This window comes from Ovis canadensis, chromosome 13 (assembly GCF_042477335.2).
Source record: "Ovis canadensis isolate MfBH-ARS-UI-01 breed Bighorn chromosome 13, ARS-UI_OviCan_v2, whole genome shotgun sequence".
NCBI classification, from domain to species: Eukaryota; Metazoa; Chordata; class Mammalia; order Artiodactyla; family Bovidae; genus Ovis; species Ovis canadensis.
In genome coordinates this window covers 74,393,970-74,680,091 of record NC_091257.1, presented here as the reverse complement: position 1 = coordinate 74,680,091, position 286,122 = coordinate 74,393,970, and the positions used below count along the sequence as shown (strand labels likewise).

The following is a 286,122-nucleotide window of genomic DNA, read 5'->3' as shown; positions in this document are numbered from 1 at the left end:
TTAATGTGGACCACGTACTGCATGCCAGGTGCAGGGGAGGTCATGTCCTCAGGAAGGCTAGCAGGCAGGTGAAGAGAATGCCCTGGACGAGCCAGGGCTGGATCACCTCTCAAAGTGAAAGGCATCGCAGGGAAAGGAACAGACAGCCCTGGGCAGGCTGATCTCTTCACTGTGTCTCCCTGACCCAAGCATCTAGCCATCCTGAGTCTTGGTTTTCTCATCTGTGTCACAGGAGTGGCTCTTGTTCTTATCAGCTCTGCCGAGTGGGTAAGAAAGTCTTCATCAAGTAGAGTTGAAATTGCTCTGGTTTCCCTCCCAAACTGAGATCACCTCCCAGCAGAGGAAGAGAGAAAGAAGCGATGATTCAGGGAAAAGACAAACAACCTGCTCCCTGCCTAAGGCTCAGCCAGAAACACTTGAACAGGTAAGAAATCTGCTCCAGCTCACTTAGGAACAAGAGGCAGCTTGTCACTCTCGTGTTTTTAAATTAAATTCTGATGACCTCGATGTATTCCAAGCAAGAGAAGAGTCAAGACTCTTTGAATTGCAGACAACAAAACCCCATCTCCAACTGGCTTATTTTAAAAAAAGAGAGAGAGGGAGGAATTTATTAACATTCGGACCCTTCCAGGGACTGAAGAAGTACCATCAAAAATCTCTGTCTCAGGAGATTAACTTCCTCTTCTTTGGCTTCTTCCTTGGACAATCATTTCTTCCCCCCACAGTGTGGACCCAGTCGCACTGGACTTCTATCAGACCACTGACTCCAGTAGAAAACCAGCTTCTCTGTCGCAATCCTCTCTCTACCCATGCCCCACCACCCAGAAGTGAAAAACTTCTGACCAGCTAAATTAAATCATATGCCCATCTCTAAGCCCATTACTATGGTGAGTGCACGTGCTCAGGCTTGGATAAAACTCCCACCTGGGAGCTGGGACGAGGCCATTAGCTGTGTGGATGGTGGGAGGTGAGGAAGAGGTCCTACACCAGATACTTGGGAGCTGTTTCCAAAATCAGGCACTGTCCACTCCCCATCCACCCTCCAGCCCTGTCCCCAGTACTTTTGTAGTCTTCATCTGCAGAATCCACTCATTCTTGCTGGCTTCCTGGATTCTTGTCCTTCTGTTAAGATATACTTGATAGGGACTTTCCTGGTGGTCCAGTGGTTGGGGCTCCAAGCTCCCCAAGCAGGGAGCCTGGGTTCCATCCCTGGCTCTTCTTCAGGATCCCACATGCCAAAAGTTCTCAGGCTGCAACTAAGGATCCTGCATGCCACAACTAAGACCTGGGGAGCCAAATAAATAAATATTATATATATATAATATATATATATATTATATATTATCTGATAATTTCCCGGTAACTCAACACATTTCTGGACTTATCCACCTACAATGCAAGAGACATAGGTTTCACCCCTAGGTCAAGAAGATCCCCTGGAGAAAGAAATGGCAACCCACTCCAGAATTCTTGCCTGGGAAATCCCATGGACAGAGGAGCCTGGTGGGCTACAGTTCATGGGATCACAAAAGAATCAGATATGACTTAGTGACTGAACAACAGTAACACATTTTCAGGTAACTCAGCACATTCATTCTAAGCTTCTGAAACATCCTTAAAAGACCTTATGTGAAAACACAAGTATACATGCTAGAAAAGAGACTTCATTTTAGGCCATGCTACAGTGCGCTTTCCTATTCCTTTGCTTCTAACTTTCGGGGCTTACATAAGCTAGTTTGCTAAACTGCTTGTCTCTCATCCCTAGTCTTGTCCTTGGTTTCACAATACCGTGCGGGGCCAGCTTCTAATTTTCTGGGCCATGGTCCTCAGAACTAACCAAGTAGATGTGTGTTATGAATCACACAGAAATAAACGCAGACAGCACCTTAACTCTTAAAACAGTAGCCTGAAGTAAATATCAGAGAATCATGGTCTACATATCACTTCCATTTTGAAACTTTCCTCCTCCATAATCAGATTATTATTATTAAAATAAATTATTCATGCAAATGTTCCAGCAGCATTATTCAGTATAGCCCCCAAGTGGAAAAATGCAAATGTCCATCAACTGATAAAGGAATAAGCAAAAATGTGACCCATCCATACAATGAAATATTAGCCATAAAAAGGGATGAGCTACATTTCTAACATGGACAACCTCAAAAATATTGCGGTGAAAAGAAGTGAAAGAAGCCAGACAAAACAGAGATTTTGCATTATTCCATTAATACAAAATATCTAGAAAAGGTAAATCCATAGAGACAGAAAGACCCATGGCTGCCTGGAATTGGGACTAGGAATGAGGATTAACCATAAAAGACACAAGAGATCTCACTGGGGGTGACAGATACGCCCTAACACTGGACTGTGGGGTTACTGGATGGGATATAAGAAATCAATATTTGGTCTTTGTCCCTGGTTCCTGGCACATGACCCCTAAAACCCTTGGAGTTCCTGGGGTGAAGAGTGGTCTTTGCATGTTAACAAATGGCTCATGGTGGGGGCCCTAGATGGTTTCAGGAAGGGGACTGGTGGCCAAAGAGATCTTGGAGTGATTAGAGAGTTGGTCTGACCTCCAGGGAGGAGAGAGGAGGTGAAGAGTGAGTTAATCACCAATGGCCAATGATTTACTCAATCACAACCATGTAATGGATCCTCCACAAAATCCTAAATGTCAGGGCTCAGGGAGCTTCCAGATTGGTGAACACACCAAGGTGCTGGGACAGTGATGTGCCCAGAGAGAGGGTGGGAGCTCAGCACCCCTCTCCCATACCTTGTCCCCCATGCCCACGGTGCTCCTGAGTTGATCCCTTTACCATAAACCAGTCACAGTATTTTCCTGATTTCTCTTAATCCTTCTGTTGAATCATCACACCTGGGGTGGGGGTGGTTTGCAGGAAGCCCCAGTGTATAGCTCCTCAGTCAGAAGTACAGGTGATAACCTGAGATTTGAGACTGGAATCCTACTTGAGGACCATCTGTGGGACTGAGCCCTGGCATCTGTGGATCTGTACAAATTCCTACAAACTAAATTGATTTGTTGGACTTCCTACTGGTGTCCAGTGAGTTTGAGAACTGGTTGGTGTGGAGAGAAAATTCACATATCTGGTGTCACAAGTGTTAAGAGTAAAAGCAGCTCATTGCACATCTCAGCAAAATAACTAAAAATCAGTGACCCGCTTAAAATGGGTGAATTTTATGGTATGTGAATTATATCTAGATAAAGTTGTTGAAGCTGGCTTCCCTGATGGCCCAAAGATAAAGAATCTGCTTGTCAATGCAGGAGACATGGGTTCAATCCCTGGGTGGGGAAGATCCCCTGGAGAAGGAAATGGCAACCCACTCCAGTGTTCCTGCTTGGGAAATCACATGAACAGAGGAGCCTACAGTCCATGGGGTCACAAAGAGTCAGATATGACTTGCTGACTAAACAATAACAACGAAGTTGTTGAAAAAGAGAAACTTGGAAAAGAATAGACGAGTAAATGAGATGTGATGCAGACTGTCTCAGGTGCACTGCTTGCTGACCCAGCTACCTGGATGAGCTGGAGTCCAGACCACCTCCTGAAGATACCTGAGCACCTGCGCTTCTATTGGTGTCAGGGAGGGAGGACCAGTCCCACTTACACCCACCTCCAAGGACGCTTTCAGTCGACAAGTTTTGCTTCAGGCAGCTTTTCAGGCACCTGACAAGAGGTAGAAACTGCAGATCCGAAGTGATAAAAGTACCATGTTTTTCAGATTTAGCATCTTTGCTCATAAAGGACTCACCCGCTCTGTTGGTTTGTACCCTCCTGGGGTCTGTTCCCTGCACAGCGTGTGCAGGACGTGACAGAGGAAGGTGCTGGGTGCTCAGAACAGCTATTGAATGGATCAAAACACAGAAGGCAGAACTTCCCTGGCTTAATGGCTAATGGCCCGTGTGACAGCTTCACAGGGTAGGACAGCCTGACCTTTTGTTTGGGTGGAGAAAGTATATAATTACCTTTCTTTCCCCAGACAGCAACAATCATGTCTTGTCCCATTTAATTTCATTAATTAATTTTTTTGGTGTACTGAACATTTGATCAGTATCCAGTCATAGAAATGTATAGTCAGTCTTTGGTCTTTTTCTTTTCAGAAATTTCGATTTATCTATTAAAGAGGTATGTCCATCTTATCAAAATCCACTCTTGAACATTTTTTATTTTGAGGAGCGGTAATTTTCTATTTTAAACAAATGCTAGTTTTCCCTTTTAAAATGGCTTAAACTTCCAAATCCTTAAAAGCTGATTTTTTGTTTATTACATGATTGAGATACCACAAGCAAGTGATTGAATAAATTGTGACATAACAATACTATGAAATACCCCATCACCATTAATAAGAAATGGGAGCGAACACAGAAAGAACTGCAATATAAATGAAAATAAATAAGTTGCAGAATAATCCACCTTCTCTGCTTTTTCCCAAGAAAAAGATTTTGAAAGGATCAAGTAGAAGGGAAGAGGATCATTCACAAAAGGGGCTATGAATTTTACTTGGGGCAGCAGGAAGCACACAGGCAACTGACCCCAGGGACACGATGGTGGGGAGTTACAGATCCTACTCTCCAGAGGGTATTATTACGAGAGCAAACCAAGGACTTCCCTGGTGATCCAGTGGTTAGGACTCTGAGCTTTCACTGCAGAGGGCATAGGATCGAGCCCTAATCGGGATCTAAGATCGCACAAGTCAAAGCCAAAACAAACAGACAGCAAACCAGCTGAGATCTGTAAGTTGAAACAAGGAGGGAAGCCATGGACCAAGGAAGGGAGAAACGCCAGGTAGGTGCTAACCGGTAGGTTGCCTCCCAGAGCTTGAGACGAAAAAGACCTCTATTAGAGCTTTCTGTAATATAAAGAGTAGCCTGCACCTAAGGAGCCGACCTCATGGCAAAACGTTTGTTAAGATGTGTCTATTCCTTCCTAACATGAAAAGACTCACAAAGAACAGCTTATGACATTTTTTTTGAAAGATAATGAACTGACAATAGGAAACCAGGTGAGCTTTCCCTACCAGAGATGACCTGTTACGGGAAAACCTAGACCAAGGTGAGAATGTTGGAAAACAAGTTGTTTTAACCTCCATACTTACTTCTCCAAAAGATAAAACCCCATCGATGTGACGAACTTAGAGTGAATTTGAGCCATAAATTAAATGTGGCAGATCAGAGGGAAATTATACCTGGATGAAGCCATCTGAGTGTGACAAGGATGAGAGATGGTTCTGCCCTGGCTCATCCATGTTGGATTAAAACCCTGAATATAATCACTGGGTGAGAGCTTCCAGCCAAAATTCAAACTTCTTCCTACTCTTTGGACTTCCCAGTGGCGACATCTGCTCTGAAAGTAATGAATCCGGGGGTGGGGGGAATCAATGACAGCTCATCTCTTACCCCAAACAGGGATCCATTCTAGAGTGAGAAGAAGCCCTGTGAACACCACAAAAGTAAGAAGCCTAGAGTAAGAAGCCACATGTCATGAATGTCACAGCATTCATACAGAAGCCTTATGAATGTAATCACCACAGGAAACCTTTTTCAAACAAAAAATGACATATCTCATGGAGTATCAGAGATTTTATACCGGAAAAAATCCTTTTGGATGTGATCAACATGGAGAAACCTTTAGCTATAAGTCGACCTTCAATAGACATCACCATGGATTTCATACAGAACAGAAACCCAACGGATGTTTGACTGTGGGCAATTATTTTTTAATGCACATCAGAGCCAGTGTGGATGATTATTATTTTTAACTGAGTCAGACCCCAGCAGAAAACAGAGGGACCTTTTCAAATCAAGATGACTCAACTATCAATAAGAGGTACTTGAAAAGGTTTTATTCAAAAGCATGGATGTAAAGAAAGCACAAGGAATAGTGCAGTAACTCAAGGCCCTAAACCCCAAAAGGCAATGAGGCTCAAATGGTTAAAAGTGGAGAAGTTAGAGAAAGACAATTTTAGAAAGAGCTGTGGCTTTCTGGGGGTGGGGGGTAGTGAAGGCAGCCCAGAAGAGTCCAAATCCCCAACTTCACACATCTCTCTGCCTCTGAGCTCTCCCCAGGGGGCCAGAGGCTGAGTCCAGCCAGACGCCAGAAAGCAAGGGAACCTGTGATGTGGTCAGCCTTCCAGGACAGGCGGAGAGGGATGAAGATAGATCTGGAGAGGAAACAGAAAATACACAGCCTAGCGACCTGGAGCCCTAGCTGACACACCTCTGAGAATCAACCTGGGTACCCTGTTCCCCTGTTCCTATAACCCAGAGCCCAGTAAAGAGCCTGGCCCAGAACAGGCACTTGGCAGAAATTGTTTAAATGAATAAAGGAGCAGCAGAACAAGGGCAGACTCTTATTCAGCAGGAGAAAACTCAGAACTCCTCTGCCTGACCATCTTTCAGGGCACTGGGAGAGCATAGGGACAAGATGCTTTTATAACACATATTTCCTGTCACCAGACAATAACAGAGAAAAAGGCTAGGATTGCAGCAAGAGCTGATGACCTTAAAGAGAAGAGGAAAAGTAAAAGGGAGTCTGGGGGCACTGGACTATAAGCTTTAAGTGTAATATCTATAACAGGGAAGAACGTTTGTATTCTATTACAAGTTAATTATTAAGTTACTCACTAAAGGGATGTGGTCTATAAGCTTAAATGGTACATAATGGCCCATCTCTGGAAACCCTGCCTCTGAAGAAATGAGAATTAAGCTAAAACACCTTTGTTTAACTCACAGGAAACATCTTGACCAGGCCCACCTGTGAGTAACTGCAGGAAGGAAGAAATGAACACATGCCCTCTGGAGGCTGATTGGAACCAGGAAATGTTCAACTTTACTCCCTCCTCTTTGAGCATAAAAGAAGCCTGAATTCTAACTCGGGCAAGACAGTTCTTGGGACAGGAGTCCATCCTCTTCTCAGTTGGCCAGCTCTCTTAATAATGCTACCACTCCTTGCCCAGACAACTCATCTCACAATTTATTGGCCTGTCATGCAACAAGAGGAGGATGAAATTGGATGAGATGGTTGGACAACGTCACTGACTTAATGGACATGAACTTGAGCAAACTACAGGAGATAGTGGAGGACAGGGAAGCCTAGTGTGCTTCAGTCCATGGGGTTGTAAAGAGTTGGACATGACTTAGCGACTGAACAGCATGGAGCAAGCAGTATAAACTTGGACTCAGTAACATATTTGGACTCAGTAACATATTTGAGAAGATATGGAAGTTACTTCCCACCTTCAGTATGCAAGAAAACTGAGGCTCAGAGAGCAAAGGTAAGTTTCCCAGGGCCACACAGTAACTTGGAGACAGGATTTGAATCCAGATCTACCTCTAACCTAAGCCTGTGGTTTTTCCACTCAGCAGGGCACAAAATAAACTCCATCTTGGGTGACATCATAGAACAAATACAACTGAGAATAACTCCATGGTTTTACGGCAAAAATGCCTCCACTCTGCTGATGTACTGCAAACAGCTATTAACATGTTTTCTTTTATAACCACTGATCGAAAGATCTATTAGGTGCCATATTCGTGGCTACAGACCCTGCAAGAAAGCAAGTTCAATGACTCATTTAGCAACCCCTGGGGTGTTGCTTAACATTTAAAATGAAATGGACAAAATGCTTTTATGTACTGTAAAGCAAAATGACAGCACAGTAGGTACATAAAAAGGCCATATTTTAAAAAGCATTTCTATTTATAATTATTGGCATTTGTGCTTTAATGGAAGATGAAAATTCTACAGCTTAACACATCGAATTCCTCTCAAGAGATGCAGTAAAAAATCAAATCTCCCTTGAAAACCAGTCTGAGTTTTCAAACAGTCTCAGTTTCCCAATACAACTCAAGTTTCCTCGAGAGCTTGGGGTGATTTGTACTGTGAACAGCTCCCTTCTCCTCCTTAATTAAGAGTAACTTTTTGGTTGAAAGGTCTCCTCCTACAGGAAGCCTGCAGACTCTACCAGGCACCAGTGGTCAATACCATACCAGTGTATGCTATTAGCTTTTATTACATGTGACTCTTCATTCCTTCAACATACAAACAGCTTTTTGAACATCTGCCCATCCCAGTTACTGTGCTAGGTGCAGGGAGAAGATAGAGAAGGGCCTGTTCCCATGGACCCCTTCCTGGCCTCCCCATACCCCTTTATCATTATTATTCCATGTGTGATAAGAATGCTTAATATAAAAGCTACTGTCTAGCACACAGACATAGAGAACAAACATATGGACACCAAAGAGGGAATGAGGGGGTATGAGTTGGGAGATTGGGGTTGACATATACACACCACTATGACATATACAGAATATTATGCATAAAATAGATAACCAATGAGAACCTACTACAGAGCACAGGCAACTTTACTCAATGTTCTATGGTGACCTAAATGGGAAGGAAATGCAAAAAGAGGGGCTATATATAAACATATAGCTGATTCACTTTGCTGTGCAGCTGAAAATTATACAATATTGTAAAGCAACTATACACTAATAAAAATAATCTTTAAAAATATCTATGCTTTGGCAAAGTTTACGTGTCCAATACATATTGTTAGCTAGAGGCACCATGCTGTGCATTAGCTCTCCAGAACTCATTCTCTGGAACTGAAACTTTGTACCTTTTGACCATCATCTCTCCACTTCCTCCTCCCCTCAGCCCCCGGCCAGCACCGTTAACCCTCCCCTTGTATGAGCTTGGCTATTTTAGATGTTGTTATTATTTCGTCACTCAGTTGCGTCTGACTCTTCTGATATCCCCATGGACTGTAGCCTGCCAGGCTCTCTGTCCATGGGATTCTCCAGGCAAAAATATTAGAGGGGGTTGCCATTTCCTCCTCTAGGGGATCTTCCCAACTCAGGGATCGAACCTACATCTCCACGTTTCCTGCCTTGCAGGCAAATCCATTACCATTGAGTCACTGAGGAAGCCCACTATTTTAGATTCCATGTACAAATAAGATCATATAATATCTGTCTTTCTGTCTGGCTCATTTCACTCAACATCCTCTAGAACCATCCATGTTGTTGCAAATGATAGGATTTACTTCTTTTTAAAGGCTGAATAATATTCCATTTTCAAATATTCTGTATAACATATATATTATGTGCAATATATATTAGTAGTATCTTATATAATATGTAAATATGTTTTATTTCAATAATATGATTATATATTATTTTATATGTGTGCATATATGTGTATATATACACATACATACATGCACACACACACACATATATATATGTACTCCCCTGGTGGTTCAATCGGTAATCTGCCTGTAACGTGGGAGATCCCTGGGTTGGGAAGATCCCCTGGAGAAGGGAATGGCTACCCACTCCAGTATTCTTGCTTGGAAAATTCCAGGGACAGAGGAGCCTGGGGGGTTACATTCCATGGCCAAAGAATTGGACACGACAGAGTGACAATCACATACACATTTGCCAACAAAGCTCTGTATAATTGAAGCTGTGGGTTTTTCAGTAGTTATGTACAGATGTGAGAATTGGACCATGAAGAAGTCTGACAGCTGAAGAACTGATGCTTTTGCACTGTGGTTCGGGAGAAGACGTCTGAGAGTCCCCGGGACTGCAAGATCAAACCAGTAAATCCTAAAGGAAATCAACCCTGAATATTCACTGGGTGGACTGATGCTGAAGCTGAAGCTTCAATACTTTGACTGCTCACTGAAAAAGATGCAAAGAGCTGACTCATTGGAAAAGACCCTGATGATGGAAAAGATCGAAGGCCTAAGAAGAAGGGGGTGGCAGAGGATGAGATGGTTAGGTAGCATCACTGACTCAATGGACATGAATCTGAGCAAACTTGAGAAGAGAGAGGAGGACAGACAGGCTATAGTTCATGAGGTCGCAAAGAGTTGGACACAACTTAGTAACTGAACAACAACAACAATAAATAATCATAAATGTAGTATATCACATTCTCTTCATTTCCTTTATCCAGTCATCTGTCAGTGGACATTTAGGTTGTTTCTATATCCTGGTTATTACGAATAAGGCTGCAATGAACACAGGAGTGCAAATCTCATTTTGAGATTTTGATTTCAATTCCTTCAGATAAATATCTATAAGTGGGATTGCTGAATCATATGGTAGATCTATTTATAATTTTTTTAGGAACCTCTAGAGTATTTTCTGTAATGGCTGTACCAATTTATATTCCCACCAATAGCACATGAGGGTTCCCTTTTCTTCACGTCCTTGCCAGCGCTTTTTATTTGTTGTCTTTTTGTTGATAATCATTCTGACAGGTGTGAAGTGGCATCTCACTGTGGTTGTGATTGGCATTTTTTATAGCAGACAATTCTCTGCAGTCTTTAAAGATGGGGTGAATCTGATTGTTGACATGCAGAGGGCAAGTTTGTCAGGGACATGCACTTTAAAAGCAGACAAACTTGGGTTTAGATCCCAGCCAGGTTACTTGTTAGGCTGTGTGCCTTTGGTAAATTAAACCCAAAGGTCTTCATCTTAAAAATGGTAATAAAAGTATTTCACATCCACATACAGGGCCATTTTATGATATCACTTTTTAAAGTGTAAATATTTAGGGGAAAATGTTGAGAATCTGTTTTTAAAAATGCTTCTGTGTATTTTCCATATTGATTATGTATTACTTTAGGAAACACATAACTGTAAAGGTAAAAAAAACTTGTACTTTCTGCTTTATACATTTAGGTAATATTTGAGTATTTTGAGAAAAAAGTACATATTATTGCTTTTCTTTCCCTTTGTATTGGAATATAGTTGACTTACAATGTTGTGTTAGTTTCTGCTGTACAGCAAGGTGATCAGTTATATGTGCACTAAGTCACTTCAGTCGTGTCCAACTCTTTGCGACCCTGTGGACTGTATCCCACCAGGCTCCTCTGTCCATGTGATTCTCCAGAAAATAATACTGGAGTGGGCTGCCATGCCCTCCTCCAGGGATCAAACTTGCATGTCCTCTGTCTCTTTCACTTGCAAGTGGATTCTTTACCACTATCGCCACCTGGGTCAGTTACACACTCATATACAGTCACCTTTTAAGATTTTTTTTCCCATATAGCCATTACAGAGCATTGAATAGAATTCCCTGTGCTATACAATATTTCTTGCTTTTTAATTCCAAAAAATGAAAAGGAAATATAAAAAAACATAATTAGCATATCTGTCACTGGGGCTTCAGTGACTAAGAGCATTTGCAGCAAATAAATGATGACCTTGGCTGTCTTGCCTCCACTAACTGAATTCTCTGAAAGGCTTCAGCATCACTCAGGCACTTTTCTCCCTGAAATGCTCAGCTTTAACAAAATTCTGAGTAGAAGCCTGACCATGAGTCACAATTACAGGAAGGTTTTTATAAATATTATGTAAAAATTACCTAAGGCAACTTGGCTAAAACTTGCACAAGTGCAAATGATTCATCCAAAACAATTATTGGGCTAGGGGAAAAAGAGAAGAAACCCCCATGGGGTTTAATATCTGCCCACATTGCCTATATGCAGAATGTTTGGATCAATCTTCACTTTCTGATTAATAAGCTTAAATATATCACCACAGTCGTGTTCAGTCACCAGCTTGGTGCAAGGACCCTTCCTGATTCTGACACACTGAGGCCACCATTTTGAAGACTATTTTCCCCTGCATCTAAGTGCATATAACAAAAAACCACATCAAGCACAATTTTGTAGGGATAACAGAAAAGCCCAGTGGATGACCGTTTGGAAGCATTTGCTAAGCGAGTCATATTTCTATCTCTGCCCATCCATCTAAGCCTTCCCCTCTGTATTTCAATAAAATCGCATTACATAAGACTTCGCCTGGAGCTTCTTTTTCTTCCTTAAACCATTAACCAGACTCAGCCACTTTTCTTCCATCATGATTTACACCAACTACCTCTGAAAAAGCTCATCCAGTTTCAGCACCGTATCAGAAACAAAATGAAGATCATCCACATTCCCCCTAGAGCCAAGACTTCCTTGGTATTCTGTACATTCTGCTACCATACATGAAACCTGCCTTTCCCAAATTTCAGTCATTTTTGTATCATCTTCATGGTGATTTCCAGACTGGTTTAAAACTTGTCCAAAAATGTACTCAACATTTTTAAGAGGATATCTTTCTAAATTCAAACATTCTTAATAGAAAATAGTATCCATTCCTAAAAAATGCAAGAATAGTTAACACTTGCTGTGCTCATCAGGGTATGCTGTGTTTTGTGGCTCTGCCACAAACAAGCCATCCCAAATTCTCAGTGTTGTCACATATCAGAAATTCATTTCATGATTGATCAAAGTCCGTCACAGTCCAGACAATCATCTCCAGGGCAGGAGTCCACAAGTCTGTTTGATGTAGTCCCAGAACTATAGTCTGCTGAACTTTGAGGAAACAGAGAGTACAACCCTCCTGTGTGTCCAGAAACAGAGGAGAACCAGCCATTGGTGAGTATTGGAAATGCCCACCCGTGTACATCATGAGGCTCCTTGCATTTGATTGGCTCTGTCTGGGTCACTTGTCACCCTGGACCAATCACTAAGGTCAGGAGATTATAATGTGATTGACCTCCCTCTTGGTGGTGGACCACTGTTGAGTTATGAGCTACCCAAGCACATGACGGGAGAACGGAGGGAAGACCGCCAAAAGAAAAATGAAAAATGGAGACACAGATGTTGAGAAGGCAGAGGATGTTCACCATCAGACACTTCCAAAGCTCTCACTCAGGTGCTTCAGAGGAGCTTAACAATTCCGAAACTAGTACAGAAAGACAACTCTCAATTACTGATAGTTTTTAGCATGATAATTCAGATAGGGTCAGTTACATAATTTGCAGGGCCCAGTTGCAAAATGAAAATATGAGTTGCCCTTTTCAAAGAGTGCAGGGTGGGGGTTGGGTGGGGAAATGCTGTTGAAGGTACTAAACTGCAAAATTTTTCCCTTTTTTCTATGGTTCTCTCTACGTGTCATGGATTCTTTTATTTGCTACGTAATGTCCTAAGAAAAAGATGACAAGTTTAAATTACAAGCATGAATTTTACTTTTTATATTATGCAGTGCTGGTTTAAATGCAAATCTAAGGGCACTTAACTTCTGTGCAGAATTACCAAAATTACACACTTTGTACTTCATAGCTCTTATGTGCATATGCAGTTCATTCTTACCAAAACAGCAGAAACACTGCACAAGACTAGCTTGGCTGTTCCTATTTCACTTTTTGATACGTGCACATTCCACCAACACTGTCCACCTTCACTACTGATGGTTAGAAAGACAGAAAAAATAAAGGATCTCTGGGGTTCTTCATCCTTCTCTTCCCTCCTGTAGCATCATTTTCATCATAAACGACTGGCTCATACAGGGAAGTGAAAAAGGATAAGACTGCGTTCCTTGGTCATTTGTGTTTCTTAGAACAATGCCTTCCTTCTGCCTTCAAAGCAGGTTCTGATTTGAATAGAAAAATTGGCCTCTCGTAGCTGTCAGTGTCCCTGCTTATTTAATGTACGATGCTTGTCTTGTCCTCTGAGTCGTTCTGAATCCCCATGGTTGGTGAGTCTACTGGGATTCACAGGGCATTGTGGAAGCGTGGAAGCTTGTGCAAATGAGGCAGATGGGAACTGGCAGTCCAGGGGTTAAGACTTCCCCTTCCAAATGCAAGGCATGCAGGTTTGATCCCTGTTCTGGGAGCTAAGATCCCACATGCCTCAGGGGGCCAAAACATAAAACAGAGGGAATATCATAACACAATTCAATAAAGACTTAAAAAGAGAGAAACTGCAGCTGTTACACACATTACATGTGCTTCCTCTACGCACAGATCTGTGGCTGTACCGTCAGACTTCACTCGCAAGACAAGAGCTCAGAGACAGCATTATTACAGAGGTCAAGAGAGTGGCAGTAGGCCATTAACCTGAGCTCAGAGGCCCTCTGCACATGGGACCCGGGCAGCTGCCCCACAAAGCTGGCCCTGACCTCGGGGGCCATGACATCCCTCACACTGACACAGACACTCTACATATTACTCCTGATATTCCAACCCCATCCTCACCACCCAAAACAACAGACTCCCCAAGAGTAGAAGTTTAAAACAGATTGGCAAACAGACAGGAAAATCAAAGTTCTGTAAAAGCTGATGCTAAATCCAACAGCGCTGTCTATCTGGCTAATTATATGTTGTTCTACTCCCTAACGCACCTTTTTTATCCATCATCATCTTGTTGGTACAGACTGAGCTGTGCTGCCTGTTTGTTTTCTCATGCATAAATGTCCAGAAATAAATCAAGCCACCCTGTGTACCTCTGCTAAAGAACTTTGCTAAAGGAACCTGGATCCATGAATCAAGGCCCCCGCAGAGTCTATCACTGACCGACTGCCCACAAAGAAATGACTCACGCTGACAGCATTTGGAACAAATTGTCTCTTATTTATAAAGCACCTCTGCAGCCCTTTATCAATGCCAGCAGCTCTTTTAAACATTTTATAAGTTCTCATATTAATTTTCAGGATAACTCTAAAAGGTAAGAAATCATTATCGTGCCCATTGTATAGATGGGAAAATTGAGGCTCAGAGAGATTCATTAACAACTGGCAACTCAGCTATTAATAGTAGTCAGTTGACCAAAAGGCTATTGCAACGGTCAAAAAAGTCCAAGTTCTAAGAGGATCATTTAGTTCTGTCTTTCTCACCAGGCATAACACAATCCAGCCAAAGAAACTAAAACTTTACCTAGCCTGTCTGAAGTTAATGGAGGGTCCCTCTAGCTCAGGGGTCCCCATCCTCTGGGACCTAGTGCCTGATGATCTGAGGTGGAGCTGATGTAATAATAATAGAAATTAAGGGCATAATAAATGTAATGCGCTTGAATCACCCCCAAACCATCCCCACTGCTCTGGTCTGTGGAAAAATCGTCTCCCACGAAATCAATCCCTGATGCCAAAAGGCTGAAGACTGTTGCTCCAGCCCAGTTTCCCAGCCCTGACTATATATTGAAATAACCTAGGCAGCTCTTAAATATCTGAATACCCTGGCTTCACCACAGACAACATCTGCGGGTTGGACCCGCCTGGACATCGGTATTCTATAATGCTGTCCTTGTGGTTCCAGGGTGCTGCCAAGGCTGAGACCCAGAGAGGTCTGGCCCACTCTCCCTGGTCAGTGGTGACTGATCGGATACCAGCAATCGAGACAAAGAGCCATCATTTATTTAGGAATGACGGAGAAGGAAATGGCAACCCACTCCAGTATTCTTGCCTGGAGAATCCCATGGACGGAGGAGCCTGGTAGGCTACAGTCCACGGGTCGCAAAGAGTCGGACACGACTGAGCGACTTCACTTTCACTTTCACTATATTTTAATAGGGCTTCCCAGGTGGTGCTAGTGGTAAAGAACCCACCTGCCAAGTAGGAGACATAAGAGGTGCATTCGATCCCCAAGTTGGGAAGACACCCTGAGGAAGAGGCTGCAACCCATTCTGGTATTCTTCCCTGGAGAATCCTGTAACCTGCCTACCTCCTCCTCTTCTTTTCTTTTAAGGAATTATTTACTGCACCAGTGATAGTTCTGACCCTAACAATGGCAGGACCTGAGGCGAGAGTCCCAGTTGAGGTCTGCATGCCATAAGTCTCAGTGTTTAAGTTATAAATTAGTTCCCTGAACAGGGATTGAACCTGGGCCCTCTGCATTGGGAGCTGAGAGTCTTAACCACTGGACCACCAGGGAAGTCCCTAGAGGAGAGTGTTAAAGGAATTCATTTCTAAGTTCTCAGGTCTCAAGTGTGGTCTTTCTAAACCTGATCTGAGCACAGTCCTGGTTGTCATCTGTAAGTGCTCTGGCCAATCCACTCACCCTCGTCTCCTCCCTCCCCTGTCTTAACCACTCCCTCCTACTCCACCTCTCCCCACCCTGAATTTCACCCAGGTACAGTGTCCCTAGGCCTGAACCGTCAAGGGCACCACATAACAGGGTCATTCCAAATACTGGAGTGAACGATGAGAAAACAAATAACCCCAAAAGTCCAGGGATCAAACCTTCCCCAAGTCCAGTTGCTTCCAATCCTCTGCTTTCAACAATATCACAGCAGGACTTAGCTGAGTCGTCAGCTCGTACATCACTAAAAATAAATTTTCTGACAAACCACCATGTGATTTTTGGCACATAATTCAGAAAGAGTTTAAATAATTGAGTGACACTGCTGTAGCCAAACTCTCATTTCCATCCATTCTGTGTGAACAAGGTTTCTGAGAATTTACATCTATAAAAAACAAAAACTAAGAACAGAATTAATAGTAAACTCTGTATCATTACAATAATAAGTAATTTCCTCCCTCAGAACAGTCTTTCTAAAAAGCCCTATTCATCTTATTAAGAGATGCAGTCCAATAAAAAGTTACTTTTTATGTCCAATAATTATTTCTCATATTTTAAAAGGAGTTTGTTATGTGGATCAATTATATTAATACTAATTAAACTGCAAATTCAATCTAGGATTTTATTTAAGCCCTAAAAGCCTTTGCTTCCTTGTATATTTAAGTCTGCTTGCAGAGAACCATGATAAAATAATCAATAAACGTTCTTAAAGCATAAAAAATATTTCACTAGAATAAAACTCTGTAGAAATGAAAAGAGAGATTGTAAATTCAAGGAGAAGAAAAGGACAATGTAAAATGTTAAAAATTGGTTCATTCATTTTTAAATGAATCACGATGGATATCAAATTGTTATGATGATTAGGGAAGGGATAGTTAGGGAGTTTTGGGATGGCCATGTACACATTGCTATATTTAAAATGGATAGCTAACAATGACCTACTTACTGTATAGCACAGGGGACTCTGCTCAGGGTTAATATGGCAGCCTGGATGGGAAGGGAGTTTGTAACATGATATCATCTTAACAGATTTTAACTTAATTATTAATATGTCTATTTTCATCTGAAATTTTTCACAATTAGAAATTTAAAATGTTTATAGTCAACGATTTAAACTAACTATGCTCTTTGAAATATATGAACATAAAGGTCATACTACAAAAAATTTGTTATGGTGTTTAGGTTCCATTAGGTACAATTTTTTAAAACATGTAACATTTCTATGTTAGAACATCAATATTCATAATACACCAGGAGGAATATTCTTTGCAACCATTTATACTTATAAAGAAAAATTATGAATTATGTGTGAAGGGAATTCACAGTTTTCCAAAACAGTTTTGGGTGGTGTGCAAGCAAAAACTACTGAAACCGCCAGCCTGTTTCATTCACTATGTTGCCAGGCCCTCACCTTGGCACGTGGCTCGGTCTGAATAGCTATTTTATGCTGTGTTGTTTGAATTTCCTCAGGCAGCCTTGTTTCTCCAGCTTAACTTGAAGCAGGGTATCACGCTGTTTCACATCCCCAGTGTTGACAAAGTGATAGAATGTAGGTGAACCCTGATGCCAGTGTCTCTTGATCCATTTGTGAGTTTCTTTTAACTCACAAATGAAGACGTGAGTTGAAATCTCAAGCCTGCGGTCAATATATTGCATGCGCTCTGTCGTCACTTTTCTTTTTTATTTAGGTTCTTTTGATGGTGGCCATTTTGTTGTCTTTGTTGAATTTGTTACAATATTGATTCAGTTGTTTGTGTTCTGGTTTTTGGGCCCCTAGGCATCTGGGATCTTAACTTCCCAACCAGGGATCGAACCTGCATCCCCTGCATTGAAAGGTGAGGTCTCAGCCACTGGACTGCTGGGGAAGTTCCCACCATGGTCACTTCATAAGCCCCTCTGGGTCTTAACTTTCTCATCTGTAAAATAAGGTCAAGGCCACACACCTACTGTATCGATGTTACAGGAATTTTTACAGGGTTCAAATGTGATCATCTTTCCTTCTAGTTTGAAATCCAGTTTTTCAAGTATTATCTTGCAGCCTATCTGCTTGTTCTGAGCTCACAACTCCCCCAAATAGTATGGCCAAAAGCCCCCCTCAAAAAAATCAATGTCCCTAAACACAACCACCCCAAATAAGGAAACATTCCATCTTTCTTGCCCACAAGCTCTAAATATGGTCTAAAATTCCTTTATAGAATACCCAGATCTCTAAGCCACCATCGATTGATCTATGAGGCCTATTTCCCTCCCTTGTATTTAACTATTGAGAAGGCAATGGCAACCCACTCCAGTACTCTTGCCTGGAAAATCCCATGGACAGAGGAACCTGGTAGGCTGCTGTCCATGAGGTCGCTAAGAGTCGGACACGACTGAGCGACTTCACTTTCACTTTTCACTTTCATGCATTGGAGAAGGAAATGGCAACCCACTCCAGTGTTCTTGCCTGGAGAATCCCAGGGACGGGGGAGCCTGGTGGGCTGCCGTCTATGGGGTCGCACAGAGTCAGACATGACTGAAGCGACTTAGCAGCATTGAGTGTCAGGTATATTGCTATTGAGTTTTTGATGACACCTCCTTCCCAGGAATTCAGAGGTTTCCTCTTGGGTCCTTGGTTCTAGAGACCAACCTACACTTCCTCCATCTCTGGCCTGGAGAGTAAGGGAGGCCTGAAGCATTTAACTCTCTCTCATATAAGTTGGTCCTATCACCCTGAAACATTATACAAGGTGACACCTCACACACCCATATTTTTGGATGACATGATTCTTAGAAGGGAAACTGATTAGTACCTGGCCACATTGATCCCACTAAACTCTATTTTCTACAGAGTTGACTTCCTATATGCTTGTTTTCTCTGCCTGTCAACTCTGCCAAAATCCCAATCCCAAGAAATAATTTAAGAGAAAATGTGTAAAGATTATATCAGCAAGAGTTGTTTTATTTGAGGGGAAACAGGAGGGGACAACTGATCTATCCAGAGTAGGAAAAGGTAATAGAATAGATTCTCATATATTCCTGGATAGAATATTATCCTCCCCCTAAAAAAAAATGGTTCTAAAGTGTGTGTGATGTTGGACATGCTTGTGATCTGATGTAAGTGGAAAATGGCACTGAATAGCTACTATGTTATGATTCTGATGGTGTGAAAATCATCTATATATGGAAGAGAATATAACAAAGTGGTGGCTCAGTGGTGAAGAATCTGACTGCCAATCCAAGATGTGCATTCAATCCCTGCGTCAGGAAGATTCCTGGAGAAGGAAATGACCACCCACTCCAGTATTCTTGCCTGCAAAATACCATGGATAGAGGAGCCTGGCAGGCTGCAGCCCATGGGAATCACAAAAGAGTCGGATATGACTTACTGATTGAACAAACAAGCAATTTCAGGACGACTACAACAGATACTGATATGTATATCAGTATCACAGCCAAGGTACGTGTGTGGGGCAGGGGAGGGGTGTCACTGATGATTCGCTTTGTCCTCTGAACTGTCCAATGTCTAATCAAGCAACGTGGAAGCTGTCAGCTCTTGACAGCATGCTGTGAAAATGCAAGTGTGGTGGTACCCCTTTTAACACTGCTCTGAGCAATACTCCATCATCCGTGGCATAGCTGCCAGAGAAGTAGCAAGAGACACTGGTCTCCAGGCTTCTCCGAAGGTCATTTCTTTGTGTGTTCTCCTTCCTGTGTGAAAGGAGCACAGGAAGGCTACCAGCACGGGAGACCCTCTCTCCCAGCAAGGGACCCTACACCCTAGCCCCATTTTCACACCCATCTCCAATCCCCCCTCACTCAAAAAATCTTTCCCCTCCCCTCTCCCTATCTCACAGTGAGATAAAATCTCACTGTGAAAAAGTATTGAGCTGGCCAAAAAGGTTCATCTGTTGTTTTTTTCCATAAGATCTATGGGAAACTAAACGAAGTTTATGGCCAACCCAATATGTGCCCAGGTACCTGGCCCTAATTCTGGCAGATGACAAATAATACTTCCCTTCTCTTCCCCTCTTTTTTAAATCAACAAACACTTGATTCAACATATAGAAAATAATGTCTTTTCAAATGCCAGCCTGCGAACCTTTCTTTGACTGATATTTCTTGGCCAATTCTTCCCTAATTTCCCCCTGAAACATCCGCAGTTCGTGCTCCCTATTCCACCCGCCCCCACATCCCTCAGTTTCTACGATTTGGTCATAATTCAGAGATCAGCACAAGGCTGAATTTATTCAGCACTCATTAAGAAAAATGCAAAAGTTAAACCTGAGCCCTGCTGGGTAACATAGCTGGTTCTACAGCTGAATGGAGAGCAGCTTTTATTACATTATGCAGCCCATGTTCATTTCCTCAGTAAGAAGGTGGTTCATAAATTGTTATGTGGATTTGTTTAATCGGTTAATTTCTACAGTCTATAGCCTTGAGGCCATTTCCCTGCATTAGAGTGGACTGAGCAATTTAGCTTTTGAAAGGATGGAGATTTGGTTTTTGAGCCCTGGACATTCCATGGATGGGGGACCATTTATACCTGCTCAGAGCCTTGGAGGTTTTCTCTCACTCTTGCTGGGTTACTCCCTTGAGATGAGGATTCACAATGCCCCGCTTCGAAAATCTCTGGTTGTGTCTCCTATTCACAAAAATATCATGTGTTCAAGAGAAAAGAATAATAATTCAAATAGCTTCCAGATAGACTCACCAGTATAGTAGGAAATGGGCTTGAGGAGGGAGTGCTGATGCCAGGGGCTTTTGGCAGCAGACACTTTTCTAGAAAGGTTTTAGTTTGATCATGTACTTTAGTTTGATCAGCTACTTACGTGTAAGTAGCTGGGCCCGGCAATCGGACCCATGAAATAAACTTAAGAATGAAAGGTCAGCATCTGTGAGTCTTAGTTTAGTTTCCTTATTTTTCATTGCAGCATGTGGGATCTTTAATGGGAGCATGTGAACCCTTAGTTTTGGCATGTGGGATCCAGTTCCCTGACCAGGGATAGAACCCAGGACCTTTGCATTAGGAGCACGGGATTCTTAGCCAGTGGACCACCAGGGAGGTCCCTCAACTCTTTCAATTAATAAAACATTACAGCTATAGCTAATGCCTCACTCCACACCCATTCCTCAATGGACAAGGATTTGGGTGGACTCCGGGAGTTGGTGATGGACAGGGAGGCCTGGCATGCTGCGGTTCATGGGGTTGCAAAGAGTCAGACATGGCTGCGTGACTGAACTGAACTGAACACCCATTCCATCCCCACCTCCCTCAGAGATGACCACCAACCTATGTGTTTGTGTGTGTCCTTTGAGGAAAGTTTATTCTGCTCACGTTATAAACATAGCAATCTTGATACCTCAGCTTTCTGCATCAGGGAGAGAAAAATGAGAAAACATTACGCTCTTACACTTTTCTTCTACAAAAAGAGAATTTGTGATATTAACTACCCTTCCCCTTTATCCATTTTTTTTCCCTTCTTTCTCTTGGTTTGCAAAACTATTTTAAGGTAAGAAATATGTGATCACTTTATTTTTAAACACTGGCCTCTTAAATCAAGGATATTTTGCTAGTTTCAATTTTTTGAGGAGAAAAAATATAACCTGTTTTTGTTTTAGTTTTAGATTTTAGTGAAACCTCTATTTATCTCTTGAATCAACTGCTTCTGTTCTAATCCTCACATGGCCTTCTAAGAGATGGATAACCTTAACCAATGTTCCTAAACTTTCTGACCTTCAGCTCTCCTGCATATCACTCAAGGTCCAGGATGAATAAAATGGCACACTCAGGAGAGAACATTGAAGAGAATTTAATAAATGATCAACCTACAGGGGCATAGGCATAACTAAAAGAAATCAATAAGAAGGAGCTGGTAACTGCAGAAAGCCGTCATCAGCCCGGATCAGAGGGGCAAGGGGAGTGGGTGGGGGCCAGAATCCGGGGAGACCCCCAGCTGGAGGAGAGGACCACTTGCCAGGAACTGTGGCTTAGGTGAGGAACTCAGCCTCTGCCCTCCTTTGGCATTATGACTTAACCTTCAGTTCCCGATGGCTCCACTGGCCAAACCCAACTGGAATCTGGAGGACAAAGGAGCATGGTGGATATAGCTTCACAGACCATCCTGCCAGGGCACCAAGTGTGGTAAAGACCTGAAGGGCACACAGAAAATCTAGCACAGCCCATCTGTACAACCAGGATAATAATTGCACCTTTGTTGCAGAACTATTTTGATGATTTTATATATATATATATATATAAAACATACATGGACTTCCCTGGTGGTACAGTGGATAGGAATTTGCCTGCTAATACAGGGCACATGGATTCAGTCCTTGGTCCAGGAGGATTCCACAACCTTAGAGCAATGAGCCTGTGAGCCACAACTAATGAGCCTACATGCTGCAACTACTGAAATCCATGTGCCTAGAGCCTGTGCTCCACAACGAGAGAAGCCCGAGCACTGCAGCTAGAGGGTGCTGCTTGCTCTCTGCATCTAGAGAAAGTCCGTGTGCAGCAACAAAGACCCAGTGCAGCCAAAAATAAATAACAAATAAAATTTAAAAAAACATACAAAGGACAGTTTCTGGCACACATAAAGGCTCCATAAATGTTACCTTATAGCAGGATTATGAATTACTCCATATAATCAAACTGCCCCTGAAGTACTGAATATGCCTACTGATGTAAAATAACTATAGGAGTGAATTCTTTCTGAAAACCCATCTTATCAGAGTCTGGCAGGTTTGCATTCATTTATTTATATGTTTACTTGTCTACTTATGTAGTTGCAGCAAGAAATTTGCCAGAGAAGTCATTTCCAAGCTGAATGTTTTCACCACACACTCAAAAAGAAAATCTTTATTTATATTCACAAGGTCTGCGCCCCTCAGAAAAAAAAAAAAAAAGCTCTTACAAAATGGAAATGATTTTTCTTCAAAGAAACAGCCACTCCAGATTAGTTGAAAGTGACTCAATATTCGATTCAATATTTATCCCCACACCTGTGTCAAAATCTGGTCAAAGGAGTTCAGATTTAACTATGGCCTGAGGAATGTGCTGCTGAGAAGCAATTCAGGATAAAGGATTCCTGCAGAAGTTTCACTTGGTCTTCTCCTCTTGAAAGCCAAGGATGAGTTTTCAAAAACCAAAATACTGATCAAAATCCAAACTCTAAAATGCAAAATGGAAGATTGCTATCAATATCAATATACTATGCTATATTATCTATAATATATAAAATCTGTAATCCAGTATTTATTATACTTGTTGTTGTCTTAGTCGCTAAGTCGTATCTGACTCTTTGTGACCCCGTGGACTGTGGCCCATCAGGCTTCTCCATCCATGGAATTTTTTTCCATGCAAGAATACTGGAGTGGGTTGCCATTTCCTCCTCCAGGGAATCTTCCTGACCCAAAGATCGAAGCCACATCTCCTGCACCGGGGCAGGCAGATTCTTTACCAACTGAGCCACTGGGGAAGCCCATATATAATACAAAATCCAATATTAAATAGTGGAGGTTTTTCATTTCTTGTGGTCAGCACCTTTGTACTAGGGATAACCAGTGATTTGCGTAGTTCAGTTCAGTTCAGTCACTCAGTCGTGTCCGACTCTTTGCGACCCCATGAATCGCAGTACACCAGGCCTCTCTGTCCATCACCAACTCCTGGAGTTCACTCAGACTTGTATCCATCAAGTCAGTGATGCCATCCAGCCATCTCATCCTCTGTCGTCCCCTTCTCCTCCTGCCCCCAATCCCTCCCAGCTTCAAAGTCTTTTCCAATGAGTTAACTCTTCGCATGAGGTGGCCAAAGTACTGGAGTAGTGATTTGCATGAGACTTTGGCAGTTCTAGTTATACAGCAGGAGCTTGAGAGCAGTTCTTAGCACTCAAACTCTAGTTGTATAACTTTCCTAAGTCTGTAGTTGTCCTTGGGCAGACCGCCTCGACTCTCTCCAGATCAGGGGGCCCACTTCAAACTGTAGCTCTACCACTTATTAACTAAGTGACCTAGAAAATTATTTAGATTTGAAATGTGCATGAAAGAAGAATTGGCAGGATTCTGCGGGCTTTGTCTTGAATAAGTAAAAGGATGGTGCTGCCCTTTCCTGGGTCAATGAGTCAGAGGCCTATCCTTTTTTATTAGCTTACAGTGAAAAATTTCAAGCCTTGATCTGGACTCTCATCTAATGCCAAAGCCAGTGAACTTTGGTTCTTTACAGTCCAGTGGGGGCTTCAGTAGATGTGGTGCACAGGGTTAGCTGCCCTGCAGCTTGTGGAATCTTCCTGGACAAGGGATCAAACCCATGTCTCCTGCCTTGGCAGGTGGATTTTTAATCGCTGGATCAGCAGGGAAGTCCAAAGGAATTTTTAATCTTTTTCCACAATGAAAACACTGCCCTGGCTAACCTTGAGCATCCCTGTTTGTGCTCACGGCAGCGTATACCTGTAGTGAAAGCTATTGGAAGTGGGATTGAGAGCCCAAGGGCATGTGCGTTATTACTTTATTAGATTTTCCAAGTTGCCCTCCAAAGGGATTTCACCAATTCAGTCTTACCCATCAAATCACCAAGTATTTTAATAACACTGCCACATTTTCCCCAGGACCGGAAGTATTAATTTTTCAATTTAAAAAGGAAATCCAGGAAATGAGATGCTTCCTGGCTTCTCTTGAAGAGTGCAACTTATTCCACAAATTATTGTCAAGAACAAAACAGGCGCTCGGCGGCGTTTGAATGGCCGTTCCTGGATCTCGGCCGGGGAGCCGAGGGATAGTCTGGGCTGCCGGGCGCAGTCGGTCAGCGCCTGGGCTGGGCGGAGGCGCCGGGGTACCATGAGGCGCCGGTATTTAAGAGATTATGGCATCTGAAACCCACAATGTTAAAAAACGCAACTTTTGTAATAATACTGAGGATCATTCCATTGATCTTCCTAGAAAAAGGATCTCTAATTTCACTAATAAGAACATGAAGGAGGTTAAGAAATCTCCAAAACAGTTGGCTGCTTACATAACTAGAACAGTTGGACAAGCTGTGAAAAGCCCAGATAAACTACGTAAGGTGATCTATAGAAGAAAGAAAGTTCATCATCCTATTCAAAATCCTTGTTACAGAAAAAAGCAGTCCCCTAAAAGTGGGGGCTGTGTCATGGCAAATAAAGAAAATGAACTGGCTTGTGCAGGCCACCTCCCTGAAAAATTATGGCATGAGAGTCGAACATATTTGATTAACTCCAGTGATTCTGGTTCTTCACAGACAGAAAGCCCATCATCAAAATACAGTGGCTTTTTTTCTGAAGTTTCTCAGGACCATGAAACAATGGCACAGGTTTTGTTCAGCAGGAATTTGAGACTGAATGTAGCTTTAACTTTCTGGAGAAAGAGAAGTATTAGTGAACTTGTAGCATATTTAGTAAGGATAGAGGACCTTGGAGTTGTGGTAGATTGCCTTCCCGTGCTCACCAATAGTTTACAGGAGGAAAAACAGTATATCTCACTTGGCTGCTGTGTAGATTTGTTGCCTCTAGTAAAGTCACTACTTAAAAGCAGATTTGAAGAATATATAATAGTTGGTTTAAACTGGCTTCAAGCAGTCATAAAAAGGTGGTGGTCAGAACTATCATCCAAAACAGAAGTTGTGAACGATGGAAATATTCAGATTTTAAAACAGCAATTAAGTGGATTGTGGGAACAGGAAAACCATCTTACTTTGGTTCCAGGATATACTGGTAATATAGCCAAGGATGTAGATGCTTATTTATTACAGTTGCATTGAAAGACTTCATCTATAGCATTTGGCTATTCAAAACATCCTTGGACTATATGATTTCCCCAAAAATATCTCATCTGAGAACTGTGAACTATGGAAGAAATCAAAACCATTTTTTCCTCTAAAGAAACGTATGATGAAACCACTAATGAAATGCTACCGATCTGCTTCACATTGAAGTGGAAGAAGATCCAAAAGGAGCAGCTTCAGCTTCAATGAGGTGAAAGTGCACTACGGAGATTGTTCACCTCTGCTGCGTTTGGGATTTATATGGTTATTTGGTAACATTGTTTAAGAACTACTGGGTCTTAATGCAATCCTGCATAAGAATATAATTTATACTATGTGAAAAATAAGACAGGACTTATTACTAGGAATCACAGAGACCAATCATCATTACTTTTTTTTAAGATTGTGTTTTATAAGAAAACACTTATATGTGTGCAGCTACTATTTTCTTATGTTGAAAAGACTTTGAAAGTTTAAACCATTATAGCAAATAATCAGTACTAAAAGTTTTTTGTTCACACTGAGATACTGTGTATGCAAAATGCCTTAATTATTAATAAGCCAATGTGTATGATAACAATATCTGTTTAAGAAAATTAAAAGCAACCATGCTTCTGGCATGATAAAATCATGGAATTAAATCAGGGGTTTCCATTCATGTAGAATGTTGTTAAAACTTATTCTACACCGTTCTTAAAACTTGAGAATATTTTTAGTATCTCTGATTTTTTTTTTTTTTTGCCAGAATCATGTCATGTAGGTATGTATGTGTTACTCCTATATATAAGAAAAAGGCGAATCTGTATTTGTATGAATGCTTAACTGGAAATGTCTATGGAATTGACTAATTTATATTCACTTTTTATTGTATATAGATTTCTGATATTTTCAGTTCTGTATCAAAAAAAAAAAAAGAACAAAACAAATAATCTAACCCATATGTTCACATTTAGTTTAGGCCAAAAAGCAAAGGCAAGCCACAGATAAGCCTTCAGAGCCCTTACCTATTAATGTGGGACTCTTTTTTGATAACAACCCTTCCATCCCATAACTAGCAGATAGACAGAGCCGATGTCTTATCAGAATCAGTCTGTTTCAGCTCCAAAGGAAGCTCATATGAACAACTCAGAACAGAGAGAAAAGTTGAAAAGATCAAAATCCCCAGGGAAATTAAACAAAAAAAGTTCAAGGCCAGACTCCATTCTCATTTCAATTTAGTTTCGGCAAAGAACGACTGAATCAGAGTTCCCAGCGCTGAGAAGGAATTGCTCATTAAGGCAAACTGAGAGGAGGCTTAACCTTGCCTATTTCCCCTTCATTCCGAGCAGACTGTCCCCTGCTTTCAGAACTGGACACACGGTACCAACTACATTTAAAAATGAACAAGAAATTCTTTTAAAGTACAAGATGGGGGAAAAAATGAACTGGAAACTGAATATATGGGCCAAGATTCTGTCCATGAGGTGGAAGGGACTGAAGCTTATACTGGAGAAAAATTTTAAAAACTCAGAAAGAGAATGCAACCTTCAACCCTTCATTAAGGCCCTCTGACACTGCATTGTTCCCCAGTGGGGTTTATGACCTCCTGTCTTGTCACAAGTTTCCTTTCCTGGGATCCCTTCCCCTGGGTGCCAGCCTGGTAGGACACACGCTCAGCTACCTTCTGCAGCCTCTTCTTGACCCACTGTCAATCTGCATTGAGTTCCTCCATGCTTAGCCAATACAGGCATCTTCCTCAGCTGCCCTTTCTCCCCAACTCCCTGCCACTTGGAGTTGCTCTAGGCAGCCCCTGCCTTCAGGCTCCTCCAGACCAGCGAGGCACACCAGTCCACACATCCAAAAGCCCACATGACAAGCTCTCCCAAACTCTCAGTCATGTTCTGCTCCAGCAGCATTCTGGAAGTTGGGGGGAATGAGGGTGATATACAGGTTTGATTTTCTTAGGCTCCAAAATCGCTATGAACAGTGAGTGCAGTCCTGAAATTAAAAGATGCTTGCTCTCTGGAAGGAAATCTATGACAAAGCTAGGCAGTATATTAAAAAGTAGATAAATCACTTTGCCGACAAAGGTCTGTATAGTCAAAGCTATGGTTTTTTCCAGTAGTCATGTATGGATATGAAAGTTGGACCGTAAAGAAGGCTGAGCACTGAAGGATGGATGCTTTTGAACTGTGGTGTTGGAGAAGACTCTTGAGAGTCCCTTGGACAGCAAGGAGATGAAACCAGTCAATCCTAAAGGAAATCAACCCTGAACATTCACTGGAAGAACTGATACTGAAGCTGAAGCCTCCATACTCTGGCCACCTGAAGTGAAGAGCCAGCTCATTGGAAAAGACCCTGATGGTGGCAAAGATTTAGGGCAGGAAGAGAAGAGCGTGACAGAGGATGAGATGGTTTGATGGCATTACTGACTCAATGGACACGAGTTTGAGCAAACTCTAGGACATAGTGAAGGACAAGGGAGCCTGGCATGCTGCAGTGCGTGGGGTCGCAGAGTCGGACACGACTTAGTAACTCAACGAAACAATAGGTTTGAAAGCTCAGCAAGCATCCAATGAAGATGAGATGCCTCCGGCTTCCCCCAGGATGCACCATTTGGCAGCTGCTGTCAGTGTCTTGCATACTGCCACCCACCCCAGCCTTCCCAGCTCTATGCTCTCTGGCATGACTTCCAGTGACACACATGCAACTCTTTTCTGCGGCTATCAGAGCTTGCTCAGCCTGCACGTGGCACGCTGGAAACTTATTGAAGAATTAACATCTCCAGCCTGGATCCAGGAAGGGAATTTGGCTTGGCACTGGGGCGGGGGTTGGGGTGAGGAGGCAGTGGTGGGGCTAGACAGCATGAATGGAGACCTGTATATGTATGGCTGAGTCCCTTTGCTGTCCATCTAAAACTATCACAACATTGTTAATTGGCTATACCCCAATATAAAATAAAAAGTTAAAAAAAAAAAAAAGAATTAACATTCCCAGGAAGCAGACTCCAAACAATGACCGATAGGGGTTGGTGGATAAATACCCCAGCCCCCTCAACCCTTGGGTGCTTAATTGTGAGCTGCATAGTCTGGACTATCTTCCCACACTGGCCCGGGGGGTGACCTGATTGATGATACACCCTGTGTTGACTGTCTTTTCTTCCTTGCTCTACCTCCCACCCCCCTACCAGTGTTTTCTGAAATCACTTCTCAAACAAACTACTTGCACTTGAATTTGTGCCTGGGGGTCTTCCTCTAGTAGAGCTGAAGCCAGGAAATTAAAACTTTCCCAGAAGACGTCATAGGTAGAATTCTGCTGATAGTATCTGAGTGCTTACAGTAGCCAGTCCCTGCCCAGCCTGGGTGGAAGAGAAGAGGGTCAGAGAAATCTGGCTGGAAGAAATCTGAGGAGGTTCCAACAGGCAGAGGAGTTCCCACCAAAGAAAAGTGCTTCCTGGAGACCGTGGGCTCCACACAGACACCAGCTTGGTCTTGTTCATGGCTGAGCCTTCAGACCTAAGAATAGCGCCTGATATGTGGTGAAAGTGTTAGTCACTCAGTCGTGTCTGACTCTTTGCGACGTCATGGACGTTAGCCTGCCAGGCTCCTCAGTTCATGTTATTCTCCAGGCAAGAATGATGGAGCCGGTGGCCATTCCCTTCTTCAGGGCATCTTCCCGACTCAGGGATCAAACCCAGGTCTCCTGCACTGCAGGTGGATTCTTTACCGTCTGAGCCACCAGAGTATGTGGTGGACATTAAATAAACACAGTTGAAAGAATTTTAAATGCTGATTTCAAAATGTCATAGGAGTTCACAGATAGACACATAGCAAGGGTCTCAACTTGAGTCGAGCAGGCTTGACAAACATCTCAGCTGTGTCGGGGTTTCTCAGCCTGGACACTGTGGGCATATGGATCGTCTGAAGTGGAGGCTGCCCTGTGCACTATAGGAAGCTGGCAGCATCCCTGGCCTCTATGTTAGAGGCCAGCATCCCTCCCCCATCTAGCTGTAACAACCACAATGTCTCCAGACGTTCCGAAACATCCCTTCAGTGGGCATAACCACCTTCCTAACTCATGAGAACCACTGAGTCATATGCAGCTGAGCCTAAGCCTTATTGAAATGTGGGCTCAGAATCTCAGAGGTTTTTGCCAGAACAAGAAAATAAGCTACCAGGGTGCTCAGCTTGCCTTTCTTTCTTGTGTAAAACTGACAAACTCTTTTATAGGAGAAATAAGGGGATGGAATTCAGAAGACCCTGCAGGTCACCATGAAGCAGTTCTGACTCCAGACACTGCTGGGACTGGTAGGGGGGCTTGGAGCTGCAATCACGTTGATTCCTGGAGAAGCTGCCAAGTTTAATTTTCCAAGTGTATGGCTAGGTAACATCTGGACTTGATGTGAAATGAGGTTTAACTGGCCTCACTCACCTTGGGATTTTCAGCCCAAATTGGAGCATCTAACACTTCAAATGAGAGATTCTGGAACAGGAATGTCACACCACAACCACAAAAAGATACTGGGGTGGTAGTGGATTTTCCAGGCGGTCCAGTGGTTAAGACTCTATGCTTCAATTCAGGGGGCACGGGTTTGATCCCTGGTCAGGGAACTAAGGTCCCACATGCCGCACAGTATGGCCAAAAAATTAAAAAATAAAATATGATGTAATTTTTAAAAGATACTGGGAGGGAGATACTTCCTCCATTGGAAATGCGGCTGAATTAAACAAAACTACAGATCATAGCCTCTCTTACTTTGGGTGTGCAATCTTTCTAGGAATAAGCAGTGCAGAAAACACACATAAGTTAGAGAATTTTCCAAGTGTCACAATAAAAGGCCTATACACTAAGCATCTCATTCCCCCAAGAGTTTCTAATCTGAAATTTTAAATACACTAATCAGTCTAGCAGAACTGACACCACCTTCTTAGTGAGCCTTGAGTTACAGCACAGAATTTGAATCCCAGACAGACTTTCCCATCTGCCCTTCCTCTACTCTTTCAACACAAAGAGGAATGAAGATGTTTTCATCTTAAATGTCAGGCCTGCTCCATGGGGGCATCTCCTCGCAGGACATCTGGGGAAAGGCCAATCACAGGAGGGTTTTCTATTCCCTGCTGTGAAAGAAAAGTTCAGTTTGGAGTTCAGGGCTCATTTTGCTTAAATGTGACCTATTACTTACAGATAAGGGAGCAAGTGGAGGTTAGAAGGCTCTAGAGTGATTTTTAAAATAGGCTTCTAATACCTGGAACATTTTCTTCTGGTAAAATCTTAAGGAGGTTCTTGATAAAAAGCAGATACAAGAGGAGACTTTGGGACTTCCTGGTGGTCCAGTGGTTAGGACTCCATGCTTCCAATACAGGGACCATGGGTCTGATCCCTGTTTGGGGAGGAAATGAGCCTTTTTCAGATAAATGAAAGGTTTAGAAATCCACCCAAGCAACACTCTGCCCTTGAAACTGCCCCAGAACCTCACCATGACCTGTCTAGACAACCTGGAGCTCTCTGCTCTAGGGGACTGGGCTTTCCCTTTGCTCCAAAAACTTCCACTGAACTCTCCTTGCAGCTTCTCTGTCCCCATGCTTGGTCGCCTGGGAGGTGATTCCAGGGACTGGCTTCCCAAAGCCCCTTTGCTGTGGCCAATGGGAGCACCTATAGGAAGTCCAAGGGCAGGAGGAGCGAGCAGTCAGAACATTTCTTCACCATGGGCTCCCAGGATCGGTCAGCTAGGGCTGGGATCTAATTTTCTGAGTCTGTTTCCATTTCACACAGCCTGGTTCGGACTCGGGGCTGAGAAATGTGGTGCCTGATATGTGTGTGTGTGCCATGGACTGAAGCCTGCCAGGCTCCTCTGTCCATGGCATTTTCCAGCAAGAATACTGGAATGGGCTGCCATTTCCTCCTCCAGGAGATCTTCGTGACTCAGGGATTGCAATTGCATCTCTTGTGTCTCCTGTATTGGAAGGTGGATTCTTTACTACTGCCCCACTCAGCATGCCCCTGATATAAAGGTCCCTGATACAAATGTGCCTTAAGTTCATTCCTTCCCTAAAGAACAGCCACATTTTTTTTTAAACCAGGAAGTGGAGTCTAGTTTGTTGGTTGCCTGAGAGACAAAATGCACTGCTTTGTACCATTTAAATGTTAAGAGGGCTCAGATATTTTTCCGCAAAAAAGCCTGTTTAGCCTGCACTGAGTTCTCCGGTTCTCACGGTTTCACAGGTTAGGGAGTTCTCTTTCATTAGAAAGTTCTTTAGAAAATGTTAGGGTTGGATTTCATTTTTATCAATTTCTTGCTATATTTTCTACTAAATTCCAAATTAATGCCAGCCCTGGGTTTAATAGATCAGATCCCCGAGGTCACTGTGACTTTATAGCCTACATTAAGCCTGATTGCTATTAACTGAGCACTAGTTTTGTGTTAGGCATGTTCTATTCATCATCTCTAATCCTCTTAAAGCCCCCAAGGTAAGCAGCATTCTTCTCAAGGGAAAAACCGAGGCTTCGGAATAAGTGAAGTCACTTAGAAGAGCTAGAATTTGAACATTTATGGTCCCAGAGCCCAAACCTTCGTGCATCTGGAGAATGTCTGTAAGAGTATGAGGGTTCTTTAGAGGGTGATGAAAATATTCTGAAATCAGATCATGATAATGACTGTACAACTTTCTACACAGATGAAAACCACTGAATTATATACTTTAAAAGACTAAAGTTTATGGCAAATGAATTATATCTGAAAAAATATTTTAAACAGCACTTAGAATAATGCTTGGCTAAGTGCTAAAGAGTGGTCATTAAACAAATTAAAATAAACTGAAAAATAGTAAATTATTATGTCATATTTTTTCATCTTTATCTATCAAATCCTTTGGCCATCCCACCACATGAGCTTTTTCACAACCCTCTTCAATCCTGCAGAGCCTTCATCGTCTTCCCCAATTTTCCATATTTTCTCCTATCCCTCCCCTCCCAGTTGCCTTCTTTCCAATCCAAATTTCCCTCATTCTATTACATAAATAAATTCTCCTTTATGTAAGTTGGTGCAGCCACTGTGGAAAATAGTATGGAGGTTCCTCAGTACTCTGATAGCAACAATACATGTCTTTTTCTTTTTTTCCTAAGAATTCAACTAGCCAATCTGATCACATGGACCACAGCCTTGTCTAACTCAGTGAAACTAAGCCATGCCATGTGGGACCACCCAAGACAGGTGGGTCATGGTGGAGAGGTCTGACAGAATGTGGTTCACTGGAGAAGGGAATGGCAAACCACTTCAGTATTCTTGCCTTGAGAACCTCATGAACAGTATGAAAAATCAAAAAGATAGGACACTGAAAAATGAACTCCCCAGGTCGATAGGTGCCCAGTATGCTACTGGAGATCAGTGGAGAAATAACTCCAAAAAGAAGGGAGGGATGGAGCCAAAGCAAAAACAACTCCCAGTTATGGATGAGACTGGTGATAGAAGCAAGGTTTGATGCTGTAAAGAGCAATATTGCATAAGAACCTGGAATGTTAGGTCCATGAATCAAGGTAAATTGGAAGTGGTCAAACAGGAGATGGCAAGAGTGAACGTGGACATTGTAGGAATCAGCGAACTAAAATGGACTGGAATGGGTGAATTTAACTCAGATGACCATTATATCTACTACTGTGGGCAGGAATCCCTTAGAAGAAATAGAGTATCCATCATAGTCAACAAAAGAGTCTGAAATGTAGTACTTGGATACAATCTCAAAAATGACAGAATAATCTCTATTTGTTTCCAAGGCAAACCATTCATATCACAGTAATCCAAGTCTATGCCCCAACCAGTAACACTGAACAAGCTGAAGTTGAACAGTTCTATGAAGACCTACAAGACCTTCTAGAACTAATGCCCCCAAAAGAAGCCCTTTTCATTATAAGAGATTAGAATGCAAAAGTAGGAAGTCAAGAAACACCTGGAGTAACAGGCAAATTCGGCCTTGGAGTACAGAATGAAGCAGGACAAAGGCTAATAGAGTTCTGCCAAGAGAATGAATTGGTCATAGCAAACACCCTCTTCCAACAGCACAAGAGAAGACTCTACACATGGACATCACCAGATGGTTGACACCAAAATCAGATTGATTATATTCTTTGCACCAAAGATGGAGAAGCTCTATACAGTCGGCAAAAACAAAGACTGGGAACTGACTGTGGCTCAGATCATGAACTCCTTATTGCCAAATTCAGACTGAAATTGAAGAAAGTGGAGAAAACTGCTAGACCATTTAGGTATGATCTAAATCAAATCCTTTGTGACTATACAGTGGAAGTGAGAAATAAATTTAAGGGACTAGATCTGATAGACAGAGTGCCTGATAAACTATGGATGGAGGTTCGTGACACTGTATAGGAGACAGGAATCAAGACCATCCCCAAGAAAAAGAAATGCAAAAAAGCAAAATGGCTGTCTGAGGACGCCTTACAAATAGCTGTGAAAAGAAGAGAAGTGAAAAGCAAAGGAGAAAAGGAAAGATATACTCATTTGAATGCGGAGTTCCAAAGACTAGCAAGGAGAGACAAGAAAGCCTTCCTCAGTGATCAATGCAAAGAAATAGAGGAAAACAATAGAATGGGAAAGACTAGAGATTTCTTCAAGAAAATTAGAGATACCAAGGGAAAATTTCATGCAAAGATGGGCTCGATAAAGGACAGAAATGGTAGGGAACTAACAGAAGCAGAAGATATTAAGAAGAGGTGGCAAGAATACACAGAAGAATTCTACAAAAAAGATCTTCACGACCAAGATAACCATGATGGTGTGATCACTCACCAAAGCCAGACATCCTGGAATGTGAAGTCAAGTGGGCCTTAGAAAGCATCACTACAAACAAAGCTAGTAGAGGTGATGGAATTTTAGTTGAGCTATTTCAAATCCTGAAAAGATGATGCTGTGAAAGTGCTGCACTCAATATGCCAGCAATTTTGGAAAACTCAGCAGTGGCCACAGGACTGGAAAAGGTCAGTTTTCACTCCAATCCCAAAGAAAGGCAATGCCAAAGAATCCTCACACTCCCGCACAATTGCACTCATCTCACATGCTAGTAAAGTGATGCTTAAAATTCTCCAAGCCAGACTTCAGCAATACGTGAACCATGAACTTCCTGATGTTCAAGCTGGTTTTAGAGAAGGCAGAGGAACCAGAGATCAAATTGCCAACATCCGCTGGATCATGGAAAAAACAACAGAGTTCCAGAAAAACATCTATTTCTGATTTATTGACTATGCCAAAGCCTTTGACTGTGTGGATCATAATAAACTGTGGAAAATTCTGAAGGAGATGGGAATACCAGACCACCTGACCTGCCTCTTGAGAAATCTGTATGCAGGTCAGGAAGCAACAGTTAGAACTGGACATGGAACAACAGACTGCTTCCAAATAGGAAAAGGAGTACGTCAAGGCTGTATATTGTCACCCTGCTTATGTAACTTCTATGCAGAGTACATCATGAGAAACGCTGAGCTGGAGGAAGCACAAGCTGGAATCAAGATTGCCGGGAGAAATATCAATAACCTCAGGTATGCAGATGACACCACCCTTACGGCAGAAAGTGAAGAACTAAAGAACTTCTTGATGAAAGTGAAAGAGGAGAGTGAAAAAGTTGGCTTAAAGCTCAACATTCAGAAAACTAAGATCATGTCATCCAGTCCCATCACTTCATGACAAATAGATGGGGAAACAGTGGACAGTGGCTGACTTTATTTTTCTGGGCTCCAAAATCACTGCAGATGGTGATTGCAGCCATGAAATTAAAAGACGCTTACTCCTTGGAAAGAAAGTTATGACCAACCTAGACAGCATATTAAAAAGCAGAGACATTACTTTGCCAACAAAGGTTCATCTAGTCAAGGCTATGGTTTTTCCAGTATTCATGTATGGATGTGAGAGTTGGACAATAAACAAGGCTGAGCACCGAAGAATTATGCTTTTGAACTGTGGTGTTGGAGAAGACTCTTGAGAGTCCCTTGGACTGCAAGGAGATCCAACCAGTCCATCATAAAGGAGATCAGTCCTGGGTGTTCGTTGGAGGGACTGATGTTGAAGCTGAAACTCCAATACTTAGGCCACCTGATGTGAAGAGTTGACTCATTGGAAAAGACCCTGATGCTGGAAAAGATTGAGGGCAGGAGGAGAAGGGGACGACAAAGGATGAGATGTTTGGATGGCATCACCAACTCAATGGACATGGGTTTGGGTGGACTCTGGGAGCTGGTGATTGTGGACAGGGAGGCCTGGCGTGCTACAGTTCATGGGGTCGCCAAGAGTTGGACATGACTGAGCAACTGAACTGAACTGAACCAAACTGAAGAATTCAGAGGATAGGGTGGTCAAGTTAAAAATTGGTCAGTAAGCCAACCCTATCTTTCCTCTCCATCAATGACAAATTTCAGAGACACTTTGGCCTCAGGCCTTCGAATATACTCTACCCAGATCTGCATTACAGGTGAATTCTTTACCATCTGAGACACCAGGGAAGTCCCTGGTGTATATACTGTTCCCTTTAAATAGAATGGACTTCCCAGGTGGCATAGTGGTAAAGAATTCACCTGCCAGTGCAGGAGACGCAGGAGACCCAGGTTAGATCCTTGGGCCAAGATCCCCTGGAGAAAGAAGTGGCAACCCATTCCAGTATTCTTGCCTGGAAAATCCCATGGACAGAGGAGCCTGGCAGGCTACAGTCCCTGGGACTGCAAAGAGTCAGACACGAGCACAGTCAGACACGGGAGTCAAGGCTCCCGTGCACAGAGCCTGTGCACAGAGCACATCCAATGTTCTACATAGAATGCTTTTCCAGAAGGAAGCCGCCTGCTTCATTACCATACTTCACTCAGATCTCTGATCAAATCTCCCCACTTTGTGACATTCCCAGGGTTCCCTGACTCCCAAGCGTTACATCACATCTCATCCCTGACTCCCATACTCCCTCTTACCTGCCTTCTTTCCTCTCCGTATCTTGTATTATCATTTGCCCTCCTGCCGGGTCCAGCCCCGGTGGATCCAGGGTGATTCGAAGGTGGGGGGACGGAGTCGGCGTCTTTGGAAAAATACATATTTAATCACAGATAGAGAGAGATTAGAAACGGATAGTGTAGTAGGAAGATTAGTGGAGAAAAGGAGGCTGAATAACTTGGATTACGTGGAATAGCATCCATGCTCCAGATGGGAATTCAGCCAGAAAAACGGGAGCAAGAAAGAAGTGACATGGGGGAATCAGTCTTTCCGGAAACTGATCCGATGTCTTTATTTTTGGGTTTGCTTATATACCTTTTGTTACACATAGGGATGAAAACAGAGTCACGCGGGGTCAGCAGTCCTGACCTTTATCAAAATCAGGTGCTTTACATAAATGTATAAAAAAGTCTTAGGGACATTACATCATCTTCTGGCCATGAGTGAGACCTGCTGACATTTTATGATCCTTTCTTTCTGATAACCAAAAAACTTATTTCTTCCAAGGGTGTTTTTTCTTAAACCAGGCACCACCCTCCAAATAAAGTTACATTCCTATAGGGTGAGGGTGTAGTGAGCTACAATCAAGAAAGGAATTTATTTAACTCAAGGTTAACAGGATTAGTCTTAAAGGTTAATACTTATTTCTCCTATATGCTTAAAGGTTAATACTTATTTCTCCTATATGTTAGTTATATTCATTATAAGGGTAGGGAACATGGAGATTTAGCAGCAAACATCAGCCCAACAAATGAAAACGCTTTCACCAATGCTTCTCTTAAGATCTATTTAGTCTTAAGATATGATAAAGTTACATTCTTACATAGCAAGGACACAGTGATTTATAACAAAGTACAGTGATCTATTACAAAAGAGAAAATCCATTAACTCAAAAAGTCTAGTATGGCTAACCTTAAACACTACTATATTTCCTTTGCTATATTCCAAATACATTGATTAATATATTCCCAGGTGCCTAAGGATATAGAGGCCTGGCGGCAATCATTGACTCAACAAGAAGAAAAAGTCCTATGCTAATTAAGACTCTCAAAATACTCCAAAACTCTCTGTGCTGTTTATGGTTGAGAGATAGTAAACAATCATGTGGCAGGAGTATGGATAATGCTGTCACACAAGCTAGTCTGTCAGCAGAGAGGTTTGACCTGAGACATCCTTGTCCCACCCAGAGCAGGGAATTAGTAGCAATTATTGACACAACAAATGAAGAACCCTTCACCAAATAATTCCTAACCAACCCATTATACTAATAATTTCTAACTCCCCAAAAGAATTCGCCTTTAATAAGTCTAAAACATCTCATGCCTCTCAGATTTGGAGGCTGTAAACAATCACATGTGGCCGGACAAACCTATACAGGTGGGCTAGATACCTTCAGAGAAGTCCGTAAGCTGAAACACTCTTGTCACGCCCAAGAATTTTTATTGCCTTGGAGCTGCACGTTTACTCCTTCTCCGAGAGAAACGGTTATGGGGGAGAGCCCCCCGTAAAGTCAGAGGTGTAGGTGAGAGCATAAAACAGACTCTGGTTTTGGGGTTAGATGCTCGGGAACAGGGGGTTTCCTGAGGCTTGATCACGCCTTTGCATATGCCAAGCCTCCTTCCTCATGACCTTTGCCATGGGCGGAATTCCTCACGCTGGCCCCCGGCACCCTCCCATATATTTCAGTATTTACTTGTCTAGGGTCTTCTCCCCACTAAAAATCAGCTCCGTCAAGGCAGTCTTTTGTCTTTCATATTCACAGCAGCATCCCCAGCACCTAGAACCCTGTCTGGTACACAGCAAGATGCCCAGTAAATATTTGTTGGGTGAATGAATGAAGGAACAAATAACTGAACAACACAAGAAACTAATCTTCGGCAGGTGCTCTAGACAAAGGGTCATATTTTGCATAGATGGCAGGTATTGCTCTATTCTGGGTGGCTTCCCAATTCATCTCTATTATTTCCTTGGGTACCATGGAGACTTCTAAGAAGCCATTGTCCTGAAATAAAATCACAGGAGAAAATTAGTCATTTAATTCAAAAGCATTCATGCTTCTGCATAATAATAGTTCGTTGTGAAAAGAAAGATGTGGAAAGATATTAGTCCCATTGTCAGCAGCCTTTTTTTCTTTTAGGTTTATAGAAATCAAGCCTCCTCTGTACTTGTCTTGTCACTTCATCCATCTGGTTGAGAATTTCCCAAGGAAAAGACCTAGGGGGCAGGGGGCTTCAGGACAATCCTGAATGTCTGGGGAGGGGGTGGATGTCAGGGTTCCCTGAGTTCTAGGAATTGTTCCAGCAAGTTGTCAAACCCTAGGTGGAGGTCACGGGAGCCTTGAATTACAGCTACTTGGTCAGAAGCACAAGTGACAACCTGGGTCTTGCGATTTGGCATCTGAAGTAGGGTCACTCTTTTTTTTAAAAACTTTTTATTTTATATTGGAGTATAGGGGATTAACAATGTGATAGTGTCAGGTGGACAGCAAAGGGACTCAGCCATATGTATACATGTATCCATTCTTCCCCAAGTCCCCTCCTGATCAGGCTGCCACACAACATTGAACAGAGTTCCTGTGCTATACAGTAGGTTCTTGCTGGTTATCCATTTTAAGTGTGGCAGTGTGTACATGTCAGTCCCAAACTCTGAAGTGGAGTCAGTCTTGTGAGATTGAACCCTGAACGTGTGTGATCTGCTTAACTATCTCAGAACTGAGTTGAATTCCAGGACACCCAGTTGGTATCGGAGAATTGGCTGATGTGGGGGAAAAAATACCTACACTTCTGGACACAGACGGGCTTCCTTGGTGACTCAGTGGTAAAGAATCCACATGCCAAGCAGGAGACTCGGGTTTGATCCCTGGGTGGGGAAGATCCCCTGGAAGAGGAAATGGCAGCCCACTCCAGTATCCTTGCCTGGGAAATTTCATGGACAGAGGAGCCTGGTGGGCTACAGTCCATGGGGTTGCAGAAGAGTTGGACACGACTTAGAAACTAAATAACAACAACTGGACACAGAAGTGAGTCATAGAAGAGAAACGAGATCATTCTTTTTTTTTCTCTCTCTCAGACCATCCAGGCCTACTGAAGCTTCCAGAAACTAGGCACAGGGCCCAGCAGTCTTGTTCTCACAAGCCCAACAGGTGACTCTGATACAAATTCAGATTTGAGACCATTGCCTGCTTCCTCCAGGAAGTCCCTGAAATGTCTAACCCTCCTCTAGTTGGCCTAGCATCCACGACTCCCTCAGGGCAGAATTACTGTGTCTGGGCCTACAGTACCAACCTCAAACAACCCCAGGGCTCACCTCCAGAGCTCTAAGTAATATGTGTGTACCATTATTCCTGACTGAGACAGCACATATTAGCTCCCCACCAACAGATCTTGGGCCCTAACTTCCCCTCTCCATCTCAATTTTCGATATTTATAGCTCTATTTTTTCGTCCCTCTGGGGGACTCTTTGGACTTTCCTGGTGGCTCAGATGGTAAAGAATCTGCCTGCAATATGGGAGACCTGGGTTCCATCCCTGGGTTGGGAAGGTCACCTAGAGGAGGGCATGGCAACCCACTCCAGTATTCTTGCCTGGAGAATCCCCATAGACAGAGGAGCCTGGTGGGCTACCATCCATGGGGCCACAAATAGTTGGACATAACTGAGCAACTAAGTACGCACTGGAACTCTTTAGAATCCTAGACGGTGTGCTCAGCCCTCTGTGTCTTGTTCTATCCACTTCCTGCAGGAACCTGGACCCCCTGCTTTGTAAGGTGCTCCTTAGCGCCCATCCTTTCCTCTCCCCGTCTCCTTTCCTCTCCCCGTCTCCTCCCTCCAATCTACTCCACAGCTTCTGCCCAAGACTCCTTTACATGTTGTGTTTCTAGACAAATCTTATTTACAGTTCCTTCTGAACTCATAAGCTAAGTCTAAATATTGAAAACTGGACTTCCCTGGTGGTCCAGTTGTTGAGAATCCATCTGCCAATGCAGGGGACACCAGTTCAATTCGTGGTCAGGGAAGATCTCACATGCCACGGGGCAACTAAGCCCATGCAGCACGGTTACTGAGCCTGCACGCTCTAGAGCCCATGCTTCACAACAAGAGAAGCCACTGAAATGAAAAGTCTAAGCACAACTTGGGAACGGTCCCCGCTTGCCACAACTAGAGAACACCCAAGCGCAGCAACAAAGACCCAGAGCAGCCAAAAATAAGTAAACAAAAATTTAAATACTGAAAACCAATAAATAGACTTTATATATTACTATGAGATTATATATCTAAAGAGCATGGTACAGTGTTTAGCACAGAGTAAGCCTTCCAGCCATAGTAGTTATTATTTTCATGGCAAATATGATTCATGTCGGTAGCCAGCCTCCAAAGGGGTCCCCAATGAGTCTCACCTCCTGCTTTAATCGCCTCCTGCACTCAATAGGGCTGACCTGTTTGACAAATGGGATGTTGCAGAAGTGATAGCGTGGAGGACTTCCCTGGCGGTCCAATGGTTAAGAGTCCGCCTTGCAGTGCAGGTAATGTGGGTTTGGTCCCTGGTTGTGGAACTAAGATCTTACACGCTGTGGAGCAGCTAAACCTGTGTGCTGCAACTGGAGAGGCTGTGTGCCACTACTAGGACCCAATGAAGTCAAATGAATGAATATTTTTTTAAAAGAGAAGAGACTGGGTGTGATTTCCAAAGCCAGGCTGCAAAGAGTATCGTAACGCCTGCCTTGTTCTCCTGGGATTTCTTGGGCTGGGGAAAGCCAGCCATCATGTTGGGAGGACCCTCAAGCAGCTCTGTGGAGAAGCCCTGTGGAGAGGAACTGCCGGCTACATACAGCTGGCCTGCTGTGTGAGTGAGTTACTTCGGAAGTGGATCACCCAGTCCCAGTCAAATCTTCACATCCCAATAGCCCTGGCCCATATGTTGACAGTGACCTCATGCAAAATTTTAAGCCAGAACCACCCATTTATGAATTTCTAATCCACAGAAACTGTAAATGATATTAAGAGTTTATTATTGTTTTAAGCCACTAGGTGTCGGGGTCATTTGTTTTGCAGTAACAGATAATTACTAAACTCTACAATGGTAGTCAGCCATTGTACTGAAGGACCACATTTCACAGTACATGACTAGTCCCAAAGGGCACTATCCTAACTCAGATAAAAAGACGGGTCTCTCTCAACCAGAGGTCATTCTTGTAGCCTGTGCTAAGACATGGTTTTAATTATCTACAAAATTCTTCCTTGATTCTAGTGGCAAAAATCAAAGCCAGTTTTCTGTTCTAAGCTACAGGTCAGCATCTCACTGAGGGCCTTCAGTTTTGACATTTTAACAAAGAGGAAGGTTGTGTAGAGCTCAGCCTTGCACCATACTCTAATGCTCCCTCCCATCTCCAATGCACTGCAGAAAATCACCTAAGCAGCTTGCTAAACTATAGATCCCTGGATCTCACCCCCAGGGATTCTGAATTAGTGGTTTTATTCTGGAGCCAGGAATCTGCTTTATAAGGAAGCCATTCCCAGGTAATCCCAATGCAGGTAGTCCCACATCTACACTCGGAAAAGAGATGCTTTAAAGTCTGATGCCTCCTCTCCCGACCCCTACTGCCCCAATCCATTAGCTGAGTGATCAGTTTATGCAATGGGAATAACACTGAAAGTACTTGCCAGCATCATCGAGTCAGACCTTTTCCAAGTCTGAAGTTGGGGGACGGCAAGCTGAGCTTCATTGTGTAAAACATATACAATCACAATCCTTTCTCTGTCTCACAAAAAAAAATCTGCCAGTAAACAACTCAGAGAAAAATCCCTGTGAAAGAATCAGTGGCCATTCCTACCTCCCGCAGGATTTTTATTTTCCTTCCCCGTTTTGCAAATCTGAAAGAACTACATCTGTTTCACTCTATCAGGTGTCCAGGACCAAGACTGCTTTTCAAGCGCTCCTTAGAGTCTCATGGATTTCCACGTAGGCAAAACGACTCAGAAACCTTGAGAATCTGACCTGTGAAAGAAGAGTGTTTCTTTCCTGCTGCCTCACTTACCTTTCTCAGGGATGTTGATTCAAAATAGTCGTTTCCTAGCCCTGGTCAATAGCCATTGATTATTCAGCGCTGCAGTTATTAGAGAAGCTTGATGTGCAGAAGCTAGAGCTCAGCTGGTGACCAGGTCCACCACACAGGGTAATGAGATGAGAACTTTGTGCGCACCGAAGCATAAAGATTCTATTTTTAAACAAGGCCAGAGATGATCTTGAACAAAGAAACCCATAGATACAACAGCTGAAAGTTCATACTCCAAGAGGCAAGCCCACAGAGATGCAGGTCCTTTGAGAGTTGTTGAAATAAATCATTATCTACATTCACCTTCAATCAGTATCTATAAATTCACTAAGATTTACATGTGCCAAGACTGCTTCAAACAGCAAAACAAGATTTGTTTCTATTCCATGGTCTTTATCGCATTGTGTGCAAACTAGTGACTCCTAGGGCCCCATCTGGAGCTCAGAAATAATTGCCCACAACTACAGAGGTTCTTTGTTGGTTTATTTGAATATACTGTCAACATTTTCAGCTCAGTCACTCAGTTGTGTCTGACTCTTTGTGACCCCATGGACTGCAAAACGCCAGGCTTCCCTGTCCATCTGCTGCTGCTGCTGTTAAGTCACTTCAGTCATGTCCGCCTCTGTGCGACCCTATAGACAGCAACCCATCAGGCTTCCCCATCCCTGGGATTCTCCAGGCAAGAACACAGGAGTGGGTTGCCACTTTCTTCTCCATTGCATGGAAGTGAAAAGTGAAAGTGAAGTCGCTCAGTCGTGTCTGACCCTCAGTGACCCCATGGACTGCAGTCTTCCAGGCTCCTCTGTCCGTGGGATTTTCCAGGCAAGAGTACTCGAGTGGGGTGCCATAGCCTTCTCCGTCCCTGTCCATCACCAACTCCCAAAGCTTGCTAAAACTCATGTCCACCAAGTCGGTGATGACATCCTACCATCTCATCTTCTGTCATCCCCTTCTCCTCCTGCCTTCAATTTTCCCCAACATCAGGGTCTTTTCCAGTGAGCCAGTTCTTCGCATCAGGTGGGCAAAGTAACGGAGTTTCAGCTTCAGCATCAGTCCTTCCAAAGAACATTCAGGACTTATTTCCTTTAGGATTGACTGGTTGGATCTCCTTGCAATCCAAGGGACTCTTAAGAACGTTCTCCAATACCGCAATTCAAAAGTATCAGTTCTTCGGTGCTCAGCCTTCTTTATAGTCCAACTCTCACCTCCATACATGACCACTGGAAAAACCATAGCTTTGACTAGATGGACCTTTGTTGGTACAGTAATGTGTCTGCTTTTTAACAAGCTGTCTAGGTTGGTCATAGCTTTTCTTCCAAGGAGTAAGCGTCTTTTCATTTTATGGCTGCACTCACCATCTGCAGTGATTTTGGAGCCCCAAAGAATAAAGTCTGTCACTGTTTCTAATGTCTCCCCATCTATATGCCATGAAGTGATAGGACCAGATGCCATAATCTTAGCTTTCTGAATGTTGTTTTAAACCAACTTTTTCACTCTCCTCTTTCACTTTCAACAAGAGGCTCTTTAGTTCTTCGCTTTCTGCTATAAGGCTGGTGTCATCTGCGTATCTGAAGTTACTGATATTTCTCCCAGCAATCTTGATTCCAGCTTGTGCTTCATCCAGCCCAACATTTCACATGATGTACTCTGCATATAAGTTAAATAAGCAAGGTGACAATATATAGCCTTGACATACTCCTTTCCCAATTTGAAACCAGTCCACTGTTCCATGTCCAGTTCTGTTGCTTCCTGACCTGCATACAGATTTCTCAGGAAGCAGGTAAGGTAGTCTGGTATTCCCATCTCTTAAAGAATTCTCTACAGTTTGTTTTGATCCACACAGTCAAAGGCTTTGGCATAGTCAATAAAGCAGAAATAGATGTTTCTCTGGAACTCTCTTGCATTTTCAATGATCCAGCAGATGCTCGCAATTTGATCTCTGGTTCCTCTGCCTTTTCTAAATCCAGCTTGAACATCTGGAAGTTCACAGTTCATGTACTGTTGAAGCCTGACTTGGAGAATTTTGAGCATTACTTTGCTAGTGTGTGAGATGAGAGCAATTGTGCGGTAGTTTGAACATTCTTTGGCACTGGAATGAAAACTGACCTTTTCCAGTCCTATGGCCACTGCTGAGTTTTCCACATTTTCTGGCATATCAAGAGCAGCACTTTAACAGTATCATCTTTTAGGATTTGAAAAAGTCAATACTTTAAGTCAGGAGATTTCACACTCTTTCAATGCAGATGGCAAGCCTTGGTCAGTTAGGATTTTCTGCGTAATACCATTGATGGTCCTATGATTCTAGGGTTCAGAAACTTGGGCTGAGCTCAGCCAGGTGGCTCTCCTGGTCTGGGATGTCTTGGCTGATCTCTGTCCAGGCTTGTTCATGTGTTTGTGGTCAGCTGTCGGATCAGAGAGGGGCTGGCTGGTGGAGTGTAGCCTCAACTGGGACAATAGACTCTGTTCCATCAGGTCTCCTCCCCTAGGAGGCTAGCCTGGGCTTGTTCACACGGGCTCTAAGAGCAAGAACAGAGTGTGCAAGACTTCTTGAAGCCTGGGCTCTAACTTACACACGCCATTACTTCTGCTTCATTCTAGTGGCCAAAGCAACTTCACAGACCAGCCTAGATTCAAGGGATAGAAAAAGATTTCATCTCTGGATAGGAGAGAAAGAATTTGTGGCCAATTTTGCAAATTTACAAACAGCTTATCTTAAAAAAAAGTCAGTAGGACTTCCCTGGTAGTCTAGTGGTTAAGAATCCACCTGCCAATGCAGGGGACGTGGGTTTTATCCCCAGACAGGGAATGAAGACCTCACATGCCATGGAGCAACTGAGTCCAAGCACCACAACTACTGAGCCTGTGCTCTAGAGCCCAAGAGCCACAGCTGCTGAGCCGATGTGCCTCAACTACTGAAAGCTTGGGGGCAACTAAGCCCTTGTGCCCTCGAGCCCGAGCTCTGCAACAAGAGAAGCCATTGCTGTGATAAGCCCAAATACCGCAATGGAGAGCAGCCCCCTCTTGCTGCAACTAGAGAAAGTCCGCACACAGCAATGAAGACCCAGCGAGCCATAAACAAATAAGTAAAACTTAATTAATTAATTTTAAAAAGACATCAACATGGAATTTAGGAAGATGGCAATGACGACCCTGTATGCAAGACAGGGAAAGGGACACAGATGTGTATAACGGATTTTTGGACTCAGAGGGAGAGGGAGAGGGTGGGATGATTTGGGAGAATGACATTCTAACATGTATACTATCATGTAAGAATTGAATCGCCAGTCTATGTCTGACGCAGGATGCAGCATGCTTGGGGCTGGTGCATGGGGATGACCCAGAGAGATGTTATGGGGAGGGAGGTGGGAGGGGGGTTCATGTTTGGGAACGCATGTAAGAATTAAAGATATTAAAATTTAAAAAAATAAAAAAATAAAACAAAAACATCATTTCTTCAAAAAATAAAAAAATAAAAAAAAATAAAAAGACATCAACAGATGTGAACACAGCATTCTAGAGCCTAGAGGAAGCTTCTCCCTATGAGGGCGATGTTAGCACCCCTCTGCACAAGCTGTGCCCTTGGAATTCATTTACACAATCATCTGGCCCTGAGGACCGGGCAGGGTTTGCCATTCCTGATCCTGGAATAAGTTCTGAGCCGGTGTATCACAAAGCCCCATCCCAGCCATGACTGCTATTTCTGTCAGGAATCACTGGAATTATATACCAAACCCTGGGGTCACATTTCACTTCTCAGGAACATCTCCTTTCAGTCCATCCTATCTCCCTCCCCCCAATAAATATCCCACTTCCTACTATGAGAATCAGTGAGGGAAGGAGCTGTGTAAGGAGGAAGGAGATGACTCTTCAGCAGATGGAAGACCCAGGAAAGAGCAGCTTTGGAGCCAGTGGACTTGGGTTCTCCTCAAAGCTCAAGGATCCCCATTCATATAGTCTCTCTAAGCCTGTTTCTCTTCTGTAAAACCGTACCTGCTATGTTTGCATACTTCTCCTTGAAAAGTAATTATGTTAAATGATCCAAACATTTTGCATAAATATGAACCCGTTTTTAGTGTAACAGAAAGTTAGCCCCCACCAAAAAAAGAAACAGAAGTAATAACAACCCAGAAAAGCACTCAGAGAAATGAGTGGTTAAGGTCATTTTCCTGCTCAGCTGTGAGTTTACATCATGCTCCCTACAACAACAACAATTCAAGACTCCGGTGCAGAAGTGATTTGCTGAAAGATCCGGAGACCCAAGGGCCCAGGGGGCTGTTTTAGGACCTTGAATTTAAAAACTGCAACTTGCCCCAAACCTCAGAAACACCCGCAGTGCTTGCCGCGCCTCAGTTGGCCTTGGGAGAGCCTGCAGTGCCACCTGCTGGCCAAGAACGCCAGGGACAGGGTTATCCGCCTTGTGCAGAGCAGGGTTACTGAGCTAAGTCCGGGACAAGATCTGCACCCTAAGGGACCTGCAAGCATCACTCAGAGGTAAGCCAGCAAAGCCGGGGTCCCCTAACACTCACTTCAGAGACCCAGCTCTGCAGCCTCTGCCCCTTCAGAGCCCCCTAACACCTTCTCCTTAACCTCTCTAACCCTCAGTTCCCTCACTTGCAAAATGGAAATGATGTCGATCCCTGGAGGTGGCTGTTAGGGGCCAGCCTAACAGACCCAGAAGAAACCCTCAAAGCCTAGCAGCAGAGTGTGCAACAAGAAGCAGCTATTGATGTTAGGCCTGAATTTCCACTGAATCAAATAATGGAACAGGAATAACCAATAGTGCCCCCCGCCCCCATCCACCAGGAGTGAGATACCCAGGAATTACCATCGGTCAGGCTCCAAGACACTTAGATGTACTGAACATTTTTAAACCTCATTCCCATAAAGGCACTTTAAAGGTGGTGCTAGCAGTAAAGAACCTTCCCGCCAATGCAAGAGACATGAGACGTGGGCTTGATACCTGGGTCAGAAGATACCCTGGAGGAGAGTATGGCAACCCACTCTAGTATTCTTGCCTAGAGAATCCCATGAACAGAGGAGGCTGGCAGGCTATAAGTCCACAGGGTCCATAGGCAAAGAGTCAGACATGATGGAAGCAAATTAGCATGCATGTATGCATTTCCATAAAGTCAGTAACATTTCACAGATAAGGAAAGCTCAGGGAGGTTAAGTAACTTGGTCGAGGACAGCTAGAAGCAAGTAGCAGGACAAAAAATTCAAAAGCCAGCAGCTTGTATCTAGAAGTAAGGCAAATTTTCTTCCTGGATGGATATTGGCAGGTCAGATCTCCCTCATCCCCCATCTTTTTTCCTGGATAATCTATTTAAAAAGGGAAACTAAGAGAATCAAAGAGTTGGATACGACTTAGCCACTGAACAACCACAACAGAGCAAATCAAATAGTTTTGTTTTCCCCCAAAGATCCTTCTCCACACTTTTACTGCCCAACAAGCTCCTCAGCTGCAGGGCCTGCGCTCGGCTCTGGGGCTTAAAAGCGTAGAGTTCCGGGGTGCGGTCCGAAACTGACCCATGTGAACTGGGCCAGGTGAGGCCTCAGAAAGAGGCATACCCTCCAGATGAGTGAGTGGAGCTTCCAAATGCAGGAAAATTATGCATGAGGCTTGTAAGATGTAACAAGCTGTTCTCCGCCCCGCGCCCAAGAATCTTAAAGGTTTATGCAGAGGCTTTAGAGGGGTTCAGTCATCCAGACAGCCTGGGACAACACATTGTTCTCAAGGGTACCTCCTTGAAATTGTTCCCACTGCCATACGGTGGGCAGGAGGTACTTTTCCAGGACAGAGGAGGAGCCTCCAACTCTCAGAGCTTAGTTCCAGATTCCAACGGAGGTCAGAGCCTCTCCTCCTGGCCCCACCTCCAGGCTTCCCACTTCCCACATCTCCCAAGTCCGCCCATTCAGCCACCCCAGGCGCCCCCTCCTTCCCATTTGCCTCCTCCACCTGCACCTTCCTGCTCCACAGTTTAACATGGTTATCAGATTGTGTCGCTCCCTTCACTGAAGATGAAGACCCTTCAATGCTTACCCACCCCAGCTAGAATAAAATCGGCTCATCTGCGCAGCACCCCACCCCACCCCCATCCCCTGCAACTTTTTCCAGGCCCCTTCAAGCCCCTCACTCCTTGCAGTCCCAACCACTCAGGCCTCCTGAGTTTCCCGTCCCCAGTCCACCATTCACATTGCTCTCTTCCTCCTTGGGACCTGCACCCAGCCCTCCCTTGACTTGATGCCTTCTCCCCAGAAGCTCTGTGTCTGCTCCTTGGCACCTTTCAGATGTCCAATACCTCCTTCTTCCAGAAGCCACACCCCTTGCCCACCACAGATTCATGATGCTGGCTTCCACTGGAGACCTGTTCTCTGTCCATCAGCCCCACCCAACTCTAAGCCCCCTAAATGTAGGGACCATTTCCAAGCCATTTACCTGCATAATCTGGCAAAGGAGCGGGCAGAAAAATATTTGAGGAAGGGAGGGAAGGAATGAGATGACAGAAACAGCCTTCGTGGGTGATCAATCAGTGATTATTAATGTAATTTGTAATGGTAACAGCTGACACCAGGATGGGCCTGCTCTGAGCTCTGCACTGTTCAAACTTCACATGTCAATGCATTTAATCCTCACATTGCGTCCTCAGTATATTATTCCCATCTTACACATGCAGGAACTGAGGCTCAGGTTAGGTTGCCCAGTGTCTTCAGGAAGCAAGCAGTGTGCCTTGACCATGAACCTGGGCTTCCCTCCAGAATTAATGCTCTCAGCCCCCACAAAGGGGGCCCCAGATGTCCATCTCATGAGGAAAAGGACACCCCCCTTTGCAGGGAATACAAGGCAGATACTTAAAGATGGATTTTTGTGTTTACTGACATGGACATATCCTTGATGGGACAGTGGGTGAAAAAAGCAAATGAAGAGCGTGAGAAATGGTATATTTCCTGCCAAACTGGTGAATAAGAGATGTTACAATCGTCAGCAATTACAACCACCACCAATGGTGAGCTAGTGAGCCCTGAGGGAGCTCAGAAATGAAAAAATACCTGCCATCTAGCACCATCAGATTGCAGCCACTCCCCACATTGAGCCCTGAGGAAATGCAGGATGTGAAAACACAGGATGCTGGCCCCAGAAAGTGGAGGTGCATATCAAAGGAATGAGTTCAGTGAGCCCGGTCTCTTCCATCTTCCCATACAAAGAAAAGTGCCCAACTCTTTGAGATAATCTGGTTTTCTTTAACAATAATCTTTTCACATTCAGACTATCTGCCCTTTGATGCAAAACTTCAGTATAACCTGGCTCTTCCCCTTGCCTCCTTGAAGCAATTCTCTCAAGATTACTTGAGATGCTGCCTTCCAAGCTTGAAGTCCAAAAAATTCCTGACAAATGAAACATAGCTCTCAACTTTTAGGTTGTGAATATTTTTTAAGTCAACAAACACATGTTATAATCCCATTTTTTTAAAAAAACATCAAACAAAACAACCACCAGATGTGATTGTTCATACATAGTAAGGTGGTTGAAAGGACACTCAAACCTGGCCACTGCAGGGAGGGCATCCCCATTGTCTTGCTCCAGGCTCTGGGCACATGGAATTCTTTGAGACCTAGCAAGGCTGTCTTATCCAATCACAGCGCCCGACTCCCCAGCCCCTTACTTGACTGACACCGTAGGGCTCACTTATTTGTTTAATGCCTGTCTCGGTAAAGACATTAAACAATTAAGAATAAATTGAAAAAAGTTGATTTTCCCTGGTGCAAAAGAAAAAAAGATGAGAGCCTTCTCATCACCACTCTCCTTTTCTTAGAGCAATTAACTCTTCCTCTGCCCCTTGGAGTTGTATGCAAATGTCTTAAAGGCAAACTAAGCCTCTTGCCAGTTTTTATGACCCAGGAAAATAAATGTTAGTTAAGAGTCTGAGAGCTGTCTCCTCGAAATGTAAAGGAAGACAGCAGCCTATCTCCTAGTCTAGGTGGGGGTTTAACTTCAGTGGCCAGCTCTCTGTTATCATTACAGGTTTGTCATAGAGATGGGAGAAGTATCCATTCCTTTGGATAGACAATTAGCAAGGACAAACGACCTCCCAGTTACCAGTGGATCTGGGGTGAGCTATGTGTGACAAATGGTGCCGTCAAGTCCTCTTACCTGAGAACTAGTTATTTTTTGTCTTCAGATGAAGCATAGATTCAGCTGCATAAAAGGAGGAACTTCCCATCTTGCAGTCTCTAGTGAATTGCCTGCGATCTGCAGCACATTTTTATTATACTCTATCTATTCTAGAATAACTTGATGTTTATTCAATAATAAAACTCTTTTGTTTTTCTTATCCTTTTGTGGAAAGATTTTCTGGGTCGGCAGATTTTGTCTTGAATTCCTCCCACCACTCTTCCCTGCCTGGCATCTCTTCTCTGGTGGAACATAAGCTCCATTGGGGCCTTGTCTTCCTACTTCACTGCTGTGTGCCCAGCACTTAGGAGGTGCTCAAAATGTGTTTATTGAATGAATAAATGATGTTGCTGGCTGTGTCCTTTGAGCTTTATCTTTTACAAAGAGCGAATGTTACCCATTACAATAACTAATGTATTCTTAATTATTAATTAATAATAAAGTATTCTTGCCTGGAAAATCCCATGGACAGAGGAGCCTGGTAGGCTACAGTCCATGGGGTCGCAAAGAGTCAGACATGACTGAGCGACTTCATTTTCACTTTCTTTTCTTTACAATAATTAAAGCAAAAACAAACAATGGAGCCTTTAAAGACTCCATAGTTGCCCGTAGAACAGACAGCAGCTGGTTTGCTTTACGGATACTGATTTTATTTCCTGTTAATCCCCATGCTTCTCAGACATGAGTCAGTAATTTTTAAATCGTTCTTTCTAAGTACTTCAGATGTTCTTATTAGCAACCCTCCAGACATGGAACAAACAAAAAGGGATCTTCATGCATCTTGGTTCCAACTAATTCAGACCGTTCCCGAGTACTGAGAAGTGATCATTTCTATCTTAAAGGCAGTAGAGGGGAGATTCCTAGAAAACCAGCAAGTTCATCCTCTACAAGCTATCGCTTTTCTCAGTGGTGGTTTTATAAGTCACATCTGTCTCCCTAGGTGGCCTCATTGGACTGGACAGCTCAGGTCCCACACCCTGTGCCCCCCACACACACTCAAAGCCTTTAGTCGTGTCCAGCCCGCACCATTCATCCTCTTCTCAGAATGAATGAATGAAGAGAAACAATAATAATAATAATGATGGCCACTGTGCTTACCACGATCAGCTTTCAGGAAGGCACTGTGCCAAGCACGCAACTACATGAAATTTCTCTTCTTCACAGCAGCTGTGTGATGTGGTTGCTATTATTATCCCCATCTTACAGATAAGAAAACTGAGGTTCTGAGATGCTGAGTGATTTAACCAGTTACATGGTCAGTGCACCATAAAGCGGGGGACACCCCTGCCAGGCAGTCTGACCCCAAGGCCCCAGCTCTTGGCCCCAAACCATAAAATGCTATTTGTTTCAAAACAGATTTCTGGAGGCTGGAGGTCTGAGATCAGGATGGCAGTATGGTCAAGTTCTGCTGAGAATTCTCTTCCTGGCTTGTGGACTGCCTTCTTATTCTGCCCTCTTGCTGCAGAAAGACTGGGCCAGTGGTGGCCCTTCCACTTCCTATAAGGGCACGAATACCATTACATGGACTGAACCCTTACGACCTAACCTAACTGTATTTACCTTCCAAAGGCCCCATCTTCAAACAACATTGTATTGAGGGTTAGTGATTTAACATATGAATTTGGGGAAAGACCCCTTCAGTCTATAACATTTCTCACCAAGACACTGGATTAAATAAGTCATGGAGTATCTATAGACAGAATGTTCTACAGCTTTTAAATAATATTCCACAATCATGGTTCCAACAGGAAAGACATTAGTGAGAGACTAAGTGAAAAAGTCATATTATGATGTATATATTCAGCATGACCCAATTTTGACTAGTACAAGGGGCAAGGATCTCAAATCCATCCCCTGACCATTAAGATTTATGCAAACTACAGTAGAGAGGGACAGCCATCTTTATTAGAAGGAGAGAGCTGGGTAGATAAAAAAAGAAAGACATGCCAGCCACATTTCCTTGTCCTGAGTCTTTACTGTGCCAGACTCAGTTCTGCAAGTACTGAAATATATTATCTCCTTTAACCTTCGCAGTAACCCTTTGAGATAGGTGTTATTACTCCCACTTCTTACAAGTGAGGAAACCACCAGCTTAGACAGTTGGAATCACCTAACAGAGATTCTAAACCAGGCCTACACCGCATCCAAGTTATGATGCTAACCACCAGCTCATGAAACAACAAAGTCTTATTTTCACTCTATTGCCGCTGCTGGCACATGGCAGGTGTTCAGAATAATGAATGCTGATTGGAAATGAACAGAGAGGAGGCATGAAGCCATACATGGGAATGGGGAGTTTGGTTTGCTTTGGAAAATGGGACTGAAGCAGGAGGTGGAGAATGGTGGAGGGAAACAAGTAGGTGGGCTGCAGCCATCAGTTAAGACCCAGGCTTCCCCTGAGAGGTAGGAGGCAAGGGTGTGTGCCAAGAGGGAAGACATCAGGGCAGGAGGGAGGACCCCAGGTGGGCACAAAATGTTTAGAATAGGCACTGCAGAATCTGACAGAGAAAGAGAACCGGAATAAATACACAGGTACAATCAGAATATGTAATTGGAGAAAACGAGGCAATTTGTCCCAAATACTGTCCACTTTTTATTTTAACACAGTCTGTCTGCCAGATCTACCTTCCCGCATTCCTACAGAAATGAGCCACAGTGAGTAACTCTGAGGCCCTGTACCCCCAGGCAGATTCCCCTGGAAACTGGGGCAGAGTAATTCCTCCATCAGAAGGGAAAAATCCTTTCTTCTTCCTCCAGCATCCCAGCCCCCTTTCTGTTTCAACCCCCTCACATACACACTGACTTGTTCCCCTTACCCCTGGTACACGTGCACTTCCCATGTGACACTCACCACCACACACGGGCACACAGCCCCATACACTTTCTGGAATTACCATTCACCCATACTATCCCCCTAGCCATCCTCCTCTACCTCCCTGCCAATAGAACCCCAACTGTGTTCAGGAGGACAGTGTGCCTGCTCTGATCTAAGCCAAGTCTGTTTCTTTGCAGGATCCTCATATTCCAGCCTCCCCTGCAGCTAACAGTATCATGTGACTCAGTTCTACCCAATGAGACAAGGTGGGGGCAGGTTAGGGGGCAGTCTGGAGGTACTGAATTTGGGCGCATGAATTCCCATACCTTTGTTGTGCACCTTCTGGTCAGCATGGCTATAATTTCTCTTTGCAGCTAGGTTTCTGGGTACTTATTTCTTTCTGCCAACTGGATGCACTCATAAAATATTTTGAAGGCAGAGGCATCCTCCTGTGGCTTGGGTTGTTTGCTGCTGGTTAACAAGTTGGCAGAGATGTGGGGTTTTCTGCAGCAGAATCCAGGTGTCCAGTTGCCAGCCCACAAGTGTGGACAGTTAATGAGGACAGAAGCTGCAGCCTCACCCTGCCTTCTGGTATCCAGTGGCCTGTTTTGTGGAAGGCAGCTGCAATGGCAGCTTTCTGATCCTGGGGTCACTGTCTCTGGCAGTGTGCTCCAAAATTCATTCTTTTCGCTAGCTTGCCCCTGACACTCACCTTCCTGCTTTTGACTGAGGGGCCACTCCCCTTGCCCACCGGTGTTGCTCTAACCAGTCTTTCCTGGGAGCCCGGCCTAACGTCTTTTCCTCCAGCTTTTCCAGTGGTTTTCCAAGCAACAATTCTCCATGCTATTTCCCGCCGCCCCCCACACCCCCGAACCCTACTTAAAAATAGCAAAGATCTAGAAACACTTTGGATCCTTAGTTTCAACCAAAAGTGCTACCAGGGGTCAGGCATGAGAAGAGGATGAGGATAAGAGGCCTCGGGGAAGGCTTCGTTTCTGTAAGCCTCAGTTTCTTCTGCAGAATAGAAACCAAAGATTAGTATCTTTATTGCAGTTAATAGTCTAATACTATTGTAGATTGCAGTTCCTAAAGATGGTCACGACAATATTTCCCACTCCACAAGCCCTGCCACCCGTGACCTTGCCACTTCCCATCAAGTCGGAGGAATCTAACCCCTTCACTCTTGAATCTGGGCTGGGCTGGGCTGGCCTCCGACTCGCTCGAAACCAACATGATGAGTCAGGGTCCTTGGGGTGGAATTAACCCGGTGTCACACAAAGCTCGCGTCTCCAGCCCTCGCATTGGGCGCTGGGTTCCAGCTCCGGCCCCGCCCACTCCGCACGCTGCTCCAGCTCCGCCCTCGCCGCTCTGGCTGCGGCGGGGGGCGGGGCCTAGGACGGGGCACGACTCTGGCCCCGCCCCGCCCCGCCGCTCCGGGCTCGGGCTCCCGCGGGCCCCGCCCACCGCGCTGCTCCTCCTGCGGTCTGCTGCTAGCGCGGCAGCGCCCGGCTCTGCCTACCATGGCCGGGCTGCTGGCGTTGCTGAGCCCCGTGGGTCGGGTGGGCGCCCGGGTTCGGTGCCGCGCCACCTGGCTCCTGGGCGCCGCCGCCCCCTGTGTCCCGCCGCCGGTGTTCCTGCCGCTGCTCGGGCCCGGGCCGGACGCCCAGCTGCTGCGCGCCGCCCGCGGGAACTACCAGGGCCGCCAGGTAAGCCTCCCCACCCCCACACGGATCCCCGGGCGCCCGGATCGCTGGTCCACCTGCGCAGGAGGAGAGCTTTACACGCGCAGCTGCTGAGACCGAGCACCTTCAGGTCCCAGATCCTAAGTCTCTTAAAGCCAAGGAAGCGATCTCCCAGTTGACAACCGGGGAAACTGAGGCTCGGGGGGGGGGGCGTGGCGAATGGCCAAGGTCACAGCCTCCAGGGGATCCTAGGTGCCCAAAGCTGGGCCTGCACTGTGGTGGCGGCAGAGAGTATTGGAGGTGGGGCTGGACTTGGTATCGACGTTGTCATTCGGCGCTTAGAGTTGTTCCCTTTGAAGTCACGCTGGGGCCCCTCGCTGGGCTGAGGAGGAAGTCTCCGTGGGTGCTGCTGTCTCTTAACACCACCACCACCACCTGCCCCCGCACCTCCCCCACCCCCACCCCCAGTACTTGCTGCCACTCCCTTTTAATCTAACTGCGAGAGCAGGCCTCCCAGTCAGACTGCGGGCGAGACTGGCTCCTGAAACGCAGGGTTACTTCTTTGTGTATATCTTCACTTGCCTTCTGTGCATGGTAAGTGAAAACTGGTTTTCATTCAGAATGCAAATACAGACTGCTCCTTTCTGTAAATATGTTTCAGTTTGATTTTGAAGTGGGTCTCCTTAAAGAAAACAGGTGGTGAGCAATGCCTTCTGGAGATGCAGAACTCAGTTGGAAGGAGCAGTGCCTGGAGCTTTGCCGCTCTGGTCCAAACTGCCTATGTCCACTTACCAGGGTTGCTGTCTCACCCTGTCCTCAAGGTCTCTGAGGCCTGGTTGCTGACCTTTCAGGGGGCTAAAAATAACACCTTCCCAACAATAGTTTGGGGACCATTCCATGAACTGATGCAGGCCTGAGCATGGTGTCACTGGGAGCCAGTGCTTCTTGAATGTTCCATAGGCCTTTGACCCATGACCTTACCATGCCTCCACCACAGATGGAGAAACTTCCTTCTCTGCCTTGTGCTGTGCCATCTGACAGGCAGTAGATCTTGTCTTTGCCTCCTGAGCCCAGCTTGGGAATCCTCACATGTCTAGCACCCTCCGCATACACCCAGCTGTCTCCTGGTGATTCTCCATACATCAGCCTAGCTGTCCCTTCCTCCTGGAAGCCTTCCCTGACCACCAGTGATGCCTTGGATGCCTCCACTGGCCTCTCCTCAGCCTCATGGGAGTACATCTTCTATGCTCTCCTCATATGGAATGTCCTTCTGATTTGCTTGTCTGTCTTGTTAGCCTGGCACTGGCAGGTGTGTGTGGGTGTGGGTGTGTGTGTCTGCGTCTGTGTGTGTGTCTGTGTCTGTGTTTGTGTGTGTTTGCTGCACTCCCTCCACCAACCCCAGCCACCACTGCTGTATTTATTAAAGTAAGGAGGCTGTATGAGAAGAGTCAAGAAGTTTTGAGGAATGAGCCAAAAATCTTGCTTAAAAGGTCAGATTGTTAAGGGTGACACCTGTTTTCATTCATGCAGTAAATAATATTAATGATAAACACTATATTGTATTTCCTTTGTAACAGGCACTGTTCTGAGTACTTTGAAAATATCAATTCATGTAATTCTCACAACAACCCTGAGACATAAGCAATACTATTATCTTCACGTAAGCCCAAAGAGGTTGAGTAACTCTCTGAGAAACACAGAGATTACCTGTCAGAACTGGGATCCAAACCAGTCTGGTTCCAAAGCTTTTGCTCTTAACAACTGTTCTTATTTGTGAGTGTCTGCTCTGGCTTGGCACTGCTTTGACTCACTGAAAGGCAGCATGTGAGGGAGAATTGGGAGATGAGGAGAACGCTGGGGCTCAGAGAGCCAAGCCATCCGCAAGTATATGAAAGCACTTTTATCTAAAAACAGACACCAGGGGAGGTACGAAGTTATCTGCAACCAGGGCATCTGCAACCAGGGCAGCAACTAAGAATATATCACAGGTTTTTAAGGTGATATCTCACCAAGAAATGAATGTTTGAAAGATTCCTATTCCTTGCAGGTCAACTCTTCATAAATTCCTTTTATTTTAACCTGTTTCATCTCCTTCAGGCTTAGGAAGAAAAATAGATGACTCACAATGATTAAAGAGATTTTCAAAATAAAAGGAAGAAAATTGTCCATGTTAAAAAAAAAAACAACAAACAACTAACTCTAGAAAGTTAAAAACTAACCTTGGCACCGGCTAACAGGAAATTGTCCATGTGTCTGAATATTTCGTCCCTCCCGTTGTCTGGCAATAGATACTTGTTATTCTGTAGCTGGATGTCTGGCTGCCTTTTTATTTTTCTTTTTTAGCCAAAAGGCCATTTGCCAAAATTGAGGTTGCACAGAAGAGGGAGGAGGGGAGAGAGAGTGGCAGCTCCGCCCCGTCCTGTTAGTGGACAGATGGGGCGGAATGAGGTTCTGTCAGGCCAAGTGTCGGGGTGGGAGTGAAAAGGGCTTCCACCCATCGTCATCTGCCGCAGGACATGGTTTGGCTCTGGGAGCCATCCTATCAGCGCCCAGCAGCCCTCCCATCTGGGGCACTTCCTCCGCAGCCAAAAGGCGGGTGGGGACCTGTTTATCAGAAAGAGCCTGAGCTCCCAGCGGCCATTCTGGCTGGTGGGCGTCAGAGAACTGGGAGCGTGGATGCTTGCCCAACAAGGGAGGCTGAGGACAGTTTTCCTTCTCCCCTCCAGAGTCCTGAAGTTCTGAAACAGGCTCTTCCTCTAGGAATGTTCAACTCTTGGGGGACAAGACGGGGAGTCTGTAGTGCAGAACCCAGTCTGGGCACTGCCAGCCAGCTCACAGCTTCACCCCAAAGCCCTGGTCTCCTATCTGTCAAAGTGGAAATGACAGAGGTACCCGTATCATGAGGTCATGAGTGTTTTTATAAAACCTTTAAAGTGCTAAGCTTGGTGGCTGGCTCAACAGAAGTGCCCTCTCCTCAGGATACTCATGGTTTTCCTGCTGCTTGCTAAGTCACTTCAAAACCTTTCAAAACATGATAGACTTTCCTGTCTATCAGAATCAGTCTCTGGGACCCCATAAACGGATACTGGCTCAGCGATAAAGAATCTGCCTGCAATGGAGGAGACATAGGAAACATGGATTTGATACCTAGGTCAAGATCTCCTGGAGAAGGAAATGACAACCCGCTCCAGTATTCTTGCCTGGAGAAACCCATGGACAGAGAAGCCTGGCGGGCTACAGTCCAGGGAGTCACAAAAGTCAGACATAACTGAGCAACTAAACCACCCACCACCACCGCTTTTTTTAAGTGTTTGTTTTCATAAGTCTGAAAATACCCCGGAGAAGTCAAAGCTAAAGGCTGTGAGAAAATACACTTCATCCTCACCTTTAAAGCCTTAACACTTAATTCCCAGGGACAGAACAGCCTTTAATGGTACTGAAATTTAATTCCAGGATGAAAGCTTCCAGGTGTTTGGAGGGGGCACGGGTGTGTGTGTTTTTTCAGTCCTAACTGCAGTTTGGGAACAAAAGAGATGCTCTTTCAATTGGGAGGTAATGAAAAGACTCTTAACTCATGAATCTGAGTTTTGTACCAGCTTTTGGGAGAAGAGGGGCAAATGAGTAGCTGTTGCGTATAATTATAAATCAAGGATGACTCTGGGCAAATTTTGTTTTCTTTTGGCTGCATAACATGAAGGATCTTAGTTCCCTGACGAGGGATTAAGCCCTCCCCCTCAGCAGTGAAAGCAAGGTGTCCTAACCCCTGGGCCACTACAGAAGTCCCAATTCTGAGCAGGTTTCAATCCAAGACTGAATTCCATCCCCTCATTGCCATGCCCTGGTCTCCCATGTTCTCCCAGTGAAGAACATGGCTGTTCACTGAGCCTTCCTCTGGGGACAATACGATGGTCTGCTTTTGTACCTTACCTTCCACAAACGTGCAGCACGTATACTTTATCATTCCAGCAGCTGACCCAGAGCCAGGCCCTCCTGTCCTTCATGAAGCCATGAAGAGCCTGCCCCAGAGGTTACCAGGCACAACAGTGCTCCCAGACACAGCAGACATTCTTTCTAGGGCAAAACTGTGCTATGGCTCCTAGCTTAGCCCGCAGGGTAAATTTTAGAATCCATACTTTGTATTTCAGTTGAATCAAATTCTACTTCATAAAAAGGAATGAAGTTGGATACCTGCTACAATGTGGATGACCTTTGAAAACATGATGATAAGTGGAAAAAGCTGCGGTAGTCTGTTAAGGCTGCTATAACAAAAATACCATAGACTGGACTGCTTAAGGGCTTCCCAGGTGGTGCTAGTGGTAAAGAACCCGCCTGCCAGTGGAGGAGACATAAGAAATACAGGTTTGATCCCTGGGTTGGGAAGATCCCCTGAAGGAGGACATGGCAACCCACTCCAATATTCTTGCCTGGCGAATCCCATTGACAATGGAACCTGGCAGGTTACAGACCACAGGGTCGCAAAGAATCAGACACGACTGAAATGACTGATCATGCAAGCACAGGTGGCTTAAACAGCAAACATTCATTTCTTACAGCCCAGGAGGCTGTAAGTCCAAGGTCAAGACACTGACAGATTCAGTGTCTGAGGGTCCGCTTCCTGGTTCATTGTCAGATGTCTTCTGTCCTCTTGGCGTGTCCTCACATGTTAGAAAGGACAAGGTAGCCCTCTGGTGTCTCTTTTATAAGAGCCCTGATTGCATTCATGAGGGCTTCACTCTCATGACCTAGTCACCTTCCGCCTCCAAATACCATCAGGGTGAGTGTAGTGAGTGAAAGTCGCTCAGTCGTGTCCGATTCTCTGCGACCCTGTAGACTATACAGTCCGTGGAATTCTCCAGGCCAGAATACTGGAGTGGGTAGCCTTTCCCTTCTCCAGGGGATCTTCCCAGCCCAGGGATCGAACCCAGGTCTCCCACATTGCAGGCGGATTCAGGGTGGGGATTCGGTTTCATTGTATGAATTTCGGGGAGGGGAGATGAGTTCCACAAACATTCAGTCTGTAGCGGAAGCCAGTCACAAAAGGCCCCCTGTTGCATGACCCTATTTGTAATAAAAACATTCAGAATGGGCAAATCCATAGACAGAAAGGAGCTTGGTGTCTCCGTGCCCTCCTGGCAAGATGGGGGAGAGGGGAATGGGAAGTAACTGCAGATCGAGTGGCGAAAGTCTTCCCGAATTAGACCCTGGTGATGACTGCACAATGGCAGACACACGTGAACCATGCAACCGTATACTTTAAACGTTAAGGTAGACTTAACGGTTTGTAATTTCTATGTGGGCAAAACCATTTCCAAAGTGGATGGGCCCCTCCCTGGGGAGGAAGAGGAAATGCACATGGGATGTTAGATGATGAAGTCAGGATGGAAGGAAACGCACAGGAACCACAGGGTGAGGGGCTTTTCGTTTTAAAGAGAGCAGTCCAGGAGGGCCTCCCTGTAGTGGTGCTGGATAAACATCTGGAGGCAGCACTATGAGGCCCTCTGGGGAAAAACTTCCTGGCAGATGGACCAGCAGATGCCAGGGCCTGTTGGGCCTGGCCTATCCTTAAAGCAGCAAGGAAGCTGGGCGGCTGGAATGGGAAGCAGGAAGGAAAAGGGTGGGGAGGGGGGTTGGAGGTGGTGTCTGGAGGGCCAGGGGGGCTAGTGCACAGACTACTTTAGCTTCCAGGAGGCCTCTGAGTAGGGGCGGTGCTGTAATCCCACCTTGGATTTCACAGGCTTGTCTCTGGCCACTCTGTTGAGGAGTCAAAGGTGGGATTGGGGGACAGCTAGGAGGAAGCCATCACAGTCACCCAGGAAAGAGGTGAGGAGCTTGGGCCAGGGTGATAGGAGTGTTGGGTGGGGAGGGGAGGGGCGTTGAGTTTGGACCTGGTGGGGTTGGCTGATGGCTGGTTGTGGGAGTCAGTGACTCGTGTTTCAGACAGAGCATCTGGGAGGATGAGGTTTGCCGAAACAGGGACAGCTGTGACCTGGAGAGGAGCGTGTGGGTGGGAGTGGGTCAGGAGCTCATCCAGACGTGCTGTGGATGTGTGACTATGGACGTCACAGCCAAGGCAGATGCGCCAGCTCAGAGTTCAGGGAGACGCGCATCTGGGTCACCACCCGCGGTGGGGTGTCAGCAGGGCCCAGCTAATGTCATGTGGGGGTTTGGACCAGTGCCCTCCCTTGGTGGACACACGGGGTGACTAGAGAGGAAATCCAGTGGCCACCTATGCCTCCAGAGCAGGGCGGGGCTGGGAGGACCGCTGCCTCTTTCGGTTTGGAGACTGCTGCTCTGGATATCTGGGTATCATTTAATTTCATTCCTGGGGTCTCCATGATGCATGTCATTGTCCCTACCCCCCAACCCCTGCCTTGCCAGCTTTTGAGGTATGCCTGTGCCCCCGCATGTTCTAAAAATATAAGGAAATAGCCTCCGCTTCAAAGTCTATAACCGGAGCTGGCTGACCCAGATCCTGTCCTTGAGATCTCTGTGAGGTCTGTCATGAGAGCTGAAGCAATCCTTTGATGAAAAATCACTCTCCACATGGAGGAGTTTTGTTTTTTTAATCCAATATTGTTGTTTTTCTTTCTCTCAAACATTCCAGGCCTTGTAGATGCTCAATAAATGTTAATGGAGCACCCTACACAGTAGATAATTTCTCTGCAAACCCCCAATGCTGCATTTATGGCCTGGGAACTAGCTCTCCCCCTGTATCTGTTCAGATCTCAGGGATAAATCTTGATTCCAAAAGTAAATATATTACAGCTTCTGCTCCCATTTATTTCACACCCACTCTTGTAGAGTCTAGCCTGGTTGTCATGTGCATAAGACAACACCCATTTGTTTTCTTACAGTCAAGGAGGTCAGAAGCCCATGAGGTCTCATGGGGCTAACCTCAGTGCATTAGCAGGGCTGGGTCCTTCCAACTGCTCTGGTGGTGGTGGTTTAGTTGTGTCTGACTCTTGTGACTCCCATGGACTCTATGTAGCCCACCAGGCTCCTCTCTGTCTATGAGATTTTCCGGGCAAGAATATTGGAGTGGGTTGCCATTTCCTTCTCCAGAGTATCTTCCTAGTAGCTCAGACGGTAAAGCGTCTGCCTACAATGAGGGAGACCCAGGTTTGATCCCTGGGTCGGAAAGATCCCCTGGAGAAGGAAATGGCAACCCAATCCAGTATTCTTGCCTGGAAAATCCCATGGACCGAGGAGCCTGGTAAGCTAGAGTCGATGGGGTCGCAAAAAGTCGGACACGACTAAGCGACTTTACTTTCTGCATTGCAGGCAGATTCTTTACTATGAGTCACCAGGAAAGCCATTTCCTGTCTTTTCCAGCTTCTAGAGGTGCCTGAATCCCTTGGCTTGCCCCTTTCCTCCATCTTCAGAGGGAGTAGCACCAGCCTCTGCAAATCTGACTCTGCTTCTGTCCTCATGTCAGCTTCTCTGACCCTGCTGTCTCCCTCCCTTCACTTGCAAGGACCCTTGTGATCACACTGGTCTCACTCAGAAGATCCAGGATGATTTGCCCATCTTAGGATCCTTAACTGAATCCTACCTGCAAAACCCTTTTGTCACATAGGGTAACATATTCACAGGTTCCAGGGCCTAGGAACTAGACATCTTTGGGGCCATCGTTTTGCCCATCACATGTGGTAGCCAGCCCTTCAGTGCACTCAGTGGCATAGCAGGCATTAGCCTCATCTCTCATTGGATGAGAGAGAGCAGAACATCACGTGATTGTGGAGGTGGTAATGTGGTGATGACCACTCACATCCTTGCTCCTGCCCTCAAGTGTCTCCCTTTCTTTGGTTTGTGTGCAGGACCCCAGCAAAATCACTGTGACCACAGGCAGCAATATCAGGGGCACAGAGGAGAAAAAGCTAAGCAAGTCGCAGCAGCTGAAAAAGATTTTTCAAGAATATGGTGCCGTGGCAGTGTCACTGCACATTGGAATCTCATTAATCTCCTTGGGAATGTTTTACATGGTTATTTCAAGGTAAGATGGGGACAGTAATAGGTATTTGTTTTTTGCTATCATGTAAGAGTCTTTGGGAGTAAGAACTTTCTGCCTAAGACTTAGTATTCATCTAGCTACTTTTATTTACATTTTTTAAAAAATACTGTAAATCTCATAGCCAAATTGAGTGCTTAACTTAGTCCCTTGCTGTAGTAAATATCTTTTGTGTTTCTATGTTTGTCTGTCTGTCTCTCTCCCCTCCAGTGGTGTGGACATGTCAGCTGTCCTGCTTAAACTCGGCTTTAAAGAGTCACTGGTCCAGTCGAAAATGGCGGCCGGCACAAGCACCTTTGTGGTGGCCTACGCCATCCACAAGCTGTTTGCACCTGTGAGGATCAGTATTACCTTAGTTTCTGTGCCCTTGATTGTCAGATACTTTCGGAAAGTGGGAATTTTTAAACCTCCAGCAGCAAAGCCTTGATGAACTCTTCAACTGTGGGCCTGAAAACCTATTTCTTTTAAATGACACATGCTAGATTGGTTTTAGGATGTAGGTTTTGTGGTGGGTGGGTAGCAGGGGCTAATTGTTGCATTCTCATGAATAGGATTTACTTTTGCCAGCAAAAATTCAGGGTTTCACATCATTGTAGTTTTTCCGCTTTAAAGTTTGGGTAATGCTATTCATCACAGGGCTTGTCTGCCTCCTCTAAAAATGTCAGCAGAACACCGCCAATGAGTTGTCATCTCAGACAAAACTGTCAGCCAGGAAATGTTCCTTCAGAAGACCATTGGTGAGGGTCTGCCTGCAACAGCCTCAGGGGTTCATCTTTGCTCAAATTCTTAAAGGGTAGTGATTCATTAAGCTGATTTTTAAAATTCCCCTTCCTCCCATACTTGTCAGGCTGCCTGCTGGTTAATATGCAATATTGTGCAAAACAGAGTCCAGTGCTACAATTAATGAAGCAGAATTGAGGACTTCCCAATGTGTAATCAGGATCTATATTAGCATCAATACTCTGACATTCATTACACTTGTTTGGGCAAAAAGAACAAACAAGTATTTCTGGTATGTCTCATTGATTCCCAAACATCTTCAAATCTGGACGTGCAGAACCTGCCTCAGCTGGTTTTTCACAAATTTCATTAAAGTAGGTCAGAATCATTTGTCTCCTTAGGTAAAAAATGGAAACTTTGTCCAATAGTAATGGCATCAGTTGGCTCCACTGCATGTATATGGAAAGCTGAGACAATCTTGGCCTAACTCACTCTGTCTCAGACTTCAGACATTCCAGAATCGCTGTCGCAATGTTTACACTGAGTTGCTACTTCTATTTTTTAATTGAGTTAAAATTATGTGTGTAAAAAAAGATTTTCTATCACTCTCTAAAAAAGGAAAGTTACTAGCAGTTGCTGTAAATAAGAGGCAACTACAAAATATATAATACAGTAATAATACAAGCCAGGGAGGGATGGAGCCAGTTTATCAGATAAAGAGGGTATGACCTGAGACCCCACATTCCCTGTTAGGGACATTTAAGAATAGAAATCGAAGCACACACACTCAAATTGAGACTTCCTCTGCGGAATAGTCAGAAGCAGGCAACAGAGAAGGAATGTCTCCTGGTAGGCTTCAGCGTCATTGACAGCCGCCCTGCCCCGGGCCAGGTTCCTGCAGGGCACCCGCTCCACACCCGGGAACCCCACTGTGACCCGTCTGCCTTTCTGCCATGGACGAAGGGTTGTATTTCTCTTTCTGGCTCCCAGGTTTACTTTTTATTTTAGTTTTTTGGTTTGATTAACTCCACTTGTGACAATCAGAAAACTAAAGCAACTGTAAACTGATCGTCCTGGTTTTACTGAGCTCTGTTGACATTTTCCTAGTCAGACCTTAGTAATCCATGTCAATCAGTTATTTCAGTTAGCTTTTAAAAGTATCTTCGTGGGACAGATTCTCCACTTGCAAGATCTTTAAAGTGCATTGGCTATTTTCTCCCCTTTTAAAGCAGTTAGCCCGTTGCCAAAAAGTTTTAGCCGTTTAAAGTTGGAACTGTCTTTCTGGGGTCTAATTCCAAGGACCATGGACACAGCAGAACAAGATGAAGACACCAGGGCTAGATAATTCCTTGTGAGGGCAGGACCAGCACTTCTGTGTTGCTGTCCCTATGGGAACAGTTAGCTTTGGGCTCCTAACCACCTTCCACACCGGCCTCCCAACCCATTCACATCCTGAGTAATGCCTATGCAAAAAAGCCCACAGGGATTCCTCCAAGTTTAAGGGCTTAAATCTCAAACTTTGATTCTGTGTTTGGAGAAATGAGAGTGGACTGAAAGGGCAAGCAATAAATTATCATACCAAATAGCCATAGCGTTCGCTTCTAAGCCCCAACGCCACTCCACTCCTGTGCCAGCGGTCAAAACAGAACAGAGTGACTAGAGAGGAGAGAAAGTCAAAGGATCAGGGAACTAGAGCATTATGTGAACTCACCAGCAAGACGTACAGATCGCTTGTATTTATCTTGTTTTTATGGAACTAGGGGAATAGAACTGATGATCTATTTTAGAAATGTAAGCCATTGTTCACATCTAATTTTTTAATCTGACAAAATGAGCAGCTTAAGTTCCATGAAACAAATAAACATCTTTGTAAAGCTTGTGAAGAACCTGTTATTCCTCTTGTGGTAAGCCATCACTGCTGCCAGTGACAAACCAGCCCTGCGTGTGACTAGTTTGCTAATGTGGCCCCGTTGCAGTGAGCTCTTTTCTGGGCCTGTGTTGGAGTGTCTGGGGGAAATGTGGCTTAGCTAATGGCCCTGGTGGGGTTAGTCATGTCCTGGTGACCACAGCTGGCATAGATGGATGAACTACTACTTTGGGATATAAAGCTCAAGACTGTGGGAACTGGAAGTTCCTTTGTCCTAAGGCAATTGGACACTGCGGTTTTACCCACTTGTTTTGGTGTTTCCATGACGACGTCGCCAACTCTTGCCATGGAAGTGTATAGCACTTCTTTCTGTGTGGACATTTCTGATCTCTGGTACCTCTTGCGTTGAAAGTTGGCCGTGAAAACTTATTTCCTCTCCTCATTCTCAGTAAGTTCAACACTTCCACCTTTGTCTTCATCATGGTCAAGTTCACCATCTTGGTTGATACACACGTGTTGGCAGCTAGAAATATGTAATTTTACATGATAGGAGCACATGGAACCTGAGACCAAAAATGGGAGAGACCAGCTCCTCATGGCACCTCATTTCTAAGCCAAGACTCAACAGCTGGTGAAAAGAATTAGCTGTGGACTGCAAGCAGACTCATCTGTGGATTTGGCTTTCAAGTTGACACAGATGCCACAGCTCTAGGGTGTCCCATGGGGACCAGGTGACCAGGGTAAGGGAAGCCCCGGCCAGCTGTACCGAGGGGGCAGCAGTGTCCACTTGTATGAACCACTTTGAACACTGGCAGCACGCAGACTCTGGTTCAGCTGGGGAGGGAGTCTGGCTGGGTGAACACTTTGACCACATAATCAAGACCGAGGGCCAAACTGGGAAAATCAGGTTCCCAGGAGCTGGCTCACCCGACACGTGGAGCTCCTCACCATGCTGTAAAGAACGTGGTCAGAGCCCAGAAGTGGGTGGGTGTGGACATGGATGGTTGACCCCGCCCCTCTGTCCAGCCAGACCACCTGCAGCTCTAGTGAACACCCAGCAGCCCCCAGCTTTTGCTGACTGGGCAGGTGACTCCTCAGGATGAGGACTCCAGCAGGCTGTGGTCATGCACAACGGTGAACGTCCACTGCCCAGGACAAGGACCAAGCCTCGGGGGCATGGGGGACAGTGGAGGGTGCTGGCTGCCCTCACACCCACTCCTGGTGTTCCCCGGCAGAGCACCCCACTTCCAGTTCCCCCCACCAGTGGGCCACATTTCCTGCAGGCCCCTCCTCAGGCTGCAAGGACCTCTTGCCACACCTGCCTCTAAACTTTAAATCCTGTCTTTCAAGTCTGACCAAGAGGCTCCTTCCCCAGGGCCCTGCTCCAGCTTTCTGTTCCCTAACCCATCACAAGGTGCCTGCTGGTTGACCCTCCCTCCCCCACCCCCAGGAGTGTAGGACGAGGGATAAGGGAAGGAAGGGAATGAAGGAAGGCCCATATGTCCATGGGCCTGCCGACCTCCCCCTCCCCACCACCTAGTGACAGATAAAACCCAGCGTTTCTCAAAGTGTCTGTCAAATGTGAACTCCTGGGAGATGCACTTTAATGTCAAGGTTACACGTGTGAGAACTTTATAAAAACATCAACACCATGGGAGAAAATAAGGCTTTACCATTTAGAAAGGGCTGAGACACCCCTGTGCCCCAAGACTGAGGCGAGCCCATGCTCCTGCCTCAGTCTCACCAGGTGAGTGACTGAGGACCCACAAGCAGGCCAAGCGAGAGTGCTGGACAGACACCGAAGAGTCCTGAAGGGATGCTGTGGAGGTAAGGATACAAGTCTATACAAAAGTCTTTATTTTAACATTTAAAAGGAAGAATCACATGTTCATTCTGACAGCGTTACCAGACTGGGCCACCCGATAAGTTACACACACACAGGACTGGGAAGGTTATTGCACAGTGTTTCAAGGGTCAAGGCAGGACTAGGCATGACTCCCTTCCCCACAGCCAGGCTCTGAGTCCGTCTTCCACGAGGACGCCTTACTCCAAACAGGCTGCGGGGTGGCTGCCCTCAAACCTTGCCTCCAGATTGATACTATAACCAGTGAAGTAACACGATTCTCACAGCTGCTCCCACTGCTGCAGAGTATCGTGTCTGCGGAAGTGGGACTCCGAGCACTGCCTGCTCGTCAGCAGCATGTCCTGTAGAGTCTCGATGGCGGGCAGGCCACGGGGAGACATGCCAGCACCCTGCTCCAGGACAAGGCAGCCCTGGCCTAAGGATCTCTGCCCCCAAAGATTAAGACTGCTTGCTAGTTGATTCTTTTTTCTGACAACTTGATGGTTTTGAGTTGGCTGTGATCCAGGGGTGTTCAAGTACTTCTTTGAGGGTGGGCCTCTGGCTGGGGTTGTGCTTCAATAGTCTTGAAATGAGGTCCCTGGCTCCCTCGGGCACGCAGTCAGGGAATGTGAATTCCACCTGGACGAGTACACAATAAGTGACAAGAGTCACAACGTGGCTCAGAGAGAACACGAGAAACACTCAGATCACAGCCTCCTGTCAAGGCTGATAAGGAATTCTAACGACGACGGGTCCCTCTGTAGTGAGGCCTTACCCGTGATATTCTTCTGTAGGTCTCCTGGTATGTGTCTGCCTCAAAAGGAGGCTTCCCGACGAGGAACTCATAGCAAAGCACCCCAAGGCTCCAGAGGTCCACTTTCTCGTCGTGCATCCGGCCCTCAATCATCTCAGGGGGCAGGTAGTCCAGCGTGCCGCAGAGGGTGGTCCTCCTGAAAATACAGGCAGGCTCGGGTTGACGTGCTACTGTTTCTATTATCACGACAGCTGCTCAAAGGCACCAACCATTCCACTAACCCTGAGCGCTTTTCCTAGGCTAGCTCCTGTGCTACAAAGCAGGTGCTATTATAAACCCATTTTTAGATGGGGTGCTGTACCAGACCTCACAGTTAGCAATCATGTGGCACCCCAAATATGTCTAATTCCAGAACTTCCTTAAATGATATATAAGATTTAAAGTATCACCACTATAAAACTGTGTGAACAACTAGGGAAATTTGAACATGGACTAAATAGTAGATATTAACAAGACTAGGTTTCTTAGGTGTGATAATGGCTGTGATTATACAGGACAATGTCCTTAGCCTACTACTGAAGCACTCAAAGGATGAAGCATGCTGTCTGTCACTTATTTTTTGAAGGTTAACCAAAACGTAGACACACTCAATGTGGTAAAATGTTAACAACTATTGGGAGTATAGGCACTGGATAGGCAGGTGATCAATTCAGCGTGTCTGTTTTTATAACAGAGGTTGGAAACAGACATCAAAACAGGAGCAAAGGCTAGGCAGATTTTGCTGCCTTGTACCAGTTACTCTTTGGTGCCACTGGTGCCTGGCAAGCGCACAAATGTTCACTCACCTAAAGGAGCTGCCACCGCAGACTCCTAGCCTCTCACCACTGGATTCGGGAGAAGGCCCAGATCAAGAGCCTTGGAAGACAGCACAGTAACCTGAGAGCTCTTACAGCGAACCAGCTATGGGAAGCCGGGCCAAGTGACCAACATTTTATATGATATCCTCTTTAGAAAAGGATCAGCTAGCTTTCCTGTCGTGAGGACACCACTGGGCGGGCCAAGGTCCAGCTTAGCCCTGTGATCATACAGCCATTGCTGTTTGCCTCACCAGAGGCCAACAGCTCCCACTTGTGACAACCAGATTTTTTTCTCCCCTAAACAAAAAGAGACTGCAACAGCAGATTCAGTGCCTTGCTGGAAACAATTAGGAGTGATCTATATCAAAAACAAATCTCACACTCAACAGCATCCATTTGGGACTATACAGTTTTTTAAACTGGCTTTAAAGTAATCTGGTTACAATTTTTTAAAGACCTACCCCAAAGCTGACAAACTCTTAGCAGTAGATGTATGCTTTTAATTGCCCTACTTCACACATGGTTTCAAAAGCTCATTGAAACCCAACCTAAAAACAGGAGAAAATGTTTTAGCTCTGTTTGCAAAGTTCACTTAAATTGTTTCATAGGTTGGTCTCTCTGCTTTAAGAGGAGATAGGAAAGGACTGCTCTGTTGACAGAAGCAGACCAAAGAATCTTTACCCACCAGTCTGAAAGCTCCATCCAAACTAGTTTGGTTCCTTTAAGCTCCCAGTTCTAGAGCTCTGCAGGTGCTGCCCTCAGAACTCATAGAGCTCGTGTCTCCTGGCCCTGGAGGCAGTGGAGTTTGCCTCCCCATCAGTCAGGTGTTGTTCCCCCTCTACACACCGCATTTCATTCTGTGATACACTTGTCATATCTTTTACCTATTTGTCCCCTTCACTGGCCTCTAAGGATAGTATGCATCTTTAACCCCAGGTTGCTGCTGCTGTTAAGTTGCTTCAGTCGTGTCCGACTCTGTGCAACCCTATAGATGGCAGCCCACCAGCATTCTCCATCCCTGGGATTCTCCAGGCAAGAATACTGGAGTGGCTTGCCATTTCCTTCTCCAATGCATGAAAGTGAAAAGTCAAAGCGAAGTCGCTCAGTCAGGTCTGACTCTTAGCGACCTCATGGACTGCAGCCTACCAGGCTCCTCTGTCCATGGGATTTTCCAGGCAAGAGTACTGGAGTGGGGTGCCATTGCCTTCTCCGTAACCCCAGGATAAACATCCACAAATGGCTGCATAGTAAAAATGTTCTTGAAGACACTAGTTTCCTGCCAGGCCTAAATTACTCCAAAGCATGTATGTCAGTTACCTGACCCAACCGCCCACAACATCTATGCTTACATTTACTTACAGTAAATATTTTACTATTTAGCTCATTAGCCCCTAGGCTTTTACTAAACCAAACAAACAAGTTCCATCTCTGAAGTTATATACCTGGAGGATGGGGCATGTACCGACCACCCAAAATCGGCGATCTTAAGCTCTCCAGCTGATCCAAGGAGCAGGTTCTCTGGCTTAATGTCTCTGTGAATAACTCTCTTTGAATGACAGTAAGACAAGGCATTTGCCAATTCTGTGATATACTATTAAAACAAAAAGTATTGGAAATCCGTTTTAGATTTATATAACACAATTTTAGACATCTCTTCAGAAAGGAAACTCAACATAGATTTTAACATGTTCTGTAGATTTGAAAGCAAAAACTAGAGACAGTGGATGACTCTAGAAGAAAACAAACCAATTTAGTGTTCAGTGTGAAGTACAAGTGACTCTGTGCTAGGTTATCTGCTCACACAGCAGGTGCGACGCCGAAAGACAGGAGAACACCAAGGTACCACTACATCCCCACCTGGCAATTTATGGCCCAGAAGCCATGAATTATGACAATATTGAAAAACTGGTACAAATGAGGGAGTCGGGCCTGTAAACAATTTTTAAAATTCTTAAAAAAGAAAAACTTTATAGTCCATCCCCATTTTTAAAACTAAGGCAAAATTACAACAAAAGGGTTTGTTTGAAGCTATAAACTTAAGCAAGCCCAGGATTGGCTTTAACATGTAAATGAGAATTGTTTTCTAATATATTGAATATATTTAGTTCTGACTGACGTTTGAGAAGCGTTGGTTTCTCAAAAAGTAATTCTAAATAGGACTGAACATTATGTTATGCCAAAAAGGTTTACCAAATGAAGGGGTACAAACCAGATGTTATTGTCAGAAAGGACATTTTTCATTGCTTTCAGCCAAAAGGCAGAGACCAAAATTTAGACCATAAACTTAAATAAACCATAAATAAACTGAAAGCAAAGGCAAAGAAAGCTCGTCTCCTGCACCAAAGTGGGTGATGCTCGAAGAGGATACGGTAGGATTCCAGACGACAATGGGCTGCCCCTGCTCAAACCCGGCAGGAACCAGCGCTCTCTGCATCCACCCCCTCCACACGCCCACATTAAGATTATGGATTATGTGTAAAGGTCCCTAACACTTCTCCAGAACTAGTTTTAATTAATCAGGAAAGAAAAACAGGTGTGTGTGTGTGTGTGTGTGTGTGTGCACGCACACGCACACGTATAAACTACTAGGGAATCTAGAAGGAACCAATCTTTTACTTCCTTTCAAACAGCTATCCGTTTACACCAAAGTAAACTTCACTAGATTGAAGAAAACTGAGTACAAACATTACTTGCCAATTAAAGAAGAAACTACCTTGCCTAGTTAATATTTAAAAAGCAAATAAAATAGATTTCTACTTAACCAAAGGGCAAATATTTAAGTTGAAATAGTATGTCTTCACTGCACAGACAGAACCAGAGGGGTCATTCACCAACAGTGCTGTGATTTCAGTAGAAGATAAAAGTAAAACCACTTGAATTTAATGCCATTTAGATCAATGCCAAAAAGATAAGTGTACATACTACCCAGAGACCTCCACCAAGAAACAGAACAAAGTAACCACCATTCTATAGGCCCTTCATCTGCTAATTCAACAAAAAACAGTCCAAATTAAGACAACGTCTTCAAACAGTTTTCACATTAATAAAGAAGAGTACAATCCATGAAAAAAAGAAAAAGGCAAAACGAAAACCTGATATGTTGGATTTTAAGATTAAAAATGTCTGCCCATGAAAGACACAGTTAAGCGAAGGAAAGCACAAGGCACAGAAGGGGAGAAAATGTTTGTAAAACACATGATAAAGGACTCATCACAAATACATGCGGATTCTTAAAACTCAGTAAGACAACAAAAAAATTTTTAATGGGCCAAAGGTTTGAACCTGGGTTCGGTCCCCAAGTTGGGAAGATCCCTTGGAGAAGGGAAGGCTACCCACTCCAGTATCCTGGCCTGGTGAATTCCATGGACTGTACAGTACTGTATAGTCCATGGAGTCACTAAGAGCTGGACATGACTGAGCAACTTTCACTTTCAAAGGTCTGAACAGACCTCAAAGATGCTACAGAGATGGAAAATAAACACCTGAAAAGATGCTCAACCTTGTATGTTATTAAAGAACTGCGAATTAAAGCAATGAGACACTGCTGTACACTTACTGGGAAGACTGAAACTCAAAAAGCACGCCAGCACCACTTGCTGGTGGGGAGCCACAGGCACGCATGCGTGGGCAGGAATGCACAGATGGTAGGCATATCCACTGCAGAAACTGCTGACAGTTTCCACAAAGCTAAACGCAGACTTAGGTACAAGCTAGCAAGCACCCCCCTAGGTATCTACCCAGCAGATATGAAAACTTGTGTCCCACAAAAAGCCACATGCAACTGTTTATAAAGACTAGAAGCAACCAAGATACCCTTCAATAAATGAAGCAATAAACCAAGGTAGAGCCCTATGAGGGAGTATTATTCACCAATGAAGAGAAATGAACCATCAAACCCTGAGAGGATACAGACGAACCTCAAATGCATACGGTTGTTTCCCACAAGGGTAACTGGTTAACAATTCTGACACCACTACACATGAACACTGGAATTGGATAAAAGGATGGCCGATGCTGGAATCCAAGTTTCTCAGTGTTGGAGTGGAGGCTATGATAAGCAAGGGAGGAGAGTAAAATGATCCATGTGATAAGGGACTCATGTTTACTATAGATACTATAGATACAGGTGGATAATTATGAATACTTTCATATACATGCAGATACTGAGATTACAATACACACATCTCAATGCTCTCTTTCAGCTGAAAGCCCAGAAGTGGTAACAGTAGCAATGAGCATATCCAGCACCCAGATCAAGGCTTCTAATAACATTTTCCAGTAAAAGGAAGCAAAGCTCCTTAGAGAAATAATGAATTCTAAGACTTAGAAAATGTGTAAGACGAAGCCGGAGCACCTTATGGCACCGACAAACAGAAAGTGCTTTTAAAAAAAACACAGGCCCAGACTCCCCACAATGATGGGGACAGGTCAGAAGGACACAGGCACTGTGTGAAAGAGCAGCCGGAGGCCAAATCTGGAACAAACAATGAGAGCCAAGTGCTATTAGATTATCCTCAAAGTATCAAGTGTCCATATTCATAAATATTTGAGGAAATCAATAAGGGAGAAAAGACAGCTCTGTAGTACAGAGTTCCAAGTAATATATGTCGATACCCTGCCCTGTAGGAGAAGAGCTGCTCCTCTGAAAAGGGAGAGAGAGTAACTCTACAGAGGAGAAGACTGACAAACACTACCCCAGCCGGGTGGTCGAGACCAACACCTGGGGATGAGTCAGGTCAGTAGCTTGTATCCTTAGAGAATGCCTTTCACCTCTGACCTTCCTCCCAAAACCCATGACCCTAACCTAAGCTTATGACCAACCTAGACAGCATATTAAAAAGCAGAGACATTACTTTGCCAACAAAGGTCCGTCTAGACAAGGCTATGGTTTGTCCATTGGTCATGTGTGGATATGACAGTTGGACTATAAAGAAAGCTGAGCGCTGAAGAATTGATGCTTTTGAACTGTGGTGTTGGAGAAGACTCTTGAGTCCCTTGGAATGCAAGGAGATCCAACCAGTCCATCCTAAAGGAGATCAGTCCTAGGTGTTCATTGGAAGGACTGATGTTGAAGCTGAAACTCCAATACTTTGGCCACCTGATGCAAGAGCTGACTCATTGGAAAAGACCCTGATGCTGGGAAAGATTGAGGGCAGGAGGAGAAGGGGACGACAGAGGATGAGATGGTTGGATGGCATCATCAACTCGATGGACATGGGTCTGGCTGGACTCCAGGAGTTGGTGATGGACAGGGAGGCCTGGCGTGCTACAGTTCATGGGGTCACAAAGAGTCGAACACGACTGAGCGACTGAACTGAATCTAATCATGAGAAACAAAGGAAATCTGAATCTAAGTCTGAATTTCAGACAATAGTTATGTACTAGTGCGATGGCATCCCACTCCAGTACTCTCGCCTGGAAAATCCCATGGACGGAGGAGACTGGTAGGCTCCAGTCCATGGAGTCGCAAAGAGTCGGACACGACTGAGCGACCTCACTTTCACTTTTATGCATTGGAGAAGGAAATGGCAACCCACTCCAGTGTTCTTGCCTGGAGAATCCCAGGGACGGAGGAGCCTGGTGGGCTGCTGTCTATGGGGATGCACAGAGTCGGACATGACTGAAGTGACTTAGCAGCAGCAGTGGTCCATTAGTTATAACAGTTGTACCACAGATATAAAACAGTAATAGAAGTCAGATGTGCAAGGAAAAAGTAAGTCTGCACTATCTTCAATTGTTCTGTAAATCTAAAACTAATCAAGAATACATTCTTCTCTTTTTTAAACAGGGTAACTATTTATATCTATTTCCACAGAAACAGCTGTGGAAATGAACCACAAGATTTCATTTGGTATTTGATTTTACCTGTATATAAGGTACCTAAGCAAAATGGCTGTCTGGGGAGGCCTTACAAATAGCTGTGAAGAGAAGTGAAAAGCAAAGGAGAAAAGGAAAGATATAAGCATCTGAATGCAGAGTTCCAAAGAATAGCAAGAAGAGATAAGAAAGGGTTCCTCAGTGATCAATGCAAAGAAATAGAGGAAAACAACAGAATGGGAAAGACTAGAGATCTCTTCTTCAAGAAAATTAGAGATAACAAGAGAACATTTCATGCAAAGATGGGCTCGATAAAGGACAGAAATGGTATGGACCTAACAGAAACAGAAGATATTAAGAAGAGGTGGCAAGGATACACAGAAGAACTGTACAGAAAAGATCTTCACGACCAAGATAATCACGATGGTGTGATCACTCACCTAGAGCCAGACATCCTGGAATGTGAAGTCAAGTGAGCCTTAAGAAAGCATCACTACAAACAAAGCTAGTGGAGGTGATGGAATTCCAGTTGAGCTATTTCAAATCCTGAAAAGATGATGCTGTGAAAGTGCTGCACTCAATATGCCAGCAAATTTGGAAAACTCAGCAGTGGCCACAGGACTGGAAAAGGTCAGTTTTCATTCCAATCCCAAAGAAAGGCAATGCCAAAGAATGCTCAAACTGCCACACAATTGCACTCATCTCACACGCTAGTAAAGTAATGCTCAAAATTCTCCAAGCAAGGCTTCAGCAATACATGAACCGTGAACTTCCTGATGTTCAAGTTGGTTTTAGAGAAGGCAGAGGAACCAGAGATCAAATTGCCAACATCCGCTGGATCATGGAAAAAGAAAGAGAGTTCGAGAAAAACATCTATTTCTGCTTTATTGACTATGCCAAAGCCTTTGACTGTGCAGATCACAATAAACTGTGGAAAATTCTGAAAGAGATGGGAATACCAGACCACCTGACCTGCTTCTTGAGAAACCTATATGCAGGTCAGAAAGCAACAGTTAGAACTGGACATGGAACAACAGACTGGTTCCAAATAGGAAAAGGAGTACGTCAAAGCTGTGTATTGTCACCCTGCTTATTTAACTTCTATGCAGAGTACATCATGAGAAACACTGGGCTGGAAGAAACACAAGCTGGAATCAAGATTGCCGGGAGAAATATCAATAACCTCAGATATGCAGATGACACCACGTTTATGGCAGAAAGTGAAGAGGAACTAAAGAGCCTCTTGATGAAAGTAAAAGAGGAGAGTGAAAAAGTTGGCTTAAAGCTCAACATTCAGAAAACTAAGATCATGGCATCCAGTCCCATCACTTCATGGCAAATAGATGGGGAAACAGTAGAAACAGTGTCAGACTTTATTTTTTTGGCTCCAAAATCACTGCAGATGGTGACTGCAGCCATGAAATTAAAAGACACTTACTCCTTGGAAGGAAAGTTATGACCAACCTAGATAGCATACTCTAAAGCAGAGACATTACTTTGCCAACAAAGGTCCAACTAGTCAAGGTTATAGTTTTTCCAGTAGTCATGTATGGATGTGAGAGTTGGACTGTGAAGAAAGCTGAGTGCTGAAGAATGGATGCTTTTGAACTGTGGTGTTGGAGAAGACTCTTGAGAGTCCCTTGGACTGAAAGGAGATCCAACCAGTCCATTCTGAAAGAGATCAGTCCTGGGTGTTCATTGGAAGGAATGATGCTAAAGCTGAAACTCCAGTAATCTGGCCACCTCATGTGAAGAGTTGACTCATTGGAAAAGACTCTGATGCTAGGAGGGATTGGGGGCAGGAGGAGAAGGGGACGACCGAGGATGAGATGGCTGGATGGCATCACCGACTCGGACGTGGGTTTGGGTGAACTCTGGGAGTTGGTGATGGACAGGGAGGCCTGGCATGCTGCGATTCATGGGGTCGCAAAGAATCGGACATGACTGAGCGACTGAACTGAACTGAGCTGAAGCCAGTGTTGGTACCAAGGACCAATTTTGTGGAAGATAATTTTTCCACAGACCTGGGGTAGGGCAGATGGTTTCGGGATGACTCAAGTGCATTACATTTATTGTGTGCTTCATTTCTATTATTATTACATCAGCCTGACCCCAGATCATCAGGCATTAGATCCCAGAGGTGAGGGACCCCTGTACTAAGCTAGCTTTCCATGAAACGAAACCCCCTCTATTATATAATGAAAGGTACAGCACTGTGTAGGACAGGTATAGAGTAAACAGAATTAGTCTGGACAGTAAATGAAAACTCACCGTGGCAGTTCTCTGCTCATCAAACTTTGACAGTTTCTGAAGTTCTCTATAGACAGCTCCGAGGGGTGCATATTCCAAAATTAAGTAGACTCTGGTAGCATCATGGAAATAACCATATAGTCTGAGGATGTTTGGATGCCTGCAATGAAAGATGGACACCTGGTATGGCGGGGCATCTGTACTGAGTATCAGATCCCTCATGTGAAACCAGTGGTGAGAACTGCTGCTGGTCACAGATCCCACCTTCCACTGCCCTTGAAAATATGAAGCTATGAACCCACTGTAAGAAAAATATGTACACTGCTATCAATTTACATGCATTCCAAGGTATTAAACCTGGACCTCAGGTTTAGTTAAGACTATCTCCTTCCTTTGAACCATCTATATTCTTAGGGGGAAAGAATTCAGCTAAATATTAAGTCTCCGCAAATTGAAAGAAAAAAAAAAAAAGACGTGCCATTCCCACAGTAGTTTGAAACTCAAATTCCATGAGATAGACAACACAGACCATGTTCAATAACGGCAGCAGATGTGCTGTGGAGGACTTTGGACAGCTGAGCACAGGCTAGCTGAGATTTTTTTAAATTCACTGAAAACAAAAAGATCCACTGGCTAAAGTCAACCTATAGGCTACCAGTGTGCAACCTGAACTCAAAATAAGAGGTATCATTCCTTTAATTATCCACCAAAACAAAACAAAACTCATCCAGTAAATTACTCCATTAACAAGACAAACCTTCAAGCAATTTTTCCAAACCACAGCAGTTAAGTCTAGATAAATCTTTGAAAAAATGATGAATTTAGTCATTCTTTGCAGTACTATGAAGCCAGCCTTCTACAAAGAAGTTCGTAAACACTGAAGTCTAAGCTCTGTACGCCACTCTCCCGGACACCATTTGAAGACTTACCTGAGATGCGACTGTATTTCTACTTCTCTTCTCAGCTGATGCTCAACGCCGGCCTTCTCCAGCTGAGCTTTGAATAATACTTTAAGAGCCAGAATAAACTTGCTTTGTTTTTCTCTTGCCAAATAAACATTACCAAACTTTCCTTTACCCAGCGGGCGACCAATTTCAAAATCTTCCAAAGCCCATTGCCTTCTGGGGAAGAATTGAACATTTTAAAGTCTCAAGAAAACACATCCTTTCTAATGAGGTATATTAATGAGTAGCAGACACCCCAGTCCTATCAATAATTCTATACTCAAAGTGGTATTCAGCACGTATCCTCGGCAAGAACCAAACCATAGCCTCCTCTGAATGAGTCTGTGACAGGGAAAAATCTGGACTTCTGGAGCTGAGGCACTTGCTGGGAAGTGTTCTGAGACAGTACTATGCTCTGAGCACAGACCTATTAGCAACAATGCTAAGACCACAGGAGGATTGGATGAGGAACTGGAGAAGCAAGAAGGTTCCAGAAACAACTGGGAACTTCTTTCAAATGGCCTCCTCTCGACGTGGAGACGCCACCACTCTCTGCAGTGGAGAACCACTCTGGGAAAGCAAACAGGATGGAGCCTACAGGACAGTGGGCTGGGAACCACTGGATGAGACTCTCAGAAAGTTTCTGGTAGGCAGATAGAGCATAAAAGGCTGTGGCTAGAGTCTAGACAGTTCAGAGACTGAGAGCAAGGGAAAATACAGCCAAGCTTTTTATGAAGAACAGATATAGTAAGTGCATCAATACTTTCAAAGTACTCTACAGTCAAGTATTTGTCCATAGGGCTGCAAGAGGACCACCTTTTGTTATTTAACTGCCACCTCTTTATTAAAAGTAGCAGAGAAGCATACAGAAACTGCATGTGGTAGTTACTTCTGAGGGTCGAGAGGAAGTTTCACTTGATTTCTGTAACAGATTCTAGGTCAAATATAAGTCCTTTCTAAATGTGAAAAGCAGTAAGAAAAACTCGAGTCTCTCATAAAATCATTAAAATCCCTTCTCTCTTTGAAGATTTAGAAACTATAGATGTTCCAAATTTCCAAGTGAAAGTACAAAGGTCTATTTTTAACAGGTCTGTTCCTATAACTAAATTTGCAATTAAATGACATTAGTATGTTCTAGCAGAATGATGGTACAGAACTTTGGACATAAGATAAAACTTACTTTTTTGATTCTTCATTTTTTTGTTTTGACGCCACTTCCTTCTCAGGATTATTTCCTAAATAGAATAAGTTAACAGTCTTTGATTAGAGATGAATCAAAGAGTAGTCACCAAAATATCAGTGGTATGCTCAGAATGACAGATCTGGACTATTTTGGGGTTTATTTTAATAAGGAAAAAAAAGACGACTACACTGTAACCTGACTCCTGCCATCTGAAGTCTGTATAAAGCTTTTGAGAGTAAAAGATAAGCAGATACATCATAGGCCCTCAGATAATCTAAAAACCCAGGGCTGTGTAGATTCTCCCTGGAGCCTCAGTTTCTAAATGAAGAGCTTCTAAACAGAGTTACCAGTCTTCCCATTCATAACAATTCATCACCTCTTACACAGGAGGTGGGTCAGCATCAGACAATGTGCAACAAAACACGAGCCAACCACCACCCTCCTCCCACTGTGTCAGCAGCCAAGGGGAAATTACACCGGACATTTCTACTTGCGTATTTCCAGCACTTCAACCTCCAAGAGTAGCACAGTTTGCCCTGGTGAGATTTTTGAATTCAGGTCTAAACTGTAGTCTTTCCCTCCACAGTTCACGATCTCAGTTTAATGGTTTAATGCCACCGGTATAACCACCGTCCCCATGTCTGGCTTACTGCCCCATTCTGTCAAGCTGGCATCCTAAGTGAGCTCTCAAATCTGTCTGAATCACTCTGCCCTGGCTGTGTTTGCATAAGTTAATGCTTCGAAGTCTTAGCTTCTTCCTCCACAAAATCGAGGTAGAAACTACGGTTGCCTCTGTAGAGTGCTTACGAGGACATAATGACACAACATGGATGAAGAAAGCCTGCTATGGAGCACTCAACAATTGGGAAATAACTATTAACACCGACCCAGCTCAGGCCCCTGCAATACTGGAGACAAAACCCAATGGCCTCCCTCCTACCTGGTACCCCTGGGTCCAGCATGGCTACTCTTCAATTCATCCCACACATCCAGATAAGCTTTCTTTAAGAGGCAAGTCAGCCCCTCCTCTGCTCAAAAACCTTTCAGCAGCTTCCCAGTACATAGGGGACAGAGCCCTGCTGAGGCCGACAGTGCCCACCCTGACCTCGCCCTGCCTGCCTCAGTCCACTCACTCCCCGAACCCCCAGCACTTCCCTCCATGCTCCAGAACCTTGGAATTTTTCAGTTCCAAGTATACTTGCTAAAAGAATGCCCTCTGCCCCAATAAGCAATCCAAAGAATACGGGGCTGCTGTTGTGTCTTCCCTGACTGCCCACCTCTTTCAGGAGGGTGGGGGTCAGGCCTGGACCACAGTAGACTTGTTACTTCACCCCGACATCAGATGCTCTCCCCATCCTCAGTAGAAATGATGTAAAAGATAGGGTTCCAAATAGTAAACACACATCTGTATATGTGGGAGTGGGGTTTTTTTTTTAGCAAATAAAAGAGTGGCTCTCCAATGAGCCTAAGAAGACTGCTTACCGGGAGCTGGTGGCTGGGGTTGTTTGCTCTTCTGGGTGTTACTTGGTGGCCTGGCGACAGGACGAGGGGCGCTGGCTGCCTGCGGTGGCTTCTGCTTCAGGGTCTGTACTGGTTTCTGGATGGAGACTAGCTTCTGTGCTTGTGAAGGAACACGCTGCGAGGAATTTGTGGGACACAGGACGCGCTGAGCCTGGCCGCTGTTCACAGACACCGGATTCTGAGAGGGAAACTGCTGAGCCACTGGAACACGTTTTGGGCCATCACTAAGTGGAACTGCAGTCTAGATTGGGGAGGAAAAAGGAATGTGATGGTCCTCATGAAGGAAAGCTGAGTATCTTGAGAGTATTCCAAAGGTCTGTCTTCTAATATTGCAATATAATGACTGTCACTGGAGAAGGAAATGGCAACCCATTCCAGTGTTCTTGCCTGGAGAATCCCAGGGATGGAGTAGCCTGGTGGGCTGCCATCTATAGGGTCACACAGAGTCAGACATGACTGAAGCGACTTAGCAGCAGCAGCAATGATAACAGATGGACAGGGAAACTGACTGGAATCAGCACTTGCAGACGATACAGTTAGTATAGGGTTGAAATACCTGAATGACACCTCCTACCCACTCCCCAACACTCTACCCCTAAAAGTCATGTCCCCATTAAAAAAAATGTTCATTAACTAAACTTTTATCTAAAAAGGGAGGCATTAAACACTTTCTAAGAATTCTCAGTGACTTGGGAATTATTCTTTAGCAAGAAGCTACAATTCAGAAACTTTATACTAAAATCCCAATTCCACTGAAACTTCTTCCAACAATATCTGTATTTTTTCAGTCTTTTCTCTAAACACATAAAATATTCAATAGTGATTATTTTTGCATGAAGTTTTATATTTGCCACATGTTCCACAAAAAGCTCATTATATAATTTTTTAAATAATGATGAACACAGTTTTAATAGTCCCCAAAGCTAATTACTATTGATTTACTAGTGTTTCAGTTTCCAAGTACTCACAAAACGGATCTGAGGCAAAAGAGGAAACAAACACAGGCTCTTCAAAAAGTTAGAGCGAAATAAAAGTTACACTGAGAGAAGCAACAGAGCCTTGTTGAATGCTGAGAAAAGCAACGAGTTCCCACCCAGGGACGTGGTGGAGGAACCACAGTCACATCTCAAAGGAAAGGTGACAACAACTCTAGGCTTAAACCCAACTTCCCTTTGGGTCTTATAAAAGGGATCTGAGATTCCTGATTATTCAATTTACCTTAGGCCCTGAGATGCAGTTTTCTTTACATCTGTCCATGATTCCTGAAAAGAAAAAAAGAACCACCTTTAATTTGTAAAAATCCATCTGCTTCAAAGCGTCACACTGGATCAGGGTTAAAAATCCTGATGAAAAAGCCTCAGCATCACACAGAATTTGACATGATTTGTTGTCCATGAAGGCTGATAAGGGAGCAGCATTTTCTCCTGTGATAGAGCACAAGTATGGGGTTTAGATCAGGTTCAGGTGTGGGGCCTTTCTTTCCCCTCACACACTGCATCCCATCCTCTCCCCTCCCTGGTACTCCAGCCCCACTCCTGAACTGCGTTACCCCACTCTCTCATCATCTCTCTAATGAATCCCTTCCATCAGTCTACAGGCCAGCTTCCTTATGCTGCCTTTAAATAAAAAGTCCTCTTTACCCTTAAATTGACTCAAACTATGACCACATCTCTGGCCTCCCCTTTCAGCAGCAGAACTGGGCAACAGTTGTCTCAATCACCTCCCTCACGGGGCTGCAGGCTCCCTCTCACAGGGTTTTCATCCCCACCAGGCTCTGGGCAGAGGGTGGGCAGAGGGCAGACCCGACTGTTGCCAGATCCAAAGGTCAAAGGTCAATTCTCAGCCTTCCCCTCAAGAGCATTCCTGGCATTCCAGGGGGTCCTGCACAGACTTGTCTACTAGCTGTCCCAAAGCAAACACCTTGGCTGATGAGCCTCACCTGTGCCACCAATCAGTGTCTAGGGTAACCGTGGAAGGGATTCCCCACTGTCTGTCTACACCTTCGTAGGGCCCCAGGGCTCTAAACATCTCTATTAGGAGAATGCAAATTGGTGCCTTCTGCCCTCTCCTCTCCTGCCAGGCTCTCTATCACCTGCTGAGCATGCCCCAGGAAAGCCTGCCAGGCATCTCAACCCAACACACCAAATGAAACCTCTTCTTCCCCAGCTTTTAATACCATCCACAGTCTGAGGACCCCCAAATTTCCATGTCGAGCCCAAAGCTCCCCTCTGAACTCCTACCACCTGGTAATCTGAGCGGCATCACAGCTCTAACCTGTCCCCACTGACGTCCTGCTTCCTCCCAATACTCGCTCCCCTTCACCTGCTCTCTCCACCCTGCCAGTTGCTCAAGTCTAAAGTCTTATAATCTTTTACATGGTTCTCCCTCAAACCCTGTATCTAAGCCATCGGCGTACCCTACAGGCTCTATTTTGAAAATCACTGCTCACAACCTTTCCTACTCCCACCTGGTCAAACCACAATTTTCTCTCCCTTCAATTATTTGCAGAAAGCTCCCAGTGGCCACTCTGCTTTCACCTTTGCCCCATTATGGTCCATCTGCAACACTGTGCCCAGTGATCCCTCTAACAAGTCAGATATATGGATCCTTGGGCCAGAGAAACCGTTATCCATTTCTCTTGCTCCCTAAATTCTAGAATCCTATCAGAAAGCACTCTTCAGACCCCCACTTGCACATCCACTTTATAAGCAAACAAATAACTCCACCTGCAAGAGGAGACCAGACTAAAGAATCTGGAGTCCTTATATCAAACAGCCATTCGGAAACAGACAAGAAAAGGAAATACATTCTCATATCATGTGAACGGTATTCTCACCCATGCTGTGGTGCCTTCTTCACTCTCCCTGACAGTTACAAGCAGCTGACTCATGAGATCACATAGCTCTACAGACACTGGTTTTATAGAAGCTACCAATATTCATTCGCTCCAGGTAATACACTTTTCCTTCTCAGGAAGAATAATGGAACAGAATGGACTAAGTCTCTGCTTCAGAATTCCGCAGAGAGCCACAGAAGACAGTTTCTCAGGTGATTCTGGACTCCAGCCAAGTTCGAGAGTCTCATGTCCAGGCGACCTGCATAAGATCCCTCCACTTCAAACTGGAGATCCTACTAGTCTACAAAGAAAAGCAGATTTAATAGCACTGTGGGTGGAGACTTCTCCTTCCTTCATCAAACCTGCAAATTACCCGCACATATGAAGGGCAGTGGAGAGGAAATGAGTATGCTGCTGAAACACGTTTAATTCAAACAACAAGGAAGGTTAAGGATGAGAAGAAAACATGAGTGAAAGTCAAGGATGGTAGCCACATGTACATCAGGAGGACAACTGTTAGAAATGGAGACTTTGGAGCCCAACTCTAGACCTAACAAATTAAGACCCTGCGTTTCAAAGACATCCCCAGATGACCAGTATACACCGGGCATACACTAGTTCTCAATAAAACATCAGAATCACCTGTAGAGCTTGATAAAAATGCAAACACCTGAGCCCTACACCCAAGCACTTCTGATCCCTTGCTTGCATGGGTGGAGTCTAACTCTGTGCAACTCTATGGACTGTAACCCACCAGACTTCTCTGTCTATGGGATTCTCCAGGCAAGAATACTGGAGTGGGTTGCCATGCCCTCCTCCAGGGAGGACCAGGGATCGAACCTGAGTCGCTTCATAGCGCCACCTGGGAAGCCCCTCTGATCCCTTAGGTGGGTTCATATTTTTAACTAGAACGCTCAAGTAATCCCGATAAAGGGAGTCCAGGGTATACGGTTTGAGAAGCACTGGCTTCCAGGTTTATCTATTCACCCACTCATCCATCCTGCCCGGACAAGGGCCTTTCCTGGCTAGTCTATTCAAACTAGCCCACTTCTAGTACTCATCCCTTTCGGAAGTTATCTTGTTAGTTTATCGTCTGTCTCCTCACCCACCACCCCTAGAACGTAAATTCCAAGACGGCAAAAAAACATTTTGCATTCTTTCTTACCCAGGTGCTCACTTAACATGAGAACCCCATCAGAAAGCAACCCTCCACCCCCACAACCCCATTCACTCCGGGTGTTCAATAAACACCAGGCGGCATGCTGTAGGGCATATCAATATCCAAGCACAGAAGGGAGGGTGCAGGAAAAGCACGGGGGGCGGGGGAGGGGGCGCAGGGAGGAACGGGAAGGGGGGGACGGAAAAGGAAGCTCTGTCGCCCCGACCACCCCTCGTTGACCCAGCGATCCCCAAGACCGCTTCCCTCCCACCAACCCGCAAAGGCCACCCTCGGTCCGCCCGCCCGCCCGCCCCAGAGAGATGCCCCAGGTCTACGCACCTGTGGACTCCCACCTCCGATCCAAAGAAACCAAGTCCTCCCGAGAGCTCAGCCGTTAAGATTCAAAGTCTTCATTTTAAATAGGAGCTAAACTCTCTATTCCGAATGCTGATTGGTCGGGGATAGAGAGGCGCTGCCTTTTCATTGGTTCAAAGCCAGCTCTACAGCTTGAGTCACAGGCCGGCGGAGAAGGCGCGCAGGCGCATTTGCTCCGTAAAGCCCCGGAAGTGGTGGAGCCAACGGCCCGACACACCCGTGGCCGTTCTAGCGCCCGCGGTATTCTCTGGATCTGACATTTGTCCGTAAAGCAACAGTTCCTTGGCGTCAGGGTTGTCGCGGAGTAGATAAAATTGAAGGAGGTGAGAGTCTTTCGGTCGTGCCCCTAAGTAAGATGGCGAGAAGGGCAGGAGCAAGTTGAGGGGTGCGGATCGATAGCGCAGCGTTCGGCGCGACGCCCTTTGCGCGTGCGCAATGAACGTGCGCACGGAGCGATTGATCGGGCAGGATTCGCGCCTCCATTTTTCCAGGAGAGAGCGGGAGACGGAGACAGCGGGACCAGCGGGTATGGGGAGCCAGGGTTGCGTGGAGAGTGCTGGTGCGGTCGGCTGGGACCCTTGGGGAGCCATCGGGAGGACCAGGGCGGGGCGGGAAGGGTCATTAGTGAGCGGGGTGGCGTGCGCCCTGAGTTGCTGGGCTCGGCCTGCACTGTCCCTCCTTTTCCTTAATGGCCTTGCTCACACTCTCCCTTCCATGCTTCGTTGGCCTCTAGGTCGGGGTCATAGCGGAGCGTTCGGTGAGAGGGCGTCTGTGTTCTCGCCCTGGTCCTTCCAGCTCCTGGTACAACTTGTCCTGCACTGGGCTCTTTCTGCCCTCGGGCTGTAGCCCCTTCATCTGCCAATTTGGGGATGGTAATTACCTGCTTACTAGCCCAGCGAGCGAACGTTCTATGGGAGTTAAGCGGAGTTCGTCCTCTCTTTTCTTTTTTAATCTCTTGGTACGCCGGTTGATGTGCCTAACATAAGAGACAGGATGACAAAGCCACATTATCCTTGCAGTGTTCACTGATTTCTTTGAGCGGCTTCATCTTCTCTGTTGTGTCCTAGTGTTTACACAAGAATGGATTTACATGTATTTGCTCAACCTCCATCAGCGCAGCACAGTAAGAGCACAGGCTTTGGGTTAGGATCCAGGCTCCGCCGTTTACAACCTCTTGAATCCTGGGTGAGTTAACCTTTCTGGGCCTCCAGTTGCCCACCTCTAAAATGAGATTCCATTCATTCCAATCCCAAAGAAAGGCAATGCCAAAGAATGCTCAAACTGCCGCACAATTGCAGTCATCTCACATGCTAGTAAAGTAATGCTCAAAATTCTCCAAGCCAGGCTTCAGCAATACATGAACCGTGAACTTCCTGATATTCAAGCTGGTTTTAGAGAAGACAGAGGAACCAGAGATCAAATTGCCAACATCCGCTGGATCATGGAAAAAGAAAGAGAGTTCGAGAAAAACATCTATTTCTGCTTTATTGACTGTGCCAAAGCCTTTGACTGTGCAGATCATAATAAACTGGAAAATTCTGAGAGAGATGGGAATACCAGAGCACCTAACCTGCCTCTTGAGAAATCTGTATGCAGGTAAGGAAGCAACAGTTAGAACTGGACATGGAACAACAGACTGGTTCCAAATAGGAAAAGGAGTATGTCAAGGCTGTGTATTGTCACCCTGCTTATTTAATGTCTATGCAGAGTACATCATGAGAAACGCTGGACTGGAAGAAACAAGCTGGAGTCAAGATTGCCGGGAGAAATATCAATAACCTCAGGTATGCAGATGACACCACCCTTATGGCAGAAAGTGAAGAGGAACTAAAAACCCTCTTGATGAAAGTAAAAGTGAAGAGTGAAAAAGTTGGCTTAAAGCTCAACATTCAGAAAACGAAGATCATGGTATCTGGTCCCATCACTTCATGGGAAATAGATGGGGAAACAGTGGAAACAGTGTCAAACTTTATTTTTGGGGGCTCCAAAATCACTGCAGATGGTGAGTGCAGCCGTGAAATTAAAAGATGCTTACTCCTTGGAAGAAAAGTTATGACCAACCTAGATAGCATATTCAAAAGCAGAGATATTACTTTGCCGACTAAGGTCCGTCTAGTCAAGGGTATGGTTTTTCCAGTAGTCATGTATGGATGTGAGAGTTGGACTGTGAAGAAAGCTGAGTGCCGAAGAATTGATGCGTTTGAACTGTGGTGTTGGAGAAGACTCTTGAGAGTCCCTTGGACTGCAAGGAGATCAGCCATGGGATTTCTTTGGAAGGAATGATGCCAAAGCTGAAACTCCCAATACTTGAGCCAGCTCATGCGAAGAATTGACTCATTGGAAAAGACCTTGATGCTGGGAGGGATTGGGGGCAGGAGGAGAAGAGGACGACAGAGGATGAGATGGCTGGATGGCATCACTGACTTGATGAATGTGAATCTGAATGAATTCCGGGAGTTGGTGATGGACAGGAAGGCCTGGTGTGCTGCAATTCATGGGGTTGCAAAAAGTCGGACACGACTGAGTGTCTGAACTGAACTGAAAATGAGATTAAATGAGGGTTGAATGAGGTATGCATATTTGTTGCTTACACCATGTGTATTATGTACTGTGGCTTGGCGTGCATGCTCAAGTCACATCTGACTCTTGTGACCCCATGGACTGTAGCCTGCCAGGCTCCTCTGTCAGTGGGATTTCCCAGGCAGGAGTACTGGAGTGGGTTGCCATTTCCTCTTATAGGGGATCTTCCCGACTCCGGGATCCAACCTGGCAGGTAGGTTCCTTACCACTGTGCCACCTTGTTATATGCTATACTGAATGTCTAATGAATTTTAGCTAGCTTTATTAATATCATTAAGGTTTTAAGGAATTGTACCAGCAGTGGTTAGTAACAACACAGTCTCTAGAGTCAAACCACCTACATTCCAATCCTGATTCTTTCCAGTTCTGAGACCTTGGGCAGGTTATATCCACTCCTCACCTGTAAACAAGATTACTGGACCTCTTTCACAGGATGTGGTCGAGGTTTGAGATGAAACCTGGTCAGCACCCAGTAAATGTTAACTGTTCTTATGATCAGTAGCCTCAGTAATTCTCCAGAGGGCATTGTGTAGTTAAAGACATTGTTCCCCACCCCTTTACTACAATCTCCCACTTTCAGAATTAACCCCTGTGTAGTGCAGCAGTACCAGGAGGTACTGGTATTAATAGACCGCTGACCACCCTTCTTATATTCTCTCTCCTGTGGTCTGTCTGTCAGTTTTCTTCTCTGCCACAGCCACCTGTCTGCCGATGACTTATTTATTGTTGTTTCCCATCTCTGGTGTCTGTACGGACCTACACATGTACAGACGTTGATTTTTGTAATCAGATTATCTAATCATGTTCACCAGTTGGAGTTCTGTTTTTTTTTCCCCCATAAACTCAAAAACCAACAATTATTTACAATTTTCTCTTTTGCTTTCTGAGATTGAGAACTTGTAAATCAAAGTGCACAGTCCTTCCAATTTTTCCATTTTTTAAAGTAGTTGTTTTCATCATATCCTGTTAGCAAATATTTTATTAAGCAATGCTTTCCAAAGCATTCAACTTGACTTAGTTTTTATTACATGATAGCTTTTTTGCCCTTATGTTTTGATTTACTGTGTAATTATGTAACATAACAAGCTCCATTGTCTTAAAAGATGTTTTAAGAATAACCATAACTGACCTTAGTAAATGTAACAGCTTAGGCTGGTGGAAACAGTAATGTCTGGGCATCCTACAATAGCAGCTCTCTTAGCTATTACAACATTACCAGTGTTTTATTAGCAGAAGAAATGGAAGATTCTGGGGATTGCAGTGAAAAATTAAAGTCGCAGGTGGCTAATTTGGCAAAGAAACAATGATGAAGAGAGATTTCGTTGTAAATGTTGTCTGACATATTTTGAGCTGTTTGTATGCCACTGTGCACAAAAGAATCTACATGCCCTATCGTGTTTAACCTTCGCTGCCTTTTGAGAGCTGAGGCCCCTGATCTCAGAGAAACATAGTTGCCAACCAAAGAGAATGCTGGTAGAGCTGGGATTTAAACCCTGAAAAGTCTGACCAGATTCCTGTGTTGCTTCTGTGGTTTACTCCTGCCTTTGCCCTTCATTGTCACCTGTTTTCTTACAGCTGGCAGAAAAATTATCTTCCCCTTCTCCAAGATGTACAGAACCAAAGTGGGCTTGAAGGACCGTCAGCAGCTCTACAAGCTGATCATTAGCCAGCTGCTCTATGATGGCTATATCAGCATTGCCAATGGCCTCATCAATGAAATCAAGCCTCAGTCTGTGTGTGCACCCTCGGAGCAGCTCCTACATCTCATCAAACTTGGTAACTTGGGAATGGAAGTTCTTCATTGAGCCCATGACAGTTTCAGATGTTTTTCAAGATGATTGCCCTTTCGTTTTAGTGCTAGTATGTATCAAGTACAGTGCTAGATACTGGAGGAGTAAACAAAGTCCAGATTGTGAAGGTTTTGAGCTGATTCTTTCTAGGCTCTGGATTTTATACGAATTATCTGGTGCTTTCTGCTGTTCTGTTTATTATTGCTTCAAATCTCAACTCAAATGTCATCTCAGAGTCTTCCTCATCTCTTCTAAAATAACTTGAACATCTTCCCCATATTTCCCCATTTGCTCTGAAACAACAGTCCTATTTCCCTCGTTACAGGATCACTGTCTGAACTTTGCTTTATTGTTTAGAACTGTCGTTTCCCTCACAATCCTACCACCCACCAGAAAACTGAAAGTTTAATAAAAACCTTGAACCTTGTCTTATTCAACAGTGTATCCTGGTGCTTGCCTGTGTCATAGGAAGCAATAAGAATTACCATACATGTTTGTACCCTTTGACTTGGCAATGTAAATTGTGAGATTAGCCTTGGGAAATAGAATGATTTCCACTGAAATGCCCAGCAGTATGGAATTGGTTATAAAGGTTCTTGGATCCATAAAATTGGGTCCAACAGTGTGATGTGGATGAACATTTATTACACTGACCAGGTGTTTGTTCTGTATGGTTAAATGACCAAGTAAGTTCCAGCGTGTTAAATGGTGTGGTTTCATTTTTGTTTTAAGAAATGAAACAACCATGTGCTTGGAGAAAGGCTTAGAAGGATTCATATCACCATGTTAGCAGTAATTATCTCTGGGTGATATGTCATACAAGATTATGTTTATTTTTTTGTTCATCTGCATTTCTGATTTTTTCTATACTAATCAACATTGTTTGTACAATGTCAAGTTATTTTTCAATTCAAAATGAATATTCTTGATTGACTTTATTCATAGCTTAACACTTTTTCAAAGGTGTTTCACTAGTGCTACTACTAACGCTATGTCTGACTTAATGAGCTTCAAAGCTGCTAATGATAGATCTCGACATTCAAAATATTAAAATTCAGAACAGGAAAAAGTGAGCGATTTAACTACAGAAGTGCTTTTTTTCAGCTTGTATAGTTGTGGTTAAAGTAGAACATTTCAGAGGCAAGTATCTGGGGAGAGGACTTCACCTAGTGGAGCCTAACTTCCCACAGCCCATATTGCCTCACAGTCTTGTCACTGTGTGTGCCCCCAGCTCAACATACGTAATTCTGTACAGTATTAAGTGTCATGTGGCTCGAAGAACTAATACATTGACATTGGCAAACAGCATTCCCAGTTTGGATCGAGAACTTTGCCTTGTCCTTTTAAAATAATGTTTTTCCATGCCCTTCATTTTTACTGCTTTCAGGAATGGAAAATGACGACACTGCAGTTCAGTATGCAATTGGTCGGTCAGACACAGTTGCCCCTGGCACAGGAATTGACCTGGAGTTTGATGCAGATGTCCAGACTATGTCCCCAGAAGCATCAGAGTATGAAACCTGCTACGTCACGTCCCACAAAGGACCCTGTCGCGTAGCTACCTATAGTAGAGATGGGCAGCTAATAGCTACTGGATCTGCTGACGCGTCCATAAAAATCCTAGACACAGAAAGAATGCTGGCCAAAAGTGCCATGCCGATCGAGGTGAAGATCCCAGTCGCATCTTACTGTTTATCTTCTGTTGTCCCTTCTTGGAAGAACGAGAGTGAGTACACTTAGAGTTTCTCTTCTCTCCTTGTCGGCCTAGGTCATGATGAACGAGACTGCACAGCAGAACATGGAAAACCACCCAGTGATTCGAACTCTTTACGACCACGTGGATGAAGTCACGTGTCTCGCCTTCCACCCAACAGAACAGATCCTCGCCTCTGGTTCAAGGGATTATACTCTTAAATTATTTGATTATTCCAAACCGTCTGCAAAAAGAGCCTTCAAATACATCCAGGTGAGGAATGTTTGGAAAGGAGCTTCTTTTTTTTTTTTTTTTTTCCTTAAATACAGTGAGTGGATGTGTGACTCTTCTCTTTCTAAAAGTTGTCTCAGTGGTTGTCCTGTAAACAAGGAGGATGCATTGCCTGCCCCAGGTGGCACGGCGCTCGTGCTGTCAGGCGCCAGCTTCCTCTGGCCACTCAGGACAGCTTGTGGTCAGAGAGATGGTTCAGAACTCACATCATTCTTTAAAGGTTGCAGATTCTTGCTTAAAGGCAAAACATAACCAACTTCTCTACAGTGTAGCTTACGGGAATTACAAAATTATTTAGTTGAGACACTCAGGTATTTGCTGAAAAAGCAACATTTGGTTGCCTTATTCTGAATACGCAGTTCAGACCTTCTGGTGTTTTAGTAGTGGCTTCCACCTCAATATTTGGAGCCCTGGGACAAAGAAGCTATTCTTTGGGGGCGGATCTTAGTTCCCTGCTGCTGCTGCTAAGTCACTTCAGTCGTGTCCAACTCTGTGCGACCCCATAGATGGCAGCCCACTAGGCTCCCCCGTCCCTGGGATTCTCCAGGCAAGAACACTGGAGTGGGTTGCCATTTCCCTCTCCAGTGCGTGAAAGTGAAGTCGCTCAGTTGTGTCCAACTCTTAGCGACCCCATGGACTGCAGCCTACCAGGCTCCTCCGTCTATGGGATTTTCCAGGCAAGAGTACTGGAGTGGGGTGCCATTGCCTTAGTTCCCTGACCAGGGATCAGATCTGTGCCCCCTGGAGTGGAAGCACAGAGTCTTAACCACTGGTCTGCTGGGGAAGTCCTAAGGAGCTATTCTTAAAGTACAGTTGTTTATTCACTAATTGTATATGAAGGTATCGTGTGTGTGTGTGTTAGTCTCTCAGTCATGTCCATTTCTTTGCAACCCCATGGATTGTAAATATAACCCGTCAGGGTCCTCTGTCCATGGAATTCTCAAGGCAAGAGTGCTGGAGTAGGTTGCCATTCCCTTCTTTGGGAGATCTTCCGACCCAGGGATTGAACATGGGTCTCCCGCGTTGCAGGCAGATTCTTTATGGTCTCAGTCACCAGGGAAGCTCCACAGATGTATCATAGAATGATAATATTCCATTTTCAGTTCACCCATTGTTTATTTGAAAATAATGAAGCTCACTTCTGTGTTCTTTGAAATAACCTCACCAGTAAATAGTTTCGGAAATCTTTGTTTAAATGATTCTCTCGTTAAGTTCGTTGTTCTTCTCGTGCCTGTGTAATATCTGGTCATTGTTTTATGGATTCTCTGCATTGGCCAGATATTCTGTGCATCTCCTCTAGGTTTAATAGTGGTTTCTCTCCCCCCCACCCCACCTCCCACCCCCACTCCTGACAGGAGGCTGAAATGTTACGCTCCATCTCCTTTCATCCTTCTGGAGACTTTATACTTGTGGGGACTCAGCATCCGACACTTCGACTTTACGACATCAACACATTTCAGTGCTTTGTCTCTTGCAACCCTCAAGATCAGCACACTGATGCCATATGTTCAGTGAATTACAATCCTAGTGCCAATATGTACGTGACTGGTAGCAAGGATGGCTGCATCAAATTATGGGATGGCGTCTCAAATCGGTGCATCACAACGTTCGAGAAAGCACATGATGGCGCGGAAGTTTGTTCTGCCATCTTTTCGAAAAATTCTAAATACATTCTGTCAAGTGGAAAAGACTCTGTAGCTAAACTTTGGGAAATATCAACAGGACGAACGCTGGTCAGATACACAGGTATGTAAGAGGTTGATATCAATTCATGTTTCTGAGCTGTTTTAGTTTCCAGAACTCGAAACAGATCCACACAATAAATCCATGTGAATCAAATAAGAGGCAGAGTTGGAAGTAGAAGCCACGGTTTCTTAACTTGGCTCATCTCAGTATGTTAACAGCTAAAATTAGATCTGATTCCATGCAAGTAACACTTGAGAGTTTGGAGGTTCATTTGTATACCCACGGCCTGCCTATTGCCCACAAAAACATGAACATAGTTCAGAGAAAACCCTCAGTGAGTGAGAGAGAAGATCTTGCCTTGTGCCTGAAGAGAGGGAGCCCCCGGAAGAAACCCCAAGTGTTCTGCTAAGTCACTTCAGTCGTGTCCGACTCTGTGCGACCCCATAGACGGCAGCCCACCAGGCTCCCCCGTCCCTGGAATTCTCCAGGAAAGAACACTGGAGTGGGTTGCCATTTCCTTCTCCAATGCATAAAAGTGAAAGTGAAGTTGCTCAGTCGTGTCTGACTCTTAGCGACCCCATGGACTGCAGCCTACCAGGCTCCTCCATCCATGGGATTTTCCATGCAAGAGTACTGGAATGGGGTGCCATTGCTTTCTCCCCCAAGTGTTCTGGACCTATATAAATACGCGATGATGTTAGTCTGATTCTCTGATTAATTCACATTGGTCTCTGGTTGTAACAGTTGTGCCAGAGCTCTTTTTACGAGATCCATTTAAATGGATCCTATCCCTAACAGTGTTCAGATTTAATTACTTGATAGTAAGTGTTAAAATATTGTGTTTCATCCTTTTGATCCTTGTAGCATCAAAAGGCTGTTTGGTAGAAAACCAGCTAGTTTCCTCTGTTGTGAGCTGTTTGTGTCACACACTGAAACTACTGTGACCAGAACTTAAAACTCATAAGAAAAGGGATTTCCTGCGGTGCTAGTAAGTGGAGAAGATGAGAGTTAGTGACCTGGGAGCCGCTAGGGTGCAGCATAACCTACCTTAGGATTATCTCATGGTGACCAGAGTCAGCTTCCTCCTCGGCTTCCACTGTAGCTGGTGTAGCACGGAGGAGTCATTTTTGTTTTAGGAATGTTTGGAACATTTTTGTGGTTATATGTGGTTGATTGGTTGGTTTTGTTGGAGAATTTGGATTTGGTTTTTAAATGAGATTATACTGAATTTATATGCAAATTCCCCTTTTTCCTCATTCACAGTTTAAGACCCCTTCATGTCAGCACTTTTGGATCTGTTTTTCCAGTTTTAATGTTTAGTTAGAATTCAAAGGGCCCTTGAAATAATGAAGGAGAAGGGAAAACTATCAAGTAAATACTAGACATTTTGATATTAGAAGTTAATTTAAAACGCTGTAAACAAAATTAAAATGCTGGACTTCGGAGAAAATATCCATAGCGTAGGTAATAAACATGTCAAATATTGGTCAGTGAACCCAAGAAAAGATGGCCAACTTCACCAAAAACCTAAGAAACAAAAATGGAAGTATCCTTTTCTTGCTCATTAGATTTTAGAAATTTAAAAGATTGGTATTATCTAGTATCAATTAACATTTTGGGAAATCACATACTGTTAGGAATATCGATTGGTAAAATATTTCTGAAGGGCAACTTGGTGTCATAGATCAAAAATTTAAATACACATATATTTTTGAGCTGCTATAACCACTGTTAGAAATTTAAGAAGAGTCTTGGGAAGCATGCACACACACTCACAGTAATGTTTGTTGAACATTAAGCCTGCCAAGTGGACTGGACATCACACCTCCTGTTAATCCCCACAGCATCCTGAGGACAGGTACTCTGATTATCCCCACAGAACAGATGAGGCCTAGGGAATGTTAAGTCATTTGTTCAGGGTCATGTCCAGAATAAGTACTGAGTCCAGATCCAACAACACAGTGTATTTTTACCCATTGAGCTGTATTCCCCTCTTTGTAGGTCTCCACCACATGTAGTAGCTCTGACTTAAACATAAATTAGAAATGAGTGTACAGTGCACAGAGATATTTAGAAAAGTTGCTCATCAAAATGTTAACCCTGGGTGTAAGGTTATCAGATTTTTGGGGGCGGGGGGTAATAGTTCATGTAATACTTTAAGCATAAAATACGGTTTTTTATTCATGGTCATTAAAAAGCATAAAACTTCTTCTGGAGAGTGGCTGCTCATACATCCCAGGGCTTCTAGTGCTGGGCATTTAATCCCAAAGAAATAACGTTTTCTCCACCAAGGATGTTTATCACAGTATCCCTATTGGATACAAACTAAACGCGTGGCAAGAAAAGGATCATTAAGTAATGGTGCTTCCAAACAGTGGGATACTTTGCAGTTAGGAAGAAAGCATGGAGAAGTAAGTGTACCCAACATGAAGTTAGATAATGTGGCACCACTTGTATATTCTTTTTCTTTTTAAGATGTTTTTAAGAGTTTCCAAAATTGAACAGTAAATGTGTATCACTTCAGCGATTAATACTGTGTTTATATCAGTCCAGCTGATAACAAAAGTAGAACTGTTGTCTGAGTTCTAGGTGTGGACTTGGAAAGCTGGCCTTGGCACCCAGGCCCCTAACCTCTCGGTCTCTGCACAGGCGCTGGCTTGAGTGGGCGGCAGGTGCACCGGACACAGGCTGTCTTCAACCACACGGAGGACTACGTGCTGCTGCCCGACGAGAGGACCATCAGCCTGTGCTGCTGGGACTCGCGCACGGCCGAGCGCCGGAACCTGCTCTCGCTGGGCCACAACAACATCGTGCGCTGCATCGTGCACTCGCCCACCAACCCCGGCTTCATGACCTGCAGCGATGACTTCCGGGCACGGTTTTGGTACCGGAGGTCAACCACGGACTAGAGCTGCCTGCGCTCCACAGGGTTCTTTTCTGGAGGACTCTGCCCTCCTCTCCACCAACCCCCCTCCTTGTCCGTCACCAGCCTCAGTAGTAAGTCATCGCTCCATCTCCGGCAGTTGTGCTGCCACCTCTACATCCTTCTGGGATTTGTATGAAAGAATCTTTTTTTACCTTGATGGAGAATCATGGTGGAAAAAGTTGGGAACACAGATCTGTGCGGTTGTTCTGCACTCACTGATTATTACAGTGTGATTTTCATCAGTTTTGTAAATACAGGACTGGCTTTCTCTAGACTCTTGATCACTTGAAGGATAGGGTATTAAAGTGCTTTCTGGATCCCACGTGGATCCGTCATGAGGAATGTGCATCTGGATATTTTTGTCAGCTTCTGTGCCTGTTCTGCATCCTCCTTGTATATTTCCAAAATACATTTCGGCAGGTATATAGGCATACAGCTCTGAGAATCAAGAGTTTTATGCCATATTAAGTTCATTTTAGAAAATCTATCAATTCTATCCTAAAATGACGTCATTCTGATAATAAAGCTCAGATCTGCAACGTTACTGTCAACACACGTTTCACTTCAGTGAAATGAGTGGCCAGCTTTTTCTGAAGGTTCGTAGGAGGTGTGTGTCGCAGCACACTTCCCTCATAGTCCTATCACAACCTAAACGCTTATCTTCAGTAAGATGACCTTGTTACCCTTTGATGGGAAACATTGACAGTGTAGTCGAGCTAATCAAAAGTAGGCGAACCGGCTACTGCTGTCAGCTGTTGCTCATCATCAGGAATGATCTCTATCAGTTGACTTTCTCCTCACGTGATTTTCAATCTCAGCTTTCAGTTCCCTGCAGCATGCACCATGACTGCTCATCTTGGATGCACCCATCAGCAGTGTTCTCAGAATTTTTTCCCTTTTTTTTTTTTTGCAATTAACCAAATATTACAGGTTTTCTTATTCTTAGAATTTTTTATATAGCGACAGTACTTCTCTGGATTCAATTCTAGCCTCGTCAGAGAGCGCTGAGCTCCTCTTACCAGATAGATGTTCTGGTTTATCATTATCCCCCAATACAGATACCTCATGATCTGAGTAGGAGTACCTAGAAATACAGTCTGGGATCATTTGATAAAGATACTAAATAGACTAATTGTTTTATGTTATAGAAATTAATTTATAGTCTTCTGAAGTTTACTGTTTAAAACTTCTGCTTTAGATGTCATCCTTAAGGATCATTTTAACTCTTTGATTTATAAAACCATTTTCATGTTAAGTCACAGGTTATAGTTCAGGTTTCCAAAGAGCTATATTTTTGGGTCCATAGTTTAAATTTATTTTGTGTCTTGATTCTCCAACATTTGAGCTTGGCCATCTGTGGGTGCCATTTTTATAAGACTGAAAGAAACCTGCTGAGTAGGATAAAGGATAACCAGTTCTACCCAAGAAATTAGCAACCAAAACTACCCACATTTTGTGACTTTCAGCCTTCAAAACGGTTAAGTCAACGTCTAACTTTTCTGCTGCTTCTCTCTGAGATGCATTGGGATAAGCACACTACACTCTTGATACTGGTTCCATTGGACCTTTTTAACGTTCATGAATTGAAATGATAATGCCTACTTTTTTTCAGCTTTTGGAATAGTCTCAGCAGTGTGTCTGTAGTTTTAGGATTTCTGTTTACAAGATCAAGATGCTTCCATGTGTGTTTCCAAAATAACTTCTTTTTAAAATTTTTCTTCTTTTAAAACTCACATTCATGTTAACTAGTGTAAAGGGACTTGGTTTCCTCACATCGTCAATTATACCACAGAGCACCCTGACATGCAGAGGGTGAGTAACATTCAGTCAAGGTCAGAACTTAAAACTTCAATGTTATTTTTTTTAAAGATATGTGATTTCTAAAATAAACTTTTTATATATAATGATCATTTAAAGCTAGTTCATTTTTTGGGGGGCATTCTCTTGCATGTTTCTGTGTTACAACATAAGGTCTTCAACAGCCATTGTGAGTTTGGATTGATATTTCTCTCGGTTTCTTTAGTGTTTTGTTCTGGAAACCAGACTTAATGACCTGTAGATGTGTATCTTTGCTCTTCTATGATTTTAAAATTTTGAGTATAATCTGTTCCTTTAGATCATTCAGAGAAATCTATCTTTTGTCTTTAAGTTTTGGTTTCCCTTGCATGCATGCCTGCATTCTCAGTTGCTTAGTCATGCCCAACTCTTTGGGACCCCATGGACTGTAGTCCGCCAGGCTCCTCTGTCCATGGGATTTTCCAGGCAAAAATACTGGAGTGGGTTGCCATTTCCTTCTCCAGGGGATCTTCCCGACCCAGGGATCAAACCCAAGTTTCCTGCATTGGCAGGCAGATTCCTTATCACTGAGCCACCCAAAAGAAGAGATTGTTGGGGGGAATCCCAAGTCTCAGCTCGCTTAAGGGAAATCATTTCTCTTCCAGGCAATAGTTTCCTTTTCTGTGATTGGCGAGCTTATCAAAATCATCCCCAACGTGCACTTCCATCAGTGAAGCTCCTTTTTAAAAAACACATCATGATATAAACAGAATTGGGGGAGGAGGAAGACACTGAATTCTGGGGGGAAACTTCTGCTTTTGAAAGAAATAGCGGGCCAGGATCCTCCAAGAACCCCTCTCACTACAAACCTGAACAGATTTCGTTTTTAATCACTATGTAGATAGCTGAGCTCGCAAGAGAGTATGGGAGTTCCTGAGGCAGACCCCACCACACAGCCCACATCCAGAGCACTGATAGTGACAGCTGCTGGTAACACCATGGACTTTGGTAGTCCCTTTTAGCCTAGACTCCTTGAGCTGTTGAGTCTTCACAAGGTAGGAACTTTGATCAAGACCCAGAAAGAAAACCCAGAACCCAAAAGGTGCTTCCCCCCACCAGCTAAAAGGTGATGTTGACAAAATTCCCACCTCAGAAAGAGGAATCTCATCTACAGCACTGGCTCAGGTTTGTGGAAGAAGGTCTGTGGTGTTGACACCGGGGAAGGCTGTTGAGAATCCCCCATCCACAAGCTGTTGGCTTCTTGAGCAAGGCTAGAGCAAGTCACACCGCTTAGTGGTTTAGAAAAACCTCTGTGGTTTCAAGCTGAGAATTTAAAGCAGCTCTAGCTGGTAGTGGAGTGTCAGGCTAGCACCTCTGTACAGCTGGGGTCCCCAAACTCAAGGATCTAATGCCTAATCTGAGGTGGAGCTGATGTAATAATAATAAAGTGTACAATAAATGTAATGCACTTGAATCATCCTGAAACCATCCCCCTCCCCCACCCCAGTTCATAGAAAAATTGTCTTCCATGAAACCCATCCCTGATGCCAAAAAGGTTGGGGACTGCTGCTCTTCATAAGAGCACATCTTAGCCCCAGGCCTCAATAACTTGTCCCAGAGAAACTCTAAGAATCATTTTCAGGGGCTTCCCTGGTGTCTCAGTGGTAAGGAATCCGCCTGCCAATGGAGGAGACTTGGGTTCGATCCCTGGTCCAGGGAGATCCCACATGCCATGGAGCAACTAAGCCCATGTGCCTAGAGCACATCGCAGCTACTGAAGCCCAAGTGCCTAGAGCCCGTGTTCCACAAGAGAAACCACTGCGATGAGAAGACCACACACCGCAGCTGGAGAGCGGCTCCCACTTGCAACCAGAGCAAGCCCATGCGCAGCAATGAAAGCCCGGTGCAACCAAAAATACAAGTAAATGAATCTTTTAAAAAAGATCATCACGTGTTCTCGAGTGTAAGAAACAGCCATGGTGGTGAGAATGGGCAGAAACGAGTCAGACAGTGGAATTAGCAGGTGCGTGATAGGTAAATGTTGTGTAGAATACGTCTGAAAGACTAAAACAATAGAATGGGGTCAAGGATCAAGAGACTTTAAAAGTAACCAAGTAGATTTGAACAACAACAAAATAACTTGAGTAAAACTTTCAGCATTTTCGTAGCTTTCATACCTCATGTCTGGAGAGGGCGATGGCAACCCACTCCAGTACTCTTGCCTGGAAAATCCCATGGACGGAGGAGCCTGGTAGGCTGCAGTCCATGGGGTCGCTAAGAGTCAGACATGACTGAGCGACTTCACTTTCACTTTTCCTTTCATGCATTGGAGAAGGAAATGGCAACCCACTCCAGTGTTCTTGCCTGGAGAATCCCAGGGATGGGGGAGCCTGGTGGGCTGCCGTCTATGGGGTTGCACAGAGTCGGACACGACTGAAGTGACTTAGCAGCAGCAGCAGCAGCACCTCTTGTCTTTGCCCTGTGCCTTTGTCTTCCTTTTCCCTTTAGTAGGTGTTGTCATCTATGAAGACTTTTTCCCAGTCACTTTCTGGCCAATTGTTTCTTCCCTTCCTGGTTGCACCCCCATAATGACTACCGGCTCGTGGTATTTTCTGCATTCAGCCTTGCCCTCCAGCTTTACACACCTTTTTCCACCTGTAGCGTTTCCTCTGTAGCGTTTTTCAAGTCTTGCTCTGATTCCTTTTTCCTCTCAACCTTGGGATCAAAATTCAGGCTAGTAAGCTGAGCTATCGCTAATTATAATAACTTCAGTATTTCCGTCTTCCCCGTATTATCCCTATACTCGGGTTTTTAGATGAATTTGTTGGCAATTTATGAAATCCTACTTTGACCAAAGGAGCTCTTTTGAGTTACCTTCTTGAGGTTACAATCTGCCCGATAATCAGGTGATTTTAAAGCAGCACAGGGGATTCCCTGGCAGTCCAGTGGTTAAGACTTTGACTCCCAATGCAGGGGGTTCGGGTTCGATCCCTGGTCAACGAGCTAGGATCCCACATGCCTCCTGACCAAAGAACCAAAACATAGAACAATATTGTAACAAAACCAATAAAGACTTCTAAAAAAATAAAGCAGCACAGTCTGAAATGTCCTGCCAGGACTTTAATGCTCTGGACATTCTGAGTCTGGTATTCGGCTGGACTTAAATGTCAGATAAAAGTCCACACGAAAACAATATAAAAGCATATGAAAAAGAGCTCAGTACACAAAACAATATGCCTTCCTGCACATTTGTTAGGAGTTATGAAAATGATCAGACTCCCTAAGTTCTGAAAAGAAACTCAACTCAAAATTCTGTTCTCGGGGACTTCACTTGTGGTGCAGTGGCTAAGACTTCACACTGTCAATGCAGGAGGCCTGGGTTTGATCCCTGGTCAGGAAACTAGATCCCACATGCCACAACTAAAGATCTGGCATGCCACAATGAAGATCAAAGGCCCTGTGTGCCTCAACTAAGACCCGGCACATCCAAATAAATAAACAACAACAACAACAAAAATACTGTTCTTAGCAGCACATTACTTGAGAGGAGGGGAGATTACCTTATTAGAAGCTCTCTCACTTGGTTCTCTTAATTCTAGCTGTTTCAACCTTTGGTCTGTGGGATATTGCGAAAACAACCCAATTTCCTAGAATAATCAACTCTCGCAATGTTAAGTTAAAATGTAAATATGAATGGACCGCAGCAAAATGTCTACAGCTTTCCATTCAGAAAAATCATAGCTGATCAAACAGGAGTCTGAGAAGTCAAGCCCCTCATTCACAAAATACCACACTGAATATCCATGCAGGGGTGAGTATTTAATTTTAGGGTCAAATCCTAATAGTTTTGTTTTTTGGTTCAGACTGTTTTTCCTTGAAAAAGACATGCAAATGACAGCATTTTAATCTGTATAGGGACCTTCAGGGTCATCCCTTCAGTACTGGGAAGAATTGCTGTCTGGAATTCGCCAGGGTGATGGGAACCATCCAAACTTGAATTGGCGTGAAATCTATCTGTTGTCTTTTCCAGGAGACTTGGGTTCAGAGTCTATATCTGTTCATCATTTGAGCAAGTTTGTCCAGCCTTTCTACTTTTTTTCAATACAATAGAAAACAGTGGTTGCCAGTGTGGAGAGGAGAAAAAGGAGTGACTGCTGATAGGTATCGTCTTTCTCATTGGGGTGATGAAGTTCTGAAATTAAATAGTGGTGATGGTTGCACAACTCTGAATATACTAAAAAAAAACACTGAATTGTACTTCTGTGGCACGTTAGAGTCAAGCAGTGAAAGTGTCAGTTGCTTCAGTCAAGTCCGACCCCTTGCAATTCCATAGACTGTAGCCCATTAGGCTCCTCCGTCCATGGAATTCTTCAGGCAAGAATACTAGAGTGGGTTGTCATTCCCTTCTCCGAGGGATCTATGTGAATTATATGCTAATTAAGCTGTTACTTTTTAAAATTCAATATCAGCAGTACTGTAATGAATCCACATGATCCATGACTCAAGACTCCCCAATTTTCAGCGCATGGCCAGTATTGTGCTAATCACCTCTATCCACTTTCCCCTTGAATTATTTTGGATTTTCAAATTTTGTCTGTAAATATTTCAGTGTATATCTCTGAGAGATAAGGGCTTTTAAAAATGCAATCATAACATCATTCCATTTCTATACATAAGAGGCATCAGAGTTTGGTTTCATAAATTCCCTCTCTGAAAACACGAACCTCAGCCTTAGCTGGACAGTGCTTGCCTCCTCCTTATAAGGTGCTCCATGACCCGAGGTCACCGACACAGAGGAATGCTGGTAAAGGCAGAAGAAAGCAGGAACAAACGGGTACACCTGAGAGAAATGTCCAGATTCATATTTAAAATCATCTGCTATTTTGTAGCGCCCTTTGCTTCACAAATATCACCTGCAGTAGTACCATTTTAACGATCTGTCTCATCTGTAAAGATAAACAGGATAAACAGGATATGTACCTGTAAAAGATAAACAGGTACCGCTGTTAGTCCAGGCTCTACACTGACCTGCCCCTGCTTCTCATACCTTGCCTTCCATGTGAAGCCTTTCCTAGATTATTCCCTCTTCTCCTGTCTCTGTCCTATCTATGGATCTCCACCTTGAGCTTGTTGCTCAGTCATTTTGTGACAGTTCTGTATGATCTTTGTTCCTTCCCTCTTATTTGCTCTCATCTATAACATGTCAACCACTTGGCCAGGGAAGTTCCAACAAAGGTAACAGTTTAGAATATAGATTGTCTCCCACTGGAAATCAGTCAGCTCTTTCCACCCATAAATCCTTCCTGATGCTCAGACAGGACAACCAGCAGACAAGACAATAAGTGCTGTAATCACGGGACGGGAAGAGAGAGAGCTCATTGGAGACGGAACCTGAGCCCGGCTGGAAGGATGGACACCGGTTTGTTTACGTGAAATAAAAACGCCAACACGCCTAGCAAGCCATTTGCGCCCCTGTAGGTCCTTTCTGGATATTTAGTCTGAATTTAAGGAAAGTGGAAAGAATCTGCCTGCAATGCAGGAGCCACAGGAAACTCAGGTTCAGTTCTTGGGTGGGAAAGATCCCCTGGAGAAGGAAATGGCAACCCTCTCCAGTATTCTTACCTGGGACATCCCATGAACTGAGGAGCCTGGTGGGCTACAACTCAGAGTTGCAAACGATTGGACATGACTGAGCAACTAAACACGCACGTACGCAAGGAAAGTGGAACAATTTAGCAAGTTGAACTGAATTGCATGATGAACTAGCATTGTGGCTTCAAGTTCAGATGGTGGGCGGGTGAGATTTGAGAGATAATATACTTGTATTGACAAGTGCTCAGCATAGCCTTGCTGCAGAGACAGCACCCAAAGACCACGGGGTGGGCAATGGGGTTTGGAGCAGGGGGAAGTGTGTGTCTGACCCAGAAAGATGTGGGAGGAGGTCTCCTGGATACTGCTCCCCTGTCCCCGGACTCATTTTCTCTGGCTGTTGCAGGGCAAGTTTTAAGGGGTAAGAAAGGAGAAACACTGACCACTATCAGAAATTTGTCCTGGCAGCCTCTAATCAGAGAAATAAGTTTGGTCTGTCCAGTAGGAGTTGTTCCGCGACGTTCAGGGAATGAGACTGCTGTGCGTTCATACACTCAACTTTTCAAAGTAGGAACTTCACCCTATAAAGGAGAAGACTATTTTTTTCCCCTTTTGCGGTTTCTCAGAGCAAATGTGTGACAGTCTCTACTCATAGACGTTAGGCATTGAGGAGTGAGGGTGACCTTGATTTCTTGTCTTCCCTCCTTCACCTGTTTTCTTCTCCTCCTTTCCAGAAAGTCTGCCTTCTGGGAGAACCATTCTGACAATTTCCTGTGCTGTCAGATAGCTCCACAGAATTCAGTTTCTGAGAACCAGCCAGAGGCATGCAGTGACATTGCGTAACCGCTTCTGAAGTGAGAGATATCAGCTGCCGGGCTCAGAGGAGCTGGTTCACAGGAGCAACATGAAAGGAGCAGGCATCCTGGACGGAGCGCCCAAGGTGAGTGGCCGGGCGGTCTGCAGGGGCAGAAGATGAAGCAGTCTGTTTGGGTTAAGGACAGCGGCTGATTTCAGTGCTGAGTTTCTGATGAAGTAAAAAATGTAACAGTGATATGCAAGCTCTAGAGGGGAAAGTTTCATGGGAGTTTAAGTGCAGAAAATATATGTGCTGTAAAGCTCCTTACCAGTCTGACTCAGAGATGGATGCAGATTATTTTCTAGCAAAACTCAGTGTACATGATTGATAACACAACCCATCTCTTTGTGCCCATTTACCTTCTAACACATTTCTGAGCGAGACACAGGTCTCTGCTCTGGCCCTGAGCCCTCAGCAGGCCTTCCTATGCTGTTTTCATGATCCCTTCTGTACTGATTATGCCTGAGCAGAGCTCAAGTCTGTGGCAGGGATCAAAAAGGTTTTGCTACTTAGAAAGTTGAAATGACTGCTTAAAAAAAAACCAAAAACTGCTCAGACACAAGGAAAGTGAAGGTCAGTGTTATTTTGCTACATCTTTTTAAAAATTCTAAGTAGAACAGGAAAAAGAAATGAAGCAATTATGAAATGGGAAGCTTGCTTATATGATTAAATATGTGATATTTATTATTACCATAATAATCATAGGTGTCATTAGTGAAAGTTACAGCTGAATAACCCATGACAGCCTCTCTTATGTATATTAGCTATCCTAGAATTTTGTACTCAACTATTTTCTTTGAAAAAAAATTTAAAGCGCTGGGAAAACAGAAGGAAAAAAAAGCAGTAAACTTGTGCATTATCCTTTACCTAGATTCACTGATTCCAGGCACTTTATCACATTTGTGATCTATTTATATATATTTATATATATATATATATATATAAATCTATATATATTTAAACTCAGGCTAAATTCACATTTTCCAGAAATCCAAAAATATCCTTTCTAGCTTTTTTGGCTATTACTATGTCTTTGTGTGTGTGTGTGTTTGTTTTTCTAACCCCAAACTCATTCTGGGATCACACATTTTGTTTGTTAGGTCTCTGTCAACCTTAATCTAGAACAATCCACTACTTTTTATTTCTTTCATAACATTGACATTTTCTATGAATATCCAGGGTTTTTTTTTTATGATTTAGACTTATTTTTATTTATGGGCCGCTAAATCTGCCCAGTTTCTACAGCACTTTGCAGCATGTGATTAACATGTATATATATATATATATATATATGCATGTAACATATATTTGATAGTCTCAGCATCCCCATAAAATTCTATTATTGATATTATACAGATAGTAACAGCTGACCCTTACTGACTGTCCACCTGCCAGGCCTGGTGCTGAGTTTTCTGCTTACTTTTTCTTATTATATCCTCTCACCATCTCCATGAGGTAGGTGTGTTACTCTTATCCTCATTTTACGGATGAGGAAAGTAGACCAGATGAAGACAGATGACCTTGAAATGACTTGACAAGGTCATTTGCTAGTAAGTAGAATGCCAGGAACCAACCAGGCAGACTGACCCAAGCCCCAGCTCTTAACCACCTCTCTATATCCTGATCCTTAGGCAAGAGGTCCACACTCTTTTCATAAAGAAGAGCCAGATAGTGTTTTATGCTCTGTATATTATGCTCTGTGTATATGCTCTGTATGCTCTGGGGGCCACCTCTGATCTCCAGTACATATTCTTGTTTTTACAACCCTTTAAAAATATGAACTCATTCTTAACTCTTGGACTGGTCATGCGGATTTGGTCTAAAGGCCCTAGTTTGCCGACCCAAGTCTTAGATGAATGACATGTGAACTTGTTCAAATACCCCTACCCAGTAAGGGCAACCCCAGGGCAAGAACCCAAGTCTTCCACTCCCATTCCTAAAGCAACCTCACCTCATAGTTTCCCCAGCATTCCTACAAAACCACCAATACACAAATAATAGACTTTTTAAAATGGCTTTACAAGAGTGGGAGCAGTAACTGAATATCTTTGGGGCTTCTTGTCTTTCACAGTGAAAATCATGTCTTAGAATGCGGTCTGTTTTAGCACTGTTGATCTACCTCAGTATTTTTAATGCCTGCATTGTTGTTTAGGTGCTTCTGATTAGATGGTAACACAGTACTTGAAGGGGTCATGCCAGGGGAGTGGTCCCCCGCGTCGGGGCATCTGACTTTAAAGCAACCCTGCTTTTCACTTGGGTCACCCCAACACCTCTCACGTCCCGATGTCTGCCTATGCACTTCGGGAGGTGAGCAGAGCCCTCTCAGGCTGTCCCCCAGTGTTGCTGCTTAACAGCCAACCTGGACTTCCTCATCACTAGAATTTCACCTGTGTGCACAGCAGACTCTGTGTAATTGTCTGACTTTTTATTAAGTTTCCCCAAACTGTCTTATTAAATGAAGAGAAAAACTGAAAAATAAATGTGGTAAAATTAGAGCTAGGAAACACTGACCTCAAACAGTGTGACTGCAACAAAAAGAGAGACCATGATGTGTTGCCAAGTTGGTAAATCCAACCTCTCAGTGGACTGTAGCTGACTGGCTCCATGTTCAACTCATTCAAGAAAAGCTAGAAAATTAGGTCTGAAAGACAAGATAAATAAGTGGTTTTATTAAATGTAATGCAAATTGTGCTTACTTCTGAGTGCACATGTCCACACACTTAGAAGTGATACTGAAAATAGCATCTTTATCTCCCTGGAGTGAATGTCCAGAAATTGAAAGAGGAATCCTGGGTCAAATAAGCATAGTGGTTATTTTCCATCACTTTCTGAGAATCTTGACTATTTGAAAACCTACTTTCTGTAGTATTTTCTCTACAGTCTAGACGTTCTCTCTTATGAGTAGAGCTATAGGCTGTTTGCTCACTTGGTTTTCTGAAGGGAATTTTCAGACAAGTGTCTTCATTGCGTTACTGAAAGGTGGGTGGTCCAGAGAACTGATTGAAATCATATTTATGTTTTAAGAACTTTTAAATGTCCTGAAATGTTCTCAGCATTTCAGATTTCAGCTTTAGTTGAAAAGCAAATGGTCCTGCTTCATTGCACCTCCGAGTGAAATGGTTCCAGATTCCGTCAAGGAGTGTCTATAGTGAAGATTCTGAATTGTTTTTTTTTTTAAAAAACCACCAACATTCCCAGGGTTGGTTTAGACCCTGATAGGCTAGGGTAGCGTCACAGTGTCCACCGGTCACTGAGACTCTCCTGCTCTGGTGCTTCTGCGCAAGAATGCTCACTGAGGCTTTGTGAGTGGGGAACAATTTCAGGCTTTCCTTGTACCTTTAGAAGCTCTGAAGTCATAGTGATCCACTCCCACCAGCTCCGCCACTGCAGCTGAATTCCTCCCTGACCTGACCGAATTCCTTCCCCTACTCCCCTGCCATTCCTGGCCTGGCATGCTTCTCTCTTCCTGTGGCTGGACCACTGGGTACTCCTCTCAAGCATCTCGCCAGCCAAAGCCTCTCTGCACCACCCTATCTAAACCGCCTCCTTTTACACACCCACTGCATCATCTCACCGTCCATCTCAGCCTCTCTTATCAAGATGGGAGATTGATTGTTTCCTGCTCTGGAAAGTCAACTCCATCAAGGATAGATCTGAGCTTTCTCATTCAGCGCTGCAACTTTATGTATTTATTTATAGCTGTGCTGGATCTTCTTTGCTGCACAAGGACTTTCTCTAGTTGCAGAGAGTGGAGGGGGTACTGTAGTTGTGGAGGGCAGGTTTCTCCTTATGGTGCCTTCTCTTCTTGCAGAGTGTGAGCTCTAGGTGCACGGGCTGCAGAGCTGTGGCTCCCAGGCTCTAGGCTCAACAGTTGTGGCGCACAGGCTACGTTGTCCAGGGCATGTTGGATCTTCCCGATCAGGGGCGGAACCTGTGTTTCTTGCATTGGCAGGTGGATTCTTTACCACTGAGCCACCAGGGAAACCCTCAGTGCTGCATCTTTAGTGCCTACACACAGTAGGTATTCAAGAAACACCTAGGTGTATGTGTGTGTGTGAATGAATGGGAGGTTAACAGGCGTGCAGAGCCCTTGCAACACAGTCTTGAGGACAGGAACGGTACTTCCTGCTTATCAGATGTCTGGGAACAGAGGTTATCCCTGACTCTCAGCTCTCCTAACCCCTCCCTGGCCCCAACCTGACCCACCTCTCAACCTAGACACTTGAGAATCACCCGCTCCTTCTCCCGTGATCAGATGTTGCCTTAGCTCTGAGCCTTTGCAACCGAAGTCATAGCCATAAGCACTGCTGGCCTCCCTCTGACTTTATCCAGCAGCTTGACCCCTTCACCTGCCTCCCAAGGCAGGACAGGCCGACACAGCACCCAGTGGAAAACACAGCTCATGGTTCACTGCATCCTTTCACCCAACACATAGTTATCGAGCTCTGGGGATCAGGGTCATCAACAAAGAGCCAACATTCCTGTGGGGTCAGAATGTCACTAAGTCAGTAAAGGGACGCAATGATTTCAGATGCTGCTAACTGCCTTAAAGAAAAAACAAGGTGACCTGACAGAGGTGATAGACAGAAAGGGCCTCTATGGAAACCGGAATGATGGGGAAAGTATTCCAGGCAGAGGGAACAGCAAAAGTAAGGGCAGGAATGAACTGAGCAGAGCAGAGTGTCGGTGAAAAGACCAGCGACGTCAGAGAAGAGTCACAAGGGGAGAAAGTGTCAGGAGCAGCATTTGAGGGGTCAGCAGTGTCCTGTGCACACTGGGTCTCGTCGACACTGTAAGAACTTGGACTGCAGTGGAAACCAGTGACCTGTTTAAAGCAGGAGGTGACACGGGCTGTCTTACGTTTTAAAAGATCACTCAGGCCTCTGGGTGCCCACGGACACTCAGTGGGAGACAGCAGAAGCAGGAGGTGAGTCAGGAGACCGAGCAGGGCTTCCTTTTCCATCTCAGATGGTACCCTGCTGTTCTCAGTGCACACAGAGAAGCATCATTCGCTCTGCCTTTTGAAAAAAATAAGACATTTGGTGTTCGAAAGTGTCAGGAGATGTGAACAGAATAAAGAGTAAATAAAGGTATAAATAGCTTTTAGTGAATTGCATGTGCTAAATAGTTTCCTTTTTTAAGGAACTGATTTTATTTTAATTTTTTAATTGGAAGATAATTGCTTTACAGTGCTGTGTTGGTTTCTGCCATAGAACAATGTGAATCAGCCTTAAATAGACATATATCCCATATATCCCCTTCCTCTTGAACCTCCCTCCCACCCCCTCTGATTTTTTTTTTTTTTTTTTGGCCACACTGAGTGGCCTGAGAGATAAGTACCCAGAATAGGGATTGAACCCTTGCCCCCCTGTAGTGAAAGCTCAGAATCTTAACCACTGGACCACCAGGAAAAGTCCCAAGAAACTGATGTTTATTTTTCACCAACTTTATTTCCATTTTCTGTTGAAAATCCTTTCCTTCATTCCACAAATATTAAGCCAGATGCTGCTCTAAATGCCACAGAGAAAAAAGGTTTAGTCCCCTTTCTCAATACTTAATAAATCATCATTAGCATTAAAAATCTATTACAGAATATTATTCTTTCCCCTGTTTGATAACCTTTAATTCCCTTAACAGGGTATTTACTAAAGAGCTCACTTTGCTGAGGGGGCCGGGCTGGGGGGGGGTGGCAGGTGGCGATTGAGCGGGGGAGGAAGCAAAACAGAACACCATCGAGCTTACCCCTAAAGTTAAAAAATGTCTGCTAGGAGACTTTTCAAAGGAAAGTGGCCTGCATGATAATGGAATGGGGAAGCGGCTGTAGAAACATGTGTGGTCATCTTGGAACCGTGATGACTCAGAGAGGAAATGACAAGAGGGGAAATAACTTCAAAGGAGGAAGGTGGGAGGCTAGTAACAACAAAAAAAAATGCCCTTACAAGTGATACTCGAAGACTTCAACATGAGTTGCAAAAAGGGGAAGTCATCTGTTAGGAATCATTTCCAAATGCAGTGCTCATGAGCCTTGTGTTTAGCAGAACGGGAGAGGGCTCTTGTGTGCTCACGGCCAGGACAGAGTTAGGACCTAGAGTGCAGCATGTGCGCCTGCGCCAGAGAGGGCAGCTCCTGCCAGGGAGGCTTTGCCAGTTCTTAAGGCACCTCAAAGAAGTGTTAATCCTGGGCAAGTCCAGGTGACCCATCTGCCCATTCAGAGTGGTTTGCCATGAGTTTATTAATTAGTGAACCAGTTGTTCTTTCTCTTTAAACCATTGCTTCTCAAGACTTCTCTGATGGTCCAGTGGTTAAGACTCTGGGCTGCCAGGGCAGGGGTCATGGGTTTGATTCCTGATCAGGGAACAAACCTTTGCTTCACAAAACCAAGAGCAGTTTTGTTTGTCACACATTTGTTACAGCAGCCTATCATTTGGGGGGGCTGGAGTTGGGGAGAACTGGGGTAAGAAAGCAGTAGGATGCTTCTCTCTTGGAGATATTTGACATCTGGTTAACAAAAGCTGAAAGGTGCTTGATGGTCCAGTGGCTAAGACTCCAAGCTCCCAAGGCAGCAGACCCTGGTTCAATCTTTGGTCAGGGAACTAGATTCTGCACACCACAACTAAGACCTGTTGTAGCTAGATAAATAAATAAATAAATATTTTTAAAAAGAATGTTCACTTGGGTGCAGAATTTAAACTCAGAGGTTGAAAGAGCATGAGAGTCAATTACTAACAGCGAAAACATCAAGTGGCTTCTATACTTTGGGAAACACCAAAATGATGGGCTCAAGAAATCAACAGGGACAGTTGCAAAGCCTGTTGTCTATAATCTTCCTTGTGGTGTCTCCTGTAAGGCTAACAATTGGTTTGTCTGTGGCTCATTACTAACAACAAAATGAATAAACCTGGTAACCTGGAAAAAAATTCCTGCTAGCAGAATGAGAGAAGAACTTAAAGAACAGGTAGCTTGTTGTTTTCCTAACAACCCTAAATATGACCCCAGGCAATGGAGAATTCCGTGAGCAAGTATGAACCTTCACTTATTTCTCTGCAATCTATTAAATAGCTTGGACCAGTTTTGAATTCTTCCTGATCAATCAAACGGAAAAACCACACCCTGCAGGGACTTTGACCTCGGTCACACAAGATTATTTTAGGTGTGGTCCATAGATGGGACATTTGTTAATGTTAGCTATGTATTCTAATGTGCACTGGGAAAAAACCAAAGCTGGCTTATCAAATTTTTAATTTCATAGGTCATATTGCTTTGGGAGAGTGTTTTTTTTTTTAATTGGCTTAATTTAATATGGTTCTTTAAGTTAGAAAGTATGCAAACAGCCCACAGGTATGATAGGAAGCATGCAGTTAATAGTCACCCTTCCTGGTGGCTCAGATGGTAAAGTGTCTGCCTGTAATGTGGGAGACCTGGGTTCGAACCCTAGGTCGGGAAGATTCCCCTGGAGAAGAAAATTTCCACTCCAGTACCCCTGCCTGGAAAATCCCATGGATAGAAGAGCCCGGTAGGCTACAGTCCATGGAGCTGCAAAGAGTCGGACACAACTGAGTGACTTCACTTTCCTTTTTTCCTTTCCTATGCAGTTAATAGAACACGAAGTTTAAGAAGCACAGTCTTAGACAAAGCTTTCCCCTAATAGGGGTGGTGTAATTGCTTCAGACTGCTCAAAGGCCACAAAACACCTTTTTTGGTCTCCATGCTATTCCTTCCCTTTACCTTTCAAAGCAAGAAAAAAGGAAGGAAGGAAAAGATGAAATAGGAAAAGATCCCACCTGTCACTTTCTTTAATTCCTCTGATGACTTTCACAAAATAGGAGATAAGAATAAGAGAAGAAACTGTGCAAAATGCAGTGGGGGGTGGGTTGGAGCTGGATGGGAACCCTACACTTTCAGATGAGGGTCCTGTCCTGAGATCCAGGAAATTCTCAGCTACTTGCCCTCCTCCCTCCACAAGTTTCTCACAGGAGAAAGCTGAATCCCAACCACTTACCTTGGCCCACCTTTGTTCTCAACAACTCTTTTCCCCAAACCAAGTATCTTAAACAAAAATTCAGGGACTTGTCTAGCAAGGAATGAACTTGGAGGTGGGGAAGGGCTTTGGGGAATGGATGAACAAATATGCTGTGTCTCTAGGGCACTACAGGCTACAAAAACAGTTTGGTATAACACCAACCTGTCTTGGGCCACATCCAAAAAGATCAGTTACTTAGAAGACCTGGGAGATCTTCATTGTTGCATCATTTCAACCCTGAGCTCAGACTAAGGAAACTTGTTCACCTTGCTCCCCCTAATACACATCAGACATACAGTTGGTGCTTAATAAGTGTCAAATCAGTGAAGCAGGGAAAGCATATTTTAGCAAAGTTCCCATGAATAGGGGAAGTATATTAAAACATCTGGGTCTGGTGAAGACCCCAATCCATTGGATAACCACAGTATTCAGGCATCAGGGAAGAAAATGCCTCATTTCCACTTAGTGGCTTTGGAATTTTTTTCTGGCCACCGTCTCTTCCTCAAACTCTTATTAGTCGACAATGCCTTCTGTGGCTATGGAAGTCCCCGTGTGAGAGACTTTTACATCTGAACCATCAGGAAGAATTCAAAGCTGAAAAGATCAGAGTTCAACTTTATGATGGAGAAATCAGTTAAGGTTTGTGGCTGTTCATATAGTCAGGATCATTTTTAGAGATGTTGAGAAAACAAGGAAACTTTCTTTTGTTTCTCTCTCTCTCTCTTTTTTTTTTCTTTTAATATTTTTGATGCATTCTTATCATGCTCTTTCTTTCTTTGTCTTTTTATTTGGTTGCACTGGGTCTTCATTGCTGCTCTCAGGCTTTCTCTAGTTGAGGTGAGTGGGGGTTATTCTCTGTTGCGGTTCATGGGTTTCTCATTGCAGTGCCTTCTCTTGTTGCAGAGCATGGGCTCTAGGGCAAGTGGGCTTCTGTAGTTGGGGCTCTCGGGCCCCAGAGCATGGGGTCAGTAGTTGTGGTTCACAGGCTTAGTTGCTCTCTGACAAGTAGGCTCTTCCTAGACCAAGGATCAAACCCATGTCCAATGCATTGGCAGGTGAAGTCTTTACCACTGAGTCACCAGGGAAGTCCTGTTTCTCTTGATCTGGAAACGAGTATTTCAATATCTCAGTTAAATAACTTCAGATGACTTCCTTTGCATTCTGGAGCCTTTCCATTCAGAACTTTTCAACTTTTTCCTCAAAGTGGAGTGGAAACCTGTTATTTTCCTAGCCCATCCAAGCAAATTAATATCAAGCACAGAAAGACAGCAGTTTTCCCTCAGCATCTCTCATGTAACTACTTTGCAAAGTTAAAAAAAAAAAAAACTCCAAGAGAAACTACTCTTCTTTATACTGTGGGGATGATGCAAGAAATTACTTAGCTCTCACTTCATTTAAAAAAAATCTAAAAATTTCTGAAAATGAAACAGATCATTGCAGCCACGATGTCTCAAGTTCTGCAGCACCCATGTTTAGGCATGACACATTCAAAGGAAATAATTTAATAGAGTTGCCAATCTCCAGGCAAGTTCTGGTTGCGAAATGTACCATCTTGCTATGTTAAGTGACGCTCGGTTCCCTGTAACTTGTGGAATTTTACTTTTCAATGTAGTTGTGGCTACAGAGAGCTGCTGAAATTCATGAAAGGAAAGAATAGTTAAGATAACTTAAAGAAGAGAAAGAAGAGGAAGCCCAATGGCCTCATAATACAACTCCACCCACAGGGAAAGTAACAAATGGTTAAACTAACACCTTCCCCAGTGTTAGACACATGCAATGCACAGCTGCAGTGTCCTGCGGCTGCTCGTCCTTCATTTCTGGTCTTGGGAACAGTCCCCTCAAAGGAGGCCTCCCATCTAGTTCAGGTGTTTGTACCCAGGATTCATGTCATTCTGCAGTTGACCACAGCAGAGGGAGCGTGATGGGGACAAAGGCAGCCTGCCTCCCCCGTTAGCCTGGAGACTCATTCCATACCTCTCTCACTTGCCTGGGCCAGCCCAGAAAAACCCTTAAAACTTCTTACAGACTAAACTTCTGTGATTTTTTTTTTTCCAAAGTTTGTTTATTTATGGCTGTGCTGGGTCTTCGTTGCTGCCCGCGGGCTTTCTCTAGTTGGGTCTAGCATAGCTACTTTCTAGCTGCGGTGTGCGGGTTTCTCATTGCAGTGGCTTCTCTTACTGCAGAGCATGGGCTCTAGGGCACGGAGGCTTCAGTAGTTGTGGCCCACAGGCTTAGTTGCCCCGTAGCATGTGGAATCTCCCTGGACCAAAGTTGGAACCTGTGTTCCCTGCATTGGCAGGTGGATTCTTCACCAGCGGACCACCAGGAAGTCCCAACTTCTGTGATTCTTAACATACCTGCAGTTAAACCCTGTTGCATTTATTTTTAATATTATTTATTGATTTTGGGGGGCTGCATCAGGTCTCAGTTGCAGCATGCAAGAGTTTTCATTGTGGCACACAGAGTCCTCTCTAGCTCTGGTACACTGGCTTAGTTGCCCAGTGACATGTGGGATTTTATTCCCCAACCAGGGATCGAAGCCATATCTCCTGCATTGGAAGACAGATTCTTAACCAGTGGACCAGCAGGGAAGTCCTTGACCCTGTTGCATCTAAATGGTAGGTCTTTGCTGCCTTCTCTGGGGATCTTCACACTGTAGCCCTCCTCTCAAGGAGCTGGGGAGAAAAAAACACTGACAAAATCACCCAGTTCTCAACAATGGTCCAAACACTTCTCAGCATCTTTCATGCTGTAAATGGTCCTCTGAATGGATGGACAATGAAGAGTGCCATCGATGGTGTGAGTTATCCTGGAAGTTCATGAAGGGTCTCCCCAGGTGTGAGATGCTTTTATGTGACAAAATGCTTTTGGCCGAGATGAAGACTGTCTTGGTCAAGGTTCCCATCTAGCAAATCTGGAAGTAGAACAGGGATCATGACAAGCAGAAGCACAAGGTCATCAACACAGAAGCCATTTTCTTCCAACAGAACAGAACCCTCTTTACACTAGATTCTTGAATTGAAAAATCAAAACATGCACATGTGATTTTAAAAACTGAAACTGTACCAGTAAACATGGACTGAAAGCATGTTTTCTTTAATCCCAGATCTCTAGGGTTTTCTGGTCTCCAGTTCCCCAAGCCAGAGGGGGAGACCCAATGACTTATGTCTTCTTCCAGAAAGATGCTGTCCTCATAGAAGCATACCATCTGCAGTTTCTCATCTTGCATTTAAAAATATTAGCATTCAGGGACTCCCTGGTGGTTAAATGGTTAGGACTCTGAACTTTTGCTGCCCAGGTCCAAGTTCAACCCTTGGTCAGGGAGCTAAGATCCCACAAGCTGCATGACAGTCAAATAATAATACTCTTGTTTTTGAGACTATCCCACTTCAGCTTATATAAACTCTACCTCATTCTTTTTAATGACTGTGTAGTATTCCATTATACAAATGTGTCATTATTTGTCAGTAATTACATTGAAGCCATTGTCTGAATTCTTAATGCAGTATCTAATTTTGATGCTCTAACCATGCAACTTATCCAACTGTGGTTAAAATGTTTTTTGTCAGCTTGCCATCCCTCTCTCCTGAGGCACCCTTGGTCATTTCTTCATCCAGAGAAATGCACATGATATTGTGCGATGGACAGTAACCACTATGACTTGTAGGCTAAAAGGAAAGACTCCAGGGTCAGATTTGCCTGTGTGCCAATCTTGGTTCTATTCCTTGCCTCTCTGAGCAGCTTTAGGCTACTCACTTACACTCTCTGTGCCTTAACTTTCGCATCTCTTAAATGGGACATTAGTAACAGTCCCTGCTTTGTGGAATTGTGACTACCAACTGAGATAATCAATACTAACTACTTATCCCAGTGCCTGGAACCGAGCTGAAAAGCTATGAGCAATCCTTATTAATGAGGTATTGGCTAAATTAGTAAACAACAGCATGAACATAACTCAATATACCTCCGGAAGATTAGAGAGAATTTTTTTTCTCTTTGATTAATTACAGGAACTCAATATTAACTGACACACAGTGTGTACAAAGTCTGTATTGTTATATGGACTTTGCAAAGTGGGGAGCCTCCAGAGAGTCTTTGCAGTGACTCCTTGAAAGCCTGCCTGCCGCTCCCTCATCTCTCCTAAGGTTACCTTGCAGAATGTTGTCACTCATCAGCATCTCCCATGAAAAGATGTCATGTGGATACTGTGCTTCTTCCTCAGGGTTGTCCTTCTTCCTCTCTCTTTCTTCCCTTTTTGGAGAATGTGGGTGGGAAAGGAAAAATGGAGGTGGTAAGGGGATTTTTATTATGCTTTTGGAAACTTTTCTTTCTCTCTCCTTTTTTTTAAAAAAAAACATTATGCTTTACAATATGATGGAAAATAAACAGTCATAAGCCAACAGATAGCACCATTCTCTCTGCTTTGATCATTCTAAGCCTATCTATGTATTTACATGATTTGAAATACTTCCAAGTACATTGAAGGAGGAGACCTTTGTCTTTAAAGATGATCAAAGAGCTTTCTTCATTCTGCATTTACTCCTGATGTTCTGAGTCTGGACTCAGCAGCCTCATAAAGATGGATGAGAGAATGCTGCATGGATCTCAAAGAAGTTCCTACATCCAGGAAAACCTTCGTGAACCTCAGGGGTTCATATTTCCCATACACCACAGGATTTGAAATATTTACAGTATATGTGGTTTTAAAAATTGTGACTTCTGTATAACTGTTCTCTCTCATGGCCCTCAGAGGGGAAGTACGAACCATTCCATCACCTTCCCCTAAAACTAACTAAGAATTCTTGGAAGTAAGTCATGGAATCTGTGAGAAGGAAGCCAACATGCTAAACAAAGACACTTTTCAAAGAAGGATTTTAGTAGAAGAAAAACATTCATCTTGTTAATGGGGTTCCATAACACTGTGCAGAGCAGGGACCCAGCAACCACTTGCTACTCAGAGTTCCTTGCACATTTATGATCTCTAGCTCTCCTTGTTTGTGGCGTTTATTTATTTACTACTTCCTGCTGTGTGCTGATACCCTCATGGTATAATTACCTTCCCAAGGAAAAGCTCCTTTTCTAGATACTTTAATGGAAATATCCAAGGATCCTTACCCTCCTATTCCCTGCCACTAACTCTGTAATTTCAGGTGTACAAGAGTCTGGGAGTAGGGGGAGACTTGTGAAGGATAAAGCGAGGAGGGAGCAGGATTGGGCTGTGATGCTGCTGATCAGATCCTTGTGGAGGGAGAGAGGGGAGCCAGCAGGGGAGGATAGAGAGAGCCTCAGACCGAGAGCAATTTGCACATAGTCATTGATAACATAATGGGATGGGTGGGAGGCTTCAGAACAGAATGTCCATTAGAGGAGTCCTGCATTGGGCATAAATGCTCCAGCGACCCCTAGTTTTAATGCCCAGTTTGCAGAGGAAACCAGGGTAAGGCCACTAAGACCCTAGCAGTGGGCTGGGGTCTCAGTGGGCTCAGCAGTAGAGTACTTCATTTGACCCCAGTTTTAATAGTTATCTTTTGAAATCTGTCTGACCATGCCAAAGTCCCCACCACTCTCAAATGTCTGACACCTGGCCTTCCTGCCTGATGTACACATACTTCTTGCCTGGTTCTTATGATCATTTGAGTTTGCCTCTCCTGCCTATGGCTTCCCAGGTGGCTCAGTGGTAAAGAATCTGCCTGCCAATGCAGGAGATGCAAGAGACCCAGGTTTGATCCCTGGGTTGGGAAGATCCCCTGGAGTAGGAAATGGAAACCCACTCCAATATTTTTACCTGGGAACTTCCATGGGCAGAGAAGCCTGGTGGGCTGCAAAGTCCATGAGGCTGCCAAGAGTTGGACATAACTGAGAGACTAAGCACACACACGCACAGAGACTTTAGCAGATTAGAATAGGAATTGACTTGGACTTTGGGAGGCTATGCAGTGACTTGGCCTTAGCAGGCTTCAGAGTCAGAGAGACTCGCATTTGGATCCCTACTTTTCTGCCTGCCGCCTTGTGACCTTAACCTCTCCTAGGCACAGGCACCATAAAGCTCTGAAATGTGGCAAAAAGAATAGATGAGACCCAGCTCGAACACTCGGAGTTTCTGCCACTTTGCTATTTCGAGTGAACTGAAGAAGAGTGGAAAGGCAAGCAGGACGGCAAGCTGGGTTCTCGGAGAGCCAGTGTGAGGCAGTCGCTGAGGAGCTGTGCCCACCCTCCTGGTTTAGAGAGGAGATGACCACCCTGGCAGTGGGAATGATGCAGAAACAAAAGTCGGTAGCTTCAGCAGGTGGCATTTCTATAGGCTCCTCTAACCGGCCTCTGCTTGGAACTATAGCTGCTTCTGCCAGCTTTTACATCACTGCAGAAGACAAAGTATGGGACCAAATCTCTCTATCTCTACATCTTACTTCCCCTGATCCACAATGCAACTCTCTTTCCTTCTCAGCAGTTATAACCCTGCCCTTCTTTCAAGACTCACCTCAGAATTGGACACAGTCCCTCAGCAGCTCCTCCCAGCTGTGCTCCTACAGCCAACCACCACCCTCCTTTGAGCCTCAGGCCTCTCCCACCTGGACTGGACCACCACTGGCTTTGATGAGCTTCTTTGGCTTCACACCAGCTCCATCTAATCCCCTTCCCATCCAGAAATTAGAGAGAAACATCAGCCAATACGGAAGGAAGCCCTAGGCTTTTGTTTACTTCTCTCCAGACAACCTGGTCAGGGCTTCCATGATAGCTTAGCAGTAAAGAATCCACCTGCCATCGCAGGAGACACAGGTTTGATCCCTGGGTTGGCAAGATCCCCTTGGAGAAGGAAATGGCAACCTGTTCCAGTATTCTTGCCTGGGAAATCCTATGGACAGAGGAGCCTGTTGGGCTACAATCCATGGGGTCGCAAAAGCATCGAACACAACTTAGCGACTCAATAGCAACAACAAGACAACATGGACATCTTTCAGTTTCCCTGACTCACCATACAATTCACACAAACTCACAAACTCACTCCCTCCCCCACCCATTTCTCTTCCCCTGCCTGGATGATTTCTCCCCCTTTCTCAATCCGACTAATTTCTACTCACTCCCAGATCGCAACTTCCATGGCCGGTTCCCAGGAAAATATTCCCTAAGCCCTAATCCACCCCCCCTTCCCAACTGCACTCAGAATTCCTCATAACTTTCTGTATTTTTCTTGGCTGCACTTAAGAGAAGTAGAAACCCTGTGTTTATTTCTGTTATGATTGGAGTGTGTCTCCTCTGCTAGGATATACACCACTATGAGATCGGGAACTGTTTTCTTCACCACTTTATCTCCCCAGAGTGCCAGGCATATAGTTGATGCTCAAACTTGATGTATGAGTAAATGAAGCTAGCTAATTATTCCCGTGGCTCATTGCCAGTTCAGTACGGATTAGCACTTTGCATCTGGCCATCGTGTGAACGTCTCCTCAGAGAGAGAAACTCTTATTCTTTGCCTCTGTTTCCCTAGTCTCCTTCCTTTCTCCCAACTGGTGTATGAAGATGGGTATTTGGGGGAAAGGTCCTTTTTGGAAATTGGCAAGGAAGGTTTCTTCTGTTGTACTTAGGATCTAACTGTCTTTGTGCCCAAAGAGAATAAAAATATAAATACATGCCTTCCTTCATCTCTTGTCTACACAAATGTTCCCAAATTAATACTACCCTGAAAGCCCCTGATCTCACCTGATCTTGGAATCTAAGCAGAGTTGGGTCTGGTCAGTACTTGCATGAGAGACCACGGGCATACTGGGTGCTGGAGGTCTTTTGGGCTTCCCCAGTGGCCCTGGGGGTAAAGAATCCTCATGCAATGCAGGAGATGCAGGAGACACAGGTACAGTCCCTGAGTTGGGAAGATCCCCTGGAGGAGGAAATGGCAACCCACTTCAGTATTTTTGCCTGGGAAATCCCAGAGACAAAGGAGCCAGGCAGGCTACAGTCCATGGGGTCTCGAAGAGCAGGACACCACTGAGCATTCACACACAAAGAATAACCTGGGGTGGCCTCAGCGATGGTCATGGTTGTAATCAGAACGCTGTTGCAGTAGCTCATCAGTCCCTTCGCTCTGTTGTCTGCAAAGCGTTCAGTGCAGTATCAGGGACATAAGAGCTCGATACCTGTTCGCTGAGGCTGCTATTTCTTTTTTTGTTTAATTAGATTAATTCATTTTTATTTTTGGCTGTGCTGGGTCTTCATTGCTTCTCTCTGGTTGAGGCAAGCAGGGGCTACTCTCTAGTCACAGTCTGTGGGCTTCTCGTTGCGGTGGGTTCTCTTGTTGCTGAGCACAGGCTCCAGGGCATGTGGGCTTCAGTAGCTGCGGCTCCCAGGCTCGAGAGCACGGGCTCAGCAGTTGCAGTGCATGGGCTCAGTTGCATGTGGGATCTTCCCGGACCAGGGGTGGAAGCCACGTCTCCTGCACTGGCAGGCGGATTCCTCACTCCTCAGCCACCAGGGAAACCCGAGGCTGCTATCTCTCATTCTCCCCACGCTGCCGGCCGGTCCGTGAAAGTCTGGCTTGGTCCCAATGGGGTTCTTTCTTAACATGCCCAGAGGGCCCTCGTCTCCAAGTCCTGTGGATGAACGTGGCGGAGGAGCCCAGCCTTCCCGTGTTGTGGTCAGGGACAGCCTCTACAGGAAGTGACTTAAGCTGAGATCTGAAGGATGAGGAGTCAGTTGTGCAAATATATGGCTGAAGACTGTTCAGGAGCAGGAGGACTCACAAGGGCAAAGGTCCTGAGGTGGAAGTAATCAGTGCCTTGGAGAAAGAAAACGAGGCAGCTGGAGGAAAATTAACAGAAGAGAAGCACTAAAATTAACAAGAGGAAGTCACTCAAGCCTGGCAATCAGGCAGAGAGTTTAGGTTTTGTTCTAAAGGTGGTTCTAAGCAATTGGACATTTTTAAACAACAGACCAACAGTCTGATTTACGTGTAAAAAATATCATTCTATACAAATCAAAACTACAATGAGGTAGTCAGATTGGCCATCATTAAAAACTCTACAAAACAATAAATGCTGGCAAGGGTGTGGAGAAAAAGGGAAGCCTCCCATACTGTTGGTGGGAATGTATTAATAAATTAGTACAGCCAAAGGAGAATACTGTGGAGGTTCCTTAAAAAACTAAAAATAGAGCTACCAAATGACCTTGCAATCCCACGGCTGGCATATATCTGGAGAAAACTGTAATTCAAAAGGACACATGCACCTCAGCATTCATTGCACCATTATTCACAATAGCCAAGACACGGACGCAACCTAAAGGTCCATTGGCAGAGGAATGGATAAAGAAGATGTGGTACCATGGAATATTACTCAGCCATTAAAGAGTGAAATACCATCATTTGCAGCAACATGGATTATCATACTAATTGAAGTAAACCAGAGAAGGAGAAATATATAAAATGTCATTCTGATTGGTGTCTAGAGAATGAATTGGAAGGAGAAGGGTGCAATAATGGATATGAAGAGAAAACGTCGAGTCCATGGGACCTCAGACAAGTCATCTGATCTCTCTGACCCTGTTTCCTCATCTGTAAATTGGGAAGAAGAAAACCTACCTCTGAGGCACCTGAGAATTAACTGATATAATGGCTTCAGTGTCCCCAACACAAAATAATTCCCCATTCAGTATAGTCTACTGTTAGCTCCCTTTTCTGGGAGAGGAATTCTCCAAGATTTCTTACATGTATTTAATTCTTTTTTAACATAAATATTGATAGTCTTTGTTATTAAAGCTTTGAGACATTAATTGACTGCAGGAGGTGTCTCTGGACCAGTTATAACAAAATACTATTCTGACGGGAATCCTTTTCTAGCAACATAGTTAGGGTTTTCCTTTGCTGTGACTGTATGCCCTTTAGGGTGTGAGCTGCCGCTCTGAAGATTGCAGACTGTCCATGGAAAGTAAACCATGTCTCCAGACCAAGACTGTCAATGTCCATTTTGGACAGTAGTGGGTGCCTGATCAGGCGGGTGATCACACAAGGCAGTTGTTCTTTAGACAAGTATCCCCTTTGGCAACAGACAAGTCCACCAGCTAAGCTGTTGCCAATCTGGGTGCTTCCAAGCAACTGCCATATTGAAGCAACTGCTCTGCCTAAACACACTATCTTATTTCTAGACAAATGCAAGCACCTTTAAGATGATGGGTTTTTTCTTCTCAGAGTGTGTTAGATGTATTTCATTGGAATTGTGATGATAGATTGGAGACTGTGTTTTGCTTTCTGTTTTCTCCCCAGTGTGAACAAAGTCTCATTTTCAAAAAGGTAAAATCATAACTCTCATGCAAATATGAAATGAACTCATGTCAAGGATTTTATTAAACTGATTAATTAATGAGGGAACCGGAAAAAGGTTAAAATCAGGTCAAGGGGCATTTGAGGAGCTAGGTATTTGTAGGCAGTACAGTACCATTGCTGTCATTATAACAGGTGGGGTTTTTTGTTGTTGTTTGGGATTTTTTGAGAACCATGTAGCTTACAGAAACAGCATGGGTCTGAGAATTAGGAGATTGTTTATATTTTGATCCCGGCTGTGTAGACTAGTCACTTACCCTCTGTGTCTTTGTTTCACTGTACGTGAATAAATGAGCATTAATGGAGCCTGTGCTCTGAGCCTGGGTCCATGCTCAATGCTGCGAGAGAACACCAAATCGAGCAAGATGTGATCCCCAAAGTTATGGAGCTTCCAAGGCCAGCCAGGAGAAAAGCAACAACCAGGCAAAGAGTAATAGAATCGTTTTGACAGTTTGCAGCCAGGCTTTACTGAGCACTTACAAAGTGCCAGGAGCTGTTCAGTGAGCTTTCTATACATATCAACCCATTTAATCAATAACTTTGTGAGGCAGAGGTGGCGCTAGTGGTAAAGAATCTGCCTGCAGTGCAGGAGATTCAGGAGATGTGGGTTCAATCCCAGAGTCGGGAAGATCCCCTGGAGGAAGAAATGGCAACCTACTCCAATATTCTTGCCTGGAGAATCCCATGGTCAGAGAAGCCTGGAAGGCTACAGTCCAAAGGGTTGGAAAGAGTTGGACATGAGTGACTGAGCACACCCACATGAGGTAGATAGTGCTATTATTCCCATTTTACAGACAAGGAGACTGAGGCCCAAAGATAGTGGCTAATTTACTTAAGGGCACAGAGCTAGGAAGTCAGAGCCAGGATTTCAACCTTGTTCTGTGCTAGGCTGCCATCTACCATATAACTCGGGTGGGTCATTTGCTCAGTCACTCAGTGGTGTCCAAGTCTTTGTGACCCACAGACTGCAGTATCATCTCCACGATCTTGCTTAAGCTCATGTCCATTGAGTCAGTGATAGGTAAGACTACCTGGAAGTTCTGACATTTCACCTGAGACTCTCCTCACCTCCCCAAGTATGGCTAGAAATAAATTGGGCAAACAGCTGGGACAAGAGTCTCTGGGGGGGTGGGGGTGTGAGGGGAGGAAATGAGATAAAGGAGCAGCTGTGACTGTGTTCTAAGCTAGTGGTGTGGCAGTCTTGGTCCTTGGCAATAACAATGACTGTGAATTCTTTCTCTCCCATCTCCAGACCCTCTTGGCCAAGGCACTTTATGACAACCACCCCGACTGCGCCGATGAGCTGGCTTTCTGCAGAGGAGACATCCTGACAATTCTGGAACAAAATGTGCCAGAAAGTGAAGGCTGGTGGAAGTGTCTGCTCCACGGGAGGCAAGGCCTGGCCCCTGCCAACCGCCTCCAAATCCTAGCGGAGGCCCCCACAGACAGGCCTCGTCCCCCTTTCCTGAAAGGCCTAGACAATGCTCCCGCCATCTCCCAGGAGACCTATGAGGTGCCTGCCCTGCTCAACCCCTCATCTCCTGTGTACGAGCAGATGAAGAGTTGGGTAGAGGGGCCCCCGCCTCCCACAGTCCAAGTTTACGAAGTCCCTGACCCACCTACCTGTGCCAGAATCGTCTGTGAAAAGACCCTAAGCTTTCCAAAACAGGTAAGTACATTTCCAGACAGAAGAAATAGATCAAAAGGTAGGAAGCACCCAGGGCCTAAATATCCTTGAATTGTGTGTGTCCATCAGGGGAGCAAACGTACAGGATGGGAACCAGTCAGTTGGGGTGACTGGGTTGTCATTAACACTCTGGGTACCCTGGTGGTCCCTGGCTTGCCAAGACACCCACACTTTGCAGGAAACTGAATGCTTAGTTGAGCTGAGTCTGAAAGAATGATAACATTCACAGTGGTCTCTTTTTACACTAGGAAGAAACATTAGTTAAATGGAGGGGTTGAATTTCCATGGGTCAAAGGCAAGAAATCATTCATCAGATTTAAAATATGTGTTCCTTTCAACCTAGAAAGGATTTCCAGAATTGTTGCAAAAATATACGAGAAGGCAGAAATATATCTGAATGAAGAAGTCATAGCCATTACAGTATTATTTGTTACAGGGAAAAATTCGAGTTGCCTAAAGGAATATTCATGGAGAATTGATTACATAAGTTTTGGCAGTACCCTGCGACGAGCCACTGTGTGTGTGTGTGTGTGTGTGTGTGTGTGTGTGTGTGTGTGTACTGCAGTTATTGGGGGGGAAAAAGGGAGGGGAAAAGAACCATTTAAATAAAAACAAACAAACCAAAAAAAACTTTAAAAAGTATGTGTGTATATGTATGCACTGAAAAGAACACACACTAGCAGTGGTCACCCTTAGGAAGTGGAACTGGTTAAGCAGAAAGTGAAAGAAGTCATTAAACAGGGATCTATACTTTATTCGCTTCTGTGTCCCCTGCATCTTGGACGTGCCTAGCCTGGGGTGGGTACTTGATAAATATTTGATGAACAAAGAGACTAAGAGGTTGATTTGTGTGTTATATAGAACATGTATTACATCTGTAATTTTTAAAAAGTAACATTTTTTTAAAGCCGAGGAAAAGAAGCACTTCATAAATGCAGAATGAAACTTTTTTTTTTTAAATAGGAGAGGAAGGGACTTCCCTGGTGGTCAAGTTGTTAAGATTTCTCCTCCCAATGCAGAGAGTGCAGGTTCAATCCCTGGTTGGGAAGCTAAGATCCTACATGCCTTGGGGCTAAAAACCCAAAACGTAAAATAGAAGCAGTATTGTATCAAATTCAGTAAAGACTTTAAAAATGGTCCACATCAAAAAAAAAAGAACAAAGAAGCAGAAATTTGAAAGAAAAAAAAATTAATGCACTGTTTCCCTCCAAGCCCTGGCCTTCATGAGGTGTTAAGAATGCAGCACAGTCTTGCACGATCTTCAGTCACTGCAAGCATTTCCTGCCATCACACACTTTGTTTTCAGCTCAGATGACACATTCCACCTGGCCTCAGCTCTGCACAGAGGTCCTGATGAGGCCCTAGGCCAGGAGAGGCTACTCCTCCCATGTATATACTGTCCCTCCTCCCAGGAATGTCCCACTTACCCTGCAGGCCTCTTCCACACCAGTTTCTTCTTAGATTCCATAAGAGACTTTTTAAAAGTCTTTATTGAATTTGTTACAATATTGCTCCTGTTTTATGTTTTGGGGGGTTTTGGGGAATGAGGGGGGCATGTGGGATCTTAGCTCCCTGACCAGGGATGGAACCTGCTCACCCGGCACTGGAAGGTGAAGTCTTAACCTCTGGACCATCAGGGAAGTCCCTAAGAGATTCTGAATACTTCAGATTGCCTGCCTCCCCGGGCTGCCAGGCAGACAACCCGTGTTACACAGAACAGCTGCCCCTCTAGGCACCAACTACAAACACCAGAAAGAGGTGGCTGATTGTCCTGCAGCCATCCTTGAGGTGGACCTGAAGTCCCTTTTCTGGAACAACTGGCCCAAATCTAGGCCTGGCACACTCAGATGTCATCTGAGCAGCTGACCCAGAGTGGCGCCTGGGTGCTGGCTCCTCTGAGAGCGAGTGGCCTGGGCTGAAGTTAATTGAGTTGCTCCCTGATGGCTCAGTTGGTAAAAAATCTGCCTGCATTGCAGGAGACCCTGGTTCGATTCCTGGGTCGGGAAGATCTGCTGGAGAAGGGCAAGGTTACCCACTCCAGTATTCTTGGGCTTCCCTTGTGGCTCAGCTGATAAAGAATCTGCCTGCAAAATGGGAGACCTGGGTTTAATCCCTGGGTTGGGAAGATCCCCTGGAGAAGGGAAAGGCTACCCACTCCAATATTCTGGCCATGGACCGTATAGTCCATGGGGTCACAAAGAGTTGGACACAACTGAGCGACTTTCACTTTCAAAGGAAAGAAAAAAACACAATCAAAGGCCAAATGGGACGAACTAAGAGAGTGGCGTTTACGTGTATACACTACCATGTGTAAAACAAATAGCTAGTGGGAAGCTGCCGCATAGTACAGGGAGCCCAGCTCAGTGATCTGTGATGACCTAGAGGGCTGGGGTGGGGATGGGGGTGAGAGAGAAGCTCAAGAGGTAGGGGATATATGTATATATATATAGCTGATTCATGTTGTTGTACAGCAGAAACTAACAACATTGTAAAGCAATTATACTCCAATAAAAAAATTTTGTTTAAATCTAAGGTCATTTTCCCTGCCCCCTAAAAGCACAGCAGGTGCAAAGTCTGCAGTTTGCTGGGGATTCTGAACCCCCAGGACCATGCCAGGCTCCTGTGAGATGCTCCATAGACATTTGTGGAATGAATGAAATGACCAGATCCAACATAACCATGGGCTCACTGTCAACTTCTAGACTGATGTTGGTATAAAAAGAGAGATGAGTTGACCATTCCAACTCAGAAAAGGGTCAGGGCATTAGCTGTAAGATTTATCCTTGACATGAAGCATGGAGACCTCACTGGTGCAGGCTGTGGCGATGGCAGAAACCACAGCCACTGAAGGGGATTTCAGAAGCCAGGGGCTCCTCACCACTCAAGCAGGTCTTGAGGTGGCCCCAGTAAAACACCTGGGGAACTTTCCTGCCTTTTATTCCTGCCTAAGTTCCCTCCATCACTGCCCTATCTATATTTTGGCCCTCTCCCCATTCCCTTTTTCATTGCCTTCTCTGTGCTTGAGGGTCTTTTAAACCAAGCAATATCATCTGCAGCTTAGAAATCAGGAATCCAGGTTCACTTGGTTTCTGCAGCAGCCACGGCCATGCTGGGTGACTGGAGACACCACAGCACCCCTCTAGACTTCTCTTTCTTGCTTTGTATCAAGAGAGGGTTCGGTTCAGTTCAGTCACGCAGTCGGGTCTGACTCTTTGCAACCCCATGGACTGCAGCATGTCAGGCTTCCCTGTCCATCACCAACTCCTGGAGCTTGCTCAAACTCATGTCCATTGAGTCGGTGATGCCATCCAACCATCTTATCATTTCTGAGTTCACCTCAAACTGTAGCCTTTGGTGATTCTGAGTAATCTGCTTCTTCCTCTACTACAGGAAGGAAGGAGCTAGAAGGATGCAAGATTATAATAACTTAAGAATCTTCCGATCCACAGAAGGCAGGCATCTCCTCCCCACTTGGGTAATCCAGTGGTGAGCTTTGAGTCTGAGACCGCTGAAAAAATAGCATTCTGAGCAGAAGCAGACGTTGGTAAAACTAAGCAAGCCCAGCCACTAGCTTTGAGCTGTTTTCCAATGGGCAGTTCACAGGCTCGGCACACGGCCCGGGGGACCCGTTTCAGAGATTCCCTTTATACTCAGGTTGAGCATCTCTAGATTTATGTTAACCAAAAATTAAAAACCAAGAAGGTGAAAATATGTCCCTTGTCTCAAGTTGTCCTCATCAGGGACTCTGCATCTTTCTAGCTGGAAGAGACCTCTGTAGATCTGAGAGAAAAAGAGACCTCTTTAGATGAGAACAACTCTTCATTTTACAAATGAGGAAATTGATTCCCTGGGAGGTGAAAGGCCCATCCAAGGTCATATCCTGATGAACACCAGAGACTAAAGTTTCCTTGTTGTGTCTGTGTCTGTCCACACCCCTGGCCTGTCAACACCCAAAACAGGGCCCTTGGCGTGTTCTTGATCTAGTTCACCTGGCTCTGTGGCTGTTACTATCTATTAATGTTTTACTTAAGTTTAACCTCTAGATCCTCAGAGTACGCAGTTCAGTCACTAGTATCCGAATCCAGAAACACAATGAAACCAACAACCCAGAAGCCCCCTCCCACCTCTCCCAGCCACTTCCCCCCAGGGTAACCACGATCTTGAGCTTTGTTTTACTTTTTATTCCAACTTCCTTATTATAATACACTGGCCTCTCTTAAAAAAAAATGACCATATAAAGTAAGTATTTGATTTTGGTTTAAATTCAGAAAGGGTAATCTTTTGTATTTCAAGTAAAAAGATCAGATTTCCTGATGAAATCTGCTTTTAGGTTTAAATTGCTTATAGACTGTCTAGTTCTTGAACTAGAGTTTCCTTCTGTCCCCTAAACCTTTCAAAACCATGTTTCTCAAAAAATGTTCCTTAGTTCCCATCTACATTTTCCAAGAAACAATGGGCATTTCTGAACTGGCTTCTTTCCACCTACAATTCCAAACCAAGGAAAGTCCCATCAAAGGCTGTAGGTTGTCTCTTGGGCAAGTGTGACCCACAAAGTCAGCTCCATAAATAGAATTCTGAGAACATCAGAATCACCTGGGGGCCCTGACGATACTGCAGATTCCCAGGCTCTCCATCAAGACTCAGAGATTCTGTGCAATGCACATGGGGCCCAGAAATCTGCATTTCCAACCCACTTCCCAGATGAGGCTGATCCACATGGTGAGGAAGACTGCCCTCCACCAGAGTCCTGCTGTCTCCAGTCTCAGAGCAAAGGGTCTCCAATGAGAGGTGCCCAGAGAATGTCCTGGCATGTTAGTGGTGCCTTTGCTGTTTCGTGGTCCATGGATGCGGTGGTAACATTTCTTTCCCTCTGTTCTTTTTTTTCTCCCCAAGGCTGTCTTCATGATTCCCAGACCTGCTCGGACCTCATTACCAGCCCTCGCTTGCCAGGTGTACGATGTGCCTGCTCAGAACCGGTGCCCACCAACCCTGAAGGTGAGCCTCATCCGTGGCCCTGCTCCGCCCCCGTTTCTCCATCTGAACTGTTGGCTCTCAGCGTCTTGCTGACCTTCCATTTCAGTTTTACCATTGAGAGATCTTTGGAGCTTCAGTTCTGACTCCAAGGGACCCATCACCGCTTAGAAACCAGCTTTGTGCCCAGGGAACCCAGACATGCTCAGAAGAATATTACTACTATTTGAATTTTGAATATTTAAAATTTTTTTACTTCACATTTGTAATACTTTATATCCATGCATATATACACACTGGAGAAAGGGTTGGCAACCCACTCCAGTTTTCTAGCCTGGAGAATCCCATGGACAGAGAAGCCTGGTCGGCTACAGTCCATAGGGTCACAAAGAGTCGGACACGATTGAGTGACTAACACAACAATATATACACACACCTATATACACATATCTGCACTTTTAAAAAGTAATAGTAACACAAAGGATATACATCATAGTCTTAACATTATTGTTGGTTATCTTAACACTGATTATCTCTGGGGGAGGAAATTTCAGGGTTTTTTTTTTTTTTTTTTTACCTTATTTGAATGTAACTGGTACATCAGTTTTGTAAGACATACTTCCTATAATCAGAAAACAATTTCACTTACTTCTTAGCCCATCAGAACTGCCCCATGACCATGCTCTCCCCTGCCCACCAAGCACAGGGGAATGGCCTGGGTGCTTCAGCCACACCTGCTTCCTGGAACCATGCCCAGAGACTCAGGTTTGAGATCTAGGGTGGGCCCTGAGCAGTAGGAATGTTAAAGCTCCCAGTTGGTTCTCAGGCTCAGCCAGGGCTGAGAGCCACAGCTTCAGTCAAAATAAAAATTCAGGCTGGTTCGGTGACTTCCTGGTTGCTCCCAGGTAGTAAGAAGTCTCGGTGGAGGGATTTAATGCTCTGAGCAGGCAGTACCAAACTTCCCCCTGCCTATAAAGTGAAAGGAGGAGACTCGGAGGAGACTCATGGCCTGAGTCTCTCCAGTGATTAGGACTCTCACTGCTGAGGGCCCAGGTTCAATCCCTGGTTGGGGAAATAAGATCCCACAAGTCATGATGTGTGGCCAAAAAAAAAAAAAAAAGCCCAAAACAAAAATCTCCAAATTTCAGCTTCGTTTCTCTTTCTTTGCAAAACCTGTTCTGGTGCTCTTTCACTTTACCTTGGAATATGGAACCTATTTTTCACATCCTAATATATGTATTTCCTAATTGTTGTACCTCCCCCACAAATGTCTATTATCTCTTGAGGTGCCATGTCTTTTGCTCATTACTGGGTGTCCATATGTCACTTAGTTCAGTGGCTAGTCATTAGTAGGCACTTAGTAAATATTTGCAGGATTAATACATGAGTTATAAACACAGGAAATTTTCTTCTGGGAAAAACAAGAAAGAAAAAAGATATAGTAAATTCCAATCTTACATTTAGTCTTCTTTAATTCAATCTTAAGGTGAACTCACAGAAGGAAATGAACTGCTGTTTTTAACTCAGACAACTGCAGCTAATTTTCTCTATAGTTTGTCCCCATTTTGATTGAGAAGGTGCTTTTTTTAAAAAACACAGAGCCCATTGTTGAAAATGTATTCAGAACAGCACACACTTGAGCCATAAAACCATCATGACTGAAAGCTCCAAAGGCTTCAGTGATTTGTGTTTTCACGTTGAGATGGTTTGTGATGTGCAGTCACCAGGAAGGAAAATTCCAAGTTGACCTGCTTCGTGGTCTTTTCCTAGGAGCCAGGCACGCAGCAGCTATATGATATCCCCCCCAGCCCCCAAAAGGCAGCACTGGGTCCCCCGGCCAGCCAAACAAATGTAAGTATGATCAGCACTGAGATCTGAGACTGTGCAAACCTGAACCGCCTCGGGGAAATGTTGTTTGCTTGGTCAAAATTAGGAACTCAAATCCCTCATAGCAGAATTTACTTTACTGGAGGCAAAACTTGTAACTGCAACGGTGTTCAGGAACCAGACAAGTCATGTGGTCTAGATAAATCCTTTGACTTCCGTACGCCTCCATTTCTTTTTACAAACTTACTGTGAGAATTGACATAATCCCTGCGAAGGACCTAGTACAGGGCTTGGCACAGAGCAAGAGCGCAGGAAACTTGAGATAAATGCTTCTTGCAATCTACCTTGGAGACATGTTGCATTGAGGTAGGTTTTTATTTGTATGGAGGGGAGGTGACTTAACTTGAGATCTGTAATCTATGCTTATCAATGGATTCTGTCACTTGCATACAATAAATACACCTATGCCCAAGGTGGGCTCTCCAGGTGGCGCTAGTGATAAAGAACTCACCTGCCGATGAGGGAGACATTCTCTCCCTGGGTCAGGAAGGTCCCCTGGAGGAGGGCATGGCAACCCACTCCAGTATTCTTGCCTGGAGAGTCCCATGGACAGAGGAGCCTGGTGGTCTATAGTCCATGGGGTCGCCGAGAGTGGGACATGACTGAAGTGACTCAGCAAGTACGCACTCATGCCTGAGGTGGCGTCTCAGCAGTGTCATGTGGGATGCACAGGAGTTTGTTAGATGGAAAGCAAGGGGTTGAGTGGACACTGAGAACAGAACAGAGGAACCAGCTTGGACAGAATTAAACATAGCTGTGCAGGAGAGCATTTTGGGTTCAGAGAAAGGTAAGCAGCCTGAGTCGCTGGTCCTTGAAGGAGGGGAGTGCCAGGTGTGGTGGCAGAGGCAGAGAGTGAGGAGACTCAAAAGGAGGCTGGAGCCAGACTGTGAAGGGCTTGAGTGGTGGCGGAAGTGGGAAGCCACTGCAGAAACTTGAGCAGAGGAGTGACCATCAGGCTTTCAAGATGCACAGTGCCCAGCGCTTGGTGGCTCCTCAGTGTTATACACATGAATCCCCCGAGTCGCTCACACTGTCTTTTCCTTAAACTAAATAATGGGTGACTTTGTGTGGTTCTTCACAGAGGCAGAATATTCCCCCGACATCAAGCATCGCCTTAAGGAGGGGTGGCTGCAACACATTGCCAAGCCCTCAGAAATCAGAATGGGTTTATGACACGCCAGTGTCTCTGGAAAAGGCTGATGTAAGAAATGCATCTCCAAGTAGCTCTGTGGAAAAATCGGGGCACCATGCCCTCCCCAGGTGTATGTCCAGCTTCCACAGCCCTCCGAGCAGCAGAGCAGGGACTCCCAGTCCACACCCACAGAAAAACATGCCCATGCAGAAAAAATTCAGCCTTCCAGAAATTCCTTCTTATAGCTTTCCACTAGCCAAGGGTGCATTCCCTTTGGATGAAGGTGTCAGCTACAAGGTTCCTTCAAGTTTTCTGATCCCCCGAGTGGAGCAGCAGAACACCAAGCCGAATATTTACGACATCCCTAAAGCAAGGCCGAGGGACCCTCAGTCTGGGAAAGAGCTGGGAAAAGCCAACATGCCTTCAGAGAATTCCTTGGACCATAACTCCTCATGGTTTTCCAGCCAGGCAGCATCGCTGTCCCCTGAACCAGACAGCTCTTCTGTGTCCAGCTCTGACAGTAGAGCCAGCATTCTTTCCTCCTGCTCCTCCACATCCACTGACTCTTCGTCCAGCTCCTTCTCAGAGGAGTCAGCCAGAGAGCTCCCCTTGGACCTGGACCTGGCCAGAGAGACGGTCACAGTTCTGCAGCACAAGGTGGCCAACTCCGTCGGGGGCCTGATGCTCTTTGTCAGTAGGAAGTGGAGGTTCAGGGACTCTCTGGAGGCCAACATCGATGCAATCCGCAGGGCCGCTGACCGCACAGAGGAATCCTTGAGAGAATTCCTGGATTTTGCCCAAGGAGTCTGTGGAACCACCTGCAACCTCACCAACAGTAACCTTCAGGCCAGAATTAGGGATCAGCTACAGACGATCTCCAACTCCTACCAAATCCTGCTTGAAACAAAGGAAAGGCTGGAGAGCTGCGATTGGTCCCTGGAAGTCCTTGTGACCGACAAAATCCAGAACAGCCCGGATGACCTGGAGAGATTTGTTCAGGTGGCACGGATGGTTCCAGAAGACGTCAAGAGGTTCGCCTCCATCATCATTGCCAATGGGAGGCTCCTTTTCAAGCCGAACTGTGAAAAGGAAGATCCCGTGCAATTGACCCCAAGTGCAGAGTTTAAGCTTGCCAAATCCATCCAGCTTCCCAAAAGGGAGATTGAATCCTATCAAAGGAACACTCCTTTTCATAAGCAAAAAGAAAGCAAACACTCTCCTGAACTACTAGAGAAGAACAGGACAAATGTTTGTGAACAGGTGAGTTCAGAGTTCCACGTGGTATTAATACAATATAAGGGGGCTTTCCATTTTTATCTGGAGTGGTCACCCATAAGTTAGATGCTGAGAATCTACTATTTCATCTTTGGGGAGGCATGAGTTCCATTTTCCAGAAAATAAAAATCATGAAGGTAGAATTCTGCATGAGATCTTAGTAAGAAGAAAGATGATGTTTTAATATCAAGACAAACAGGATGTCTATTTGGACATTTTAGGCTTTAGGGCTTCCCTCTGATGCCAGGATAAGAATGGATTCTGAACACCTTCTGAAACCTGTTCTTTGAGCAAAATTTTTAGTCTCACCATCAAGTTTCCTTGCACTTTGGAAAGTTATAAACTGAGTCATTGTCAGTGTGCTTCTTAGGAACATAAGAGGAAGTATAAACACTCTTCCAAATTGTCCATGGTCCTAGCAGCCTCCAGACCTCTAGTTACTCTTAGAAATACTTTTCCTCCATGAGATGAGACACTATAGTTAGACACCTTTAGTTCAAGAATTGCAAGTTGCAGGAGATGCAGCAGGTAACAGGGGCTGTGTCACAGGATAACTTGGTGCTTTTGGCCCCAGTCTTGGGGTTTTCTGCTGACATGCCTGGTGGTGCAAGAGCTTTAAGACATTCCGGAGAAACTGGACATTTAGATATTTTTCATTTCCGGTTAAACTCTGTGTCCTTCTGTTAGGCTGTGTTGACAGGCAAAATTCAACTCTTAACCTGCTAAAATCTTCTTTGTTGGCAAAAGGTATCATAGGCAGAACCTCAACAAAAGCATAAAGAGGAATGCTCAAGTTTTAAAGTGGATTAAACAGCTATGCAGTAGGTAAAGACCATTTTGGTTGGTAATTTGAAGGGATTTTATATTTCAGAAGTTGCCTTGCCTGGAAGAGAGAGAAAAGCCCATCTTGGAACAAAGGTCGGATGAAAACAGCGACTTAGAAACACAGGTAAGTGATGATGCTGACTAACTCTCCAACCCTTCTAATTGACTGAAACGCTTTATCCCCGGAGACATCTCCTGCTTGAATAATTCAACATCACAGCCCTGACCCATATGGGAGGAGACTTGGTTTTGTGATAGTTCTTCCTTATTTACAGTAGAAGGAACCCTGGAGATGAACTAGCCCAGTGAGCCCCCAAGTGTGGAACACGGTCCTTTGACCATTAGTGAAATAATTCTAGGTCCTCTGCAAGTTTATCAATGACCTGGCATTAAGTCATATGGCCTAACATTCTTTTCATTCCCCCCCGCCTCCCCCCGCCCCTGCCCTTTGGCTTAAACAATAGAAATTTATTTTCTCACAATTCTGGAGGCTAGAAATCCAAAATCAAGGTTCGTTTCTTCTGAGGCACCTCTTTCCCTGGCTTGTACATGATCGTCTTCTCATTGTGTCTTCACTTAATTTACCTTCTATCCGTTTATCGGTCTGACATTCTCTTTTAATGTTTCTGATTACAACAGAAAAACCATTTTGGTTTGAGGCTTGTGTACCTTCAGTACCTCTTTGACGTATGATGTTCTTTTTAATTTATTTAATTAATTTATTTTTTTTATGTTCTTTGTTAAATCAAAGATATTATCATTGTGCTTAATTTTAATTGGCCACCTCCTATTGCTGGCAAATGATACTAGTTTTCCATTTACCAATTTAAACAGTTTTAAGTAAAAACGATCGTTTAAAGATAAAGACGAAGCCAACTGAAGTCAAGAGGAAGGTAGAAACTTCACAGCGTGTGAAGGTTTTCTTTGCATAACTGAAGCCTGGGAACCAGTGAACCCACTCAACTTTCCAGCTGGGGGATCAGGGTAGGCAAGGAGGGTCAGAGTTATTCAGTGATATGGATAAGATTGTTGCCTTTTCAGAGGCCAGCTAGGATAATAACCCAGGCCTCCTGATGGTTCGTTCTGCGAATCCAAACCCCAAACTTAGTGGCCTGTCACATTGCTAAAAGTCATGCTATTTTATTCAACATGAAGTCTGTCTTGGACTAGCAATTCTCAAATTTGAGAGTGTGTCACAGTTTCCTATAGGGCTTGTTAAAATCCAGAGAACTGGGTCCCACCCCAGTGTTCAGGATGCAGTAAGTCTAGGGTAGGGCCTGAGAATTTTCTTTTCTAATAAGTTCTCAGGTGCTACTGGTGCAGTGGTCCAAGGACACTTGGAAATATCCTGCTTTAGACTGACTACTTCTTAGTGTGGGTAGAGGGACCACTGACCATTGGGCAGACAATTCTCCGTCATGTGGGATGAACCATTCAGCGTCCCTAGTCCCCTGACTGCTGGCATCCTGTGGTGCTCCCTCATCAGTGTGACAACCAAAAATACCTCCAGAGATTTCCAACACCCCAGGATAAAAGGCAGCACATTGTTTGTTTACCTACAGGTAATACCCTCAAGCTAAGATGCCAACATTCCAATTCCCCAGATGGTTGCTTCTCATTTCTAGCCTCTGATGCATTCTTCTCATGCTTCCTGCCCCTCCAAGAGTCTACCACAGCTAACACTCTGATCTTTTCTTCATCACTTGTCCTTGTTTGTGCTGCTACAACAAAGTACAGTAGTCTGGGTGGCTTGCAAATAAGAGAAATTTATGTCTCACTGTCCTGTAGACTAGGAGTCTAAGGTCAGGATGCCAGCATGGTCAGGTTCTGGTGAGAGATCCCTCCCAGGCTTCGGACCTGGCAAAGGACACAGGTGGGAAGCAAGCTCTCACATGACCCTTATAAGAGCACTAATCCCCCACTCTGGGGGCCATGAACCACCGGGGAAGCCCTAATTCTAGTCACCACCTCCCAAAGGCTCCATCTCCTAATACCTTTCCCTTGAGGGGTTAGAATTTCATGATACAAATTTTAGGGAGACACAGTCAGACCATAACGCAGTCTGAGTGCTTCTGAGCTGTGAGTTTTGAGATCTTAGATTGATAAAAGGGTGTAGTTTAACAAAGAATGAGAATTTTAGGCTTGCTGACTTGGCTTAGAGCTCCAGAGCTTTTTTTCAGTATTTATTTATATATTTGGCTGCACCACGTCTTAGCTGTGGCATGTGGGATCTAGCTCCCTGACCAGGGATTTAAGCCTGGGTCCCTCCATTGGGAATGTGAGTCTTAACCACTGGACTGCCGGGGAAGTCCAGCCCTCCAATCTTTATTTTGCTAATTGAGTGACCCTAGGTGACCTCTTCTCTTCCGGGATACTCAATCTCCTCACCTATCACCTAACAAAGGGGATTTTGATTGTTACCTGGGGTGGCTGACACTAAATTTGATGCTGAGAATCTTTCACTAGTGAATAGGCTTTGGCGCCACATTGCAGAAAATAAAATTAACGAAAGTAAAATTCTAAATGAAACTTTAACTAGCAAGTAAGATAAATATTTTAATCTTGAAGCAAATAGGTCAGTATATTTTGATTTCTTTTGGAAATTTGGGGGAATTCAAGTTTACCTCTTATACTGGAATTAGGAAGGATTTTTTTGTAATGCTTTAAAACCTATTCTTTGAGTAAATTTTAAAATTACTCAATTTAAAATTTTAAAATTGCTCACCATCAACTCTCCTGCATTTTTTAAAATTTATAAATTTAGGGGACTTGGCTGTGGTCCAGTGGTTAAGATGTTGCCTTCCAGTGCAAGGGGTGTGGTTTGGGAGCTAAGTTCCCACATGCCTGGAAGTAAAAAAAAAAACAAAATGTAAAGCAGAAGCAATATTGTAACAAATTCAATAAAAACATTAAAAAAGGATCAACATAAAAAGAAAAAACTTTTAAAAAAAGGTATAAATTTAGTCATTGTCAGTAAGTTTCTTAGAATGGGTTTGTAATTGTTGAGAGGATTGAATATAATTTTATGTATATCTAATATGAATGATTATATATAACACAATATATAAGATTATATTTATAAGGAAGCTTTAAAAAGGATTTCCCTGGTGGCTCAGCAGTAAAGAACCTCCTTGTCAATGAGATGGCAAGGACCCAGGATTTGATCCCTGGATCGGGAAGATTTCCTGGAGGAGGAAATGGCAACCTACTCCAGTATTCTTGCCTGGAGAATCCCATGGACAGAGGAGCCTGGCGGGCTACAGTCCTTTGGGTCACAAAAGAGTTGGACAGGATTTAGCAACTAAACAACACAACATGCTTTGAATTAACATTAATTTGTTAGGCAGAATGTTACACCTGCACATGGAGCTTCCCAAACAAAACTATACTTTTTCTTATAAAAAGTCTGCAAATTAAGCAAAAACAGGAGAAGAGAGACAGTCACAGCCTGTTGCTTGCATCTCTCTAATCTGTCATCTGCTTCCCCTTCTCTAGAATTCTAGCTCCCTGGTCCCCCGACCTTTGAGTCAGCAGAATCCTGAGAAGAAAATTCGCCTTTCTGAACATTGCCGCCTCTATTTTGGGGCGCTCTTCAAAGCCATCGGCGTGCTGAACAGCAGCCTCCAGAACAGCCAACCCCCCGAGACCTTCATCACGCAGAGCAAGCTGGTCATCACGGTCGGGCAGAAGCTGGTGGACAGGCTGTGCCGGGAGACCCAGGAGCGGGACGTTCGCAATGAGATCCTGAGAGGCAGCAGCTGCCTCTGCAGCCTGCTCAAGGACTTAGCGCTGGCCACCAAGCACGCCGTGCTCCAGCACCCCAGCCCCGCCGCCCTGCAGCACCTCCAGGCCGAAGCCAAGAAGCTGGAGCAGCATGCACAGCAATTCAGGGGGATGTTGGAATAAGCCTCCTTCTCCCTGTTAAACTCTTCACTTCAGTTGCACACCCACAACCTGTGCAAGTCTGTCCTCTGGGAAAAACCAACCTGGGGGTATACAGTGGATGGCAATTGTCATGGTGCCCAAACCCAGTGTTACCGAGGGTCTGGGCAACTCCAGGGTATTGGCTTATCCCACAGAGTCAGGGAGGAGTTAGGTGTGAAGAAAGGACCTATCGTGTAGGGCCAGTGTGTGAAATGAGGTTGTGGAATCCAGTTTTTTATATTAGCTCAATGTGTGCCTGTTTTAAGTTCATTCATTCATTCAGTACTTATTTATTGGGTATCTATTGTATGTTAAATTCTAGGTGCTGGGCATGTAGCACTGAATCAGACCAAGGCTTTGCCCTCAGGGCATTTACAATCTAGTGGGGAGACAGACAAATGATGAAGAAGTACATACACAATATATTAGGTGCTAGGGAGAAGCCTACTTTGGGGCTTCTTTGGGGGCTCAGTGGTAAAGAACCCACCTGCCAATGCAGGAGACGTGGTTCGATCCCTGGTTTGGGAAGATCCCCTGGAGAAGGAAATGGTAACCCACTCCAGTATTCTTTCCTGGGAAATCCCATGGACAGAGGAGTTGGGCAGACTACAGTCCATGGGTTGGCAAGAGAGTCAGACATGACTGAGCGACCGACTAAACAACAGGGAGAAAATAGAATATGAGAATGGGGGCAGAGATTATTTTCAAGTGATTAATTTCTGTTGCATCTGCTAGAAAATGTAGTAAAATTTTCAGTTTGGATAGAATTAATTCTGTGAGACTGGTACAAATTCTGTATCTGTGACTTATACCAAATATGTATATATATATTTGCTGTTTTATCTGAACAGAGTTAAACAGCATGTTATAAGTAGCAGTAAATTTGTAACATAATATGTTCTATTGGGTTCCCTATTTATTTTGTACATTATAGATTCTGTGTTAATAAATTCAACACATGGATTGAACGTTTAGTATGTTCAATCAGAAAAGGTTTATACCTCAATAGTCTCAAATGTGTTACCATTTATAATATTATGTCAATACAGTCATGAATTGAAACGTCCTTTGCACCAGTCTTTTCTTTGGAAAGATGTTTGATCTTTGTCACTTGGGTTCTGGTACCAAAGCAAAATGTTTATTTGTGTCACGCAAATGCTTCTCCCCAAAGTGTGCAAGGAGAGGAAGTAGAGGCCAAGTTTGCACCATGCAACGCTAGCTCGGGAAAAGTAGAGCCAGGAAGTGTGGTATAAACAGCATCCCTATCACTGGGCACAGATCTGAGATTGGCCCAGAATTCCCCCTACTCCCCCGCGCCAAGTCAAACACCTCCTCTTCCTGTCCTTGCAGCTGGGGCTTTAGTTCACATTTCTATGGTTACCTCATCACTTCAAGTGGAGGTTCATGTCTTCTATGTGCCCCTCTGCCATGAGCCATCTCTAGGCTGGAAATTACCTGAAATGGTACCAGCTGCAGTTCCTATCTGCTACTCTGCACTTTTAAATTGTTGACTACCAAAAGACTGATTGTATACATGGAGTTACTCTCAGGGTCCCTAAAGAAGGATGCTGTCCTGGTGAGGCTTGGTTCTCTGCGCTAGACTAGAGACATTTTCTGGGAGCAGCCGTGATCTGTGTCAGTTAGGACTCCTGATACCATCTCTCTTAAGCAATAAAAGGAATGTATTGACTCAAGTATCTTAACATAATCCAGGGGCAAGCTGGCTTCCAAAACAGCTGCTTTGGATACCCCCAGCAGAATCATCAAGGCCCAATTTATGAGCCCCACTTTCTCTGTGTTAGCTCTCATGGTTTCAAGGTGTCTGCCATGAGTTATGGTCTTTCTTGGTCTATGGCCAGAGGGGAAGAAAGAGTCTTCTTTTCTGCTTGGACTAGTTTAGATCAGATGTCTGCCCCTAATAACTCCATGGTAAGACAGGGGTATAATACCTGAGGTGTCCTAGACCTGAGATTCACCCCTACATACACACACACACACACACACACACACACACACACACACACACAGAGCCATGTGTTCCTAGACAGATAAGGAGATGGCTCTAGCAAGAACTGTGAAATGTCTTCCCTTACTTCAAAGTAACAAGTCAGCCTGCCATAATCTCATGGATGCTGAGAGAAGACATGAGATTCTGGGGTAAGAGACCATGTCAGGGGTACCCAAGACCACCCTGAGGCCCCCTGATTCGGTAGGAAGCTTCACAGGTTCCCACATATAGTATCCCCACTCTGATCTATCACAATGAAAGGAGACAGAGCAAAATCTGCAAAGGGAAAGGTCATGTGGGAATGAAGCGCCAGGGCAGGCTCAGGCTGCCAAGAGTTACCTAGGACCTCCTTAATTCCCCTAGCTGGGAGCCATGACAATATACAGGGAGTGTGGCCCGCCAGAGAAACTCACGACAGCCTGGCCTCCAGGGTTTCACTAGGGTTGATCATGTGTGAGCCTCTGTGTGGCGTGGACCAAAGTTCCAGACTCTTTGAAGGGAAGTAGATGTCCTGTGTGAATCACATTGTTTGTACAAACGGTTTAGGCCCTGCTCCATTCTTATCAACTCAGGGATGGTGGAAACTCTCCCTGAAACCAAGTTCCTATACAACTGCCAAAGCCAATCTTGCCAGCAGGCCTTTCTAAGGATATTAGTCAGACCTGTTATTATGTCAACTCTCCTGCACAGAGTCAAAGGGCCCCTCTTATAGCCTCACAAGTGGTTACTGATTGATTTTTAAAATGAAAAAAATTATCTATTCTTATTTTCGGTTGTACTGAGTCTTCATCGCTGCTCGTGGGCTTCCTCTAGTTGCAGAGGGCATGGGCTGCTTTTGCTGCGGTGCATGGGCTTCTCATTGCAGTGGCTTCTCTCGTTGCAGAGCACAGGCTCGAGTGCTCATGGGTTTCAGTAGTTGCTGCACAGGGGCTCATCTGTTGCGGCTCTCAGGCCCTAGAGCGTGCAGGCTCAGTAGTTGTGACTTCAGGGCTCTTGGTTGTGGTGCACAGGCTCAGTTGCTCCGTGGCACATGGGATCTTTCCAGACCGGAGACAGAACCCGTCTCCCCTGCATTGGCAAGACGATCCTTAGCCACTCTACCATCAGGGAAGTGCGCTAATGCTTCATTTTTACATCATTTCTCCATACCCCTCAAGTCCCAGGGGCAATGCAAATGTGTGTGTATGTGATGCTGTGCAGACAAAGGGTTTGCATCAAAGCCATAAAAAAACCCTGAACCTGGGAAGCTCCCAATCTTTTATAGCAGTCTCTGTGTAAACCTGACCAAGCTTTGCCTCAGAGGGAGACTTTATGACACTAGACAGCAAACAATCCTGCTCTTCTGCTCTGGAGGGAGACGTTGTCTCTGTCTTCCAAGGGGGGTTGCTACATACATCCTTGACGAGATAGTCTGGAACAAAATATCAAGCCAATGCCTCTGTTCAGAAGACATGCAGAAACACGAGAGACCCCTGGAGCGCTGTGTCCCAGCCAGAACCCCTAGCAAAGTGAGAAATGGCACCGTAAAGAGTAAGGGTTGCTCCAGGGAGACACCAGTCAGTGTTTGCTCCAGGAGGCAAAGTGATGTGTTACACACTACTGATAGCAATGGGATGTATCTATTAAGTGATTACTAATTTCAGATACTGTTCTAATGCTTTAGATGTTTTAACTCATTTAGTCCTTTATAAGTGACCTAGTCGCCAGTAGGTAATAAACAGGTCCCACATGGTTTCAGAACACTATGTATGTACCTATGTATGTAGAGAGATAGAATGATCCAGAGATAGAGCCAAAAAGAGAGACAGAGACACCACAAAGAGACAGACGTCTGGAGCTATATCTATCTATATTTCTTTTTTTGAGATCAGTTTAAACCAGGGACCTTTGGCAACAAAGTATAAAACCAAAACCACTGGGTTCAAAATATTGAAAACTGCTGCTGCTAGCTAAATGAGTTTCCTTCCTTTTTTTTGAATGAGAGCAGTTAAGGGATGAGTTTCCACTGATAGATTTAATAGGATAATTACTTCTGAAAAAGTTGTAAAGTAGGATAAAATCACATATTTTAGGTTTCAGCAGCTTTTTGCTAAGTCTGTTTCTTCAGTGTCCAGAATTCTGTGCTGTTTCCTCTCAAGGTAGGAAGAGGAAAGGGTGGGTGTATGGTGGTGGTGGTGGTGGTGGTGGTAGCAACCTGACCTCAATTAAGTTAAATTTCCTCAGGAAGATGGAAGTGGTGAGAAGCCTCGTTTAGAGATCTTTCAATGTGATAGGCACTGGGGGAGCCAAGAACTGAGGTGGGTGGCAACTATTTTTCTTAACAAAGCATCTTTTTAAAATGTTCTGTTCTCCCCAAGTACGCTCCCCAGGTCTCCTGAAGCTTTCCCTTTGCAAGTTGCCCATATTTGTAGGTTATTTGCTAATGTCCTTTTCCTTTCCTTCATTCATTTAACAATCATTTATTGAACATCTCCTATCTGCCCAGGCCTCTTCTGATCACTAGATGTGCTGCAGTAGACAAAACAAAGGGTCTCATCATGCAGCTTTCGTCTCAGCTGAGGGAGATGGAATACCAGGGCCAGAGTGAGGGTGAAGGCCAGTGAGGCACTCTCTTTGGATGCAAAATGCAGACGGGCACACCCAGCACTTGGTAATAAATATAAATTATATTTTGATACAACATTAAAAATCTAAATTAATGCAAAAACTCCATGGTGAACAGGACATCAAATGTTACATTTATAACAGGTTATCAGTGATGGTAAATGCGAGGAAGAAATTAAATCAGGGTAGTGGGTAGGGTGATGGGGGAGATGTGCATTTTTAAAAAAGATTTATTTATTTTATTTTTTAGCTGGAGTGGGTATTCACTGCTGCACTCAGGCTTCCTCTAGTTGCTGCAAGCAGGGGCCGGCTTCTCTTGTAGCGGAGCACCGGCTCTAGGGCAGGTGGGCTCAGTAGTTGTGGTACGTGGGCTTAACTGCTCTGTGCTATGTGGGATCTTCCTGAACCAGGGCTCGAGCTGGTGTCCCTTGCATTGCAAGGCAGATTCTTAACTACTGGACCATCAGGGAAGCCTGAGTTCTTTGTTTTTGTTTTTAATCGCACCCTGCAGCATGGGAGATCTTACTTCCCCGACCAACAAGCAAACTCATGCCCCCTGCATTGGGAACACAGAACCTCAACTACTGGCCCGCCAGAGAACTACCAAAATGTGCCTTTTCAAATGGAGAGGTCTGGAAAGATTGCTCTGAAGAGGGGACCAGGAGCCAAGTGATGATGCCTCACTGAAGAGAGTCAGCTTGGCAAATGCAGGGGAAGAGTGTTCTGCAAAGGGAACAGCAAGGGGAGTGTGCAGAGTAGTTGTACACCTGGAGAGCAAACATACACCTTGAGAATAAATGTCGGCCTGGAGAGTAAACGTATACCTGGAGAGTTCTACCAAGTGGAGGAGATGCCAGGTGGGATAGAAAAATGAATGACATGAGCTGGGAGGTGTAGTTAGGAGCCCAGTTCATGTAAGGCCCTGTAGAGTCCTGGAATAGTTTTAATATTTCACTAAAACTGCAACGAAAAGTAACTTTTGTCGTTAATTACCGCTGCAATCACTTCCATTTTCTACTTTATTCTAACTGTCTTTGGGACACACTCCCAAGTGTAACCTTAAATGAGGCTGTGAAATTCTTTTTATTTTTTGGCCATGCCAAGAGGCATGTGGGATCTTAATTCCCCACCGGGGACTGAACCCATGCCACCTGCATTGGAAGCATAGAGTCTTAATCATTGGACCACTAGGGAAGTCCCCAGGCTGTGACATTCTTAGAGAATCCTAACACGTAGTTTTGCCTTTTTGTTTTTTCATGCTTGACTATTGGAACGAGTTATTCTGCATATCAGCTTTTTCCAGACAGAATTTAAAACTGCAGCTTTGGAAGAGCATATGGGCAGAGCTAACAGGAAATAAAACCCTCGATGGTTTAGAAGTCAGAAGTATTTAGGAACTATTTTAACAGGCAGTAGAAGCACTTAAAAGTAGTGGTTCTTAGCCTGGGCTTCAGGAAACCATGAGTAAAATGCATATATGTATAAAGTACAGTTGGGCTTCCCAGGTGGCCCAGTGGTAAAGAATCCACCTGCCAATGAAGGAGACAAGGGTTCAAACCCTAGGTCAGGAAGATCCCCTGGAGAAGGAAATGGCTACCCACTTCAGCATTTTTGGCTGGGAAATCCCATTGACAGAGGAGCCTGGCGGGCTACAGTTCATGAGTCACAAAGAGTCAGAGACGACTTAGCAACTAAAATAACAAACTGTAGCATCCTGAGTGCTTATGGATAATTTTTCTGGGGAATAAGTCCAAAGTTTTTACCAAATTCTCCAACAGGCCCAATGACCCCAGAAAGATTAAGGAATACTGATTTATTTATTTATTTTTTGAATGTTGAGTTTTTAAAAAATATAAACTCATTTATTTTAATTGGAGGTTAATTACTTTAAAATATCGTATTGGTTTTGCCATACATCAACATGAATCCGCCACAGGTATACACATGTTCCCCATCCTGAACCCCCCTTCCTCCTCCCTCTCCGTACCATCCCTCTGGGTCATCCCAGTGCACTAGCCCCAAGCATCTGGTATCATACATTGAAACTGGAATACTGATTTTTTTAATTGGCTGAACAGCATGTGAGATGTTAGTTTTCTGCTCAGGAATGGAACCGTGCTCTCTGCATGGAAGAGCAGAGTCTTAACCACTGGACTACCAGAGACGTCTCTAAGGAATACTGATTTTGGTAGAAGGTAATGGTTTTCTCTATCATGATTTCATTCCTCTCCTGCCCTTCAAGTTCACAGCTTGATCCAGGGATCAAACTTGTCACCAGGGATCCTCGTAAGGGAATATCCTTTACTGGCTCACTCCACAAAGACAGTGGGAAGAAGCAGCAAATTACAGACCTACTTCCCAGTGTGGCTGGAAATGAAATACTCTAATGAAACAACGGCAGAATACAATGCCTGACAGCTCTCAACACAAACTAGTTGCTACTGATGATAAAAATAAACCTGTACATTTTGGCTGTGTATAGTCTGCAACACAGAGTAGCTTAGAAACCAATATTCTAAAAGAGGAAACCAAGGGGGAAGAGAAAAAGCATCCAGCTGCCTGAACTTTAACGCCCGCATAGTCATTATCACTGGGTGTCACCAGTAGCTTTGGGGGGAGGAGGTGAAGGATCCTGGCATCTGTGGTTAGATGGGCCTCATTTGAAAAAGCCCCTCCCTCACCTCCTTTCCCTTCTACTTCCTAATACATACCATGGACCCAAGACATCTGGCACATCTGGGCCTCAGGGTTGTCACCTGGTAACAGAAGGCACTATACCCCATACTAAGGTTGAGAGGACAGAAGGCAAGACGCTTCCAACTCTCCCAGCATAGAATTACAGTTTGATAAAGAGCAGCTATTTTTGTTTATTCCGCCCCAAATGAATTTGGTGAGGGGTAGTTGTACTTGTCCGAAAAAATTACTGGTTTGAGAGTGTGTCTAAAGATCCTTTATTTTTGCTATTCTCTGTTTTTCTGTCCATTGCTTTAAGAGAAAACTAATCTTAGAACCCATCCCCAGCTCTCACTAGCTGTTTAACCTTGGACCAGTGCTTTTGATCTTTCCAGCCTTCTGTTTCCCTACCCTAGAAATGAGATTCTAGTTGAATGAAACATTTTTTAGGGTCTGCTGGTCAACCCTTTCAGAATAAATCTGTACTTTTTGGTTTGTGGAGGACTGAAGACTCTTGCAGGCACTGAGAATGCAAGAGGGAGTAAAACAAAGTCCCTAGGGAGTTTACAGTTCTTGAAATGTTAATAAAAATAAATCAGGCACTAATCAGAGACCAACTGATTAAAGGATTTATTTTTCTTTTAATTCTCATTAATTGCAGTATCAGATAACTCAATCATCTAGCCCTTGAAGCTTTTCAATCCACATATACTGTATTTTCTGTTTCCAAGTGGGGAGTATTATTAGTCTTTTTGTTTCACTTTGATCAAGGTGGAAACACCCAGTCATAAAAGGTCTGCTTTACTAGCAGCGGATAAACTTTCCTCTAATATTTATAGTAATTAAAGGAACAAATGGAAAGACGGTCAAGAGCATGAAAGCAGACAATCATGGATTTTAACGGGTTTTGCGTTCTCATTATAGATATGATACAGCCTGTCTCTCAGAAAAGGCATGGAACATCAGTGCACATTTTATATCTGTGCCTGTTGATTATACCTGCTTTTTTCTTTGTTTTCAATTTTTTATATGTGTGCTCAGTCGCTTCAGTCATGTCCAACTTTTTGCAATTCGTTGGACTGTAGCCCGCCAGGCTCCTCTGCCCATGGAATTTTACAGGCAAGAATACTGGAGTAGGGTGTCATTTCCTTCTCCACGGGACCTTCCTGACCCAGAGATCTTCACGATCCTGGATCTTCTGTGTCTCCTGCATTGCAAAGAGATTCTTTTCTACTGAGCCACTGGGGAATCTTTCAATTTAAAAAATTTGTTTTTTAGCCTGGGCTTCAGGATGCTGTGAATGAAATATATACATGTACAAACTGTGTGAACTATTTCATGTATATACAATATGCACGGCAGTATCAGAAAGTTTAAGGCCATATAGAATCTCACTCCCGCACAATCTCGGTTAACATCACTTCTTTGTTGTGAGTGCTTCGATCACAGCCGACGCCCAGTAAAAAGATACGTTCTCTTTTAGACACATAAACGTTAACTGAAATGATGGATCCATCCCTATTCATCGCTAATTGCACTAATAAAACTCAGTTTTTTCCTCCACGCGGTCCCAGTCTAGGGATGTCTGCCCAGTCAGAAAGGCTGGGGTGGGATGGGGCCCCAAAACACTCTGCTACTCTTGAGTCGTCCCCACCCGCACCGCCCCCTGGACCCCGCCCCCGAAGGGTGGAAGAACGATTAGGCAGATGCAGCAGGAATCCCACGTCCACCGGAAAGAGGAAGGAACTGGCTGCAGCCGGAGAGTGGGAGAACTCTCTGCACACTGCTTGCACCAAGACCCTGCCTTCGCTTTGCAGGGGCCGCCGCTGCGGGACCACACCCAGCGCCTAGCGACGCTCTCCATAGCAACCAAGACTGGGCACAAGCCCCGCCCCGCCCCTCCGCGTGGAGACTGGCGTATTGCGTTATTGCGGCGCGCCGGAAGTGAGTCCAACAGTCGCCAGGGACTTCGGAAGTTGCTGCTGTAGGTGATTGCTCTGGACTCTGTTGGCTTGCGATGGGTTGCGACGGAGGAACAATCCCTAAGAGGCATGAACTGGTGAAGGGGCCGAAGAAGGTTGAGAAGGTGAGTTATGTGGGCCCAGTGGGACCTGGGGGTGGTGCGGGCTGCGAACGCTCCCAGGAAGCGAAGGGAGGTGGGAGGAGGAGTTAACGGGTTTCCGCATACAACCGGGCTTATTTATCCCTTTCAGAGAACTCAAAATTAACCACAGTGTTAATAAGGGACCTTTATTGACTGCGGGCTGTTGCCATTCATCCGACAGTACGCATAATATAGGGTGTCTCATGTAATTTTCAAAACAGCCTTACGGGTATATACTTTCAGAAGCCTCACTTTTGAGACTTGAAAATTGAGGCTCAGGAGGAGAAAGTTGCACAGCTAGTACGTGGCAGAACCAGGATCTGAAGTTTGTCTGCTGCTAGTAACAGTGATACAGATGGTCGCTGTTTATTGAGTTCTGTACACAGTAACATCGTTTTCTCAGTGAAGTCTCAAACCGTTACCTTTGAGGTCAGGGCCTCCACTTAAAAAGTAACCACCGTGTACACTGCGTTCGAGTTGATTATTGTTGGTCTCAGAGGGTGGTTAGGCTTCTCAGTTGGTAAATAATCCGCCTGCAATGCAGGAGACCGCGGAGAAGAAATAGGCTGCTTGCTGCTAAGTCGCTTCAGTCGTGTCCGACTCTGTGCGACCCCATAGACGGCAGCCCGCCAGGCTCCCCCGTCCCTGGGATTCTCCAGGCAAGAATACTGGAGTGAGGTGCCATTGCCTTCTCCTACCCACTCCGTATTCTTGGGCTTCCCTTGTGGCTCAGCTGGTAAAGAATCCGCCTGCAATACAGGAGACCTGGGTTCCGATCCCTGGGTTGGGAATATCCCCTGGAGAAGGGAAAGGCTACTGAACATTTCCCAGTGTTCTGATCTGGAGAATTCCATGGACTGTATAGTCCATGGGGTTGCAAAGAGTGGGACAGGACTGAGCGACTTTAACTTTCAGAGGGTGGTAAGCTCCTGGGGGCTGAGGCTGCACCTTTTCCCCCTCTTCAGCACTATAAATAAGGTAGATAAACACGTGATTGAATAATCCATAATTCTCACCAATGATTGAGCAAATTATGTATTATAATTTCCCTGCTTTTGTTGTTGTTCAGTCTCTAAGTCGTAGGCTACTAACAGGGAAATTGAGTCAGTAACATGACCAAGATCACACAACTGTTAGATAATGAAACCAGGATTCCCATCCAGTTATTCAGGATTTCAGAGTTAGCACCAGTAATTACTTTTTAATATAGAAGGTGTTTACCTACTATTAATATAAGTGACTGCCATACTGGGTGGTCAATATGAGTCTCCAATCAGTAGCCAGATAAGTCTTCTTTTTTTTTTTTTAAAGTAAATTCCATGTATCACTACTGTATTTAAATAACTGCTGTATTTAAACCCCTCCAGTCATTTCCCATTGTATTCAGAAAAAAAGTCCCACAAGACCCTGTGTGATCAAACAGGATGTGATCTGTTTACCTCCTCTTCTGCCTTTCTCCAGTTCTTTTATTCTGTTCCAGCTCAGAGGCCTTGTTCCTCAACCTGGAGTATAATTTCCTCAACCTGATATGTTCTTCACTGAGACAATCATATCATTTGGTGTTTTTTTTTTTTTTAACAGCAGTTAATTCTTTACTGAAATGTCATCCCAGCCCACTGTAGCCAAAATACATCTCTCTTCTGATTGCTCTATCTTCTTCTGCTGCTTTACTTTATTGTGCTTATCACTATATTTATTTATTCTTTGTCTATTTCTTATGTGGATAGGGGCCATGTATGTGTCACTTTTGAGACCCCTGTGATGTGTCTGCCACACAGTCAACTCCCAACAAATGTATATGGAATTTGAGAGTGAGTGAACACCCAAGGTGATGGCGTTTGCCCTTCTGATCACAGCTACGTGTACAGAGATTAATGCTGGGTAGCTACCACTTGTGTGAGCGAGCTTTTACCCAGATAGTATTTAGCTCGGTTTTGTTGCCTTGAGCCCAGAATTGAAGAGGAGTAGCTTATTGACAGGCTTGGCTAAGAATAGATGTCAGAAGGGGAAAGAAAGAAGAAAGGGTGATCTGAAACAACTTGAGTACCCAGGCAGGGTGGATTTTTATTATCCTTATTCACTCAACAGATACATATTAAGTGCTTATGACATACACCATTCTAGGCCCTGGGGTTATAGCAGTGAACAGAGTCCAGCCCTTGTAGAGCTTGCATTTCAGATTGGTATATAATAACATTTGTCGATCACATACAGTATGTTTGATTTGGCCCAAGACAGTCCTCAGGTTTAAGACCTTGGGTGGACCAGATTTTAAACTGGGAAGGAGTAATTCCTTCCCTGTCCCCAACTCTCCCAGGTGGTTTTTTTGAAGCAGTGAAGGACTGTGGTGTGAAGCAGGTGGGGGATCTAGAAAATAGATCCTAAACTTGCCTAATGTAGCTTTTTAAATCTACAAAAGGTATAGTATATCAGCTTCACTGGTGACAAGTCTCTCTCAGGGCTCTTCTACAGTGTGGCTGATGATAAGAGCTATTTAAGATGCCGAAATGTGGCTGTTGGATCTTGGGACCGAATAGGACAACATCTGCAGTAGTGTGGTGGGGTTTTCGTTGTTTGTGTGTTTGGTTTTGTTTTAAACTATAGAGGGGAAGGACACATTTATCTAGATTAACAGATACTAACTACTATACATAAAATCAGGATGAGATGGTTGGATGGCATCATTGACTCAATGGACATGAGTTTGAGCCAACTCTGGGAGATAGTGAAGGACAGGGAAGCTTGGCGTGCTGCAGTCCATGGGGTTCACAAAGAGTCGGATGTGACTGAGCGACTGAACAACAAATACATAAATAAGCAACAAGGATTTACTGTATAGCACAAAGAATTAAATCTAATATCTTGTAACAGCCTATAATTGAACGTAATCTGCAAAAACCTCAAATAACTATGCTATACATCCGAAACTAACACAATATTGTAAATAAACTATACTTCAATAAAAATGAATAATATAAAAGTTATACAAAATAATAGAAATGTAATAGAGAGTAGCGATTAAAAGCATGGTCTTTAGAGCCCACCTGCCTGACTTTTTATCTTCGCTCCTCTGCTTGAGTGTGTGACCTTGACATGCAATTTAACTTCTTGGTACCTCAGTTTCCTCAACTACAAAGATAAGAATCCTAACTCATAAGTTTTTATGAGGGCTAAAAGATGTTGAAGCTGAAGCTCCAATACTTTGGCCACCTGATACAAAGAACTGACTCATTGGAAAAGACCCTGATGCTGGGAAGGATTGAGGGCAGGAAGAGAAGGGGACAACAGAGGATGAGATGGTTGGATGGCATCACCGACTTGATGAATGTGAGTTTGAGCAGGCTCCGGGAGCTGATGAACAGGGAAGCCTTGCGTGCTACAACCCATGGGGTTGGTTGCAAAGACTCAGACACGACTGAGCAACTGAACTGAAAAGACTAAGTCACAGAAACTGTCTAGCACAGTACCTGGCACACAGTAAACCCTTAAATAGTTCCTGCAAAAATTAAATTTGAGGGAATTTAAATTCTTTATTTTTTTCTTCCTTTTTTTCCCACCAAGTTTGCCATCTTGTTACATTATTCAGGTTTGACATTTTAGGAACAGTAAAGAGTGAGACATGGGATATTAAATAGGTGGAAATATCATTTGAGGGCTTTGGAGGGTCTCAGATCTGAATCTTTAGAGTGTGGATAATGACTTGATATGCCTTGTAGTGAGTACTCTACAAAAAAACATTTCTGTTAAATGGATGATTTTTGTAAGGAATTATACAGTCTTTGTGCTGAACTTCTTTTTTTTTGTTTTTGTTTTTAATGCCTGTCTTCTCAATTCTTTGCCCTTAAATTCTGCTACAACTTTGGAGCTGTTCCCACTGTTAGAAATCAACCTGTACTGCTTGTTTTTTCTGTATGCGCTTCCTAGTTTACTATTAGGATATAAATATTAATATTTATATGTAATTGACATAAGCCATTTAATGACTTGATGTAAACTGTTTCTTTGTACACATCATATATAGAGAGGCCTTTATTTGACATACTATTTATTACTTGTGACTTTTTAAATCCCAGCTTCATGTGTCAGTATTTTGATTTAAAAAACAAAAATCATCACAGCGTGGTATTACTGAATAAGCCTTTATATGTAGAATTCTGTGGAGCATGTGTCTTTCAGAGGAGAAAATTAACTGAAAGGATTTTCTTTTTCTCTTCTCAGGTCGACAAGGATGCTGAATTAGTGGCCCAGTGGAACTACTGTACTCTAAGTCAGGAAATACTAAGACGACCAATAGTTGCCTGTGAACTTGGCAGGTATAGTTCCTTCACTTAATGGAGACGAGTTTTTATTACATGGTGTTAAAAAGAATTTTAACATGTAAATACAGTTCTTGATTTATTAGATGTGAGTAATCGCAAGCAAATTTGTGAAGCCTGGGTTGTCATTCCGTCTCAGAGCACTTTTCTGTTCTTTTGCACTTTTCTATTCAGTTTGGTTTGTTTAATCCATGGGTTGAAAACTCAGGGCCTGATAGGAGGGAGCTAAGTTACAAACATAAATGCATGAAGGGCCCATGTGGGATCAGTAGGGCATGGTGAGGACTGGGTGAACTGGAGAGTTCATGTTCCCTGGTGTTCCAGTGGTTAAGACTTGTTCTCACTGCTGAGGGCCCAGGTTCAGTTCCTGGTTGGGGAACTAAGATCCCACAGGCTGCATAGCAAAATAATAATAATAATAAAATAAAAGGCAGCTGCTGTTCAATTCCAGCTTGTTGTTACATTTCAAGAAGGTAGACTGATTCCAAAACATCTGATTTTTTTTTCTCCAGGAAAAGTTGAAAATGTATATTAAAAAAAATAATAATTTTATTTATTTATTTATGACTATGCTGGATCTTTGTTGCTGAGCAGGCTTTTCTCTGGTTCAGTGACAAGCTTCTCATCGTGGTGGCTTCTCTTGTTGTGGCACAAGGCTCTAGGGTGCTCAAGCTTCAGTGTTTGCAGCACAGGGCTCAGTAGTTTGGTTCCCAGGACCCAGAGCACAGGCTCAATAGATGTGGCATGCTGGCTTACTTGTCCCTCGGCAGGTGGGATCTTCCTGGATCGGGGATTGAACCTGTGTCTTCCGCACTGACGGTCAGATTCTTTACCATTGAACCACCAGGGAAGCCTGAAAACGTTTTATGTTAAATTTCCCAATTTGAAAAAATCTTGGTTTGGGTCACATTCAGTCCTCTGACTGCCAGTCTACATAGCCCTTGATTTAAACTGGTTTCTTTCTTTGTATGCTTTGGAAGTGGTTGAGACAGGATTAAATTTACTTTTTTAGGAGTGCAGGGACATTTCTGTTATCAGACGTAAATGACTTTAGATTGTACTCAGTTTAGTCTTCTTCCCTTGGATGAAGGTTGATTGTTGCCAGAATGTCTTGACTGATCTTTATTGTTGCAGACTCTACAACAAAGATGCAGTCATTGAGTTTTTATTGGACAAATCTTCCGAAAAGGCTCTTGGGAAGGCAGCCTCTCACATTAAAAGCATTAAGGTAAGACAGGTGATTCTGAAGTGCTCTGGGGGTCTCAGTGGTTAAGGTTTATTGTATAGAATTCATGTATGTTTTAGACTGAACTTGGAAATTGGAATTCCAGTCCCATCCACCCATCTAATAAAGGTGTGACTTAGGACACGTCACTTAAAGTTCAAGCCAGAAGTCCCCACACCTGTACTTACTGGATTATAAATCTTTGGTGACTTAATGTGTGTGAAAGAGCTTCAGAAACTCTCAGTGTGCTGTATAAATGTTAACAGGCATAATTTTTGAAGTTAAAACTCAGCTACTTGAGTTTTTTTATTTAGAAGACACTTTTATACAATTAGAGATTTTTATAGATAGATCACTTTTCAGTCATTGTGGTTGTTTCCTGCTGATTAGATGTTCTGGTTGACACATTTCTATCACAGAAGTGGAAAAACAAGTTTTTTAGTAAAGGAACTTTGTTGAGAAGACAGAATCTTTCAAATCTGGTCAGTGGGAGAAAAATCAATAAAGTAGTAAAGAAAGTGAGAACTGCAAAGCTTGTCAGACACTTCATCTCACTGTGTGTGACTTCATCTCACTGTGTGTGACATGGTGAGGCCTCATGGCTTGTCAGAGGGTTGCTTAAATCAGAGCCAGAGCCCCTGAGTCCCAGGCTGAGGCTTTGAGTTTTTTCCTTTTGTTCTTCCTCCTCTTTCTTTTTTAAGTTTTTAGCTTATTACTATAGTAGGCGTTTTGTTTGATTTTGGGGGGGTAATTAAAGGATATAGGGATTTGGAATAGTTCATTTCAGACAAATTAGTAATTCTGAGTTGTGGCTGATGGTCATGCTGTGGAGATATCCATGTCGATCTTTGTCATCATTTCCTTGAGAAGAAAATTCATTTCTCAAAAACCCACAGTAGCAGAATTACCATATCTCAAAAATGTGATGACCACTGAAATTAACTTATACAAGTCTACACTTAAAATATGTAATGTATGTGGTTGAACTTTTAATTTTAATGCAAAATTTTTTTTCTAAGAACTCATAACTATAAAGATAGAAGGATTCAAATAAAACAATGCAAAAGTTATTATTATTGTAATTAATAGTCCACAAATACTCTGAGCAAAGAACCTAATGTGCGCACACCAGCTTTCAAACAAGAAGTTGTTTGTGTGGCGGCTTTGCTTTGGACGTGCTCAGCTGCTCCCTGGAGTGTTGAAATCAAATTGGTGCAGTTAATTACGAAGAAATGCTTCAGATGCTAAAGTGAGGCTGTTAAGTCACTCCTTGTAAAATTGAATGTTGAAAACCCAAATAACTGGATCTTGGAGTATGACAATAATTCCCAGCTGATAGCCTGCCTTGAACTCATTAGACCGTGGCCTCACAGATTTTACTGTCTCTTCAGCTATTAAATTAACATGGCAGGTCAGTAATATGAACAGCTTGACTGAGGCTTCATTAGCCAAGAAGGAAGGTGTTCCTTTCCAGAGGATACTAATACAAAGCTTTCTTCTCTTAGTGGGATAAATTTTTATGTCCAAAGTTCCTTTGCCTTCTTTAGCAAAATGCTTGTAAAATAGAAATTAATAATTTGCTAGACAGTGCATTTAAAAAATCTTGTTTTCTATCACAACTTATGGTTTAACTTCATTTCTGTGTTAATTGATGCAAAAGAAAAGTAGAAAAAGAGGTTTGGATGGGAAGGGACTAGAACAATAATTAAGGCTAAGGATGATCCATTTGTCAAAGGAACTGTTGCTGTTTTTTTCACAGAATGTGACAGAACTGAGGCTCTCTGACAACCCTGCCTGGGAAGGTGATAAAGGAAACACGAAAGGCGACAAGCATGATGACCTCCAGCGGGCGCGTTTCATCTGCCCTGTCGTGGGCTTGGAGATGAACGGCCGACACAGGTAGGTGGTTGATGTGGACAGGTGATGTGGACTCTGGGTAAGTGATCCCAGGGCTGTTATGAACTGTGCTGTAGCTTCATAATCACACTGGTTTCTCCAAGGTGTCTTTTGGTTAGGGAAGTGCTCCAGCTAATCTGGAGTGTTCTGGCACATCTGTACATGGCCATCTAAGAGACATATGTACGTTGTATGTGGAAAACCACACCAGAGGAACCAACTACCCACCTCTGAAATGAAATAACCTAAGGCTTAATGGGTTTGTGGAGAAGGAAAACTTAAGTCCCAATGATCTTCTACTTTTAAAGATTATATTCTTCAGACAGTCTGAATGGAAATCGTTTACGCCTCTCTTAAAAGTGTATGTTTAGTGGTGACCCTGTGAGTACATCAAGGCTGTATATTGTCACCCTGCTTATTTAACTTATATGCAGAGTACATCATGAGAAATGCTGGGCTGGAGGAAGCACAAGCTGGAATCAAGATTGCCGGGAGAAATATCAATAACCTCAGATAAGCAGATGACACCACCTTTATGGCAGAAAGTGAAGAAGAACTAAAGAGCTTCTTGATGAAAGTGAAAGAGGAGAGTGAAAAAGTTGGCTTAAAGCTCAACATTCAGAAAACGAAGATCATGGCATCTGGTCCCATCACTTCATGGCAAATAGATGGGGAAACAGTGGCTGACTTTATTTTTCTGGGCTCCAAAATCACTGAAGATGGTGATTGCAGCAATGAAATTAAACGATGCTTACTCCTTGCAAGGAAAGTTATGACCAACCTAGACAGCATATTAAAAAGCGGAGACATTACTTTGCCAACAGAGGTCCATCTAGTCAAGGCTATGGTTTTTCCAGTACTCATGTATGCATGTGAGAGTTGGACTGTGAAGAAAGCTGAACAGTGAAGAACTGATGCTTTTGAACTGTGGTGTTGGAGAAGACTCTTGAGAGTCCCTTGGACTGCAAGCAGATCCAACCAGTCCATCCTAAAGGAGATCAGTCCTGGGTGTTCTTTGGAAGGACTGACGCTAAAGCTGAAACTCCAATACTTTGGCCACCTGATGCAAAGAGCTGATTCATTGGAAAAGACCCTGATGCTGGGAGGGATTGGGGGCAGGAGGAGAAGGGGACGACAGAGGATGAGATGGTTGGATGGCATCACTGACTCGATGAACATGGATTTGGGTGGACTCAGGGAGTTGGTGATGGACAGGGAGGCCTGGCGTGCTGCGATTCATGGGGTTGCAAAGTGTCGGACACGACTGAGCGACTGAACTGAACTGAACTGAGGGGATGGGTATGTTAACAAGCTTGATTGCGAGGATTTTCTTAACAGTTTATACATATAGCAGATCATCAAGTTGTACACAATATATACAATTCCTGTTTGTTAGTTATACTTAAATAAAGCTGAAAAAAAATGAATAAAATGAAAGGCTAAACTTCACGAGAGAGATTCTGAGAAATGAGACTTGTCACTAACCTTGTTCTGTGTGTGTTGTGTACATACACAGTATTTTGCGATGAAGTTCATAACGTCAAATTGATCATTTTAAGGTGTATGTTTCAGTGGTATTTAGTATTGATCCAGTCAGAGTGTTGTGCAGATCTCACCTCCATCTAGTTCAAAAACCCCCTACCCATTAAGCAGTCCCTCCCCATTCCTCCCTCCGCCCCCATAGAATTATACACTATGTGACCTTTTGTATCTGACTTCCCACTTCTTTTTAAGGAAACCATGGTTCACCCCAAAAGAGGAACTTAGCAGAAACAGTCTCAGCTCCAAGGTCTTGAGCAGGGGTTACCTGCAGTACATAGCTCCGATTGTGGTTTCCCCTAGATTTTCTTTTCATTTGTTAGTTAATCTCTTCTCCTTTTTCTCTTCTCAGTTCATTGAGCTTTGCCTGTTTTGGCTTTGCCCTGGTGCTATTTGTAGGACCTCCACACTAGAAAATTGATTTGGGGGTTAGTTTGTATATTTAATATACAAAACGAAGCAGGTCAAAGACTAATAAGAGTTTTGCTAAGAGAACGCACTGGTCATAGCAAAGACCCTCTTCCAACAACACAAGAGAAGACTACACATGGGCATCACCAAATGGTCAGTACCGAAATCAGATTGATTATATCCTTTGCAGCCAAAGATAGAGAAGCTCTAAACTGTCAGCAAAAACAAGACCAGGAGCTGACTGTGGCTCAGATCATGAACTCTTTACTGCCAAATTCAGACGTAAATTGAAGAAAGTAGGGAAAACCACTAGACCAAGCAGGTATGACCTAAATCAAATCCCTTACCATTTTACAGTGGAAGTGAGAAATAGATTCAAGGGATTAGATCTGATAGACAAAGTGCCTGAAGACCTGTGGACGGATGTTCGTGTCATTGTACAGGAGGCATTGATCGAGATCACCCCCAAGAAAAAGAAATGCAAAAAGGCAAAATGGTTGTCTAAGGAGGCCTTAAAATAGCTGTGAAAAGAAGAGAAGTGAAAGGCAAAGGAGAAAAGGAAAGATATACCCATTTGAATGCAGAGTTCCAAAGACAAGCAAGGAGAGACAAGAAAGCCTTCCTCAGCAATCCGTGCAGAGAAATAGAGGAAAACAATAGAATGGGAAAGACTAGAGATCTCTTCAAGAACATTAGAGATAGCAAGGGAACATTTCATGCAAAGATGGGCACAATAAAGGACGGAAATGGTATGGACTTAACAGAAGCAGCAGATATTAAGAAGAGGTGGCAAGAATATACAGAAGAGCTATATAAAAAAGATCTTCATGACCCAGATAACCACGATGGTGTGATCACTCACCTAGAGCCAGACATCCTGGAACGTGAAGTCAAGCGGGCCTTAGGAAGCATCACTACAAACAAAGCTAGTGGAGGTGATGGAATTCCAGTTGAGCTGTTTCAAATCCTGAAAGATGATGCTGTGAAAGTGCTGCACTCAATATGCCAACAAATTTGGAAAACTCCACAGTGGCCACAGGACTGGAAAAGCTCAGTTTTCATTCCAATCCCAAAGAAAGGCAATGCCAAGGAATGCTCAAACTACCACACAATTGCACTCATCTCACACACTAGCAAATAATGCTCAAAATTCTCCAAGCTACGCTTCAACGGTATGTGAACCATGAATTTCCAGATGTTCAAGCTGGATTTAGAAAAGGCAGAGGAACCAGAGATCAAATTGCCAACATCCGCTGGATCATGGAAAAAGCAAGAGAGTTCCAGAAAAACATCTACTTCCGTTTATTGACTATGCCAAAGCCTTTGACTGTGTGGATCACAACAAACTGTGGAAAATTCTAAAAGAGATGGGAATATTAGACCACCTGACCTGCCTCTTGAGAAATCTGTATGCAGGTCAGGAAGCAACAGTTAGAACTGGACATGGAGCAACAGACTGGTTCCAAATAGGAAAAGGAGTACGTCAAGGCTGTATATTGTCACTCTACTTGTTTAACTTCTATGCAGAGTACATCATGAGAAACGTTGGACTGGATGAACCACAAACTGGAATCAGGATTGCTGGGAGAAATATCAATAATCTCAGATATGCAGATGACACCACCCTTATGGCAGAAAGTGAAGAACTAAAGAGCCTCTTGAAAGCTTTCTCCTCTTTCAAGGAAAGTGAAAAAGTTGGCTTAAAGCTCAACATTCAGAAAACGAAGATCATGGCATCTGGTCCCATCACTTCATGCAAATAGATGGAGAAACAGTGGAAACGGTGACAGACTTTATTTTTGGGGGCTCCAAAATCACTGCAGATGGTGGTTGCAGCCTTGAAATTAAAAGATGCTTACTCCTTGGAAGGAAAGTTATGACCAACCTAGATAGCATATTGAAAAGCAGAGACATTACTTTGCCAACAAAAGTCCATCTAATCAAAGCTATGGTTTTTCCAGTAGTCATGTATGGATGTGAGAGTTGGACTGTAAAGAAATCCTAGTGCTGAAGAATTGATGCTTTTGAACTGTGGTGTTGGAGAAGACTCTTGAGAGTCCCTTGGACTGCAAGAAGATCCAACGAGTCCATCCTCAAGGAATCAGTCCTGAATATTCATTGGAAGGACTGCTGCTGAAGCTGAAACTCCAATACTGATGCGAAAAACTGACTCATTTGGAAAGACCCTGATGCTGGGAAAGATGGAAGGTGGGAGGAGAAGGGGATGATAGAGGATGAGATGGGTAGATGGCATCACTGACTCAATGGACATGAGTTTGAGCAAGCTCTGGGAGTTGGTGATGGACAGGGAAGCCTGATGTGCTGCAGTCTATGGGGTCACAGAGAGTCAGACACAACTGAGTGACTGAACTGAACATTTGTTTCCATAGGGAATATTTCTGTAGGAAAAATTCAAAAGAGTGATGCTTTACCCAGTGCTGCCAGTTGTCGTCCTGAAATGCTGTAGTGTGTCACACCCACCTACCCACAAATGTACCTGTTTCCCCAGAGAGTTTCCAGCTGGTCACCTTCACACTTTTTCATTACTGCCTGATCAGTAAAACAGTATGTGTCTTTGTTTGAAATGCATTTGTGTAATTAATAGATGAGGGTTCAGTTCAGTTCAGTCACTCAGTCGTGTCTGACACTTTGCGACCCCATGAATCACAGCACGCCAGGCCTCCCTGTCCATCACCAACTCCCAGAGTTCACTCAAACTCATGTGCATCGAGTTGGTGATGCCATCCAGCCATCTCATCCTCTGTCGTCCCCTTTTCCTCCTGCCCCCAATCCCTTCCAGCATCAGAGTCTTTTCCAATGAGTCAACTCTTCACATCAGGTGGCATAAGTATTGGAGTTTCAGCTTTAGCATCAGTCCTTCCAAAGAACACCCAGGACTGATCTCCTTTAGGATGAACTGGTTGGATTTCCTTGCAGTTCAAGGGACTCTCAAGAGTCTTCAACACCACAGTTCAAAAGCATCAGTTCTTCAGCACTCAGCTTTCTTCATAGTCCAACTCTCACATCCATACATGACTACTGGAAAAACCATAGCCTTGACTAGATGGACCTTTGTTGGCAAAGTAATGTCTCTGCTTTTTAATATGCTGTCTAGGTTGGTCATAACTTTCCTTGCAAGGAGTAAACATCGTTTAATTTCATTGCTGCAATCACCATCTTCAGTGATTTTGGAGCCCAGAAAAATAAAGTCAGCCACTGTTTCCCCATCTATTTGCCATGAAGTGATGGGACCAGATGCCATGATCTTCGTTTTCTGAATGTTGAGCTTTAAGCCAATTTTTTCACTCTCCTCTTTCACTTTCATCAAGAGGCTTTTTAGGTCCTCTTCACTTTCTGCCATAATGGTGGTGTCATCTGCATATCTCAGGTTATTGATATTTCTCCCAGCAATCTTGATTCCAGCTTGTGCTTTTTCCAGCCCAGCGTTTCTCATGATGTACTCTGCATATAAGTTAAATAAGCAGGGTGACAATATACAGCCTTGATGTACTCCTTTTCCTATTTGGAACCAGTCTGTTGTTCCATGTCCAGTTCTAAGTGTTGCTTCCTGACCTGCATATAGGTTCTCAAGACGCAGGTCAGGTGGTCTGGTATTCCCATCTCTCTCGGAATTTTCCACAGTTTATTGTGATCTACACAGTCAAAGGCTTTGGCATAGTCAGTAAATCAGAAATAGATGTTTTTCTGGAGCTCTTGCTTATCGATGATCCAGCGGATGTTGGCAATTTGATCTCTGGTTCCTCTGCCTATTCTAAAACCAGTTTGAACAGCTGGAAGTTCACGGTTCACGTAGTGCTAAAATCTGGCTTGGAGAATTTTGAGCATTATTTGCTAGTGTGTGAGATGAGTGCAATTGTGTGGTAGTTTGAGCATTCCTTGGCATTGCCTTTCTTTGGGATTGGAATGAAAACTGAGCTTTTCCAGTCCTGTGGCCACTGTGGAGTTTTCCAAATTTGTTGGCATATTGAGTGCAGCACTTTCACAGCATCATCTTTCAGGATTTGAAACAGCTCAACTGGAATTCCATCACCTCCACTAGCTTTGTTTGTAGTGATGCTTCCGAAGGCCCACTTGACTTCACATTCCAGGATGTCTGGCTCTAGGTTAGTAATCACAGCATCGTGATTATCTTGGTCGTGAAGATCTTTTTTGTACAGTTCTGTATATTCTTACCACCTCTTGTTAATATCTTCTGCTTCTTTTAGGTCCATACCATTTCTGTCCTTTATTGTGCCCATCTTTGCATGAGATGTTCCCTTGCTATCTCTAATGTTCTTGAAGAGATCTCTAGTCTTTCCCATTCTGTTCTTTTTCTCTATTTCTTTGCATTGATTGCTGAGGAAGACTTTCTTATCTCTTCTTGCTATTCTTTGGAACTCTGCATTCAGATGCTTATATCTTTCTTTTTCTCCTTTGCTTTTCGCTTCTCTTCTTTTCACAGATGGGGGTTAAGCATTGTTTATGTGTTCTGACCAGTTATGTTTCTCTTCTCAACCACGTGTCAAGGCCCTTTGCCCATTTTTCGGTATTGTTTATTTTTGCTTTTAAAGACCATTTTGAATATTCATAAACTCTGAATCTTGGGACTTCCCTGATGGTCCAGTGGTTATGACTGTGTGCTTCCAATACAGGGAACGTGGGTTCAATTTCTGGCTGGGGAACTGAGATCCCACATGCTGCATGTAGTGGCCAAAAAAACCCTGAGTCTCATATATATTTAAAATATTTTCTCCCTGAGTTCCTATTCTGTCTTTTGACTTTTGTGGAGTTTTTTAAAAATGCGTTTATTTATTTTTATCGTTAGTTTTTTTTTCCAAAGGATTATTGCACGAAGGTGGGAGTGGAACTGTGGCCTTTGTTTGTGGTTTTAATTTCAATATATGGGTTTCTCCTCTATCTGAAAAATAGAGCTTTCCCTAAATTTGTACAATATTTTATAAGACTTTTTCTTATAAAATGAGGAAGCAGTTACCTTAGGACACACCTTACTTACACATGCACAAAATAAATAGGAATGAAGGCCTGGTGCTCACAGCCACAGTTCAGAGCTGTTGACAGCTCGATGCTGAGATGGTGAATATGGCTAGCTGGAAGGAGTTCGGAGTGCGAGCTACCTGCGTAATAGCTCTCTGCAAAACAAACACTGATCGCTGATCTCTACTTTTTTGCCTTGTTTCATAAAAGCAAAAATGCACTTTTAATTTCCTCCCATTAGTAAAAATAGGTGCTCATGTAGGTTTTCAAAAAATGCAAGTGTAGGTCTTTCATAAAGAATGAAGTAGCCTAAAGCAAACTTTCAAAAAGTGGGGGATACCTCATGTGTGGGTCTGACTTACTTATTTAGGACACACTGATTTTTTTTTTTTTTCTTAAGGGAATCAGATATAACCATTTTTCTCTTTGTGGTTCTTGGCCTTTGTGTAGACAGAATAACTATTAATCGATAACGTGAGTACTAATCTTTAAGTTGTTATTGAAGTCATTGTCCACGTTGGATTGTCTCTCCAGGTTTTGCTTCCTCCGGTGCTGTGGTTGCGTGTTTTCTGAGCGAGCCCTAAAAGAGATCAAAGCAGAAGTTTGTCACACGGTGAGTCGTTGACATCATTTGTTCCTTCTCAGTGTCTGAAGTCATCAGATGGTTTGGGCTCGCTCCCTCTGTGTGTTATTTCAGCATCTCTCAATTCTTTCTGAGACATGGATCTCATGAGTTGCTTCTCTGCATAAAACCCTTGTATCCCCATCCTTGCTTTGAATCCATCTTCTGTCCCATCCTTGGAGGTAGAGACTCAGACCACCTCTTGTGCCGTGTCCCTGCCCACCTGTCCTCTCTGGTGCCTTTATTCCCTCTAGCGGGCAGAGACCTGCTCCCAGAACCTTAGTTCAGAGCCGTTGCTTCCTGTGTGAGCCCAGCCTCCTTCCCCATTCCCTGGGCGCCTGGTTATCCCATGGATCTCATTAGAATGTACTTGCTGGTTGTGTGGCACTTTTCCCACTGAACTATGGGAGTTTCTTCTTTCTCATTTTCTTTTTTCTTTTTATAAATAGGACTTTACTTTTAGAGCAATTTGACGTGCATAGCAGAATTAAGAGGAAAGTAAAGGGTTTCTCACAGGCCCTCTGCCCCCATGTGTGCACGGCCTTCCCCTGTATCCACATCCACGCCAGTGGTATATTCGTTCCAGTTAATGAACCTATCCTGATTCCTCACCGTCAACTGAGGCCCCTTCATGTTAGGGTCCATGCTCGGCTGTGAGCATTCCTGAGCTGGGACAAGGATGTAACAGTGCGCGTCTGTCACTGCAGGCTCACAGTTTGTCTCCACTGCCCTTGCCATCCCCGCTGGGGACGTGTTTGAAAGCGGGAGCAGGGCTTGTCTGTCTCTTCACCCTTGCCTTGTTCTGTCCAGGCGTGTTGCATGTCCTCAGTAGACGCTCACACCCATGAGCACGCACGTGAGGTAAGAGTGCCCGCTCAGCTCACATGAGAGGGTACAGAGGACTTTGCTCTCCGGGGTTGCTGCACAGCCTGGGACCTCTGTGTCTTGGTGTTCCACCTGTCCGTGGAGAACCTGGCATTTATTTTAATGTCATGGATGCCAAAATGTCATTGACTGCATTTTGTCCCACATTAGCTCTGCTTGGGTTTCCTTAGGCTTCCCAGGATGGTGTTTCTCCCTGTTGTGAGTTATTCTTTGATTCAGCAGCTTTCATAAAACAGCTGTCGTGGGCCAGCCCCATCCTGGCAACTGTGGAATGGGGTACATGGTAGGTAAGATTGATCCAGTCCCTGCCTTCATGGAGCCCACTTTCCAGTTGGAGAGACACTCAGGTAACTGAGCAAGGTAATGCTGATTGTGCCAGCAGCCAGGAAGGAAGCGCAGAGGCTGAGGTCCCAGAGGGAACAAGGCCTCCCGGTGGCCAGTGGAGGCACCTCTGCAGATTTAAGACCTGAGGGCAGGAAGGAGCCTGCTGAGGAAGGTTTGAGCCTAAGCTGAGAAGTGGCAGAGGATTTTGCTAGTTGAAGGAACAGAAAGTGTGGTGGCGGGTGGGGACAGGAGAGGAGAAGTGGGTGAGGTGGAGGGCTAGGCAGGGGTCACCTTCCGTAGGCCCGGGTGGCCACACGGGGGCTTGTGGATTTTATCCTCAGAACAGTGGGAAGCTGGGGGCAGCTTCCAGCTAGGCTGGATGACTTTAGTTTCAGAATGACTTCTCTGCAAAGAAGCCAGACGCAGAGGAGGACTCACTGAAATGTGATTTCATTAATTTGAGGCTCAAAGGCAGACAGAAGGTGATGGGTGGTGAAGAAGTCGGGGAGCATCTAATTGTTTCTACTTTGGGGTGATTATGGATCGAGCCCATCACGAAATTTGGAATCTGTCTCATTAAGCTTTTACCAAAAAAAGAGAAATTTAAAGAATGCATTTATAAATCAACCCGTGCCATTTATCGTCCAGTATTGATTATGTCTCTGGTATTAAAGATGATGTTACAGGGGTTCCCAGGGAAAGTGGGATGTGGATGACTCGGTCCCTGTGCTTAAGGAGACTGCAGGCCTGCAGGAATCAAGTTATATGAAAAATCGTATTCTACTTTATTTCTTGAGTTGTTGTTTAGTCAGTAAGTTGTGTCCAACTCTTTGCAGCCCTGTGGACTCCCTGCCAAGCTCCTCTGTCCATGGGGATTCTCCAGGCAAGAACACTGGAGTGGGTTGCCATTCCCTTCTTTGTTTCTTGAGGCCAGTCACCAAGTGGTTGTAAGGATGTTATTGGAGTTGAGGGGCCAGAGAACTTTCTGGCCGTGCTGATGAGAAATGGCTTTATGAAGGAGGCATTTGTTCTAGGCCTTGGAGGCAGAGCGTGTTCTCATCAGTCAGGCTTTCCCAGAGATTGGGACATCACTGTCAGTGTAGGAGTGCTGGTACAGGGACCACAGGAAGGACCCCCAAACATCCTCACGAGACATTGCCTGGCAGGACGGCAGCTCCCGTTTCCCGTGCCTTCTGTCACGTGCCTGCCCTGCAGGGAAAGTCTCCATTTGGTCCTGGGATGGTTTAAATGCATCTCCAACACTCACTGAGCTCCCAGGAGAATGGGCCTTACGCTCAGAGCTTGGGCAGGCAGGCCTCCAGAGATTTGTTCTCTGCATTTCTATGCTTCCTAAATCCCATGGTCAGAGGAACCCAGCAGGCTGCGGTCCATGGGGTTGCAAAGAGACAGACATGACTTAGCATGTACACACACACACTATTTTTATACTTAGCAAGATCAAGCGAATGTTTCAAGTAAATTTAAGTAAAAACAATGGGTAGATTTACAGAAAAATATTAAGATGCTGACAGTACATTAGGCAGGGGAAGGCCTGCAGTTTGAGAGATGGTGTTAGTGATGGTGGGTGCGCTGTGGGGGTGGCAATAGGTGGGAGAGGACAAGCTGCGGCCGTATTCAGGAGAGGAGGTGCCCAGGTAGCCTGAGAAGGTGGGGGCTCGAGGTGCCATCACTGCCTGGGCCGCTCAGGAGCAGGGAGAAGCCAGGGGTGTGAGTCAGACTGCCTGGTGGAAACTAGGAGCACCAGGCTGAGGAGCAGCTCCCTGGGATGGGGGCGGGAGGGCAGTGCTATCATCGGAGGCTGTTGATGCCTTTGCAGCAGCAGAGAGCCCTGGGGGCGACAATGTGTAGGTCTGTGCAAGATGGACAGAGAGAAAAGATTAAACAAGAGCAAGTAAGGAAAAGGAGCCTATGAGAGAAGCGTCATGAAAGAGAGGGAACTCAGCTGGCCTGGGATTCCCATGAGCAGAAAAGGAACCTCTCTGTGTTCAGGTGTGTGTGTGTTTTAACAAGTAGTGTGTGAGGCATTGTCTGTGTCAAATACATCCACAGGTGCACTCTGGAAGCTTGCTTGAAAGAATGTAAATATGAGAAGGTGGGAAATTAAGCTGAAATCTTAAAGCAGTCAGACGATGCCCTAAACCAGTGGTTCCCAGCCCAGGCCGCGCTATAGAGTCACCGCAGTGGTTTTTTAAGTCCCCACTCCCCACCTCAGGCCCTACGTCAGGATTTCAGGATTAGTGTGGAGCCCCCACGTATTTCTTTTCTTTCTTTCTTTGTTTTTGATTTCTGTTGGGAGGCTCAGTGATCTAAAGGAATCAGACTTTTCTCCCTGACCCACAGCAGGTGACCATCTCTTAGATCGGTGTGCAGTTGTCTTCTTCTCTGGCTGACCTTGGATGTCCTTGGTGGTAGCCATTGTGACAGACCTGCAGCAGAACAGGAGTGTGCTCTGCAGAACAGCTCTACACAAACATTGATGTTATTTCATGGAAAGGCAGTGCCACTCGGGAACTGTAAACTCATTCTGTTGTCTCGGAACAAAGTGCTAGTCAACTTCTGAAAGTCATCGTCCAGCGCTTCAAGGGAAAGGAAGGAAGCAGGGGGAAGGGGGAAGTGACCTCATCAGGACTGCACAAGCAGCAGCCAAGACCAGGTGAGAACTGGAGTGCCGGCTCCTCCCACCACCTAACGGGCTGCAGGGCAGCCAAGACTGCCCACAGTCAAGACGGCACCCTGGCTGTATAACCCAGGAACCAACCTTAGGGACCAGCTTCCCTTAAAAATCAGTCTGTCGTCAGAAGAGCAATATTTTACTTTTTTCACTTAGGTCATCTCCTTAAAAATCGCCTTTGCACGCAGAGGTAGGTTGAGTATCTGCCTCAACCTATTAGTATTAGTTTGCTAGGGCTCCCGTAACCAGGCGCTGCAGACTGGGTGACCTAACAGACATTTAGTTTCTTACCCTTCTGGAGGCTTGAAGTCTGCAGTCACAGTGTTGGCTGGGCTGGTTCTTCCCGAGGGCAGTGAGGGGAGGATCTGTTCCAGACCTCTCTCCCTGGCTTGTCCATGGCTGCCTCTCCCTGTATCTGTCCGCACAGTCTTCCCTCTGTGGAGCGTGTCTTTGTGTCTCAATTCCCCCCTTTTTGTAATAATACCAGCCCACGCAGTGACTGCATCTTAACTGACTGCATCTATAGGAGGTGACATTCTAACATCCCAGGGGTTAGGACCTCAACGTTTGTTAGGAGGGAGGGGGGAGCATAATTCAACTGATAACACTGTGGTTTAGAAAATTAGAGCCTGGGACAGTCAGTGGTGCCCTTGGTGGGAGTCATTCATTCAGTCACTCATGCAGCCAACATTGAGAGCCTTGTATTTTATGGGCCAGACCTGGGTGTAGTACTTACTGCTTCTGCTAACATGCCATTGGCCAGAACTTAGTCATGTGACCACACCTACCTCCAGGAGCCTAGGGATTGCAGTCTAGCTGGACACCCCAGAAGCAGAGGTGAACACCAACCACTTCTGCCCAAGTACCCAAAGGAGGAATGATGGTGCAGTTTCAGGAGCTGTGGTGTGTCGTGAAAATGTGAATGAAGGGAGATAAGGCCACAGTGTAGAAATCTAAAGCAAGTATTGTTCATGTTTTAGATAATGTCTGAAATTTAGAGGAACCAATGTCGTAAGAACGATGTCAGGGACTTCTCTGGCAGTCCAGGGGTTAGAACTGTGTTTCCTCTGTACAAGAACACTTTCTTGGAAACAGGAAGGAATAAACACGTAAACAAACATGATAGAATGTTACGTTTAAAAAGAAGAACAGTATCAGGAGTGATGCTGAGGGTGTGCACTTTCTCCACTTTTCCCTCTGTAATTCCGTGGACACTGGGCTTTTTGGTTCACCAGAAGAGACTCCAGGGTTTGAAGTTGCCCTGGCTTTGTGTTCTAAAATACACGCCATGCGCTTGACTTTAGGAAATGGAGACCAAAGAGATGTAGTTGCTAGGCTTTTCTGTTTTCATGGTAAACAAAACACTAGCCACAAAACTAATAGAATTCCCCACTGTGTTCGTCCCTGCTTGTAATAAGAAGAAACACATTGGAGTAACCACGGGTTGCAAAATAAATGGTGTGCTTGTTACTCAAAACATGAGCCATGGTCCTGCGAATACTGGCGTCACCTGGGAGGGTTTTGCTTTTGTTTTTTTAAGAAATACAGACTCCCAGGCCCCTCCTCAGACCTGTGGAATCAAAAACTTCATTTTAACAAGAGCCTCCCGGGGGATTGGTATGCACAGGTAAGCTTGAGAAGCTGACCTGGATGTTAAAGGTGGTAGTGATGGTGTTCCTTCGCTCAGTCGTGTCTGCCTCTTTGCCACCTAATGGAGTGCAGTACACCAGGCTTCCCTGTCCTTCACTATCTCCTAGAGTTTGCTCAAACTCATATCCATTGAGTCGATGATGCCATCCAACCATCTCATCCTCTGTCACCCTCTTCTCCTGTCCTCAGTCTTTCCCAACATCAAGGTATTGTCCAGTGAGTCAGCTCTTTGCATCAGGTGGCCAAAGTATTGGATCTTCAGCTTCAGTCCTTCCCATGAGTACTCCTGGTTGATTTCCTTTACGATTGACTGGTTTGATCTCCTTGCCGTCCAAAGGACCCTAAAGAGTCTTCTTCAGCATCACAGTTGGAAAGCATCAATCAGTCGAGGTGTGGGCGGTAGCATCTGCATCTGGCTTGCTGACCTGGCTTTATTTAGTGGGCTTTGTGACAACTGAGCGCAGGGTGTGGATGTTTTAAAGTCAGAAATGAAACAAAAATTTACACTCATACACTGGTTTTTTGTTTTGTTTTAGTTTTTATCATGGAGTGAGCAGAGTGGAAAGGGGAGAAAATAAAGAAGGAGGCACTTCAAAAGCAGGTGGTGAATTCTGCTTCTCGGGCCCAGCCTCCTTCAGTTGTTTCCTTTCTGCCATCTTCATGGTCTCGATGAAGAGTAAGCCTTAGGAAATCACGTAGCATACAGCACAGGCAGCTTTAAATTTTTACATGTAAGGAAAACACAATAGGAAAATGGAACAGTAGACTCTACATGTTCACAAGCAGGTTCTGTTCCCAGAATCTTAAGAGAAATTATTTGAAACTATTTGTCTCAGGATCACCTTTAAGATATAATCTTTAGAAATATTGCTCAGATTGTTTTACATGTGATTTAATTTTGTTCTTTAGTATGACGAATAAACACAGTCAGTCAGAGGCTGGCTCAGGCTAGAGAGCGCAGAAGCTTCCCGCTGGTTCTGATGTCCATGGAGGCTGTGGCTTTGTCTTGGCCTCCTGGGAGGTGCCCTGATGCCCCACTAACACCCAGCTTGTGCTTCCCCAAATCTCACGCTGCTTCATTCCACTGTGGTGGTGGTTTAGTCGCTTAGTCCTGTCTGACCCTTGCAACCTCATGGACTGTAGCCTGCCAGGATCTTCTGTCCATGGGATTTCCCAGGCAAGAATACTGGAGTGGGTTGCTGTTTCCTTCCCTAGGGTATCTTCCCGACTCAGGAATGGAACTCAGGTCTCCTGCACTGCAGGGGGATTCTTTACCAACTGAGCCACCAGGGAAGCCCCCTTCATTCCTCTGTACTTTAAGCTGTTTTTTATTTATTTATGTGGCTGCACCAGGTCTTGGTGCAGCATGCAGGATCCAGCTCCCTCACCGGGGATAGAACCCAGGCATTGGAAGGGCGGAGTCTTAGCCGCTGGACCACCAGGGAAGTCTTTGTTTTTAAGTTATCTTATTATTATTTTTTTTATTCTTATTTTTTATCTCACTGTTACAGAAATGATTTATTGCAGCATTTGAGCCTTTTGAGGGCAGTTGTGTGAATTTGTGTTCTATGAATTGACATTGAAATGAAGGAAAGCTTATCTTTTATGTAACTTGAAACAATGTAAGCTTCTTTTATTTTTTATTTAATTTAATTTAAAAGTGTACTGGGGTTTGCACTTACTTGCAAAGAGTTGTTATAAAATGTAGGGGGCATGATTGTGGTGAACCTGAGCTTTCTGAACCACCACTCAGAGCATGACCATCAACTCCGTGTCTGCCTGTAAGCAGGCTGTCTGGGGCGCTCACATTCTCTGATGGTCTTAACCTTCTGTTGTGCGCTTTCCCTGGAATCACGTATCTTTGGGGAAGAAATATTTGTTTCAACGGAAATTTTAATGTGCTGTGGTTAGCTCAGGTTTGATTTGCAGACTCTACTTTCAGAACCTCTTCTCCTTCTGTGTAGTTCCATGCTTTTCAAGGGCTGTTTTCGTTGACTTAAGTGCAATCTCATTTAGTTTCTGCGTTTGAGAAGTGTCAATTCACTGAAGGGTATGCTTTGTCCTTGAATTATACATTTATTTCTTTAGTGTCCTGTCCTGTGGTTCCTACTTTTTCCTTATTTTAGTTGTTTTAAGTTGTGCTGTTTAATAGTTGTATGTTTCTAGCCCTGTATGATTCTGTGGGCTCTTTTAGAAAGAGTGTATAAAAAGTCCTTGACAAAACAACAAAGATTAGTGGATTTGGGGAAGACCTGAATCTTTGAGTAGAGAGAAGTAAGACTGTCCACGCCTTTGACCTGTGCTGTTCTGTATGGTAACCACCAGCTACATGTGACTATTTACATTTAATTAAAGTTTTTTAAGTTAAGGTTCACTTATCAGTCACTCCAGCCATATTTCAGATGCCCAGCGCTCCCTGTGGTTGTGACTGGTATAGGCAGCTTAGATACAGACCATCCCAGCCCACAGAAACCTGGGGGCAGCCTTTGTAAGAAGTTGTGTTTCAACTCCATAATTGCCTTTTACCCAAAGGAAGTAGACTCTTCCTTGTTTTTCTAGGATTTCTAGAACAGAGTTACATTGTTCCTAGCCAAGAGGACTGCTAGAAGCATATTTTCATTTTCAGTGGGAGTTTGTTCTTTATTAGAATCTCATACACATTAGTATCTTTAAGACAAGATATATTCTTACTCTAACTTGAGCCTGGATCTAACTGTTTGGAGAATATGGATTTCCAGTAACAGTTTAGTGAGGCAGTCAGGCCTCCATGTCACTTACCTAGTCACCAGTGGAAATTTGAATTATTTTTTCTCTTGTGATTTCTTTCTCTAAACTGTGAAAGTGGCTTATCATCAATAGCAGAGTCTTTTTGTCAGTAGCAAGTTTCTAAATTCATTTTAGGACTAACTTCTGTCAAGGAATTATTTTTCCATTCTTTTTTGGTTGAATGTTCTCTGATTTCAAGTCAAGATAACAGAATGATACCAATAAGAAGGCAAACAGTCTCTATAACTTTGGACTCAGCGGTTCAATTCCGTATTAAAATGGCTCTCCCGTTGGAAATGCCAGTGTGCCTCCACAGGGCCCTCTGCCTGCCCTAGAACTCTGAGTCTGTGCCACCGCTCCAGGCAGGAGACCACAAGAGGCTCAGTCGAGTCAAATTGGTTGGCAAACAGAGAAGGTGATTGAATGATCCACGGCAAGTCTCCTGGTCCGTACACGCAGGTGTCCTGGACATAGTGGCCTGCAGAGAGAACACAGAAACTTAGCTGCCTTCGTTTTGCTGTCAGTTCACGTCTACGTGGACAAGTGGCACACTTCTTAGGTCTCTCTCAGGCCTCTCTGCTTCTTGCAAGTTCAGATTAAACATGATTTCCACAATTGCTTTGAAAGGGGCTTTTATTTTCAGCTATGAACTTGTAATGGAAGGGAAGCTTCTCTTCGTTTGGTTAGTGATTTCTGAAATCTTTAATGGCTGCTGTAGGTGAATTCTGTAGAATTTTAGCCTGTCATGAGCTGCAACACTCTGGCCCCGTGGTGTGAAGAGCTGACTCACGCAGGGACTTGCTGCAGTCTCCGCGAATTCTCTGTCCACCACGAGCTACGGGCCCACAGAGGTCATGCATGCTCTGTTTTCCCTTCCCTGTGTGCACCAGAGAATTTGCCATCTTTGTACTGGACTTGTCTGTGTCACGTTGTGAATTGTCATCCATCATTTCCTCCCTGAGACTGTCTGCCCCTCTCTGCCATCTTCACATCGCAGGTCTGGGTGGGCGAGGAGAGCCAACCCAGAAGAGTATGCTTGAATTGCTCCCCAGGAGCCAGGTTCTGGCTCTTCAACCTGGAGGTGATCTCCCCAAACTGATGAGCCTGAGAACCCCACTGCATCCTGCTAATTCTCTTCTAGACTGTTCACAAAACAGAGACACCGCTCTCTCCTCCACCCCCTATCTGGCTTCTGTGTTTTGTCCCAGTAACTAAAACCTCTGGGACACCAGTCAAAGGAACAAAAGAATTCACAGTTCCTGGGGGGAGAGCCTCCTGAGGGCAAAGCAAAGAGACTTTTCTCAGCAGGAGCTGTGTTGGAAGTGTGGGGTCTCGCTGGCTGATCCCACCAAGGAGCACAGACTTGGGTTTTTCAGTCGTTTTATTCTAATAGACCCAGGGAGGCAGGGAGCTCATTTTAAAGAAATGTTTGGGTTTGAATTCTAGGAGCAAGTGGGGAAAGCCAGATAGCTGATGTATTTTTATCTGAAAACTTTGGAAGTTGCAGTCCTGTTGTGTGTTTACTTTGTGAAAATTTATTGACTCAGATTCTTAGAATTTGTGTACTTTTCTGTCTGGAGAGTAGTTAGAAGTTTTTTAAAAAATTGACACCATGCTAATTGGATCATCTCATACATGACCATTAGCCTTTTCCTACTGTTACTGAGGCAGAAGTTGTATAATTTTTGTAAAATTTGAAGGCATCCTGTGGTGTGTGTTTTGTTTTGTTTCTGTTTTTTGTTTTCCTGAGCTGCTTGGCTTGTGGAATCTGTTTCCAGACCAGGGATGGAACCCGGGCCCCAGCAGTTAAAAGCCTGGAGTCCTAACCCATTAGGCCACCAGGGAGCTCCCTTGGGTTTTGTTTTTACCTTTACAGCCTTCGTGAACTGTTCCCTCCTTATTTCTCCATTTAACAGCTCGAATATTTCCTTCCCAGCCAGCGTTCGGGGTGGAGCCCGGAGCATCTAAGGGAGAAGACAGGCAGGCTCACAGTGAGCAGGTGGAAAGAAAGCCCCACCTCGTTCAGAATGCGTGCCCTTGTCTGCACAAAGGACAGCTCTCTGGGGTAATCTGAAAGGATTTTCAGTGGTTAAAAAGGTCCTAACCCCGTTTCTTCTGGACTCATTGTATGTACTGTCTTCCTGGACCTATTCACTTAGCTATTCAAGCTCGAAGGCACGTCCCCAATTGGAGCCAGTCAACTTTATGTAAAGACCAAACAAGCCTGTTAAAAGGAAAGCATCATATTTCCCTCTGCCTCTCAGAAAACCTACCTACCCACCCACAATGGCTAGTTTTAATATTTTCCATTCTTAAAGAGCCCCTAGCATGATATATAGTACTAGTAGGTATTCAGCGGTATGTAATAAGTAAATGAAGAAAGGAAGAACTTTGCAGTGATCTGTGCTCAGAAGTTTCAAAGGGCTCTATTTGGGGAGACGCAGAATGCTGGCATTTCCTTCTGGAGAGGGAACAAAGCAGTGAGCCTGGCAAACCCCAGACCCCTAAAAGCAGAGACACCCTGCACCCACCCCCACCCCCACCAACAGCCACCTAAGTGGGAGGTCCTACAGAATATGTAGAGCTGGTTGCCTAGTCAAAGAGCTGAAGTAGAATCTTTAAGGGTACACTTCTGCTGTTGCCGCTGGCCTGCACAGACACCCCTCTGCTGGATTGTTCTTACCTTTCAGTCTGTTCAGAGTCACCCAGTAGTGTCGCTCTGAGCCGTGGATGTCTTGGGACCACTGGAGCATGTCTTTTGCGCGGATGTCAGTCAGCACAAACTCCACAAACTTCCTCGTTAGTACATAGTAAGCGCTTCCAAAATAAATGGTTAAGTTATGGGGTGGCTCAACCTTGAATCCTGCATTTGGAGACAGGTAGATGTCTCCTTCAGGGCTGAATTCAAGATGGCTCTGACTTGTCTTAGATTTAATGCTTGGTGGCTGGATTACTCCGGGAGTGATATTTTTATCTTTCCATTTGCTTCTGATGTAGTGTATGATTTCTTTGTTGGTTTTGATTGGAAAGTCCTGTCCGCAGAGATTAATGACATAGTTCCATTGAAATTTGGAATGCACTAGATCTCTCATACAGTTAATATCTGCCTGCAGTCTTCTAAAGCCAGTGTAAGCCATTTTCTCTCTCTTTGATGAAATAAAAATGTTCTCAAAACAATTAACCAGGGATTGCACCGCAGTCTTATACTTCCTTGGGGCCTTTTCATCCACATGAATACAGTAAACATTCTGAGGCACGTAAACAGCCCTGAGTAGCTGCACAAACATAGCCAGCTCCTTATGAATAGTTACAATATATGCCAAAGAGAAGCTGCCCTCCTCTGCAGACAGGGGTCTGGTTATGAAATGCAACTCCTGAGAAATCCTGGAGCAATTTCCTGGTCTGTGTAAATGAGCAAGTATTTCAGATCCATGAGGGTTTCTACAGAACTTTGCAATCTGGGGAGCCGCCTCTTTCCCTTCAAACAAAGCCGAGCACAGTTCATCAGGATAGAAGCCGCATTCCACCACTGCTGGGTGGGTGGGTTCCTCCTCTGCTTCCTCGGGAGTCAGATTCCTTAAATAAACAAAAATGAAGATGCAAACGGCTGTGCACACGAGAACACTAGGCTTTGTGGCTCGCAGCTGGCTCATGCTTTGAGCTCCAATTGCCTTCTTATTACCATGGTTTGAAATGTTCTCCTCTCAGCTTCCTTTTAAAGGAACAATAGACAGAATTTAGGGTGTTGTGAAAGTGCTTGTGAAACCCACACCACAGTCACGTTAAGCATTTCTTTTACCCCGTAAGAGTTTTCTTGGGCCCCTTTTACTCTATCCTCCTTGCATCCTTGTCTCTGGATACTCTCTTAATGTGCCCTTGTCACCATAGATGCGTTGGCATATTCTGCAGTTTTATATAAATGGAGTTATACTTGTGTATTTTTTTGCCTGGATTTTTTTTTCGCTTAGGATAATGCTTTTAAGATTTGATCCACATCATTGCATTTATCACCATTTTCCCTTTTTACTGCTGAGCAGTATTCCATCAAATGGATGTGGCACAATGTGGTTTATCTGCTGAAGGACACTGACTTGTTTCCAGTTTTAGGATGCTATAAGGTGCTGTAAGCATTTGTGCATCAATCTTTGTGTAGACCTATGTTTTCATATCCCTGAGGTAAGTACCTAAGAGTGAACTAGCTAGCTCGCATATGGGTGTTTATGTTTAACTTCTTAAGAAATTGCCAGGTTGTTTTCCAAAGTGAGTGTGCCATTTTATATCCCCACCAGCAAAGTATGAGCATTTCTGTTTACTCCACATCCTCACCAACACAGGGTGTAGTCAATTTAAAAATTTTTTTTAAATTGGTAATGGTAATTCATTGTGGTTTTACTATGCATTTCCCCAATGATTGATGATGTTGAGTTTATTTTCATGTGTTATTGCCTTTATCTTGGCAGGAAAAAAAAAATCTCAAATATTTATTTTGAATATAGATCCTGTCCTGGTTTGCATTATCCTGAATTTCTTAGGCTGTTATTCTGTATCATAAGGATATATCTTTTCAATAAAAGGAACAACAAATCAAAAGGAATTTTGTGATCACATAATTCAACTTATTGAAATGAATTTATGTATTTTAATTTTTTTAGAGAAGGCTTAGTGATTAAAAACAAGATATCTTTAATAAGATTATTTGATAATAATTTAGTTGCCTCTCTTGAACTCTATAGAGATGCATGAATAGGTGTTTTAATTAATTATTCTTAGCATGCAGATACCATCCTTGGGAATTTAGGGAAGAAAAATGATCAGGTAAAATGTCTTTATTGTTAGTAAGTTTTTTCCTTATTTATGAGTCTTATTTCTAAGTTTCTGTAAAAAAAAAAAAAAGTCATCATTTCCTATTCCTCCTTCCTGTTTTAAAAAACCCATTTACTTTTGACCAGTGTTAATCTCAGATTTCACATTAGATCCCTTACCTTTCCACATCATTATTGCAAATACCATTTGAAAGTATGGATGAGGCAACATTTTTGAGTTATCTCTGTGCTTTTAAAACTGTGAGCCAGGAAAAACGATAAATGCTGATTGAGGGCTGTGGATTTTTAAAATGTATGCATTTTCATTGTATAGTTTTCTTTTTATGCATCATGCTTCAAAAATAAAAAGCAGCTGCTGCCCAGATATGCCAGGTTACATTTTACTCTAGTTCAGTGAATGTTTGTTGATGGTCCCAAACAGAAAACATTATGGCATAATTTTAGAGACATTTTTTATAAAGTACAGAGTCATCATTATAATTAACACATTTCATATCTAGTCTCTAAAATAGATACAGCCTTTATCATGAAAACAGAAATCCAGTTGGAAAGAAATACCTTCCTGAAATGAAAAGAAATGCTTCTCTGTTAAGAATTTTGGTTAAATGTAAACCATGTACCATAGTTTATTACATTTTCTCCTGCGTTTAGCTTTAGCATGGGAAGGAGGTTTGGAGTATTTTTCAGTTTGTTGTCTTGGTTGATGTTTTTAAGCTTATGGTCAAAGTAAAACCAGCTGGCCTCATCACAGAAATGTTAGCCCCACTTCACTGACAGACTCCACCTCATGCAGTGCCCAGAGGAATGGGTATTTTCAGTGGTTTGTGATAATTAAATAAAGACAAGTCCCATGTGTAACCTGTTGTCCTTCAGGGCAATACAAGGGCTAAGTCCCTTCCGTCCCTTATAAAGAGATGGGCAGTGGAGCGTAGTTAGGGTTAATCAGCTGCCTTTCCACCTCTAGTTCTGTGGTGCATTGTTCACAGTTGCCCAGTCTTCCTTTTAGCTCAGGTTCACTTTGGAATTTAGAAACTGGGGAGTACTAGAATGTCACATTGTGGGAAGGGTCCCCAACTTTATTTTCATTGCTTCAACACGAGCTTTTCAAGGACAGCCTTGAAATGAAGCCTTTGGAGACTCCAATGCTATTGAATGTGAATAGTTCTTGCTGTTGGTTTAACCTCCACGAGGTGGATAACGTGAAAATTCCTACAGGGATCAACCGTTTAGGGCCTGGCAATTTTTTCTCTTGAAGTCGTAAATGAACACCATTTTCAGCTTTGCAGGCATTTCCAACCTCTGTTCTTAGTGATTTGTTGTTGTTTTGTTTCTGTAATGTGAAATCAACTATTGTAGTCATCATGAAACTGTAACTGTTAAACATGTGACTTTTTATCACTAATTTCCAAGAAATATAAGCAATATTTTTCAAGTGAGGGAAGTACAGTCTTTTATTTTTGAGCCATTTTTTTTCTTCCGCAAAAAGTTTTGTTTAAACTGTGTGTTTTAAAGGCTTTAGAAAGAGCGGGAGTTATCATTGTGTTTCATGAAGCAGGAGCAGATATAGAAGTTCTTTGTTCAGACCTTTTTTTTTTTTTTAAATGAGTAGCCTCATTAAAATAAGGCTTCACAGGTGGTGTAGTGGTAAAGAATCGCCTGCCAATGCAGGAGCCACAGGAATGTTCGATCCCTGGGTTGGGAAGATCCCCTGGAGTGGGAAATGGTAACCTGCTCCAGTATTTTTCCCTGGAAAACCCCATAGACAGAGGAGCCTGGCAGGCTACAGTCCATGTGATCGCAAAGAATCAGACATGACTTAGCAACTGAGCACAGCAAAAACATCATTAATATGTATATAATGGGACTTTCCTGGTGGTCCAGTGGCTTAGACTCTGCTTCCACTGAGGGGCAGGGGGTGGGTGGGGCATGAGTTCTGTCCCGGGTAGGAGAATGGCCCAAAAATAATAGTGATAAAATATGTATAGTGTACAGTAGAATTAAATAGCTTCCAGACAATGAATAATGTTAGAAGATTTTACAGTCAGTTGACTGAAGACATATGACATCTAAGAGATTTTGTAGAATATCCTTCCATAGAAATAATTACCAAGGCTATGGTTAAGGATGGTGTTAAGATTTTTTCCTTTTTGTGGTATTAGCAATCACACATGATTTCTAATTCTAGTTCTCAGAATGGAATAATTTAACCTTTTATGTTTTTTGTCCAAGCATAAAATATTTCCAAGAAGTTATTTCACAATTCCTTACTATCCTAACTGTGAGAGCCAGTGAGTATATTTTCCTTCTTTTTTTCTTTCTTCTCTGTCCTTCTGTAGTCCTCCTCTCCAACCCCACTAACAAGCCTTAAACAGCCCAAAACAAAGCCAGTAATGTGGGTTTGGTACCAGGTATTGCCACTTGAACACTTCAGGGCAGTCGTTTTGAATTTTATTATGATGGGATTTAAGTTGTTGTATAGACTTTTCAGGGCAGGTTGGCAACATCCTGTATAAATTAATTACTTTGCTGAAACACTTATTTAAAGGTTATTCCTGTTAGTAAATAGATCATGGGCATCTTTAAAGATGAACCTGTGGTATTTTGCCATATACTCTAGTATACTTCTGTTTTAGAGCATTAATATTACCTGGTTAATGTCAACTTAACAGGGATTAAACAATGTAGTCTTTATCTTCTGGACGTCAGGTGGGGGTATATGATAGAACCTGTCTCGTAAGGTCCGGGGACCCAGGGGTATGGGAGTGGATGGGTGAGTGTTTCCTCCTGAGCCTAGCCTGGGAGGGTGCTCGATGCTTAAGTCAGATGGGGGTGCTTAGTACCCACCAGTCCCCTGGAGTAGTGAGACCTTCGGACAATGAATGTCGACTCTCTCTCCATTTACTGTGTGTTTGTCTTAAAAAGTCACTGTAGCTGCAGCGATGAAAATTTTGTGTGTCTTTTCTATCATCTCTAGGCTCAGAATGATGTCCAGAGCATCCTACAAGTTAATGGTGTTTTTCTTCAACTATTTGAGCTTTAGCATATTAGACTAATTTTGAACTCAGACCATCTAGCTATCTAGTAAACTAGATGTCTTAATCACAACATGCTAATTCCTAAAAGGAGTATTTATTTCTTCAGCCACTTTGATTTGAAGAGGGAAACTGCATTTCGGGATATCCACTCAGAACAATCACAGCAAACACGACATTCTTATTATTGGTGCAGATTGAGAACTGAGAGTTTGGACATGGCCTTGAGGCTGACTTACTTACTTCCCACATGAGGAATCAATAAATGGCAGCATTTAAAATTTAAAAATAAAATTGGTCCCATTCTTAAAAACATTCCATTTTAAATTTTCTTGGCTTAAATGAAAAAATGAGGGCTGTTTTTTGAGAGGAAAAGGTGCGCAATACTTCTGAATTTTAAAATATTACTGATATTCCAATAGTTCTATTTTAAAGGCATGGAGGAGATACAGAAAAACTTAAATTTCACTTTATTAGTAGTAACAATACCTGCTCAGCCTGTGGCATTCACGAAGCACTTACCGAGAGATGCTCCTCGCGTGGGTCGGAAGTCCTGGCGTGTCTGCACCCTGCCTGGCTTTTCTTCTCCTTCAGTTGCTTCTCTTGCTGCGGCTCCTGCTGAAGTCACGTGAACCAGAGTTGCTTGGCAGGTTTTGTTACCCTTTCATCCCTGGAGGATTTTATTCTTGTCGATTCTGACCCATGGGTTGAAAAACAGAATCTGAGTGTTTCTTCAGGGCTGGCTCCCTTTACAAAACAAACACATGGCCCAGGTGAAGGGCAGCGCAGGGCGCTTCTCGAATTCTAAAAGCTGGGTGAAATCCTGGCAGTCCTGGATCAGAGTTCTTAAATGTTTTGAAAAGTAGGAGGCCAGAATTGATTATTGAGCCTTTTCATTCAGGGAGTAAATAAAAGTCACTTAAAAATCTCACTTGCTTCCTACGTAGCATTGGAGCAGCTCAGTGCCTCAGCATGGCTCTCCAGAGGCCTGACTTCAGGGACACAGGCAGAGTCCTGGCCCTGCCCCGTCTTCCCGCAGCCACCAGCTAGCCTGTGCACGAGGCAGAGGTGGAGTCTCTGTCCACGAATAGTGGCTCCCCCTTCGTTACTCTCCTCTGATGGATACTTCTCCTCTTAACAGTCATCCCTTTTCTGGCTTAAAAGGTCCTCCACTTGCTGGTCTGCTCTTTAGGTTTACCCCATGTGTGTCTGCTGGGGATAGTGAAGCCAAGAGACGTGACTCAGAGCCCGCAGAGACTCTCACCCTCGTGGGTGTCCAGACACCTGAGCTCTTTATTAAGTCAGACGAGTCCAGCTTTCTTCACCTGCGGCCACTCAAGATACCTGTTGCTCTTTTGCAGAACAGAAGTTGCTTAAGGTTTCTTAATGGGGCATAGAGAAGCTGGTTTGTCTGATCTTAAGGGGCTGCAGCATTGCTGTGCATGTGACATGCATACTTTTTATATAAAAACAGATCTGTGCAGCTTTTCAGTGGGGAGACCCTGTGTACGTTTGTATGGAGGTGCTCAGATTCCCTGAGTCGAGAGACTAATTTTTCCAAGAAAGGAAAGGCCACCCTGCCAGCTCGCTCGTCAAGTGTTGCTGCAGTGCTGCCCCCCGGGACCCTGAGGGCTTGTCTTAAATGTCCCCTGGGTGCTGCTGAACTGGCCTGGCAGGTCCATCCCTGGGGCAAGAGGTTTGGTGCTGGATTTCACCTGGATCTCACATCCTTAACCTGGGGGTAAAAAACAGTGGAAGGAAACAGCTGAGAAAATGATGAGAGAGTTGCCTGCATGCACTTTACACTCCCACAGATCTGAGGAAAATACAGAATAAAAATCAAACATATTGGAGGAGCTGTTGTAATAAGTGGATGAAAGATAGGCTTAATGTATCAGCTTCTTACACAGATTTGATTCAGCTAAAATTTTTTTAATGAAAGTCCTAATAAAACAGCATAAACATATAAATAACGGAATTTATATGTGCTATGAATACAGTGGGATACTTTTATATTTCTTAAAGCCCAAGAGGAGCGATCTTCTTCTCCTTTTTAGGTTACCATAAGTTTTTTTTTCCCTGCCTTTACGTGATGTGATGGGCATTCTCACATGTTTTAGGGAGTGTAAGGTTTATGCAGCCTTTTAGGGGAGCTATTTGGCTTTAAAATTTCGCTCCCTTTCATCCTGGTTTGAAATATTTCTTAAGGTTATGTTCTCATCCATTTAGTCAGCAGTTATTTACTGAGCATCCACTGTGTGCAGGACCCTGGGCTTAAGACTTGGCTGCTGCTGCTGCTGCTGCTGCTGCTAAGTCGCTTCAGTCGTGTCCGACTCTGTGCGACCCCATAGATGGCAGCCCACCAGGCTCCCCCGTCCCTGGGATTCTCCAGGCAAGAACACTGGAGTGGGTTGCCATTTCCTTCTCCAGTGCATGAAAGTGAAGTCGCTCAGTCATGTCTGACACTCATCAACCCCACGGACTGCAGCCTACCAGGCTCTTCTGCCCATGGGATTTTCCAGGCAAGAACACTGGAGTGGGGTGCCATTGCCTTCTCAAGACTTGGCTACAACCAAGAAAGATAAAACCTTCTCATTTGGAGCTTATGGTGTGACAGAGGGAAGCCCTGTTTTAAAAGTCCATACACATATACAGGCATGCATTCATTTATTAATATTATAAGCCATGAACGCAGGAAACTGACAGGGTTCTATGACAGAATAACCAAGTCTCCGAATTGAAATTTCTGGGTCAGAGATGCATGTAATCAGTTCTTCATCACAGTTATTGTTTGTAAGAACAAAATTGAGAAACCACTACACCATTCGTCTCATATGTAAAAATACAGATATAGAAGCATATTACTCTTAATTCAGCACTTTCCTACTAGCCTTTTTTTCCCAATATTTAAAAAGGAATTAACATCCAGAGATCATATGAATATATAACTTCCAGCCTACTTTTCCTTTTAACATATCATAAGCATTTTCTGTTTTGTCAAAAACTCTAAAATAGCTATATATATGCTTCCTTTTTAGGAATTTATTATGATTTATTTAGCTATTCCCCCCCGCATTTTTTTGGACATCTAAGGTCCAAGTGATGAAGCAAAACTGAAAATGAATATATGATTTCAAGTGCATGGTAATGGCACACATAGAAAAATGCATTCACAGGAAAATATGGTGTTTTCTGCTTTGTGTGCATGTTAATTTTATAGGCAGAGAGAGGATCAGTCCCTTTAGGGTCTTTACAGCAGCGCCCTCCCCCCTTTCTAAAGTGATTCCTACCCTTTAGTCCACAGAGAAGAGCCCCAGTCTGGAGGCTGGCATCATGGCAGAAGCCTGATTCCTGCCCTGGTTTCACTCACCTCCAGGGCTGGTTTGCTCTACCCAGGGCCCTGGAGTCCTGCAGAAGCCTAGTGAGATCGGATGAACAGACCTGTGGCTGGTGAGAGAGCCAGGTGCCTTCTCCAGTGGATGCCAGGTCAAGTCAGGCAGTTGAGGCCTTGAGGGAGGAGTGGGTTTGATATTCAGTTCAGTTCAGTTCAGTTCAGTCCAGCCGCTCAGTCGTGTCCGACTCTTTGCGACCCCATGAATCGCAGCACGCCAGGCCTCCCTGTCCATCACCAACTCCCGGAGTTCACTCAGACTTACGTCCATCGAGTCCGTGATGCCATCCAGCCATCTCATCCTCTGTCGTCCCCTTCTCCTCCTGTCCCCAATCCCTCCCAGCATCAGAGTCTTTTCCAATGAGTCAACTCTTTGCATGAGGTAGCCAAAGTACTGGAGTTTCAGCTTTAGCATCCTTCCTTCCAAAGAAATCCCAGAGCTGATCTCCTTCAGAATGGACTGGTTGGATCTCCTTGCAGTCCAAGGGACTCTCAACAGTCTTCTCCAACACCGCAATTCAAAAGCATCAATTCTTCGGCGCTCAGCCTTCTTCACAGTCCAACTCTCACATGACTACTGGAAAAACCATAGCCTTGACTAGACGGACCTTAGTCGGCAAAGTAATGTCTCTGCTTTTGAATATACTATCTAGGTTGGTCATAACTTTTCTTCCAAGGAGTAAGTGTCCTTTAATTTCATGGCTGCAATCACCATCTGCAGTGATTTTGGAGCCCCAAAAAATAAAAGTCTGACACTTGTTTCCACTGTTTCCCCATCATTTTCCCATGAAGTGATGGGACCAGATGCCATGATCTTCATTTTCTGAATGTTGAGCTTTAAGCCAACTTTTTCACTCTCCTCTTTCACTTTCATCAAGAGGCTTTTTAGATTCTGCCATAAGGGTGGTGTCATCTGCTTATCTGAGGTTATTGATATTTCTCCCCGCAATCTTGATTCCAGCTTGTATTTCTTCCAGTCCAGCGTTACTCATGATGTACTCTGCATGTAAGTTAAATAAGCAGGGTGACAATATACAGCCTTGACGTACTCCTTTTCCTATTTGGAACCAGTCTGTTGTTCCATGTCCAGTTCTAACTGTTGCTTCCTGACCTGCATACAGATTTCTCAAGAGGCAGGTTAGGTGGTCTGGTATTCCCATCTCTTTCAGAATTTTCCACAGTTTATTGTGATCCACACAGTTAAAGGCTTTGGCATAGTCAATAAATCAGAAACAGATGTTTTTCTGGAACTCTCTTGTTTTTTCCATGATCCAGCGGATGTTGGCAATTTGATCTCTGGTTCCTCTGCCTTTTCTAAATCCAGCTTGAACATCAGGGAGTTCACGGTTCACGTATTGCTGAAGCCTGGCTTGGAGAATTTTGAGCATGACTTTACTAGCATGTGAGATGAGTGCAATTGTGTGGTAGTTTGAGCATTCTTTGGCATTGCCTTTCTTTGGAATTGGAATGAAAACTGACCTTTTCCAGTCCTGTGGCCACTGCTGAGTTTTCCAAACTTGCTGGCATACTGAGTGCAGCACTTTCACAGCATCATCTTTCAGGATTTGAAACAGCTCCACTGGAATTCCATCACCTCCACTAGCTTTGTTTGTAGTGATGCTTTCTAAGGCCCACTTGACTTCATATTCCAAGGTGTCTGGCTCTAGATGAGTGATCACACCATCATGCTTATCTGGGTCGTGAAGATCTTTTTTGTACAGTTCTTCTGTGTATTCTTGTCACCTCTTCTTAATATCTTCTGCTTTTGTTAGGTCCATACCATTTCTGTCCTTTATCGAGCCCATCTTTGCATGAAATGTTCCCTTGGTATCTCTAATTTTCTTGAAGAGATCTCTAGTCTTTCCCATTCTGTTCTTTTCCTCCATTTCTTTGCATTGATTGCTGAAGAAGGCTTTCTTATCTCTTCTTGCTATTCTTTGGAACTCTGCATTCAGATGGTTATATCTTTCCTTTTCTCCTTTGCTTTTCACTTCTCTTCTTTTCACAGCTATTTGTAAGGCCTCCTCAGACAGCCATTTTGCTTTTTTGCATTTCTTTTCCATGGGGATGGTCTTGATCCCTGTCTCCTGTACAATGTCACAAACCTCATTCCATAGTTCATCAGGCACTCTGTCTATCAGATCTAGTCCCTTAAATCTATTTCTCACTTCCACTGCATAATCATAAGGGATTTGATTGAGGTCATACCTGAATGGTCTAGCGGTTTTCCCTACTTTCTTCAATTTAAGTCTGAATTTGGCAGTAAAGAGTTCATGATCTGAGCCACAGTCAGCTCCTGGTCTTGTTTTTGTTGACTGTATAGAGCTTCTCCATCTTTGGCTGCATAGAATATATCTGTCTGATTTTGGTGTTGACCATCTGGTGATGTCCATGTGTAGAGTCTTCTCTTGTGTTTTTGGAAGAGAGTGTTTGCTATGACCAGTGCATTTTCTTTGCAAAACTCTATTAGTCTTTGCCCTGCTTCATTCCACATTCCAAGGCCAAATTTGCCTGTTACTCCAGGTGTTTCTTCCTACTTTTGCATTCCAGTCCCCTATAATGAAAAGGACATCTTTTTTGGGTGTTAGTTCTAAAAGGTCTTGTAGGTCTTCATAAAACCGTTCAGCTTCAGCTTCTTCAGCGTTACTGTTTGGGGCGTAGACTTGGATAACTGTGATATTGAATGGTTTGCCTTGGAGATGAACAGAGATCATTCTGTCGTTTTTGAGATTGCATCCAAGTACTGCATTTCGGACTCTTTTGTTGACCATGATGGCTACTCCATTTCTTCTGAGGGATTCCTGCCCGCAGTAGATATAATCGTCATTTGAGTTAAATTCACCCATTCTAGTCCATTTTAGTTCACTGATTCCTAGAATGTCGACGTTCACCCTTGCCATCTCTTGTTTGACCACTTCCAATTTGCCTTGATTCACGGACCTGACATTCCAGGTTCCTATGCAATATTGCTCTTTACGGCATCGGATCTTGCTTCTATCACCAGTCACATCCACAACTGGGTATTGTTTTTGCTTTGGCTCCATCCCTTCATTCTTTCTGGAGTTATTTCTCCACTGATCTCCAGTAGCATATTGGGCACCTACTGACCTGGGGAGTTCCTCTTTTGGTATCCTATAATTTTGCCTTTTCATACTGTTCATGGGGTTCTCAAGGCAAGCATACTGAAGTGGCTTGCCATTCCCTTCTCCAGTGGACCACGTTCTGTCAGACCTCTCCACCATGACCCGCCCATCTTGGGTTGCCCCGCAGGCATGGCTTGGTTTCACTGAGTTAGTTAGGCAAGGCTGTGGTCCTAGTGTGATTAGATTGACTAGTTTTCTGTGAGTATGGTTTCAGTGTGTCTGTCCTCTGATGCCCTCTTGCAACACCTACCATCTTACTTGGGTTTCTCTTACCTTGGGCATGGGTTATCTCTTCACAGCTGCTCCAACAAAGCACTCTCATTAGTGGTTCTTTTAAATTTTGGAGACAAAGAGCAAGATACCACGAATTTTAATGTGAGCAGTTCCTGACTTGGTGGTGTTAGCAGCTAAGTCAGCTCTAAGAGTACAACTCTGGGGGCAGCACACCACAGCAGTAGGCAGGGCAGAGCCCACTGTTATACACGGGCAACTAAGCAGTCTTGTGCAGGGGGAGGAGGCTGCAGGCTGCTGACATGATCAGACCACGGCAGTGGGGCATGGTGGAAGGTGGAAGGAGGCACAGAAAGCCCCCAGAGGAGGACAACGTGGACTATGATGGAGCAGGGAGAGCAGACGCCACACCTCTGCCTCACGGTTGTGTGCTCAGGAGGGTTACTGACACCAGAACCCGGCCCCAAGCCCCACTGGACCTTATCTGCCACCCAATTGTGTTCTGCAGATTTTCTCCCATTGTCTCTCCAAGGAAGACACCTCCAGGGGGAGGCTCTACCCAAATCTCCCACAACCCGGGGCTTCTGGGTTAGGGGGACTCTGCCCCTGCAGAGGGCTCTTCCCTTCCCCTGGCCTGCCAGCCTCACTGTTCTCCAGGGGCATCCCTGGCTGGACGCCAGACTGGACACCCCTCTCTCATTGTGCACAGAACTATCTATATGGCACCAACCCTGGGCTTGGTGGGTCAAAGGAATGTCTTTTCAGTTGAGAAAATTTACCCGAACATGAGCTTACTTTGACCTGAAGCTATGCTTTTTGGACCCAGAACCACAGTAAATAACCCAGGCTGTAGCTGAGGAGAGTTGGGAGGTGCTGGGAAAGCTTTGGCAGCTTCTAAGAACAGCACTTGCAACAGTCTTGTGCTGAGAATGTTCTCTATCAAAGAGATTCTGGGCGCAGTGGGTCTCTTACCATTCCAGGCAGAGTGGACTAGTAGGACCCACTGGACGTGCCCCTACAGCTGTCCTCATGGCCCAGCTTTGTCCACTGATCCAGCAGGGGTGTGTAGCCCTCATGGTGAGGGATGGAGACTCAGGCAGTCTAGAGGAATCCTGTGAGGCTTCCTTCTGCGTTCTTCCCCACATGCAGGCGCACACCTCCCAGCAGGGAGAACTCAGCCATGTGACTGTCAGCCCTTCTTATTGGGCTGGGGGCTAGGGGGTTGGTCCAGGACAGCACCTACCCGCCCCCCGGCCGATACCAGAATCCAAAGAGGCTGAAGTCCCTTATGTAGCATGGTGTAGTATTTGCATATGATCAACATCCATCTTCCCATATACTCCAAGTCATCTTCAGGTTACTTAATATAAAATACCTAATAGAATGTACTTAAGAATAATAATAATACCTAATGATCTTCCTGGGTTGGGAATATCCCCTGGAGAAGGAAATGGCAACCCACTCCAGTATCCTTGCCTGGAAAATCCCATGGACGGAGGAGGCTGGTGGGCTGCAGTCCATGGAGTCGCAAAGAGTCGGCACGACTGAGCAACTAACACTACTACTAACAGAAAGTAAATGCTTTGTAAATACGGTTTAAACGTTATGTTAATAGTTGCGGGCCTGTGTAAATAGTTACTGCCCTTCACAGATGTGTGGTAACTGTTTAAATAGTATTCAAGTGTTGCTTTCTGGAACTTTACGAAAAAAAATTTTTTCCCCAGTATTTTCAGTCAGAAGTTGGTTGAATCCATGGATGAGGAACTCGGGGTAGGCAGTGCTTCTGCCTAAGGAAGCTGGTTAGAGCATGGTGCAGAGGGCTGTGTCTTGGAGCTCCACCTGTGCTGATACTGGAAGCTCTGAAAATGCAGAGCTGCAACAGTAGCTGAGAATGGTTGAGGGCTCCGTGCCCAACTCGGCATTCTAGTCCCTTCAGTGTTACTCTTGCTGGGAGTTCAGTTTATTCCCATTTAACAGAGGTGGTAACTGAGGCCAGGGTCTAGGCAGAGAGACTCTGGAGGGCCCACAGGAAGAGGTCCTCCATGCCCCCTGGCCCACACCCTGTCCTCAGCAGCACGGGCTCCCCAGGGAGCGGCTGAAAATGCAGGTCCCTGTGGGGATGCCAGTGGCCACTGCAGCCCAGGACAGAGCTGAGATGCAGCTGTGTCTCTGGAATGGTCCCTCCCCCGTCCTGCTGTAATTCAGCCCATTTGCCCCAATTGCCAACCCCCTAAACTCTAGAACCGTGGTTTTCAAAGCCTGGTTCCCCCACAGGCAGCACCTGCAGGACCTGAGATCACATTAGAAATGCAAATTCCCAGGTCCCACCCCAGAACTCCTGAATGGAAACTGGAGGCGGGTCCCAGGTCACAGAGGTCTGTGACCTCTGTCTGGAATGTGAGGTCCCCTGGTCTCTTCCCTTTTAGCCTTGGCCCCGCTGTATGTGAGCCTCACAGGCTCGTATTAAGTCTATCATCATGAGATGAGGCAGCAGTAGGTGCTCACTAAGTCCTGCTGGTGAGTCCTTAACAGGCATCTCCTAAATGCCCACCCTATGCTCGGGTCTGTGCACCCAGAGGTCGGGTCCAGTGGCGGAGGTGGAGACTGTAAGCAAAAGCCCAGCACAGTTTGGAAATGGGAAGAACCCTCCAGAAATGCATGTTCCCAGACACCAGCCAAGGCCAGTCTTGTAGGCAGGCCTGCTGGACTAACCATGCCTGGAAACTTCCCCAAGCAGGGCGGGACCTCCGCAGCTGATCAAGCCAAGGTGCAGGCGGGAAAACAACAGGAGGCCCAGTGGCTGGGCTGAGAGCCAGGACCTGGGATCGCTGCTGTCCGCGTTCTCACGGGACCTCTCTCCTCTCTCCTCTCCAGTGTGGGGCTGCCTTCCAGGAGGATGACGTCATCGTGCTCAATGGCACCAAGGAAGACGTGGAAGTGCTGAAGAGTAGGATGGAGGAGAGGCGGCTGCGAGCCAAGCTGGGGAAGGTACCGCATCCTGGGCTTTTCCCTCAGCCTCTGGGTCTGGGCAAAAGTAGGTCCTGCCCAGCTATGGCCCCTGCTCTGGAGCCTGTTGCAACCCCACAACCACACTGCTGGTGGCGCCCTCAGGGTTTGCTGTGATGGAGGTGGCTTTTATGACCTAGCAGAGCCTGGGCTCTAGGAAGATTCCTCGCAGCTTGGGCTCCATGGTCTGCTCTGCACTCAGCTTCCTCCTCAGTGTGGAGGGAGGGGTGGTCAGCCCACCCGCAGGGGACGGGCATGGGCAGGAGAGTAGAGAACAGCCTTCCCACCACGGGGGCCGCTGCTTGGTCTCTCCTCCCACCCACCTGTCTTGAGTGGCGCCTTGGTGAGCATCAACTGCAGGCAGCGCTCCGGGTGGGGGTATGGGGGTGCAGGCTTTGTTTTGTGCCCCAGGCTCAAAACAATTGATCGGTTAAGAAATGTATTCAATATGCCATCGATTCTGTATCCAGCAGTAAATTTTGTTATTTCTTGAGTACTTAAGGTGATAGCTATGGTCTTTTTTCATTCTTAAAAAAAAAAGTTAGGTTTAAGTTAAATGTGAGAATAACTTCCATGTCCTCAGAACTAAGGCAAAAGAATGCCTAAAATACTAGAAAATTGAGGACATAAAATTGTGGGGAAGGAAAAATAGCCTGCCTGTTTTTATGCAGTTGGAGTACATCTAAAACCAGTGATGTAATAGTTTCAGATTTTTCAGGTTATTCTTTTTAAAAAATCATAATAGAGGAAGGTGCATAATAGAGAAAGGACTGTATCCCTCTCAAATAATATGTAATTCATGCTCATGGGACTTTAAAAGCCTGATGCTTGAGAATGTAGTGTTGGTATTATGTGTCCAGCATTCTCAGAAAGAGCTAAACCATTTGGGTTTCCTCCTCTTATTGTCTCACTTAGGTAGAAAATAAATAATGTGTGTGAATTATTCTGTAGTACAGGAAGTTGTGTCCAACTTCTGTGATCAAATGCCAATAGAAGTGTTCCCCGAAGTGGTCTTATACAGGGTAATTACAACATTCATGAGGATAAAGAGCCACTCTGTGTTTTAAAGGGGTGACTTTAGGTTTAGGAGCAATTAAATCTATAAATGAGTTCATTTTAAGTTGGTTTTTTAAATAGCTGTGATCTCATTATCAAATGAGCAAAAAAAGAAAAAGTTTGAGATGTTTTTGACAGAGGACATTTACCAAAAAGGATCTGCTTGTCCTTGATTGCTACTATCAATCAAGTTCAGTTTTTAGAAAGCACAGAAGGGGAAGATTGTGTTTTGAAGGAAGTGTTAGTAGAGATGGTGGTGTGGTCATAGCCCTCTTACCTTAGTTGTCTCCGGTGTCCCAGGCTTCTGCCAAGTTGTTGAAAGCCCAGCGGAGCTAACCTGCCCATCTCCGCAGGGTCCTCCCTGGAGCTTCTGGGAATGCCTCTTAGAGACGGCTGCCAGGAAACCAAAATATTTCCCAAATATACCCACAGCTAAGAATAGGACATAGCATTTCCTTTCTAATGCCCCATTGCCCGTGCTTTTCAAACATCATAACCTTAGCTGTGAGTGGAGGGCTTAGAAGTCAGTTTTCTGTATTATTTTTGAACCATAATATGTTACCCTCAGAGTTGAATGCATGTCTTGCCTGTTTGAAATGAACAGGACATTGTGTTTTGGACAGGTGTTATGAATCACATGGCATATCTATACATTATGAGACCAAGAGGCCACTGCCTGAGCAGGGTCTCTGATGTTTTCTAGAGATGGGATGTTTTCTAAATATGGGAGCCTCCTGAAAGGGTTAGGCTGTGTATCTTTAGCGCCACCTTTTGCATACTGAAGGAAATGGCATGATTAAAGTAAATTCCCTCAGTGAAGAGAGTCCTGTTTGTCCTATGATTGAATCAGCTGTGTGGTTTTTAATATTCCTTTTCTCTTAATGTTTATTTATGGCTGCACTGGGTCTTCATTGCTGCGTGGGCCTTCTCTAGTTGTGATGCATGGGCTTCCCATTGCGGTGGCTTCTCGTTGCAGAGCATGGCCTCTAGGGTGTGCAAGCTTCAGTAGTTGTGACACACGGGCTTAGTTGCTCCTCGGCCTGTGGGATCTTCTCAGCTCAGGGATCGAACTTGTGTCTCTTACATTGTTAGGTGGGTTCTTTACTACTGCGCCAGCAGGGAAGCCCAGCTGTGTGGTTTTTAGAAGTTTCATTTCTTAAATTTTTTGCTGACCAGCTTAACTATTATGAGCAACAGAATTCTAACAGAAGTAATCCACAGTTGAGAACTGGCTAAAATGTTCTTTAGTACAGGCCTCAAGTCCTTAGTTAAATACACAAATGTCAGAGCATTTTGACCACTTTGAAGAGGTCTTCCTGAAAAGGTTAGGATTTATTCCATAGTCATCCTGTCTGGATTTTATGTTATTATCCAGCTAACTGCTCTTATGTGTGTAGTGGTCACTATTAAAATGGACTGTTCTCACTGAAACTTGTCCTCCTCATTGAAATTGTCTGAGGATGTGGTTTTGGAATATAACTGTACAGCTGAGCAGATCTCTCCAGATGTGTATTGTGTGAGGCATAAGTGTGCAGCCAGAAACACCTAGGCAGGACCAAGGTGCAGGGCTGAGGGTCAGAGTCATCTTCAGAGGGAGCCCTGCCCTAGGTGACCTGTGTCAGCCTGAAGTTGGACTCCCAGGCCAGTGGCAGCCACACGGACGTTAAAATCAGTGAATTGGAGTACATGTCCTCTCTCCTTTTCTTTCCACAGAAAACAAAGAAACCTAAGGCAGCAGAGTCTGTCTCAAAATCAGATGTCAGTGAAGGTAAGATGCTAAAAAGAAGTCCTTATTTAGCAAAAAGAAGACAGGCCTGTTTTGCTAAAAAGTTCCTGCTTTGGTTTTGTTTTGCTTTGTTTTTTTCACAGAAACCCCAGGACCATCAAAAATGAAAACAGGGAAGCCAGAAGAAACCAGCCTTGATACTCGAGAGAAGAAGACCAACTCGGCTCCCAAAAGTGCAGGTGGGTCCAGTTGAGACGACTGTGGGCCACTCAGACGGCTGGAGACCCGTGTGGTTGTGTCACTGTTTGTTGGGGTGACTCTGAAGACTGGAGCTTATCCTGATCGTGTCTCCAGCTCTCTTGGGGGCTCCCTGAGCTCTCTTGAGGGGCGACTAGGAAGCAGTTGATTCATCTTGGAGCAGAAGACGTGTCGGGATTGGAGCGGGTGTTCACATGTGCCATTGTCCGGTTTTCCTGAGGAGCCTGCTTATAGGGCCAGGCGAACGGGGTGCAGAGACCAAAGACCTGACTCGGTCGTTCCCCATTTTAAGGCTGGGTTCTCTGTGCACCAGATGTGCGCTGAAGCCAGCCTCCCTCCTCTGGCCTCCCAACCAGGAGCTGTTTGGTGGCTAGTCCAGAATTTAGAGACCCTAGTATTTATTTCACAAAGAAGACAAGCACAGGTGGATGAGGTGAGGAGTGAGTCATCTTGTGTTCATGGGTTCCAGCTACCCCTCCACATACCAGCCACCTGGCCTCAGGGTCTCAACGTAAGTCAGTCTCTGAAGCAGGGGCCAGTGCAAGTAGTGATTAAGCTGATTTTAAATGACAGATTTACATACAGCAGTTTCGTTTGTTTTTTGGGCTTGGTGATTGAGATACTGTATTTCAACATTCCTCCCCAGAAAGGAGGGAAATTCCTGGGCTTGGTGGCCTCTCGAGAATGTGATGGTTGGAATGGTCTGCAGCCCTAGCCTCAAAGTTCAAAGCTTTTCGTTTTTCTCGTAGCACACGGGATCGCTTCTGGAAAAGCCGCAAAGAGGTCCATCGCTGACAGCGAAGAGTCAGAAGCTTACAAGTCTCTCTTCACCACTCACAGCTCCGCCAAGCGCTCCAAGGAGGAGTCCGCCCACTGGGTCACCCACACATCCTACTGCTTCTGAGGCCAGCGGTGCGGCCTCAGCTGGGCCCGGTGCACTTGCTCGTCCCCTTAAAGCTGGAGCCAGGCACAGTGGGGACTCTGTGACCCCGCTGGCCTCGCCCGTCACCCTGTCCCACTCACTTCCACCCTCTGTGCACTTGGACCTTCCCGTGGCCCTAAGAGCATGTTGGCTGCATATTTATGCTCAAAATAAGTAAAGACTCCAGGTTCCTCCTGGGTGTGTGGTCAGCTCATTTTGATTGAAATTTTCATGGTTTTGCTGCCAATGGTTAATTAATTAAATAAGCCGAGTGAGACTGAACTTGAGAAAGGACGAGTTGAGTTTCAAGTACATTCTGCCTGCGGGGCTGTGTGAGGGAGTGTTTTGCACCAGAGCAGGGGACTTAGGGGGTTTCCTTGCTCCATCGCTGTGATGAGAAAGGAGATTTAGTTGCGCACCTGATGATTTGGTACAAAAATTAAGTCTAAAGTCTGCTTTTTCTCTCATCTCTGTGTTTTCCTTCTTCCACTAATATTTGAGTAAGAAACTTGCAGCCGTTGCATTGTTAGTGACAGTAATTCTGTGACGTCATGTCAATTCCACGTTCTCTCTCAGCAGATTATGAAAAGGGAAACTGGACATAAAATTGGTGTGTCTCATGCATAAAGTGTGTTAAAGTCAGTAATTAATGAAACTCTGCTCTATAGGTAGGAGCATCAAGATTTCGAGCCCTGCCTTCTGGAAACAGGGGCATGTTACTGACATGGTTCTTTATAGGAGATCCGGGGCATGGGGTTCCATTAAAAAGCAGGCAGAGGAAACACAACACTGTAAATCAACTATACTTCAGGAAAATAAAATTTTTTTAAAAGCAGCCAAAGGAGCTGGGAGAGGAGGTTGGAAGCGGGAGGGAACAGCCTGGGGTTGGGGAGGGGAAGGGGCTGGAGAGCTGAAGCCAGGCTGCTCTGTCACCCTGTCCTCTGCCTTAGCGTTCTGGGGAGTTGGACCCCAGGATATGTGAATATAGATGCATTTTCATCTGATTATATTAACATCAGTGAATTTTTGTTGCGGATTTTTTCCAAAAGAGATGTGAAAATTACCATTTATATACATTTACATACAGATACATCTAGTTAGGATCACCGTGCCTATTTCTGATCAACCCTGGGGTCTCACACTCCTGTAAGCTCTCTACCCGGGAGCCCCCTGCCCCTGAAGCTAGGGGGAGTGTGAGCCCCGAGTCAGCCTGTGTGGTACGTCCGACTCTCCTCTGTCTCCCCTTCTGATTTCACATCCTCTCACAAAACTTCCCTGGGCTCGACACAGTCAGAGGCTGAGCGCAGACACCCTGTGGACCCTGGGTTGTAGCAGCAGAAGTCTTTCCGAGGAATAAGTGTGAATCAGATGACCCAGCGGAACAGGTGCAAGCCCTGTGTTCCGCTAGGTGGGATTTTTTTTTGTTTTGTGTCACTTTCAGAAGCTGGTGGTCTCGAACGCAGTGGCCTGGGGGCCTGGTGGTGTTCCTGGCGGTGGCCTCTATCCGCAGCTCCCCTGTCGCCTCACCGTCCCCACACCTGCCTGGATGTCAGCCTTTCCCCCACTTCATCCAGCCAACTGATCATCCCTCACACTCTGCCCGGATGTCTTCTTCAGGAAAACCTGCCTGCCTGAACTAACCTCCAGCTACCCCCTTGCACTCTTAAAGCTCTCATTTCTTACCACAATTTTTTTGTTTTTTTGGCCATGCCGTTCAGCCTGCGGCATCTTCATTCCCCAATCAGGGATCGAACCTTTGTCCCCTGCATTGGAGTCTTAACCACTGGATCACCAGGGAAGTTCCCTCATCAGTTTGTTTTTTCACTGTAATAACAGTTCAGTCCCTGCATTTGGAAGATCCCCTGGAGAAAGGAATGGCTACCCACTCCAGGATTCTTGCCTGGAGAATCCCATAGACAGAGGAGTCTGGTGGGCTACAGTTCATGGGCTCACAAAGAGTCAGACATGACTGAACAACTAACACTTTCACTTTTTTCAATAGCAGTTATATTAAATATTAAAATAAAAGTTAGTTTTCATTTACATTTGAAATTGAGATGTCCAGTCTCCATTGTTTTTCCAGAGAACTAACAGGAAAAAAAGATCACCTAAAAGGATGGACCTTTTTTTAAGGCTAGCTATTCACAAACTTCACATTGGCATTTTTCTTCAGTTTTCATCTCAGCTATTAGTACTTAGTCTAAAACTCAAACATAGTTTGCTAATGGACAACTGCACACTTCATATTGTGACCATTTGATAACTGGTCATGTAAAACATGCTCAAATGTTGATTTGTCTTCAATTTATAAATAGTAAAAATAAAGCAAAAAAGGTCTTTCCTAATTCCCTTATCACGATTTTAATGAAATAAATGATACTCTTAATTAAGCCAGGCGTACACTCAGGTGATGTCAGCGAGTGTGGATGTGAGGTGATAGGAGGTGGTGGGGGAGAAGAACGTGGCCTCCGAAGGGGCGGTTCCTACTTGGCTCCAGCAGAGAGGGGCCGTGTGTTATCAGATCTTCCATACTTTTCAAGGAAATCAGAAATCTGACCTTTGTAAATGGAGCTCCCCCACCCCCATTTAAATACCCCAGCCAAAGCAAGAGATGCAGGAGACTTGATTTGATCCCTGGGTTGGGAAGATCCCCTGGAGGAGGAAATGGCAACCCACTCCAGTATTCTTTGCTGGAGAATCCCATGGACAGAAGAGCCTGGCAGGCTACAGTCCCCGGGGTCACAAAGAGTCACAGAGGACTTAGCGACTGAGCACAATCCTTTTTCAGAACAGTATAGGCCACGCAAAACACATGAGTAGCTCCTAGTTTGCAGCCTCTGGTTTAATATCTTTCTTTCCCATTCGGCTTTCTGCTCCACGGGGGCACATGCCTCGAGTCTGCTCTGCTCACCACAGTGTCTGGATTCAACAAATGGAAAAGTAAAAATAGGAGATGGATCCGCCCTCCCAGTAGAGCACCAGGCTCAAAGCATACACTGGCAAGGAGATGGCATTTTGTCACTCCCAGCCTCTTTTTCGACTGCTCGCTGGAAATGACGCCATTTCCCTTTAAATCCTACTCCCAGGCAACTCCCTCAAGCCTCTTTATCTTCCACCCTGAAGTCATCACAATGGCCAGAGCAGGTTCTGGCTGCGGGGCGGGGTGGGGGGTGGGGGGCGGCCTCTGTGACATCACCAACGATCCAGCCCTGCCTGGTCCCCTGTCTCCAGGTACAAGGGCATACCAGCCCACTGTGAGCCACATCCTGCACCACCTCTGCTCACCATGCAGTCTCTGAAATGGTGCTTGTTCTTGCCTCTGTGTCTGTCCTGCAGCTATGCCTTTATGTTTTCTTCTCTGAGAGATAAACCCAAAGAAACCCAGGGGAAGGTGCCCTGCGGAGGGCACTTTCGAATTCGGCAGAATCTACCAGAGCATACCCAAAGCTGGCTTGGGAGCAAGTGGCTCTGGCTCGTTTTTATTGTTGTGCTGTACATGATACTGAAGTTTCGAGGAGATGGTGAGAAGAAGAAGGTAAGGGTGGCTCCGTTTGTTACTCCACAGTGATTCCATCTCAGAAAACTCAGACTCAAGAGAAAGAGATGCTCTCGTTATTACAGGCAAGACTGTTAGGTATAACAAGTTTGAATGTGGAGTATCTACTCCCAGTCCTGAGTGTGCTAGTTAACTCATTTCCCCACATATCCTTAGAGAAAACTAGACCTGAGCTCACAGAGGTTGGGACTCATATAGTTGAAGGCCACCTTTTGTTTATTAGGCAACTAAAACTTTGGCTCAATGTTTATCCTGTTAAATCAGGTTTTTTTCAAATGAGGATAGATTCAAGAACTTGGTATTTTTCAGGTCAAAATTATTTACAGAGCCAGATTCACTGCCCCCGACTTTTCATTTCCCTGGCATCTGAATTATTACCAGTTGCTGAACTGAATGGAAGTGGTATCATTATTCCAAGTAAAGGAAAAGATCTGTCATAAAGGGTCAGAGGTGTAAAGAAGCAACAGCCTGTCCATGAAGTGGCTGAAGAGCTCTGAGAAGGGGATGGGAAAAGAAATATGGTGGCTTGTTCCCTCTTCAACAAACCCAAAGCTCCAGGATACTGTGTCCAAACTGATGGGAGCAGGGGACTGGCAAACCTTTTCTGCAAAAGGCCGCATGGTCGGTATTTTCAGCTTTGTAACCCATTCAGTCTCTGTTGCAAGGACTCTTGCCCTTTGAGCATGAAAGCAGTCATAGACTATAGGCAAATGAATGAGCCTGGCTGTTCCAATAAAGCTTTATCAACAAAAACAGCTGGCAGGCCAGATTTGGCCATCATTTGCCAGTCCTTTGACTAGATCAATGCTAGAGCCAACTTCTCTCAGATGAGCCCAACTCTCTTAGAACTCCGTCAACACAAACCAGCAATGTCAATGGTATCATTCACCCTGAATATCTTTCTTGACAGGTGCAGACTCCTACCACCCTTCGGGGCTGTACATTTCGCCCTCCAGGAAGAAAAATCGCTTCACCCAACAAAAACCATGCATTCAATAGCTTAACCCGGCTCGAAATGGACCTTGTGAAATTTGTGTCCAGGGTGCGGAATCTGAAAGTCAGCATGGCAACCAGCAGTCACTTCAGGCTTCAGAACTTAGGGAATGTAGATCCACACCATAACATTACAATATATGAGATTTGGGGCAAAGACGACTTTGCCGATTGAGTGGGTTTGTGTGTCCAAGAAGGAGAGGAAAAGTTTGGTACTGACAAACTGTATCCAAACTATAAAACTGTTGTGAAGAAAAGCAATTCTCGAATTTGTGACCTTTTTCCTTTCTCATTTTTTTTTAAACCAGAAAAAAAAAAAAAACGTGAGGCCAGAAGCCATTGCCGTTACAGTTTTTTTTCTTAGCTCCTCTAGAGCTGAGGGTGGAGAGAAGCGTGAGGACAGTGACATTTGCATTGGGTGACAAGCTTGGCCACTGCGCCATGACCTTCGTAGAATAAGGCTTGGGAGATTTTGGGATAAGATGCTAATATTATTTCTGTAATAGCTTATCTTTATAGTGGCTATTTTTGGAAAGGGCAGAAAACTATTTTTTCTCTAATTTACTACATTACAAAGGACAACTTTAATTATAGGTTTAAAATTATAAAATGATTGAATTAGGAGGTGTGTGTGTCCGGAAGATGGTGGATTCACTTCACTTTCTTTTTTTTTTTTTATGTTTTTTTAATTTAGCTGCTCCTGGTCATAGTTGCGACCTGTGGGATCCAGTTCCCTGACCTGAGCTCCCTGCATTGGGAATGTGGCATCTTAGCCACTGGACCACTAGGGAAGTCCCTCACTTCATTTTCTTACCTTCAGACTGATTCATTCTATCTTGTGGGTCTAAAGTATCGACTTTTTCTATTACAAAACTGACGATTACATGTATCTAAGTGGGTTAAGAAAAATAGAGACTTAAACCACGTTTCTAACGTCATTTGGATATAGACAAGCTAATCAGGAGCTTCCAAAGCAGTCAGTGTTAACATTCTTTGTGAATGCTAAGTCGCTTCAGTTGTTTCCGACCCTTAGTGACCCGATGGACCACTCTGTTCGGGATTTCCCAGACGAGAGTACTGGAGTGGGTTGCCATGCCTCCTCCAGAGGATTTTCCCGACTCAGAGATCAAACCTACATCTCTTATGTCTCCTGAATGTTCTTTATAATACTTGTTTAAAGTATGGATATTTGGGGAACTTCTCTGGCAGCCAGCCCAGTGTTTAAGACTCCATTGCAGGGGACAAGGGTTTGATCCCTGGTTGGGGAACTAAGATCCCACATGCCTTGCAGTGTGCAAAAAAAACACAAATAATTAAAATATGGGTATTTCAGCATGTTCGTATGGCTAATGGAAACTACACTTTCCCTGGGCTATTCTATTAGCTCATGACGCCTCATATAGGCCGCCCTGATAGTTTTAGGACGAGCAGATGTAGGCCTAGGCAGAGACGTCCGCTCTGGAGGTTCCCTTATTTCCACTTCACACCTAATTAAAGTGTGCTTGAACCTCCATTGCCTTCCATCTGGCTAAAAAGAGTTAATCCTCGTGGTTCGAGCACCATCTTCAAGACCAGTCCCACACAGTGTCTGAGAGACCTCAGGTTAGACCTGCCCACCTCTTCCCCTCTCATCATTGTCACCCTATCTTTGAAAAGTGGTCCCTGAACCCTTTGCTTTTTGTCTTAATTTCTACTTTCAGAATATTAAAAAAAAGAAAGAAAAAAAAAAACTGGAAGGAGTTGAGACGTTTCCTCAGTGCCTCCTGTACTCTTGCTGGGTGTTTTCAAGCAAAAGTTATTTTCCCAGCACATTCTGAAGAAATGCAGATAAGGAAAAAAGACTTCGGTTTTAACCTGTGATGTCAACATGGGGCATATTTTAGATTAGAATGGAGATAATTGAAAGGTTGCCAAATCACGGCTCACAGGTCAGATCAGCTTCTGCCTGTTTTCAAACAGCCCTTGAACTAACAGTGGTTTTTTAATTTTAATATTTTTGGCCACGCCATGTGGCAGGCAAGGTCTTAGTTCCCTGATTGGGGATAGAACCCATTCCACCCACAGTGGAAGCGTGGAGTATTAATCACTTGGACCATCAGGGAAGTCCAATAATGGACTTTATATTTTTAAATGGTTGAAGAAAATCAACTGATGAATCATATTTCATGATATGAAAATTACATGAAACTCAAATTTCAGTGACCATGGATAAATTTTTATTGAAACAGAGCCACACTACCATTTACATGTTGCCTATGGTGACTTTTGTGCTCTGTGGCAGAGTTGAATTACTGCACAGAAACCATTATGACCCACAGAACTGAAAATATTTACTAACTAGCTCTTCACAGAAAAAGTTTGCTGATCCTAGTTTATGCTAATCTCGCTCAGTCGTGTCCAACTCTTTGCGACCCCATGGACTGTAGCCCGCCAGGCTCCTCTGTCCATGGAATTCTCCAGGCAAGAATACTGGATTGGATTGCCATTCCCTTCACCAGGCAATCTTCCTGACCCAGGGATCAAACCTGGGTCTTCTGCTTTGCAGGCAGATTCTTTACCATCCGAACCACCAGGGAAGTCCTAATTTATATGTTAACAAACAGAAAATATGTTCACTAGGATCTGATATATTCAATAACCTTCACAAACATTCCCTCTTTGTCTGATAAGCAAAAATGTAATTCCTTATCATTTTTGTGTCATTTTGTTCCAGCTAACGATAGGAATCCTATGAAAGAGCAAAACATCAAAATTTCTTATAGGAAGTTGATTTAGGATATAATTAGAACAAAATCTGCTGTACAAGTGGATTTAACAGTTCCCATAAAGGAGTGTCCCGAGTCTTTGCCTTGACTAACACAAAGCTTTGCAGACCCCGGTGTTGCCTAGAAAATAGTGTTTTCCTCGCCCCAGTCTATTTCATGCATTATTTTCATACAAAAATGTAATAGATATAGATCAAGGAGCGAGAGCCCCACGAAGCCGCTCACCTCTGCTGTTTGAGTGTCAGCTGAAACCCCAGGGTTTCTGCACTCTACAGTGACTCAGCAGCTCGAAGCCACCAGATGGCTGTAGTCGTCTACACCTGCTGTCTCTGTCAGAAGAGATTCACTCGGAGGGTTGGCAGGATCTGCAGCCAAGACCCTCTCCTGGCAGCCTGAAGAGGCCACTGCCAGAGGTGGTGGGTCATGAGGCAGAGATGTGAGAGCATCCTCCAGGATCCGAGAACAGTCCCCAGTCAACAGCTAGAAAAGAAGCCCAGAGTCTCAGTCACACAGCTGCAAGGACATGGTCTGAAAGAGCCCCCAGACCATGTGTCAGAGGGGACCTCTGTTGTGTGAGACCCTCACAGAGGAGCCCACCCACTGGAACACAGACTCTCGGTCCACAGAAACTGTAGGAGAATAAATGTGTGTTGCTTGAAGCCACCAAGTTTGTGATACTTTATGACACAGCAGTAGAAAATCAGTAACACACGCACACACACACACACACACACACACACCCCCCATCTTTCTGTTCCCAATTGCTGAACACCATTGTTGTTCCCAATGCCTTGGAGGACAAGTCCACACTCCCTCTGACCTAGTCCCTGGCCTCTGAACCAGGAGAATGGGACCAAAAGAACAATGGCAGCGGATCAAGAATAGGATTGTCCTGCTCCTTGAAGCTAGAAGTTGCAAACTATTGGCCCAGGGACCAAGCCTCCCCCTGCTCTGACATGTTTGTTTGACCATAATCACATTTTTTACCATTTTATTTGAAATAATTGTAGAGTTGCAGAAAGTTGCAAAGGTAACAGAGTATCTTCTTAGACCCTTCACCTGGATTCCCCAGTGGTTGCATCTTATGCAACTTGAGAACAATCACAGAACCAGAAGACAGATGTTGCAACAGTGTGTGCGGAGAGTTCTGTGTTGTTCTGTCCCTGGTGTGGAAGCGAGGACCCACCCTCCCCCAACTACACTATCCTGGCAGAGACACTCAACAGCCTTCCCCACCTCCCCTGACCCCTGGCAACCACCAGTTCGTTTCCGTCTCTATGACAATGTTATGCGAATGAAATCACACAGTATGTGACCCTTGAGGTTGGCCTCTTTCACTCCATACAGCCCTTCAGATACATCCAGGTGGTGTCATATGCCAACAATTCATGCTTGTCTGCTGCTGAGTCTGTTGAACCATCCACTTGTGGGGGAACATTTTAGTCTTTTGTGGTTTTCGCTTATGATAACAGGACTGCTATGAAGAATTGTGTGCAGGTTTCTATGTGAACACACACTTTCATTTCTCTGGTTTAGATGTCCAGGATTATGGCCGCTGGTTTACATGAGAAGTGTAGGTTTTGGCCTTCACTGAGAGTCAAAGATTTAGAAAAAAAGATGCACCTAGAGAACTGCCTCTCTTTTTCATCCCTGCTACCCAAATCCCATGCCCTCTTCCCCTCCACAAAGCCCTGTAGGGCTGTGATCATCCTCGTTGCTTTCTGTCTTATCTTTCCTGCATTTCTTTTGCACAAATGAACAGATACACATGTATTTTCTTACGCTCCTTCTTTCTAATGTGGAGGAGAGCAAGCGTTCTATATTCTTTGGGGCTTTGCTTTCTCCATTTAACAGAATGTCCTTGAAAATCCCTTCTTATTGGCTTTGAGAGGGTCTTTCTCATGCTTTTTTCCCCGCTGCGGAGTGCCCCATCGTGTTTGTTCAGCCTCTGTCTTACATGCAAATATTCAGGTAGTTTCCACAAGTTTGAAATGACAAATGATAATGCAGTGAATCACTTTGTGCATACCTGTTTTTGTGTTGTTGGTGATATAACTTTAGGGTAGATTTCTAGGAATGAGCTTAGTGGGGGAGAAAGGTATAAGCCCAGGCGTAGTTTTGTTAGGTATTGCCAAATTTCCCTCCAGGAGGATTGTGCCAGCTCAAATTCTCACCAGAAATGCCAATACAGATTTTTATTTTTTTTAACGGATGTGTGGACAGCTGACTGGACACTTCTGCCTGAAGTACCTGTCTTAGATGGCCTTGTGAGGCTTGCAGTTACCTAAGATTGCTGCTAGGTGGCAGACGAAGCCCGTCACGGGAAATAGCGCTCTGGTTTCCCAGACTGTTTTCAAAGACCCTTGATGAAAATAATGTGTGAGATGAAGTGATGGTAACACTTCATCTGATGAAGTGGTCGTAACACTTTTATCATAGTTAGCAACTGGCATTCTTTGTACCGGTAGTAATAACAGGGACTTCCCTAGTGGTCCAGTGGCCCTGGCTCCCAATGAAGGGGGCCTGGGTTCGATCCCTGGTAAGAGAACTAGAGTCCACATACCTCAACTAATAGCTGATGCAGCCAAATAAATAAATAAATATTTATATTAATTATATACTTAACATTATATATTTTATGTATTAATATATATTTAAAAGCAGTAATAACAACATTACTTTTTATTATCAATGAACTTTTGTCATTGATTATATTTATTCATTTATTCTAGTGTTTGTTCTGTGCACTTCTCCAGGTTCTGGGCATGAGAAGATAAAAACAAACAAACAAATTCCCGGGACAGAGTTTTCTGTCCACTGAGGGAGAAATGAGAAGCACGCCCATGAGTCCAATAGGTAGTCTCTCCAAGGCAGGAGGTGAGGGTGTGGGGGTCAGTGAGTGAGATGGTTCTTTAGATCTTAAATGGTGTGGCCACAGAAGGGCTACTGAGAAGCTGTTACTGGAGGGGGTCGGCCCTGAAGACCAGCTAGAGATGAGTGTGGACACTGGGAGGGGAGGCGCAAAAGCCCTGAGGCTGGAGGGAGCCCAGCCTGATGGGGAGCCCTGGGGTGTCCTGTGCTTGGGGTGGAGCTGGAGAGGGGATGAGGTGGGGCCCAGGGAGCAGGCGCCTGCTGGCCACCGACAGGACTTGAGTTTCCCTCCTGGTGAGATGCAGGCCATGGGGAGAGGAGACTGGAAGAGGCCAGGATGCACCCATTTCTCCAGTTATCTCCAGGTGGCCCAGCCTGGGCCACAACCAATAGATGCCGAGGGAGCGCTGGTCTCTGCTCTCAGGAGCCCTTGGTGGGGGTGGGGGGCCCTCAGGGGACAATAGACAAGGCAACATGAGGCTTCCGTGGGAAACAAGGAGTCTTCTTGGAGGCCCTGAGGGTGAGCTCTGCCTTCTGGCGCCTTGGAGCCACTTACCACTTACTCTAGAAAACAGATAATATGCCGAGCGTTCGGTTTTATGAAGATGCAGGTGGGTTGCACGTGGGGGACCCAGTCAAGCAGCTCTGCCTCTGTCTGTCTGTCTGTCATCCTCCTGTAGACTGCTGGTCCTTTGAAGCCTCGTCTGAATCTCATCTATAACGTGCAGCTGGCCCCTCCATAACTAATGAATGACATCTCTCGTTTTTTGATAATTTTTTTTTGTTTCTTTCTTTATTATTTATTTGTTTGGCTGTGTTGGGTCTTAGTTGCATCTTGGTGTGTTTTTGTTCAGTTGCTGCTAAGTCGTGCCTGACTCTTTGCGACCCCATGGACTGCGGCACGCCAGGCTTCCCTGTCCTTCACCATCTCTTGGAACCTGCTACAACTTATGTCCATCGAGTCAGTGATGCCATCCAACCATCTCATCCTCCGTTGCCCTCTTGTCCCCTGCCCTCAATCTTTCCCAGCATCAGGGTCTTTTTCAATGAGTTGGCTCTTCACATAAGGTGGTTCAAGTATTGGAGCTTCATCTTCAGCATCAGTCCTTCCAGGAAATATTCAGGGTTGATTTCCTTTAGAATTGACTGGTGTGATCTCCTTGCCCTCAGCATGTGAGATCTTTGTTCCCTGACCAGGAATAGAACTCTCATTCCCTGCACTGCAGGGCGGATCTTTAACCACCGGACCACCAGTGAAGTCCCCTGAGTAACATCTTTGACATGTGACCATCATATTGTAAAAGAGTCTAATTCCCTGACACGGAGCCCTGAGCCCTTCTCAGTGACAGTGCTGATATGAAGACAGCTCTGAAGTGCATTACTCCCAGAGATGAAGAAATTAGATTCCCTTCCATCTTGAAAACCCATAGAAAAGGAAACCTGATGGAGAGGAGGGGACAGTGGCCGTGGGAGGACCCGCTGCCGCCCAGGCTCTTCTGTCTCTCTTTCCTAGGGGAACCTGTGGAGGCCCAGCAGGGACCTGCCCCAGAGTGGTGACCTGGGAGAGGCAGAGACTGGGATGGAGCTGCCTGGGGCCACAGGGAGGCCCTGAGTTCCTGGGGGCAGAGCCCCTCCTTGTCTGGCCTCTGGTGCCCACCTGGACCCTCGCTTCCCCTGCTGGGGCTGCGGTTCTGAGCCATGAGCTTGAAGAGGCTGCTCAGCGCCTTCCCCTCCCAGTGTGTGTGGCCTCAGCCCTCAGGCAGATGCGCTGGAGCTTTGCCATCATAGCAAAGCTTCCTTGACGTCGATATTCTGGAAACACCGTCTCCCCTTCGCTCACTCACCCTTCCCTCACTCACCCTTCCCTCTGTCATGCATCTGCTCATCATTCAGCCAGGGCTCAGGAGCATCTCTGTGTGAGCACGGCAGATCCAGTGATGTGTGAACGCGGCGCACAGGGCCTCCTCACACCCCTTAGAGGCGGCTCCCAGGAAAGAGACTGGAACACGGTGCAGCCACGGCGAAGAACAGGACGGAGCTTCCCCCCAAACTCAAAAAGCAGGATTTCCATATGATCTGGCAACTCCATTTCTGGGTAAACACCCCAAAGGATTAAAAGCAGGATTGGGGAGAGCTGTTTGCTCATCCTAGTTCATAGCAATGATTTTCACAGCCACCAAGAAGCAGACCCAGTCTCAGTGTCCATGGGTGGATGGATGAATCAATAAACAAAATGTGACTTATCCATACATGGAATATTATTCAACTCCAAAAAGGCCAAATTCCTTCTGGGCACTGAGAATGCAAAGATAATAAAATCCTACAGTATTTTGGGGGATTTTGTCAGACAATGATGAAACACTGACATTGGCCACAAACACATAAATATACAACATTGTTCAGGAACAGGTGACTGCTGTGAAGAAAAATACTCTGGAGAGGGGCCCCTGAGGCCAGATGGTCAGGGAAGACCTTTCGGAGGACACTTTGAACAACACGCTTTGTGAGGTGAGGCCCTGGGGATGGGAAGCCAGTGCAAAGGCCCCAAGGTTCTCCGAGAAACCCACCTTCCTTCTGAGGGCGGGCCTCCATCCTTCATTATACCTTCATTTGTGCTGTAACTGGGTCCTTGAGGAACGTGCTGACCGGAAGTACACCCCTTTGGCACAAGGGTTGTTTTGAGCTGGAGGCGGCTGAGGCAGAAAGTGCTCTCTGCCCTCCCCTTTTCTGCCCCAAAGCAGGACAGACGTTTCATAGAGGGAGGTGCCCCTCCCCTGCCCCCGGGGAGAAGAGTGATTCTTATTCTAGAGTTCGGATGTACCATACTTAACCAGTTCCCTCCTTGTGGATGCTCGGTGCTCCGCAGTGTCATGTTCTCATGAACACATATGGTTCCTATTTCCCCAGACTGGGCAGGAGTTGATGCTTCCCACTTCAGGCAGTACAACTGCCATCTGCCAGTGTTTGGGTTTATTCCACAGTCAGCAAACACTGAAAGCACAGCCAGGCAAGGCACTGAAAACAAAAACCCTTGCAACAGCTTACACGTGACTTATTTTAGAATTTCTAAGTACAGTTAAGTGATGATTCATCCCACTTAAATCTGAGCTGTTTAATGGACCATCTGGTTCATCAGAATATGAAAGACTTTGCCCAGCAACCTGGAAAAGTACCCAAGAGGGAAACAGAAGTGGTTTTTAACCACGGAGAGGGAGTCCCAAGAAACATCAACTGAGTGTCAGCTCCTTGAAGACAGGAATGTTGGTGAATAATTAAACTGCATGATGTCTGGGCCTATTTTTCTAAAAAATATTTTTTATTAGTTTATTGGTTATGCCAAGTCTTCGTTGCTTCATGCGTGCATTCTCTAGTTGCAGCAATCGGGGGATCCTCTTTAGCTGCAGTACACAGGCTTCTCATTCCGGTGACTTCCCCTGTTGTGGAGCATGGGCTCCAGGGCATACAGGCTTCCATAGCTGCACACGTGGGCTCAGTAGTTGCAGTTTCCTCACTCTAGAGCACAGGGTCAGTAGATGTGGTGCACAGGTTTAGTTGCTCCACAGCATGTGGACCAGGGATAGAACCCATGTCTCCTGCCTTGGCAAACAGATTCTTTACCACTGAGCCACAGGGAAATGCCTAAAAAATATTTCCTTTTTTTCTGATTACAAAAGCAATGGAACTCAAAGCACAAGAAACCAAAGAATAACGAGTAAGTGAGACTTTGTAGAAATTAAAAGCTTTTGCACTCCAAAAGGAAACGATAAGAAAGTGAAAAGACACCTCAGAGAATGGGAGCAAATATTTGAATATCACATCTCTGACAAGGATCTAGTATTAAGAATATAAGAAAAACTCACAATTCAATAAAAACCAACTGAAAATGTGCAAAGGACTTAAACAGATATTTCTTCAAAGAAGATGCGCAAGTGGCCAATAAGCACATAAGAAGATGCTCATCATTACTCATCAGGGAAACGCAAATCAAAGCAACCATGAGACACCATTTTATACCCAACAGGATGGCTGTCATCAAAAAGACCGACAATAGCAAGGGTTGGTGAGGAGGCAGAGAAATCGGAACCCTCGCACACTGCTAGCAGAAATGTAAAGTCAGGCAGTTACTTTTGAAAAAGTCTAGCATTTCCTCAAAGCGTTAAACATACAGAGTCACAGTGCGACCCAGCCATTCTATTCCTAGGTGTCAACACCCGCCCCAAATGAAAACATACGTCCCGTATAGAGCTTGTACATGAGGCTTCCCTGGTGGCTCAGGGGTATAAAGACTCTGCATGCCAAGGCAGGAGACACAGACTCGATCACTGGTCTGAGAAGACACCACATGCCAGGGAGCAATGAGCCAGTGAGGCACAGCTACTGAAGCTGGTGTGCCCCAGAGTTCACGTTCTGCAGCAACAGAAGCCAGCACACCGCAGCTAGGGAGCAGCCCCCTCACAGCAACTGCACAAAGCCCGGGTGAAGCAACGAAGACCCAGGGCAGCGCTAAATAAACAAACAAAAATAACTCTTATGAAAAGCTTGCACACGAACGTTCATAGTAACGTTATTCATCATAGCCAGAAGTGGCAACAACTCAAATGTCCATCATCTGATAAATGGAGTAATACAGTGTGGACTAGTCATAGAGTAGAATATTATTCAGCTATGAAAAGGAATGAAGGGACTTTCTGGTGGTCCAGGGGCTAAGAATCTTCCCTGCAATGCATGCCGTGCAGTGCAGCCTTAAAAAAATGATATAAAAAATAAACCCCGTACCTTAAACACTCACTTTCCATCCTTACCCCTGCCCCTGGCAACCACTACTTTCTGTTTCTGTGGATTTGCCTCTTCTGGGCATTTCTCATAAACTGCGTCAGCTACGTGCAGCCTTTTGTGTATTCTGTCCTTTCTCATGGCTGAATACCATTCCATTGCAGGAATGGACCGCATTTTATTGATCTATTTGTCCATCAACGGACATTTAGGTTGTTTCTATCTTTGGGCTGCTTATCTCTCTCACTCTTTTTTTTTTTTTTAAACTAATTTTTAGATAATATAACAGTCCAATTTCATCTTGTCTGTTTTGTTTTTAATTTTTTGGCCATGCCACGTAGCCTGTGGAATCTTAGTTGCCTGATCAGCGATCAAACCCGCATCCCCTGCATTGGAAACTTGGAGTCTTAACCACTTGGACTGCCAGGGAAGTCCCATCTCCCTCACTCTTAATCATATCCCCTTACTTCCATCATAGTCATTACGCCATCATCCAACTTATCTACCCTTATCTGTTGGTTTTCCACCCCTCCTCCTGCACTGGAAGCTCCAAGCAGGCACAGAGTTCTGTGTGAGTCACTGCTGTGTGCCTGGCCCATGAGGATGAAAGAGAGATTGGAAGTGGATCTGTTCCCACTGAGTCAGGCCCTTGGGAAGTGAGGGCTCAGGAGCTGACACAGGAGAAAGGTCTTATAATTTCCAGGCATGGCCAGGAGCCATTGCTTTCCTCTTGGCCTCTTCCAGCGACCTCTGCTTTGGGAGTCGGCACCGTCGACTTTGGCTTCCCTGGTGGCTCAGTGGTAAAGAATCCACCTGCCAGTGCAGGAGCTGAGAGTTCGATCCCTGGGTTTGGAAGATCCCCTCGAGTAGGAAGTGGCAACCCCACTTCAGTATTCTTGCCTGGAGAATTCCATGGACAGAGGAGCCTGGTGGGCTGTCCATGGGGTCACAAAGAGTCAGACACGACTGAGTAACTGGGCACACAAACATATCATGGAATTTATCTTCCTCTGAACCATTCTCTTAAAGGAGAGGTGTTGGGACAAGTGGGAAGATGGGTGTGTTGGGCGGGCGGGGGTTGTGGGGGTGGGAGAAGCCGCCATCTTCTGGGATCCAATTCCTGAAACTTGCTGGTTCCACCGAGACACCAACTGTGTGTTGGTTTCAACAGTTACCCATGGAGGAGGTTCCCCTCTGTGACCCACTCTCCTAGCCTAGAAAAGGATGCCCACAGTCCCCTCTATTTAGCTTTTTATTTTATTTTTGCAGTTTGGGGAAATTTTGCCAAACACACCCTCTTTCTTGGCAAAGGAAATTTCCGTCTACCCATCTGAGTCAGGACTCTATTTGTTCTTTCAAGATTTATATAATTCCACCATGCATTAGCTTCTCAGGGTTGTCATAACAATGTTGAGAGTCCTTTGGACTGCAAGGAGATCAGAGCAGTCAGTCCTAAAGGAAATCAACCCTGAATATTCATTGGAGGGACTGATGCTGAAGCTGAAGCTCCAATACCTTGGCCACCTGATGCAAAGAGCTGACTCATTAGAAAAGACCCAGATGCTGGGAAAGATTGAGGGCAGGAGGAGAAGTGGGTGACAAAGGGTGAGATGGTTGGATGGCATCACAGACTCAATGCGCATGAGTTTGAGCAGGCTCAGAGAGATGGTGAAGGACAGGGAAGCCTGGCATGCTGTAGTCCATGGCATCCCAAAGAGTTGGACATGACTGAGGGATTGAATGAGACAAAACACGCAGGGTGGCTTTAACCCAACAGACATTTATTCTTTCACGGTTCTGGAGGCTAGAAGTCCAAAACCAAGGGCTAGGAGGGCCATGTTCTCTCCAAGGCTCTGGGAAGAGTCTGGCCCAGGTCCTTCTCAGGGCCTCTGGTGCTGGCTGGAAATCCTTGGGGGTGTTTGGCTTGTAGGTTCATCCCTCCTGTCTGGGCCTCTGTGGTCACACGATTTCTCCTCTGTCTGTGTGAGGGTCTCCATGTGACCTCTCCTCCCTCAGTCTCTCTCTCCTTTTCCTATAGGAGACCAGTTGTATAGAATTAAGAGCCCACCCTTCTCCAGCATGACCTCAGCTTAACTTTCATCATAATTACATCTGCCAGGACCCTGTTCCCAAATCAGGTCAGATTTACAAGTCCTGGTGGCTTAGATGGTTAAGAATCTGCCTGCAATAAGGGAGACCTGGGTTTGATCCCTGGGTCGGGAATATTCTTGCCTGGAGAATCCCATGGACAGAGGAGCCTGGTCTATGAGATCGCAAAGAGTCAGACACGACTAAGCCACTAACACACGCATATCATAATTTTTATCTTTTCTTACTCAAAGACATGGAATGTCCCTTCCTTTGTTCCTATTCTGTGTGTTGTCATCCAGTACGATTTTTTTTTAAATTTTCCTCATAAAGAACCATGCCTTTCTTGCTAAATTTATTTCTGAGTATTTCATTATTTCTCACTATATTGTGAATGCATTTTTTAAAAAATTATGTTTATGTGTCTATTGCCAGAGTGTAGGAAAGCTGTTGTTTTTGTGTATTTATCTTGGACCCAGACAGCTAGCAAAAGTCTCTTATTTATTCTAGGTATTTTTAAAAATAATTTTTGTTTATTTCTTGGCTGTGCTGGGTCTTCTTTGCTGTGAGGACTTTTCTCTAGTTGTGGTGTGCGGGCTTCTCACTGCACTGGCTTCTCCTGTTGCAGAGCACAGACTCTAGCGCAGCTGGGCCTCAGTAATTGCAGCTCCTGAGCCCGAGAGCTCAGGCTCAGCAGTTGTGGGGCACGGGTTAAGTTGCTCCATGGGATCTTCGCCGACCAGGGATCCAACCTGTGTCTCCTGCAATGGCAGGCAGATTCTTATCCACCAAGCCACCAGGAAAGCCCCTAGGGTTTCTGTTGTTATTTTTTCACTAACTAGCATATTGGGGGTTTTCCAGGTATACAATCCTATAAGTAAGGAAATAATAGAATGTTCCATCTTGGAATGTTGGGCAGCAGAGAGGAAGAATTAACTAGAGTTATCAGTTAGCATTAAGCTTTTCCATTAAGCTTGGGAAAGAGTTAGCATGGAAAAGAGTTAGCATGCTGCAACTACAAGACCCTGCCTGTTGCAGCGAATATCCATCCTGTGTGCCACAGCTAAGAGCCGCTGCAGCCACATACAGAAATAAAAGCATGGGGGAAGCTGTGGATTGGGAGCAGGGGCATGGAGGGCACGTGTTTCCCCCACTGAAGGACAGAGGAAAAGTGGCAAGGGACAGCAAATACCATCTCCATGGGAATGTAAAGTGAAAGCCTGGAGCAGTGGGGCTCAAGCTCAGGGGTAGGTGGGGCCAGAATGGGGAGCCAAAGGCAGGTACTTGCAGCTTAAATGCAGCTGGGGGATATGAGTCAGCATCCCTTAGAGAGCAAGTCACATCCATGGGCCGCCTGGCTCAGGTGGTGGTGGCAGCCGGCGGATTCCTCCTTTGAGTCGATTTTCTCACCTTGACAATGATGAGAGAGTAGCAATGCTGCTTCTCCTGGTTCCTTCCTTCGCTGGCTTGTAACCCATCCAGTATACTCAGAGGCCCACACACTTTTTCTGTAATTGGCCGGAAACAGTAAATATTTGGGGCTCTGAGGGCCAGCTGGTCTGTGTTCCATCTGCTGAACTCCTCTGTTGTGGTGACAGCAGCCATATTATTCACACACTGCCTGAGGCTGCTTTAAGACCATATGTACCTAAAATTCCTATCAAGCCCTTTATAGAAATCGTTTACCAGCCCTGTCACAGACTACGAATGTCTCCAAGTCAGTAAACACCCTTCCTCACCACCACTTTCAGTCACTGCATTTTGCTTCCCTTCCATTTGTTGTTACTTAGTCAGTCGTGTCTGACTCTGCAGCCCCGCAGACGGTAGCCGCCCAGGCTCCTCTGTCCATGAGATTTCCCAGGCAAGGATACTGAAGTGGATTGCCATTCCCTTCTCCAAGGGACCTTCCAGACCCAGGGATAGAACCTGAGTCTGCTAGATGGGCAGGCGGATTTACCACTGAGCCACCTGGTAAGCCCTTCCCTTCCATAGACATTTCCAAAGTTGTTCTGCTGAGAAAGTTAATTTCCCCGGCAAATACTCTCAAAACTGAGTTTGCTGGGACTTCTGGTGGTCCAGTGGTTGAGGCTTTGTGTTCCCAATGCAGGGGGGCCGGGTTCGATTCCTGATCAGGGGGCTGGGATCCCGCATACCATACAGCGTGGTCTTAAAAAGTTTGGCAGCAATGGAAGACACCTTCTGAATTTGAAAAACATAGGGACAAGGGTTCCCCAAGCCCTGCCTGACTTCTCTCCCAGCCCAGTCCTGGTCTCTAAGCTCTGAAGGGCTGAAAAATGGACATTTTCTAAGTCATGCCTGCAGACCCAAGATCTTGCAACTTTGCAAACCCCTAAATTAAGGCCACCTCTTTAGGAATCCCACTGGCCCTGTACTGATAATCCAGGACAGTCCCCGTTGGTTCCTGCAACCTGGTCCCAGCCACACCGAACTGTTTGAAAGGAGCTCTTTGAAAAGTTTCCTCCTTAATTACAGTGTAAGCTTTGCTAAAGAATCCCTTGCTTGCCTGGGGTCATGATACATTAAGCTTAGGTGGTGGGGGTGGGAGGGGGAACTTGTTGGATTGAGGAGGAGGATTCAAGAGGGAAGCTTGAACCAGTTTTTCTAGTTCCCAGGCACTCTCAAGATTCTCCTCTGGGTTTACTTAAGTAGAAACACAACCTGGATTTGCAGAGGACCTGGGGCTTTTCGTCACCCGGGACCCTTCAGGGCCAATGGGGAAAGCGAATTGGTTGGAAAGTGTTGCCTCTTAGGCATTTTTTTTTTTTTTCATGAAAGAGACATCTTTGGACCCTATAACCCTGGACTTCTGTCAAGTTTCCTCATACCATTTTCACTTGAAAAATATAAGCCTTTCTCCTCCTGAGCTAATAGAGTATTTCTTGAACGAACAGTGGTGTTTGAAAAGCCGAAGCTCTCAAGCTTGGCTCTACACCTGTATTTATCATGTCAAGCACCCCACACACACATGTCACCTTGCAACCGACTTTGAGCTGGATTGATTGGAAAAGCCAGAAAGAAATAAGAAGCAACTATTATAATCATTTTTCAGGTTATTAGCACTGCCTTTAGAAAATAAAAAATGGGGGTGTACTTTAGAGTTGGTTTAACATTTATTCTAAACTTTTTTTTTTCCCCTGGGTTTATACAATGATTCATGGTCATTATAGAATTAGGAAATCTTCATTTATTTTTTTGAATATCTTTAGGCTGTGGCCTAGGGCATGTGGGATCTCAGTTACCCAGCCAGGGATTGAACCCACGCTCCTTGCAGTGGAAGCTTAGCCACTGCACTGCCAGGGAAGAGCAGCTTCATTATTATTAACTGAACTTTTGGCAGAACTCTAACACAGACTGGTGATAAACAGGGCAGTACCTCTTGGCTTAGATGTGAAGATGGAGAAAAAGGGTAACTTTTCATCTCCTGCCACCTGCCAATCAACATTTTCCTGGTCACAGGGGTTGGGGGTGGAGGGTATGAATCCTGCCAAGAGATGAGAAAGCAAGGATGTAGAAGTTGAAGGAGAGAACTGCTGGGGTCAGGAGCTTCTGTTTTAAGTGACAGTGACCTGGCCTGTTAGTGAATCGTACTCAAGTGTCTTAGAGTTTAAAGATAATAATAATAATAATAAAATGATGCTATGTCATAATAAGAAATATGTATTTGGCCTCTCCTCTCATCCATTTCTAGGCACATAACTCTTAAACCCCTTGGAATCTCTGGAGTAAAAAATGTCTTTCTCTATGTTAATGAGATGGTTGGTGACTGGGGCTCCCCAGTAGCCTCAGGATGGGGGTTGGTTGCCATGGGAACCACCACCTGCTTAGAAGACTGGAACTTCCAGCCCTACCTCCTGACCTTTGGAGAAGCGAGAGGGGCTGGAAGTTGAGTTAATCGCAGGTTCCCAAAGACTTACTCAAGGGTGCCTGCCTAATGGAAGATCCATAAAAATACCTGGACAATGGATTCCAAGAGCTTCCGGGTTGTTGAACACCTAGAGGTGGGTGAGGGCCTGGTGACTCAGGGCCCCACCCCCAAACGTATCTGTCTCTTCTACCTGGCTGTGCCTGAATCACATCCTTTATAATAAACCGGCAATCCAGCAAATGCACAGTTTTCATGAGTTCTTTGAGCCTTCTGGCATGACATCAAACCTGAAGAGGTGTTCATGGGAACCCCCAATTTATAACCAGTTGGTCAGAAGTGCTGGAGGCCTGGGTTTGTGACTGGCATCTAAAGTGGGGTCAGTCTCTCCCTCTTTTTTAATTGGAGGATAATTGCTTTATAATATTGCGTTGGTTTCTGCCATATATTAACATGAATCAGCCATATGTCCCCTCCTTCTTGAACCTCCTTCCCACCTCCCAGCCTATCTCACCCCTCTAGTTTGTCACAGAGCATCAGGTTTGAGCCCCCTGTGTCATATAGCAAATTCCCACTGGTTATCTATATCGCATTTGTAATGTATGTGTTTCAATGCTGCTGTCTCCATTCATCCCACTCTCCTTTCTCCCCTCTGCCTGTGTCTGTAAGTCTGTTCTCTATGTCTGTGTCTCCGTTGCTGCCTTGCAAATAGGTTCATCAGTACCATCCTTCTAGATTCCATATATATAGGTCAGTCTTATGATGCTGAGGAGTTAGTATCCTAATGAATTAAATTGTGGGAAACCCTCCCCACCCATACATCTGGTGTGAGCAGTGAGTAGTAGAGAAAAAAACATGCTTCTCCCTTTAGATGCTCTTCATTTCTCCTCCATGAAGCATCTTAAATCTTTGACATAAAAAATTTCTTTCAAAGCATCTTGCCGTTTGGACCAGAAGGAGAGCTGAGCCACAGACAGCAAAGAGAATGCAATTCTACTGAACCTGACACACTTTTCTTAGCTCTGATGCTCATAGAATTCATGCGCTGGCTAAAAAAACAGTTTATGGTTGTCAGCTGAAATTTCCAGAGTGGTAACGTAGAAATGTGGATAATTTTTTTTTTCTCTTAGGGAAGTTGAAAACTTCTCCAAGGAATATCTTCAAATAGCTCTTGCTTTGACCCCAGGTGATTTTAATTAAAATCATAGTAGAGAATTCCCTGGCGGTCCAGTGCTTGGGACTCTGAGCTTTCATTTCCAAGGGCCCGGTGTTCCATCCTTGGTCAGGAAACTAATATCCCACAAGCCGAGAGGTGCAGCCAAAAAAATTTAAAACTAAAATAAATAAATAAAATAATGATAATAGTTAAAAAGAAAAAAAAGACTGATGGTTCCTGAAATGCTAGTTCCCGAGAAGGAGGGTTTAGGCATGGCAAAGTACTTTAAATGTTGGGGATTGGTCTTGAAGTGGGATCTTCTTAGAAAGCCCAGACTTTACTTGGATTGTACCCTTATTTAGGTTGTCTTGCTACGGGGGTGCTGATGGAAATGGGAGGGGAGAGATAGCCCTCTATGTGCATGCGTGCTAAGTCGCTTCAGTCATGCGACCCTATGAACTGTAGCTCGCCAGGCTCCTCTGTCCATGGGATTCTCCAGGCAAGAATACCGGAGCGGGTTGCCATGCCCTCCTGTAGGGGATCTTCCCGACCCAGGGATCGAACCCCAAGTCTCGTACGTGTTCTGAATTGGCAGGCAGGTTCTTTACCACTAGCGCCACCTGGGAAGCTCCATAGCCCCCTATAATAATAGCCAAACATCACACAGCACCTAGGATGCTTTCTATGTGCTTCCCAAGTAGAAACTCATTTAAACCTCAAAACGACCCTTTGAGGTAGGTCCTTTGCAACCTCTCTAAGACCGCACAACCAGCAAGAGTCACAGGACTTTGACACATCCTGCCTCCTGCCCTTCAGAGAGGCTTGGTTTCTGGCTCTGCAGCTGCCTAGCCAGGCAGGCTTGGATGCTTACGTTCTTGGAGCCTCGTTCCCCAGCTGCAGAACAAGGGTGATTCTGGAGTTGTTGGGCAGGCTTGAAAGCACCCGATGTGGGTGCTGCCCATAGGAAAGTTGTGCTCATTGTGCTGACCTAGACCTGGGGCAAGCCTGGTAGCAGGATTCGGGTTGTGTTGCATCTCCAGACTGAGCTGAGGGTCTGTGCAGGGAGCAGCTGCCAGCGCCCTTGACTGTGCACCACCCAACTGCATGTGGGAGAATGGGTTAGGCCACTCTGGAAGCTTCTCCCCATAAACCCCTGACATTAAGGACTCTTCCTCATTTGCTGTCTCTCCTCCCTACTTCCCTTCCTTTCTGCCCCCAACCCCTTTAAAAAATATACTTATGTATTTATTTGGCTGTTTTAGCTGTGGTATATGAGATCTAGTTCCCTGACCAGGGATTGAACCCAGGCCCCCTGCTTTGGGAGTTCAGAGTCTTAGCCGCTGGACCATAAGGGAAGTCCTCTCCCCAAGTCAGTTGATCCCTTTCTTTAAGAACCTAACAAGCAGGACAGACAGTGTAAGCGCAGGACAGACAGTGTGAGCTCAGGGCAGGTGCTAGGCAGGATAAGGGGAGGATTAAGCCCTTTGTTGATTGCTCATGCTCTCTCTGCAGAGACAAGCCCTGCAGTATTGCTGAAACATCCTCTTGGAAGCCACGTTCTCTGGGGCCCCGTCTGGATGGCCTCTGGCTGGGTGGAGCTCCCATGGGCCCAGCTTTCTCAGGGAAGCTGCCAACCTCAGAGCGGGTGAACTAGGGCATTCACTTTGGGTTGGTCTCCATTCTGGAGCTAAGTCGACTCATCTCTGGGGCCAGTTGCTTCAGACCTCAGAGACAAGCTGCGTCCTGCCAAGAGGCGTCTGTCTCCCAAATACAGGGCCCAGGGGTGTGGTCCTTCAAGCATCCCCACCTGGGTCCCCTTCCTCCTCCCATTTCTCCTGGTTTATGGAGGAAACATACAACCTCCTCTTCCAACCTCAGTCCTGTCCCTCCCCCTGCTCCAGGTCCCACCCTTTGTGACCTTCTCCAGGATTTCAAGTATTTTAATTATTCTCTGCATCTCCCAAATCTTCCATCTCTTCCTTTGCATCTTAAGCCTGCAGAACTACTTCCTTTTGCTTTTTTTTTCTTTTCCCTTTTTTCAGTTGCGCTGCAGAGTTTGGAGAATCTTAGTTCCCCAGCCCAGAATTGAACCTGTGCCCTCTGTAGTGGGAGCTCGGAGTCCTAACCACTGGATTATAGAAACTAAGTTTTTTCCTTTCAAATGGACGGTCAGTTCCTTCCAAATGATAAATTATTGAATCGGCTTCTGCCTTTCACGTATTTAATCATAACACCATCTTCTAGAATTGTAAATACATCCTCGGCTAGTTCTGTTTATTCATATTATACTTATCATTACTGTCAGTTGAAGAATGGAGAAAGAGGTTGGTTATAGCGTATCTGGACACCGCTTGGCTTCCTTATGAGTTGTGTTCCAAGTGTCTGGCACTTAGTAGGGGCTGGATCCAGTAGTCTTCCCCAGTGGCTCAGCAGGTAAAGCATCTGCCTGCAGTGCAAAAGACATGGAGACAAGGGTTTGATTCCTGGGTCAGGAAGATCACCTGGAGGAGGAAATGGCAACCCACTCCAGTATTTCTTGCCTGAAAAATCTCCTGGACAGAGGATCCTTATGAGCTACAGCCCAAAAGGTGGCAAAGAATTGGACATGACTGAGCATAAACACACACTCGCTCACACACACACACACACACACACACACACACACACACACACACAGACTGGACCAGTACTGGTGAATGAATGAAATCACTCTCAAACCAGAGTTCCAGGTGTCCAGTGGTTAATTTCAGCACACCCACAAGACCAAACATGGCTTTCACTCTCCAGATAACAGAACCATAGAACGCCAGCATGGCAGGGTTCCCCAAGGGCCCACTGCCCTTCTCCGAATGCATCAGGTGATCTGCCTGAACCATCGCATTGCACTGAGTAGGTGCGCTGCAGGCTGGGCAGGGGCAGGGCGCAGGGGCCAAACATACCTGGGCTTGTGGATTTTATTCAGTGTGGTGAGAAGCCCTTGGGGAATTAAACACGTCACCTGATCTGATCTCCTTTTTGTTTGCTTTACTTTTTTAAAGATCACTGCAAACCTTTGGAAAACCAGATCCAGGACTGGAGAGAGAAAGCGAAGAGATGTTTGCACAATTGTGACCCCAAAGGAGCCCCTCCCCACCCTTACTGGCAGTGACTGAAGTCAGCTCGCCACCTTGTGGTTACACATAGGAACTGCACCCTCTCATCCTCGTTCCCAGTGCTCCTCTCAGGGGTGGAATCAGAATTTAAACCCCACTGAATAGATGGGGAAAGAGTGGAAACAGTATCAGACTTTATTTTGGGGGGCTCCAAAATCACTGCAGATGGTGACTGCAGCCATGAAATTAAAAGACGCTTATCCTTGGAAGAAAAGTTATGACCAACCTAGATAGTATATTCAAAAGCAGAGACATTACTTTGCCGACTAAGGTCCGTCTAGTCAAGGCTATGGTTTTTCCTGTGGTCATGTATGGATGTGAGAGTTGGACTGTGAAGAAGGCTGAGCACCAAACAACTGATGCTTTTGAAATGTGGTGTTGGAGAAGACTCTTGAGAGTCCCTTGGACTGCAATGAGATCCAACCAGTCCATTCTGAAGGAGATCAGCTCTGGGATTTCTTTGGAAGGAATGATGCTAAAGCTGAAACTCCAGTACTTAGGCCACCTCATGTGAAGAGCTGACTCATTGGAAAAGACTCTGATGCTGGGAGGGATTGGGGGCAGGAGGAGAAGGGGACGACAGAGGATGAGATGGCTGGATGGCATCACTGACTCGATGGACGTGAGTCTAAGTGAACTCCGGGAGTTGGTGATGGACAGGGAGGCCTGGCGTGCTGTGATTCATGGGGTCGCAAAGAGTCGGACATGACTGAGCGACTGAACTGAACTGAACTGAACTGACGGGAGCTACCAGACTTGACTGGGATCTAGAGGCTTATGTTCAAGTCCTGGCTTGACCACCCTGGTTGTACGACCCAGGAGGATTCATGTTTCTTACCCAAATCATGGAGACTGAAATGCTTTCATCTCAAGGGCAAATGATGTTGTCGCTGTCACTGGCTTTTGCAAACTTTCCTGAGTACGGATGAGGGGATTGCCCTTCAGAGGTAACAGGAAGAGCATCTTCCTTCAGTGTTACCTTAAAACAAGGACACAAAAGGCCTGGATGGGTTGGATGTTTAGCACTGGAAGGGATTCGGGGGTCATTATGTGTGTGTGTGTGTTAGTTGCTCAGTTGTGTCTGCCTCCTTACAACCCCAAGGACTGTATGTAGCCAGCCAGGCTCCTCTGTCCATGGAATTCTCCAGGCAAGAATACTGGAGTGGGTAACCATTTCCTTCTCCAGGGGATCTTCCTGACCTGGGGATCAAACCTGGGTCTTCTGCATTGCAAGCGGATTCTTTACCATTGAATCAACAGGGAGTGACCTCCTTATTTCACAGAGAAAGAAGCTGAGGCTCTGGAGAAAAGAAAGCAGAAGCCGAGACTTTTCAAGACTGTTGGATTCGGCCTTTCTGCTTCTTGCTTTAGCAGTGAGGTGAAAGCTCTGGGTACCGGCAAGGACCCTCATGGACAGAAGTCCCAGGAGGGCATTGCAGAAGGGGGTGCAGTGAGGTCAGAAGCTGCATCTTCAGTGTGAGGATAAGGAGGTGCCCAGGGAACCTAAGAGTGGTTACTGGGTGCTCCGGGAAGCACGCCGCTGGGTGGGATTGAGGGCGTTTAATGAAGATCTTGCCCCAAACTCCATCACTTTACAGAAGAGGAAGCTGCGACACAGGGAGAAGAGAGAGGGGAGGGACGTTGCACCCCACCGGGCCGCCTTTTCAGGAGCTGCTCCATCTCAGCAAACTGTGTGGCTACAGGCGCCGTCCTTTGATTTTGATCAAATACCTGTTGTCTTAGAGGGATGATGGAACTGTGCACTTCACAGCCCTGTTATTCCATTTTACCCCATTTTATCTTCCCAGCAGCCTGGCAAGTGAGAATCTCTGGCAGGGTCCAAACTTGAACCTGTTTGCTCAGCTCAAGGAACTGGGTTCACAGCCACTAACGCGTATGGTGTCACCAGAAGCTTTGAGCTTTTGGGGAGCAGGGTGTTATATAAAGAGATGGAGAAGGTGTTTCTTAGTGGCCTACTGGTTAGGATTCTGGGCTTTCACTACTGTGGCCTGGGTTTGATCCCTGGTGGAACTGAGATCTCGCAAGCTGCATGGCATGGCCAAAAAAAAAAAAAAAAGAGGTTATTAGGAAGTATTTTCTCCTAGGAGGACCGTCCTTAAATTTTACTTACATCTTCTCTGTCACCCAGAGCAAACCAACTACCCCCACTCATCGCTTGGTGAAAAATGAAATAGAAGACACCAAGCCACTGGCATAAAGCTCCTGCCTCAGTTCCTGACATACAGTTGGGACCCAGATAGAGGCACCTTCTTCCACTGGTCCCCCCAGCCCTCAGCTGCTTCCCACCCCCACCTGCTCGAGAACCCAGATGAATGAAACCTCCAGGGATGGGAAGGCGGGAAGCATGAATGCCTCCAGAGGTTCTTCCCACCCTGTAACAGTACACCTGTAGGAATGGGGGCAGGGACATCCCTCGCTGGAAATATCCCAGCTCGCTGAGGACGATGGCAACCCCATCGTCTCTGGTGAAGAACAAATTCTGCCCCAGGATTTCGGGGTGTGGGGAGGGGCAGATGCCATCTGAGACTCCTCCAGCCTGAACCCCCAAAAGGAGCACATCAGATCCCACACCTGAGCTGCTTCGTGGGTCGACCCTCCTGGAGTGTCTGGATGCCGTATACCTGGCGTCCGCTGGCAGCCTTGGGTCCTCCTTGCCAGAGTGTCCTCAATGCCGTGGACAGGAAAGTCCCAGTCTGGCTCTGCTGTTGTTTCTGAGTTTCTTTTGGAGCATTTCTAATGAAGACTGGGGATCAGAATCAGCCGGAGCCCTTTCACAGATTGCAGACCGACAAAGGGATGGACAAACAAGGGGGTGAAAGATGATGAATTCAGGTGCCCCCTTTCCCACCCCACTCTTCGGAACTGGGGATCATCTTTTATCTCCCACAGTGCCTCGTGTCTGTATTAGACTGGTTGCACATTCCTGGGGTCCAGTTGGAGGTCTTTGTAGAGCCAATATCAAAACTGTACTTTGTGCCACCCCATAAACTAGAGATCACTTTAAAATGCATCCTCTGGGGACTTCCCTGGCAGTCCAAAGGTTAAGACTGCACTTCCACTGCGGGAGGCATGGGCTCAATCCCTGGTGGGGGAACTAAGATCCCGCAAGCAGCAAAGCCACACAAACAAAGGAAACTCACAAAAAATCCACTGAATGAAATAGGAATCCTTGAGTTCACACTGACATACATTTTAAACTGAATAAGTAAATGAGGAAAAAAGAAGCCTTTCTTAACAGTGCAATGCAAACTAATTAAATGTAAAGAGAATGATAGAATTAGAAAATTACTCTTTGGCAGTCATCGTAAGAATAATTCAGACAAGAAACACCCATGGATGCTAAAATTAGTGAGTGAAAGTAGAATAGGGATGGAAACTTAAGCATCTCACCTTGAAACACTTATTAAATACAGACAAGGAAAAGTAACATTACTGTGGAGAAACTTGAGCAAAACACCTTAATCTAGAGATCAGCGCTCACATCAGCAGTCACAGGACAAGTTGAAATCATGTGCTTATCGATAGGAGACAAGAAGAACAAAACATCCCTTCTGTGAAATTCCAGGCAGATATGTAACTGGAGTCTCATCCCAGGAAACACGTACATACGCGCTCAGCTGTGTCCCACTCTTGTGACCCCAAGGAAATGTAGCCTGCCAGCCTCCTCTGTCCTTTGAATTCTCCAGGCAAGAATACCGGAGTGGGCTGCCATTTCCTCCTCCAGGGATCTTCCTGACCCAGGGTTCAAACCCTCCGTCTCCTCCGTCTCCCGCGTCTCCTGCATTGGCAGGCGGGCTCTTCACCAGTAGCACCACGTGGGACGCCTCATTCAGCAAATACTTGTCCTGTAATCTTCAAAGACGTCAAGGTCATGAGGGCTGAGAAAAGACGGAGGAAAGTCTCTGAATGGAAAAGACAGAAAAGATGAGACAACTAGGGGCAAAGTGTGACTGAGATTGGATTCTGTTTTAAATTTTTTCTATTTTTTATTTTGATGATTTCAAACATATAGAAAAGTTGAAAAATTGATAGACTATATTAAGATTTTGCCACATAAACTTTACATGTATACGCATCAACGTATTGCTGTCTGTCAAATATATATGTCTAAATACCATTATCATATCTCAAGCAAATGATGACCATTCCCTAAAGACTGGATCCTTTTAATATAAAGGAAGTATTACTAGGATGATTGGCAAAACTCTTAACAAAAAGTATACTGAAGCTAAATCTAGCAAAAGATGTATAAAATCTTTATAAAGAAAGTGTAAAACTTGACCACAGGGCATAAACTTAGGCTTAAGTCAATGGGAAGATGTCATGATCATGTCAGCTTGGTAACCGGTGAAATTGCCTTGACTGGACTTCATTTCCCTGTGGGTTTGTGGTTAGGATGAATCTAGAGATTCTGGTTCAAGGCTTGGCAGACAGCAGCACCCTTATGGTTTTTTATGTCACACTGTTGGACCGTGGTCACCAGGCACTTCTATAGGTCATACACCTGGTCGGTTACCGACTAGTGTTCGCTTCCCCTTCCCTTCCCCTGGCCCGCCTTATTCAGTGTGGGGCCAGCTCCCACTGCCTATGTTGGGCTCAAGTATGGGTTCCTTTTCTTATAGGTGCTATTCCTGACTTCCCAGAGCCTGAGAACATCCTTGATTTTCCTCCAGGTGTTCAGCAGCAGGGCCCTTGGTCTTGGGCAGAGACCCTCACACAGTGGGCTTTTAAGACTGTCAACTGAATATTAACTGATATTAATTGAGCACCCAGTGTTGGCTGGCTCGTGATGACTGTGTCAGGCACAGTGCCCCAAGCCCTCAGATCCCCAGTTCTAGACCAGCAGTCTTCAAAGTGTGGGCCCAGCAGCAGAATCAGCACCACCAAACTCCTGCCCACCCCCTCCTTCCACCAAGACCAACTGAATCAGAATCAGAGCTGTGCTTAGTTGCTCAGTCATGTCCAACTCTTTGTGACCCTATGGACTATAGCCCACCAGGCTCTTCTGCCCATGGGGATTCTCCAGGCAGGAATACTAGAGAGGGTTGCCATGCCCTCCTCCAGAGGATCTTTCCAACCCAGGCATCAAACCCAGGTCTCCTGAATCAAAGGTGGATTCTTTACTGTCTGAGCCACCAGGAAAGCCCAGAGTGGGTAGCCTATCCCTTCTCCAGGGGATCTTCCTGACCCAGGAATCGAACTGGGATCTCCTGCATTGCAGGTGGATTCTTTAGCAGCTGAGCTATCAAGGAAGCCTGGAATCAGAGAAAAACTAGAGGGTTATGCCCAGCAATCTACCATTTAACAATCCCTTCAGGGACTCTATTGAACATTAACAACGGAGAATGACATTGAGAACACTTGAATTCTAGAGTTTTGGAAGATGGCTAATTATAAGGCAAATGGGTTAATTTCCAGCAAGAAGATGGAAGAGACTTCTCAGAGGTCCATTGTTCATTCCCACAGGGATCTGCATTTCCAGCTGCCCACCTGGGGAGCTGACCCCCCAAAGATGACATGCTTAAGGCTCAAGTTAGATTTTCCCATTTTAAATCTCTGCTTTCACTGTTTATAATAGCCAGGACATGGAAGCAACCTAGATGTCCATCAGCAGACAAATGGATAAGAAAGCTGTGGTATATATACACAATGGAATATTACACAGCCATTAAAAAGAATCCATTTGAATCAGTTCTAATGAGGTGGATGAAACCAGAGCCTATTATACAGAATGAAGTGAGCCAGAAAGAAAAACACCAATACAGTATACTAATGCATAAATATGGAATTTAGAAAGATGACAACAATAACCCTATATGCGAGACAGCAAAAGAGACACAGATATATAGAACAGTCTTTTGGACTCTGTGGGAGAAGGTGAGGGTGGGATGATTTGAGAGAATAGCAATGAAACATCTATATTATCATATGTGAAACAGATCGCCAGTCCAGGTTTGATGCCTGAGACAGGGTGCTCAGGGCTGGTACATTGGGATGGCCCAGAGGGATGGGATGGGGAGTGAGGTGGGAGGGGGGCTCAGGATGGGGAACCATATAAACCCATGGCTGATTCATGTCAATGTATGGCAAAAACCATGACTGGCGGCAGCAGTGTGGCTGAGATTCGCCTGGTTATGACAGTAACTCCTGCTCTTGGCTCTGCTCCATCCTGAGAAAACAAATGAGGAGCGAGTCCCCAGTTTCTCCATTTCTGACCTCAGTGCTGAGACACACTAACCCCAGCTCTGTGCCAGGCACTGCGCTAGGTTCATCCCACAGTAGCTTTTCTTTTATCAGCACAGTAACTTTCCCAGGCTGTTGCTTGTATCATCCTTGTTCTGGAAAGACCAAAGCTCAGAGAGTTACTTAGTAACTCAGTTCAACATAGCCCAGCCTGGAAGTGGTGGGAGGGGGGGTGGGGGGAGTTTAGCTCTAGCCTGTATTCTAGCTTCTCTGCTGTTCTCTGCTGACAATTATCACATAGCTTCTCTCTCTTGAATGTTTGGTGTATTTGTTTCTCATGACTCCTGTAACAAATCACCATAAACTCAGTAACCTAAAACAACACATTTTTATTGTCTTACAGTTCTGGAGGGCAGAAGTCTAAAATGGGTTGGCAGAGCTGTGTTTCTTCTCGAGGTTTTAAGTGAAAATCCATTCTTTTACCCTTTCTGGCTTGCAGAGACCACCTGCCTTCCTTGATCCAGGAAGGTTTTTAAGCCATCATTCCAGCCTCTGCCTCTATCATTACATGTCTACCTCTGATCTCCTGCCCTCTCTGGTAAGGATCTTTGTGATAATGCTGGGTCCACCCAGACAATCCAGGATAATTCCCCACTTCGAGATACTTCATCATGTCTGCAAAGCCTCCTTTGCCGAATAAGGTGTCCTATTCCCAGGTTCTGGTCGTATGCTTGTGGGTAGCTTTTGGAGACCACTATCATGTCTAGCACACATGGTTGTTTCCATTTTGTTGAGTTCAGTTCACTTCAGTCGCTCAGTCGTGTCCGACTCTTTGCGACCCCATGAACTGCAGCACGCCAGGCCTCCCTGTCCATCACCAACTCCTGGAGTCTACCCAAAGTGTCAGTGATGCCATCCAACCATCTCATCCTCTGTCATCCCCTTCTCCTCCTGCCCTCAATCTTTCCCAGCATCAGGGTCTTTTCAAATGAGTCAGCTCTCCGCATCAGGTGGCCAAAGTATTGGAGTTTCAGCTTCAACATCAGTCTTCCAATGAACACCCAGGACTGATCTCCTTTAGGATGGACTGGTTGGATCTCCTTGCAGTCCAAGGGACTCTCAACAGTCTTCTCCAACACCACAGTTCAAAAGCATCAATTCTTCAGTGCTCAGCTTTCTTTACAGTCCAACTCTCACATCCATACATGACTACTGGAAAAACCATAGCCTTGACTAGATGGACCTTTGTTGGCAAAGTAATGTCTCTGCTTTTTAATATGCTGTCTAGGTTGGTCATAACTTTCCTTCCAAGGAGTAAGCGTCTTTTAAATTCATGGCTGCAGTCACCATACGCAGTGATTTTGGAACCCAAAAAGATAAAGTCTGACACTGCTTCCACTGTTTCCCCATCTATTTGCCATGAAGTGATGGCACCAGATGCCATGATCTTCGTTTTCTGAATGTTGAGCTTTAAGCCAACTTTTTCACTCTCCTCTTTCACTTTCATCAAGAGGCTCTTTAGTTCTTCCTCACTTTCTGCCATAAGGGTGGTGTCATCTGCATATCTGAGGGTATTGATATTCATCCCGGCAATCTTGATTCCAGCTTGTGCTTCATCCAGCCCAGCATTTCTCATGATGTACTCCGCGTGTAAATTAAATAAGCAGGGTGACAATATACAGCCTTGATGTACTCTATTTTGTAGAATAATAACAAGAAAAGCATTTTTAATGCCTTCCTAGACCTTAACTCTGCTGGAAAAACCTGTCGATCAAGCAAAGCTGGGTGTATTAGCCCTCCTGCAATAAAGGACACCACTTCAACAGAGTTTCGAGAATTAGGAAAATTAGGGAATGGTATTTATAGGGTTTTAGGGCCCTGGTTGGGGGAGTTTACAGCAGTTTCGCAAGGCAAGGGGCTGGCTGCAATCGGGTTGTTTCTGACACAGCAGCTTTGGAATGGTGGGCCCAAGTGGTGGAGTTTTGAAAGTAGAGCTGAGGCATAATCTTATCTTCCAGAAGCAGATATGTCTTGGAGCAGACGCAAGTGATTTTTACCTGATCCCAGTATTGCTTAACACTGGGATGATTTGAGTTTTTGTTCTCAGTAATTACAAGAATAATAGTTTCCATTTATCAAAGCTCTCCTCCTATAGCCAGATAACTTGAATACATTTTGGCAATGACAACTATACATGCAAATATTTCAGCCTAATCTCAGGAGAGCATAATAATCCCCTTCTTGGGTTTGGGAATCAAAAATCCTGCATAAAAATTCTGGTTGCTGCACCTACCTCCCTGGTGATAATGGGCAGTTTCTTCGTCTGTAAAATCAGGATGATGCTTCCTACTCTGACAGTGAGGGTGTGTATGCGTAGCTCCAGCCGGTATACCCTGTGTGCTCACAGGAGCAGGGCCAAGTGTCTCTGTTTACCCACAGTTGACCCGGCTCATGCCTGCTCTCCCAGCATCATTCTTAAAAGTGTCCTTTTATTATTCTCAAAAGCATCCAGATGATAAATTATATGGGGACCATTCAATACAGTGAAGCTGCTACTGCTGCTAAGTCGCTTCAGTCGTGTCCGACTCTATGCGAACCCATAGACGGCAGCCCACTAGGCTCTGCTGTCCCTGGGATTCTCCAGTAAAGCTATGGTTGTTATTTCTACTCTGTACGTGAAAGGGGGAGGTTCAGAGAGGGTGGGTGACAGCTCCAGGCCATTCGGCCGAGTGGGCAGAACTCGTCACTTTAGAGAAGCTGAAGCTCCAATACTTTGGCCACCTGACGCGAACAGCCGACTCATTGGAAAAGGCCTCGATGCTGCGAAAGATGGAAGGCAGGAGGAGAAGGGGAGGACAGAAGATGAGATGGTTGGATGGCATCACCAGTTCAATGGACATGAACTTGGGCAAATTCCAGGAGATGGTGAAAGAAAGGGAGGTCTGGTGTGCTGCAGTCCGTAGGGTTGCAAAGAGTCGGACATGACTTGGCGACTGAATAATGACAGCACGGTGCGCGGCCAGCCAAGCGCTGCCCCTTCTGCCTGGAGTGCTGCCCCACCCCAAGTCCAGCCCGGTGCCACACTTTGTGATGGTATGTCTGTCTGCTTTTAAAATTAAATCCATCTCCCCTCGTAGATCAGGAGCCCCATGGGAGCCAAATCGAGGTCAGTGTCATGCGTGACTGTACGGCAGTGCCCAGAATGTCAGGGAGCACAGTGGGTCCTCCCATTTGTCCTTGGCATGAAAATGACCAGCCTGCTACCTCGTCAGTGTTCCAGAAAGGGCGTGACTGTGAGCAAGGCATCTTTTCTCTTCCTGAGACCCACCGGGGCAGGAAGAGGGCGCTCGGCAACAGAAGAGATCATCCTCACCCTGTTCACTGGAGGCCTCCCTATAGATCCCTGAGAACTGGTGGATAACAGAGTTTTCATTGTATTTCCACCTAAAATGGCTCTGAATTATCCATTGTCCACAGTCCAGTAAGACCCAGGAAATGGGGGGAAATGGGTCCATGCACTGGGTTTTCTCAGGTGTAGTTTATATGCTGGGCTGATCCCAAATGTCCCCAGTGAAAAGGACTTTTTCCCTGTAATTACCATACTGTGGATGGTAAATAAATTCGTATATGTGTGTTAATCATTCATTTCTTCCCTTCTATGGAAGACTAAGGTATAAAGCATTCCTTGACATCTGTTACTTTTAGGAGGAGACCCTGTCTTATCAGAAGGGCTTCCCAGCTGGCTCAGTGGTAAAGAATCCTCCTGCCAATGCAGGAGACGCAAGAGACTTGGGTTCGATCCCTGGGTTGGGAAGATCCCGTGGAGAAGGAAATGGCAATCCACTCCTGTATTCTTGCCTGGGAAATCCCATGAACAGAGGAGCTTGGTGGGCTACAGCCCATGGGTTGCAAAGAGTCAGACACAACTGTTTTATCAGAGCCTAGAAATCATATCTGATTGAATGCAGTACCTTTGTGAGGGCCAAACCCGAAGTATGGTCATTACAAGAAAAAAAGTCCTTTTCACAGGGGACATTTGGGGCCAGCCCAGCATGTATTTGTTTAGATTCAGGGAATATATGATCATGGCATTAAAATTTCAATCCCTGTAGAAGAGTTTTAACAAAACTTAAATCAGAGCTGACCCCGTGACTCAGCAGTTTCCATCCCAGCAACCTCATCTTCAGAAGTCCACGTCAGGATGTGCCTTTTATCTCTGTTAGGACAGGAAAAACTGGAATAACCTCAGGGTCCATTTAGCGGGGGAAGGGGTTCAGCAGGGTACATGCATACAATGGAATGCCTCCCAGGTGCTTCAAATAATGAGGCAGAAGCCACAGATGACCTCAGGGACTGAGGAGAGAACAAAGCCTGCCTTAAGATATATGTGCTTGTGAATTGACATTCAGAGGAGAGCCAGAGAGATGCAAATGAGTTCAGTCTGTTACCTCTTCAGAATGAAAAAAAAAAAAAAAAGATTGTATTCCGATATTACCCAGGTCATTTAAAACAAACTCATAGCATTGACACTAACAAGGAAAGAGCAAGTTGCAAGAGCAGACATTAACCCAGTAGAATTCCACGCAGGTGAGTGGATGCTGGTGTTCACTGCTCAGATGTTTCCTTGGTCAAGTTAGACAGCTGTGCCATCTAGGAGCACTAAATTAAAGCGACAGTTTCATCCAGACCCCTTCAAAAAAAGCTGAAAAGTCAACCCTAACCCCATTCTGCGTCAGATGAAAAGTCTGGCTCCATCAGGGGTCCCCGTTCTGAGCTTTGCTGACTTTGGGGGCCGTTTACCTCTCAGTGGGGGGAGAGGGGTGGCATCCTGTATTCTGTAGGATGTTTAGCCGAATCCCTGACTTCTAAGCACTAGACATCTGTAGTAAACACCATACCCCAACACACACACACACACACACACACACACATACACACAAGTTGTGACAACCGAAAATGTGTTCAGATGGTTCCCAATGTTCCCTGGGGGCAAAATCGCCCCGCCCCCGCCCCTGCCCCCACCCCGGGCTGAGAGCCGCCGCCCGCCTAAGGATCATTTGCTTTCAGGTTTCCTTGAGATGGTCCTGAAGGGTGTCTCCTGAGCTGGGGGAATTCCTAATATCAAACCCTTTCACTCTCAAAATCGCCCTGTCTGATATATGAGACGGTCACGCTGGCTCTGACTCTTCCCGCCAAAAAAGCACCTGTTTGTGCCATTACCATCCAGACGTTTAGCCCCCAGGCCCTTCGGATGATAGAGGAATTAATACTTCCTCATAACCAACAATTACTATGAGCCTCAATCACATTTATCTTCCATTAGATGGCCACCTCGCTCTTATTTCACGGTCCACTTGTAGTTTTCAGCTTTTCCTTAAGGCCAAAGGAAAACTGGGAAGCTGTGAGCAACGTGCAAAGTGCCGTTAAGGTACTTGAATGAAGTTCTTCTGAGGATTTCAGCCAATCCAAGCTTTTCCCACCTTGACGTGTATGCTAAGTTGCATCAGTCATGCCCAACTCTTTGCAACCCTGTGGACTGTAGCCTGCCAGGCTCCTCTTTCCGTGGGATTCTCCAGGCAAGAATACTGGAGTGGGTTACCACGCCCTTCTCCAGGGGACCTTCTTGATGCAGGGATCGAACCTGTGTCTCTGTGTCTCCTGCACTAGCAGGTGGGTTCTTTACCACTTGTGCCACCTGGGAAGCCCCAACCTTAACATACTTTTGTTGTTGTTGAGATCTCAGCACTGCTTGAGGATGGGTGTTCCTCTTGTGATTCTGTGAAAAAATACTCAGTGATTAGATGCGTTAGGGACAGAGGTAACCCCTATAGATACAGCAGTGGATAAAGGACAGGTGCCCCATGTCCTCAGGCTCTTATCCTAGAGTCAGGGCAGTGAGGGGTTGATTGACCAACAAGTAATAAATAAGAAAATGCCAGTTACGTGAAGCACTGCAAATTGTCATAATTAAAATACCCTTTGGGAAGTTCCCCCGCTTGTCCCACCTGCCTAATTCTCTTCTTTGGTCCTTGGTGTCGATTTAAAAAAAAAGAAGGTCACAACCTAAAAGTGGAGAGTTATGTTTTCTTTGGTGGGAATTTTTAGGACTTCAAGCCCAGGAGACAGCATCTCAAATGACCCTGAGCGAACTGCTCCAAGGAGGTGTCAGGTTATATATAGAAGTTTGTAACCAAGGGCAGGTAGTCCAAACATCAAAAGTATTTTTGTGAATACTTTTAAAGACAACCAGATATTTCAAGTTACAGAATTTAATGCTAAAACAACTCAGCTTGTAGGTTGTGACTGTTTTTTTAAGTCAGCGTTGGCATCTTCGGACGTTCTCTGTGTTTGACATTAGTTTATTTGGTCCTTTCAGTGGAACAAGCCCCCAGAGGACAGGGTTTTTAATCTGTTTTGATCCCTACTCTATCTCTATTGCCCAGAATAGTGCTGGGAGCATGGCACATGCTCCATATATATTTGCAAAATGAAAGATGGGCAAGAGATGGTTCGGGGCAGTGCTGGGAATCACAGGGCAGAGGGACATTGTGGACCCCGGGTGACAGGGGAGCGGGGGGTGCAGTTTGAGAAGGTGACATGTCTCACTCAACCCTGATCTGAGAGGGGACCTGTCAGCCTGGGCTTCTCAGGTGCTGATGCTACAGAACCATACATGCTGAACACACCACAAAACAAGTCCCTTTTTAAAAGTCAAGGCTCCCACTTTGGACACTCATTAAGGACTTTGGAGATATTACCTCTCACTCCTTCCTTCCCCAAATCCCAAGAGGTTGAGAATGTCATTTCCATTTTAGTTAGTTATTTATTATATTTATTTGGCTGTAGCATGCGGGATCTTTAGTCGCAGCATATGAACTCTTAGTTATGACACCTGGGATCTAGTTCCCTGACCAAGGATTGAAGCTGGGACCCTGCATTGGGAGCATGGAGCCTTAGCTCCTAGAATACCGAGGAAGTCCCTCATTTCCATTTTAGATGTGTGAAAACTGAGGTTCAGAGAGGTTAGGGAACTCGCTAGCGGGCCATGAAGATGGGACCCCCCAGGCCGACTTCCCCGCACCATTGAGCAGACCCGGGCATCAAGTGGGCCACAGCTGAACCAGTCTCTCTCAACTCTTGCTGACGCTGATGCTGACGCTGACTCTGACACTGACCACACTCTGGCCGGCAGAGCAGAGCCTGGGAAGGAGGAGGTGAGGCCCTGAAATTGGCAGACACAGCCAGCTGGATCATCCTCATTTCCAGTGAAAAGGTCAGGACCACCCAGAAGCTCCACAGACTTGTGGGCACCCCAGGCTGGGCACAGCTGCCTGTATGAGATGCTGGCACTCAGGTTGGTTGCCTCTTGTTCCCTAATCCTGCTGGGAACCCTACCCCAGACCTCTGGGAGGTAGGGTTAGAGAGGGATGGGAAATTGTACCCGTTATCTGTTGTTTTAATTTTATTTACCATAAACATAAATGCTTTCTTTTGTAATACTGATTATTCCTAATTTTGACCAAAAAGTCAAATAACGTAGTACTGGGAAGGCTTACCTGATGGTTCAGTGGTAAAGAACCCCCCTGCCAATGTTTGATCTGTGGGTTGGGAAGATCCCTAGAGGAGGGCATGGCAACACACTCCAGTATTCTTGCAGGGAAAATCCCATAGACAGAGGAGCCTGGCGGGCTACAGTACATGGAGTATCTTTAACTTGAGTGAGTGAAGTCGCTCAGTCATGTCCGACTCTTTGCGACCCCATGGACTGTAGCCCACCAGGCTTCTCTGTCCATGGGATTCTCCAGGTAAGAATCCTGGAGTGGGTTGCCATTTCCTTCTCCAGGGGATCTTTAACTTAGTCCTTCTCTTTTCTGTAAACTGGAAGTTGGGTTTACAGGCTTAATTAGATTCAGGTTAAACTTTTTGTCAAGCATTCTTTCTAGGCAGGGTTGACCGAGAGAGATAGTAAAAAATATAATCGGCCCTACACTTGAATTTTGGGTGAACAATGAATAATTGTTATTTTTATTTATATGTTGCCACACTGTGCAGCATGTAGGATCTTAGTTCTCTGGCCAAGGATCAAACCTGTGCCCTGGCATTGGAAGTGAAAGTTTTAGCTGCTCAGTTATGTCCAACTCTTTGCAACCCCACAGACTATAGCCCTCCAGGGTCCTCCAACCATGGAATTCTCCAGGTGAGAATACTGGAGTGGGTAGCTATTCCCTTCTCCAGGGGATCTTCCCAACCCAGGGATCAAACTTGTGTCTCCTGCATTGGCAGACAGATATTTTACCACTGAGCCACCCGGGACACCCATTTGTAGAACTATTTATACTTACACTTAAAAAAAAAAAAAGTATTATTTATCCACAATTCAAAATTAACTAGGAATCCTCTATTTTTTCCAGCAATCCTGTTAAACCTTAAGTCATACGCAATTGTACACTTTGTAGGGCCTCTCTGGATACCAGTTATTGATGGTAGATATGGTCACCAGGTAACCATGGTGACTTTCCGATCTCTTGACTATTTGGAATTGACCGTGTCAGGCACTGGCACCTTGAGGCTCCCATTTGATAGATGAAGTGACTGAGGCCATGAAGCCAATCTGGAGAATCCTTTTGCCCCGGGGAGCCAGCCTCCAGGAGTGTCTCTGGCTGTTTTCAATATTCCTCTCTCCACCCTGCACAAACCTGGAGCTCCGCTAACGCCCAGGTCTTTGTTGACTTTCCCGGGGCCACCTGGAGGGTTAGCAAAAACATGATAGGCTTTAAAGATCAGCAGATCTGCCTACTGTTCTGAAACTGACGTCACCCGGTGGGGTGGCCTCTCTGCATCTCATCTGTCCACTTCATAGATGGGGAAGCCAATACCCGACTCACTGAGTTGTTTTGAAGATGAAAACAATGCATTCGATGAATATTTTCAGGCTCCTTGATTACATCAGTGGATGTATAAGAGACATTTGATAAAATTCCATATACTTTCGAGCTTAAACAAATCAACAACCTCTTTCTATAAGAGCAATTGAATTTGATAGAGTATCCACCACAAGTCTATAGAAAACATTCTTAATGATGAAAATATTTCACCAAAGTTAGGAAGAAGACAAAAATCTCCCTATTACTACTTGTATTCAACACTATACCCAAGGTCCTGCCCAGGGGCCCGAGACCATCTTCCTGTGCTCTTGTACATTGATTTATTTGGGTCACGGGCATCTCTCTCCTTTTTAATTGAAATAGAGTTGATTTAGGGCTTTCCTGGTGGCTCAGTGGTAAAGAATCCACCTGCAGTATAGGAGATGCAGGCTCGGTCCCTGAGCTGGGAAGATCCCCTAGAGAAGGAAATGGCAACACACCCCTGTATCCTCCTCTGGGAAATTCCATGGACAGAGGAGTCTGGTGGGCTGCAGTCCTTAGGTCATAAGAGTCAGACACGGCTTAGTGACTAAACCACCACCACCACCATAGTTGATTTGTAATGTTGTGTTACTTTCTGCTGTACAGTAATGTGATTCAGTTATGCATTTATGTACATTTTAAAATATTCTTTTTCAAGCCAAACCATCCTCTGCTGAGAAAAAAAAAAAAGAAACTAGAAGGACGAGACTGTAAGGATTAAAAGGAGAGAAACAAATATGTCATTTTTCAATGATAACATGGCTGACTCTGTAAAAAAATCCAGGAAATTCAACAAACCACTACAACAAATGAAAGAGTTGAGTGAGATTACTAGAAAAATGATTATTATTTTAAAAATCAATACAGTTCATAGATAAAAGGAAAGAAGAACTAGACATATAGTTAAAATAATGATATACAACAGCAACAAAAAATGATTAGGAATAAATCTAATAAACCATACCTAAAAATTTTGGAGAAATTTATAATGCTTTGCTACAAAACTTAGAAGTTTTATACAAAGGTCAGTTTTCCTCAAAATAATCTCTAAATTCAAGGGAAGCCAATAAAAACATGCTAATGGATTAGTCCCAAAACTTGGCAAGGGTGATTTTAAAAGCACATGTTTTCTATGGATTTTAGATTTTGGAATTTTGTTACTTTGGAAATGGCCAGGAAGAATCAAGGCAATTTTTCAAAATAAAACAAGAAGGAACACATCTTAAAAGATGTTAAGCTTCCTCAGAAGCAATGTGATATGTATAACAGGTGTATCAGACTAATACGCTAGAATAGAGCTCAGAGAAGACCAGCTTTCTGTGAATGTGTTAGTTATTCAGTCGTGTCCGACTCTTTGCAGCCTGCCAGGCTCCTCTGTCCATGGGATTTCCCAGACAAAAATATTGGAGGGGATTGCCATTCCCTTCTCCAGGGGATCTTCCCGACACAGGGATTGAACACTGGGCTCCCTCACTGAGGGCAGATTCTTTACCGTCTGAGCCACTAGGAAAACCCCCTTCTGTGGGGGTGTGTATGTGACAACTTGGTAGGGAGGAAATGAATTAGTTGGCAAACGGTTCTGTGTAACTGGCTATTAAAAAAAGATAAATTAGATTCCTGTTATTAGATCATTCACAAAATAAAATTCAGATAGATTACTCAATATGAAAATGCAGCACTGAAAACTTTTAGAAGAAAACAGAAAATACCATGATATCAGGGTGAGGGAGGATTCTTCATCAAGATAAAAATAACAAAACTTTAAAAGAAAATAATGGGATTTCCCTGAGGGTCCAGTGGTTTAGACTCTGTGCTTCCAATGCAGGGTATGTGGGTTTTGGTCAGGGAATTAAGATTCTACCTGCTGCATGGTGTGGTTAAAAAAAAAAAAAAAAGAATAAAATTAAATAAAATTAAGAAAAAAGAAAATGTTGATGTAGTCAATTGCATTAAAGAGGATTTCAAGTGGCAAAAAATAAGGTACTCAATGTGAAAAGACCATAATATGTGCAGGGCTTCAGAATACAGGATATAAACCCTAGAAATCAAAAAGAAAAAAGTCAAGCAAAAGAGAAGTAACAAGTAGAAAAATAGACAAAAGATGTGAACAGGCAATTCACAGAAAACTCTGAAGAGTGGGCCATTTGTTTTACAAATGAACAAAAATGTTTCAGAATTTTAAAACAATATGTGAAAATTAGAAGGTGAATGGCTAGGGGAATAGAGAGATTAACCTTTATATTCTGCCCTTCTGTCCTATTTATTTGTTTTCTGAGACATGCATATGTTTTATTTTAATCATTAGAAAGGACTTCACTTCAAAGATAAATATCAGACACTTTGACCACGGATATACACATAATAAGTGCTCAATAAATATTTGCATTAAAAAAAGCTACTTATTTTAGTATGCCTAAGTGTAAATATATTAGCACTGGCATTTCAGACCAGAGGGAAATATAAATCTGTGGTCTCCCACTGGATACGGGGTTCCGTATGCAACCCCACATCTTCTGCCCTAGACCCCAGTTGGACTCAGTGAGCGTCAAGGTCCTTGTTCTGAACTGGGCTCCTGAATGGGTTTCTTGGCTTACAGGTTCCCCCACTGGACCCCCACCTCCAGGGGCACAGGAGCCCACACACAGACCCCAGCACAGGGTGAACATTTAGGAAATGTTTGTTAAGGACTCATTAGCAGTAGTCATGTATGGATGTGAGAGCTGGACCATAAGGAAGGCTGAATGCTGAAGAACTGATGCCTTTGAATTGTGGTGCCAGAGAAGACTCTTGAGAGTCCCTTGGACAGCAAGATCAAACCAGTCAGTTGAAAAGGAAATCAACCCTGAATATTCACTGGAAGGACGGATGCTGAAGCGCTAATACTTTGGCCACCTGATGCGGAGAGCCAACTCACTGAAAAAGACCGTGATGCTGGGGAAGATTGAGGGCAGGAGGAGAAGGGGGCGAGAGAGGATGAGATGGTTGGATGGCATCACCGACTCAGTGGACACGGGTTTGAGCAAACTCGGGGAGATAGTGAAGGACGAGGAAGCCTGGTGTGCTCCCGTCCATGGAGTTGCAATGAGCTAGACACAATTTAGCGAGCGAACAACACTAGCAGTACTTACTGAGCACCTGTGCTGGCTCATCTCATGACGACTTTTATTAAGAGTCCATGAAAAACAAAAAAGAGTCCATGAAGCTCACCCGCAGCTGAACCAAGGCTAAAAGGGAACCTGGTCTCACACTCCAGACAGAGGTCTGTGACCTTGACCTCACATCAGCACCTGCTGGGGGATCCCTGGGACCGCCTCCAGTTTCCATTCAGGAGTTCTGGGGTGGGGTCCGGGAATTTGCATTTCTAATGTGATCTCAGGTCCTGCAGGTGCTGCCTGTGGGGGAACCAGGCTTTGAGAACCACGGTTCTAGAGTTTAGGAGGCTAGGAGGTTGGCAGTTGGGGCAAATGGACTGAATTACAGCAGGACGGGGGAGGGACCATTCCAGAGACACAGCTGCATCTCAGCTCTGTCCTGGGCTGCAGTGGCCACTCCCTGGGGAGCCCGCGCTGCTGGGGACGGGGTGTGGGCCAGGGGGCGTGGGCCAGGGGGCATGGAGGACCTCTTCCTGTGGGCCCTCCAGAGTCCCTCTGCCTAGACCCTGGCCTCAGTTATCGCCTCTGTTAAATGGGAATAAACTGAAAAAAGAGTGTTACCCCAGCAAGGGTAACACTGAAGGGAACACACCCCAGAGCTGGGCATGAAACACGCAACCATTCTCAGCTACTGTTGCAATTTTGCATTTTCCTGCAGCCGAGCTTCCTGTATCAGCACAGGTGGAGGAAAAATACAGGTTGCAAAAGGATACAGAGTTTTATACATGGATTTGATCCATAGGTGCCTATATGGGAAATTCAAGAATAAAAGCGGGCAAAGAAGGAAATACTCCAACTTCTGTTTCCCTGGGGTGGTAACTACTATATTGTTTTCCTTCCTACACTGGGAAGGGAGCACACAGGAGTTTTGCTTCCATTTGTTAGTCTCTAAAATACATCACTTGAGAAATTTTTATGTGGCAAGTTTCATCAGTGTTTTTTCTTTGCGTCTTGGTATTAAAGTCACATCCATTACTAAACTTCTTCGTGCCCCTTTAACACTTTGTACATTTAATTCTTTGCTATGAGTGTACTCATTTTTGAAACAAGGAATTAAAAATTTCCCCCCAAATGCCTCTGCTTATTGTCGCTATTGGATAACAGGTTCTTTTTTCCACTGATATGAAATGACACCTTTTACTGTTTACCAAATTCCCATATGGTGGCTCAGTGGTAAAGAATCTGCCTGCCAAGCAGGAGACTCAGGTTCAATCTCTGGGTCGGGAAGATCCCCTGGAGAAGGAAATGACTACCCACTCCAGTATTCTTGCCTGGAGAATTTCATGGACAAAGGAGCCTAGTGGGCTACAGCCCATGGGGCCGCAAAGAGTCTAAACGACTAAACAACAATAACAACAAAGCCCCATATATATGTGAAAAGGATAATAAGGGCTTTATTCAATTCCATTAGCTTTTCTGGTTGCCCTTGTACCAATACTAGATCATTTAATACAAAATTAAACTGGTATTTTTGTCAGAAGAGCACATGTTCATGGTCAATGATGTTGGCACAACACAGGAAGAGGGTAATTTCCCATCACCCCTGACCCCACCTCCACCTGGGTTAGGGTTCCTGGCAGGAATAGGGACCAGAGCCCAGACAGGGTGCCTGCACTTCAAAGGCAGCCTTTTCCAGCCCCTGATCAGCAGGTGGGCATGGGGTTCCAGTCATTCACCAAGGTTCTCAGGGGTCCTTATATATGAATGGAAATGGTGCCCCTCTGGGGCTAGCAGTATGATCATCTGTGACTATTGCACTTTTGCTTACCTGGTGGCTCAGATGGCAAAGAATCCACCTGCAATGCAGGAGACCTGGGTTCAATTGCTGGGTCAGGAAGATTCCCTTGTAATTTACTGATGATGAAAATGAAGTCTTAAGCCATTAACTGTCTTTTCCAAAGTCAGGCAGCCAATTGATTCGTGAACATTTTCAGGGTAGAGCTACATAGCAGGACATGGGCTGTTTCTTTTGCCTGGAATGTCTCACCTCATCAGGCTTTCACACTTTGTGATTCTGTATGTTGGACTGAGACCACAAGCCCGTGGAGGCAGACACAAGGTCTGTTGGGTTCTCTGCTCTATGGCCAATGCCTGTAATCCTGGGAGATGCTGGTAGGTGGTCAGTGGTTATTTGTGGATCAGCAAGGTAATGCTTAGCCTATTGCCTGGAGCCTAGGAAAGGCTTAAGACATGCTAATATCTTCAAATGTCTTAAAAATGCTGGAGGGCAATTGCCTGCTAATAGGCACTATCTCCAAGTGGCACTTCTCAGTCTGCTCAGAATTCCAGCATTTCAGTAACAGACAAGCCTGTTTCACTACCCATCTGTGCGGTGCATCAGTGCTGTTTCTTCCAGTAACACAGCCCGTGAGGAGCAGAGCCTGTGTCGGCTGAACCTGGGAAGTGCAGAGAAATCATGGTCATCCACTGGGCTGTCTCAGACCACTGCAATCCTGTGCAGAGGCCATTTGGCTCTGCCTCCCGTTGGGCCGTCCAGGCCTTCCCTCCATCACCACACTACGAGGAAGGGGGTGCCTCATAGATTCACTGCCCTCTGATATGATGAGAGTTCTACATTCTTCTACATATTTTCTCAGTTACTAAATAACAACCCCTTCAAGTTCAGGTCATCCAGCAGGACTCCTCTACCCTAGGAGAGAAATATTGGTTGTTTTTATTGATTAATTTGAAATCCATTTTTTTGCAGGTATTTTAAAAAATGAAACATGTCGATAGCTAATAATGCAGAAGCATGGCCAACTGTATTGCTGGGTGGTAAATTTGTGTAAAATAGCAAAGAATAAACTCTTTATAAAAGCTGCTCGCAGAGAGATACACTTCAATATATAGAAAAAGGGATTCCCTGGATCTCAGTGGTAGAGAATCCATCTGCCAATGCAGGGGACTCAGGTTCGATCCCTGGGTCAGGAAGATCCTCAGCAGAAGGAAATGGCAACCCACCCCAGTATTCTTGCCTGGGAAATTCGATGGACAGAGGAGCCTGGCAGACTACAGTCCATGGGGTCGCAGAAGATTCGGACACAACTGAGCGACTAAACAACAACATAAAGAAAAAGGCTTCCAAGGATATATCAGTTATCTGGGGATTAAACTCAGGAGTAAGGTTGACTTCTAGGAGAAAGCCAAGGAGATTCTGTAGCTATATATTTATATATATTTCATGAATGTTTTATAACCAAAATATATTTATGCATTAGTGGGTAACTTAAAAAAAATACTTGAAAGCAAACAAAATCAACAGAGAGGTATAAAGTGGGAATACAAATCCGTGTTCCCACCCATTCACGTCCCCTCGCCCTCCCAGGCAGCCAGCATAAACAGTGGTTCCTTAGATCTGTAATCGTTCCTTTGTGAGTGAATAATTTGTGTTAAAAGAAAATGTTAATAGCAGTTTTCATGAAGTTGGATAGTTATGCATTGGGTGTGGCCCCAGGAAGAAAAAGGAATTAGACCACACCTCCCACAAAAAGAAAAAGAAGAATCCACAGATGAAACACTTCTTTCTGAATGTGACCTGTTATGCAGGTTACTGAGACACTGACTTTGTGGAACTCAGTCTTTTAAATAAGAATGATGTTAATTAGATTTATACTAGCAGCTATTGTGTGCACGACCCTGTTTCAACTTTAGCTCAACTGCCTTCTCTTGAAAATGGAGCTCACATCTTATTTGCATTTTATTTGTTATTATTGGAGAAATTTTCAAACCCATCCCAAAGTAAAGAGAATTGTACAGCGACCCACCCCTCCCTCAGACTCACCGCTGTTTCGATCACCACTACTTCCTGCCACTTGCTTTCCGTCCATCTCCTCCACTCCCCCATCATTATTTTAAGACGAACCAAGACTTTGTATCATTTCACCTAAAAATAAACAGATAAAGATTGTTTGCTTGTTTATTGTTATTCTAATCACCTAACCCAACATGGTTATTATTCCCGATAGAAATTAATAACCATTTCTTGGCATCTAATAACCAGTCCCTCTTAAAAACAAAAAAAACAAAAAATAGTCCCTCTTTCATATTGTATTTTTCAGTCAGGCCAGGGGAAGACCTAAAGCTGCCCAACACCATAAGGCATTTAAACAAACAGCGAATGATATCTGAGAATTAGGGCCAGCGCATCCCCAGGATCTTGCAAAATCCCGGATCCAGACCCACGGAAACCAAACCTCCATTGGAAGGAAAACCACAAGTGATTGTATGTATACTGTGCTAACATATCTAGCCCATCTGGATTAATCCACTCTCTCCCTGAGACCTGGATCTTGCTTAGCTACACGTCTCCTTCAAGGATTACACCCACAGTGAGAGTCTGACATGCCACAGGCATCAACCAAGGATCTTGGGGACAGACAGGACCCCACTATTCTAAAGCTCCCACTCTTGTGGAAAAGATGGGTGGCAAATTTATAATTAAACAAAATAATTGCAAGTTGTGATTATTTATATATATAAGCTGGGTGAAGTCTCTTCTGAGACTCTGTTTTATTTATTTAAAAAATTTTGTTTTGGGGTATAGCAGAACAACAAACTGTTGTGATAATTTCAGCTGAACAGCAAAGGGACTTAGCCATACATATAAATGTATCCATTCTCTCCCTTTGTTTTATGACTTTATTTTTTATTGAAGTATGTAATTGATTTACAATGTTGTATTAATTTCTGCTATACAGCAAAGTGACTCAGTTACACACACACACATTCTTTTTGATCCTCTTTTCCATTATGACACCCTGTTTAAATTGCACTGGCTCCTGAGGCCTTGTCCCCACCACTGCAGCATGCCACTTGCCTCTCTCCTCTTTCTTCATTTTGCTCAGTGGTCCTCACCTCCAGATGTTGGATGTGTTCATAGCTTTTTTCTTTGGCTAGGACACGAGGCATAAAATAAATATTTATTGAATGAAAGTCTACTCAAAGTTTTTGAACAATGAAAGAAAGCACTTACTAGTGATCAATATGAAAGTGAAAGTTGCTCAGTCGTGTCTGGCTCTTTGTGACCCCATGGACTATATAGTCCATGGAATTCTCCAGGCTGGAATTCTGGAGTGAGCAGCCTTTCCCTTCTCCAGGGGATCTTCCCAACCCAGGGATTGAACCCAGGTCTCCTGCATTACAGACAGATTCTTCACCAGCTGAGCCACAAGGGAAGCTCAAGAATACTGGAGTGGGTAGCCCATCCCTTCTCCAGTGGATCTTCCTGACCCAGGAACGGTACCGGGTTCTCCTGAATTGCAAGTGGATTCTTTACCAACTGAGCTATCAGGGAAGCCGTGAACCCAAGTGATCAATATATGAATCAGCTATTTAAAAAAAAATCTATTTCATCTCTACCCACAGGAAGAGTTCCTATGAGGATAGAGGTTGATACAAACAACAGCTACTGAAAATAACATGCACGGGACCCTGCGGAGGGTGGGTCCCCTCAGGGCTGGGAGCCCTGCCGGCACACCCTTGCCCGAGGTTGTGTCCTTTGGAAGAAATCCAGGAAGCCCGCCAGAGGCCAGAGCACAGGTGAGTCACTGAGGACTCTATGCCCTTGTGGCCAGCCTCTGGGTCACCCATCCAGATTTTTATTTTTCTCACCCGAGGGCTCTGCATCAGGAGGCTGGTGTTTTATTGCCCTTCCTAGACATAAAAGGGACCTAATCTCAGCTTCATCAGTATAAAGATCTCAGGTGTCTCAGGACCTGTCTGTGCATTTAGAGCAATACTTAAAGCAAGATTTTTGGAAGGAGGAGACAAGAGCGTAGGTTGAGGGCTGGAGCAGAGCAGATAGATTGTGAAGCTCTCAAGGAGGATAGAATGCAGTGAATTGAGACAGGTGTGGGAACGCGTCTGAGAGATTTTGCCTTCTGTCTTGAAACAGGGGTAGGAATGAATAGAGGATTTAACCAACATGCAGGACAGCGACAGCATCACGCCTATAAGGGAATCTAGAAGTGAGGCGGTAGCACTTCAAATGGGAGGAACGTAAAAACCAATGCTGATGGATATGTCTCTCCAATTGCAAACTGAAACACGAGTCTTCTCCCTCCAAACTCGAACACACACAAATGTACTCACCACAATCCCATTACCCAAACCTCAAACATAAATTCTAGGAGAATTCTTGACATAAGACAGGTTAAAAGATACTGTGATGGAAGCTCGGGCAAATAGCATGAAATACAATCAACATGGGAAAGATTAGTCATCACTAAACTGTCTCCACCCTTGGATTGTGCAGAAGCTGCAAAATGAGATGGAGCTGCAGATAACAGTGAAGAAGCATAGCCAAGAATATTGCCACGTGGAAAACTCACGTCAAGTAGCAAAGAATAAGCTCTCCTTTGTAGGTTGTGTGCAGAAAATGGGCTTACATAGAAAAAGGACTCAAAGGACCCTTCCCAAACCTGTTAATCATGGTTACTGGTGGGGAGAGGACGTTCATACTTATCCTAATGTACAAATGTGACCTTGTGAGGACATGGCCTTCTCTACACGGGGGAAGTGTGAGATGAAATTGTTTGCAGCCTTTTTTCTATTTTTTAATTTTTTGAAGGTGCCCTGTGACTTGTGAGCTCTTAGTTTCCCGACCAGGGATTGAACGTGGGCTCACGGCCGTGAAAGCACTGAGTCCTAACTACTGGATTAGTAGTCCTTCCTGCAAGTGGGAAGTCCCAGTTGTAGCATCTCAGAAACTAAACAGATATTAGTACAGAGTCTTCCAGCAAACCGCATAGATTCTATGGGCTCTTGCTCCATTACATTCTACAGCAGAGTCCCCCACATCTTCATGGCACCCAGACCTTCCACAGCCTGTGAGTGGCTTTGGTTGGAGTCATTGGCTCTTTGAAAAGGTAATTCCATCAGGTAAGTGGTTTGGCAGCTGGTGTTAGAGTCTCGTACCTGGGCTGGGAAGGACAAGTCTTGAACCTTGTGCCTGGGGTTCCTCCTGGGTGCCAGGGGGTCACCTCCACAGTTGCAGGTACCCCCCCAGCCACACACACACACTAAGACACATGCCCCTTCACTTCCTATTTCTGCCTTTCCTCCTGATGTCTGACCTGTCCTAGGTGTGGGGTTCATGGTGGTCTCCATGGTAAACTCTGAGGTTTCCCTTCCCTACCATCCCCTGGTACCCAGAGGTACTCAAGGTGCATCTGTTGTAAGATGGAAGGACCTGCTCATCCACCACCCGGGCAGCCTCAGAAAAGCATCTCATTTATTAAACAGCCTCTGGTAGGACAGTGCTCAGTGGGGTCTGGAGATAACAGGAAGAATGTGTGTGGACTGAAGCATAGAGCTTCTGACTCCATCTCAGTGGCTCCGATTCCTAAGCTCAGCGTGTACTGCCCCAGGGCTTGCCCACCCTCCCCTCCCTGCTGCTTCCTCTGAAGATCTGCTCTCTGTCCTGACCCCTCGGTTTCAGTATTGCCTCCTATGAGCGCCTGCTTGACCTCCAGGATAGGCTGGGCTGCCTTATCCCCTCAGCAGTCTGTCTCTCTGGGGCACTGACGCCTCTGTAAAGTGATGAGCTGTGTGGTTGTTTGTCAAGATGTCGTTTCCCACCAGCGACGGGAAGCCCCGAAGCCAGGGGCTGGAGCCTTTTTTGTTCCCTCTGAGCTTCCCAGCACAAGGCCTAGGACTGTGTAGGCGCTCCATAAATATCTGTGGAATGAAAGATGGAAAAGAGACAACTCTGGACAGAGATAGGGAATCGCAGGGTGGAGGGACACTGTGGAGCCGAGTGACAGGGGAGAGGCCGGTTTGAGAAGGTGACTCAGCCCCAGTCCAGGAGGGGACCAGTTAATCAAGCCTTCTTAGGTGCCAAGGCCCCAGGAACACAAGGACACTGAGCGCACCACCAAGCGACCTTTTAAGGTCAAAACTCCCACTTTGGAATCCAGATACTGCTTTTTGCTCCTCTCACCCCAAACAAACCCCAAGAGCTTGAGAATGCCTGGCCTGGCAGAGGTTTCTGCTCTGTCCACCCCCCTCCCTCCTCTGGGGTCTGGTTTAAGACTTGGTGGAATTTAGCATCCAAGCTCCTTGGTTCCGGGGCTCCACCAACTCCTAGTGCTTAGAAATGAGCACTGTATCCTGTGCTTGCCCACCCAACTCCGTCAACTGGGAAAACTTGGGGGTGTTTGGCCGGTGGAGATTTTAAAATTTCCTCGAAGGATACAGGATGTGCTGCAAGGTCCTGGATGTGCAGTCAACGCTCTGTAGTGCGGGGTGTTAGGGCTGGGATGCTGGCCACCACCATCAGGCTGGCGCTGGACGCCTGACCCCAGTTCCTCCCCTTGCCCACTCACTCTTCCTACCACTGCCAGCCTTTTTAGAGGTGCAGAGGCAGACTCGCTGACCTCGCCAGAGACTGTCCCTGAACCGTCTGTTTCCCTTCAGTCAAACAGAAGGAGAAAGGCAAATAAATCTAGAAGTGAGATGGCATGGGGAGGCGGGTGTGGAGGGAGGGCCCCACAGTAGAAGCAAACTAAGGAATAATCAAGAAGGTTCCTATTGTATTCATAACCCACCCTTCCTTCCCCAGGCCAGGCCCTTTGCTGACTTCTCTGACTCAGGGAACCTAAGCATAGCATTCTTAGGGGGACCCTTTACTGTACCCATTTGTAAAAGAGGAAACTCTAGCTGTCAAGAGGAAGGGAGCTGTCCTTGCTTGCCTCCCTGCTTCCTTCTGGGGATGTTCAAAACAGTGTATCTTGTATCCTCTAATGTATCCAAAATACATAATTCTTTTAAAAAGTGAATTTATTGATTTTTAAATTGAGGTGTAATTGACATACATTATATTAGCTTCTAGAGTATAGCATGATGATTTGTATATATTGCAAAATAGTCACTGCAAGAAGTCCAGTTAATACCCATCACCAGACATAAGTTACAGAATTATTTTTTTTCTGATGATGAGAACTTTTAAGATCTACTTTCTTCAGTTCAGTTCAGTTCAGTTGAGTTCAGTCGCTCAGTCGTGTCCAACTCTTTGCGACCCCATGAATCACAGCACGCCAGGCCTCCCTGTCCATCACCAACTCCCGGAGTTCACTCAGACTCACGTCCATCGAGTCCGTGATGCCATCCAGCCATCTCATCCTCTGTCGTCCCCTTCTCCTCCTGCCCCCAATCCCTCCCAGCATCAAAGTCTTTTCCAATGAGTCAACTCTTCACACAAGGTGGCCAAAGTACTGGAGTTTCAGCTTTAGCATCATTCCTTCCAAAGAAATTCCAGGACTGATCTCCTTTAGAATGGACTGGTTGGATCTCCTTGTAGTCCAAGGGACTCTCAAGAGTCTTCTCCAACACCACAGTTCAAAAACATCAATTGTTTGGTGCTCAGCTTTCTTCACAGTCCAACTCTCTCATCCATACATGACTACTGGAAAAACCATAGCTTTGACTAGACAGAACTTTGTTGGCAAAGTAATGTCTCTGCTTTTGAATATGCTATCTAGGTTGGTCATAACTTTCCTTCCAAGGATAAGCGTCTTTTAATTTCATGGCTGCAATCACCATCTGCAGTGATTTTGGAGCCCCCCAAAATAAAGTCTGACACTGTTTCCACTGTTTCCCCATCTATTTCCCATGAAGTGATGGGACCAGATGCCATGATCTTCGTTTTCTGAATGTTGAGCTTTAAGCCAACTTTTTCACTCTCCTCTTTCACTTTCATCAAGAGGCTTTTCAGTTCCTCTTCACTTTCTGCCATAAGGGTGGTGTCATCTGCATACCTGAGGTTATTGATATTTCTCCCGGCAATCTTGATTCCAGCTTGTTTCTTCCAGTCCAGCGTTTCTCATGATGTACTCTGCATAGAAGTTAAATAAGCAGGGTGACAATACACAGCCTTGATGTACTCCTTTTCCTATTTGGAACCAGTCTGTTGTTCCATGTCCAGTTCTAACTGTTGCTTCCTGACCTCCTGACCTGCATGCAGGTCTACTCTCTTAGCAACTTTTAAATATGCAAAGCAGTCTTATTAATTACACTTGTCATGCAGTATATTGCATCCCCATGAATTATTTATTTTATAACTGGATATTTTGACTTTCCTTACCCATTTCGCTTGCCCCACACCGCTGTCAACCATCAATCTGTTTTTGTATGTTTGAGCTTGGGGTTTTGATTTCACTTTTGTTTGAGATTCCTCACGTAAATAAGATCATATGGAATTTGTCTTTCTCTGCCTGATTTGTTTCACCTAGCATAATGCCTTCAAGGTCCATCCATGTTGTTGCATATGGAAAGACTTCAGTCTTTTTTGTAGCAGAATAGTATTCCATTGTATATATGCATGTGTACTTTGTGTGTATCGCAATAAACTGTGGAAAATTCTGAAAGAGACGGGAATATCAGACCACCTGATCTGCCTCTTGAGAAATCTGTATGCAGGTCAGGAAGCAACAGTTAGAACTGGACATGGAACAACAGACTGGTTCCAAATAGGAAAAGGAATACATCAAGGCTGTATATTGTCACCCTGCTTATTTAACTTCTATGCAGAGTACATCATGAGAAATGCTGGGCTGGAAGAAATACAAGCTGGAATCAAGATTTCTGGGAGAAATATCAATAACCTCAGATATGCAGATAACACCACCCTTATGGCAGAAAGTGAAGAGGAACTAAAAAACTTCTTGATGAAAGTGAAAGAGGAGAGTGAAAAAGTTGGCTTAAAGCTCAACATTCAGAAAATGAAGATCATGGCATCTGGTCCCATCACTTCATGGGAAATAGATGAGGAAACAGTGAAAACAGTGTCAGACTTTATTTTGGGGGGCTCCAAAATCACTGCAGATGGTGATTGCAGCCATGAAATTAAAAGACACTTACTCCTTGCAAGGAAAGTTATGACCAACCTAGATAGCATATTCAAAAGCAGAGACATTACTTTGCCAACAAAGTTCTGTCTAGTCAAAGCTATGGTTTTTCCAGTAGTCATGTATGGATGAGAGAGTTGGACTGTGAAGAAAGCTGAGCACCAAACAATTGATGTTTTTGAACTGTGGTGTTGGAGAAGACTCTTGAGAGTCCCTTGGACTACAAGGAGATCCAACCAGTCCATTCTAAAGGAGATCAGTCCTGGAATTTCTTTGGAAGGAATGATGCTAAAGCTGAAACTCCAGTACTTTGGCCACCTTGTGTGAAGAGTTGACTCATTGGAAAAAGACTCTGATGCTGGGAGGGATTGGGGGCAGGAGGAGAAGGGGACGACAGAGGATGAGATGGCTGGATGGCACGGACTCGATGGACGTGAGTCTGAGTGAACTCCGGGAGTTGGTGATGGACAGGGAGGCCTGGCGTGCTGTGATTCATGGGGTCGCAAAGAGTTGGACATGACTGAGCGACTGAAATGAACTGAACTGACACACGTGTGGAGATATATATATATATATATATATATATATATACATCCATTCATCTGTTGATGGACATTCAGGCTGTTTCCTTATCTTGGCGATTGTAAGTAATGCTGCCGTGAACGCAGGGGTACAGATATCTCAAAAACACAATTCTTCACTCATGTACTTATCAACTTATTTATCCTTCCACATATCTATTTAGTTATGCAGTAAATGAGCACTTGCTTGGTGGTGACCAACCAAGGTCACCAAAGGGTAGAGATTCTCAAAGTTTCCGTCTAAGGACCTCTTCACATTGAAAAAAACCTGAAATTGATTATGTGGGTTATCAATAATTACTGTATCAGAAATTACTGAGTCATTTAAAACATGTATTTGAAAGTAACAATAATACACCCGCCACATATCAACCTAAAAGCATATTTTATGAAAAAGGTAACCATATTTTCTAAAACTAAAGACGTAACATCGTGAGAACGGTGGTTGGGATTTGTTCGTTGGTCAGCTTGTTTATCTGTTTTGCAGCTCCCTTTAATGCCTGGCGTAATAGAAGGCAACCGGGTTCTCCTATCTGCTGTGATAGGCCATCACATAGCCTCTGGAAAATTCCAGCATGCTGACCGAGTGAAGCAAATAACATCGTACACTGTTATGAAACAGCCGTGCTCGCATGACCCTCTGAAATGGTCTTATGGACACCACGGCTATAGGACACACCCGCCAAGGGCAGTTGGACCAGACGTGTCTGGGGAACCCCAAGCGGCCTGCAGCGCCCCTGAAGCCACGGCTGCCCCCGGCTCTGTCTCCCTTGACCTCCTCTCCTTGTCTCCTTTCATCCCTCCCCATCCTCCTCTCCAAAGTTCCCCTTCCTGTTCCTCTGCCTGGCTAGATAACTCTCTGAAAGCTAAGTGTCTCTGCTCAGCTCAGGCTTTTCAGACTCTGAAGCCTGTAGCCCTGGTTTTTATTTGGTGTGTGGCCTGGGGCAAGTTATGCAGCTTTTCTGTCCCTCATCCACCCCCTCTTCAAGGTGAGGAAACTAAGACCTGATTCTTTGTAGAGTCAAAGAGATTTTATGGTTAACCAATATTAATGACGTGCCTACTCTCTGCTAGCGAGTTGTAGATGCAGGGAATGGGACAGATTCTTTGGCCCTCAAGGATTCTATGCTTTAGAGGAAAGGTGCATTTTCGTTCATAAAACAAATGTTTTGAGGGCTTCCCAGGTGGCTCAATGGTAAAGAGTCTGCCTGCCAAGCAGGGACTTGGGTTCAACTCCTCAGTCAGGAAGACCCCTTGGAGAAGGAAATGGCAACCCAATTCAGTATTCTTGCCTGGGAAATCCCACTGACAGAGGAGCCTGGTGGGTTACAGCCCATAGGATGCAGAGAGTTGGACACGATTTAGTGACTGAGCATCAACCTCCTATAGGCCTGATACTGGATAACATGTGCAAAGCACCGAAGTTCAGATTATGAAATTCTGTGCAGTGGTTTTTAAAATGAGGACTTAGAATATGGTTAGAGCTTGAGGATGTATCCTTCAGTAGAAAATGCAAGTTGCGGCAGCAGAGGGAGGGTGCATGAGGGCAGAGGGAGGGTGCATGAGGGCAGAGTGGCTTTGCTGACCTGTGGAGGGAGCCAGCCCAACTTCCTGAATGTGTGGTCTGTGCATTTACAAGGTTGCTGAGCTTGAAGGGCCTTGTGCTTCGGTTAATGCTCTGCTGTGATGCTCCTGGAATTCCTCACTTTTGAACAAGGGTCTGGCAAAATTATAATTTTGCACCGGGCCTGGCAAATTGAGAAGTGATTTCACCATTAGGAGTGCACCTAAGGGGTGGGGATGGTGCAGACACATTGCACCACCCCATGTTCTGCTTCAGCTTAACCTCCTCACCCTGCAACCAACCCCCCCGACCCCCCTCCTGGGCTCCCCCCTTCCCCCCACCCCCCCTCCTGGGCTCCCCCCTCCCCCCCCACCTGCCCCATCAGTGGCTCCCTGCTGCAGTGAGCAGCCCCAGGCCAGTGCCGCCGGGAGTCACACAAGGTGCCTTGGTGCCATTCCTCCAGACCCCGACTGGATTGGGATGAACAAAGCAAAATAATGCAGGGTTTCTTAACCTCGATGCTGTGGACACTATGGACCAGATAACTCTCTATCATGGGGGCATTCTGGGCACTGTGGGTCCACCTGGGAGATGGCAGGAGGGCCGACCCCAGGACAAGCAGAAGAATCTCCAGACTTTCCCAAATGTCCCCTCGGGGTGGGGGGAGATCACCCAGTTGAGGATCTTAGTTTGAATCCAGAGCTCGGCCCCAGGCCTAGCTTCTTCCTGTCTCTTCCAAGACCCAAAAGACATCTAATCTCAGCCTTGTTAGTACAAAGATACCAGATTTTTCTAGCTATACCATTCTGAGTAATTCCACTCAAGATGGAAGTAAGATGTATGTGCAGGGGGAGGAGGATGTGGGTGTGTGTGTCGGGGGTGGGGAAGAGCCTGACACATTGATTTCAAGATTTTTCTGGAAGATTTAAATCAGAGAGATGAGGCAGTTATAGAAACAGGGCAAAAGCTACAATCATCAAAACATAGCTTGGCACCGGCACTTTAGACAGATGGGAGGGCAGAAAAATACATGCAGACAGAGATCAACGTACATGATTAAGAGGGGCGTTTCTTTCTGCCCATTCTTACTGTGAGGGCCATTGGCTAGCATCTCTCCTCTTGGGAAAAATAAAAATTAGGTCTGGGACTTATTTGGTGCTCCAGTGGTCAAGAAGCCACCTGCCAGTTCAGGGGACAGGGGTTCGATCCCTGGTCTGGGATGCCGTGGAGCAACTTAGCCTGTATACCACAACCATGGAAGCCTGCCAGCCCTGGAGCCTGTGCTCCACAGCAAGAGAAGCCACCACAGTGAGAAGCCCGAGCATTGAGGCTAGCGAGTAGCCCCCACTCGCTGCAGCTAAGGAAGGCCCTCGCCCAGCAACGAAGACTCAGCACAGCCAGAAATAAAAATTAATTAATTAATTAAAAAAATTAGGTCTGTCTACCTTAGACCATGAATACATCTCCCTTCCCACTCCTCTCCCTGCCCCCACACCAGCTGCAATGAAGATGAACAAGGATGTATGAAAATCATTGAAAAAAAATATTGTTCTGCTTTTAGTATATGTGCTCCCTGAAGCGAGGGCTGAAAACATACTGAAGAAAAGATGCCTCGATAGAAAAAAGGGCAAGTTCTCAAATAGTCTGTGGAAGAAATCACACATGTGACCAGCAAATTATAGAAAAGATGAAAATCAAATGTACCATTTTCTGTTGAGCCAGCCATGTAGCAAAAATTGTCATTGTTGTTTAGTAGCTAAGTCATGTCTGACTTTTTGGTGACGGCATGGACTACAGCCCACCAGGCTCCTCTGCCCGTGGGAATTTTCCAGGCAAGAATTCTGGAGTGGGTTGCCATTTCGTTTTTCAGGGGATCTTTCCAACCCGGGGATTGAACCCCAGTCTCCTGTACTGGCAGGCAGATTCTTTGACACTGAGTCACCAGGGAAGCTCTGGAAAAAATTAAGAATTAGTAGAATAATGTCTTTCCACTTTGTAAGTGGGAGGAGGTAGACACATTTTCTTCACCACTGGCGGGGATGTAAAGACTAGATGATGCTGCTCCCCTATGCTCTGGTGCCCAAACTCCACTTCTAGGCATCACCCCCGGAATCTAGGCATCACATTTGCCTGTCTGCAGGCTTTCTGTTCCAGCAGCTTTGCCCTGGAAGCCCTCAGGCCTTAAAGAGCCTGTGGCCGTATTTTGTTTGTCCCCCAGGCTATTTTAAAAGACAGCTTGACTCAACTTGTTAGGCTATGAGTTTAGTCTTCAGCAGACACCTTAGCACCTAGGGTCTTATTTACCCATTTCTGTCTCCTCCCTGGTTTTGAAGGGCAAGTTACTAAAGTGCTGTTTCTGGGTTTCTACACAGGCAAAATGGAAATTGTAATAGTAGTCACCTCACGGGGCTCCTGCAGGATTAAATGGGGTACTACATGCAAAGGACCTGGAACACTGAGGCACACATGGTAAGTGTCGGTGCAGGTCAGCTGGGATGCAACTGACAAAAGCAAGAAGCGGTAAACAATTCTAATGTGGCAGCATTCATAAACTTAATTAATTAATTAATTAAACTTCATTAATTAAACTTCAAACCAGCAAAAGAGAAAAAAAAAAGGAAGGAAGACAGAAGACAAATGAGGAGGAAAGCAAAAAGGGAAGAACTGAATCTATATATGAAAGTCACTCAGTGTCCAATTCTTTTCGACCCCATGGACTGTAGCCCATCAGGCTCCTCTGTCCATGGAATTCTCCAGGCAAGAATACTGCAGTGGGTTGCCATTTCCATCTTCAGGGGATCTTTGGGACCCAGGGATGAACCCAGGTCTCCTGTATTGCAGGCAGATTCTTTACCATTTTAGCCACCAGGGAAGTCCCAAATCTACATATATTAGCATGCAAAGAAGTTCCCGTTCTACATCTAAGTGCAAAAAAGCAAACTGCAGAAGATAAAGTACTGCTATTGCTATTTAAAATTTGTTTAAAATATAGTTATAATGTAACATTTGTGATATCTTCTATGTCATGTGTAATAGAGATTATGGATAGAATGTATAGAATTATACTTCTGTGTTTTAATGATGTTTATCTCTGGGAATGAGACAATTTGGGGACTTTCTTTGTTTCCTCTAGTGCTGCATTGGAAACAAACCCATCACTGGAGTGCCTGCTCAGAGATCCCTTCCTTCACGTGACTACATCCTTGAAGCACCCAGTCTCCTCACTGTTCTGGCTCCTGCTTTTCCTCCAGTGCCATCTGATGCTATATGTCCTGTCTGTCTCCAGAGACCCTGAGCTTCTCGAGGGCAGGGACTTGGCCTCATCACTACTGTTCCCTGATATGGGAGAGGCCCTGGCAAGCTACCTGCCCAGTCAATGAAGAAAGTGGTCACCTGGTGACCTTCTCCAAGAGGGGAACAGCATTTCTTCTCTAAACATCTACTCTGGGCTGAATACCCTGAGGCCAATAGGAGCAGAGTCCAGAGGGCCTCCTTCCATTCTCCTCTGGACCAAAATCTCTTCAGCACCATCTGTCTGACCCACAGGTTGGTCAGGTCCTTCCCAGCCTGTGTAGAACCCTGGCTTCTGTTCTAACATTTCTCCTCTTGGCAATCCCTCCCTGCCTCCCTTCCCTCTTTAATTCCCTCCTTCCTTTCCTCCCTCCCTTTGCTCTGTAATCGTTCATTTAAAGCTATAGGCCCTGCCAGCATACACTTTGTATGTTTGGGGATTTTGTCAGTTCTGTGAACATTATCCGCTGAACTGCAGTAGAACTTGGCACATAGGAGGGCCTCAAAACATTGTTGGATAGATGTGTAGCTCCCACTAGACTAGAGGTCATAGAAGAATGGGTTCCTTACCTGCCAACAGCAGGGCAGAGATGCTCGTAACTACGCCGGTCTGTTGGAGGAATGAATGTCTCCAAGAGCCTCTCACTTGCTAATTAAAGAGAGGGCTACCAACTTGGCAGGTGCACCTAGGAGGTGAACTTGAGTGAATAAGGGGTACAGGGAGGTGGCTGAGAGTGGGAGGGGTGAGGGGGTGGTGGGTCAGCCAGTGGCCCTCTGAGGAGCAGGTTTGGCTGTGGACAGAGCGGCCTGTGCTCTGAGGATAAAGAGAACGCAGCCGTGATTTTAGTAACCAATATTGTACAACGCTAACATTGGCCAGGCTTAGGGATCTTAGTTCCCTCACCAGGGATTGAGCCCTGGCCCTGGGTGGTGAGAACTCAGAGTTCTAACCACTGGACCGCCAGGGAATTTCCTAGGCATTATTTTAAACCCTCTTCATACACGCTATCTCATTACATCCTCACCCCTAGGAGGTAGGCACTATTATCTCCATTGTGCAGATGGAAACACTGAGGCACTCAGAGTTGAGGCAGAGTCAGGATTTGGAGCAGACACAGTGGCACCAAAGCCTGTGGTCTCCACCAGGTCTTCCCCTCTTACTGGAGGTCAGGGTGTGGTACATTCCGGGATGTGCAGGGCACCACCAGACTTCCACCTGCCCTAATGCGATAGGAAATGAAAGGCGTTTGGACATCTTGTTTTCTTGTGTTTGGTATGGTGAGACATGAACTGCCCCTAGGAGAAAGGGGTGATTTGCTTGTTTGGATGGTATGGGGCTGGGGAAGTCTTGGTTTCAGGTAATCACGTCTTACAGGGCCTCAGCATTTTCCTGAATATAATATTTATAATCTAATCCTTTAGGTGAGGGAGGGGATATAACAGGAAGAAACAATAAAATTCTTTTTTAAAAAAATCATGTTCAACTTAAACTTCTTTGCCTCTTCTTCCCCTAAGTCCCAAATACATATAACTGATAGAATTTTTATAGCTTTGTATGCATGAATGAAAAACTGTTTCTTTAAAACAAAGAGCCTACATGAGTGGTTTTGAGCAGGGTAAATTGCTTGTTTAAAAGGTCAATATGTGTGATAAGATTAAAGCACATCCTTTCAACACAGAAAGAGTTTAGGTGACCATGCACCACAAAGACGGATGGAGGATCCCCTAAACGATGCAGTTATGGTTTTGGAACATGCGCAGTTGATTCATTATATACAGTTTCTGGGTCTCACATATGAATGGGGAAGAAATAATTTCACACTTGTTTTCCTATGAATCATTTAAGCCGGTGGGTCTCAAGGAGCTAGAGAATCAACTGAAGGCTGGGTCTAGGCAGAGGTTGCTGGCTCTGCCCACTGAACTCCAGATTCAGTGGGTCTTGGGTGGGACCCCCAGACTTCGAGTTCCCAGGTGATACTCACCTTCCTGATCCTGGACTTCACTTTGGGAATCACTGTTTTATGCTATGTCTGAGATCCTAATAGCTTCCCTGGTGGCTCAGACGGTAAATCATCTGCCTGCAATGTGGGAGTCCTGGGTTCAGTCCCTGGGTCAGGAAGATTCCCTGGAGAAGGAAATGGCAATCCACTCCAGCACTCTTGCCTGGAAAATCCCATGGATGGAGGAGCCTGATAGGTTCCATGGGGTCCATGGGGTCCATGGGGTCGCAAAGAGTCGGACAAGACTGAGTGACTTCACTTTGAGATCCTAATAAAAAATAGCTTTTCAATGGACAAGTAAATGAAAATGGACTTCGTTATTACAGGTCTGCTTATACAGCCGTGGAACATTTTTCAGCAAAATGAAAACTCATTATTGTCAAATTGGATAAGCTAGGGCAGGGTAGTGATCTGAATCTTCTTTGAGCATATCAAAGTTTCTTATGAAAAGAAAATGGCAAATATATATTCTAGACAATATATTGTCATTTTCTTGACAATATATTGTCAAGATATGGTACATGATATTTTCAGTTCTTAGTTTTTAATATTTATTTATTTATTTGGCTGTGCTGGGTCTTAGTTGCAGCATGGGGGATCTAGTTTCCTGATCAGGGATGGAACCCAGGTCCCCTGCATTGGAAGCATGGAGTCTTAGCCATTGGACCATCAGGGAAGTCCCTCCAGTTCTCCAGTTCTTAGTTTTAGAGGCTACAGATTTCGTTAGGTGAGGAAAAAAAAAAAAAAATATATATATATATATATATATATATATATATATATATATCTTTAAGATTTTTTGTTGGCATTCCTGGTATTAAAGAGGACTTCAAAACTGATATTTATTTTATATTATAGAGTGGATCTAAAGAGTAGTATCTTTTCTTCCTTTTAGGTTCTGCTTTTAATCTGCCATGGATTTTTGCTGGCTAGGTTCCCCTTCAGATCCTTGGGTTGCCATGGTGCCATTTTGGCTTTTTTAATGTTGTTGGTTTCCGGCCGACAGCCCCACTGAAATGAGTTCTTACATGTAGAACTCAAGTGCTTGGCACCAGGTTCAGGAAAGCCAACGTTTGTGGGCCACGTGAGGGAGATGCCAGGGTTAAACTGGAGATACTGCAGCCTGATTTGTAGGATTTAAATGAGAGGGCAGAGGAGAAAGGACAAAGGTGGCTGCCTGTTGGCTGAGCGCTCCTGCTGAATGGGGTCCTGCTTCAGCTTCCTTGAAGACCCCACTAGTAGAAGCTGTCTAAAGAGACCCTGGGGTGGTTGACACCCTCTCCAGGTGCCAATATTTCATAATTATGTTTTGTGACAGTACAAGATGCTTCAGCTCTTGAGGTCAAATAAATACATTCGGGCATTCACAGTGGTTGTTGCATTTTTAAAAAAACTTATAAAAGTTATGTAATCATAGCAGTAATAACAAAAGAAAACCAGAGACACAACAACAATCTTCCTTTCTGGTTTAAATTTTGAAACAAAACCAGGATGTTAACGGTGATTAGTGTGTTCATTTTTAAAAAATATTAAGGCAGGAATTCCCCAGTGGGCCAGCAGTCAAGAGTTGGCATTGTCACTGCTGAGGGCCCAGGTTCAATACCTGGTTGCGGAACTAAGACCCCACAAGTTGTGTGGTGCAGGCAAAAATAAATAAATAAAATACAAAATAATTAATACCAGACACATTAATTGCACTCCTACCCACAGGTGGGAATAAAACCCCAAGCAGAATGAAGTAAAAAAATGTCAGCTCTCTCTCCATTACCTTCCCCCAACAAGTCCCATCCTATTTCCTGGGTGTAACTATACCCCAAAATGTGGCCTATGACCTTTTCACTATTCAGGTGGGATCAAAAAGTGACCAAAAAGCACAGCATGTGTTGATTTTAGAATAGAACAGTACCGATGATCAAAGCCCTACTTGCACCTTCACCTAAGCTATTTTCCCTGTAGTCTTACATTATGCCTATTTTTTGCCCAAACTGGTGGCTGAGTGAATGTTCAAACCCGTCGGACACCAAGTTGTGGCTGTGCTCCCATGACTTTTTGTTTGGAGAAATGCAAAAATGTGCATTTCTTTACATGGATGATTCTATTATAAAAATTTCTTGGTGTCTTTTAACGACAGTGCCTCTGAAGATTGTTGAAGACAGAGAATGTCTGGGAGAGACTGCCAGTAGGTTGAAATCTGAAGTTTTCCTGTCACTTTTTTCCACTCACTTCGAAAGCACATGTAGAGAAATTTGGAGTAAGTTTTCAAACTCACCTCTCTGGAGAAGAAGCTGTTTGGTTGCCTGGGAAGATTTCTGTGAAAGCCATCAAGGACTCAGATGCTGAAAGGCAACTGCTGTGCTAAGCTAGTTTCTCCTTCTGCTGACCTGGGTTGTCACGGTGGGTCCCCTGATGTTTAAACTGATGGTACAGTCAACAAATGACATTTATTTTTATGTTTACAATCTTCCTTAAGAAGACTGCATGTTACTGGCCTATCAGGTGTGTTTGTGTTTTCTCTTTTTTAAAGTAACCTAGGTACTGTGCCTCTTACCTTAAGGCAAATAGTATGTGAAAACCAAGGTGTCAACAAATCTCGATAGCGCTAAGGAACCCCAAACCCACCCACCTCATTCTCCTCCAGGGAACTCTCTGCCCCCGATTCAATTTTACCTGGACTGGAAACCTGCGAGGCGCCTCTTGCCAATGCCAGAACTGAACCCCGGAGAATTCACGGAAATGTTAATAGATCTGGCTTTGGGGACATAATACAGTTAGAATGTCCCTTGCCTGCAAGGCGTAGAGTACACAGTAAAATGATTTTGTGATGGAGGAAGTCCTAGGTACCGCTTGTTAGAAACAAGTAAAAAATCATTCAAAGCGCCGGGAAGACCCTTTTCAATTGGCGATTTTACAGTTTCCAAGGGGAGGAGGGCGGGGGAGGAGTAACCAGGGCCTTCAGGTGTGTCTTCCAATCGCGATAGCCCGTTCTGGCTGTGAATTGTGCCCCCATCCCCCTTCTGTTAATTAAATAAACGCTCCGAGCATTTTACGGCACACGACGCGGCCCTTGGGGACCTGTTGCCGCCGTAGCTCCCATTCTTAAAAAACCTCAGCTCGCAGAGGGTCGAAGAGCTGGCAACATGAATCTCCAGTACCTAAAGGTGAAAAGAGAGGTGCTGGGTGGAGGGCAGATCCAGGGGTCGGCAGGGAGAAAGGTGCGGGCGGGCAGGCTGCCAGGGGCGGGGTGGGGGGGGGTGGGGTGTTCCCTGGGTGGGATGGGCGCCGGTGGAGGGTGCATCGTGGCCCCTGGGCTCTGCGTAGTCTAGGCTCGGGAAGCCGAATCCGCGCCGCCGGGCACCTGGACACAGTGGGTCTCCTCCTAGCCTGGCGGCGACCTGATAAATAGGCGAGGGCCGCCGGGCTTAGCTGGCCTGGAGGTGCCTGGTGTTCAGGACGCCGAGCCGAGAAAGCCTCCGGGGACACTGGGTTCGCGCCTCAGCCCTCCTGCCTGCGCCCCGGAGCGGTTAGGCTGCACCCGGATGGGCCCGGGGAAGTTAGTGGGTGGAGAGGTAACAGGCACCTTTGAGGGCGGAGGTCCCCCAGGGCAGGGGAGGTGAGCGCCAGCTTGTGTCTGATAGGTGCCCGAGAGCCGCTAGGATACGTGACTTTGAACAGCAGGCAAGTTTGTGGTTTTGAGGTAGTTCTGAGAAACGGGGGGATGGTTGACAAGTTAGGAACTCTCCCCGAGACCTCCGCTCGAGAGCCTCTCTGAAGCTGGGGTCCTCCGGGCCCTCTGTGCTCGATGCTACGCTTTTGTTGATTTGAGAGAGTGTTTGCGAGGAAAAACTAAGGGCTGGAAACTCCTTCGAGGACCTGCCTGGCATGAAACAGAAAAGTGTTGGGTTGGACCCTGGGCTAAGACGAGAAGCATCTGTTTGTGTGTAGCCGCCACTTTGAATATCACTAAAACAATTGCTATTTTTATTTGATTGGTATTTTGAAGTGACGGTGAATTGATGCATGTGGCGCCCCCAGCGTGCGCCTGAGCGGGCTTGGACAATTCGGATGCTCTTGGACGGCAAGAGTCCCTCGCATGGGTGCCATTGCCGCGAAGGGAGAGTGTGGGATGGGGCGTGAATGGGGGCCCTCCTGGGTGGCTGTAGGCCCGGGCTTTTCGACTCTGCTTCACCGGGTCCTGCCATTCACTGGGGTCCCAGCCAGAGCACACGCTGTTCCGCGGGGCGGGACACGCATTTTGTTGGGTGCGCGGCGCCCGCAAGCGCGCTTCGGGCCTCCACCTGCGGCTCGGGCGCCCCTTCCCTGGGGCGGAAAGAGGAGTCGTGGGCCTGCTCCAATCCCGCTCGACCCGCCCTGCCGCCTTCCCGGGCTTGCGCTGGGGGTGGGGGTGGGAGCGGCGGACGCCCGCCGCCTGGGGCTGGAAGCCTTGTTTCCAGACGCATCTTGGGAGGTGGCGCACTGTAGTAGCGCTACGGTCCTCGCCTACGCCTCGTCGCCTCCGGTCTCCAGCGCCATCCGAGCGGATTGGGGGCTGGGGTCCAGGCTTCAAGCCGGTATGTTGAGTGCAGGCTCTCTAGGTGGCGACAGAGGGAAGCCGCTGACCACCCTTCAGCCCCAAATTCTTATGGTATAAGGCGTGCGGGTCCCACGATCCCCAGGTTTTGTTGAGAGTTAGGCGGCTGCGAAATCGCAGAGGGTCTGGTGGGGGCATCATTCTCTGGCGGTGGCTGCCCAGGGGCGCGGCCACGCAGTCACGCGTCTTCACGCGGCGACGGGCGGGCGCTCCTTGCGGGGAGGCCGGTCTTGAGTGCCTTGCGGGGAGGCCGGTCTTGAGTGCAAGAGCCATCAGCTCACTTCTCTCGGCTCAGAGCAGAAAAGTTGAGTTCCAGGGAGGGCTGGGGTTTCCTACATCCCGACCAGGGCGCACGCTTTCCTGTACTCCGTCCTGAAGCCGAAGGTTGTGCGTTTTTGGGCAGGGTCCGCCTGGCGGGGAAGACTGCGGTTCGTTTGAGTCGCCTTCCCTGTCCCGGGCGCGGAAGTCGCGCTCTGTCATGAGCGCGTGTCCCTTGGGGAGGGGCAGCGTCCAGGCCCAGGGCGCTGGCTTGGGAATGAATGAATGGACTTTGCCGAGCCGTTCGGAAACCTCACTGCCTCCGAGGCTCCCTTCAGGGCCCATTGGCTCCGTTTGCCTCCGCCGAAGACTCCCCAGGGCTGCGAGGAATTTCCGTCCCTCCGGCTGCCTTTGGCGAGCGCTGCCGCGGAAAGGGCTGTCAGGTCTTGGGGTCGGGGTTGCCACCTTGGTGCCTGGTCCTGGCCCCCAACCTGCTCGGCGGCACAGTTGCCGGCGTGGATGAGACAAGTTGTTCAAGCTGCAACCCAGGCCGGATCTTGGAGTCAAAGCCAGGGATGGAAGGCCCAGAGTGAAGGAGACCAGGTGCGTCACTGGTCTGGGAATCTGGGGCGCCCGGAGGCGCCGCAGCCTCCTTCGAAAGTGCCTGGGACCCCAATCTTCCACGCCCAGGGCGCCAGCATGCCTGTCGCGCCTGGTCCGATTCCGCCCCCATTCTCGAATCCCAGGAGCGCTGTTTCTGAGGGTTTTTTTTTCCCCCTTTAGCCCCCAGTCCCCGGTATTTGAAAGCGAGCTGTCTGGGGTCGTTGTGTGCACTGTCTGTCTATACTTCCTAGTGCAAAGCCCGGAGACAAACCTGAAAAGCCCCCAGTGGTTTTACCTCGAGGTTTTGTTCTCCCACCTGGTCGGCAAATCACCTTGAGTCTGCCTACTAAGGCCAGGGAGAACGTTTCACTTGGAGGACGCCTATTTTTATTTTGGTTACTTTAGGCCCATTTGGAGTTTAAGAAATGTTAAACCAGGAACAAACCCAAGCAGGAGTAGGGAAGAGGTGGGTGCATTCATTCCGTGGACTGGGAGCAGCGTCAACTCCAGGCCCAGTGGGGCCCTGAACTAATAGGTATTGATAACTGCAGTATTGGATTCAGAATCAGATGGAAAGAGCCCCCTTCTCTGATTCCCTGTGAATGTTTAAATTCAGCTCCCAAATTCAGTCAGGATGTCCCAACAAAATTCCCCCTCAAGAATTAGAGATTTTATCTTTGTAGCAGAGAAAAAAAAAAAAAGGTCAGTTACAATTATTGGGCCAATGGATTCCGTTTCTTTAAAAAAAACTTTAATAGTGCTTTCTGCCTTCAAGTCTGGGTGGAAAATACATAATGGGGTGAGAGGCAGCGTTTATGCGGAAGGAAGTTTCGTTTTCTGCCTGCATCTGCGAAACGGAAGGGAACTCACCTCTCAAGCGGGGGTCCCTCTACGGCCCCTCCTTCTGCCCCCACCTCTTGCCTCTTCTCTACCTGTGACACTACGGTTGTATTCAGCCCCGCACCTCGTTTCTCTGTTGAGCTGAGGCTGCCGAGTGCCTGGCCCGTCGGAGGAAACTGCCGAGCTGGCGCTGAGCAGGGCAGGGCAGGGCAAGGCTGGGCGAGGGCCCGCGGGTGCCCCCACCTCCCTCCCGGCCGCAGCCCAGCCGTGGAGACGGAGCTTCGGGCGATGGCGGCATGAACAAGTTGTCCTAGATTTCGGGGCCGGTGGAGAGGCCCGCCCGCTCGGCGGCGCTTGGGGCGGACTCCCCAGAAGGCCTTCCCACCCCGTCCCCTCGGAGGAACCCAAGAGCACTGTGCCCACGTCGTGCGGGGGAGGGGTCTTCTCGCGGAGGGGTTGGGTCTCCCGCAGCATGACCCCACTGTAAACCTTGTCTTCCTGGAGTGGGTGGTCAGGACGTTTTAGGAGATGAGGGGAGCTCAAGTCTTGAGACGTCCCCTAAAATCGGGGTCTCTAACTGCCCGTGACGGCGTCTTTCGGAGGATGGGGAACGGCGGCCTAGGTGAAAGGGGGTGTTGGGGGGGGCTCTTGGATTTGGATCTCTGTTCCCAGCTCTGCCCGTTTCAGGTGTGTGCGTGCTGAGGGTGACTGATGGCAGGCGTGATGGGGGACCCTGGCCTCAGGCTTGCGGCCGTCAGCGAGGTACCTTCCACTAGACTCTGCTCCTAGCCCCACGCAGCGTGGGTCTCCACGCGGCGCCCGGCCAGGGTGCGGGGCGGAGCTAGGCTGGGACTGGCTGGGGGCCGCCCCGCCCGGCGCCGGGCCTTCGCGCCGGCCCCCGGGGAGGAGTTATGATAATTTCTTTCTCATTAAGGCTCCCCGATCCCCCGGCTATCGTCGGGACACACAGTGCGGGCGCGGCTTCCCGGGTCCCCTGCAGCGGTCTTCACACCCGTGGCGGCAGCATCTACAATTGCGGAGCCGCCGATGCGCGCCCAGTGACCCGGACAGCTAGGCCCGCGCGGCGGGGGCGGCGGCAGACGCCTGGCCACCGTGACCCCAATTTTGGATTTACCGCTCGGGGGGTGGGGGGAGCCTGGATTTAACTGGCGATTGTTTTGGGGGACGCCGGACGCCATGTTGTGGAAAATAACCGATAACGTCAAGTATGAAGAGGACTGCGAGGTGAGCTGGGCACAGGGGCGCAGCCCGGCCCCACCCGAGGACAGTCCGGGAGGCGGGGGCCACTGGACCGAGGTCGGGGGCGAGGGCGCAGGAGCAGCAAACAGGCACCCACCGCTCGCCCTTCGACGGGACAGAGTCCGCTTCTCCGGACACCCCCTATAGTGCGTTTCTCCGGGGTCCCCTTCCCGAATCGGGCCTTTCCCTAAATATCCAGCCTCGGGAACCGGGAACCGAGTGGCAGATCCTACCCACAAAGCTTACCGGCCGGTTTCATGCGAAGCAAAACAGCCCTTCTTCCCGTTTTCTCGGAAGAGCGCCGGGTCTACAACTCTTTAGAGGTGTCTTTTACGCACGAAACCTCCGTCCAAAGGCGTTAGAAGAGGCGGCCTGCCGGCGACACCTTTGCGGAGTCTCCTCCGAGGCGGGCTTGTCACCTGCTCCGCTACCCCCTCGGGGAGACAAGAAAACAGCAGAAGTTTGGCTTTCGAGAGAAGTGGGGGCTGGGGAGGGGGGCCGCGCTGAGGCCAGATGGGGCCGTAAGCGCTCGGGAGTGCTCCATCCTGTCGGACAGGTTGAGCTAGAGTTTCGGAGAGTGGGAGGGAGGGAGGCGGCGAGCGGGAAGAGGAAGAAGACGCAGGCGGCGCGAGGCGTGCGCCTGGGCCCCGGGAGAAAGGCGAACGGTGGCTGCGGGGACGCGCGAGAGCCATGCGCCCGGGGCACCTCGAGGGGCCGCTCCAGTTTGTAGGCCCGGACACCTCCGCTAGGGGGCGACGGCATCCTGTCTCTCCGGGTCCCCCAGCCCCCGCTCCCACTACCCTTGTGACCCGGGGACACATGGCGACACGTCCTTTCAGAATTAAGTCGGACAGCCCTGGGGCCAGGGAACATGTACAGGCAAGGCTGCCCAATTTTCGGGGTCCTTCCTCCTCCCTGTGTGCCCGATTGATGGGCAGACTGACGATGGTCGGGCAGGACGGTCTCACTTCTCCGTGGTCTCATATCGGTAGCCCGGCAGCGCACGCCTGGCTCCGGCGGGTTCCATCCTGAATCCCTGGGGCGGCGCTGGGCGGCCGGCCCGGCTAGGGAGGGTCTCTCGCCCGGAGGTCTTTGTCCTGAGGGCGTGGAAGGGAGGGTCCCTGGGGCGGGGAAAAAGCGCATTTCCTGCGCGGCGCGCATTATCCGCGCGCGCCTCTTCCCCACTTTTGCGGACAACTCTGGCATGTGCGGACTTGTGGGCGATCGCGCTCTGCGCAGCGTGCAGACCTTCTCCCAGGATTCTTGCCTCAGCTTCTCCCGCCGCAAGACCTGGGATGCGATCTGGGAGCCCCCGATTGCCTCGGGCGACAGAGCGCCCAGACCTTCGCCGCCGGGCCCCGGAGGCACCTTCCCCCAGGTCTTTTCTCCAGTTTTCCTTTTGCAGACTCGCGGTTGACAACGAAGCTCCCCCGGGGCACGTTGCTCCCCCAGAGGCCTTTTGGCTCGAGGGCAGGGCCCCGCGGGGTCGGGCTGGGCGGGAGCAGTGGGTCCCCGGGCGCAAGAGGCCCGGAGCGGCGGCCGCACTCAGCTCGCAGGAGCGGGGTTTCGTCCTAACCGGGTCTCGGTTTCTCTGCCCCAGGATCGCCACGACGCGAGCAGCAATGGGAACCCGCGCCTGCCTCACCTCTCCTCCGCAGGGCAGCATCTCTACAGCCCCGCGCCGCCCCTCTCCCATACGGGAGTCGCCGAATACCAGCCGCCCCCCTACTTTCCGCCTCCCTACCAGCAGCTGGCTTACTCTCAGTCGGCCGACCCCTACTCGCACCTTGGAGAGGCGTACGCCGCTGCCATCAATCCCTTGCACCAGCCCGCTCCCACCGGCAGCCAGCAGCAGGCCTGGCCCGGGCGCCAGAACCAGGAGGGGGCCGGCCTGCCCTCGCACCACGGGCGCCCGGCCGGCCTGTTGCCCCATCTCTCTGGACTGGACGGCGGCGCCGTGAGCGCACGCAGGGAGGCCTACCGACGCTCGGACCTGCTACTGCCCCACTCGCACGCCCTGGACGCCGCGGGCCTAGCCGAGAACCTGGGGCTCCACGACATGGCACACCAGATGGAGGAGGTGCAGGTGAGCGCCTCGGCTCTGCCCGCTCCGGCCCGGACCTGTGCGTCCCACTGCCTCTCTCCTCTTACCCTCCACCCCGACCCCGGCCCCCCGGTCCCCCGGCCAGGCTCTACCTGAACTTAAAGGAAACTTTGTCATTTCTCCCTCAGAATGTGGACGACCAGCACCTACTTCTGCATGATCAGACAGTTATTCGCAAAGGTACGCAATGAGCCACAGTCCTTGTCTTCCTCTGGCCCACACACCCTACCCTGTTCTGGTTCTTCAGTGCGCTGTGAAGTTATTGATTGTTGGCAAGGTGGAGCCTTTGAGATATGACTTGGGACATTCGTGGTGGAGGGAGTGACCGGTTTTAGGAATGAGGAGAGAGAGGGCATTTAAGATCTAAATGGGAAAAGATGCTCTCGGATACTGCCTCTCAATCTCTGGTTTTGTCGCTTGATAATTTTTTTCCCTTGGAAAGTGTCACTTCTTGGATTTGAGAGTGTTTGTACAATGCTCCAGAAAGAACTCCGGAGTGAGTTAAGCCTGTGATTTAATTTGGAAAATTAGTGGAGTGTTTGGTCCTGTGACAATTTTAGTTGTTGAATGGGTTTCTGTGATTTTATTCCTGTGTTCAAATACAAGGTAAAGGGCCTTCATTCTGATCTGTAAGAAGATGGTGGGAAGCAGTTTGGCCTACAAAACTTACAGCTTTAAAATGCATGGGGCTGGGTGATCTGTTGGTTTTAGGCTGGGATGAGGTGGGGGAGGGGGTTTTTGGAAAATGGGATTATTTGGTGAGTGAGTGGCTCATGACATTAAGTTACATCTAGCCAAGATTACCAGTTTGGTTTTGCTGGGAAAGACAGTCATCCTAAATCAAGGGTAGTTATGACCTGTAACTTGAGGTTAAACTGTTTGAAATCAACTGGGAAAAATTAAAAAAACAAAAACCCTTATAAAATAAACTGAATTTCCCAGTAAACTTAGAACAGACTTATTTGTATTTAAAACTTTGCTGTGATCAGTTGCATTGAAAGATTTTAGGAAACGATTGGAATATGTCCTGCAATTTTGGATATTCCTTGAATGATAGGGGGAAAATTATCATTTAGTTAAGAAGCAGTCTTTTGAAAACAAATGTTCTAATTAATCAGATTATAATAGTGGCTAGAAAATGCAAACCCAGATTTTGACTAATTAATTTCCCAAGGTGTTAACTTGTGAATTTCAGATTTGATTATCTTAAGGAATACGGCTTAAAAAAAAATCTGTTTGCAGTTTATAGCCCAACATGCAATGTTACTGTTGAAGGGCTCCTTCACTTTTGGTGAGTGATTTGAAAAGGTCTCTTGCTTGGGACTGCCACTTCTGATCTTCATTTACAGGTCCTATTTCCATGACCAAGAACCCCCTGAGTCTCCCTTGTCAGAAGGAGTTGGTGGGGGCTGTGATGAATCCCAGCGAGGTCTTCTGCTCAGTCCCTGGAAGACTGTCCCTCCTCAGCTCTACATCTAAATACAAAGTGACAGTTGCTGAAGTCCAGAGGCGGCTGTCCCCGCCTGAGTGCTTAAATGCCTCATTACTGGGAGGTGTTCTCAGAAGGTACATGGGGACACGTTGTGGGGCATGGTCATTGGATAGGTGGTGGGGGATGAAAAATAAAAAAGCACCAGGGAGATATTTTTAACATTTATGTAACTTTTATACCTAACACTGAATTCTAATCGGCTGGGGGGAGGGGGACGGCTTAGTACATTTCATCTCTTTTAGAAAGTGCCGAAAGTGCCAAGTGTAGAAAAAAGTGCTAAAATAATGCTAATAAATTCTCATTTGGTTGGAATTTGATTCCATATATGAAGTGGTAGCATCTGTATTTAGGGTAGAGGAGCTTCATGGGTCTGATTCTCCCCAGGGGAGTAGTTTTTGTGTGTGTGTGTGTGTGTGTGTGTGTGGGGTGCCGCTGCAGTTTCTACAAGTGAAAATTTATCTGCTGCAGTACAACTTGCAGTGTTCTGTGATTAAAGAACAAAAATGCTGGCGATGCTAAGAAAGATTTTTAATTTTAGGGAGTTAAGGACTCCCTGCATCACTTGTTTAGGAACCATATAATGTTGAAGGTCTTTGACAGATTTCTGTTTTGATGGCAGCAGGTTAGGCATTTCAGCATTTTAAAGTGGTTTCTTGAGAGAAGTTTTTTTTCTTTTTTGCTTAGAGCCAAGTCTAAAAATGGTGGCCGGTCCTTGCGGGAGAAGTTGGACAAGATTGGGTTGAATCTTCCAGCTGGGAGACGGAAAGCGGCTCACGTCACCCTCCTGACGTCTCTCGTGGAAGGTCAGTGGAGGTGTTTTTTTTTTTTTTTTGGTGGTATTTGTAGTTGGTGCTGTTGTGTCTTTTAATATTTCTCTAAAGAAAAGCTTAAAAACAACTCTTAGTCACAAGTAGAGAGAGGGATGCAAGAAGTGATTTGCCAAGTGTTCATTACAGTGACTCACAGTCATTTAATCAAATGCTAACCCCAGAAAATCACTGTTAAATTTCCTATCAGATGAACCAGTTTCTGAAGGATGAAATGGTTTGGTACATGTTTTTTCGTTGTTTTGTTTTCTTATTTTAAAGCTGGTTCCTTTGGGTAAAAATACCGTTTCTAGTTTTTGTAGCTGTGGGCTATTGGGATTATGGTAAATGAAGAGAAAAGCCCTTGTATACAGTGAAACTGGTCCAATTCACAACTCCTTTGTTAATTTCCCCATCAAAAAAAGTAATAGGGGGGAAAAAAACCTGATGGGGCCCGCAGATGGGTCCCTCTCTCCAATGCTAAGATAGTTAGGATGTGATATTTCAGTTTCTTGAATGGGCTTACACCCACTAACCTGGAAAGTAGCCAAGAATGCAATAGGGCCTTTACAAAGGGGGCGAGGGAAAAGTGAAATAATTATTTTTAAAAACAAAACAAGCTGGTTGTTACTGCGCGCAGAAGAGCACGGAGAGACTTATCGCCAGCACCTCGTCCAATCAGCGGGGCGCTGGGGGCCCGGGGAGCCAATGAGGGGTGGTCTCCTGGCAGCCAGGCAATCTTTTGAACATTTTCTTTCCCTGGTTTACATGGTGCCACCGCGGTGCTAAAAGAGACTTGGCAGGGCCTGGGTCTACCTTTTTATGAGTTGTCTTTGGAGGTCAGGGCCAGGAGAAAGGAGCTGCCTGTTAGATGCTCTTGGGTACCAGCTGTCCTGCATGGAGAATGGTGGGCTCTACGTGTGTGAAACATAAATGTGGCTCCCCAAGGTTTCCTTACCAACCAGGCACGGGTGCTTGAATGAGAAAGTGAACAATGGCTCTCACATTCTGATTTAGTGAGTCAGGGAGGGAAGTGGAGATAGTGGGGGTGCCACCATCTGGGTTTTTGTAAAGTGCTGACAGCCCCACATTTTGGAATCAGACACTTCAGTGGGTTCCTCGGGTGGGAGATGACCACCACCACCTTACCATACCGCATGGTTTTCTCACTCTCCGCCCCCAAAAACAGACAAGGGGGTAGGTAGGCCAGGTTGGCAGGTAGAGCTCCTGACGTTTCTAGTAGGATATACTCCCCCCCCCCGTTTTTTTTTTTTTTTTTTTGGTTCACACCATGAGGCATGTCTTAGTTCCCTGACCAGGGATCAAACTTGTGCCCCCATTGCGTTGGAAGCGTGGAGGCTTGACCACTGGACTGCCAATGAAGTCCCCCTTTTAAAAGAAACAGTCTAGAGACTTAGCTCAACCAGCAGTGGGGTGCCCTCATTTAAAAACAAAGATTTTGTCCCAGTTTGCTTCTTTGACAATCATGCTCACCCCCCTTAAATTTTCTGACTTCGGCACGGCGACACAGAGAAAACATGGAGACAGAGTGTCTCCGTGAGATGCTCAGGTTGGACAGAGGACTGGGTTACACTGGTCAAGAACAGTTAAAAATTTCAGTTTTTCCCTCCTGACGTATGATTTCACCCTCTATTCCTAGGGAAGAGTACCCACTGAAAGCGCCCAGGAAGTTCCCCTTACCAGCTGGATTGTTGGCCCCGTGTATGATTTCATTTTAGAATACAGAATGACCGCTAGATTGATTGTTGTTCAGTCTCTAAGTTGTATCCAACTCCTTGGCGACCCCATGGGCTGCAGCACACCAGGCTTCCCTGTCCTTCACACTATCTCCTGGAGTTTGCTCAAACACCATTCAACCATCTTATCCTCTGTTGCCCCCTTCTCATGCCCTCAATCTTTCCCGGCATCAGGGTCTTTTCCAGTAAGTTGGCTCTTTGCATCAGGTGGCCAAGGTATTGGCGCTTCAGCATTAGTTGTTCTGATGAATATTCAGGGTTGAACAGACTGATAGTGCTGGAAAAGGGGAGAAGGGCTAATTTACTGTGGTGACCATAGCCATCCTAAAGTCTGTTACCATTGCCTGTTTATTCTAGGTGAGGCAGTTCATTTGGCTCGGGACTTTGCCTATGTCTGTGAAGCAGAATTTCCTAGTAAATCTGTGGCTGAGTATTTAACCAGACCTCATCTTGGAGGGCGGAATGAGATAGCAACGAGGAAGAACATGCTGCTGGCTGCACAGTAAGTATCCATACTTGAGAATTTGATGCCCTGATGCTCTGACCTTGAAGCCTAGAGGCCAGCACAGCCCCTGGTGCTCAAGAAAGAAATGCTCCTTAAATAAGCTGGGGTGTTGAGCAAAAGGAACGTCAAGGAGTGTAAAGGTACAGTCAAATAGGGTAACTTTTGGGCAGGATTTAGAAGACTAAGAACAGTGAGAGTATGGCTCACAGTGACTGTTTCTGAGCTGCTTAAGTTATTTAGCTCAAAATAGTTAAGCTTACTCGTTTATCTTATTTGCATGTCTTACAAAAATGTGTTAGAAACAATTTATTTTGTCACATCCAGCAGCGTTGATGTGCCTTCTGCTTCCTGATAACAAGATGTTTTTCAATTTTAATTATTTTGGCTATACCACGTGGCATGCGGGATTTTTACTTCCCCAACCAGGGATGGAACCCGTGTCCCTTGCAGTGGGAGTCTTAACCACTGGACCACCCGGGAAGTCTCTTTTGTGTTTTAAAACGACCCAGTTGAATGTAATGACCCAGTTGAATGTATAGGAGTCATAGGCAAATTAAATGTCTCAAAAACAACTTAATGCAGCTGAGGGGTTTCTCATCGAAACCAACAGTAAATTGATTTTAGAATCATGGTAAATGAAGCAGAACCAGTCAAGTAGGAAATAGGGCAGAAAAGAGCCGATGAACCAGACTGTATCACAGAGTGAATTTCAGGGAAATAAATTCCCAGTTCTTGACAGAATTGTTTTGTAGGAACCAGACTGCATCAGAGAAAAAACTCTTCCTGGGCTGGAATTCTGACTCCGCCTCTTTACTAGTCCTGTTGACCTTGGCCACTGGATTATGGCATTAATCCCTTTATCTTTTCTAATTGCTGGGAAGATTAAATAAGATAGTGCTAAAGGAGTTTAGTTCATGGCTTTGAACAGAATAGGTGTGGAGTGCAGCAGCTTAGGCTATTGGTGTTAATTAAAAGCCTATTGGGCTGGTCAGCCCCAGATTCTCTTTGCCTCCAGGTGTCACCCCCACGGTAGTTTAGTCTTGGTGCTCTTCATCTGTTTCCGGCCAAGGTTGAGCTCAAGCTCAACGGTGTGCGTTGACTGTCTTCACAGGCAAGTGTGTAAAGAATTCACAGATCTTCTCAATCAAGATCGAACTCCCAACGGGAACAACCGACCCACCCCGGTCCTGGAGACCAACATTCAGAACTGCTTGTCTCATTTCAGCCTGATTACCCACGGGTTTGGCAGCCAGGCCATCTGTGCCGCAGTGTCTGCTGTGCAGAACTACATAAAAGAGGCCCTGATAGTCATAGACAAATCCTACATGAATCCCGGAGACCAGAGTCCAGCCGATTCTAGCAAAACCCTGGAGAAATTGGAGAAGCACAGGAAGTAAAACGAGGGGGTGGGGAACCAAGGGCCGAAGAGTTCGGAAGGAAAAGGACTCCCAGATCATCTCGACCAGGACAGACTGGGCACCCCGCTTACCTGCGGGGCAGGGTTGTTACCCACCTTCCCATGAAAAAAGGCCTCCGTTGATTTCCAGCTCTTCATGTGCCCTCCTGGATTTCCTAGTATTTAGGGAGTGCTGAAGCGTCTCCTTAACTCTGGACAAGATGTTGGAAGTGCTGGTTCTTTACTCATTAAGCTTATGTTTTATTTTTTTGGAACCCCATTCTTCCTTACTCTGGAAGTGGTGCTACAAGTTTTCGAACGTTTTGAATAAATCCCCGGGCTAACAAAAACTCACATTCACTCAGCTGTTGAAAGGTCAAATTGATGGGATTCAGATCAACAATAACTTTTAGTGTTGAGGTGAAAGTATTTATGTAGTTTCTTCAGCCTCGTCCTGCATACCAATAAATACGAGGCAAGGATTCTGTCCACCTAGCAACTGGTTAATAGGTGGCATTTGTAACACTTTAAAACCCCTTGTTCAAAGGGGCCCTTCGGGTTTACGAAACTTGTAGAAACAAAGCCTGCTGATGACTTATGTTTTTTCTTTAAAAAAAAAAAAACTTTGAAAGTTAACTCTTCAAGGAGGAGACTCTTTGAAATGACATATTCCTTTAAGGTATGGAAGCTTTATTTTGCATATTTATTTCACATCTTAGTGAAACTTGAAAAGGGTAGGCATGGAGCTTTTTTTTTTTTTTTTTGCTGTCTGTCATCCCCCAGTCCCAGAGGAGGCTCTGTATTTTGAGAAACTGAGTTGAGTGTACAGATTTTATTTATGCATAATTTAATGGGGTCTGTAAATACGGGTGCACTTATGACTTTTTGAGAAACGGGATTCGATTTTAATATTAACTTTTAAAGGTGACGGGGTAATCTAAGACGTATCTTTAGGTTTTATTCGTATGTACACAGGGTATTAAGAGTTAAGAGGATCTTCAGCTCTGTTCTTGACTCTGGAAGACTCTTATTTAATTGAAGCTGTCTGTCCACAAAGCAATAACTTTGTCTTGTTCCTGTTGGACTGACCCCCCGAAGAGGTACAGTGCGAGGTACAGTGCGTGTGGGTGAAAATGGAGTTTTGGAATTGAACTCCTTGCCTGTAAATGTTCCCTAAATAATTGTTGTGTATATGAAACCTGTATAATAAAAAGTATTCTCGATAGAAGCTGTGAAAGTCTGGTTGGAACCTGATGTATTTTTTCCTCTCTAAGAGGAGTGGCAGAGATGATTTCTGGTTTGACTGTAGCCGAGCAGTAAAGCTGTGTGCCAGGGGAATCCCTCGTAAGATTGCTTTGTCACCCCATGCCATGCACTCAGCAGCTCTCAGCTTCGTAGGGTACCGTCTCCCCTGACATAACCGCTGCTGGGAGATGTGTGAGGGATGGTTGATTGACAAATAAGAGGAATCTGCAGTTTGGGAATCCTCTCGTGTAAGACCACTTATTGAGAAACACGGTTCATATGGTTAAATTGCATCAAAATTTTGAGAGTGGACATGAGATGATTGTGGGTAAAGACTGGGCAGATCCTCCTTGGGAGGACTAGGCCTTCAGGCAGATGCAGGCAGTGGAGGTGTGTGGTAGCTGACCTGAGTGTTTTCTCCATGGAATTTCTTCATCTTTGGAAACGTGATCATGCACATGGACATTCTAATCATTTTGTCTAATGGGCAGATCAGAGGTTGGGTTTCTGTCCTTGGGGAGCAGAAGAGACTGGCCAGGCTTGTGTGCTTGTGGGATGTTTGCTAGGATCTTGGATGTTCACTGACAGTCCTTAGGTTTCAAGTTGAAGTGGCCTGGCACATCCTCCAGGAAATGATATGTTTATAGTTTGGCCTGAGTGGCTGGGCTTCAAAGGGAGTGTGGGAGCAAAAGGGTTTTCCATGTCTAAGGCTGTTGCTTCAACTCCAGACTCACAATCCTTGATTCATAACTCTGTACCAAATGCTTAGCAATTCCTGATTTAATATTGGCATTGGATGTTATTAAGTAACTTAAACTCTGCCAGCCTAATACTTTGCTCTTGGCAGCTTGTCCCTGGCCATTGAACATTCCCATTAAGTTGGATTTATCTGGTTGCTATCTCAGGATTACAATTGCTTTGCTTTAGAGCAGTGAAAAGAGGTCTCACATTGGCAGTTATTTCTCAATCGAGATGTGAGACCTTGGGTGTTAAGAGGAGATGAAGGGAGCAAAGGATTGAAGGAAAAAGGGCTATTTGCTTATCAGCATCTCTGCTTGCTTTTGGACTAGACTCTGGCTTTGAGAAGCTGTGCTGAATTGCAGTGCAGACAATGTTCTGGAATCACCCCAAAGTCAACCTGGGATTGAATGAGTCATAAAGCAGGGCTTATGCCTGGCTCAGCGCTCAGTTCTCCTTTTTCTGCTCCCACCAAACGCTAGCAGGACAGCCACTGGCTTCCTGGGTCCAGTGTGTGGTAACAGGTTTTACTTCCTAACACTCTGAGCTGATGCCATGGGGAGCAACTGAGCACCCTTACAAGGTCCCTACCGAAACCTTGGCTGCCTTGATTTCTCTCCTGGCCTCTGAGCACGTTCGACTCCCATGGCCTAACCTCAGGCCATCAGACATACGGACTCTTGCTTTTAAGCCCTGTGTTGGTAAGAATTACATTTCATTCTCCCTTTTCCCTTCACCCGTGCTGTTGTTGCCTTCCTGGCTCCTTGACAGGTTGATTTGCTTTTTATGAAGACACATGATACTGCTGAAGTCTTTGGCACTCCAGGAGAAGACAAAAGATGCTCCTTTTTTTCCCTCATGGTTGCACTGAAAGAAAACGCATCACTGTCCGAAGACACGCACGATCCAGAGTTCACTTAGGAGAGAGACTCAGCAGGTCTCTGCATCTACAGACGGGATATCTGTCCATCCAGGCACCTTGGAGATAGATGCCTGTCTGTCACACACACTTAGAGGTTCTCTGGAAGGTCAGGTGGGGTGTTGTCAATAGCCCTTCATGGCTGTCTTTTCTCCGTGTGCATACGATTTAAGTTGTGACTTAGGAAAGGGACGATTAGTCTGTTTCTCATTTGAAATGATTTCATAACAACCATCCTTTCCATTTTGGGGGTCTAGTGTCAGGGTGAGATCTGAGATCCTGTATTTGGATATTAAAAAACAAAACAAGATAAGGTCATGGATGGGTGAGGCAGAAACTCCTAAGGCTCAGCAGTGGTGGGAATGCTGGTGGGGAACTCACTGCCATTTTCCTGGGGTAAGTGTTGGTTACCAGCTGTTAGGAATTCCTGTATGGGTTGCTGTGATGCCTGAGGACTTCAGGGTTGATCCTCCATAGGAGGATGGGCCTATATCTCAATAAACTCATCAAAAGTTAATAAGATGTATTATTGTACATCAGCTTTTTTTTTTTTTTCTGGCTGTGCCGTGCAGCTTGAAGGATCTTATTTCCCTGACCAGGGACTGAACCTGGGCCCTGAAAATGAAAGTGCCAAGTCCTAGCTCCTAAACTTCCAGGGAGTTTCCTACATCTCATTTATTTAAAAAATTATTTAGTTCACTTGACTTATCAATTGTCTTCACTTAGCCTCACCCTAAACCTCCTCAGAACACTTAAATTAGCCTACAGTTGGGCAAAGTCATCTAACACAAAGCCTGTTTTATAGTAAAGGGTTGAGTATATCATAATTGTTTTTCTTTTCAAAAAAATTTTTGGCCACACCCCTTGGCGTGTGGGATCTTTTTTTTTATTTGCTGAATTCTTTATTTTTGGCTGTGCTAAGGCTTCGTTGCTGTGTACGGGCTTTCTCTAGTTGCAGTGATTGGGGGCTACTCCCTGCACTAAGTGCTTGGGCTTATTGTGGCGGCCTCTTCTGTTGTAGCTCCAGGTGCCTGGGCGTCAGTGGTTGTGGCGCACAGGCTTAGTTGCTTTGTGGCGTGTGGAATCTTCCTGGACCAGAGACTGAACCTATGTCCCCTGAGTTGGCAGGCAGATTCTTAACCACTGGACCACCAGGGAAGTCCAGCATGTGGGATCTTAAATCCCCAGCCTGGGATTGAACCCTCATTCCTTACATTGGAAAGTGGAGTCTTAACTGGACTGCAGGGGAAGTCCTCATGCAATTTGTTGACTACTGAAGGTGGAAACTAGAGTGGTTGTGAGTGTATCGGTCACTAACTCTTGCTGCTGCCCAGCCTCATGAGAGGATCTCACTAGCCCAGGAAAAGGGCAACATTCTAATTTTGAAGTATGGTTTCTACTGAATGTCAGTCATTTTTGTTCCAACCTTAAATTGAAGAATTATAAGTTAAATCCTTGTAAGTCAGGGAGCATCTGTATTTCTCTAGTCTTTTCCTTTTCCCAGGGGTGTGTTGGGGTGGTGAAGTGGCAGTTTAATTTGCCTTCCTTTACCGCATGTGGAAAAGACCCTGATGCTGGGAAAGATTGAGGGCAAGAGGAGAAGGGGGTGGCAGGATGAGATGGTTGGATGGCATCACCGACTCAATGAACATGAGTTTGAGCAAACTGTGGGAGATGGTAAAAGATAGGGAAGCCTGGTGTGCCGCAGTCCATGGGGTCGCAAACAGTCGGACACGACTTAGCCACTGAATAACCCAGGAGAACCCAGGAAACAGCTGTCCTGGGCTACAAAGGGAAGAAAGAATAGTCTGAGGTACATTTAAGCATGGTTTCCAGGTGAGGGAGCTTTCTCTGATCCTCGGGTGTCTGTGACCCTCAGCCAGTGCCTCTTAGCTGCCTGTGCTGAGTGAGTGGGGAGGCTTGTCTCCTTAATTGGAGATAAGAAAGGTTTGCTTTCAAAATTTTGATGCTGTAGTGCACCCATGCGCTATTCTCAGGGTGGCTGTTGCTCCCTGATGATCTGATCATTGTTGATTTACTTTCTCTGATCTCAGATACATCGGATTTCTCTTCCAGTTGACAGTTTTCATGTACTTCTGTGAAATCCGTAGGCCACCAGGCTGGGAGGCTTGGTGACACTTGGAGTCACCAAAACCTGACCCCTTCCTGGCTTTTCACCCCAGGCTGGCATTATGTTCAAGGTCATGGATGCAAGGCGTATCAAACCTCTGTCTTCTAGTAACATGGAACATAATCTGCAGAAACAAACCTGATATCATGACTTTTAAAAACTACACTGGATTCCATAGTTTCATGGAATGCTCAATTACTTTTGGTACCATCATAAACACTAGTTTTCTTGCCTCTTTTGGATAACATCTTGATGTGGGAGATGGATGAGAAAAAAGCTTGAAAACTGAGAAGAGTTGAGAGGCCTAGTTCCAGGAATGTGTTCAAGGAAGAGCTTTGGTAAGAATGTTTACAAGGTCAAGTCTCAGGCTTATGGGATTTTAGTTGCTTGACAGGGGATTGAACCTGGGCTTTCAGAGCCCTTGGCAGTGAGAACGCAGAGTCCCAACCTCTGGACCATGAGGGGATTCCCTTGTTTTCTTCTATCATGATGCACTGAGTGTTCTTTGTGGCTTCCCAACATTTTCCAAGGGGAGATCTTGGTCTTAAGGAATGGTCCCAAAAGAGTCTGAGAGGTGGTGGGTTGAAAAGGGTGTCTTGGCATCTGGCCCTTGCTGAGATTAGAAGGCCTTTGGGACTTCACAGACATTAGGAGTTGAATTGTACTCCGTAGAAGTGGGGTATGTCCAAGCCATAACCCCTGAACCTTGGTTTCAACCTTATTTGGAAATAGGCGTGTTGTGAGTAAATAAGATGAGGTCGTGCTGGAGTCCAGTGGGCCTTAATCGTCATGACTTGTGTCCTTACAAAGAGAGGAGAGGCACAGACACACTAGCAGAGATGGCCACATGAAGTCGGAGGCAGAGGCGGAGGGCGGCTGGCCACCTCCTGAAGCTGGAAGAGGTAGAAAGGCTCCTCCACGGATTTCAGAGAGCATGGTCCTGTGGACACCCTGACTGGATGTTTAGCCTCTGATGAGAGCAGAGCCGGTCACTGTGTCATCATTTTCGTCCCAGGCCTGCCGTTCCCCTCCCCCACCTCTCCTCCATCTCCCCTTGGAGGTGGGAGTGGTGAAGGCCCAGAGTGGGGGGTCCGTTTCACTTGCCCCAGCAGTTCCTTTTTGAGGAACGAGGAGGGAATCATGTTTGGGCCTGAGGACTTGAAGTGGGGGTGTGATTTTTTTCCCCAGATTTGACGATGTCTGGAGACATTTTTGGTTGTCATGAGGAGGGGGAGGGAAAATTGCTGTTGGCATCTTAGTGGGTTGATGCTAAATACCCTACAGCACACAGGACAGCTCCCCCCACAAAGAATCCCCCAGAGTGTCAGCCATCCGGAGGTAGAAATGCTGCTGTAAGTGAAACCTGGATGCGTTACTCAAAGTGATCACAAAATTTGCTTCCTCAAGGTGGATTACGGTCTCATTTTCTACTTGATGTGAGTCTAAAATTTGTAAAAAACAAATACCTTAATAAACATATCTCCAGAGAAGACATACAGATGGCAAATAGACAAGTTAAAAGATGCTCAACATCACTAATTACAGAAATGCAAGTCAAAGCTACAATAAGATACCACTTCACGTCATCAGGACAGCCATCTTTAAAAAGTCTACAGATAACAAATGCTGCAGAGGGTGTGGAGAAAAGGCAACCCTCCTACACTGTTAGTAGGAATGTAAGTTGATGTAGCCACTATGGAAAGCAGTGTGGAGATCCCTCAGAAAACCAAAAATAGAATTAGCATAAGATTGAGCAATCCCATCCTGGGCGTATACCCAGACAAAACTATAATTCAAAAGGACACGTGTACCCTTCTGTTCATAGCAGCACTGTTCACAATAGCAAAACACAGAAACAACCTAAATGTCCATCAGGAGATGAGTGGATGAAGAAAATGTGTGTATACCTAGAGATACACACAATGGAATACTACTCAACCATAAAAAAGAATGAAATAATGCCATTTGCAGCAACATGGCTATAACTAAAGATTATTATATTAAATGAAGTCAAAAAGAGACAAATATTACATAATAACACTTACATGTGGAACCTAAAATATGGCACAAGTGAAATTATCTACAAAACAGACTCACAAACATAAAGAACAGACTTGTGACTGCCAAGGGGGAAGGAGGAGGGAGAGGGAAGGACTGGGAGTTTGAAATTAGCAGATGTAAACTATTATATATAGGATGGATAAATAACAAGCTACTTCTGTATATCACAGGGAACTATATATCCTGTAATAAACCATACTGAAAAAGAAAAAACAAATAGGCTTTACTTTCATAATGTTTACATAAATGAATATTAGGTGGAAAATAAATACTTAAATGGGTAAGAAAGTCTGTGCTAAGATCTCAAGAGAGACCTGCACCCCTGTGCAACTATTTCTTCACTTTGTTTTTTGTTGTTGAAAAGTTTTTTTTTAAAAAAGGGTTTTTACCTGTTTCCTAACTTTAGAATCAGTGCAGTTTCTCACTGTAAGCAGTTTCCTGGAGAACAGGCCAGGAAGGGCAGGAAGTTGCCCACCCTCCCCGCCACCCCTCCCCTACCCTCTGCATTCCCTCTGTTTCTTTTTCTCTTTGGCCAGGAATTCTGATTTTCTTCGAGCAGAGATTTTGATGCATTGCTAATATCCATGCATATTCGTTTAACCACAAGACAGGAAAAATTCAGTTGTGGCAGGCACCAACTGTTTAAGAAGATCTTTAGAAAGACAAAATTTTCTCAACTGTTCCCTTTTAATTGTTGTTTTCTCTATCCATCGTTGCTAACTACTTTTAGCTGATGACAGAATGAATTAAAGTGTCACAAACAATTTCCTTTTTATTGTTGACAAAAATAATACACGTCACACTCTTGTACACACTTAGAATATCTTTGGGAGTACAGATGAGCACCCAGGAAGTGGTTGTCCTGTGCAGGGATCTGGGAGGCTGACACCAGGGTTGGGGGTCGAGGGTGGCTGGTAGACGATCTTCCGCCGTCCATCACGTTGTCCAGTTTTAAATGTCCACTTGAATGTCGTCAAAACAGGGCTTCCCTTATAGCTCAGTGGGTGATGAATCTGCCTGCAATGCAAGAGACCCAGATTTGATTCCTGAGTTGGGAATCAACAGAGGAGCCTGGTGGGCTACAGTTCATGGGGACGCAAGAGTAGGACACGACCACCATATATCTCGGTGGACCCGGCAAAACCACATTTTGAATGTGGTCAAAACCAGCAAAACCTGGTATCAAATCTAACAAAGAAAATAAAAACTTTAGGTTTAGTAAAACACACAGACAAAAAAATAAAATCTGGAGAAGACTCTTGAGAGTCCCTTGGACTGCAAGGAGATCCAACCAGTCCATTCTAAAGGAGATCAGCCCTGGGATTTCTTTGGAAGGACTGACGCTAAAGCTGAAACTCCAGGACTTTGGCCGCCTCATGCAAAGAGCTGACTCGTTGGAAAAGACTCTGATGCTGGGAGGGATTGGGGGCAGGAGGAGAAGGGGACGACAGAGGATGAGATGGCTGGATGGCATCACTGACTCGATGGGCGTGAGTCTGAGTGAACTCCGGGAGTTGGTGATAGACAGGGAGGCCTGGCGTGCTGTGATTCATGGGGTCACAAAGAGTCGGACATGATTGAGTGACTGAACTGAACTGAGGGAAATCCCTGGTGGCTGAGTGGTTATGACTCTACACTTTCACTACTGAGGTGCGGGTTCAATCCCTGGTCAGGAAACTAAGATCCCGAAAGCTGTGTAGCATGGTCAGAAGGAAAAAGAAAGAAAAAGAAAGAAAATGCAGAAAAACCAATTAAAAAAAAAATGTGAAGCTTACTGTAACACAAGCTACAGAAAACACATATGCACCATGTTATTTAATTCCCTAATAATCCTGCGTGCATGCATGCTAAGTTGCTCTGCTGCTGCTGCTAAGTCGCTTCAGTCGTGTCCGACTCTGTGTGACCCCATAGACAGCAGCTCACCAGGTTCCTCCGTCCCTGGGATTCTACAGGCAAGAACACTGGAGTGGGTTGCCATTTCCTTCTCTAATGCATGAAAGTGAAGAGTGAAAGTGAAGTCACTCAGTCATGTCCAATTCTTAGTGACCCCATGGACTGCAGCCTACCAGGCTCCTCCACCCAGGGGATTTTCCAGGCAAGAGTACTGGAGTGGGTCGCCATTGCCTTCTCCGGCTAAGTTGCTCAGTCATATCCAGATCTTTGCGACCCTATGGACTGTAACCCACCAGGCTCTGTCCATGGGATTCTCCAGGCAAGAATACTGGAGTAGGTTGCCATTTCCTCCTCCAGGGGATCTTCCCAACCCAGTGATTGAACTCTTTAATGTCTCCTGCATTGGCAGGCAGGTTCTGTACCCCTAGCACCACCTGGGAAACCCACCTAATAATCCTATTTTAGCCCATCTTGCAGATGAGGCGCCAGAGGCTCAGAAAAAGGTGAGCGAGATACTGAAGCTCTTGTAGCTTCCAGAGCAGGCCTGGCTGCCTCCAGAGGTGCTGCTTCTGACCCAGTGCTGTCCTGTCCCCACATGGTAAGATACTACCTTATCCAGCATATAGTATGTGCCCACTGCTGTTTTAGACCTTTTTCGTATTAAACTAGTTTACTCTTCCCAACAACCATAGGATGTAGGCATTACAGCCCCATTTTACAGATGCAGAAACTGAGGCTCCAATTGGTGAGTTGCCTGGGTAAGGTCCCTTCCTCGATGGATGTGCAGCTCCAACTCCAGCGTCTATCTTGGGAAGCCGAAGCCTGTCCTTCAGGTCTGCTGGTCAAGTTTCCTGGGAGGGACTCTCTATGCTTCGGATTCTGAGCCTTTAAGGAAGGGGCCAGACATAGAAGATAGAAATTCCTGGCAAGATTACATCAGGGCAATGGGTAGCTTTTTATATTAGTATAAAGTGGGGTCCCCAGGAGGAAATGCAATGGTACACAGAGATGAGGGTGTTTCCCTCCCATCCCCATCTCCCCAGCTGGAGACCAATCTCATTACCAATTAGGTGTGTATAAGGAGCTATTTTAGGCACATACACACAATGACATGTATTTCTTTTTTAACCCAAATGGTGGCATTTTGTACACACAGTCTGGCACCTCACTCTTCTCACTTGGTTTATCACTTTGGTGGCTCGTCACTGGTTCATATAGAGCTGCCTTGTTTTGCAGGATGTCGTTTTGTGTGTGATGCACAGGTAATTCATCCTGTTCTGATGGGGTTTAGAAAGTTTCCAGTCTTCTGTGGTTATAAAGAAGGTGGCGGGGAGCGTACCTGTTCGCCAGCCGTTTCACAGGGGTCTTTATTGGTAGGTTCTTGGATACAGAGTTTCATCCCTGCAGTCTGCAGTGTAGAGTCTACACGAACAGGCCTGATGGGGGTGATGAAGTGGGGCCAGGGGCTGCTTCATGTGGAGCATTCAGGGACTCTCACCAAGGAGGTGATATTTAGGCTGAAAGATCAGGAGGGATAGTGTAAAACTCCCAGGATTGGGCCTCAGCAAAATTTACTGAGATGGCGGAAGGTTCAATATATCGGCTTTGTGCAAAACCCAGAGAGTCAATCACAGGGAATAAAAACCCATGGACGTTACCACTGGCTTTTTTTTTTTTTTTTTTGGCTGGAACTCTATACACTAAATCCTAAAGGAAATCAACCTTGGATATTCATTGGAAGGACTGATGTTGAAGATGAAGCTCCAGTAGTTTGGCCACCTGATGTGAAAAGCTGACTTGTTGGAAAAGACCCTGATGCTGGGATAGATTGAATTCAAAAGGACAAGGGGGCGACAGATGATGAGATGGTTAGATAGCATCACTGACTCAATGGGCATGAATTTGAGAAAACTCTGGGAGATAGTGGAGGACAGGGGAGCGTGGTGTGCTGAAGACCATGGGGTTGCAAAGAGTCAGACATGACTTAGCAACTGAACACCAACAACAACTAGACACTAAAGCGGGGCCCTGGGACTTCCCTGGCAATCCAGTGGTTAAGACTCCCAACACAGGGACTTGGATTTGATCCCTAGTCAGGAAAGGTCCCCCAAGCTGCAGCCAAATAAAAAAAAAGAAGACAGGGCCCTGAGGTGGCTGGTCTTGGGGCTCAAGGTGAGTTCCAAACTAGCTCTGAAGACTGATTGCTCCAGATGCCCTGACCCACCAGGACCAGGAAGCGGAGAAATGAGCATGCTGTGTGGTGCTGGCCTTGTCTGCTGCTGCTGCTGCTGCTAAGTCGCTTCAGTAGTGTCCGACTCTGTGCAATCCCGTAGATGGCAGCCCATCAGACTCCCTGTCCCTGGGATTCTCCAGACCAAGAACACTGGAGTGGGTTGCCATTTCCTTCTCCAATGCATGAAAGTGAAAAGTGAAAGTGAAGTAGCTTAGTTATGTCCGACTCTTAGCGACCCCATGGAGTGCTGCCCACCAGGCTCCTCCATCCATGGGATTTTCCAGGCAAGAGTACTGGAATGGGTTGCCATTGCCTTCTCTGTCTTGCCTAACTCAGAATTAAAAATTTCGTTGGGCCTATGGGTGGGGCTCATCAGAACTTTATTGACTGTCAACAGTGGAAGGAAACCTAGAGGTCCCTGGCTAAGCCATTGATTTGGAAAAACAAAACTTGTTTAAATGGTAAATTCCTTATGCCCTTCAAGTGGTTATTTAAAAGAATTACAGGTAATTAAGTCAGGTATTGTTCGTTTATCATGATAATAACAGGTATTGTTTGTTTATCATGTATTTGCACTGGGATCTAGGCCAAATGTTTTACATTCACTATTTCATTTCAATTTTCCAATTTTTTTTTTTTTTTTGCTTAAGGATATTTCTTGAAGATCTTTACCAGTTGATACATACAGAAGTGCCTCACTCTTTTATGTAGATGTATAGGATTCCATTGCATGGATGAACCATTTATTCCATTGTATGGATGGACCAGAGCTAGGCATCTTTTCAAATGATTAGGTGAACGAAACTACACAGTACAGTTTGTTCTTCCATGACATTATTGTTTTTAGCATTTACTGTGTGTTTGTGAGTAATCTGAGAGGAGTAACTTCATCAGGGAGGTGATTTGAGACATCAGAGGAGGGGCTGCAGTTTCAGGCCCACCTTCTGTGAAATGGGTTTTTGTGTTATTTAAAAAGAAAATTGACACAAAGGCCCAAAAACAGTATTTTGAAGCAGGCACCCAACATGTAATGTGACCTGCTATCTTTCCTTATATATTGCCAGCTACCACGCAGAAGCCTGAGCTGTATGGGGTACTTCATAAACACCAGTACCATCTTCCATGAAAAATCGTTTCTGTGGTCCAAATCTCTCTTTTGGAGATTAACTGTCCTCTTTAAGGAACCGAAGGCTCTGGTAAATCCTGCAGTGAAGAAACTTGTTTAACCCATTGTTACCTGAACTTGAGGACATCATTTAATCCCTTCTCCATCCCTCAACTGCTGTCAACATCTCAGGGGCCCAGAGCCTGACAACCTGAGAAATGCTGGCTATGATTGACTTATCAGTGATCAGAAAAAAAGATTTGTGTCAACTTTTCAGTGAGTGATGTCTCTCTTGTCTTATTCTTTCCCACACATGATCTCTGGGGAAGCTCCCAACTGCCCACTTTCATGCCTTTTTTCCATGCTGTGAGGCACCAGGGTACAGTATGCAAATTAAATAGCACCCAGTATGCAACTTAAGTAGCACCCTACCCAAAGAGCTCCCTCCCATGAAAAATGGGGCCTAACCTGGGTCTTTCATGAGAACATTTTACCCTGGGGCTCCCAAGGTTTAACTTCTGGAGTTACAGTGTGTTATTTGCTCAGTTTCTAACTCTTTGTGACCCCATGAACTGTAGCCCGCCAGTCTCCTCTGTCCATGGAATTCTGTAAGCAAGAATACTACAGTGGGTTGCCTTGCTCTCCTTCAGGGGATCTTGCTGACCCAGGGATTGAACCTGGATCTCCTGCATTGCAGGAAGATTCTTTACTGTCTGAGCCACCTGGGAAGTTCATAGTGTAAAAGTGAGTGACTTTAAAAACCTCTTTACCATCTGAGCCACCTGGGAAGCCCAAGATTCCCCTAGAGAAGGGGCATGGCAATCCACTCCAGTATTCTTGCCTGGAGAATCCCACGAGCAGTGGAGCCTGGAGGGCTACAGTCCATGGGGCTGCAAAGAGTTGGACACAACTGAGTGACTAACATTTTCACGTAAAAATCTCAAAGCAAGTAGAAACTTCTTAGATGATAGAGATATTTTAAAACTGGATAGAGGCAATGAAGATGCAAACTCCAAAAGCTTATGAAAGTCACAGCACTGTGTACACACAGTGGGTGACTTCTGTGGTATGTAACTTACAACATTTATAAAGTTGCTTTTTAAAAAGAAGGCAAAAGAGAAAGACCCCACAGTCTCGACTCCCGAGTCTGCAGAAGGAGTCTTGTTTCCTCTGCAAATGACACGGGTTTCTGCAGGACTGAGTGTGTGCCCCGCTGTAGGTGGGCTGGAGGGGTCTATCTGGATTCTCTCCTATAAACGCATGAATTTACAGTTTAGGTGGTGGGAGCCTCTGCCCACGTAGAGCTGACCAGATCAAATGTCCAACCCCAAGGGGATCATCACCATGCAGCCAGAAGCACTTGGGCCAACTGCTTGCTTTGTGATTTGTGGTTGACTTTGCTGGGTGGTGGTTTCTGAGGAAGCACAATTACACTGATTGAGGCTTTCAGGAAATGGTCCCTGAAGAGAGGTAAGAAGACCTTAATTATGGGCCTGGCTGCCAATTAGAGTGAGATCCAGAGTTTATGAATCCAAGAATGTCTCACCAGACTTCTGCTGCTCTGTGGCTTTTAGCCCCAGAACACTCACATGGGAAGGTGGATTCTGGAACTTATGGTAGAAGCTCCCTACTGAGTCTACAGTTTCTTCTGAAATCATTTAGCTGCTTTTCCAGGGGCTTCCCTGGTGGCTCAGACGGTCTGCCTGCAATCCAGGAGACAAGGGTCCCATCCCTGGGTTGGAAAGATTCCCCTGGAGAAGGGAATGGCAACCCACTCCAGTATTCTTGCCTGGAGAATCCCATGGACAGGAGGAGCCTGGTGGGTTATAGTCTGCAGGGGTCAAAAAGAGTTGGACACGACTGAGCAACCAACACTTTCACTTTCCGCTGCTTTTCAGTAAAGATTTTCTGACTATAACATAGGAAAGAGTTTCCAGTTTATGATCTCTGTCTTTTCTTTTGGCCACACAGCATGTGGGATCCTAATTCCCTGACCAAATCGATATCCTCTGCATTGGAAGCTCAGAGTTTTCACCACTGGATGGCCAGGAAAGCCTCCAGTTTATAATCTCGAAGGGACTCAAATTCCTCTCTTTTTCTCTCATGAATGCTCTTAAGTTTCTAGAGTACCTACTATGTGCCAGCCCCAATGTGGGCAAAGGGATGCACCCTGGGAGCCAGGTAGGCTCTTTCTCATCCCTGTGGAGTGTCTAGCCCAGCAAGAGTGTGTAGTTCATCCCAGCCTCTGCCCTCCCACTGTCCTTTGCCGTGTGACCTGTGACAAGGGGTGACCCCTGCCCCACTTGTGACAAAGTGCTCACAGACTGTTTTCCTGATCCTGAAGTTTTGAAATCGCTTTTTGGTAAGTCTCTATGGACCCTGCTTTATCATTTCTTCACTTATAAGGTATTTACTGAGCACCTACTATGTGCTAATTCATTTATGGCATATGGTGATGAATCAAATAGACCTGGTCTCTGCCACAGAGATGATGATCTTCACCTGTGCCCTTTGCCCCTGTGGGACCCTCCCAGTGGCCCCTCTCAGAGATGAGCACCATCTGTGCCCACTTTCCAGATGTGATCATCGAATGGCAGGTGGGAGCTGGGGTCTAGCCTCCTGTCCCTTCCATCTGGATGATGACCTACTTATAAGACCCTGAACCTCCACAGCTGAGGCGGAGGATGAGCTATGTGGACTCCACCCTTCAACCCCCACACTCAAAAGCTGAAGGATCCTCTTGCCTTTCAAGATCATTTCCATAAGAAATGAAAATCTCTTCTCAACTGGCCCTGCCTAGTGATTTACAATTCCCCAAACAGGGCGGTTCCACCTAATCTTGGCATCCTAAATCCTGACCCTCTCAGCCCTCTACCCCAACACCGGCCCCACCTCAGTCCCTATTTATTTCTACGGACTTTCCATCCTCACAAAACAGAGGAATTTTTATTTTTTTAATAAAAAATAATAAAATTTAAAAATTCTTTTAAAAAGTTAAGGAAAATTATGATAATGTCTTAAAGTGTACGTTGAACAAATACTTTTTTTTTAGACAAACAAATACAATGTAAGGTATTTATATCATTCAGAAAATAATTGAAAGAAGTGAAAATGTTAGTTGCTCAGTCATGCTCTTTGTGACCCCACGTACTGCAGCCTGCCAGGCTCCTCTGTCCAGGGGATTTTCTAGGCAAGAATACTAGTGAAGTCGCTCAGTCGTGTCTGACTCTTTGTGACCCCGTGGACTGTAGCCTACCAGGCTCCTCTGTCCATGGGATTTTCCAGGCAATAGTCCTGGAGTGGATTGCCATTTCCTTCTCCAGGGGATTTTCCCAACCCAGGGATCGAACCCGGGTCTCCCGCATTGTAGACAGACGCTTTATTGTCTGAGCCACCAGGGAAGTAAGTGAGTTGTTATTCCCTTCTCAAGGCGATCTCCCTGACCCAGGAATCAAAC

General features: G+C 45.2%; 8 protein-coding genes and 1 pseudogene across 15 annotated transcripts; 7 read left to right on the top strand and 2 right to left on the bottom strand.

Annotated features, from left to right (window-relative positions):
- Positions 1-24,587: 24,587 nt before the first annotated feature.
- Positions 24,588-26,477, top strand: LOC138417896 (KATNB1-like protein 1 pseudogene; annotated as a pseudogene).
- A 28,498-nt stretch (positions 26,478-54,975) lies between these two features.
- Positions 54,976-65,920, top strand: FAM210B (family with sequence similarity 210 member B). The gene is made up of 3 exons (XM_069546850.1): positions 54,976-55,330; positions 63,124-63,299; positions 63,525-65,920. The coding sequence occupies exons 1-3, from the start codon at positions 55,145-55,147 to the stop codon at positions 63,739-63,741; spliced, it is 579 nt and encodes a 192-aa protein (XP_069402951.1). The 5' UTR covers positions 54,976-55,144; the 3' UTR covers positions 63,742-65,920.
- Positions 65,921-67,735: 1,815 nt separating this feature from the next.
- Positions 67,736-85,872, bottom strand: AURKA (aurora kinase A). The gene is made up of 9 exons (XM_069546848.1): positions 85,405-85,872; positions 82,289-82,332; positions 81,032-81,311; positions 79,547-79,601; positions 78,352-78,543; positions 77,444-77,582; positions 70,798-70,946; positions 68,520-68,694; positions 67,736-68,383 (listed from the first exon to the last, which is right to left on the bottom strand). Exons 2-9 carry the CDS (start codon positions 82,325-82,327, stop codon positions 68,204-68,206), a joined length of 1,209 nt encoding a protein of 402 aa, XP_069402949.1. The 5' UTR covers positions 82,328-82,332; positions 85,405-85,872; the 3' UTR covers positions 67,736-68,203.
- CSTF1 (cleavage stimulation factor subunit 1) lies at positions 85,604-98,316 on the top strand. Of its 4 annotated transcripts, XM_069546844.1 has the most exons (8): positions 86,460-86,625; positions 86,785-87,036; positions 87,148-87,224; positions 89,596-89,796; positions 91,198-91,475; positions 91,579-91,776; positions 93,150-93,540; positions 96,130-98,316. In XM_069546844.1, the coding sequence occupies exons 2-8, from the start codon at positions 86,798-86,800 to the stop codon at positions 96,387-96,389; spliced, it is 1,644 nt and encodes a 547-aa protein (XP_069402945.1). In that variant the 5' UTR covers positions 86,460-86,625; positions 86,785-86,797; the 3' UTR covers positions 96,390-98,316. The 4 variants fall into 4 exon arrangements, with proteins under 4 accessions (XP_069402947.1, XP_069402946.1, XP_069402945.1 ...); XM_069546843.1 differs by lacking the exon at positions 86,460-86,625 and having other exon boundaries at positions 86,710-87,036; XM_069546846.1 differs by lacking the exons at positions 86,460-86,625; positions 86,785-87,036; positions 87,148-87,224 and adding an exon at positions 85,604-85,763.
- A 2,911-nt stretch (positions 98,317-101,227) lies between these two features.
- On the top strand, positions 101,228-139,716 carry CASS4 (Cas scaffold protein family member 4). 2 transcript variants are annotated; one of them, XM_069546842.1, is made up of 8 exons: positions 104,386-104,711; positions 115,179-115,265; positions 124,206-124,622; positions 129,534-129,635; positions 131,382-131,462; positions 132,580-133,890; positions 134,777-134,854; positions 138,226-139,716. In XM_069546842.1, exons 2-8 carry the CDS (start codon positions 115,263-115,265, stop codon positions 138,634-138,636), a joined length of 2,403 nt encoding a protein of 800 aa, XP_069402943.1. In that variant the 5' UTR covers positions 104,386-104,711; positions 115,179-115,262; the 3' UTR covers positions 138,637-139,716. The 2 variants fall into 2 exon arrangements, with proteins under 2 accessions (XP_069402941.1, XP_069402943.1); XM_069546840.1 differs by lacking the exon at positions 115,179-115,265 and having other exon boundaries at positions 101,228-104,711.
- A 2,905-nt stretch (positions 139,717-142,621) lies between these two features.
- Positions 142,622-193,166, top strand: RTF2 (replication termination factor 2). 3 transcript variants are annotated; one of them, XM_069546837.1, is made up of 11 exons: positions 142,637-142,800; positions 142,886-142,959; positions 147,757-148,025; positions 152,262-152,356; positions 153,494-153,587; positions 155,344-155,483; positions 162,960-163,038; positions 188,859-188,972; positions 191,760-191,814; positions 191,916-192,011; positions 192,780-193,166. In XM_069546837.1, the coding sequence occupies exons 3-11, from the start codon at positions 147,957-147,959 to the stop codon at positions 192,932-192,934; spliced, it is 897 nt and encodes a 298-aa protein (XP_069402938.1). In that variant the 5' UTR covers positions 142,637-142,800; positions 142,886-142,959; positions 147,757-147,956; the 3' UTR covers positions 192,935-193,166. The 3 variants fall into 3 exon arrangements, with proteins under 3 accessions (XP_069402936.1, XP_069402938.1, XP_069402939.1); XM_069546835.1 differs by lacking the exon at positions 142,886-142,959 and having other exon boundaries at positions 142,622-142,800; XM_069546838.1 differs by lacking the exons at positions 142,637-142,800; positions 142,886-142,959 and adding an exon at positions 145,372-145,461.
- LOC138417108 (beta-1,3-galactosyl-O-glycosyl-glycoprotein beta-1,6-N-acetylglucosaminyltransferase 7) lies at positions 171,212-179,828 on the bottom strand. 2 transcript variants are annotated; one of them, XM_069546834.1, is made up of 4 exons: positions 179,742-179,828; positions 174,048-175,076; positions 173,233-173,328; positions 171,212-171,842 (listed from the first exon to the last, which is right to left on the bottom strand). In XM_069546834.1, the coding sequence occupies exons 2-4, from the start codon at positions 175,015-175,017 to the stop codon at positions 171,619-171,621; spliced, it is 1,290 nt and encodes a 429-aa protein (XP_069402935.1). In that variant the 5' UTR covers positions 175,018-175,076; positions 179,742-179,828; the 3' UTR covers positions 171,212-171,618. The 2 variants fall into 2 exon arrangements, with proteins under 2 accessions (XP_069402935.1, XP_069402934.1); XM_069546833.1 differs by lacking the exon at positions 179,742-179,828 and having other exon boundaries at positions 174,048-176,251.
- Positions 193,167-196,238: 3,072 nt separating the features above from the next.
- FAM209A (family with sequence similarity 209 member A) lies at positions 196,239-197,699 on the top strand. The gene is made up of 2 exons (XM_069546839.1): positions 196,239-196,487; positions 197,419-197,699. The coding sequence occupies exons 1-2, from the start codon at positions 196,239-196,241 to the stop codon at positions 197,674-197,676; spliced, it is 507 nt and encodes a 168-aa protein (XP_069402940.1). The 3' UTR covers positions 197,677-197,699.
- Positions 197,700-263,484: 65,785 nt separating this feature from the next.
- Positions 263,485-270,963, top strand: TFAP2C (transcription factor AP-2 gamma). Its single transcript, XM_069546350.1, has 7 exons — positions 263,485-263,658; positions 263,881-264,366; positions 264,513-264,564; positions 265,734-265,950; positions 266,561-266,679; positions 268,797-268,941; positions 270,056-270,963. The coding sequence occupies exons 1-7, from the start codon at positions 263,485-263,487 to the stop codon at positions 270,339-270,341; spliced, it is 1,479 nt and encodes a 492-aa protein (XP_069402451.1). The 3' UTR covers positions 270,342-270,963.
- The last annotated feature ends 15,159 nt before the right edge of the window (positions 270,964-286,122 follow it).

Excerpts from the sequence above, each read along its gene's own strand:
- FAM210B (XM_069546850.1), top strand. The coding sequence starts at position 55,145 with ATGGCCGGGCTGCTGGCGTTGCTGAGCCCCGTGGGTCGGGTGGGCGCC. Across the intron at positions 55,331-63,123 it reads GGAACTACCAGGGCCGCCAG|GACCCCAGCAAAATCACTGT; the intron begins GTAAGCCTCCCC and ends GTTTGTGTGCAG. Across the intron at positions 63,300-63,524 it reads TTTTACATGGTTATTTCAAG|TGGTGTGGACATGTCAGCTG; the intron begins GTAAGATGGGGA and ends TCTCCCCTCCAG.
- AURKA (XM_069546848.1), bottom strand. The coding sequence starts at position 82,327 with ATGGACAGATGTAAAGAAAACTGCATCTCAGGGCCTAAG. Across the intron at positions 78,544-79,546 it reads AAAAATGAAGAATCAAAAAA|AAGGCAATGGGCTTTGGAAG; the intron begins GTAAGTTTTATC and ends ATTCTTCCCCAG. Across the intron at positions 68,384-68,519 it reads CCTACAGAAGAATATCACGG|GTGGAATTCACATTCCCTGA; the intron begins GTAAGGCCTCAC and ends GTACTCGTCCAG.
- CSTF1 (XM_069546843.1), top strand. The coding sequence starts at position 86,762 with ATGCTCAAAATTCTCCAAGCCAGGCTTCAGCAATACATGAACCGTGAA. Across the intron at positions 87,225-89,595 it reads AGAAATATCAATAACCTCAG|CTGGCAGAAAAATTATCTTC; the intron begins GTATGCAGATGA and ends GTTTTCTTACAG. Across the intron at positions 89,797-91,197 it reads CCTACATCTCATCAAACTTG|GAATGGAAAATGACGACACT; the intron begins GTAACTTGGGAA and ends TACTGCTTTCAG.
- CASS4 (XM_069546840.1), top strand. The coding sequence starts at position 104,676 with ATGAAAGGAGCAGGCATCCTGGACGGAGCGCCCAAG. Across the intron at positions 129,636-131,381 it reads GGTGCCCACCAACCCTGAAG|GAGCCAGGCACGCAGCAGCT; the intron begins GTGAGCCTCATC and ends GTCTTTTCCTAG. Across the intron at positions 134,855-138,225 it reads ACAGCGACTTAGAAACACAG|AATTCTAGCTCCCTGGTCCC; the intron begins GTAAGTGATGAT and ends CCCCTTCTCTAG.
- RTF2 (XM_069546835.1), top strand. The coding sequence starts at position 147,957 with ATGGGTTGCGACGGAGGAACAATCCCTAAGAGGCATGAACTGGTGAAG. Across the intron at positions 155,484-162,959 it reads GAGATGAACGGCCGACACAG|GTTTTGCTTCCTCCGGTGCT; the intron begins GTAGGTGGTTGA and ends TTGTCTCTCCAG. Across the intron at positions 188,973-191,759 it reads TGCGAGCCAAGCTGGGGAAG|AAAACAAAGAAACCTAAGGC; the intron begins GTACCGCATCCT and ends TTCTTTCCACAG.
- LOC138417108 (XM_069546834.1), bottom strand. The coding sequence starts at position 175,017 with ATGAGCCAGCTGCGAGCCACAAAGCCTAGTGTTCTCGTGTGCACAGCC. Across the intron at positions 173,329-174,047 it reads GACTCTGAACAGACTGAAAG|ATGCTCCGGGCTCCACCCCG; the intron begins GTAAGAACAATC and ends CTTCTCCCTTAG. Across the intron at positions 171,843-173,232 it reads AGTTCACGAAGGCTGTAAAG|GCCACTATGTCCAGGACACC; the intron begins GTAAAAACAAAA and ends TTCTCTCTGCAG.
- FAM209A (XM_069546839.1), top strand. The coding sequence starts at position 196,239 with ATGCAGTCTCTGAAATGGTGCTTGTTCTTGCCTCTGTGTCTGTCCTGC. Across the intron at positions 196,488-197,418 it reads GAGATGGTGAGAAGAAGAAG|GTGCAGACTCCTACCACCCT; the intron begins GTAAGGGTGGCT and ends CTTTCTTGACAG.
- TFAP2C (XM_069546350.1), top strand. The coding sequence starts at position 263,485 with ATGTGCGGACTTGTGGGCGATCGCGCTCTGCGCAGCGTGCAGACCTTC. Across the intron at positions 263,659-263,880 it reads CCGGAGGCACCTTCCCCCAG|GATCGCCACGACGCGAGCAG; the intron begins GTCTTTTCTCCA and ends TCTCTGCCCCAG. Across the intron at positions 268,942-270,055 it reads AACATGCTGCTGGCTGCACA|GCAAGTGTGTAAAGAATTCA; the intron begins GTAAGTATCCAT and ends CTGTCTTCACAG.